The sequence below is a fragment of the Pseudonaja textilis genome, chromosome Z (genome assembly GCF_049901715.1).
Source record: "Pseudonaja textilis isolate UNSWEBS1 chromosome Z, rPseTex1.2, whole genome shotgun sequence".
Lineage (NCBI taxonomy): Eukaryota > Metazoa > Chordata > Lepidosauria > Squamata > Elapidae > Pseudonaja > Pseudonaja textilis.
In genome coordinates this window covers 132,615,155-132,903,512 of record NC_142008.1, presented here as the reverse complement: position 1 = coordinate 132,903,512, position 288,358 = coordinate 132,615,155, and the positions used below count along the sequence as shown (strand labels likewise).

At 41.5% G+C, this 288,358-nt stretch overlaps 7 protein-coding genes and 3 long non-coding RNA genes across 23 annotated transcripts; 5 read left to right on the top strand and 5 right to left on the bottom strand.

Annotated features, from left to right (window-relative positions):
* Window positions 1-1,768: 1,768 nt before the first annotated feature.
* On the bottom strand, window positions 1,769-33,782 carry LENG9 (leukocyte receptor cluster member 9). Of its 2 annotated transcripts, none has more exons than XM_087915245.1 (2): window positions 33,663-33,782; window positions 1,769-4,141 (listed from the first exon to the last, which is right to left on the bottom strand). In XM_087915245.1, exon 2 carries the CDS (start codon window positions 4,137-4,139, stop codon window positions 2,622-2,624), a length of 1,518 nt encoding a protein of 505 aa, XP_087771371.1. In that variant the 5' UTR covers window positions 4,140-4,141; window positions 33,663-33,782; the 3' UTR covers window positions 1,769-2,621. The 2 variants fall into 2 exon arrangements, with proteins under 2 accessions (XP_087771371.1, XP_026567836.1); XM_026712051.2 differs by lacking the exon at window positions 33,663-33,782 and adding an exon at window positions 5,720-5,924.
* Window positions 20,091-33,796, bottom strand: CDC42EP5 (CDC42 effector protein 5). Of its 3 annotated transcripts, XM_087915246.1 has the most exons (4): window positions 33,663-33,796; window positions 26,262-26,331; window positions 25,800-25,864; window positions 20,091-25,165 (listed from the first exon to the last, which is right to left on the bottom strand). In XM_087915246.1, exons 2-4 carry the CDS (start codon window positions 26,272-26,274, stop codon window positions 24,485-24,487), a joined length of 759 nt encoding a protein of 252 aa, XP_087771372.1. In that variant the 5' UTR covers window positions 26,275-26,331; window positions 33,663-33,796; the 3' UTR covers window positions 20,091-24,484. The 3 variants fall into 3 exon arrangements, with proteins under 3 accessions (XP_087771372.1, XP_026567837.1, XP_087771373.1); XM_026712052.2 differs by lacking the exon at window positions 26,262-26,331 and having other exon boundaries at window positions 33,663-33,795; XM_087915247.1 differs by lacking the exon at window positions 33,663-33,796 and having other exon boundaries at window positions 26,262-30,855.
* A 37,008-nt stretch (window positions 33,797-70,804) lies between these two features.
* EPS8L1 (EPS8 signaling adaptor L1) lies at window positions 70,805-117,593 on the bottom strand. The gene is made up of 21 exons (XM_026712012.2): window positions 117,343-117,593; window positions 111,358-111,410; window positions 108,517-108,560; window positions 104,374-104,432; window positions 101,938-102,099; window positions 101,643-101,792; window positions 100,639-100,721; window positions 98,784-98,884; window positions 98,016-98,068; window positions 97,443-97,569; window positions 96,540-96,628; window positions 96,368-96,442; window positions 94,683-94,831; window positions 93,971-94,112; window positions 91,774-91,802; window positions 82,926-83,022; window positions 79,369-79,533; window positions 77,189-77,288; window positions 74,771-74,942; window positions 73,581-73,713; window positions 70,805-73,319 (listed from the first exon to the last, which is right to left on the bottom strand). The coding sequence occupies exons 2-21, from the start codon at window positions 111,372-111,374 to the stop codon at window positions 73,248-73,250; spliced, it is 2,019 nt and encodes a 672-aa protein (XP_026567797.1). The 5' UTR covers window positions 111,375-111,410; window positions 117,343-117,593; the 3' UTR covers window positions 70,805-73,247.
* Window positions 117,594-125,546: 7,953 nt separating this feature from the next.
* PPP1R12C (protein phosphatase 1 regulatory subunit 12C) lies at window positions 125,547-169,815 on the bottom strand. 4 transcript variants are annotated; one of them, XM_087915242.1, is made up of 23 exons: window positions 169,337-169,815; window positions 155,024-155,154; window positions 154,278-154,396; window positions 153,137-153,296; window positions 152,006-152,150; window positions 149,835-149,909; window positions 145,984-146,069; window positions 143,860-144,002; window positions 143,689-143,783; window positions 139,610-139,798; window positions 136,433-136,528; window positions 135,803-135,897; window positions 134,833-134,940; window positions 134,045-134,135; window positions 133,675-133,812; window positions 133,104-133,194; window positions 132,729-132,850; window positions 132,504-132,556; window positions 130,587-130,695; window positions 130,315-130,419; window positions 128,960-129,010; window positions 128,469-128,519; window positions 125,547-127,935 (listed from the first exon to the last, which is right to left on the bottom strand). In XM_087915242.1, the coding sequence occupies exons 1-23, from the start codon at window positions 169,697-169,699 to the stop codon at window positions 127,849-127,851; spliced, it is 2,703 nt and encodes a 900-aa protein (XP_087771368.1). In that variant the 5' UTR covers window positions 169,700-169,815; the 3' UTR covers window positions 125,547-127,848. The 4 variants fall into 4 exon arrangements, with proteins under 4 accessions (XP_087771368.1, XP_087771367.1, XP_087771366.1 ...); XM_087915241.1 differs by lacking the exon at window positions 134,833-134,940; XM_087915240.1 differs by lacking the exon at window positions 136,433-136,528.
* A 355-nt stretch (window positions 169,816-170,170) lies between these two features.
* On the top strand, window positions 170,171-176,448 carry LOC148124415 (uncharacterized). Its single transcript, XM_087915243.1, has 4 exons — window positions 170,171-170,406; window positions 171,130-171,231; window positions 175,793-175,901; window positions 175,980-176,448. The coding sequence occupies exons 1-4, from the start codon at window positions 170,316-170,318 to the stop codon at window positions 176,026-176,028; spliced, it is 351 nt and encodes a 116-aa protein (XP_087771369.1). The 5' UTR covers window positions 170,171-170,315; the 3' UTR covers window positions 176,029-176,448.
* Window positions 176,449-177,472: 1,024 nt separating this feature from the next.
* TNNT1 (troponin T1, slow skeletal type) lies at window positions 177,473-225,170 on the bottom strand. 7 transcript variants are annotated; one of them, XM_087915234.1, is made up of 14 exons: window positions 225,006-225,065; window positions 224,701-224,743; window positions 216,409-216,473; window positions 205,967-206,005; window positions 203,700-203,732; window positions 201,037-201,058; window positions 200,445-200,505; window positions 199,728-199,844; window positions 192,028-192,105; window positions 190,632-190,745; window positions 185,196-185,305; window positions 184,472-184,562; window positions 179,529-179,569; window positions 177,473-177,730 (listed from the first exon to the last, which is right to left on the bottom strand). In XM_087915234.1, exons 7-14 carry the CDS (start codon window positions 200,499-200,501, stop codon window positions 177,685-177,687), a joined length of 654 nt encoding a protein of 217 aa, XP_087771360.1. In that variant the 5' UTR covers window positions 200,502-200,505; window positions 201,037-201,058; window positions 203,700-203,732; window positions 205,967-206,005; window positions 216,409-216,473; window positions 224,701-224,743; window positions 225,006-225,065; the 3' UTR covers window positions 177,473-177,684. The 7 variants fall into 7 exon arrangements, with proteins under 7 accessions (XP_087771360.1, XP_087771364.1, XP_087771359.1 ...); XM_087915238.1 differs by having other exon boundaries at window positions 203,700-203,729; XM_087915233.1 differs by lacking the exon at window positions 224,701-224,743 and having other exon boundaries at window positions 225,006-225,170.
* A 4,562-nt stretch (window positions 225,171-229,732) lies between these two features.
* On the top strand, window positions 229,733-255,652 carry LOC148124413 (uncharacterized). The gene is made up of 3 exons (XR_015739917.1): window positions 229,733-229,889; window positions 230,254-230,499; window positions 255,438-255,652. It is a non-coding gene; the product is annotated as an uncharacterized LOC148124413 (long non-coding RNA).
* On the top strand, window positions 244,555-245,622 carry LOC148124414 (uncharacterized). Its single transcript, XR_015740290.1, has 3 exons — window positions 244,555-244,624; window positions 245,029-245,096; window positions 245,522-245,622. It is a non-coding gene; the product is annotated as an uncharacterized LOC148124414 (long non-coding RNA).
* A 1,710-nt stretch (window positions 255,653-257,362) lies between the features above and the next one.
* On the top strand, window positions 257,363-264,009 carry FUT2 (fucosyltransferase 2 (H blood group)). Its single transcript, XM_026712150.2, has 2 exons — window positions 257,363-257,656; window positions 259,683-264,009. Exons 1-2 carry the CDS (start codon window positions 257,609-257,611, stop codon window positions 260,763-260,765), a joined length of 1,131 nt encoding a protein of 376 aa, XP_026567935.2. The 5' UTR covers window positions 257,363-257,608; the 3' UTR covers window positions 260,766-264,009.
* Window positions 264,010-267,728: 3,719 nt separating this feature from the next.
* LOC148124412 (uncharacterized) lies at window positions 267,729-270,578 on the top strand. Of its 2 annotated transcripts, none has more exons than XR_015739888.1 (2): window positions 267,729-269,043; window positions 270,124-270,578. It is a non-coding gene; the product is annotated as an uncharacterized LOC148124412 (long non-coding RNA). The 2 variants fall into 2 exon arrangements; XR_015739887.1 differs by having other exon boundaries at window positions 270,121-270,578.
* The last annotated feature ends 17,780 nt before the right edge of the window (window positions 270,579-288,358 follow it).

Here is a 288,358-nt window from a genome sequence, read left to right as displayed (position 1 = left end):
AGCAACCAGTCATGGTTGTGATAAACCTACCTGGGAGCTTCCTAAGGCCAGATTAGAAATTTCAATTCCCCTCAAGGTCACATGGCTAAACTTTGGGTGCTCAGCAGCTGGACCCACATTGATAGTTTGCAGTATTCCAGTTTACGTCTTTAACAAAAAACAGCATCTGCTTCCAGTTTTTGACAAAACCATCGGTTCATTTAAAAACTGCTGCAAAAAAGATAGTAAAATCAAGTTGGTCAGGTGACCCAGCGGTCCCCAATCTTTCCAGCTCTACAGACTGGCAACGTGGGGAGAACAGGATGGTCTCGTATATGCGTGCACCACTTATGCAAATGTAGTACTGGGCCACGGATCAGGTATTGGGGACTCCTTTTGTGACCAACCCGTTTCACAATCATCACAACTTGCAACTGTGATGGACAGAGACCCCATTACCATCATAAATGAAGGACTACCTGAATTACAAGTTTTGTCTTTCCGTAGTTTTGCACATTTCAGCTACTGGCAATGGGGCAGGGGGATAAAGGTGTGAACATATTTGTGTCACTGGTTTGCATTCTTGTCTGTGGCTGTCTTATGGGAGATGAATGTTTCCAGCAGACGAATTTCATGTAGAACAGTTCAGAGATTTACGACTTACTCATGCTGCTGGAAGGGATAAGTCAAGGATCTTAGTGCAGTGTTTCTGTAGCTGTTTCAAGTATAAAGAGACAAGCTAGTTCAATTGGATTGTTAGTTTTTGTTAAAGCTAAATCCCTTTAGTACTTTAGTATAAATAATGTTATTAAACTTATTGGAGAAGATTGATGAGCTAATGGTTCTTTAATACTGGTTTGGTTTCAGAATATCATAGAACAATTGACAAGGTTACTATAGTTAGCTACATCTTCTAGTCTGGAGCAGTCTTAACTAACGTAAGCAGGTATATAACAAGTGCTCAGATGGGGTAATTATTTTCAAAGTATATGTGAGATCTGCAAGAGGGAATCAAAAGGCCTTGGGAATGGACAACCTTGACCTCTGATTGTTCGGCTTGGAGGCTAAAGATGCAGCATGGCCGTCTCCAATTCAAAGAGAGATTCGGCAGGCTGAGGCAAAGAGCCAGTCTAGGAACCAGCGAAATCTGCGGGCTGGACAGGGGACTGTATCTGTCCTCAGTGTGGAAGGGATTACCATTCTCAAATTGGCCTTTTTAGCCACACTAGATCCTGTTTTAGGACCTCTTTTCAGAGCCCGATACCATGGTCTTGAGATTGAAGGATGCCAATATATATAAAATATAATATGTGAGAGGCAGGTAACCTGTGGGTCGTAAGTGGCTGCCCAGCATCTTGTCTGGTCCCCCAGAGGAAGTACGGCTGGAACATAATGCAATATTCTTAGCTGAGGATCTTGGCACATTTGAGAATCTCTTGTTGTCATTTTTAAATATCAATAAAAAATTTCCTTTTTTTCTCCAGAGATTAAGGGCTCCTCATTACTTTTTCTGGCGATGGCAGCACCAAATGAGCTGCTAAGCGGCATGAAGCTAAAGACTGAGAAAGCTTACTATCAGTTAAGAGAATTATGTCTTAATTTTTTAATCAACAGGGCAAACTAAAGTCTTGTCTGAGATAGAAGTCTTGGAAACACCCAAATTCGAAGGTGGATGTATGTTGCATGCCCAAACATTAATAAATAAATACACACACACACACACACACACACACACACACACACACACACACACACACCAAGAGATACGTGTCTTGATTGAAAACTAAAGTACAGTTCAAAGGCCTTTATTACAACTGGGGTCATTTTTTTTTTAACCATTGAAAATTACACTTAATTTGGTTATACTAAACAAAGCAAAAGTACCCTTTCTCTCAACCGTAGACTATTGGGACTGGATCAGAAACACTAAACCAGATAAGAAAAGGCTACACCTTAGCTTTCAGTGCCCCTTAGAAAACAAAACAAAACTTAAGAGAGCACAAGACAGCTAGTTACTTTATATTGCTCTACATTCTCCATCTTTGCAACCTCAAAGGGCTTTGGTTTAATACAGATAGAATTCCAGTATTTCAGCCTTTTGCAGCACCTTTTAAAGCATTCATGCATCAAGGCCTTTCTTTCAGAGTTGGTTAGCATGTTGGATTTAATCGTCAGAAGCAGCCTTGGACCATACAAGTATGACTGTTTCATTCAGGCCTTTGCAACACCTTAAAGCAGAATGTCCTTTCGTAGGATCATCTGTGGGCATCAATTATACAATTCCACAAAAAAGATGTAGCCTCTTTTTCCTTCATTTCTCTTATCAATTCAAAGGAGTCTCTAATAATGCAACATACCTATCTATCTAAAAAGTATCTGAAAAGGGATTGTAAAAATGTAGTGCTTTTATTGTGCATTATTAATCTGTTTAAATCAAGCAAGGGAAAAAACGTAAGTGTTATTGCAGTGTTCCTGTTCTTGTTCTCCCTGCCCCATTTTGATTAACTTTTCCATTAGAGTTTAGTTAAAGTGCTCCAAACAGATGCTGCTGGGAAGTTCTGGAAGTTGAAGTCCACAAAGTTTTCAAGTTGCCCAGCCCTGCCCACTGTTAGAATAGACGTTCATTTGGTAGGTATCTCCCACTAAGTCCCATTTCCTCCATATAAATCCAATTTCAGTATGCTGACATACACATTATCGGTTCTTTTGCCTTTTCCTACCTCATACAAACCAACGGACTCTACTGCCTGGACTCCTAAATCCTCCATCGTAGGAGCCCAAGCCAAGCCTGATGGGAGCCATGGCATTCCCTTCCTAGGAGGAATTTTCACGATGGTCAAATGGAACTTCCCTTTGGAAGGAGGGCAAATCACAGTCAAGCCCTTTTTAGTGAAGCCATTTTCCAGATTTTGAGCCAGGGCTCCCAGTTGGGGTACAGGGTCTGGTGCCAAGTACAAAACCCGTGAATTAAAAGTTTCCACATTACGGAAGGAGAGAAGCAAGACTGGAGGCAGCAGTCGCTGAAAACCAGCCTGAAGTTCTTCCAGAGCCATCATCGCTTTGTGGATTTCTTCAGGGGTATCCAAATGCAACAGGCAAAGTGTAATATGCAGTGTAGCTCTGGGCACACAGAAGGGAGCGTAATCTGAGCTGACAGCACACACAGCCTCCTGGAAAAGTTTCACCACTTCCCGGATTTCTGGGCTGGTGATTGGGATAGCTATGAAATGGGTGGGGCGCTCCTTCGGATAGGTGAAGCTCCTCCCTCCCCTCTTTTCCAAATCCAGGTTTTCTCTCTCTACCATAACTGGTTCATTTTCTATTCCGATAGCACAAGCATGTTTGAATTCTTCACACTTAACAGAGCTGATTGTCTCTCTTCCCTTTTCTTTGCTGGCTACATTTCCTTCTTGGTTGTTGGACAGGTCTTCAGCCAACTCCAAATTATCCCCTGCTTCACCCAAAGCCATCACTAACTTCTCTCCACCACTTGTCCCATTCAACTCTTTCTCTTTGGCTGAATCCCTATCTAACTGTTCTTCGACTTGGGGGCTATTTGGAAAATTCAATAGTTCCTTCTTAGCTTGGGTGTCTTCTTCCTTCATCACTTCTAAGATGGTTTTCCCACTTCCTGTGGACCCAAAAACGTCATCGGTGCGACTGACTTTGTCCCAAACCACACGGTCTCTGTATTTAAAATACTGGATCCTATGTTTAGGGATAGCTAGTACACCAGGACCAACTGACGCTAGATCCTCCCACGAGAAAGAAGTAAAAGATTCCTCCAAGATGCCCAAGAACCGGTCAAGGTAGCCAATAGAAAATTGTTCAGCAGGTACCTGTGTATCCCAGAGGAGCCGGGAAATGACATCCTCAGCTGTCTTCATGGCAGGTTTCTTCCCTTCTGTGAGCGGCAAGGAAGGAACATGAACAGGTCCACAATCTTTTAAATGGTGAACCTCACCAACATCACCAGGATGATAGTTTTGGCAGCGGGCACCAAAATGGCAGCGTCCCTCCAAGAAAAAACGACAGGGAGGGTTGATATTGGAAGATGACTCTTCAGTCAAGGATGAGTCTGGATCTTCTGATGGTTCCAGAAGACTTTCAGAAGGGTGGTCAGTGAAGTCCTTTCCAGAGGAGACAACTAATTCATCCATCGCTGTATGGAAGAAAGAATTAAAATCAGAAGAACAAAGGTGGATCACGTGCAGATTCACTTGCTGTCCCAGGGACAGTTCATAGCAGAAAAACAGTTATGGGATGAGTGGGATTGTTGAGCTGAGCAACTCACGTTAAGGGCAAACGTAATGGCTCTAGGCAGTGTGATGATGAATCATGAACCAGGAAGTTGGTCAAAAAAAAAATTCCAAGTTCAGGTGTGTGCCAAACTTTTCCCATGGAGACACTTAACAGAATATGCTACAGTCATGGACATCAATGAATTATTCTGCCCTGTTAATCTCTCAGATTGAAGCCTCCCAACATATTAATTCAAGGCACTCTTCTTTTTTTAACAATGTTGGTATTTCAGAAATTTGGAAACTGAGGCATTAACCTCCGTTGCTAATTGTAATCTGTACAGTATGTCCATACCGCACAGCTTTTCAACCACCTTGATTAAATTCAATCCTTTTATTATTATTATTATTGTGGGCATACATAAAGATACCACAAAGTAGTTTAACAGTCACTGTTTTCCCTTTAGCCCAATATTTTTTCAACCTCAGCATGTGCAGCCTTCAAACTCCCAGAACTGAAATCAGTACATTTTAAAGTAGTTAAAGTGATAAACAAAATATGGAACATCAGAGTTGAGGTGACAGAACAAATTCCTAAACCAAAATTAATTTTGATTAAAGTAACCCATCTACCATTCCTGTACTTCAGTTCATTTGCCATTTTTTATGTTTTATTGCAATTTCTTTTGATTCTTATGAACCATCCAGGGTCAGGCAGCATCCTATTATTATTATTATTATTATTATTATTATTATTATTATTATTATTATTATTATTATTATCATTATTATTATTATTATTATTATTATATCTTTGGTGAGATTCATAGCCTTTAGGGCTGGTTGGTAGCTCAACAGCTCAAGTCCTAACCAAGGACCTAGGAACTATTAAGGTAGGGCCAAGTATTATTAACATTATCATTATTATTATTATTATTATTATCTTTTATTCATTAAACATGAAACTCAGTCAACTGAACATTTAAAAATGTATTACAAATATTGACTGGCACTGATGATTGATATGGATTGCTGCCAGCATTATTATTATTATTATTATTATTATTATTATTATTATTATTATTATTATTATTATTATTATTATTATTATTATTATTATTATTATTATTATTATTGGAAACTGAAGGCATGAGCTCACTTTTTAAATCACTTTGCCAGTTCTGCTCTACTCATGGGTCCCCATTCCCCTCACAAAGTATCGCTGCTGTTACTATTTTACCTATAATGTCCATCACACACCCTGAAATTTTCCTATACGCTCAGTAACGGGAGCTTGGGGCGTATCCTTTTTATTCCCCCGTCTCTTTTATCAGCTGATGTTTCTTCCTCGCTCGCTCTCTTTCTCCCTCATCCACACATGCGCGTGTGAATGCCGATAGGGCTCGGGCTTTTTAAAATCAAGAGCAGCAGGGTGGGGGCGGGCGGGGGCGGAGAGGGGAAAACAGAAGGTGGATCGAGTTAGGGGAGAAATCTCCTACCTTTCCTCGATCACCCCCCCACCCGTTTCCGGGTCTGAATTTCGGCGAAACTCGAAACCCGATGCCCGCAGTGACCGCTCCCCGCCGCCGCCTCTGATTTCCTTGTCCCGTTTATGGGTAGGTGGAAAACAAGGAAGGGACTCGCAAACAAACTGAAAAGCATTGTGGGGATATTCACACAGGTTGGGCCCGTTTTCATTGCCAAAGCCAGCAGAGGGCAATGCTTCACCAACTTTACGCAGCCCTTATATTTGCGATCGATTGCTACATTGGGCCCGCTTCCCAAAGCAAATGGAGAAAGGGTTAGGGACCTTTTAGGCAGATATACATACGTGCCTTCTGCCCTGAGAGCGATTTGGTTATTATTTATTTGGTTTTTTTTTTAATCTCGCCTTCATTGCTTTATAAGTAACTCAAGGTGGCAAGCATACTTCATTCTCCTTCTGTTTTCCCCACAACAACTCTTTGCCCAAAGTCACCTGGCTGGTTTTCATGTTTAAGGTGGGACTAGAACTCACTGTCATTGATTGACTGACTGAGATTGATTGATTTGACTGATTGATTCATTCATTCATTCTAGTATGCGCCATCAAATCACTGTCAACTCTTACATAGATTCCCTGTCGCTAACCTGTTCTTTCAAGTCTCTCACAAGGGTGCACCCATAACGGACTTCCAACACTTTGTTGCTGGGTGTCTTCTTCTCCTCTTCCCTCACCTTTCCCAGCCTCTTTTCCCAGAGAGCTGAATCTTTGCATAATATATTCAAAACAGGATGATCATCTGGGACTCCGAGTGAAAATTCTGGGTTGATTGATTGTATAATCTGATTGTTTTCTTAGCTGTCCTTGTTATTCTCAGGAGTCTTCTCCAACACCAAAGTTCAAAAGCATCAATGCTCTTCCTATCCTGCTAAAAAACCGCACCAGCTCTTTTCTCCTTCCCTACCAAATTTTTGATCTGGGCATTATAATAGTTGCCTTATAATAGTTGCAAAAATAGGCTGTTGGCTGCCCGTTGGGCTCTGCTAAAATAATTACCCAGAACTTCTCACTCAGGCTGAATTTGAGTTGGGATCTAATCTTATCCCAAAGGACATGACGACAATTTTAAAAAGAAAACTTCCTCAAATGATAGGCTTACGTGGCCTTTCTTCACCACTGAGTCATTTCTCACACTTTGCCCATTAAGGAGAAAGGTTTGAGAAACAGGAATGGAGTTCCCAGACTGTTGTAGGACTCGGCTCCACCTTCTTTCAAAGAAATCCATGTAGTGTAGGTAGTCCTTGACGTACAACAGTTCATTTAGGGACCGTTCAAAGTTACAACGGCACTGAATAAAGTGACTTATGATCATGTTTCACAGTTACAACCTTTGCAGCATCCCCATGGTCACATGATCAAAATTCAGACACTTGGCAGCTGGTTCATATTTATGATGATCCCAGGGTCACGTGATCTCTGTTTGCGACCTTCTGACAAGGCAAGTCAATGGGGAAGCCAGATTCACTTAACAACTGATTTACTGACCTAACAGCTTTAGTGATTCACTTGACAATTGTGGCAAGAAATGTGGTAAAATAGGATAAAACTCACTTAATAAATGTCTCACTTAATAACATAAATTTTGGACTCAGTTTTGATCATAAGTCGAGTGTGTGTAAGTGTGATGCACAGAAAAAACAGACAGGGCTTTGATGCACCATTGTAGCTTTTTTTGACCTTATTTTGTGGACACCCCTGTATCACCATTTTCCATGAGTTTCCCAAAAGTCAAATCTAAATAAAAATATTCCCCAATTAATTCTCTTCCTCTTTTTGTTTCATACAAAGGATTTATTCTTTTCACATAGTGGTTTGAGGCTAGGAAAGGAAGTATGATCAGAAAGAAATGAGGAGAACCGAAATAAACTGGACACATAAGATAAAATAACAATTTTGATTAGAGTTTACGGATCACAAACATAAAAGACTAATACAAACAAAGATAGATATGAAACGTAAACAAGAGGAAAAGAAAAATGTGAAGAGATAGAGTAAAAGAAAATAAAAAGTAAGAAACAAAAATACATAAATGATGACACCCCATTTCCTCTGGGCAATAAACAACTTCAGTAATTTAACACTTTCTCTAATATTTCAATTTTAAAAACACACCTGCTTTCCATATCTCATCCCTTATCAACAATCACATTATAGCAATAGCACTTAGACTTATATACCACTCCATGGTACTTTACAGCACTCTCTGAGCAGTTTACAAATATCAGCATATTGCCCCCAACAATCTGGGTCCTCATTTTACCGACCATGGAAGGATGGCAGCTTCAATCTTGAGCCAGTCAGGATTGAAGTTCTGGCTATGGGCAGAGTTACCTTGCAATACTGCATTCAAACCACTACACCATTATTATTCTTTTATAATAAAAATTCATCATTTTGAGGGAAGGCGGGGCTGGCGTCACGGTATGACGTGTGATCTTGAAGGTTCAAGATCGCCGTCAATATCTTTGCCACTGGACGGTCCTTTTGGACCTAAACTGTCTCGTAGAGTTGGTGATAGAGAAGGGCACATCCTGCTGATCCCAGGGACACTGCAAAGTCCCTGGTTGATCCAGGAGAAGCCCTTTTTTCCGGCGGCAGAGAAGCAGCCATTGAAGTTGCTAAAGCTGGGACAGCTCCGAACAGAAGAAGAAAGTGGAAAGAGAAAGTGTTTGGTGAGATGACTTTTAAATACTTCTATTTGAGAGAACACGTTGAGAGGAAAAAAGAAAAAGTTTAAATTGAAGACAGAAGAGAGTAAACAGCGAGATTAAGCCTGAAGTCAAAACTAGTGTTATTTATTTTTTTTATAGCTGGACTTTTTACAAACACCTTTTAACTTTAAAACTGGACTGTTTTTGTTTTTTTTTGCTTTAATAATTACTTAACAATCCTTTTAAGTGAAAGATATTTTCTTTCTTCTTCTTTTAAGTGCTTAACTGTATAGTTTTCAATTAATGTTTACTTGTTAAAATACTTCTAACCTTTTTTTCTTTTTGTTTTGGATGGAAGTGGGGAAGTGAAAGTAAAGGATAATAAGCAACACTGCCATCTAGAAGCTGGGAAACACTATTTTCTTTCTCTCCTTTTTGAGGATAACTTTGAGAATAATAAGAGCTGGGGTTTTTTATTTCAAGGACTTTGAACCTGTTTGTTATAAGATAGTGGGATAAGCATGGAAGAACATTCTTCAAAAAGCACTTTCTTTGATAGAAAGTCAGCCTTTCTTGTACTCTTTCTTTACCTCCCCTCCCCCAGCTAATTTTGTTCAGCTGTCATCTGTAATTGTGGCCTTTTGGATGGAAATTTCTTTTTATTTATTTATTCTTTTTCAAGGGAAATAGATTTTTCTTCTTCTTTCCCTTAAATTGATTCTTTTTCTTCCTTTCTCTTTTGTAAATTATAAGTTTTTTTTTTGATTATGATTGCCCTTTTTACTTTTGATTTTTACTTCTTCCTTCTTTCTCTTTTTTGAAGTGCTTTTTGAAGAATGTGCATTTCCTTTTTTCTTTTTATAGTGTTTATGTTTTTTTTTTACTTCCTTCTAATTGGGAAACATAATTTTTACCTGTGTCTCTTTTTTTTCTATTTTGGAGATTGTTCATGGTGTTGTCTGGTCCATTCTACCCCAATCAATTGGATTAAGGTATAGAAGAACCTGAAGAATTTTATTCTTATCTCTTTTATTGTGATTGAGCTGTTAATTTTTTTTCTTTTCCTTTTTGGCTTTTTTCTAATTAACTAGAACTAATTGGATTAGGGTGTACAAGAACCTGAAGAATTTTTCTTTCTCTTTTCTTTTTCTTTATTTTACTGCTATTTGGGATTATATTTGCCTTACATATGAATGGATTAAGGTGTAGAAGAACCTGAAGATTTTGTATCGCCCGAGATTCTACAACTATTGTGAAATGAGTAGAAAGATAAGAACTACCGGCTCTCCAATACCAACTTCTTCTTCACCATCTAGAGGACAATGATCAATACAGGCGATGTTATAACAGGAAAAGGAATGAGAAAAAGACAAGGAGGTGACTTTGCAGATGATCTGGCAAGGAATTCAAAAAATAGAATCAAGAATTGAAACAATTGAACAGAAAACAGAAAAAACAAATGAAAAGGTTGAGAATATTCAACAAATGAGGACAAAATATGAAGACAGATTTCAAAAAATCAAAGAAAAAATGAACAAAGAGATAAGAAAATTGGACATATTGACAACAGATTGAGCATGGTTGAACAAGACAAGAGTGGAATGTTGGGATGGGAGATTGACAGATCAGAATTTTATCTCAGATTTCAAAATATAGAGGAAGAAAGGGGAGAAATGATGTTTTACAGGTGGCACTTACCCCCGACGAGAATAGCAAGAATGTTTAAGAATAAATCCAAAAAGTGGTGGAAATGTCATCAGATACCAGGCTCATTTTACCATATGTGGTAGACATGTGTAGAGGCGAAAAGATATTGGACTAAAATCCACACATGGTTGGAAAAAATGACAAAAAGACGTACTGACTTTAAACCAGAAATATTTTTATTGGGTATCTTACCAGAAATATATAGTAGAGAATTGAAATATTTGATTGTAAATGTATTAACAGTGGCTAGAATTGTATTTGCTAAAAACTGGAAAAATGAAAAAATACCAACGCAGGAGGAAGTTATTAAGAAAATAATGGAGTATGCTGAAATGAGTAAATTGACATTTGAAATTAGAGAACAAGAAGACAACAATATCATAAGATATGGGATTTATTTTATCAATGGTTGGACAAAAAATATGGAAATGAAATATTTTAAAATCTTCATAATACAAGGATAATAGAACTATAGTGAATATAGCATAAGGAGATATTACTATTACTATTAGATTGATTTACGATGATGTAATGAATGCTATAATAAGTATAAAGTCAAAATGTTGTATTTCTCGCATAAAATGAAAGAATAATAGTTATAGTCAAAAATAATGATTAATAATGATAAATAACATATATATTTTCATATATTTTCTTAAGTTTTCGTGGATACTTACATGTATGGTATTCAGCTTTGTTCAGGTATTTTCCCACGTCATTATAGTTGTGCTTTTAAGTTGTAGCAAAGTTTCGGCAGAATCTCATCTGCCATCATCAGGCTTCTGTACTGTGTTTGTCTGTGAGTCAGACCTTCACAGCTGTTTCTGTTTTAAATTTGGTGCTAGCCTACGCTGTACCAGAATGGATTTTTCTTCATCCTGATTGGTTGGGAGTCTTGGTCTGTGTTTATTGGTCTTGGAGTTTGCTGTGTTCTGTTTGATTGGTGTTTCTAATATCTTCTGTCTGTTTTGTAGCTTTTTTTGTCTTGATTGGCTGGCAACATTGTGTTTCCTGTATTGGAGGTTTTTAGTGCGTCTAAATGGACGGCTATCATTTATTAGGAAGCTAGGTTTCATCTGGGTGCTGGTTGGGGTGTGTTTGAGCTGGAGGTATCAGGGGAGTTCTGTTTGTACCCAGGTGTTTGCCTGGCTTGTGGTGTGGATATTTTTTTGTTTGTGAGTGCAGGCTTCCAAATAATTGACAGTCTGGTGGAATCATCTCTTCTATTCATGCTTTCAGGTCTTTTTTCAATCTCTATGGCTTCTCTGATAATTCTGTGGCTGGTGTTTTTATATATATATATAAAAACACTATATATAAAAACATTATATATAAAAACATTATATATATATAAAAACACCAAATTACGCGGGAGAAAACCCGAACAACCAAAGATCCATATATATATATATATATATATATATGCACACATACATACATGCATACATGCATACACACACACATGTATCAGTGCTTTGTTTTGTGTGTGTGTGTTTGTTTAAAAAATAAAAATTCTTTTTTTTTAAAAAAAAAAAACATCATTTCTAATCAGTAAAAGTCTATTAAGACATATCAGAAATAGTAACCTATTTTATTTTAACCTTAATCTAACAAATCAGTTTTGTATTCCAATTTATCACTTTCTTTGAGGAGCAAAAGAAATTTATCCCCATTTAGATCTTTAAAGTATCATTCAGTTCTAATCAAAAGGAAATCCATTAATCCATTAGCCATCAGAAATTACAACATAAATATTAACCCTAGTCAAATAATTCCGATTTGAATTGCTCCTCCTTACTTTTCTTGATCTTAAATAATGTCAAATAATGTCCCACAAACAAATTTCTTACTGTTTTCTCTTTGTCTCCTCTCAGAAACAGCTTCATTAATTTAATACAGTATGTTCCTTTTGTAAATCTATGATAAGAACACTTTTTAAATCACATTTAAGATGCACCATTGTGGCTTTTTTGACCATACTTTGTGGACACCCCTGTACCACCATCTTCCATGAGTTTTGGTCGTGGCCAGGAGGGCCTTTGCTCAACTGCAGGTTGTGCACCAGTTACACCCTTTCCTGGAACAACAGTCCCTACTCATAGTCACTCATGTCCTAGTCACTTCCCATCTTGATTATTACAATGAACTCTTCATGGGGCTGCCCTTGAAGAACATCAGGAAGCTCCAGTTGGTGCAAAATGCAGCGGCCTGCATAGTTTTGTGCAGACCCCGGTGTGCACATGTTTCACCTCTCCTGTGGGAGCTGCATTGTTTGCTGATTTGCTTCTGAGTGCAATTGAAGGTGCTGGTTGTCACCTTTAAAGCCCTTCATGGCTTGGGTCCAGGTTATCTAAGGAAACATCTCTTGCCAGTCACATCCACCCGACCCATTAGAGCGAGGGGGCAGGGAATGCTACGGGTCCCATCCCTGAGGGAGATACACCTGGTGAGACCCAGAAGAAGGGCCTTCTCCCTGTGGCTCCTTCTCTCTGGAACATCATTCCTCCAGAGATTAGAATGGCCCCCTCACTAATACTCTTCTGGAAGGCACTGAAGACCTGGTTCTGCCAGCGGGCCTGGAGAATCCAGAGTGGGATGGAGGCCATCAGGTGGCTTGTGTGATCTGCTGTTGTTGGGGTGGGCGGGGGAGAGAGTTGGGGTGATTTTTATTTTTTCCTATTTTATTCTATTGTCCTTTATTAATTTATTTGATTCTTTTTATTAGTTTTTATTGTTTTTTTATTTTACATGTGGTTTTACATTCTTTAAGCAACCTCGAGTCGCCATGGGCAAATAGGTGGCAATATAAATTTAATATATAAATAAGAGCCATGGTGGCATAGTGGTTAGAGTGCAGTACTGCAGGCTATTTCTGCTGACTGCTGGCTGACTGCAATTTGACAGATGGAATCTCACCAGGCTCAAGGTTGACTCAGCCTTCCATCCTTCTGAGGTGGGTAAAATGAGGACCCAGATTGTTGGGGGCAATATGCTGAATCTGTAAATCACTTAGAGAGGGCTGTGAAGCACTGTGAAGCGGTATGTACATCTAAGTGCTATTGCTATTAATTATATTCATCAGATGGTTTCATTTGTAAATCCATTGTGGCATCTTTTGCTACCTTACTCTTATATTTTGGCATATTTAAATCCGTTTTTAGATCCACAGCATCATTTTCCTCATCACTTTTATAATCTGGCAGTTTTTAAAAATCCAAATCCACACTCGAATCAGCCTCACTCTCTGTTTTATCCAATAAAATCTACTGTGCTTCTATATCCTCTGTTATAGTTCACTTGGTCCTCAACTTACAACCACTCGTCTAGTGACTGTTCAAAGTTACAATGGCACTGAAAAAAGTTATTTACAACCCCGTGATCAACATTTCTCTACTTGTGCATATTTATGATAATTGCACTTTTGCAGGGTCAAGTGACTCCTTTTTGTAGCCTTCTCAAAAGCAATGTCAAAGGGGAAGCCAGATTCACTTAACAACCATCTTGCTAACTTAACATCTGCAGTGTTTCACTTAACCATTATGGCAAGAAAGGCCGTAAAAATGTTTGAGCTCAGCCATCTTCATAAGTTGAGGACTACCTGTATGAGACAAACTTGTAAAAATTTCTGAGTAGATTGTTCCCAAGCAGCCTTTATTTCTTCTATAATCAAATAGCACCTTATTGTTCCATTGTATTAATGGGACTCATCTCCTTTAAATATATGTTAGTTCTCTTTGGTTCCCTCTAGTCAACCTTCAAGCCATCTATTATATGTTTATTTTTCAGTCAACAAAATTTCCCTAGGGAGTATTTCTTACAATTAATTTCAAAATCTTCATGTAGTATTTTATAAAATTTTAAACAACCCCCAGGAAATGTTTTTTTTTACGTCAGTCTACCCCATTAATTTTCCAAAATCAACATTCTTTTGCTGTTTTCCAAACATTTGCTTTTAGGCCTTAAACTTGCTCTTTCAATTTCTGTTGAAAAATGGGGCTTCTTTTGTTGTACTGAAACATCTAGAACAGGATTGTCCAAACTTTGCAATTTTAAGATCCTTGGAATTTCAGATACGGATTTCAGAGACAAATAGGAACTCAATGGAGCTCTTAACATTGTGCTTCAAGGTCTGTAGGAGAAAAGTGGTCACTCTCTTCTTTACTGTTGATTAGCCAGGATCAGTTCCCTCCATTATGCCTGCCACAATGCCTTGGATTGCAGCTCCCATAATTCTATACATAACATGGTTGTGAAATTGCCACAATGGGCTTTCCCTCTGGAGGTAACAGATTTGGGTAGACAAGTCTAAAACCTCCCTTTTCTACCTCCTTTTCTACCTCCGTTGTATACTTTGGGTCTGGGTTAGCCATTGTATCCTTTTGATCTGGATTGTTTACAGCAGGGATGTCAAACTAAAGGGCTGGATCTGGCTTGCGGGGTGGCTAGTTCTGGCCCATGGGGAGACCATGGAAACAGCAAGGGCCGGCCTGTGGTGCTTCTGTCAGTGGAAATGGAGCTCGGGGAGGGGGGGGCACTGCCCCCCTCGCCCCCTCTGTTTTCGCTGGCAGAGGGCTAGCAAAACAGACTAAAAACAAAACCAAAGGAGAAATGTTTCCCCTTTTGTATTTGAGCAAGCAAGAAGGGACAGGAAAGGAGAAAGGGAAAGAAGAAAGGGGGAAAAAAAGAAGCAAAGATGGCAACAGAGCAAGGAAGGAAAAATAAGGAAAGAGAGGAAGGAGGGAGGGAGGAGAATGAAGACGGAAGGAAAAAGAAGAGGAAGGAAGGAAGGAAGGAAGGAAGGAAGGAAGGAAGGAAGGAAGGAAGGAAGGAAGGAAGGAAGGAAGGGAGATTATAATGAGGGAGGGAGGGTCTGAGGGAAGTCCTGCCTGCCTTAGCACTTGGCCACCATAGGTGCCTCTGACATGAGTGATGTTGAGCAGGCCATGTCCCCAGCTACGCCCCCTTCCCTGCCCCCCTGAGATCAAACAACCCTGATGCGACCCTCAATGAAACTGAGTTTGTCACCTCTGGTTTACAGCCTAGATAGAAATTCAATGACTAAAACAAGGAAATACATGTATGCAAACAAACAAAATCAGAATCTGATAGCGCTTTTTCCAAATAACACATTTATTAAAAGACATACGCTTAGCCTTTGAAGAATTGCAGCGTGGTTTGGGGGAATATTGAGTGGCTAGATTGATGTCTACAAATCCTGTACCGAACTAGTTCAGTGTTTCTCAACCTTGGTAATATGAAGATCTGTGAACTTCAATTCCCAGAATTCCCCAACCAGCAAAGTCACCCAGGGTCATTAAGTGTGCGGCTATAGAAACTGAATAACAGAATGAATAAATAAACATGCTGGCTGAGGAATTCTGGGAGTTGCAGTTCACAGGTTTTCAGGTTGCCAAGGTTGAGAAACACTAGTTCAGCCTTAACATAACTGCAGCTCACAAAAACTTTTGCCTTTTAATAACATTTGTTATTTGGAAAAGGTATTACTAGTTTTTTCCTGATTTTTGTTAGCATTTGTTTAGAGACAAAGTTACAAGGGCACTGAAAAAAAAATCACTTATGGCCATTTTTCACACTTATGACTGTTGCAAGCATTACCATGGTTATGTGATCAAAATTCAGACACTTGGCAACTGACTCATGTTTATGATGGTTGCAGTGTCGCAGGGTCATGTGATCACTTTTTGCGGCCTCCTAAGAAGCAAAGTCAATGGGGAAGCCAGATTCACTTAACAATAGTATTAAGAACTGAAGTGATTAACTTAGCAATTCTGGCAAGAAAGATTGTAAAATGAGGCAAAATCATTGAACAACTCTTGCTTAGCAACAGGTTCAATTGCTTAGGTTCAGTTGTGGTCATAAATTGAGGACTACCTGCATGGTTCTCCTAGAACGAGTACAAGCAGGAAGCAGATAGAGCTAGCAATATTGTGTTTGATCACAGAGAACAGCCACCCAAGATCCCCCCACTAAATTTTCTTAACATTTTTTTCAGCTATCATCGTTGATATATTGGGTTATTGAACCTTTGAATGAAGGCAAGTGAGGGGAACTTGCAGGCCTGTCTGAGTCACAAGCCCTCCCCACACAGTGATCTGTAGATAGCTGCCTTCTTCATCCCAACTTTTGGGCAAGTCCCCCTCCCCCCAACTAAACAGGCTGTTTTTCTGGGGAGGAGGCTGCATATTTTTCATCAAAATGTTTGGAACCAAAGCTTGGACCTTCATTATTGGAATACGAGAAGATTTGTCTCCTGTCAGCCAACCCGCAGATGGTGTATTTCACAGGTTGCCTTTGCAATGGTTTCCTTCATCCTGTCAGGCCTGGCCTGTGTCAGCAATCCCTCCCTTCCACCCTCCAGCGGCCCTGTTTATCCTCCAACAGGAAATTCACAGCTGGAATTGACCAGCAAACGGAGGCACCAGAACCCCAGATAAGGCTCCAGAGACACGTTGCAGCTGGAGATGGGGAAGGCAGCCTAATCAGCCAACTTTTTTTCTCTTTCTGATTTGATCCCTGTTGTTGTGGGAATGGGGGTGGAGTGGAAATCCAGTCTTGATTGGTGGCAAATGCTGAATCTCGATTAAAAACCCATCCCCCCACTCACTGTAGCTGTCACCAAGTCTGCTTCTCAAAGTTCTCACACCGGGATGTCTGCCTAGTGTAGTCATCAGAGTCCAAAAAAACGTGTAGGCAAAAATCAAAATAAAAAGATAGCAGCCAGTTGTAGGCGCAATACACAAAAAACAGACCGCTTCAATGAAGCTCCAATTAAATCATTTCTTTTATTAAATTAAACCAATTAAATTAGTTCTTTTATTTGCTTTGTGGTTAATTTTAATGTTTTAATTTGAAAGTTCAATATTTTAATGTTTTTAAAACCACGACTTAGCCATGGTGGCACAGTGGTTAGAATGTAGTATTGCAGGCTAACTCTGCCGGCTGCCAGGAGTTCGATCCTGACTGACTCAAGGTTGACTCAGCCTTCCATCCTTCCGAGGTTGGCAAAATTAAGACCCAAATTGTGTGTGTGGGGGGGGGGGCAATATGCTGACTCTATAAACAGCTTGGAAAGTGCTGCAAAACACTATGAAACAGTATCTAAGTGCTATTGCTATTAATTCTTTAACTGCTTTTTATCGTTGTTTATGACATTGTAAGCTGCTCAGGATTGCTTGATACTGAAATGAGAGGCATATGAATTTAATAAGTAAATAAAATAAACCTTTGTGGCTGCCATTTTGACTTTTAATCACATCCATAAATATTCTCCTATCTCACTTTACTTATTGGGAAGAGAAACTTTGCTAGGGAATTAAGCTGGTTCAGCAATTGGTTCCTACAGCGGCTGACAAAAAGAAGCTGGGATATGAATGTAATTGTTACTTCCTGTTTGTGATCCCTGAAAACTAATGTTTGATCATGGTACAGTAATCTACAACCGTTGTGGCTAATAGTTATGGCCTGATTCAGCCAATACAAGCTCAGTAAAAGTGTCCTGATATCCTGATATTAATAACCCTCCCCGCCGAGCTATGAGGCCTCCTTTTCAACCAGGCTGTCCCCATATTCATCCTAGTACAGATAGAGACAAAGAAATTCACAATTTACTGTTCATTGTGTGTATTATCAATCTTCTAGCCATTTTCTCCTATTTTCCTCTCTTCTATCTTCTTCCATTGTCCCCTCACCCCCAATATTCAGCTGGACCCAAAGAATACTGTTCATCTTCCCCTGCCCCTCAATATGTCTGCTTTGCAGCCCCTTGCATTCCTCCTGATTTCGTGCTTACCACTCACATGTTGGCATTTCACCAGACCATCGGAAACAAAGGAAATGCTTTGCAAATGATAAGTAGCTGCGGGGAGGGTTGGGCCCAGCCACAGGAAGCATGAGGCCTCAAGATTGGGTGCCTGACATCAGCCTGTCCCTTAGTCCAGGCACGGCTAGAAAATCCGCAGTGCAGAGCCAATCGGGTGAGGCAGAAACCTCTCATCTGTTGCAAAGCCCTTTCAAGGGTCATCAGTGCATTCTGTGCCCAGTTAAATACAAAACCATACTGAAGAGAAGGTACACGGCATTACAGTATGGCTGGAGGTCTGATTCCTGGTATCCCCAGCTGGCATTTTGATAGGATTAGACAGCAGGCAATGAAAGGAGCATGGCTAATACCCAGAATAACTACCAGCTATCAGGGCAAACAATAGTGACCTGGTTGATTCAACTTTAGCCAAAATTAGCCTACTCCGCAGAATCTCATCTGCCATCATCAGGCTTCTGTATTCTGTATTACAGAAGCCTGATGCTGGCAGATGAGATTCTGCTGAAACTTTGTTACAACTTTAAAAGCACAACTATAATGACGTGGGAAAATACCCGAACAAAGCTGAATACCATACATGTAAGTACCCACGAAAACTTAAGAAAACACACACACACACACACACACACACACACATATAACATATATGTGTGTGTGTGTGTGTGTTTTCTTAAGCTGAATACCAATGGCTATTGCTATTACATACATACATACATACATACATACATACATACATCTCCTTCCTCTTGCTATTTTCCCCACAACAACAATAACCCTGTGAGGTGGATTGGGCTGAAAGACAAGGACTGGGCCAAAGTCACTCAGCCAGCTTTCATACCTAAGACAGAACTAGAATTCACATTGTCCTGTTGATTGACCCAGCCATCCAGCTGGCTTTAATGGCTAATGCAAGACTAGAACTGGTTTTACAGCCAACGTTGGGCCATGTTTCTGGAAAATATCATAGTACTAGGAATGACAGTGAATCAGTGACAGAAGCTCTGAAGATGCTTTGATCACATTCCTTATCAAAAAGTCACCCATCTATCCAGTGACTTGCAGAGCCAATAGGGGAAGCGGTAGAGCACTGGACATTAGATTATGTTCAGCAGGTGAAAAGGAGCAGAGGGTTTTTTAGTTAACAAAAGCTACCATATTTAGGTGTTTTTTTTTTAATGGCAGCTCCCATTGGTAAGAGAACGTACAGAGAAACCCCAGTTTTCCTCTTTTGATCAGCTAAAATAGAAACAGGAGATTACAAGATCTACCATTGTGAGATGTCCATAGGGAGGAATCACATTAGTTGATCAAGATCACAGTGGCTGAGGAGCAATTGATGCAATTTCCATAAAGACAGCCGGTTCCAAAAAAGTTCATTCAGTACCTCCAAGAGCTAGTATGGGTAACATGGAAGGGTAGCAGAATGATTACTGTATGCATATAAGAGAAAGAAGAAGAGGAAACCAAAGTCAGCAAGATCTGTAAAATGCTGAGCAAGATTCCAAAATATCCTAGCCTGATATACCTTGACTCAGAAAACCGTTATACAGATAGTCCTCAACTTTCAACAATTTGGTGTGTTTAGTGAGAGTTTGAAGTTACGATGGCACTGGGGGAAAAATGTGATTTGTGACACATATGACCATTGTAGAACTCCCATGGTCATGTGACCAAAATTCAGCCACTTGGCAACTGACTCATATTTATGACGGTTGCAGTGTCCCAGGGTCATGTGATCATCTTTTGCAACCTTCAGACAAACACAGTCAATGGGGAAGCCAGAATCACTTAATAACTGTGTGACTAATTTAACAGTTGTGGTTAATTCACTTAATGACTGTGGCAAAAAGGTAATAAAATGGGGCAAAACTATCTTGCTTAGCATTTGGGGTTCAATTATGTTTGTGGGGATGCAGAGGTTAAAATGGAGTACTGTAGGCTAACTTTGCCAACTGCCAGCTGTTTGATCCTAGAGCAGTATATACATCTAATGGCTATTGCTATGGTCATAAACTGAGGCCTAGCTGTAGTTTTTTTTCAGTGCCAGAAACCCCACCCTTGAGCAGAAATTCCTACCCTGAACCAGCCAGTGATAGCAAAGAATCTGATGGGAATACAAAAGACAAACATCCGAAACTAATTTGCTTTTAATTACAAGAAATATCAAACAATTTTTGGTCACTGTACAAATAGTCTGATAGTAGGTTGATAGTTTAAACACATCAAGAGAGGGAGCTGTATAGACATTCTCTTACATAGCAATCCCATAACATGAGCTATTACAAAATAATAAATGTAATGTACACAGAGCCATTCTTGCTACATCAATTGCAAGGATTATTTTAAAAAATAATAATAATAATAAAAAAAGATCTAAGAATCCGTGGGGATCTAAGAAATAGGTTTCAGGATTAAATCTCGGACGGGAGGGGGAGAGGTTTGGAAATGCATACAAATAGCAGAGAATAGCAAACGGGTGGTTTTATTTTCCCAAAGGAAATTGGAGACCAAAGACCAGACCCCAATCTTATTTGCAGTCAGTAACCAAACCTCGTTAATGGAACAGCTTTAAAATCAAACCACAGAGATAAAACACGCTCACCACCACATTTTAACATGGGGATAAGTAGGGGGGCAAATTTGGGATTACGATATACATTGGGGCAGAGCCCTGCAGATAGCATGGATTACAACATCTGTCATGCTCGCGGGTCCAAGTTTTGAATGCTGTAATCTTCACCACCCGAGCACCCCCCTTTTAACCCCAACCTGCCTGATACATGAGACACATTTTTATTTCTTTTTATGTAAATTAGAAACCTCCTCCTCTTTTGGAGTATATTCACAATGCAGACATACTGCTTTAGGAACTGTATAGCTTATATTAGGTGGGTAAAGTCACCACCCACTAAAGAAGAATAAAACAGTGGAATTGCAACTTTGCAACAGACACGCCCATATCTTTACTTCCCGCCCCCTGCCCCCCTCCCCTCACCTCTTTGTCATCCCAATATTTTTATTTATTATTCTTCATAAACAGCATCACACTTCTATCGTCTTGTTACTTTCAGGGAGTCCATTGTTGAAAAGAGAATTCCAGAGCAGTCTCCTGCCCTAAATTAGAGTAGATGCACTAACTATTTGGAGTAATAACTGATAGTATTTTGTGATTATCTGATGAAACATTCTTCAGCTAAGCTCCTGTTTGTAGTTGGCTGCAGCTGGAAGGTATCTCCACCCATAATAAATCTGAGTATTGACCAACATTAATTTATGGGACTCTAGCTTCTGTTGAAACTGTCTGTACATTACTTCCTGGAAAACCCAACTAATCTGTCCTCATACATTAAAACTCTTCTTACACTTCACATGGAGAATCTCAAATGATAGAGGAACCCCATTTCCTTAAGCTTCTCTGATACCCCCTACCCAAACCTACATTCTTCAGCTAATAAACACAGATATAGTGGCACTAAATTCACTTCTAGTCTTGAAATTGCTTGCTGGGACATGGGATCCAGCAAAACAAAACTAGGAATCATGTTTCCCACTACAAAGCCAAGACAGTTTTCTAAGAAAGGATACGTGATGCAAAAACATGGTCACAACTTAAAACAGTCTTTCCCACTCCCCATCCCCACTCACCTGTCTCGTTTGCAAAACAAAAGACAAAAACAGAGATGTCTGGTGCTATACTAGAGGTTTTTTTTCAAACCAAAGGTGCTTTTTCAAGAAGCAGCTGGACTTTGCTTTTCCTTGAAGACATCCAAGATGAGAAGAAAATGTCTTCAACCCCTCCCCCACCACAAACACAAGTTTCCTCTTGAAAAAGCACCTTTGGGACAACCATGACCTGGATGACTGAGAATCTCCATAGACTAGTAAAGGATAAGTAACAGATCTACTGCAAAGGTATTTAGATATTTATGTATCTGGCTGTTTAATTGGCATGTGCTCTCAAAGCCAGACAAAGACATTGAATTTTAAACAAAACAGAGTCTGCTCTCCATGAAATTAATTATTTCTTCCTCCTTCCTTATATTAAAAACTACAACTCAGTAGCCGCTTCTGGGAAAGTTCATTGGCTACATTCAGAGCTTCTGGGAGCCACAGGATATACATACCTTATCTCAAGGGTTTCTCAACCCTGGCAGCCTAGAAAAAGGTGGAAATCAACTCCCAGAAGTGGGTTTCAATTCTCATGTCAGCTGGGGAATTCTGGGAGCTGAAGTCCACTCATTTTAAAGATGCTAAGGTTGAGATCACTACCTTATCTTGTAGCAATGTCAGTTTTAGTAATGTGCATTTAGTAATGCAACCTTATCTATTTTAATTCTGTCATATTTAAAACTTATCCCATTCAGGAGAGAGGAAGGAGGTGGTAACACTCACTCTGGCAGTAAAAACAATTTTTCTTTTTTGTAGCAAATAAATACTTCAGATAAGGCCATATACATTACAGTTCTATGTGCCTTTTCCATTACAATAAATGAATCAGGAGTAAGAACACAAAAGCAGAAATACGATGGAATCAAGGAACATATAGACTAGGTCCGTCTGTAAGCAATCCCTAAGACATTATTTCCTAATCTTGGCTATTTAAAATGTTGGCCTGGGGAATTCTGGAGGTTGAAGTCCATTCCTCTTAAAGATTGAGAAACACTGCCCTAAGGAGCCGATAGATCTAAACTAGGAACAGGAGGGTAGATAAAATTTATGGGGCAGAACTAAGGTGTATAGTAAGGGGAGGGCATTATTTCTACATAAGTATTCTTACATTTAGCACAAACAAATCTACAGCTGTACCACCAATTCTGCATATGTACACAGAACAGGCAGATTTGTTTCCCAACTGTTTACCATTAACTTCCAAAAATGAGTTGACAACGTTCCCGCAGGCCAGTTTAGGGAAGCCAAGATAGCTGTAACAGAATATCACTTTCAAAAGAATGTAAAAGAAATATCTGATAGGCAAAAAGACAGGCTATTAATTTGATGGATCTGGGATTATAAAAGTGTTGTTCAAAAATACATTGGCCAGTGTAAATCCCTCTCCAGTTATTTCTGCTTCCAGCCCACTGAATTGTATTAATTTAAAAGCACCTGATTTAAAAGGTTATCCAGTTCAAATTGGATAGAGATGCTATCTATGGATGCAACCCTGTCTTACCACCCAACCCCATCACAGCTTTAATGAAGAAGAAAAAACTGATGCATATTTTTTTCCACACAACCACTCCAAATTTTGTCCTTCATAAATAAATCTGTTTTTAAAAGTGACTAGCCAAAAGAGAGCGAAAAATAGCACAGAATTGTTCCAGCTACCTTATCCGTTGAAAATGTTGTCCTTTTTTGTACATGACTGGACTGACAAAAACAGATGCTTATTTTATACAAGATGCAAAAACCATTGAGGTGGGCCACTGGCAGAAAATTCTGTCCCTTGTCAGAGGCAGCTAGGTGTGTGGCTAATTGCGGTCCTCTCATTGGTCTCTTCTAGTTATGAACCAGACATCTTTTCTTCCTTCTTCATGCCATGAAAGGATCTTGATTATTTTCATTGACTTCAAGAAAACATGACAAAGTTCTTTTGACTTCCCTCTAATCATGTTCTTTTCTCAACACAAGATCATCACTTAAAAAGACATCTCACAGTTGCTTGGGTATACAATACTGCTTGGATATACAGAGCCACAGGTTTAAGAGAAAAAAACTGAATGAATTCTGAAATGGAAGCTATTGAGCTAGGTTGTTTTCATCCATTGAAAAGAGACTGATAAACAGAAGAAGGCTTCATACCTTTGAATGTCCCAATAGCATACATGTTGATAGAAGAGCCTGGCTACATATTGGAGATCATTAGACAGAGTTTCCCAAAATGGTATCATTCTCTCTTAGTCTGTATTTTCAACCATGTGCCTCTTGGTTAAGACTGTGTCCTCACATTCTCTCAGTCTCTTAGGTGACCTTTTCTCAAAAACATATTCCAAGTTCATAGAGAGAAAACGGTGGGTTAGAGAACAGAAATTCAAGACAGTTTAGTAAAAAATGATAAACAAAAGAGCAGATGATAGACAGAGGGTTTCGTAACAGGCTCAGTGGTATGTCACTTTGATTCCAGATTGAGAGATGGGCTGAAGCCAAGACGTATTTTTCCAGTACAAAGAAGCTGCACTGTCCCAGGCCTTGGAAGGAATACAAGAAGTGGGGAAAGAACAAGGATTATTAAGCATCTCCTGGAACTTATTTTTCAGAAGTAGCATCATGGAATGCCATAGGATCCTGATTGGTGTTTTCCTGTTTGGACACCACAATAAAGAAATCAGAAGATAAAAAATACTTCTCTATGGGAAGAAGCAGGGATAAGTTGGTGGATTAGCTAACAGTCATTTGCTGGCCACATTTGGCCAAAGGGCTGCCAACTGCTGACTACTGCAGTAGCAGCTGAAAAACTCTGCAAGAGCGGACTGGCAGAAATTTTAGGATGGGGAAAAGAAACAGCAGAGCTAAGATGATCCTCCTCCTATAACCCAATCTCTTCGTCTTGTTCATCTTCAAAACTGTAGCCCTGTCCCTCCTCTTCCTCCTCCTCCTCCTCCTCCTCCTCTTCCTCTTCTTCTTTTTCATCTTCTTGCTGGGAGCATCCCAATGGGCTTGGGCTCTCATCCCTCAATACCTCCTGATCCTGCCCTTTAATATTGTCCCAGTCTTTATCCATCACTCCCAGCACATCGTCCAAGATGGAAGGGCCCAAGTCCAGCTGGAAAGAGAGAAGGGATTCAGCATGGTCCAGAGTGGGACTCTCCAGGGAGAACTTCTGTTGCAGGTCCCAATCTTCTCCATTAGGGGGCTTCCAGTCAGCCTTCTCTGGGCTCTGCAGTACCACAAAGCTGCCATCAGGGGTAGATGTTGCTGGACTCTGGACTACTCCATTCCCGCTCCCAGGAGGAGAAAGCAGTTCAAAGCAACCAGAAACATCTCCAGGAGAACCAAGAGACCCAGGAGACACTGCTACATCGTGAGGCAACCCATTGGTCTTGGCGCCCCCATGGTTGCTGAGGAATGACGTGTCTCCAAAAGCATCGCCTCCACGGCCAATGTGCATTGTATGTCGAAAATCCCCCAAAGGGGCGCTAATCATGGCTCGATCCAGACGGGGCCTCTTCTTGGAATGAGAAACTGGAGACTGCTTGAGGATAGGCATCTGAAAAGAGAGACATAAGATTAGGGTCCAAAGCATTCCCACTGGAACCAGAATGAGTTCATTACTTTCCTAAAGACTCAGATCTGAATCTCATCAATAAGTCTGCCACAAAATCCCCCACTGACACCCACTACAGCCTAGGTCTCACCTTTTGTGAGGCCCACAGGAACAAAGTGTCCTTCTGAGGATAAATAAAATATTGCACATCCCATTGCAAGTCAGGAGCCTGAAGCACGAAACCAAAGCATCAGCTGTTTATTTGTTTAAAACATTTATATAGCCGAAGCATGAAACCAAAGCATGAGTTATTTACTTGTTTGTTTATTTGTTTAAAACATTTATATACTGTAGCTGCCTACCGTAAAGCTAATTCTGGGTGGCTCCCAATCAACTCCCATTGAATTAAGCCTATCATTTTTGCCCTAAATGGACATAATCCATTTTTAATCACACCATGAGTTAATTACTTTACCCATGGCAGGATGTTTGCTTTAGTGCTAATGCCAGTTTGCGTTAGCCCTCCACGTAGCAGTCCTTGTCTTTCGCATTTTCCCTGATCTCACCACTGTCCCTCCTTTCTAGCCAGCTCTGAGTTTATCTGCAACTCAGCTAACACATTGGGCACATGACTCACCATGAAATCTTCTGCCGTAATAAATTTGCTCAACTTGAAGGCAGCCAGGAGACTGTGGTGGTTTTCTTCGAAAACAGATAGCCCAGGAACCAATGATATGAAAAAAATAATAAGCTCAGAAGACAAGTTTTCAAAAACAGTTACCCTGTCTGGATTTATTTTCTATCAAGGTGTTGATTACGGTGACCACGAAACTATCATATTTTGGCTCCTCTGAGATAGAATAGAGAATATATGACAAAAGAGAGAATCCCTTATGCCAAGGTTCTCTCTTGGTTTTGCTCAATCTACCAAATTCACATAAAATGTGAATCACAAGGTTTGATGCAAGAGTTTCACAGGAGTCGATCTGACCTTACTTTCCTTTCAATCTGAGAGGGCAAAGATCAGAGCTTGGGATAAATGAAAGAGGTGCAGGAATTCTGCTCCCTTCTGACCCAGCTTAGGATATTTTTCACCTACTGGCCACCCACATATAACTTGTCCAACCAGTTCTTTGACTGAGGAAGGCTGCTCTGGAAGATTCAAGTTCCTGAAAAAGAGGAGCAAGAACTGGAGAATAGAAGATTTTAAGGATGCCTAAGAGGAAAAGACTTGAACTAGGTATTATTTCTTCGACAGAAGCAGAATTTAGCTGTATTCATAGCGGAATACAGTATATTCAAGATGTTACCGATCTTGCTTGAATTTACACAAGGTATTATTTACTTATTTGTGATTTACTAACCCACAATTGCCCAGTTTTAACACATCAATTCATAGTTTAGGAAACCCAAATAACTGTGCTTGCTCAGTACACTAACCTGCAGTGGGATACCTTGTTGTATTAAACCAAACTAGGTCTATCCATGGGTAACTGGAATGGATTCATTATCTAAGAAACAGGGAGTTTCTTTCTGTACAATGCTGTGAAGATTCACGGTAATTACATCAGAAACATTGGATACTTTGGCATGGAATTTGAGGTGTGGAAGGGAATGGCTGTTAAAACAGGAGAGCATTTTCCTTCCCTTGACTCAGATACAGAAAACCAGACTGTAAGGAAGATCCTTCAGTGTTTTGGATGCTTGCCCCCAATAATGTCCTAATGGTACCGTTGGCCCTCCCCTACATCCAAGGTGGACTAGGCCTACAGATACTACAGACGTTGGAGTTTCCTGTCTCTCCTCATACCTGCCCAACATTGTAATGTTCTTATCGGAGGTGTGATGATCTAATAGAGATGATTCATGTTGAATGGGAATATGGAGCTGCACTGGGGGTGGAAGGGAGACATTGTCTGGGCAAGTGTAGAGGAGGGAGGCAGAGGAGGGGAGAGGAAAGTCAAGCAAGGCTTCTCCTTCCCTCCCAGGATCAGAAAGTGCTGACAGAAGTGGAAAACGGCCTAAGAGTTGACTCAGCTGTGGGTGGTAAATAAACCCAGCGTAGGTATCAGGAGTCAGGGGAAAAAACCCTTGGGAGTCCTGGATTCTTCATCTTATCTCCTGAGCTCCATTATTCCCTTTCTTTGGAGTCCAGGAAGATTTTCCACTTGTTTATTGATACCAATGCCAGTTTCAGGAATGGGGGAGGATTGGTGGGGACCTTTCCCTTTGTGGTTGAGAAGGGGTGAGGAATAAAGGACGTTTCAAGTAGCCCTCAACTTACAAATAGTTCGTTTGAAGTTACAACGGCACTAAAAAAAAGTGACTCAGGACCATTTTTCACACTTACAATCTTTGCCTTCATCTCGGTGGTCACGTGATCGAAACTGGCAATTGGTTCCTAATTATGTCGGTTGCACCGTCATGGGATCATGTGATCCCTTTTGCGACCTTCCACAAGCAAAGTCGAAGGGGAAGCCAGACTCACTTAACAACCATATTACTAACTTAACCACTGCAATGATTTACTTAACAACAGTAGCAAGATAGGTCGTCAAATGGGTCAAAACTCACGTAGCAAATGTCTCACTTAGCAACAGAAATTTTGGGCTCAATTGTGGCCGTAATTCCTTTTTACTCCATTTCTTTTTATTGGAAAGTATTACAAGCACACAAGAAAAAAGCCAATAAGTCCAACAGTGTGCAGATGTCGTTTCCTCCTAGGGAATCTCCTTAGGAGGGTCCTCTTGGTATCCATGAGATCCAAAATGACCAAAGCAAGACTCAGTATTACATCACAAGCTCCTTCCCTTTCACACTCATGAGCAACTCCATGACACACATATAAGGGGGTAGTTTGCATTGCATCAGCCCAACGCTACTTCTGGCTCTTCTACAGTGGGTGCTACTAACCATTTGGCAGAAATAAAGCCAATTCTCTGGATTCAGTTCCATAAAGTTATTTCAGAATATGCAGGGACCCAAACATCTTACCTACCCAAAGCACTAACCTTTCTGCTCAAGATTGCAAGGCAGCCAGGGAGGGAAGTTACACAAAACATGCAGCAGCCTTTAAAAACTTTTTGGAACTAAACCCGAAAGGTGCACAGGGTGAAGGCCCGCGACACAACCTGCAGTGATCTGAAAACATCTCAAATCAATGTTTCTCAGTCTTGTGGACTTCAGTTCTCCGAATTCCCCAGCCAGCATTTCATGGCCTAAATCAGCGGTCTCCAACCTTTCCAGCTTGGTGGCCTGATCCAGCACAGTGTGTGTTTGTGTGTGTGTATGTGTGTGTGTGTGTGTGGCAGGTGCATGCGCTCACATATGAACTTCCGCTCAGGTGACTGGAGGGCGCTTGTGCTCATACGTGAAGCTCCACTTGCACAAGCACCCTCCGCTCGCATGAGTGGAACTTCACACACCAGTGCAAGTGCCCTCCACTTGCGCGAATGGAGTTTCTCTCTCTCGTGCTTGCCCACTCCTTGTGCAAATGGAGCTTTATTTCAAAGGCTGCGGCCAGTAGTGGCCCATCTAAATGAAAAGACCTCATCAAGTAGGAGGATTGGTGAGGATAGGAGTCTCCTCACCCCATCTTCCTTGTTTCATGGCATTCTACTCTTACTCTCTGCCACTCATCATCTCTCATTGTAAAATCCTTGAAACAAGACCCTGGTTTTGTGGACAGTATTCATCTCCCCAGTCCCCTGGGGTCCCCAGGGCAGATGCCACGGCCAGGTTTTGTTGGCTTCTAGAAAGACAAAAGGAATGAGGCCGGCCTCACTTTTTGGATATTTCATAAAGAGAGGGCACCTCCATAGAAAATGCTTGCTGCCTGTGACATATCAAATGTAGTTCCCTAGCCGATGGGAATCCATTCCTTCTCTGCTGGATCTGGTGGGGCAGGTGGATGTACTTGGGCAGAAGTGGCCCTCAGACAATCTGGTCCAGTGGTGGGATTCAAAAGTTCCCACCACTGGTTCTGTGGGTGTGGCTTGGTGGGTGTGGCTGCGGGGGGTGGTGGTCATGCGATACGCACGCACGCCAAATGCGTGCTTTACGCACGCATTAAAACAGTAAAAACTAAGCTGCTGCGCCTCTCAGCTGTTTAGCATAGCAATCCGCTCTACTGTGCCAAACAGCTGAGAGGTTAAAAAGGACCTAGGAGCAGGGGCAGGCGGGTGGGCCCAGCTGCAGAGCCTCAGAGCGAACCTGTCCTCTGGCCGCTGATCTTTGGCGCTACCGGTACACCAGAACCGGGCCAAATCGGTAGAATACCACCACTGATCTGGTTTCATACCATGTACGGCTTCAAAGGTTAAAACTATCACCTTGAACTGGATCCAGAAACAAACTGGAAACCAGCACAGCTCACATCAGAGAGGTGCAACATGTGTTCCAGAAAAACAAGAACAGGTAAAGTCCTTGGCTTATGACCACAAATGAATCCAACATTTCTGTCGCTAAGTGGGACGGTTGTGAGTTTTGCCCCATTTTACAACCTTTCTTGCCACAGTTGTTAAATGAATCATTGCACTTTTTAAATTACTGATAGTTATTAAGCGAATCCGGCTTCCCTGTTGACTTTTTCTGAAGGTCTCAAAAGGTTGATTACATGATCCTGAGACACTGCAACCATCATAAATATGAAGCAGTTTATCAAGGGTCTGAATGCTGATCATGTGACCATGGATGGAAGCGCTGCAATGAGCATAAGTGTGAAAAATAGTCATGTCACTTTTTCGGTGCTGTTGTAACCTTGAACGGTCACTAAACAAACTGTTGTAAGTCAAGGACTACCTGTAACACCTTGAGCCAGCTAAAACATTTTGCAGCAGCTGAAGCTTCCAGGTACATTTCAAGGGCAGCTCCCTATAGAGCACATTACAGTAGTCCAGCCGGGAGAACTTTAATTAGAATTCTTGCACAATGGGATAATCCAGCATTATAGGTAGTCCTCAACTTACAGTGATGTGTTTAGCAACTGTCTGAAATTTCAATGGCACTGGAAAAAGTGACAGAGGATCAGTCCTCGTACTTATGACCGTTGCAGCATCCCCACAGTCATGTGATCAAAATCTTGGTGCTTGGCAACCAGCAGATATCTACGATGGTTGTGGAATCCTGGGCTCATGTGATTGTCATTTGTTAACCTTCCCAGCTGGCTTCCCATGAGCAAAATCAAAGGGGAGGAAGCTGGATTCGCTTAATAGCATGATTCACTTAACAAGCACAATACTTCATTTTAATAACCACAGCAAAAAAGCTCATAAATCAGGTATGCCTCATTTGACAACCAGCAGTTGGAGAAGGTGATTTTTTTGCAGGGTGCTTGCCATGTGCTTCCATTGGCTGTCCTGCATGACAAGTATAAAAAGATACCATTGACTGAAAGACCCTGTTCCTATGGCTCAGGAGAGGTGGAGACCATTGAACACATTATCCTCCAATGATCTTTTTATAGAGATATTCGGATATCTCTTTTTAAAGAGATATTCCCAATCATCGCTAGGTATCATGGCTGTTCCAATACTACTTATCTCCAGTGGATGCTTAAGGATGAACAAACTGTGATTACAGCACAGGGAGTTAGATTCTGCACAGCAGCACTGGGAATTCATCAGAAACCCATGGTTAATCCATCATAGAGTAGAGTAGAGTAGGGTAGAGTAGAGTAGAGTAGAGTAGGGTAGAGTAGAGTAGAATAGAATAGAAAATAGAATAGAAAATGGAATAGAGAATAGAATAGAATAGAGAATAGAATAGAATAGAATAGAATAGAATAGAATAGAATAGAATAGAATAGAATAGAATAGAATAGAATAGAATAGAATAGAATTCTTTATTGGCCAAATGTGATTGGAGACACAAGGAATTTGTCTTGGTGCATATGCTCTCAGTGTACAGAAAAGAAAAGCTATTTCACACAGTTAACGCAGCAAACTCTTTTGCGTTACTACTTTTTTGCATTTTAGTTTTAATGATTATGGGCCTCACAGTTTTAAGGTCTAATATAATAGTATAATCAGGCCATCCTTTGTTTTGCTGTGATTGGATGCCAAATTGTGATTATAATATAGATTTTATGTATTATTTATTATTTTATTCTAGAATTTTTAACTGGATATTCCTGGAGTGTTCTTAACTTGTTCTGGTTGCTGGTCTTTGACTGTAATAAACTAACTTGACTTGACACCTTGCTTAATCATGGAAATTCTGGTCCCAAATCTGGTCATAAGCAGAGGACTGTCAAATAGTTTCCCATGCAAGCTAAGGAAGAGATCAGAGTTTTGCTTGATTTCTGCTGAAACGTGTGGTACAGGGACAACTTATTCCATGATGATTCCAATTTGGAAGTAGGCTCTTAAATGCAACCCTTTTAATCCCAGAGTTCTTGATTATTATTTTAAGAGATAATTGGCCACAAAACGGCATAACTTGTGATGAGCTTAAATCTGCTGCAGTTTATGAGCGGAAGGAGCAAAGAGGGGAAATGAGGCAGAGCCCAGAATGTGTTTCTCTTCTCAGATAAAGTTTAAACCAAAATATCCTAAGGAGTAGGGAAGGCTTCTTACTTTTTTAAAATGAAAATGAATTAACTGATTTTTATGGGAAATGTTCTAGCATTGAGACAAAGCAGTAGGGATAGGGTGAAGGAACTATTTTGAGAAAGCCATATGCATGTATTTATGAAAAGTATGACATTCACATGTCGCAAGATAGACAAATTACCTTTGAGAATGAACTGCCCTTATACCAGTGTTTCTGATTTAGGGCAATCTAGTTGGGGAATGAAGGTAGCTAGCTGGCTGGAGAATTTTGGGAATTGAAAGTCCACAGTTTCAAGCTGTCAGGGTTGAGAAACCCTGGCCTAAGTTATTCGTCGGATCAAACAAGCTTTTATCAAACAAGTCTATTTTTCCTTCAAGCCTTTTTGCTTGGAGCTCCCAGTGACCACTTAAGAGCTGCCTGCAGAGAGGGTTTGTGCAGTTTGTGGATGATACACTTTCATTTGGTGTGGGTTTTTTTTTAAAATGCTTTTCAGCAGAATTCCAGCCTTTAGGGATGGCCTGTTGGGTGTCTACCACAAAAACACATTCAAGAGGGCATGCAAAAAATGTGAGGCGGGGAACAGCTGAGAATCAGAACTACTGGATCTGACATGATCTTGGCACGATCCCAGGCGGGCTCATTCTAAAAAGTCTCTTGGGAAAATATATCTATTCCTTTTCCTTCCATCCTTCCCCTCTCTGCCTGCGGATGACAGATATGGTTACTAGGCCCAGAGGAGAATGACGGAATTTCCTTCAAAAAATTAACATAAAGTCTTTAGAAGTGCTTTTGCACAGCTGGGATTAAGGAAACCATTGGGAACTGGGCAGGGATGGGATCTGGTGGGATTGTGGAGCTCTGATGTAGCAGAGAAACTACATCTATGTGGAGAAGGGGCCCATATTCTGGATTTATCTAGAAAAAGGAGCTAAAGCTAACAAGCAAGAGGCGGAGAATGAGTTAGAAGAATGCATTCTGGGGTCCTACAAAAAGGAGGAGATTTAATGGGATATTGGCCCCAGAAAACCCAGATTGGGATTTCAAAGGGAAGGTTGGTGGACCAGCTAGAAAGGATCTGGAAGGAACAAGAGGACATTTTATAGCAAGGCTCTTCCAAGTACTAGGTTCTGCAAGAAGAGAACCTCAAAACAATGAGGGTGGGGTGTGTGTGTGTGTGTGTGTGTGTGTGTGTGTGTGTGTGTGTGAAGAGCTGGGAGGTGGTTGTGTTGAAAGTTTTGAGATGCCAGGAGAAATATCCCAAGATATCCCAGCAGAGATCTGTGGCTGGAGGTGGGGGGGTTATCAATTTGGCTTAGCCGCAGCCCTCCCTCCACCCCCCGAGTCTTGCTTTCAACCCGGCAGCGGTTTGATTTATGACCACTCACTTATTCCTTCCTCCAGGCGCGCGCGCACACACACACACACACACACACACACACACACACACAAGTTTGTGCCACCATACCCCCAAGTTCCCTTTTAATCCTTGTGCAAAATTAAAGGTCAATTCGCACCCTGCTCTCCCTTCCATTAGAGAAGGGGACTCTCCAAAGAGATCGTCCCTTCCCAACGCTTCCGTTGGCCACGTGGTTAGATTAGCTGTTCTCCAGGTGAAATGAGAAGCATAATTGCTTTCTTTTTCAGCTGTCCGGACTCCCAGGTCTCATTTTGAAACTACAGTCCTCTGCCACAGAAATAGCACCTTCGTTTCCAGCCCATCAGCCAGTCATATTAAATCACCCTGTGTAGTAGGGGACTAATGAGTCTGGCTTATTTTACTACAGCCCAAGCTATAGTCACAATCCCCGGCCCCACCGCAACCCTAATTCCCTTTAGCAGAAGAGATGTCAGATGGTTCAACACATGTCTTTCCCCATCTGGCCAGCCAGAGCTCCCCAGGCGCTGAAAGATAAGGGGGGGGAAAGCTTCTTTAAGTTAACAAACTCACCTTTGCTAAAAAGGAACACGGCAACTGCGGCAACTTTTTCCCACACCTCAAGTGATTCACAGGAACGTCCCGATTCTCTTCCTGCTTTTGTAGTCACCCCAGTCCGCTGCCTCCGCCAAGGGGCAGTGCCAAAGCAACACACACACACAAAACCACTCAATGTCCTCCCAGTGTTCAGAGTTGGATCCTGTTCCACTTTTGTCCAGCAACGTCCGGGAAGTTTGCTTCAAGTTCTCAGAAATCCTTGGGAAATTTCTTTTTTTCCCCCTTTCATTTGTCCTGTTCTCTTTTTTTTCTTTTTTCTTCTTCTTCACCAGCTTTCACTCCACCCCTTCTTGGGTGGGTAGCCTGGAAGGTTTATTTATTTATACCTGAACAAGAAAGAAAATATCGTGAATGTCAGGAACGCCAATAAAATCCAAACTGCGCCACAGAGGATATTGTAAGAGAGAAACTGGGAACCAAAAGCCAAAACAAATATTATCCCCTGGGCAGGAAATTTAAACACATACCCACACATTAGGGGGAAAATAAACAACTCTAAATTTGTATAAAGTTCAGCACATTCCTGAATTCCGGAGTTTGGTTGGCATATTTGAAAACCTGGCTAAGAACCGAGTGGCAGATAACGCAGGGATCTCAAAGGAGCGTCTGTAAATGTTAGGCTTTGAAAAGTGAAGTGACACCCGCTGGTGTGTGTGACACAGAGAGAGGAGCTGAGGGAGGGAGGGAGGGAGAGACTAGTTAGACAAGGATGGCTGAGTTAGCCTCACCTTCACCTTCACTTTTGCCAAGGAAACCTGGCAGTTGTATGGCAAGCAGAAAAGGATCAGCCACATGGAAACTGTTAAAACTGCCTTACTTCGAAGTATGGGCAGTCCTCGACTTACGACCACAATTGAGAGCAGCATTTCTGCTCTCAATAAAGCAGTTGTTAAGTGAATCACACCCAATTTAACAATTTTTTTGCCACAGTCGTTAAGCGAATCATTGCAGTTGTTAAGGGAACCATGTGGTCGTTAAGCAAATCTGGCTTCCTTCACTGACTTTACTTGTTGGAAGCCAACTGGGAGAGTGGCAAATGGCGGATCATGTGACACCGGGATGCTGCAACTATCGTAAATACATGCCTGATTGTCAAAACACCCAAATTTTGCTCATGTGACCCTAGAGATCATGTGGTGTTTTTTTGAGCAGAAGGACCAGTGCTAAGTCATTTTTTAAAATGATGTTATAACTTTGAATGGTTGCTAAATAAATGGCTGCCTGTCAAGGACTACCTTGAAGGAGATCAACAGTGTAGAACCACTAACACAGATAGTCAGGAATTTAAGAAGAGGCTGGCTATAGGGACATATCCTCACAGATAAAGCCAAGTTCTCTAGTCTTCTACAACTGAAACATACAAACATACAACACACCTCCACTTTGTGTCCCACTCCTTAACATTGGTGCTGGATATGACTGCACAAAAATTGGCATTGCTCTACATCTGCATCCTTCCCAGATTATTTCAGTTCTTTGGTATGGGGGCAGTAGCAGAAAATTTGACAACCCCTCCTCCCCTTTCTATAGATACTTTATATTTCAAATATTTCTTAATTTAAGAATATCCTCTGAAGTGTTTTAAATACTTAAAGTAACAGAAGCTTCAATCGGGTTTTTTTTAAAAAAAATAAAATAAAAATAAAAATGCCTGTATGAATGTACAAGCGTGTACATATTTGTACATAAATCACAAGACAAAAAGCAACGTTTAAATAAATCACTATTCTCATACAATGCAATAAACACAACAACAATACACGACAAGTTGTATAGATCAGCAATTAAAACATATCCTGGTTTAAATCCTGTTTTGCCGAGCAGGGACACATTCTGTTGATCAGCATGAAACGTAGTTCATGCATTTTTAGCATCTCATATGCATTTTAAGGAACCCAATAAAGGTGAGCAATCAGAGAAGGGAAAAAGAGAGAAATAGTCATCAGTCATTAACTTTCAATGTAAAAATCTTCGCAAATAAAACTCTACACCAGCAAGAAAACCAGAGCATTTCTTTCTAATATGCCAGCCATTTTTTCAGAGTTGTTTAAAACACTGCTTTTATCTAGGTTTTTATTTTAGCTTTCTTATAAGCTCGTCTTTAGCTGGCTTGAATTGTTACTTTTAGTATGGACTAAGAAACCAAACAATTAAGAACTAAGAAACCAAACAACGGTTACTATATAATACAGTGTTCAGATAGTTCTCAACTTAAGACCAAAATTTCTGTTGTTAAGTGAGACATTTGTTAAATGAGTTTTGCCCCATTTTACGACCTTCCTTGCCTCAGTTGTTAAGTATATTACTGCAGTTGATAAATTAATAACCCAGTTGTTAAGCGAATCTGGTTTCCCCCTTGAGTTTGCTTGTCAGAAGATCACAAAAGGGGATCGCGTGACCTTGGGACGCAGCAACGGCCATAAATAGGAATCACTTGCCAAGCATCTGAATTTTGATCACATGACCATGGTGATGCTAACAAAGGTTATAACTGAAAAGCGGTCATTCTCAGCACCATTACAACTTTGAACGGTCACTAAACGAACTATTGTAAGTTGAGGACTACCTATTCTCCTTTCCTCGTTACCTGAAGTAATCCTTGAATTGAGCAGAATAGAAATAAAACCCTAATACAAAAAAAATGCTGTTGGTATTATTTCTTCTTCTTCTTCTTCTTCTTCTTCTTCTTCTTCTTCTTCTTCTTCTTCTTCTTCTTCTTCTTCTTCTTCTTCTTCTTCTTCTTCTTCTTCTTCTTCTTCTCCTTCTCCTCCTCCTCCTCCTCCTTCTCCTCTCCCTTTCTTCTTCTCCCTTCTTCTTTCTTCTTCTTTTCAATTGACTCAAATCAGAGTTGACAAACATGGCGGGCCTGCTGCCCCTGCATTCCAATGAATTGGTGTAGTGTTGGAGATAGAAAGAGGGTGAGATTAAGGAAAGGAAGGGGAATGGTGATTACTCTGAGGATTAGTTACATTTTTCTTTTAAAAATGGGAAAGCAGATCTGAGTTGGTGTGTGGAACACAGGGGTGAAAGAGGTTAGTGCAAATAGCCATAAATCTGAAGAGTCGATGATTTTTTTTTATCTTTTGTGAACCTCAGGTTCAAAGCTTATATTTCAGAGTGGCCAAAGCAAGAAATGGGTAAAGAGATCAAAGGGTGAGCAGGAGACAGCAGTGAGTCTCTGTGGCCCCCTCCCACCACGTTCCTCCCCCATCTCAGCATCTTTCTTAGTCTTTATTTATAGCATTTTTTTTTCTGAGAAGAGGGTAGAGGAGGATCTTCATTTCTGCATCCTCAAGTTGGTTTCTTTTAAGAAGTTCTTGCAAGCAGAGGGGGGAACTGAATTCGCATACTTGATCACAATCCTTCCTTTTTGATTGCATGTTTAAACTGTAACCTTTTTCCCCTGTTTTTAGCCCTGTAAAAATGGAAACCAGCAAAGGATACCAGCAACTGGGAGAGGTAAATCTGTGGTTTTTTTAAAAAAAAAACTATGGTAACCATTAGCCTAATGCAGGGATAGGAATATATCGCCTTGGGATACTTCCTTTGGCACATTCAAGCTCTGCCTAACTTGAATTTCCTTTCCTTTTAAAGGAAACAGCATAGCAGTAGAACCAATGTCCTGTTTTTAATATCAGCTTTCTTAATGAGATGACCTTGGGCCTCAAATATCTCTGCAGAGAATAAAACGTTGTAACCTCTGTTGGTTATTTAGAAATGCCCCGCCTGCTCAAAGAAGAAGAGAGAAAAACTGAAGGAGAATAGAACATCTTGGAAGAGTTAGTGAGGAAAAGAATTAAAACTATTTCTCTTTGGGGGGAAATGTCAGGATTGCTCATGCCTAGGATTTGATTTTGATTAATACCCTCCTTTATTATTTTTACAAATAACTCAAAGGTGATGAACAAATCCAGTACACTTTTTTCTGCCTATTTTCCCCACAACAACAACCATGTGAGGGGAGATGAAGCTAAGGTAAGACTTGAACTCATGGTCTCATATTTTCTAACCTAGTGCCTTAATCACTAGATCAGAGATGGACAATTTTTGTGCCTTCCTAGCCTGTGGATTACAACTCCCAAGATTCCTGAGCCAGCATAGAATTCTGGGAGTTGAAGTCCACAGGTCCTAAAATTGCCACAGTTGTCCACCCCTACATTAGACCAAACTGGTTGTCAGTTAGCATAATGCCTATTTAATCAGCAAGAAAACCCCATTTTTGTGAGAGCACCTTGTCACATAATCTCAACAGGCTTTTTAAAAAGCCATCAAGAAAGCATACATAGATTGGCAAAACACCAGTTCAAATCCAAGTGAGCAACACTGTGCAGCAAGGGACGCTGGGTTCAGACACTCCTAACTACGTTTCAGGTTGCCCTACACACCTCAAGTACGGGCTCATTACAACCGAATAGTGACGGTCCTTAACTCAGCCTCCTGGAAGCAATTTTGGGCTCAAGAAACAGAATGGAAAATTCAGGTTAAATCCACCAGCTATTTTCTTTGAGTCCAGTATTGTTCCGATTAGACTAAAGAAAGAATAAGGAGTTGTCTCATCCAAGCATGATGATAGCAGCATATCATATTAAAAATGTGAAATGCTTCTCAAGTCAAGAGCAAAAATAGCTATCATGGAATAAATGTGAACATATTCAAAAATAAGCAAAATGCGGGGCCTTTGGAAGAGGGTGAGAAAAGTATTGATTTATCATCTATAGGGGGAAATCAACCATATGATTAATGGGCTTTTTTTAATTGGAAAGCTGTTTCTGCCTTATTATGTCTTCAGGCACTGGCAAATTTGTGTCCTTGAGATGTTCTGTTCCGATGGAGTTTTAGATGTACCAGCCTTATCCAGCCAACAGCCAGATATTGAGAAAGTACAAGCCGAAACAACCAGACATCTCCAGGTTGTCTATATGAATTAAAAATAGCTCATCCACCCCAAAAGAAATCCCTGCTCAATAGTAGGCTAAAAATCCCGTGTTTTTTTTTTGTTTTGTTTTTCCATAAAACCAGTGGGGTTTGTTCCACTTCATACTGCTATTTAACAGCATCTGAGTTTTGATTTTGCTGTTGTGTGAAAGGTTTACCTACACAGAGCTGTGTGTAGAGACTTTTAACATAGGGGTGTCCAGCCTTGGCAACTTTAAGACCTGTGGACTTCAGCTCCAAAATTCCCCAGCTAACCAGGCCTTAAAAAGTTGCTAAAGTTGGGTACCCCTGCTTTAATTAGAGTAAAGTTGGATAGGCTTCCCCAGTCTGAAGCATTCCAGACTGCAGAACTGAAAATCTCTTGTAGAAAGCCTGGGTGATAGATGTTAGATTTAGAATAACTTCATTGTCACTTTGAATGTACACTAATCGGCATACATTAAAATGAAATTTTGTTGCATACAGCTCTCAAAGGGCCTCCTTTGTGGTTTAGAGCAGTGGTCCCCAACCAGGGACTGGTTCCCTGGAGGAAGGTTTTCCCCACAGGCCAGAGGGGAAATGGATTCACGTTGCCTGCATCTTGCAGATGGGACTTTGCTTGTTTGCATGGCCTAGTTTCTCGCATGCTGTGACCCGATGCCAGTCTACAGACTGGGGGTTGGCGACCCCAGGTTTAGGGAGTGCCAAATTGGACAAGGCTGAAATAATGAATTCTCAGGCATAGGCCAGTAAGACAAAGTTTTAAAGTTCTATCCATAAATAGTGGTATCAAATTTGATCTCCTGATGGTTGAACAAGGAGCCCTACATTCTTTGGAAAAGGAACCAAATATGATTGGTGGAAACTCACTTCACTGACGTCTGACAAAGACTTTTGAGCAAGAAAGCATACAAACCTTGTGATTATAACGTCTTTGCAGATGCAGAAGCTGAAACAGTCCTCGACTTATTCCACCATTGGGACCAGAACTTCTGTGGCTAAGCAAAGTGCTTATTAAGTGAGATGTGCCTAATTTTCCATTTTTTTTTTTTTACCCATGGTTGTTAAGCTTGCCACTGCAGTTGTTAAGTAAATCACATGGTCATTAAGCAAACCTGGCTTCCTTATTGACTTTGCTTGTTGGTAGCCTGCTTGGAAGGTCCGGGGATGCCGTAATGTCATAAATACTTGCCTATTGCCAAGTGCCCCAATTTTGATCATGGGACCATGGGACTGCCTTAACAGGTGTAGGTGCAATGATTGGTTGTGAAGCACTTTTTTCAGTACTATTGTAACCTTGGATAGTCACTAAACTAATGGCTATAAGTCAAGGACTAGGTGTAGTTTTGATTTATTAGGCAAAACAGCCTATCCTATTCACTAAATCTACAATACAGAATCATCCACGTCTCATTTTGGGGTGGATGGCCTTTATGAGGTTATCAGATGTGGTTGCAAATATGGGATAATAAGAATTTGAAATCTATAGAAGCTCTACAGGTAACCCTTGACCTACCCCCACAATTGAGCCCAAACTTTATGTTGCTAAGTAACGTATTTGTTAAGTGAGTTTTGCCCTATTTTTACAACCTTTCTTGCCGCAGTTGTTAAGTGAATCACTTCAATTGTTAAGTTAGTAACATGGTTGCTAAGTGAATTTGGCTTCCTCCCTTGATTTCCCTTGTCAGAAATCGAAAAAGGAGATCACATGACCCTGTAATGGTCATAAATATGTGTCAGTTGTCAAGCATCTGGATTCTGATTAAATGACCACGGGGATGTTGCAGTGGTCATAAAGTGTGAAATATGGTCATTAAGTCACTTTTTCCAGTGCCTTTGTAACTTTGAACGGTCACTAAAAGAACTGCTATAAGTCAAGGACTACCTATACTTACCCTTGTAGATATGCAGGAAAATTATGGGCCATCTAATTTCCATCTACATACATAGAGGAGATCAGAAGTATTGTTTTGGATGGTCAAATACCAAACTGATTGTGTAAAAAACAACAATGATATTACCGTACAAGATCAAATGCAGATTTCATCCAATAGTTCTTGGGATTGGATCATTTTGGACTGAACTGAGAATAGAGAACCCAGCAGTGTTTTCTTCTAGGCAATCACCATATCCCAGCCAGCATTATTTTCAGATGTTATCCATCCTACACTACAGAAACCTTTTGCTGCGGCAAGTAAAGTGACGAACAGGTTTTCAAATTTTATTGCCCTTGGTTTGTGTCTAAGTTTAATAATGTCTTGTTTCTTTTTCCCTGCTGGGATACTAAACAGCAACACTTTCCTGAAAGTGGTTTGGAATCTCTAATTAAAAGCTAAACGCTGAATTTGGGTGAGCTGAAGATTTTATCCTAATATTGGTCGTAAGCCAGAATGTGAATCTGGTTGAGCAGTCAAAACATTGAAATTCAGGTCCACACTCCGTTCAGTTTACAAAACATGCCCTGGGATGGCCTTTTATGAGCAGCAAACACCATGCCCTGTTTAACCATGTTACTCTTGAAAACTCAGTTTCACTTAGACCCAATTACTCAATCCAAAAACAATGAGAAGACTATGCTGGAGTTATAGCAAAGATGACAGCATATGAGAGGTGCTATCCCTTTCTATATGCAGGTTGTCCTTGACTTATAATCGCAATTGGCACCAGATGGTTGTTAAAATGAGTCATGCCCAATTTTTACAACCTTTTTTCCATGGTTGCTAAGTGAATCACTTCAGTTGTTAAATGAACCCGGTGCTTAAGCAAATCCAGCTTGCCCCGTTGACTTGTCACAAAGCTGAAAAAGTTGTGAATGGCGATCATGGGACATGGGACACTGCAACCATCATAAATACATGCCAGTTTAGTGCTCAAATTTCGATCCCGTGACTGCACTGCAATTGTCATAACTGCGAGGACAGGTCATAAATCACTTTTTTCAGTGCTGTTGTAACTTCAAATGATTGCACAACAAATGGTTGTAAGTTGAAGTCTACCTGTAAACCATTGGTTATTAGAATACAGGTTGTTCTCAACTTACCTACATTTGTTTAGTGACCGACTGAAGCTACAACAGCACTAAGTGATTTATGACCATTTTTCACACTTATGACCATTGCAGCATTTCCATGGTTACATGATCAAAATTCGGATGCTTGGGAACTGGCATGTATTTATGATTTTTGCAGTGCCATGAACCACCTTTTGCAAACTTATGGCAAGCAAAGTCAAAGGGGAAGCCAGATTCATTTAACGACAATGTTACTAACTTAAATGATTCACTTAACAACTGTGACAAGAAAGGTCATAAAATGGGGCAAAAATTGTGCTCAATTGTGGTCATAAGTCAAGGACTTTCTATATTAAATAGAACCTCTCCATACAGGAGAAGTAGCTCTTCAAATACAGATTCTACCAAGAAATTGCTACTGTGACCAGCTCTATCTATAGACTTTCTTGAACCTCTGACAGTTCTGGCTGCTGAAAGCAGTTGGCCTAGCCGTAACAATCCAGCAATAGTTCATTTATTGTGTATCAAAGTTATATTCCAGCTTCCCTTCAGCAGCTCAAGATGAGTTATTCAGTGAACTCGGTGCTTTCTTCCATTTTTTTCCTACAACAACCCTGTGAAGTAGGTCAGGCTAGAGCAAAAATAGAAACTATAAAGCAAGACGGACAGTTTTACCAAGTACAAGACTAGTGTGCCTAACGTAGCTAATCCAATTTTCATGTTAAAGTGACCTAATAGGCAGCAGCAACACTAAAACAGAGAGGGGGGAAAAATCAATCCCTTATGCAAGAAGAGGAAAAAATGAATCACATGGTCCCGTTCAATAAAAGAACCCAATTTATATAACAAGCAGGAGATCCGTGGTGCCCTGCCCCCTCCCACTGCCCCAAAGAACATGCTTCAAACATGCCTCCTACTCATGTGATCTTCAAAGGTGCGGCTGGGAATATAGACTTCAGCCCAAATAGGGCAGGTTTTGCCTGGGGACACAGGCTAGCCTTGCTTCATGCAGCTCAGGGATACCATATTGTTACTACAGTTCACTGGAGAATCCACAGTTCTGCACCCCAATAATTCTGTAAACCCAGCGGCTGAGCTGCCCTGAGTTTCCAGTCTCCAGGGCAGCCTCAAATACCAAATAAATGCAGCCCCAAACACCAAATAAATCCCCACCTTCTACCTAAAATAACCACTGGTTCCCAAATGCTCTGAGCCCTGAATTCAATTTTCCTCAGCTTATTTTTCCAGCGCTTCCTCCCAGTCCTGCCCCCAACCCAACGACGCTAGAAAAAGGCCACAATGTGGTACAATGTTCAAGTTCTTGGGGGGGGGGGGACAGAGCCTTTGCACAAGGAGCAAAATCCTCCCAGATACACCTTCACCCACGTTTCTTAACCTCGAGCCCGGGTGGACTACAGCTCCCATCATCCTTACCCAGCAGGGCCAAGATCATGCAGAAGAAAGGCGATTCGAGCTATCGCACCTTTAGAAGGCGCAAAGAAAGGGAGGACTGGTAGGGAACATGCCCAGGAAAAGAGGGGGTGGGGGCAGGCTCCGGCGTCCCTGCAGTTTTACGCCCTCCACCCTTTGTTTCGCCTTCATTGTACGCCTTCTGTCATTTCTTTTGGATTGATTCGATTTATCGCCTGGCATTTGCATTGCTCACTCCGGTGGCTCACAGTTCATCATCCCACGTATTGAGATGCCACATTTCTCCTCCTCTAGCCCACCCCACCTCACCCTACCTGGACCTAACCTCTCTCTGAGGTGGACGCCGGCAAAGCGGCAAACCCCGGGGATTCCTGCAGAGCAACGCCTTTTCTCATGAAAAAACACGATTTCAGTTCCCGCTGGAACTCTTCCGTTAAGCTTCGCTCCCTTCTGCCCCGAATCGCAGACACAGGCTGCCCTTTGTTCGGCTGCGATCCGCTAGTCCGCGCTGCCCCACGCGAAGGGATCCTTCGGGCTGCGCCGCTCCCCTCTCCGCAATCACCTTGAAGCGATCCCAACACCGTTTTAATCCACTAAATCGCCCTCCCAGTGAACCCAAGAATCTCAGATCTTTGGAAGAGATCTCAGGAAGGTTGCTTTCTTTCAAAGCCCAGGACTTCCTGATCTCTTGCCCTGCTTCTTCTTCTTCTTCTTCTTATTATTATTATTCCCTTTTCCTCCCCACCGCCCCAAACCTGAGCAATAATCCCAGTCTTTTATACCGGCGACGCGCTTTTACCTTACCTCTTCACTCTCAGCCTCTGATCCGGCTTACCGCCTTCCAGCAGGCAGCTCCGGCAAGCTAGCAGTTAAAAGAGAGGTGGGTGTGTCTCGCAAGCCACGCCCACTTTCCCGGGGTTTTGCCCCAGCTGTCTTTTTTCTTAAAGGAGCACCTCCCCCCTCCCCATCCCAGGCCGAGGTTTGGGCGAGTAATTGCAAGCGCTCGGCGCGATCAACAAACAAACAAACGACTGGAAAATGGAAAGGGGGCTGCGGGAAGTGAAACGCTTTCCAGGAGACCCAGAGGAAGAATGTAGACCGTGGAAAGGAGGAGGAGGAGGAGGAGGAAGAAGAAGAGGCGGCAGAAGAGAAAGCGCATTGCTGAGAAAGGGACACTCGCTTCGCTCTATCCCCGCCTCCTTCCCACCCATCCTAAGGTTTACCCAGCCCGAGGATGGAATTTCCTGAAAGTTTCTTTCCCAGGGAGAATAATTAGTTCCAGATGGAAGGGGGTAAAGGGGGAGGAAAAGTAGGAGGATTGTTGGAATAATGTAAAGCGGAGGAGAGGGGGGCTGGAAGGTATAGGGGGACCGCCTTTCCCAACCTGGCGCCCTCCAGATGGGTGGGTTGCAGTTTGTCTGACCACTTCCCCGGGCGACACGCTTTCTGCTTTGGGAAACCAGGGAAGGGCGGGCAAGAGAGCGCAGGACATACAAGCGGGCGAGTGCCGGGTGGCTAGGCACCGGGCGACTGAATGACTGAGCGGGCGAAGGAGAAGGGGGCACCTTCGCATGTACAGAGTGCACGCAATAAAGCACGCTCGCATCTGCTTCTTTCCAGCGTGTGTGAAATGCAGAAGCAGGCAGGCGGGAGAGCAGGATCCTGCGTTCAGGTGACGCGAGGCTCCAAGGCATTCCCCGCCAGCTGCATCTGAGACTTAGAAACAGCCAAAACGCAGCCTCACACACCGCTCACTTCCCAGGTCTAGGAGTTTTGGGGAGGGGCTGACTCGGGAACAGCCAGATGCTCTAGCCTCCTGCTCCGACCCCTCCACTGCTGTCTTCTCTCAGGCGATCTCCGCGGCCGGGGCGTGGGTGGAAACGGCGAAGGGGTATTTGTAACTGGGGGGCTCCGCAGCTTGACAAAGCCTTTTGGGGGAGGTCGCATTTTCCGGGGGAAATCTCTTAGGAATTCCCCGGAAAGATCGAAGCTATGGTTGGGTGGGGGCGATCAGGATTATATTTTCTTTCTTTCCGTGTTCCCATGCTTTATCCCCCTCTTTTTCTCCCATTGTTTAAAATTTTTATTTTTTTCTCTTTCTCATTTTTTTTCTTTTCCAGTTTTTTCTCCTATTCTTCTTTCTTCTCTTTCTTTTCTCGGTGTTCCCATTCTTTTCTCTTTTCCCCATTCTTTTCAAGGAAAAATAAAAATCACAGTCCAGAAAGAGCTGAAAAAATAAAAAAAAAAGCATGCCATAATAACGTATGTAATCAGAAAAAAAATACAAATACAATATTAAGCCTAAATGGGTCAATGTATAAAGTCCACCATGTCAGCCACGGGCGCCAAACTTCCGTTGTCCTATTGCCATCAGGTATCATGGCACTTTTCTCCTTCCCGGAGCTGAGGTGGGCATGGCCTGTGCGTGAGGCATCTGGCTTGTGGGCCACCAATTTGACACCCCTGATGTAAGCAATATGACATCTTACACAACATTGCAACATCCTTGATTTACGACTGTTTGATTTGCGACCCTTCACAGTTACCATTCAAAGCACTGAAAAAGTGACTTGCAACCACTCCTTGCACTTACAACTGTCACAACCCCATGGTCACATGATAAAAATCTGGTCCTTTGGCAACTGGCATGTGTATAGGACATTTGCCATGTCCAGGGATCATGTGGCCACTATTTGCTACCTTCTCAATAGGTTCTGACAAGTGGAGTCACGTGAAATTAAACTACTGCATGATTCACTTTATATCCATGGCAAAAATTGTAAAATTGGCTGTGACTCAAAGAGCATCTTGCTTTCCAACAGAAATTATGGTTCCAATTGTGGTCGAAAGTTGAGAACCACCTGAATAATAACAAAAAGTGTATAATAACTAATATATTTGTAAAACAGACCTGTACATTTTAACATCAGCCAAACTTGCCTTAATGAGCTACATCTTCATTATTATGAGGTTATGTACTAATGCTGCACTATGCCTTCTAGTAAAGTTATCAAGAATTTTAATGTGAACTTTTCGAAGAAAACACCAACAGATCCGAATGACTTTTCCCAGCAATTATGAATACAGTGAAAACACAGCAGTGAGTTGGGGCATGTCATGTATATTAACGCCACCAAGAGGTTCCAGTAGGACAATTTCAGTCTTCTCTGCTTCTCACTCCCAAGACACCTGGGAGAAACCCAGTCAGGAAAACTTTTAAGAAATGTTTAATGGGCATGGAGGCAATAATGGTCTCTCTCTCTCTCTCTCTCTCTCTCCCTCCCTCCCTCCCTCCCTCCCTCCCTCCCTCCCTCCCTCCCTCCCTCTCTCTCTCTCTCTTTTGGTATCAGTACTACAGTAGAACTAATTGTCCAGATCTGTGTTTCTCAAACTTAGCAACTTCAAGGTATATGAACTTCAGATGTCCCCAGTCAGCATGCAAAATATTGACAGTTGAAGCCTACATACCTTAAAGTTGCCACGGTTGAAAAATCTTGCTTTTTCATAATTTAGTTTGCTACCCTGTATTCTATTAAAACTCTCATATAAGTTTGTTTGCAATCTTCAACTGGGTTAAACAGTGCAGCCAGAGGCAACAGTGTTTGAATCAGCATACTCAAATGGGCTAATTTAAAGAATGTGCCCAAAACCTGGGACCCCTGACTCTGGGGAATTAAAATTTGACAAGCCTTGTACCTTATGATTCTTGACTCTTGATGATTGTATCTTTTCTTTTATGTACACTGATAATTTGTCCAAGCAAAGTCCCTGTGTGTCCAATCACACTTGGCCAATAAAGAATTCTATTCTACTCTTCAATATGGCTGCCTTGTTTCAGTCATTTGATCATCATTTCCAATATGGCCTCTTAGTTTTCTACAGGAAAGTCACTGGGGAAGCTGAAAGGAAATCAGAAGTCGCTCCCACTACCAGTGTCCCACGGTCATGTCTTTCTTCCTTTGGTAAGGAAATAACTTTGAAACAATGACCCAACCTATCACAGGTTGTCTAGTCCTTTTTATAACAAGAAATAAACCGCATTCTTGTTGCAAACTGCTACAAAGCAAGGAAATAATTCTTCCCCTCCGCCAACATTGCTGTTTATTCAGGGATGAATGCAAATCAGGGTCCCTCCTTTGGCAAACAGAAACTTAAGTCATCTCTCCTTATCAGAGGTCATCACAGAATACTGTAGAAACAACATCCATAGATTAATTTCTGTTTGTCTGCCTGAGTATGCGCTACCCAATCAATTTCCATAAGAGCCCTCCTGGAGCCAGTAAGAATAGGAAAATTCCTGTCTCCTCGCGGAATGTTACTCATAATTTTATAGACCTCTGAGGCATAGTCTCTTGGCTAATTGTTGGAATTTCAAGTTCTGTTGTCCTCTCCTGATTATGGTTGTCTTTTTTTTTAATCTTTGAACCTTTCCAACTCTGTATCAGAATCTACAAATGAAACTTGTAGATTCTGTGAAAGGACTATTTTACTAAAGGCTTGAAATCAGTTCTATACAACTTGTTCGCTTATGGTCAAATCCTTCTGCATTCAGTGGGTTCCCTCCCCTACAACTCAAGACATAAAAATGCAACCTCACTGTTTAATTGAGATGCAACCTTTTCTGTATGTATTCGATGAAACCCTAAATCTTTATGGGCTTGCCAGACACTTAGGTGCCAGGAGATGCTCTGTGACTGTGCTGTAGCAGCCATAAATTCAATCAAAAATTTATTAGTCTAGAAATTCTTAGTTGCCTCTCTTAACTCAACATTATTTTTGAACTCATTAATCTGAATGAGCATGGTGATGTTGATTTATTGGACTGCTATAGCAGACTGTCATTCATTTATTAATTAAATTTACATAGCTTTATATATCTGCCCATCTCATGCATATGATTTTGGATGGCATACACATTTAAAAGACCAAACTGAACGATCAACATAATTGAAACACAACTATTAAAAACAGGGTTTTTTTAAAAAAAAACTTTATAACAAAAAGAAATGCATTCTAAACTTGTACTGTATATGTTAGTATAACATATACAGTACAAGTTTAGAATGCATTTCTATGCATTGGAAGCTATTGTCTTCCAACAGCTGAGAATTGTTAATTATTTAGTTCTTTTACCAGTTTCCTTTCTTAACCATATCATGTCTGTCCATCCATCCATCCATCCATCCATCCATCCATCCATCCATCCATCCATCCATATCTATCATCCATCTAGAATAGAATAGAATAGAATAGAACAGAACACTTTATTGGCCAAGTGTGATTGGACACACAAGGAATTTGTCTTGGTGTAAATATTCTCAGTATACATAAAGAAAAGATACATTCGTTAAGTACCAAGAATCATAACATACAACACTTAATGATAGTCATAGGGTACAATCAACAATCAAATCATACTAGGAAACAGTCAATATAAATCGTAAGGATACAAGCGACAAAGTTACAGTCCTACATTCACAAGTGGGAGGGGATGGGTAATAAGGAGTGATGAGAAGATTAACAGTAATAGTAGTGCACACTTTGTAAATAGTTGAACAGTGTTGAGGGAATTATTTGTTTAGCAGAGTGATGGCTTTCAGGAAAAAACTGTTCTTGTGTCTAGTTGTTCTGATGTGCAGTACTCTATAGCGTCGTTTTGAGGGAAGGAGTTGAATCTATCTATCTATCTATCTATCTATCTATCTATCTATCTATCTATCTATCTATCTATCTATGTCTATCTTATCAATCTATCTATCTATGTCTATCTTATCAATCTATCTATCTATCTATCTATCTACATATCTACCTAATCTAACATCTAACATGTATCTATATACCACTAAAGACATTAGCTAACTATTTCAGATTCCAGGAACCCTAACCCTAAGCCTAACATTAAAGAAATGAAAATCAATTAAGAATAGTAATGGTTAAGTAATTAAAAAGGTATGGATATGCACTGAAATGGACAAATTAACTTTGGAAATAAAAAATAAGGATGAAACTGAATATTTCAAAATATGGGATAAATTCTACCAATGAATATTTCAAAATATGGGATAAATTCTACCAATGGTGGGGGGAAAGGAAGGACTCAGAATTAAAATAAGACAAAGTTATTAGAATAGAAGACTAGAAATATGGAAATTTGTTGAAATGTACAAAGGTATATGTTATGTAAATATGTATTATATGTTATATACAATAGATATGTATGACAAACAGGATTGTCAGGACGATCACATCACGTCTATTGTTTTAGTGCTTTAGTCAATTAAAAAAAAGAATAGTAATGGCTAAACAAATACCTCCGTATTCCTAACTAAACTGAGTTTCTGGCTTTCATGCTGTTAAAAAAAAAAAAAAAAAAGCACGCCTAAGCAGTATGGAACAAAATAATTTTTTCTGGTGTTATCGGAGAAGAAGAAGAAAAAAAAGAAATAACATGCATTATGCTAAGTTGATTTAAAGTACATAAATAGGATAATGCCTGAACTACTAAATCAGATTAAAGCTGTGAGAAGTCCCGGGTAAACTCACCCACTTCCCATCATGGCACAAAACCACATGGTCAAGATATAGCCTAAATGCACACGATGGGGTTCCAGGGCCTTTCGGCCATTGCCAGCATGGTCAGTGGTGGGGGATGCTTACAACTCTGTAATATCTAGAAGCCCACTGTTTCCCTCTCCCTGAATTGCTGCAGGAGTTGGTTGCCTTAAGATCAGAAGCTTTCAATGAGATTACACCCATCGAGTACATTCTTTCTCATGTCCAGAGCCAATATAAATCCTGAGTAGTGTTTAGGCTTGTCTTTTGAAATACTTGATTAGATTTGCCTCTTACTCCTTCTGAGTCCTGAGGCAGATAAAATAAACTTTTGAAGTGGACTGAGACCTTCAGCCAGCACGCAAACAGCCAGCTTTTCCATCCAGTGGGCCAAGCCACAATTTTCAAAGCAATTTAGAGGAGAAATCACAGCTTCTTTACAACTCAGAAATCTGCATTTTACAATGTATGCTTAAGTATCTGTCCCTCAGCCTTCCTCTTTCTTTCTCAGAATGGTTTCTCCTTCCTGCTTCTCCTCTTCTCCTCCTTCCTTCCCCAAAACAGTCATACTAGAAATAATTTTTCCATTAAAAAAAATAGCAGTCGAGTTTGAAGCCTGCTATACATCACTATGAGAGGGATAGGGAAAGTTTAACCTTTTCTGAATAATTAATTTCCCAAACTCCTATGGTTATAAACAGTAATTTCCTCCTCAGAAAAACCTTTAAAAAGGGGTGGTGGTGTATGTAGAAATGATTTAGCGATTTTACTACAGCAGAGAAAAATCACTAATCTTGATTTACCAGGCATCATAAAGGTTTTCTTTTCAAATATGATAATTATAGAGTAACAGAATTGGAAGAGTCTTGGAGGTTTTCTGGTCCAATCTCCTACTCAGGACACACTATACCATTCCAGACAAATGGCTTTCCAAACTCTTAAAAACCTCCAGTGATGAAGCATCCACAATTTCTGAAAGCAAGCTGTTCCACTGGTTAATTATTCTCATTGTCAGATATTTTCTGCTTAGTTCTAGATTGCTTCTCTCCTTGGTAAGTTTCCATCTGTTAATTGTTCTGCCCTCCAACGTTTTGGAGAATCGGTTGATCCCCTTTTCTCTATGACAGGCCCTCATATATTGAAAGACTGCTATTAAGTAAAAAAAGTGAAGGGCATGTGATCGTTTTGTTCAACCCTCAGAAAAAGTTGAATCCAATTATCTTGGAAAGACGATGCCCGAAGAATGGAAAATGGATTTGGATGGTGATTTTAATAATCAAGAGATTGCTTTATATATAGTAGGATGAGGTGATCAATCTGTGAGTTGGATCATTGAGGTTTCTGCACACCAGACAATTCATATATATTGGGTTGCCTAGGTTAGTGTTCCAGGGATCTGTAGACTAATGTATTGGATCTGCCATGCCAATGTATTGGCTGTCTCCCAGAAAGTGAAATAGGAATGGTTAAGTCCTGCCATTATGGCTACGTTGTGGAGAGTTGTTGCTTCTCATTGAAAGTAGATTTCAACTCAGAATCTGTGAAACCAGAGAGTTCACGAGGTTTTTTTCCTCCTTTATTTTCTCTCAAAGTTAATACATCAAAACAAAGAAAAATTAAAAGCAAATAAGAAGTATAATATACACGACATGGGTGTGTATATTATCATATATGTACAGATACATAAATTGATAGATGATAGAAGACAGATATGGTAGAGAGAAGATAGATGATAGATGATGATGAAGATGATGAAGATAGAAATCTATAGTAAAGGTAATAGAAGATATAGATGATAGATAGATGATATAGATTGATGATATTGACTTTGTAGTCCTATTGGCCAATCACTTAAATATGAGCCAGCAGTGTGCGACAGCAGCCAAAAAAGCTAATACAATCTTTGGTTCTGTAAACAGAGGCATAGAATCAAAATCATGTGAAGTATTAGTACTGCTTTATAAAACATTAGTTATCTAAGGTTTTATACTGGAATACTGTGTCCCGTTTTGGTCACCACATTACAAAAAAGATGTTGAGATTTTGGAAAAAGTGCAGAGAAGAACAATTAGGATGAATTTAGTCTGGAGACTAAAACATATGAAGAACAGTTGCAGGAACTGGGTATGGCTAGTCTAGAAAAAAGAAGGACTGGGGTGACATGATAGCAGTATTCTAATATTTGAGTGGTTGTTGAGAAAAGGGAATCGTCTTATTTTTCACAGCACCAGAAAACAAGACAAGAAACAATGGAAGGAGACTAATCAAGGAGAGAAGCAATTTGGAATTAAGGAGAAACTTCATAATAGTGAGAACAATTAACCTGTAGAACAGCTTGCCTTCAGAAGTTGTGGCCGCTTCATCACAGGAGGTTTTTAAGAAGGGTCTGGACATTATCTCAAATTGGAGGGTCTCATGACAACACCATTTCATTATAATCAAGCATAATCTACCCCTTGTTCATGTCACAGTTTTTTTCCATCCAGAGAATAATTGGGGCGATAAATTCATCTTTCTTCTGTTGGGCTAATCTCTTAATGTTAATCTTAAGAAAAGGGAAGATAATCTATCTCCATTGAGGGGCCTTCAGTTTCCATGTAACAGATATATAGTTGAAAAGAAAAAGTAGAGGTCCGAACATATAAAACCTGCCTTAATGTCCAATTAATATGAATCATTACTTCTTCCCAGGAGAGTCAACGGGTACGGTTAATTAGAATTACATGTGAGACAAAAGGGAATAGAGAAACTTTCCGATGCCAGAATTTATAGCTAATTATTATTAAAATGTTTCACTGTTTTGTCCTTTCAAGATTATGGACAATTCCCTTCTCTCTCAAACAATGCCCTCTGCTTTTTCAGTGAGTTTGGAGTTACATTTTGACCTCTATTCTTTCCTGTTCCAGAAAAGGTCCAGGAAATTATAATCAGCCAGTTTATTCCGAAGACATTGATGAAAAGCTTTAACAATAAGTTAATCGCGGAAAACAGTGTTTTTCAAACTTTGACAACTTTAAGATATGTCTTAAAGTTCAAGAATTGTCTGAGTTGAAGTCCACATATATTAAAGTTCCCATGATTGAAAAACATTGTTTTTACATACTTAATAATGTATTGTTAAAGCAGCTGATAAAAAAGACAAGCCTTGATCAAACAGAATGAACTCCTGTGAATGAATGTGTTGAAAAACAGCAACAGAAACGTTAGAGGTTTTTGACAAAATCCTTTTCAAAACTTTTGAAATAAAAAGTAATAAGAGATCTTCTTAAAAACCACTAATCCTTTAAAGAACAGAGCATCTTTCCTTCTTTAGAAGAAAAACAAGATAGGGAGTCCTTGACTTAAACTGTTCATTTAGTGATGGTTCAAAGTTACAATAGCACTGAAAAAAAGCGACTTATGTTCTTAATATTTACAACTGGTCATGTGATCAAAATTTAGATGCTTGACGACTCACATTTATGACGGTTGCAGTGTCCCGTCGTCATGTGATCCCCTTTTCCAACCTGACAAGCAAAGTCGATGAGGAAACCAGATTCACTTAACAAACATATTACTAACTTAAAAATTGTAGTGATTCACTTAACAACTGTGGCAAGAAATATTGTGAAATGGGTAAAACTCACATAACAATTTTTTTCACTTAGCAACAGAAATTTTGGGCTCAATTGTAGTCTCAACTGGAGGGCTACTTGTAGTGCCAGCAAAACATGAAGGTTATCAACTATGGTCCATATAATTTGGATTTTCTATAAATTGATGAAAGGCAACTGCAAATGTAATTGCTTGTCTCAAAAAAGCAGAAAGTAAGAGTAAGTCACCAGTTTTTGCAATGGAGGTTCTATATGAATTAAATGTTGATGTATTATTTGTTTGGTTGCCCCAAAGGTGTTTTTTCAAGAGGCAATTAGACTTCCTTTGTTTTTCCTTGATGACGTTTTGCTTCTCATGCAAGTAATTTCTTCAGTTTTGAATGAATGGTAGAGAATGGAAGGGCTGAGGAAGGAATGGAAGTCCTGTTGCCTCTTGAAAAAGCTCCTTTGAGATAACCATGACCTGGACGATTGAGAATCTCAATAGACATATGCTTGGTTGTTTTAGGGTTGGCTGCAGTGGTTCTTCCTTGATGTCTCCTTTAAATTGATCCTTGCCAACCCAGCTGAGAAACTCCAGGAATGTTCAATGTGAATTAAAGTTGTGAGTATCCAAAGCAGCCTGGCAGGCATATCTTCTTGCCACAAACATCTCTGAATTGCCATGTGGGAAGAGAAGACTATCCATCAGAAGCCAGATTTGCTCCAAACATCACATTCTGCTGATTTCTGAGCTTGTCTCTGAGAGAAAGAAGAATCAAACCATTGTTTTGGATTAGTGCAACTGTATGAGACAACAGGATACCCTGGCTTCAAGAAATCTTCCACTTCTCTAAGATGCGTTTCTTTTCCAGAAAAACCCAACATCCAGTTAATGGATTTTTGGCAGAGGGAGGGGTTTTTTTTGGTAAATAGTAGATTTTCAGCCGAAATACTGTCAGCTGAGCTGGGGAGGGAATAATGTTTTTCATTTCCCCAGTAAATCAATTGGTTGCAAGCAAAGTAGAGGGCAGGAAATGCGTTGCAGGCACTGCTAATTCCCCTCCTGGGCCCAGAGCTGCAGATTTCCTGTGCTGGGCCCTTGCCTGTGTGGGAGGCTCAAACATGAATTTGAAGGGAGATATACGGAGCAGGGAAAATTGACTTAAAGGAATTCCTTGCCAGTCTGGAAAATTATGGCAGTTTATGAGAGCTGGGAAAACCTGCAAGCTGAGGCTAAAACTTCTAATTGCTCAAAGAAACAGAGAACAGATGAGGTAGATTGGAGGAACCACAGAGTAACTACTTGTTGATTACAGGGTACTTGCAAATTTCCCAGGGAGATAGATATTACACCTGAAGTGCAAGTTTAGACTGCAGACATTACTAATAAAGGAGAATATTTGTAGCTCAGGGTATAAATGAAGGGGTCCTTGGTGTTCTCTGAGCTTGGTGGTTTTCTTGCAGATGGTTCATTACCCAAACTAGGTAACATCATGAGCACTGTTGTTGGACATCCCCATAGTCATGTGATCAACATTTGGGCACTTGGCAGCCAGCATGTTGGCCATGTGATTGCCATTTGTGGCCTTTGTGTCAAAGTCAATGGGGGAAAATCAGATTTGCTTAACAACCTCATGATTCAATTAAACAACTGAAATGAATTGTTTGATAATCGTGATTAAAAACGGTCATAAAATTTGGTGCAACTGATTTAGCAAGGGCCTTGCTTAACAATGGAAATTCTGGAAGCAATTGTGATAATAAGTTGAGGATTACCTGTATGTAGAAATAAAGAGGCAACTAAATTTGCCTGGTTTATTAACTTGTCTAATTTACATCCTACACCTTTATCCAAGATGTATTATGGTTGCTTAGAGGCAAGTTTCAATCCAAGAAAACAGGGAAACAGTTGTTTGCAGATCTTCAGTATCAACCAGACATAGATGACAAACACCCCGTGGGTTTATTTGACATAGACAATTCTCCTTGATGAAGTAAGAATTTAAATAATACTGAAGGTGGCTCTCATTGCAGTGGATTAAGTGTCACTCATAGGGCTACCATTCCCGGCCTGCAAAAAATTGGATGACCACTAGCTAGCAGGAAAGGAAGAGAATTTTCTGTTTTGCTTGCTGTCTTCTGATGGTTATCTCAATTTTTGTAGCCAGATATGATAGTTCTAGTCATCGGTATTTGCTAGCCACATTAGTAAGCATTAGAAGCAACCTAGAACTAAGGAGAAATTTCCTAATGGTGAGAACAATTCACCAATTGTTAATTAATCAATTCACCAATTGTCTTGCCTTCAAAGATTGTGGGTGTGCCATCGTTTTTAAGAAGAGACTGGACAGCCATTTGTCTGAAATGGTATGGGGTCTCCTGCTTGAGCAGGGGGTTGGACTAGATGACCTCCAAGGTTCCTTCCAACTCTGTTGTTCTGTTGTAGTTCTCTTATAGTAATTTAACATTCTCTTGTATTCCTTACAACTCTATGGAAGTAGTAGAGGAAATGCCAGAAGGAAGAGAGAGAAAAGCAAAGCACAACCCTTTCGTTAATTTTCAAGCAAGTCTAATTGCTATTTCCTTGTTTCTTGAATTCCTGAGAATTCCACAAGGATTTCGGAGAGGCCACCCTGAAAATAACCAGGTCTGATTCATACACTTCCTACAAAGGATAACCTTTGGCCCTTCAGCACAGTTTTCTTCATGAAGTTTGACCACAATAAAAGGGAAATGATTCAGGGCTTTCCAGACACCAGTATCAGCCTCTCTAGGGAATCCATGATACAAATGTGCAAAACTACATTATTTACACATTTTCTGTAATTGTCTTTAATGATATCACCAGCTAAGAGTGGGATTGGGAAAATTTGGATGCAGTTCCTAAAAACAGCCATGCTATGATATCATCAAAGCTGTGGGAACTAAGCCTCCTTCTCAGGGCTGTTGGAGATAGGATCTTCACTGGCGTAGCTAAAATTTGCTAGCACAACTTGGAGTAGCCTTTGTTCCCTCCATTAAGATGGGTGTTTACTAGGATTTCTCTAAGTTTCCATCATGTCCGCATATAATATTGGAACCATGAAAGTATTATTTGCATATTCCCCAAAACACAGAATTGCTCAGAGTAACTCGAGAGAAAAAGATGAGTGTCTTATACAACTTTGGGACGTCCCAGCCCTGCAGCCTCATTTTACACACTGTGAGTAGGGCTAGATATTTTTCCAAAGGGACTCTATGTAACTCCAGCTTGCAAGAAGTCAATAGGGAACTATAGAGTCCTGTTTCACCATGGGAGGTCCACTGGATGACACACTATGACTGTACCAGAATGTACCAACTTTCCTTACCACTTAAAGAAAAAGTCATTTAGCTGCATTTAGATAGTGAAATCCCTATGACATTTTACCTCAGCAAATCGTATGAATTAATTCCCAGGCCTTGTCATTGTGAAGGCTGAAATGCTTCAGATCTGTTCGCCCAGTTGCCAGATCTGATTTAGTATCAAACCAAGATTCTGTTAGTGAATTTCAAAGATTCTCTCTCCTTCATTTAGATTAATTTATGTGATGAAACATAGCCCGCTGGGCTGCAAAGGAATTAAGGATGGTTCTGTAATAATAATTGAGCTCCCTCTGTGTCAACAAACACAGTCCTTGACTTAACAATCACAATTGGTGGAAGATTTCTATTGCTAAGCGAGGCAGCTATTAAGTGATTCATGCCCAATTTGATAATTATTTTTGCCACCATTGTTAAGCAAATCACTGCAGTTGTTAAGTGAATCATATGGTCATTAAGCAAATCCAGCTTCCCCCATTGACTTTGCTTATCGGAAGCCAGGTGGGAAGGGACCCTGGGATGCTGAAACTGTTGTAAATATATTTGGCTGCCAAGCACCCCAAATTTGATCATGTGATTGGGTGTGCTTCTGCTTCGATGGTTGTAAGTGTAATGACCATTTTTTTTCGGTGCATTGTAACTTCAAACAGTCACTAAATGATTGGTTGTAAGTCAAGGACTACCTATAGATCGGCAGCAAGGCAACATCCCTTGCATAGGAAGATGGCCTGCAGGGTTGATTTAGCTATTTGCTTTCCTCACTGGACTTGACTAAACATTCAGTGTATAAATGGAGATAATGATGATAATGTTAATCATTCAGTCATGTCTGATTTGCAGTTCTAAGGTCTGGGTCTCTCCACATCTTCCAATCTTGCAATATTTCTTTCAGTTTTTCTATGCTCTGACTGGTGTCAGCTTTGATGGTATCCAGCCGGCGTGTTTGTTGACAGCCTGGTTTCCTTTTACTGCAAACTCTTTCAAACATAATTGCCTTCACCAGAGAATTCCTCTGCATGACACGGCCAAAGTAAGTGAGATACAATTTCATAATTTTGCCTACTAGTGACATATCTGGAGTTATAATAAGATTGCAGCTTATTAGTCCCCCTGGCATCACTGGTTGTTTTGGACTAGGTGAGAGGAATGATGCAGGGGATAATTTTGCTAAGAAAACAGACAGATTATGAATACAGAGTTCAAACAGCATAAGGGCTGCTTATATACATGGACTTCCCCACAGTCAGATTCACTATGTCCTATGCAGACATCAGTGGATCATATCAGTCCTTGCTGTTAAGGATTAATGTCATCAAAAGTTTGATATCACCAAAATATAATATCACCCCACTACATATATAATAATGGAGGAAAATTGGTTTGAACTAATGGACACTGCTAAGAAGGCTCCTGATGAACTGGGGTAGAAAATTTAATCGACCAATATTGGAATTGCAAAAGAACACATATCTCATGTGGTGTTATGGGAATATAAAAAATTTCATAGAATTTACATTCCTATCCACCGTCAAAGGACAGGTCATAATGTCTCAGACAATCTGAAAATTAAAAGACACATCCTCACACATATTCAAGAAACATTTCACAAGTAACGCAAACTATTTCAATTTCTAAGCCCTAGAACTAAAAATAAAAATCTATGTACTTAGGTTATTTTTTTGTCAGAAACGTGCTGCTGTCACTGATGCTTCTGGCTACCAAACCAGAAACCTAAAATTGCAGCTTGCCTCCTAAGGAGGAATGAGCACCGGATGGTACCATCAAAGAGGAGAAGAATTCAAGATGCTCAGGTGAGGAATCTTTTCCCTTACCTCACCATTTTACCATCTACCGTGGACCGTACAGACATTGTTTGATTCCTGTTTTAGTCAGCTAATAACACCAAGCAGGGTTGATGGGAGTTGCAGTCTGTCACCCAATTGTGCCCCGTTTCTCAAATCTCGGTAAAGGAAGAAAGGGAAATAGTATCCTCATTTATTTTCAAGAATGCCTCAGTTTATTGGTTATAAAATTGACTAATGACATTCCTCAAGAGACTTAATTGGGAGCTTTTGCCAGTAAATATAGTCTTGCACACTGCAAACCAAACATGCTCTGCATAAAAATGGTCAGACTGGGGATGAGGAAGACATAAAAGGAATGCATTTTATGAGGGCAGGAAGTGGATTTTCTGACAGGATTAATGACTAGCGAAGAAGGAACGACTGCTGACTGGGTGGATGGGGAACAATTCAGTGCAGCTCCAAAAATGAATGGGCACACAGATTGGCGGAGGGTAACGCATGGCCCCACATTGTGCCTCCCCAGTTTTTTTAGCCCACGCGCTGGGGTCAGGGCTGAGCTGGCGGGATCTTATTTCAGAACGAAAACAGAGCCACTCGAAATGCTTTTGGTTAAACACAAGCTTCTTGACTGGAGCCAAAGGCGCCAAAAACCAGCTGTTTCTGCTGGAGTTCTTCAGGGGAGTTGTGCTGAATGCAATGAGCACTGTGGCTTTAAGTGGGGGAAAAGCAGAGGGTCAAATATGTGGGTCAGGGGTATTGTGAAAGGAGCCAAAGACATTTATGCCTGTACATGGCACACACATCTAGAAAAGAGTTGGGCAATCGTAGGCCTCAAAGATACACAGCCAGGGCTGGGTTTAATCGCCAAGCCAGGCTAGGCTAGATTACTAGACAACCTTAGAGCCACTGCACAAAGAGGAAACTCAAGGGAGCAATGGCTGGGCCAAAACAACTGGAATTGGCTCTTTCAAGCTGCTGTTCGTCAAAGACCAGCTGAGGAAACCTCCAGGCCTGTGGGAAGAAAGGGATGAACAGAAGCAGCACAGAGAAAGATAATGTCCATAGCAATCACAAGGCCTGAATGAACATATTAATATAGAATGTAGAGATTGTGAAGAAAAAAGGCACAATTTTCTATTACATCAGATCATTCTGTCTAATTCTATTGTCTACTATCCTTTTTTTTTAAATTTTCAGCCCTACTTGGAATGAGCTGGAGCTCATCCTAACACTGAGTTATGGCTCATACTCAAAAAACAATATGTACATGTGTAAATGTCCACATATATATTAAAATCTATATCCCTCTGTAGCGATCTGAGCCAGAAGTGTGCTGCTGCAGCCAAAAATGCTAATACAATCCTTAGTTGTATGAACAGAGGCATAGAATCAAAATTGTGTGAAGTATTAGTACTGCTTTATAAAGCGTTAGTAAGGCCACACTTGGAATACTGCATTCAGTTTTGGTCACCACACTACAAAAAAATAATGTTGAGACTTTAGAAAAAGTGCAAACAGCAGCAACTAAGATGATTAAAGGCCTGGAGATTAAAACATACAGTATGTAGAATGGTTGTGGGATTTGGGTTTGGCTAGTCTAGAGAAAAGAAGGACTAGGGGAAACATAATAGCGGTATTCAGTATTTGAGAGGCTGCCACAAAGAGGAGGGGGTTAATTTATTTTCCAAAGCATAAGAAGGCAGGATAAGAAACAATGGATGGAAACTAATCAAGGAGAGTAACAACCGGGGTGGGATTCCACCAGTTTGCACCTATTTGCTAGAACCGGTTGTTAACATTCTAAGCAGTTCAGAGAACTAGTTGTTAGAAGAAATTACTGGCCTAATCCTGTAAGGAAGGCAGGAAGGAAACATTCTGGTGTTGCTTACAGAAACTGCCCCTCCGTTAACTCTTATTACATTCTTGGCAGGACTAGACTTCTTGTCTCAGGAACTTCTCTGGAGTTTGTTTCCCTTCCTTTGCTGGTACTTTGCTTGTGTGGAGTGAGCATTCAAAGTAACAATGGCACTGAAAAAAGTGACTTATGACCATTTTTCACACTTACGACTGTTGCAGCATCCCCACAGTCATGAGAGGCTAGGCGAGGAGATGCGTGCCTCGATGTGAGTGATATTGAGTTGGCCACACCCAGCCAATAACATAACCACCAAGCCATGCCCACCCCCTAAACCACGCCCACAGAACTGGTTGTTAAAAATTTGAATCCCATCCCTGGAAACAACCTGGAATTAAGGAGAAACTTCCCAACAGTGATGCCAGCGGAATGGCTTGCTGTAAGAAGCCACCAGCGGAATGGCTTGCTGTAAGAAGTTGTAGGTGCTTCATCACTGGAGGTTTTTAGGAAGAGACCGGACAGTCCCTTGTCTGAAATGGTATATGTTATGTTCAGCAGGTCGGGCTCATAGAGATGAGAGACTCAAGTTAAGTGAACAACAGCTCTTTATTTTACAGTCTAGTCCCAAGTAAAAAACAGCGCTCAAGGCGGCTCTTTTTATAGAGCTGGCCGCAACTAGGTAGCCAATGACATCGCTTTGAGTTTCCTGCTATTGGTTTCATCCAATCACGGTAGACTCCTAGCGAGCCAATCACAGCTGTCCTGACTGTCCAATCAGGTAGCTATCTTTGTGGACCAATAGGAATGCAGGGTTTCAAGCCTGCTAATATGGAACACCCCTCCTCTTGGTTTCATCCAAGGGGCAGGGTGACATAGTCACGTAGGTAGGCAGGTCTTCGGACCTGCCTACTTGACCTGCACGTCTCAGTAGGTCTCTGGTCATCGCCTGGTTCGGACGGGCTCCACGTCGCTCTCAACCATCTTGGTGGAACCGCCTGGAAGGGTGAGCCAGGCCTATAGCTGTGACTCCCGCCTGGTCCGCCCGGGTTGGTTGAGTTGTTCGCTCTGCTGCTCCCACCTGGATTCTCTGGGCTGGTCGAGCTTGTCCGGCTACTCCTTTCAGGTGAAGCACCCGTCTGCAACAGTCCTGCGTTTTCAGGTGAGTATGGTTGGTTGATTGTTTGGCTTCTGATTGGGGGGGAGAGTGTTCTGTTTGTGTTAAGAATTTTTCTTTTTCAATGTTTGAGGTTCCCCCGCCTCTGATTTCTTTGTTACTGTCTGTGGGAGGTGTGCTGGCCAGCCTTGACCGTAACTGGTCGATGTGTCACTTCCAGCTTCGCCCATCGGTTGTTTCTAGGCAGTATGATGGGGGTCCAGTTATTTGGGTGATCTGTGCGGGTACCCAGAGAAAACAGTGTCGCCGATGTTAAATGCGCGGTGTCGGCTGGTGGAGCCTGGGGGTTTCTCTGGATTATATGTGGGGTGTAAACGGTCTAGTGGTGAACGGAGTCTTCTGCCCATAAGTAATTCCGCTGGGCATTTGTTTGTGGTTGTGTTAGGCGTGATATGTTGTATGCGTAGCATTTTATTAAATTTTTCCTGAATGTTGCCGCCTTCTATTTTTTGTATGGTTTTTTTTGTAAACTGAATCATTCGTTCCACCTGCCCATTCGCCGCTGGGTGAGTGGGCGATGTTAAAGCATGTCTGATGCCTCGGTCAGCCAGGTATTGTTCGAATGCCAGTGTGGTGAACTGTGGTCCGTTGTTGGACACTAGCACATCTGGCAAACCGTGTGTGGCAAAGAGTTTGTTGAGTTTCGTTATGATGGCTTCAGTAGTTGTTGTTTTCATAGTGCTAACTTCCAGCCAATTTGAATAAGCATCGATGGTAATTAGAAATGTGTGTCCTTTAATGGGGCCGGCGAGATCTATATGGATCCACGACCAGGGGCCTCTCAGGGTTTCCCATTCCAGGGGTGGTGCTGTGGGGGGGGGGGGCAGATCATGTTTGTTGGCATCTGTTGCAAGCGGTTACCTATGTTTCGATCTGCTTGTCCATCCCTGGCCACCAAGCGTAATGTCTGGCCAGGGCTTTCATTCAGACAATGCCTGGGTGCCCTTCATGCAACATGTCCAGTACTCGTTTTTGTAAGGTCGCTGATATTACCACCCGGTCTCCCCAAAGTATGCACCTTTTTTGCAAGAAAAGTTCAGTTTGCCACCCGGTCTCCCCAAAGTATGCACCTTTTTTGCAAAAAAAAGTTCAGTTTGCCGGTTCCTAAAGGCTTTAAAAGGTTCAGTTTTGTCATTTTCTGGCCAGCCCCTCTCTATCCAGCTCAGGACTCGCACCAGCCGTGTATCTTTTTTTGTTTCGTGGGCAATGTCTGGCACGGTCAGGAGTGGGCTGGGTAAAGTTTCTATTTGAAGGACCGGTATCGTGGGTGCTGGGTCATCTTGCATGTCTGGAAGGGGGAAACAGCTTAAAGCATCAGTGTGCAAAATGTCCTTACCGGGTCGGTGAGTGAGCTGGTAATTATAGGCGGCCAGGAACTCGGACCACCTAGTCATCCTAGGTGACAGGATGTTTGGGGCGGCCTTGTTGCCTGCCAATAAGCCTAGCAGAGTTTTGTGATCAGTAATGATTGAAAAGGTCCTACTGTAGATGTATTCGTGGAACCTTTTCACTCCGGAAACGATTGCTAGGGCTTCCTTGTCCAGCTGGCTGTAGTTTATTTCTGGTTTGGACAGGGTTCCTGAAAAGAAGGCGATGGGTGCCTCTTTCCCATTTGGCAAGGTATGACTGAGAATTGCCCCAACTCCAAAAGGCGATGTGACTGTTAGTGGTAGGGTTTCATTATATTAGATGAGGACTGCGTCGGAGGGTAAGAGGTTTTTTGTCTGTTGAAAGGCGTTTTCCTCCCATTTCCCCCAAGTTCAGGAGGTGGATTTATCCAACAGTCTATGCAATGGTTCCGCCACGGTCAACTTTTGGGGTAGGAAAACATTATAAAAGTTAATGAGTCCTAAAAATGCCTAAACTTCTGTCTTGTTTTTCGGTCTGGGGGCTTCCTTGATGGCTTTGAGTTTTTTCTCAGTGGGGTGAATTCCGTGTTTGTCTAAGAGGTACCCCAAGAATTCAACTCTCTCGGTGCATAGTTGGCATTTCTCTTTTTTAACTTTCAGGCCAGAGTCTTTGAATTTTTGTAGTACTGCCCTTAGAAGTTTTTCTAGTTGTTTTTTATTAGCCACTGCCAATAGCACATTGTCAAAATAAGGCACTACTCCCTTAATTCCCTGTAGCAACCTTTCCATGAGGCTTTGGAAGACCCCAGGCACGATGCTGATGCCGAATTGGAGGTGGTTGCATTTAAATGCCCCCCGGTGTGTTACAATCGTCTGTGCCTCGGCAGTTTCTGCATCAACCGGCAGCTGTTGATAGGCTTGTGCCAGGTCGAGTTTTGCAAAGACCCGGCCTCCCCTCAATGAGTGCAGGAGGTGCTGAACTACTGGCACGGGGTAGGCACTTTGCTGTAGGGCATGGTTGAGAGTGGCCTTATAGTACCCACAGATTCTTATGGAGCCATCTGGCTTGATAGGGGTGACTATAGGTGTTTCCCAGCGGGCATGGTCAATAGGCTGTACTACCCCTTGTGCGATGAGCTTATTTAGTTGCTCATCGATTTTGGGCTTGAGTGCAAAAGGCACTCGTCGTGGTTTGAGACGGATGGGGGCGATGTCTGGGCTGAGATTGAAGGGGATTGGGGACCCCTTGTACTTGCCTAAAGTGTCATCGAAGACCTCTTGGAAATCTCGTGTGAGCGTCGCCTCCCAATCTTCTTCGTTTGTGTGGTGGATGCCTGCCATTTCTATTCCTAGCGATGCGAACCATTGTAGCCTGAGCAGGCTGGGTCCACGCTGGTGAGTGGCAGTATGTTGGTGTGGCCTTTGGACGTGATTTTGAAGTGCCCGATGCCAGCTACAGGAATGCAGTTCCCTTGGTAGTCTCTGAGGATCAGTTTTTGGTTGCTTAGCTCATGTTGGTGAATTCTGGGTATTAGGCATTTGATGGTGTGCCATGAGACCATGGAAAGGTAGGATCCGGAATCCACCTCCATGGTGCATGGTTGGTCTTCGAAGTCCACCACTATGCATACCTTTCGGGCGTCTATGGTTGATGAATGGCTGATGACAACCGTTTGGTGGGTCTCTTCCCTCCGTGGTGCCTTGTTGAATCGTTTGTTCCAGATGTCTCGGCTCCATCGGCTGTCAGTCTGGCGATCCCGATGCTTGGGGCGGAGTGCCATCTCATCGTCTAGGGCTGCCACCTCGACGCCGGGGACTGTGGTTATGTTTATTTCAGCATACTTTTGCGATGTGCCCCCGTTTCTCACAATGCCGACAAATAGCATCAAGGAAATGGCATTCAGAATGGGGGTGATCGCCTCCGCAGCCGGTGCACTGGAACCCCGATTTACGACCCCGCCAGTCCCGTTGGTTGCGCTCCAACTGGAGTCAGTGGATCTCTTACTCCTCATAGTTGCTGTCAGAGGGGGATTCGATGTTGCTGTGGTGGGTGGTGGTGGTGTGTTTCTCCGATGTTGAAACTGTCTCACTGACAGGATGGTGGTCGGTTCCATTTGATCGCTGCATCTGGGCCACTGATTTGCGGGTGGCTTCTGCTGCAGTTGCTTCAGCTAGGGTGTTGGCAAGGGAGATATCAACCTTGGCCACCAGCTTGCTTTGTAGTGTGGGGTCTTTTAGGCCGAGGACGACCCAGTCTCGCATGGCCTCATCTAGGTCAGTGAATCCACACAAACCTCCAAGGTCCCTTAGATCAGCCATGAATTCGCTGATGCTCTTGCCCTTGCGGTGGTCTTGTCGGTAAAAATCGTGCCGGAGAATGAGGGTAGGCACGGCCAGGGCGTAATGGTTTCGGAGGATGGGTGCGAGGTTGTCCCAATCCATCGCCTTGACGTCCGCAGGTTTCGCCAAAGTCTTGGCCATTTTAAACACGGCGGGCCCGCAGTGTGTTAGAAATATGGCCCGTTTCCGATTGCCGTTGGTGTCTTTCAGGTTGCTGCATTCCAAAAACATCTGAAACCGGTCGATGTAGGACTCCCAGTCCTCAGTGGCCAGGTTAAAGGGTGAGGGTGGCGTGGCATTGCTGGCCAACTTGATGGTCGTTTTCGCGCCATTTGCCACGTGCTGGATTGTATTGTTGTCTCACAATCCCATCCTTGTCACCAGTGTTATATTTGGCAGGTCGGGCTCATAGAGACGAGAGACTCAAGTTAAGTGAACAACAGCTCTTTATTTTACAGTCTAGTCCCAAGTAAAAAACAGCGCTCAAGGCGGCTCTTTTTATAGAGCTGGCCGCAACTAGGCGGCCAATGACATTGCTTTGAGTTTCCCGCGATTGGTTTCATCCAATCGCGGTAGACTCCTAGCGAGCCAATCACAGCTGTCCTGACTGTCCAATCAGGTAGCTGTCTTTGTGGACCAATAGGAATGCAGGGTTTCAAGCCTGCTAATATGTAACAGTATAGGGTCTCCTACTTGAGCAGGGGGTTGGACTAGAAGACCTCCAAGGTCCCTTCAAGCTCTGTTCTGATTAATTGATCAGAAATCAGGGGGGAAAACCTCAGTGCTTGATTGGTGGTTTGTCTAAACTGGTCATTAGAAAAACTATTTCTGTAGCAGATGTGAGCTTGGTAATAGTGCAACATTGAATAAATTCAAAATTCTGCACCGGATGTTGTCCTCCAATTTTAATGGACGGAAAGGGAATTTCATTTCACAAGGCTATAATTTAGAGGGATAGCAGCCTGGGACAAAAAACAAAATTTCCTCCTAAGCTTTTCACAGGTGCTGCTTTTTTGTGATCTTGGTTAACTAATTCTTCCCCGCTGAGATGATCAGCTTGTATCTGGATCTTTCTGGAGTATGGATAGAGGTTTACATGATAGAAACTTGCTTCCTACAAATAATAAAGAATCCCTCTCCATAGAAAACAGACATGTTAAAGATAAGACCACGTCAATGCAATTATCTTTAATAATTTTGTGTGATCAGGTCAGGTAGGGAAGATGTGTATACAGAATACATGTCAGTCAGTCAGCTCACGTGTTGTATAATTCCAACCTTTATATAAACCTTTCACTTTTGCAGGTATCTACTCAAGTGTTCATGATGGGTGGTCACTCAAGACTCCATTTACAAAATGCCACTAAAGGGAAAACTGCAAGTATTTCTGGAAACTGTAACATGTTTAAATTCCTCCTAATACTCAACCTGAACTTTTTATTCTTTTCGTTTTAATCCTTGGTCCTTATCAAGCTTATGGTATCAGCAGAGAACAGACTGTTCTCCTCTAGGTATGTTACACTCTTAAAGAGTTGGGTAGCTCATTATTATACCAATCATCACTTTTCAAGTTAAATATGGCCAGGGGTTTTAATTGTTCATCATGGGTTTCTAGATCACTTAATCCTGGTTGTACTTCTCTGAACCCACTTCACCTTCTCCGTGTCTCTTTTAAAATGCAGTGTCCTGAACCCACTATAACTCCAAATGAAAACTAACTAGCAAAGAGTAGAATGGGACAATTACTTCTAGCTATCTGGACATGGCATTGGTAATGCAAAAATGCTGCATCAGTCTTTTTAACCACTGCATCTCACTGCTTGCTCATATTCAGCTGATGATCCACAAGCACTGATAGATCCTTCTCACATTTGCTTCTGCCAATCCAGGTGTCAAGATTGTGCTTTGCTTCTTTCAAATTTTAATTTTCAACTTTTGGCTTTTCAAAAGTTGTGGGGGAAAGGGAGGAGGAAGGGGGAAATGGAATGCCAAGAATAGTATGGGGAGATCATGAGAGCTTTGAAGCCATCAAGGTGACCATTGCAGGTGCTTGAGAAAGAGATGGGCTTTTTCCCATAGCAAAAGGACATAATTGGACAATGTGACCACCAGGACAAGGGTGAGATTCAAATTTCTTAACAACCGGTTCTGTTGGCGTGGCCTAATTTGTGGGTGTGACTTGGTGGTCAGGTGACTGGCAGGGTGTGGCTTGTATGTAAATATTTTAAATATTTATGTAAATATTGAATTTTTATTTAAAAAAGAGCAACTTTTACCCAAAATCAGGCAAAGCAGGCAGGCAGGTTGAGTTGCTCACAGAATCATAGATTCATTCAGAGATCTATCTTTCTGCAATCTGCTACCTGAATCTGCACTGAAAAATAGAAGCTTCAGTCCTACAGAAGGTTCAGGTCTGCTTTTAGATTAGCAGAAAGCAAGAAATCAAACAATTTCCTGCTTTCTACCTAATCTAAATCTCTCGGCACAGTTGATAGTCAGAACAACTGATGGCCAGGGGGTGGGAAAAAAAAGAAAAATAGAATCTTAGCAGGCAAGTTGTATGGCCCGCATACCAGGTAAGGAGTGACTGGCCAAGGTAGAGAGGGGCAGGGCCAGCCAATGGTGAGATTTGCCAGTTCTCTGAACTGTGTAGAATCGTAACAACTGGTTCTATAGAACCAGTGCAACCAGGTAGAATCCCATCCCTGGGTGGGGAGAAGGGGAAGCTATTGTGTAACTCGACAAGCATTTGCATAGGAAAACCAGAGCTGTTTTTGTTTTTTCAGTATCAATATGGCATATCCAATAAATTTTATTTTGGGAAACCAAATCTCCCTAGAGTGTTTTCTTGTTTTGGGTTCTCTGGTTGAACAGTTGACATCAGGTCTCCTTAATCCAGAATTTGTTGTTGTTTTCTTTCTATTCAGGTGGAATATTCACACTGGTTACCACTAAACATCATCATACTACATTTTTGTTCAAAGTCAAAAAAATGTTCAGTGATTTTGTTTTTTAGAGTCTAATCAATTATCTGCAAATTTGATATGCATCGCTTTCATCTATTCCACTTTCTATAAATTGTAATGTTGACTAATACAGAAACCAAGATGGAGCTCTACTGCACCCTATTTGACACTTTTCTCCAGGATGATTAAGAATTATTTAGGATCTTCTGATGGGTGTGATTGTTCAACTGTCTTCCTGTGGGCCTCTTGTCTACTGTCCACAAAGGTATATCCTGGTTTGCCAAACTCATTGATAAGAAAGCCCAGGACCCACATAACTACTTAGACAGTTGAATAATCCATAACAAAATTCTGGGTTTTCCTCCAGCCCTTCCCTATTCCCAGCATCTTCTATGACTGATTCTCTAATGGAGATTGCTGCTGGTTGGGAAATATATAGCAAGGGAAAGATCCCTGAAGGGCGTGTGTGTGTGTGTGTGTGTGTGTGTGTGTGTGTGTGTGTGTGTGTGTGTGTGGCAATATATTGGTATTTGGCAACTGAAGTGATATTTCTCGCCAGGACTGAGTCATCTTCTCAGTAGGTCCCAACCCGGTCCTAAATATCCTTGTCAAACCAGAACTCGCATTCCATCTTCAGCACATGCCACTGGTTATCTTGAGACTTCTGGATACCTCACTGAGCTATTATGAGTTCGTGGGATCAACCACAACCCCATGGACCCAACATGCCAGGCAAGACGGAGTCAACATTTCTCCCCCTACTCCATTCAGCCTGGCCGGTTGAAGTTGGCAGGCCAAGCCCATGTTGGGATCCGCCCTCCAAAGCAGGCTCAGGCCCGCTCCGAAAGGGTCTGGCCTCCTCTGTCAGGAATTAGAAGAATCTGCTTTATAAACAGTGCTCACCACAACATTCAAGTTGCAAAATCCAGACACTTTCTTCAAAACAAGCTGCTTGGACCTGCTTTTCTCTAAGCGAGCCCAAATAAGCAGCGTTGTGGTTTCTGTCCAGCTGTGGGAGGCAAGAAGGGAACTGTGTAGAAATAGCAATTGAAGTATTGGACAGGTATGGAGAAAATCCAGGTTGAGTTCTCATTAGATCATGGAGCTCACTGGTTGTTGCTTTAAAAAAAACTCAAGGGGGTGTTGCTCTTAGGGTAAAATGATGACATCACATCCAGTTCTGGTCACTATGATACAAAAAAGACGCTGAGGAACTTAGGTATGTCTAGTCCAATGAAGAGAAGGAATGAGGTGACATGATCACCGTCTTCCAGAACTTGAGGGGTTATCACAGAGAAGATGCAGCCACCAGTGGTGGTATTCAGCTGGTTCTGACCAGTTCTGGAGAACCGGTAGCAGAAATTTTGAGTAGTTGGGAGAACCGGCAAATACCACCTCTTACTGGCCCCGCCCCCATCTATTCTCTTCCTCCTGAGTCCTAGTTGATCGGCTGGGTCTCCTTTTGTTGCCCTACACAGGAGAATGGAGCTGGAAAGCAGGTTAGTGGGGTGGGGAGGGAATAGGGATTTTACTATCCTTCCCCTGCCACGCTCACCAAGCTATGTCTGCCAAGCCACACCCACAGAACCAGTAGTAAAAAAATTTTGAATCCCACCACTGTGCGGCCACCTATTCTCCAAAGCACCTGAGACAAAAATTAAAAGATGGAAGATTATCAAAGAAAGATCCAACCTAGCATTAAAGAGAAATTTCCTGATAATGAGAATAATGATTTAGTGGGGGTTTTAAGAAATGAGTGGACAACTTTTTGTCCAGAATGATATAGGGTCTCTTGCCTTGAACAGGGGGATCACCACGGTCTCTTCCAACTCAATTATTCTATGTTCTACATTTGGGACAGTACAGACACAATCCTGAGCTCTCCAGAAAAAATCCAGAAGACCAAGGCATCAATCAATCATGTGGGGTGGAGAAAGATCCTGAGAACTTAGAAGACCTGACTTGACACTGAAAGCTGATGCAGAAACTTGAGCCAGTAGAAGAAAATGTGGAATTCCAGCAAAGAGTGGAAATATGTTGATGTTTTGTCATTCTTCAGCAAAACGTAAAACGTTTTTGCCATTTCTCCAATGTTCCTTTTATTTCTCTTCTCTTTTCACTTTTCATGTCTTTACATTACACCTTGATGAGCCCATTTCACACCACAAAACTAAGAAGAAGGTCAGCCTACTAAAGTTCTTTTTAACCCTATAATGCACTACTACTTTCTTAAAATCATTTGACCTCATTCTAATGCTAAATAGTTTAGGATTATTTTAACAGGACCCTAGTCTATAAGAACAGAATAAATAAGAATAATAAGTTTTGGGAGAAACAAAAGTTATATAATGATTTAACATGGAAGAATACAACTAAAACTCTATCACTAAAACAGATTGGTCCAGAAAACTATTTCTACTGGGTGAAATGAAAACCAGTATGTCAAAAAATGGCCAATGAAAATATGAGATTAATAGATCCGTGAACTTGCATTAGTTAATATATTATTGATTGCTTGCATGCATAACTGGAAATGTATCATGAGGCAGGTTATTGTTCGAAACATTTATTTACAAATGTTGATATAATTAACAATGTCTTCCATAAAATCTCCCCAAGCCCTGAAACAATAACAGATACTGCATTTCCATCATGTCCCACAATAACAAATAAGCAGTTGGTCTCTCAGGAAGTTTGGAAAAAATAAACCAGAAGTATAAAATGTGCAAATTTTAATTAGCTATCAATGAGATATTATCTCCTGTGTGGGTTTTTTTTGGGGGGGGACTGCACTAAATTTGCCAGGTGCGAACTAAACTGAAATCCCTTACATGTGGTCCCTCAAACTGATAACTACCATGGAGCCCAAAATTTCTGTTGCTAAGCGAAACATTTGATAAGTGAGTTTGGCCCCATTTTACTGACCTTTCTTTGCCACATTTGTTAAGTGATTCAGTGCAGCTGTTAAATTAGTAACACGGTTGTTTAAGGGAATGTGGCTTCCCCACTGACTTTGTTTGTCAGAGGGTCACAAAAGGGGATCATGTGACTGGGATGCTGCCTTCGTGTGAATCAGTTGCCAAGCGTTTGAATTTCGATCACATGACCCTGGGGATGCTGCAACAGTGGTAAGTGCGAAGAACAGTCATAAGTCACTTTTCCCCCCAGTGTAGTTGTAACTTTGAATAGTCACTAAATGAACTGTTGTAAGTCGAGGACTACCTGTATTGGATTCATCAGTGCCACCACTAGGAATAGATGACCTTGGGGTTGATTTTTAGTCCTTCTACAATGATGCTTTCCTGCAAAACAGCCAGAGAACAGAATTTCTGGCCTTAAAAATGTTGTTTAAAATGTTATTTCCTGAGAGATTTACATGCTGCTCAGAAAACCATTTTATTTAATGCCCAACTTAACTGGGGGCCCTGTTCTAGAGAGAGCTTTCAAAATCAATTTCATTTTTTTAAAAAGAAGTTTTAGAAATCAATCTTTTAAAAACAGATAGTAACAATAGTAATTTCATATAAATAGGCTTAAAATAAATATTTCCTGCATTAAATTTATTATGAGAAAGCAGCTTACAGCGATTTTTACACACCTTTCCATACCTTTCTCTTCCACAATAACATTAATTTTACTGGCAGCTTAAACAATTTGTGGAGAACTGCTAGTAGATTTAAGGGTAAAACTGAACTCAAGAAACTTCTAATGAAAACTGCTTTAGTAGCACAGCAATCAAAATTATGGACATGCATTGTTCAACACATGTTCATCAAATTGTGAGAAAACTACTGGAAAAAAACAAGTTAGTTAAATAACTAGCTAACATACACACATACAGCACAGCAAGTTTCAAAACAAGTGGCCCCATTTTATGATAGAGGCTCTTTTTTTAACTTGAAACATCACATTTTCTTGTATAAGATTCCTTCAAAGTAGCTGATTCAATTCATTTTTCTCCATAAAAAATGCTTTCAGGACAATAGGAACAAGCTGTTTAAGATCTGGTTAAATCTTTTTGATTTTCAGGGAAATTATCTATAGCTAAACAGCTTGGTTTGCCCATAGAGGCTTCCGACTGCCATCTAGTGACCAAAAGTATATATTGTTCTGTGACAAACAAAGGCCTCTGAATTTTAAGCAATTAATCCTTATAATAATAATTTGTCATTTTTCATGACACATACTTCCTTAGATTATTTAATAGGTTTTTTTTATGCTGAGCTATTATTTCACAGGAACTGATCAAAAAAAAGGAAAGGTGGAGTCATTTTGGCTAGACAGGATGATTTGCTTAAAAAGTTCACAGAGCTGCAAAATATCACTCACTGAATACGCAGGCAGAACTCTGACTACAATTCAGAGGTGGTATTCAGCAGGTTCTGACCAGTTCTGGAGAATCTGTAGCGGAAATTTTGAGTAGTTCAGAGAACCGGCAAATCCCACCTCTGACTGGCCCTGCCCCCATCTATTCTCTGCCTCCCATTGAGTCCCAGCTGATCGGCTGGGTCTTCTTTTGTTGCCCTGCACAGGAGAACAGAGCTGGAAAGCAGGTTAGTGGGGTGGGGAGGGAGTGGAGATTTTGCGGTATCCTTCCCCTGCCCACCAAGCCACGCCCATAGAACCGGTAGTAAAAAAAAATTGGATCCCAGCAGTGCTACAATTCCTATGATGTTCTGTGCAAATAAACTGCATATAAAATTATTGCTTTTGTGTAAATTTACATGCATAGTTCATGAGACCATACAACTGGGGGGGGGGGGAAATCTGTTCAACAATTTCCATGCTGATGTTCAATGAAAAAACAAAAATTGAATGGATGATAGCATGCACTATATCATATTTATATTTTCCTATGGAGAGATTGAGAGATAATTGTACTAGGAGATAAACAAATTGCTCCAAAATGGAGATAGTGTAGATCCTGTAGGACATAATTATTTCATTTATTTTCTTAAAAAAAATGAGGATTAAGGAATAGGGGAGAGTGCTAGAAGATTGTTCCATGATGTCTATTTTAAAAGGAGAGATTTGAGAAACTGGGGATACCCAGAGGTTTCTCTTCTTTATAGCAGATCAGGAAGATAAAACACCCACAGTAACAATTACAACCAATTCTTTCACACTGATCTCCCTGCACAATGTAGATTCTGATCTTATAGAGAGAAGATCTGGCATTTCCACATTTCTTTAGCAAAGTCACACCACCACACAAAAAAGAGCTCTGTTAGTCCAATCCTTCTGCTTTTCTTTTTTGTCTTGCCATCACAGCCTCCAGCTCTGACATTTTCCCAGAGTCCTAGAAGAAAATAATAGAAAATTAAGGACGAAGTGCTTGACTTCAAGCCCAAAACTCTCATTATGTTATCTACTTCTTTGAAACTCTGGCATCTTTCGAGCTTGTCCCATCCCTCTCATCCCTCCCCTTCCAATCCTTATATCTTTGCTGAATCTAGATTTTTTGTTTTTTTTAAATTTCTTGTGCTCTTGATGGTCAAGAATGGTCTCGACTCATCACCCTTCTCCCAACCCTTAGGGGAATTTTCAAAATCCCTGGTACCTTTAGGAGGGCTTTCTGGATGGTAACCTGGCTGTAGACTCGAGGTCCTTCTTCTGGGTGGATAGCTCTGAACTCGTCCTTCTGCAAAGAAAGGAGCTGAGCACCGTTCAGAATTCCCAGGGCATTGACAATCCTGCAGGAAGGAGGGAAAAGAGTCGGTGGAATAAATTGAGCGTGATAGGAAAAAGGAGCCATGCCATTTAAACTCTGAAACAGATTTGAAAGTGACATCGAACTAAGTCACACTCTGGCAGCAATTTCGACCAAATAGCAGGATGTTTAAAGTACCAATAAAAGAAATCTTCAATGGATTTAATTTATCTATTTGACATACGGCGAAATTACATCAGTTAGGAGATCACAGTTCTAATACAGAGTAATAGTTTGACTACCTATGACTGCTAGCCCTTTTTGATTCACGCTCATGCAATTTTCCATGATGCGCCACAGGGGGCGGAGCTAGCTCCACACCAGAAAGAAAAACAAATTACTTTTCTTCAGCTTCATCTGGGACCCTCTCCCTCCACCAAATTCGCCTCACAAATGTGAATTGCAATTGGGAAGGTCCAGTTCCAACAGGATTCTAAATGCATGAAGCTTGTCTCCCCACCAAAGTGGGATTTATTTATCTGCTTGCATAGAACATGTTTTTGAACTGCTAGATGGATGAGTGACGGGAGCTCACCCTGCCATGCAGTGCTAGGACTCGAACCACTGGAGCAAAGAACATCTCCATCATGATTAAACGGCCACACCTCCTTCACCACACCTCCTTCGCCATTGGGTAAGCAGCAACCAATCAGATAGTTGCTAGGTCCTCATTGACTGGTGTTCGCCAGTGAGAGACTCCTCCCCCCTGCTCCAATCAAACAGGAATCTGATTTAACAGTTTTACTCCTAACTTGAGTTACCATCTATTAGGTATAAACCTAAAATCCCTAGCTCAATGGCAAATTTTAGAAGCCTACCAACTAATTCAGGAAAGCTGTTGCTGCTGCTTTATATTGTGGCTATTGAGAAGCCATTCACTGAAAGATTAGATGTTTGTCAACTACAAAGAGTGTTGACATGCATGGCATCTCTGATCTAGAATCTAATATGATTTAAAGAGAGAAATATCAGGAAAGATATGCCTGGATTTCATTACCAATCTGTGTATTTTTTTCAAAAAGAAGCACAGGCCAACTCACAATGGATCAAATCCTTTGGCCTCCAACCAGGTCCGGACTTGATCAGAATTTGAATTGTAGTCTAAAGGGACATCAGTATCCAGAGTGCGTGGGATGTGAAGAGTCTTACTACCACCACTTGTCCCGTTGGCCAGTCTCAGGACGAGCTCCTCATTGACCATGGTGAAGTGATCTAGCAGGGCAGAAAGAGATGTCACTCATGGATTCATTGGAAGGAAGCAGGCATGCAGGATTTGTCCTTGTAGGTAAGTAAGTGCAAGGACTATATGTTCTCTTCCAATAACTTTATATTTTTCTTCCAGGTGTGCAGGTATTCCGGAATCATTTATGTACTTTGGAGAAGATCATGCCCAGAAGAAAAATATGCCACTTCTTATTCTAACAGATTCACTTCTGAAAACGGATGCACCGTTCTTGGAACACACAGATCTGGGTGGGTGGAATGAGGAGGGCAGGAGGGGGGAAAGAGGGGTGGGCTGCCCAATTTTGCACGTCTCCATTGTAGCCCTTAATTCAAGAGGCAGCCATATCCCTTCTACAGTATCCTGCTGTAAATTAATATGCTGTAGGTGAAGGGTGTCAAACTCGATTTCATTGAGGGCTGCATCAGGGTTGTGTTTGACAGACATCTAGAAGATTGGATTGTCTACAACTGGTTGCACCAAGGATTTGGAAAACCAGGTCCATTGTTTTCAGGGACCCCATTCCAGGGCTTTAAGTAATGTTCTTTGCTGGGTCATTAACAAGGAGCACAACTGGGAAAAGAAACCAGCAAGTAGCTTAATTGAAATAATTTCTTTAATTGAAAGAAGTAGCCAGGAGGTAAAAAGAAAATGAGATCATTCTCAGAGCAAGTAGTTCTTCAGTTAGCAACTGGAGTTATGAGGATAGGACACTAAGGGTTGTAGAAAGGACATCAGGACTTGGGATGAAGTCTCAGTAGTGGGAATATCTGTAGTTCGGGTGCAGGGGTGGGATGCAAATATTTTTACTACCGGTTCTTTGGGCATGGCTAGGTGGGAGTGGCTAGATGGGCATGGCCATGTGACTGGTGGGCGTGGTTTCTTTCTTTTTTTGTGCACACCCCCCTCCCTGCGTGCCCCTTTATGCCTACTGAGCCTCAGGGAAGCCTCCTGGGCAAAGCAGTAAGACAGTGAGTGGGATCCAGGCACAGTCGGTCTTCAGAACAGCTGCTCGTCAGGAGGAAAAAAAAGAAAAAAGAAATACGGGTTTGGGTGAATCGGTAGATGTTATTTTACAACCGGTTCAGCTGAACAGTAGCATTTCTTACCACTGGTTCGGGTGAACTGGGCGAACCAGTAGAATATCGCCACTGCTCGGGTGTAGAATGACGGTGAAGGTTCATTCTCTGAGCTTGTGGGTTGGTTTCTGAACATTTATTTACCAGTTAGGGAACCCCTTCAGTGGAGTTTAGGGGGTGTCAATGTTCTTCTGTTTATAAGGGTTTTGTGATGGGTCCGCTGTGGGTATGTCAAGTGAGGGTCTTGTAATAGGTCTTGTGATGGTGAGGTTACATCAAGTGAGGAGATGAACTTCTGAAGAGGGGGCTTGAATGGATTGGTTGAGGGTCGCTGTCTCTGGTTAGCTGTGTGGTTGATTTGGATTCTGAGGGGTACATAGGTGTACAACCCTGTGTCTGTTGATGGAATTGCTTGTGGAGTAACAGGCTTTGATGAACTCATGAGCATGGCAGGTGGTAGGGAGGGTGATAATTTGCAATTTGCAAGACACATCACAAGACCCTCACTTGACACACCTGACCCATCACAAGACCTGACCTATCAAGAAGCCCTTATAAATGGAAGAACACTGACATCGCCTAAACTCCGCTGGAGATGTTACCCAGCATGGTAGCGAAACGTTTGTAAACCAACCCACACACTAGGAGAATGAAACTTCAGCCTCAGAAAGTCTCAAGTTTTACAGGTGACAGGAGCAGGTTCACTCTGCAAAAACGATATTTTTTATACATTCCTTCCAATATCACACGATCCAACATGTTAGGAGGCCACTGAGAAGCTAGTTTAGTTTGAACATATAAAGACCATATTGCTTTCTTCTAGAGCAAGGATGAAGAACACGTGGTTTCTAAATGCTACTGAGCTATTCAATAGTTCTAGTCAACCATGAATATTGGAGAGGGAGAATGTAATTCAGCAACTTCTGAAGGACCACAAGGTCTTCACTGCTATCCTAGACACCGAGTTCAGATTGTCCAAAGGACATTGTAGTGGACAAATCAACTCCAACTAATATAATTTCAGTCTTGTGCTCTTACTAGGCCAGAGATCAACCTGAGATTTTTCACCCATCATTTGAGTTATGTGCTTAGGCAAAACAGAAAGAAGAATTGCTTGTTTCCTGGCTCTTTAATTCCAAATGAAAGAGGAATCTCACCTTTCTTACTGTGGTCTATGTCAAGTTCCTCCATGCTGGCCCATTTTACACCATTGGATTGCAGATGTTTGGTCTTTGCTGGTGGCTGAGGTGGTGTTATCTATGCAGAGAAAGAAAGGAAGGACAATGAGTGGCAGAAGAGATGTCACAAAAAATTACGGTGACAAGCCAATATTAATTATCTACAAGCAATTCGTCCTCTGTATTGTCTTGGTTTTAATATGTAAAACCCCAATTCATTTGGATCCTTATATATATATACACTTTTGGTTTTCCATTTGCAGCACTTTTAAGTAAAGTTATGCATGTGGAATACAGATCTGATTTCATCCTCATCCATCTTTGATATTTCAGACTGTGGTTTGTTGGGAACCAGGCTGCCAAAGTGGCAGGTGAGTGTGCGTAGCTTCATATGTGAATGTGCGGGATTTAGGTTGCATGCATGGAAACCATTACCTCCCTCCCTGCTGCCACCGAAACTGCCTAATAAGTCACAGCTTCCGCTGCCATCACTTGTCTGGGGAATTGAAAAGGTTGGGGATCCTCATTCTAGAACTCAAAGGGAGAAAGCTTTGATTGCTCTCCCTAAATCTCACCAGGCTTTTATCGAGGCTCTCTGACCTCTGTGCCGCAATGCTGGATCCCCCAAAGATCTAGTCCAGTATTTGGTTTCTAATAATCGCCAGTAGATACTCCCAGGGTATCCCTAAGCGGTCCCTAAATTTTCCGGCTTGGTGGACTGGCAGGGGCAGGGAAAAAAGGGTTGGTTCTGAGTGAGTGATGGGTGCACATCTATGTGCCTGTGCGGTTCCATTTCTGCCACTCACACAAATGGAGTTTGGTACATGAGCATACCCACCCGTTGCTCATGTAATGGACCTTCGAGCTCGCTAGCCACTTCCGTGGTCCAGTTCTGAACAAGCTGCAGTCCGGTTCTGGGGCATGGCCCACGGGTTGGGTACCCCTACCTAAGCATATTCCATTTCATGTCCTCAGCTTCTTATATTCAGAGATACAGGCGGGATTTGCAAAACCGTATTGCCCCATGAAGCAATCCTTTTCACTAGCCTTACCTTCCTCTCCATTCTCCGTTCTGCTTCTCCTGCCTGATATTCCTCACCTGGTACCTTGTTGCCAATGAAACCTGCATGATGTTCTTCGTATCACGTGATCAAAATTCAAGCATTTGGCAACCAGCATGCCCTTATGACCATTGCAGTGACTATTTGAGTGATTACAGTACCATAAAGCCACAGTGCTGCAGGCTACTTCTGCTGCCTGCTGGCTGCCTGCAATTTGGCAGTTCGAATCTCACCAGATTCAAGGTTGACTCAGCCTTCCATCCTTCCGAGGTCAGTAAAATGAAGACCCAGATTTTGGGGGGATCAGAACATGCTGATTCTGAGAACCTCTCAGAGAGGGCTGTAAAGCACTGTGAAGTAGTATAGGAGTTTGAGTGCTATTGCTATTGCTATTTGTGATGTTCCCAGCTGGCTTCTGACAAGCAAAATCAATGGAGGAAGCCTGATTGGTTTAATAACCATGTGATTCACTCAACAATGTGATTAATGCGCTTAATTGTGGCAAAAAAAAAGTCTGTAAAATTGGATGTGATTCACTTAACCATCATCTCAGAAAGAAATGGCAATTCTAGTCCCAACTGTGATCATAGGTGAGGACTACCTGTATCAAGTGAGGATCATCAAGTTTATAGCTTAACACATCTGGAGAAGATTAAGAAAAGCAAAGGCTATTCTACCCAATCACTTTTTGTATCGTATGCCGCCCAGAGTCCTGGTCTGTGAGCTATGTGGCCATATCAATAGATCAAATTAATAAATATATTTCATTAGGGTTTTTTCCTGATGGATTGCTTCGCTGGTTCAGTTGTTTTCTTTGCTGCTTTTAAAATATTGATTTTTAATTTTAAATCCCATTGGATGCCGAATGATAAAAAACAGAAATAAACAAAGCCCTAATTCATGTAGTCTAACTCAGTGGCCCGCAATCTTTTGGGCACCAGGGAGAAGTTTTTTCCGCAGACTGGTGGGGACATAGTTTCACATGCTGCCTGCATTCTGCAGATGGAACTTCACTTGTTTGCAGAGCCTGGTTTCTAGCATGCCGCAGCCTGGCACTGGGTCACGGACTGAGAGTTGGGGACCTCCGTTCTAACTTACCTTTGTTATTATAGGGTCGATTTCATGGATTACAAGAATTTCCTTGTCATTCTTGATATTGGAATGATCTCCGTTCATCACTGGAGCAAGAATATTATAAGGGACATAACCAACTTGACCATAACAATTCTTGACTTTCCACCACTTTTTACTATCATCGAGAACCTAACAATAAACAAAAAATGTCCATATAAGCAGAGACAACATTCCAGCCAGTTTTTGTGATACTCACAACTGTCCTAATTCAGCTTCATAAATAATTCCATTCCTGCTAGCAGTCCACAATTTGTTTAGTAGGCAGCCTGTCTATGCATAGTTATACTTTTCACATCGAGCCATATGGCCTCTATTGAAGAAAGTGTCGTGATTTCATGGGTGCAAGCACTTTACAACTATTTTACAACACTTTTGTAAAATATCAGCTAGAGCAGGGGTGTCAAACTCAAGGCCTGTGGGCTGGATTTGGCCCTCAGGGTGTTTAGATCTGGCCCGCGGGGTTGCCTTGGAAACAGTGAAGGACCGACCTATGGTGCCTCTGCCAGCAAAAATTGAGCTTTGTTTTTGGCTGTGATGGCCTCCTGCAGCCCTCCCCCAGAGAAAATGGACTCCTAGAGGGCTGTAGGAGGCTGTCATGGCCGAAAACGGAGCTTGGGAGCCCATTTTCACTGGCAGAGCACTTGGGCTGCCACAGGTGCCCCCAACACAAGTGAGGTCAAGCTGGCCACGCCCCATGGCCACGCCCACCCTGGCCATGCTCACCCCAGTCCCCGAGGTCAAACATAACCCTGATGCGGCCCTCAGTGAAATTGAGTTTGACACCTCTGAGCTAGAGGATGTTGCCAATTTTGCAGAAGTTCCGAATTTATTCGTTTGCTTGTCTTTTGTTCCACCTCTATTACTTTATAAGTAATATAATAGAACGTATACAGGAAAAAAAGTGGATTTCCTCCAGTTAACAAATATTGTGCTGAATTGGATAAATGGCCTACATATAAATAGTCCTCAAGTTGCAACAGTTGATTTAGCGACCATTCAAAATTACAACGGTACTGAAAACAATGACGTATGATGATTTTTAATATTTATGACTGCTGTGGCATCCCCATGGTCACGTGTTGGAAATCCAGATGCTTGGCAAATGATTCCTATTTATGACGGTTGTAGTGTCCCAAGGAGGTCGTGTGATCCCCTTTTGTGACCTTCTGACAAGCAACGCCAATGGGGAAACCAGATTCACTTAACAATCGTGTTACTAACTTAACAACTGCAGTGATACAAATAAATAAATAAATAAAAGAAGAATAAAGCTGCATCATTACCCACTTCAAACCACTCCGAGCCATACATGAAGCAAACTGACACCCACCATAAAGATGTAGCACGACCACGAACTTGAAGCCAAACAGCAGGATCACAGCTCACCAGCTCAAATCCCCCAGCAACTAAGACTAACCTGAGCACAACCAAGCCCCCACCTGAACAGAACACGCCTCCAGCCAATGAGAACACGGCCAACCCCGCAACCAATCAGAACACAGTCAAACCCCCTACCAATGAGAACACACCCCCACCCAATCAGAACACAGCCAAGCCCCCACCCAATCAAGTCACACCCCCACTAGCAGTTAAAAGGAAGAAGCAGCTGCAAGCTCACATCACTCTGAGAAGCACAGAGCTGAAGATGCAAGCCTGAAAATGATGAATGAGACTTCATCAAAACATTGCCTAGATACTTCCAATCTTACGCGAGAAAACCCGAATAACCAATGATCCATATATATATATATATATATATGGATCATTGGTTATTCAGTATATATATATATATATATATATATATATATATATATATATATATATATATATATATATATATATATATATATGGCATTCAGCTTTGTTTGGGTATTTTCCCACGTCATTGTAGTTGTGCTTTTAAAGTTGTAGCGACGTTTCAGCAGAATCTCATCAGCCATCATCAGGCTTCTGTATAGTGTTCATCTGTGAGTCAGGCTTTTATAGTGGTTTCAGATTTAAATTTGGGGCAGCCTATTGCTGTGCCAGAATGGTTTTTTCTTCACCCTGATTGGTTGGGAGTCTTGGTCTGTGTTTATTGGTCTTGGAGTTTGCTGTGTTCTGCTTGATTGGTGTTTCTAATATCGCCTGTCTGTTTTTTGGCTCTTTTTGTCTCTTGATTGGCCCGGCCACATACATTGGACAGACCAATAGAAGAATAAGTACCCGCCTGGATGAACACAAAAATGCAGTCAAAAAGCTGGAACACACTTCCTCACTAGTCCAACACATGGAAGCCACAGGTCATAGCATCAACTTCAATGGCACCAAAACCCTAGCCACTATAGAAAACCTCAGCCACAGAATCATCAGAGAAGCCATAGAGATTGAAAAAAGACCAGAAAGCATGAATAGAAGAGATGATTCCACCAGACTGTCAATCATTTGGAAGCCTGCACTCACAAACAAAAAAATCTCCACACCACAAGCCAGGCAAACACCTGGGCACAGACAGATCCCCCCTGATACCTCCAGCTCAAACACACCCCAGCCAGGCACCCAGATGAAACCTAGCTTCCTAACTAATGATAGCTGTCCATTTACCGGAGCCAAGCTGCACTAAAGGCCTCCAATAAAGTAACACAATGTTGCCAGCCAATCAAGAGACAAAAAGAGCCAAAAAACAGACAGGCGATATTAGAAACACCAATCAAGCAGAACACAGCAAACTCCAAGACCAATAAACACAGACCAAGACTCCCAACCAATCAGGGTGAAGAAAAAAACCATTCCGGCACAGCAATAGGCTGCTCCAAATTTAAATCTGAAACCACTATAAAAGCCTGACTCACAGATGAACACTATACAGAAGCCTGATGATGGCAGATGAGATTCTGCTGAAACGTCGCTACAACTTTAAAAGCACAACTACAATGACGTGGGAAAATACCCAAACAAAGCTGAATGCCATACATGTAAGTACCCACGAAAACTTAAGAAAACAAATTATATATATATATATATATATATATATATATATATATATATATATATATATATATATATATATATATATATATATAAAATTAATATAATATATATATAAGTAGAATAGTCATTTTACTTTATGAATCAACATATTTTATATGAACTAACATATTTTAAAATAAAATATATATTTGTAACTGAATGTGTAATTTCTTGACTTTCTTTTATCTTACAAAATTGACTTATGCATATCATATTATTTTTGCTTTTTTCCATACATCTTTACTTCTGCTATCCATATATTTCATACCATACACTAAAGAAATAAATATGTTGTAAGTAATTCTTGAGGAACTTAAGGTGGTGAAAATGCATAATAGTCTTCTCCTATTTTCATAACCACAATCATCCAGCTGATTTTTATGTTAAAATTTCAGGTTGGCAAACAACAGTGTGCTTTGAACTTTTGGGATTCCCAAATGCAATTATCTTCTTTATATTAAAGATTCCACTGTATGTTATGGCATGGTTGATACTCTGGGTCATAAATTTACCTCTAATATATCTCCTTGAAGCACTGACAGTTCATTGCTGTTTCTGGCTGTGAAGTTGTGGGTGCAGATCACTGGTTTCCTCTCTAAATGTTTGCACCTGTGAGGGAGAAGGAAGATGCATTTGACTTATGCAAGAATACCCATGATCTGTGTCAATCAGATTTCACATCTAAGGAATTCACAAAGCAAGTTGATTTAGGATTAAGGAACAAGGTTGCCTATTAGCACAGGGTCAAGAAATTTGTTTTAGCTGAGCTCATCTTTCAGTTATAGTGGTACCTCTGTACTTGTTGTTAATTAGTTTTGGGAAGTGAAGAGTACCAAATAAAATTTTGCTATAAAGAACAAGGTAGTGGGTCACATAGCAGCTGACGTCAACAAATTCTAGCTTGTGCATTGGGCACCAAACAAACAATGAGTAGCGGGACAAAATTTTCATGTCAAAATGTTTTGGGTATCAAATTCATTGAGTTTCAAAACAGTGGACTACCAAGGTACCACTGTCTACGTATATCCTAGTATGGATTCTTTACAGATTTTCCTCCGTGCTAGTCATCCAATTTAGACCCAGAAAACTTTATTTTTTCATTTCATATTTTCTGAGAATCAGAAAACCTTGGGTACTGCTGCAAATTTGCTCTCTTGTTTCCCTCATCTGTCACGAATGGAAACAGTTTTAGATGGAGGTGGGGAGTGTCATAATGTTTTATGGAAAGTTTTAGAGATGACTACTCACAGGTTTATGTCTATCTCATCCTCCATTCCTTTCACTATTCCCTTTGATGGAAACATTCTCTGTCTTAGACCTTTATACAGAGATGTGGTTTTCATTTAGTTTACTCTAAAGCCACACAAGTTATTCATTCACTTCGTTTCTTTTTAAAGTGCCTCTTATTAAACACACAGATCTTTTCTCTAAACCTGCAGGTGGCATAACCCATCTTCATATAAATACGAATGCTCACCAGAAAGAGATGGGGGAATTATTCTTAACAGGCTACGGTTGCAATGTATAAAAACAAGTCATGCATTTTCTTCTTTAGAACTACTGTTTCCGGGGGCGCCTGGGGTGGCATGTGGGTCAAAAAAGTCAACCCTCTCCTTTTTATGCATATTATGATGCACATAGAAAGGTTCAGGCTTTGATGACATATAGGTAGTCCTCAACTTATGACCACAATTGACCCCGAAGTTTCTATTGCTGGGATATTTATTAAGTGAGTTTTGCCCCATTTTATCATCTTTCTTGCCACTAAGTGAATCGCTGCAGCTGATAACTTAGTAACCTGGTTGTTCAGTGAATCTGGCTTCCCCCATTGACTTTCCATGTCATAAGGTCACAAAAGGTGACCACATGACCTTGGGACACTGCAACCATCATAAGTATGAGTCAGTTGCCAAGTGTCTGAATTTTGATCATGTGATTATGGGGATGCTGCAGAGGTCGTAAGTGTGAAAAATGGTTTGAAGTCACTTTTTTTAGGGCTGTTGTCACTTTGAACGGTCACTAAATGAACTGTTATAAGTCAAGGACTACCTATAGCAACCATCTTGATTTTTTAATACTCCTCCTTGTGAAAACCCTCAATTACTTCTTTACTTGCAAATATATGCAAATTTTATCATGTAATTCAGCAGTCCCCGACCTTTGTGGGCTCAGCAGCCCGGCTTGGTGAGGGAGAAGGGAACTGGGCTGCGTAAGTGGCTGGCCAGCACGCATGTACACGCAGATCCATTCATGTGAGCACCAGACCAGGTTGTATGCGCATGCACACGCAGATCAACCCATGGAGTCGAATCGACTAGTGGAGGCAAGTTGAACTGCAAGCATGCCCATGTGCACGAGCTCTCTGCTTGCATGACCTGTTTGCAAATAGGCCATGGCCCAGGGATTGGGGACTCCTGCTACACGCCAGAGGTCTCCAATTCCTGGGCCATGGCCTGTTTGAAACTGGCCCGCAGGAGAAATGGACAAGCCTGTGTATGAAGCTCCAGTTGTGCGAGTGGACTTCGCACACAAGCACCCTCTGATCAAGCGCCCTCCGCTCACACGAGGGAGCATGCTTGCCCATTTTTGCCATGGGCCACGGGCCACAGCCCAGGGGTTGAAGACCCGCTGATGTAATTGACTAAAAGAATGGTTGTTTCTACATTAAGTTTTCTTTTTTTCTACAACTGTCAGCATAATTAAAACACTGCATTTTAAAAAAAACCTGTGAAACCGTGCTGTTGAACAAGAAAAATACAAAGAGTAAGAAAGAGTAATAAAAAATTAAGCAATATTGCTCTTGACAGGAAACAAAGCTGATCCATTAAAAAAAAAAAGAACCCAAAATAAGGATACTTCTAATTAAAGGCCCAGAAGTCCTGAAAATTTCAATAGAGCTTGAAATCACAGCAAAGACAAAGATGAGATAGAGAAATGAGCAGAAGAAGTTTGGTCAATGGGATGAAATGATTGACAACTCTTGTGTCATCAACTAATTAAGCTACTATACATTTTAAATGTTAATAAATAAGGGTTAATCTAGTTAATAGTTGAGGGTTAGTAAATCAATTGTGAAATATTATTTGCACCATGCCATTTTAATCTAGATGTGTAAGCATAATAAAGAATGAAAGGGTACCTACCAAATACAGAGTTAATACTGTAGTGGTAACTTCTGTTTTATTGAACTGAATATAAATATCGAGCGCTTCCTTCAATATCTTAAATTGACACTGATACTGAATTTGGGCATTGTGCGAATTTCAATTTAAGTCATGTAGCAAATTTTAAACAGATTAACTATCTTTATTTCAAATTTAGATTTTTCTTTTTTTATGTAGGTTTTATTTAATATATACTGGGCTTAGGGGGTCATGCAATTGTGTATCTATTCATCCTAAATTTCATGCATCCAGCCAATAAAAATGATGTGAAAGAAGATTGCAAGATGGCTAGGTGTTACCATCAATTAGCACGTCACAGTAGCAAAGTGACCAACTCTAGTCATGCTCAGATTCACAAAGGTTGCCCAATTACAGAACAGGGAAAAAAATGTGATATAGAAGGAAGGAATAGATAATGACCAGGAAAGGTCAAAATGAGACATTAGCTTACACCAGTTGCCTCTCTCTTGTAATAAATGGCATTTCCTACCAGGAAAAGACACTCTGAACCATTTACAGTATCTGCAATCCTTCCTCCAGCTAGATTTTATGAGGATCAGAATTGGACTGGCTGGGACACCCATCTTGCAAACTGGTTCTGAGAAGGATAGGAATTCAAGAAGAAAAAGAAAAGGAGACACCCAATTCCCAACCCACTCCAATCCTACCTTCACTGGCTGGCTAGTGTCCCCCTCTTGGTTTTCTTCTGGGCGCCATCTTTCTTTAAACCACTGTCTTCTCATTTTTGTTCTGTTACGCTTCCCTTCCATGCCCACCACCAAAACACCTGGTCCCTGACTCCTGCTTCTTGCCTTGTGGAAAACTCTCATGTCTCTCTGCCTCTCCTCCAATCTTCTTCCTATTTTCAGAGCTGAGTTCCCTTAATTGTTTCGCTCTCATGCATCAGAGTCTCATCCAAACCAGGTCAGCAGAGAAGAAAAGAACTGAATTCCTCTTCCGTTCTTTTCTTGTTCTGCTTCAACACATTTTTTTTTTAGTATTTATTTGATTTGTCAATCGCTTACAAGATACAGGTATAAGAATAAATATAGTTTTGAATACATGAGATAGATACTTATAAGAAAAATTAAAAAAACAACAACAATAGGACAGGGACGGTAGGCACGATTGGTGCGCTTATGCACGCCCCCGACAGGCATTTTAAGATAATCTGGGCTCTCAAGTCTTGGTGCTCAACTTTATTCCCCTGGACTTCTTGGGAGACCCAAGTATCCTTCCTCTCTTTGTCTCTCCAGGGAAAGGGCTGGGTTTGGCCTTTTGTTCGTTGGTTCCCTGCCAAGTCCCTGTCTCCCTGGGTCCCCAAGGGATAAAAGGTTCCCGAAATTATTTGAGCTGTTCCTTGTGCTATTGCTTTGTTCTTTTGTTCTCTGCTCCTGTACATTATGAACTTACTGCACGCTGTTTGACTGCAAAAGAATCAGGGTATAGCTTGGCCAATATCAGAGTGTGCTTTTTACCACAACCCTGCTCATATTAACACAAGGGAGAACAGGGAACGTTTTCAGGAGAACTATTGGGAAAGCGATGTATATCAACAGACGGCATGAGATCTGGTAAAGCAGTTGGACTTGGCATGGGAAGATCCAGGTTCTACTTTATTTTTCTGCCAATCATTCTCAGCCAAACCTTCCTCCTCCTAGGATTGCTGTTGTATGAGAAAATGGAGGGGAAGCGCCAGATACAGGTAGACTTCAACATGTCCACAATGGAGCCTCCTCGTAAGATGTGACAGTCATAAAGTGATCCTCACCAACAGTGAGGGAATCAAGTGGGCCTCGCTTCCATAAGAGTTGGACCAAACAAAACTGCATAATTAGGGTACTGGCTTAAAAAAAAGAACTGCTTCATCCTTGCCTCATTTTACATTCCTTGCAAAAGAACTGGAAATCTTGCAATGTTTACTAAGTGAAACTTGTAGTCCTCAGTTGCACAACTGGGCTCAGCCTTTCTAATCTGCACACAGACACGTTTTTGGGGTTCTTTTTTTAGACTTTAGGGCATGTGTTGGGGATATTCTAGAAATTGAAATCAATTAAGTTTTACAGCATGAAACCGAGTGTGGAAATATTATCTGAAAATGTTGCAATGATTTTTATTAATATTCTTCTTTTATTATTTTTTATAAATAACTAAAGGTGGTGAAGTCGAACACACCTAATACTGGTTCCTCCTCATATTTTCCTCACAAAAACCTGTGAGGTGAGTTGGGTTGAGACAGAGAGAGTAACTGTCTTTAGGCAACCTGCCAGCTTCCGTGCCTAAGGTGGGACTGGAACTCACAGTCTCCTGGTGATTGGCTCAAAGTCACCCGGCCAACTTGCATGCCTAAAGTAGGACTAAAACTACAGTCTCTTAGTTTTTAGCCTGGTACCTTTACCACTAGGCCAAACTGGCTCTGTCTTCACGATCATCCAACTTTGACAACGGGTGGGCAAATTATACTATAAATATATGGCAGGGGTGGGATTCAAAATTTTTAATAACCGGTTCTGTGGGTGTGGCTTAGTTGGTGGGCATGGCTTGGAAGTCATGTTATTGGCTGGGTGTGACCAACTCAATATCAGTCACATCGAGGCACGCATCTCCTCGCCTGGCCTCTCATGGCTGTGTGGGGATGCTGCAACAGTTGAAAAAGTGTGAAAAATGGTCATAAGTCGTTTTTTTCAGTGCCATTGTAACTTTGAATAGTCACTCCACACAAACAAAGTACCAGCAAAGGAGGGGAAAAAATTCCAGAGAAGTTCCTGAGACAGGAAGTCTAGTCCTGCCAGGAATGTAATAAGGGTTAACGGAGAGGCAGTTTCTTCAAGCAACACCAGAATGTTTCCTTCCTGCCTTCCTTACAGGATTAGGCCAGTAATTTCTTCTAACAACCGGTTCTCTGAACTGCTTAGAATGTTAACAACCGGTTCTAGCAAATAGGTGCAAACTGACAGAATCCCACCCCTGATATACGGGTAGTTGGGCACTAGGATGAACCCTGTCTGATCCTTTTGTATCATGTTTGAAGATAACAGTTGTCTGTTATCCAAGTTTTGAGAGGGGCCTATTCCCAACATACAACAAAATTGGTGGTTGAGAATGATGCTATCTCCACCACGAGGTAGAGAAAAGGAGGGAAAACATTCGTGCTTATGTATGTGTGCATGTACACACATATACATATACACTCCTAACAAGAGAAACTATTAATTGTCTTTCCATTCTTCTAAGGCTCTCCTTTACTTGCTCATTTTTCCAGGCACGGCTATAAAAATGAGCTGTTATAAGCAGAAACAACAATTCTACCTTCTTTATAGCAGCCCGTTTTTACTAGCTTCTTCCTCTTTTGTTTACTCCAAGACATAATCCCAGAGTTCTCCCACAGGGCAAACACATTATGTGGCCCAGAATTGAACTAAGAATTTTCTCCAATTCTGTGGTACTATGTTTCTCAGTTATCTTTTGGGAAAGCCATGTCATTGGCCTTAAACTTGTTTATATTTAGCATGGATATGTTTTAGCTCATTTTCCAGCTTGTAAAAAAAACACAGACACCTTTCCATTCTAAGCAAGAAAAAAAGGGAGAAGTTATCAGTAACAATTATTCTAGTGACACATTGAAAGTTTTAGTTTTATCTTTGCACTCAAGCAGTGCTTGTCAAATCCAGAATTTCTAGTGCCACTACAAAATAGTCATCTGATTTTAATTTAGTTTGAGAATTATGAGAGATTCCCCTTCCTGCCTGCCACATTATGAACTGATTATTAGGTGCTTCCTCATATCTGCAAATGTGCCTGTATGAATAAGTTAATCAGAATGTATGAATGTGTGCAAGAAAAGATTAAGAAGGAAATTCCATTAAGTACTTAACTAGTTTAATACAAGGCCTCTACAATTGGTACATCTTTTGTTAGTTTAGTTATTCTTAGCTTTTGAGTAAGTCATTATGTGCTTATTTATGCTACAAACTTTAAAAACTAATTTTAACAGGTACCCTGTTTCCCTAGACAACTAATCTTTGTTAACCTAATCATGATATAATTCTTAGACTGTCTGAGAGATACCGTATTTATCGGCGTATAACACGCACAGGCGTATAACACACATTCCCTTTAATATGCGGCGGGCGCAGCGTCACGACGCTGCGCCGCCGCTAGGCACTATTGGGAACGGGACATCGGCGTATAACACGCATACATCATTTGCCCCCTATTTTCAGGGGGAAAAAGTGCGTGTTATACGCCGATAAATACGGTAGTTAAAATAGCATTTGGAATACAAACATTTTTTGTCAGTATAGCTCAATTCAAAGCACTACAGAACAGATTAAACATCAATAAGTTGAGCGAAGATTGACATGCCAGAATATATTGGCTCATTTTGATCTTGGCAAGAATCACGACTCTTGAGATCTTGGGATAAATAAATTTAGAAAACCACAAGAGAAGGAACTTACAAGTTCTGGAAGCTAAGCCAGAAACATCCATTCTGACAACTTCTCAAGAATTTCTTACTATTCAATAATAAAAAGATAAAACTATTTCTTAAAAGAAGGAAGAGAATTGAAACAGGACTGAAATACAGAAGTCTTGATGAGAATTTTATGTCACTTGTCAAATTCTGTTTTCAGAGGTCCTCATTCCCTGAAGGCATGGTGGGCCAATTGGATTCCTAGCTACCAATACTTGTAAGTTCAGACTGAGGACAACAATTTGAAGTCCTTGCTCAACATCTAATGGTTGCTGATCACCAAAAGCACCCTTCACCCTGGCAAGAACCTGCAATTATTAACTGCAACACACCATCACCTGCCCTAAGCTAAGCCTCTGAGGGCCCTACCACCACCATCTCCCTAGCTAGCTCCTATCCTTTGTTTTTACCACCGGATCCAGCTATTCCCAGAGCAAAGACAGACAGACAGACAGAGAAAAATAGAAAAATAGATTTTTGAAAAAGAAGAAAGAGAAGGGGAAAAAAGCAATGTAGAATTGACCTAAGCATTTCATAAACAACTCACAATTTTCAATCTGAGAAAACCTCCTAAATGTTCAAACACTTTACCCAATTTATCCAATCTGATCACCAACCTCTAAAAGGCCCCATGACAAATCCTTGCACACCTCACCCCAATTCCTAAGGAGTTACTCTTACCGTACACCATTACCGCACACTTCATTCCTCCTCGAAAGTTCTCTTCCCAGTGAGATCAGGGAAGGGATAGGAACTGTGTCCCCAGCAAGACAGGCACCTCAATTCATATTAGTTTTGTTAATGCTACAGTGGTGATAATACTGGGGGTGATGATCAATGACCGAGGAAGACAGAACTGGGAACTTCTTCATCTAATGAAGTGGAGAAGCTCTACGTTCTCCAACATTTCATGCATTCTGCTTGTCCCAAATATGCAATGTTTTCACTTCCTCTTTAAAACCCAGGGATTAGAAATAGCTCTTTTGGCATTTCCTCCTGGCCTATTGTAGAAACTCATAGGAGACCCAATGCTGATCTAGAATGACCAATCTTTGGAATCATACAAATATAGCATTATGAGATGGCTCTACAACTCTTTGAAAGTTCCTACATCTTAAATCAGATCCGGGTCATCTGCAGGTGTTGTTCAGAAAAGCCAAGATGGAAACTGCAGATGCACCATTAAAGTTCTGCTCCATTTTATATAAAAGATATATACAGATAGTCCTTGTTTAGAATTGGAATGGACAACTTGGTCATTAAGTGAAATGGTTGCTAAGTGAAATAGTGCTTATGATCTTTCTTCAGCTTTCCTTTGCTTTACAGTCCTGAAAAGGCCGTAAATGTGAGAACTGGTCATAAAGTTATCATCACCATGATAATTGCAAGTAGTCACTAAATGAGGCAGTCGCTGAACAAGGACTATTGTATAAAGGGGCAATACTTTGAACATTCAGTCTGGGCCACTTTTTTGTTGCTCCTGCATGGGGAGTTAATTTTAAAATTGTATGTTTACAAGAAGTACTGGTAATATATATGTAGGTGTGCAGGAGTGGAAACTAATTCTACAGGCAATCCTGCCCTAATCATTAAAATCCTTGTTTTTCCTAACCTTCCCTTTTAATTTTTCTTTAAATTCTAAATGCTAATCCTCTCTTCCAAACTCCCCATTTATCTCCCCAAATCATCAATCCATTCTCAAAATGTTCACCAATATCTTACCCATTGGCTGCAATTGTGGGAGCCGATTGCTGCAAATAGAGAAACAGTAAAGTTAGTTTAGGTCCATCTCAAGTCACTCTTTCTCAAATTCTCCCTCCAGTTCACAGACAGGAATTATACGGAATGTATAATTGGAATTACCAGTAATTAAAAGTGAACTAGAACCTCCACTTGTTTGGGTTGCAAAAACACTTAATTTTTAAAGAATGTGCCATGGTTACTCTTTCAAAGTTGAGGGACTTATCAGGAACATAACTAGTTACAAAGCTATTTCCTCAAGCGATCTGTGGTGGTATGTGGGGATAACATAACAGAATAACAGAGTAGGAAGGGACCTTGGAGGTCTTCTAGTCTAACCCCTTGCTCAAGCAGGAGAATCTATAGCATTTCAGACAAATGGTTGTCTTCTTAAAATGCTCCAGTGATGGAGCATTTGCAACTTCTGAAGGCAAGTTTTTCCACTGGTTAATTATTTCAACCATCAGAAAATTTCTCCTTAGTTCTAGGTTGCTTCTCTCCTTGATCAATTTCCATCCCTTGCTTCTTCTCTTCTCTTCTTGTGCTTTGAAAATATGTTGACCTCCTTAAGTATTGGAATATGGCTTATTTCATGCTTTAGCCTGCAGCCCCCTAATCATCTTTGTTGCTCTTTTCGGCACTCTTTCCTGAGTTCAATTTTGAATGAGGATCCAGATTGTTGGGGGCAATATGCTGACTCTGTAAAAACAGGGTCCTGTTTCCTCTTGGAAAACAGGAGGAAGATTCATTGTCTAGGCTTGCTCCTGAAGCATTCAGGAATACATGAAGCCATAGTGGCGCAGTGGTCAGAATGCAGTATTGCAAGCTAATCTGGCTCACCGCCAGGAGTTCGATCCTCATCAGCTCAAGATTGACTCAGCCTTCCATCTTTCCATGATTGGTAAAATGAAGCCCCAGATTGTTGGTGGGGTAATATGCTGACTCTGTAAATTGCCTGGACAGGGCTGTAAAGCACCATGAAACCGTATATAAGTCTGAGTGCTATTGCTATTCTTCTATAGCCTATTTCTTTTCTGGAAAAATGAGCAATCTAGTAAATATGCATGCTTCCTAGAAGCATGGGATTGGCCACGGAGAAGTCTTAGGCTGGCTCCTTTGGTCTCATCCAATTGGATGGCTCTCTGATTAAAAATATAATAAGGAGGGAAAGTTAATTTGGTATGTTCTGAGTCCTCCCAGTTAAACAATGTCATGTGATGGGACTCAGGAGGTGGGCTTCCTCTGTCATTCCACCAGCCTCTGGAATAGCTTCCCTCTGAAGATCCTAGAACTCCTTCCCTGCCCTCATTTGAAAGACCGTGAAATCATAGCTTTTCCCCAAGTCTTAAAGTGGGTTATAAATATTATAGGATAATGTCTGTTGAGCTGCCCTTTTTATGCAGGGGGATATGCAAGGCAGAGGTGGTGGGGTTGTTGGGTTTTTTTTTTTTTTTTGCTATATGGTGTTTGTACTGTTTTTATTGTTGTAAGCCAAGAGTCATGGTGGAGCTGGCCAAACTTATAAATTTAAATAAACAGAGAAATAATAATAAACACGTTAGACTATGGACCAGGAGGGGCTTATGGAGGCTGCTTAGGTTTTGTTTTTTCTAGCAGCCAAAAGGCAAGGAGGGCTCTTAGACAGCTACAAATGTAAAACTGTAAATATCCTAAACCTGTGGAAATCCCTGTGCCAATTTAACCTCCAAAGTCATCCAAATGGTGCAAATAAAATGGATGTTGCTTGTCTGAAAAAATATTCCACAAGCAAAAGCAACAGATTCATTGCAGCATTACTTCAGACATTTGGTACTAAAGAAATGAGCTGCTTGCACAACAATGACCTTTCCCGTTTGAAATTCAGCAAAATGAATACACCAAAGTCTATAAAGTTGGGAAAGTGAAAGTGAAAGACAAGACGGGGATGACCAATATCAAGATGGATGAACTCAGTTACAGTGGCAATGGGTGTGCTATTAGAAGACTTGGAAGACCAAGTTGGAGATTGAGAAGATATATCTTGTTGACACAAAATCAATCAAAATTTGCAGCATACAATGTAGGCAAAGATAACCTACTTCTTCAACTGTTCCAAGTAGCTGCAGAACCTTTTATAGTCATTCTGTTGCTAAGAATGCAAGCTTATGTTCTCCTATCTGCTTCTCATCACAATACTGACCTGGGCGCGGCGTTCTTCATGGCGGTGTTGCATCTCTACTGGGTCTTCCCAAGGTTTCCCAAAAGCATCCTGGATAGGAGGCTCCCAGCCACTGCAGAAAGTTAGGTTGTAGGGAGCTGCATAGCCCCTGGGGAAATCCACTCTTGATGGACAAAACAAATAATAAGAATAATGTGAATTGGAAGGAAGGAGCCAAATTCATCACATTTTCAATCATTGCAAGTTAAATAAACCACTCAGGCAACATGTGTCAACAGACCCACCATATTTATGTCATAAATGAAATGGTCTAATATCTTGGAGAAGATTTTGGAATTCAAACTCCAAAGTTCCAATCCTTATTAAGTAATTTGCTTGTGGATCCAGATCATCTGTGATATCACTTCAGTTGAGAGGCAGAGGGGGCTACTTCACCAAAATTAAATAGCCAATAGCAAGGGTCTCCAAACCTGCCCACTTTAAGACTTGTGGGTGTCAACTCCCAGCATGGCTGGCTGAGGAATTCTGGGGGTTGAAGTCTACGAGTCTTAAAATGGCCAAGTTTGGAGATCCTTGGCCAATAGCATCTCAAGAAAGGAATAAGGAAATTGTAGTAGTTAGAAAACTGTAGAAGAAAGAAGTGGAAGTGAATGGATTAAACCACATCCTATAGGGGAAAAAAATTAAGAGGGCAAAAATAATAACAAGGGAAAACAAACCCAAATCCCCTTACCTGGGCTTAGTCCAGTTTTCACCCAGAGAATGCCACAGTTCTGTTTCCCACTCTCCTAAGCAGCTATGCATCAAAGTCGCTGCTTCTAGAGTTATCATGGGACTGTGCAATTCAGAAGCAAATTCCACACCCCCAGAAGCATCCACAATCTGAAATGGGAAATGAAAATCAGACTCCAGATAATCTGTTCCTCTGGAGACTCCATCTTTTTCCAGAGAAATGTACACTCATCTAGGAATTTATTTATTTTTATTTATTTATTCGATTTGTCAATCACTTACAAGATAATAGGAATAAGTATAAACATGAGTAAGAATACAGGAAATAGATATGAATAAATGGAGACAATAGGTCAGGGATGGTAGGCACGATTATGCATTTATGCACACCTCTTACAGACCTCTTAGAAATGGGGTGAGGTCAATAGTGGATTGTTTAAGGTTAAAGGAGTGGGGGTTTGAGGATGTAACAACAGAGTCAGGTAGTGCATTCCAGACATTGACCACTTGTGGCTGAAGTCATACTTTCTGCAATCAAGTTTTGAGCAAAATACATTGAGTTTGTATCTGTTGTGTGCTCTTGTATTGTTGCAGCTGAAGCTGAAGTAGTCATTGGCTGGTAGGATATTGCAGCAGATAATTTTGTGTACTACATAGTCCAACCATAGGCAACGTAGTTCTAGGTTGTCCAAGCCCAAAATTTCAAACCTGGTGAAGTAGGATATAATGTTGCAAGCAATCACTGATATGTGCAATCTAATCCCACGATAAAGTTTTTCATGGATTTTATCACACAACTCTTCAACTAATGGAACTGAAGCCCAAAGTATTTTATTCCCCCCCCCCCCAAAAAAAAAAAGAATACAGAAACCAAGCATGCTAAAGAAAGTGTCCTATATTAGTCTTCTTGCTTTTTGCTATGCAGGAATTCTTCCCTATCCTATGGAATTCAATTTCACATTTCACATTTGTTACTTAAACAAGTATACAGTACAAGTATACAATATATATACAGTATACTGTATACAAGTATACAGTAAACAAGTATACAGTATATATACAGTTGGTTCTCAATTTATAACAGTTCACTAAGTGGCCATTCAAAGTTACAAAGGCACTGAAAAAAGTGACTTGTGGTAGTTTTTTTTCTCACTTACAATTGTCACAATATCTCTCCTTCATCACATGATCAAAATTTGGACGTTTGGCAACTGGTTCATATTTGTGACAGTTGCAGTGTCCTGGAGTCCTGTGGTCTCCTTTTGTGACTTTCTGATAAGCAAAGTCAACTGGAAGGTCAGATTCACCTAATGAGTGTAACTAACTTCACCACTGCAGTGCTTAACTTAAAAACTGTGGCTAGAAAAGTCATAAAATGGGGCACGAGTCACTTAACAATTGTCTCTCTTAGCCACAGAAATTTTGGGCTCAGTTGTGGTCATATGTCCCTTAAGCATAGTTCCGTGTCATTCTGCTGCTTTTACAATCCAACTGCCCTTCTACATCTATCAATCTATTGTTTCCCAGTCTTGGCGACTCCCAGTATTCTAGGCCATGTCCATAGAGACTGGAGAATTCTGGGAGTTGAAGTCTACACATTTGGAAGATGCAAGATCGAGAAACACACTATTAATAAATCAGCTACCAGATACTTCATCTCCTCTTCTTCTTCAACCCAGCACTTACCATCTTCAAGGGTTTGAAAAGAATACATATTAGCTCCTCTGAAGTAGGGCATGTGATGTTGGATTTCAGCCTTGCCTAAAGTGGTGGGGAAGAAAGTATAATTTAGTTGTAAGCGTAACCCAAGGAGATACCTTTCATTTTCTTGGTAGAAAAAAGTATACACAAAACTCACCAGAAGGCTAAAGGAATACTTGATCTTGGACAGAGTGTCTTCAAACTCCTCTTGGGATGGAGGTTTTGCTCTAATGGTTAAGAGCCCCTCTGTGTTTGTGATAAGAAAGAAACATTAAAAAAATCTCCCTGCAACTCCCATCTATATGGAGGGGCTAGTGAACTCCCAACCCTAAGACTCAAATCTTTTTGGGGGATTGAGATCAAGGCTCATGGTCACAGATATCTTCTACACAGAGCAGCTCAACAATATTGATGGCAGTCTAATTATGTTTGTAGGCCTTGGATTTGTCTTTTAGAACTAGTGGCTCTAAAAACTTTTTGGGCCAAAAAGCTCATTTGACTTGTGCAAAAAAAAAAAAAAAGAATAATGCAACTGCAGAAGGCGCTTCTGAAGTTGTCGGGAGATCAAGTGCAGAGACCCATGATGGAAGGGAAAAGTTTCCAAGCCAAGTGGAATTTTGTGGATTCCGACAAATTTATTTGTTTTCATGGATTTACTAAACAAATTTATATCGCCACCCAGCATTTTACACTGTATAATAAAAATCCATTAAAAAAAAAATCTCTCTCACACACACACACGGCAGCAAAAACACAATCAAACCAACTTGATTGGCCTGTCTCTTTTCGTGGTCTCTAGACCTGCTAACTAACAAAACCACAGTTTTAACGCCTTTTTAGCAAGGGGGCGGGAATCATACCCTAGGGAAAAGATGTTCCATAAGGAAGGGGCCACCACCGAGAAGATCCTTTTCCTGATCTCATCAGGTGTAAATCTCTAAATTCTAGAATCATTCTGGAGACGGAGTTAGAACTCACGGAAAGATTCTGATTGGGCCAGACTTTAAAAGTATTTCCTGTTTCTCTAGCAGCCTTCTGCATTCCCAGCCAATCATCTCACCTCCTGGCTCTCGAAGGCGCCCTCTTGCGGAGCGCTTGCATTGATTCAGGACACGGAAAGCTTCTGCAGATTTCTGCAGCTTTCTCACAAAGGCTTCCACATCATCAAAAACCCGGTTCAGCAGCTCCTGCCGGAGGCACACAGGCCATAAAGAGAATGGGAAAAAAAAATTGGTTTGTTTGTACTGAGCAAGAAACAAGTGACATGAGAACATGGCTCATCAAAAAGGCCTTTGGGAAATAAAGTGAATTTGGATGCTCCTTATTAATTTCTGTACTGTGATTACTAGTTTCGTTGTCACACTTTTTAAACCTGTTGCAGGGAGTCCTTGAGTTACGATTATAATGGAGCCTGCCCATCACGGTTATACTCATAACAGCCATAAAGCAAGTCAATTACACGACCGGCCCAATTTTAAAAGTCTTTCTTGCAGGGGTCATCAAGTGAATTTGTGGTCATTACGCAAATGCCACCATCATTAAGTGAATGACCATCTCTTCTTCCCTATCCCCTTCTCCAAATCTCCTTTATATAAAAGCCAACAGCAACAATTAATTTTCCCATTTAACTCACCACGTTTTGCTCTATTTGGATGATGGCCAGATCAGGTTCTCCTACCAAGATGGCTGGAAACAGGAGAAAAATGAAAAATTGGAAAACAGGAGGAAAATGAAAAATTTACGAAACTATCGCTAAACTTTGCTGGGATACAAAGAGGATTAGTCTGTCCTGAAGAGCCCAGTGGCAGGAAAAGACTATGTCTTCTTCTGTGTCTTCTTCTGTGACTCCCACAATCATATGAGCAGCATGAGGAACCTCATTTTCCTGCTCTTTGGTGTCTGATGACTAGGGTGTACAACAATACCATGGCAACAACCTTAAGAATGAGGCCAATGCTTTCAGCTTTTTTGGGGGGGAGGGGGAATTTTGTATACCATGCTTATTTTAGCCAAAGTAACCCAGGCAAATCATGAAGGGACCAGACAAAAGATTTAGACAGGCCTATTTGTGGCTGAAATGCTCTTGATGGGAAGGATTCCTGGATCGTTCCCTGCAACTCAAAGTAAAACATTGGGGTGCAACATGACTTCTTGCAAGCTGTTCTAGAAGAAGGTCCCATTAAAGTCAATTCATATATGAAGCTAGGAAACTCCTTAATGCTATGCCAGAACCTGTAATTTCTTCTAAGTCTTTGGGATCAAGAGCTACTTAACTGGAAATGCTAGAAATTGGCCTTAAAGACCACCTGGATGGATAGCATATAATTTATCAAGGAGTTATGATTCTTCTCCAAATGTCCTCCTCCATAAAAGCTTGTGGGGCTTAGTCTAAGGTCCTTACCATCTTCTCTTGGCCCTGGTGCAACAATCTTTGTCCTAGAAGGAACCTGCATAGGAGGCTGAGAGAAGACCTCCTGATTATCAAGCATGTTTTGGGTAGCTCTGTAAACAAGAAACATAGAGTCTGAGATCCAAAGAGAAAGACGGATATCCAGTGGATAATGCAACCTCCTTTCCATCTTACACTGTATAACTTCCAAGCTGGGGATGGGCAATATTTTATGGGCTGAGAAGCAAACATATTGAAGGGACCTTAGGGACATAATGAGTGGGACAACATTGCAACATTGCTAAGACTATGTAAGTAGGGATGGGATATTTTTTGCTCCAAACTTGGATCTTCAAAGTTGGCAACTATAAGATTTGTGGGCTTCAGCTCCCATAGTTGAATCTCATTCATAGCTGGCTGGGGAATTCTGGGAGCTGAAGTCCACAAGCCTTAAAGCTATGCTGGCTGGAGAATTTTGGAACTTGAAGTCCACATATCTTAAAGCATGTTGGCTAGGGGATTCTGGGAGTTGAAATCCGCCTGCCTTAAAGTCGCCAAGTTTGGAGACACTTGCTCTAGAGCTTGAGGGTGGGGATTTTGTGTTGTATGTATTGCATTGTATGTGAGATTCAAGCTCTTCCTGGTAAAAACAATGGGAAACGAAGACATTGTTTGGAGGAGGGAATGCTCAAAAGCACTTCTGGGGTTATATTCAACCCAGGGAGGCATGTTGGCTTCTGATTTATATAACATTCCACACCACAGTCAGCATCATAAGAATCTATAACAGATATCTAGACAACCCATGACCCATTGATCACCGATTAACAGAATAATAGAGTTGGAAGGGATCTTGAAGGGTCTTCTAGGCCAGCCTCCTGATCCAGCAGAAAGCCCTATATACCATGGTCGTCCAATCGCTTCTTAAAAACCTCTAGTGTTGGAGCATCCACAGCTTCTGAAGACAAGCCATTCCACTGGTTCTCTCGGGCAAATTTCTCCTTAGTTCTAGGTTGCTTCTCTCCTTGATTAGTTTCTACCTTCCCTCCTATAATCCCAGGAAGTTATTTTTCTCCTCCTCAAATCAAAGTAGGTCTATATATTCTATAGCAGCCTGCCAGTCAGAAATGACTTTATGACCAATCCTTGCATTTACAACCATTACCACACCTCCAAGATCACATGATCAAAATTCAGGTGGTGGCAGGTAGCGTGCCTTGACAATGCCCTAGCTCACCACCTGTGACCTTCACAAGTAAAGTCAATTGGAAAAGCCAGATTCGCTTAAGGACTGGATGATTCGCTTAAAAACTGCAGTGATTTGCTTAACAATTGTGGCATAAAGTTGGGCATGGCCCACTTAATGCCTGCCTTGCTGAGCAATGGAAATTCTAGTTCCAGTTATGATTGTAAGTGGAGAACTACCTATAGTTAGACAATCCTACTCTCTCTCAGTCCAAGTTGTATGGTGGATATGGTTTTGAAGGGGAAATGAACTTGCAGAGGTGATGTGATTGCAGAGAGAAATCTAGAAAAGCAGAAAAGCAGCTGGTAAGGAAGAAGGTGTGGACCTTCGCCCACCACACAGCTCTGCTGGGAATCAACTTTTCTGGCAGTAGTGTCTTAGATCAGGGATGAGGAACTATGGCCCCTTTATGACCTGTGGCCTTCAACTCCTAGAATTCCTGAGGCAGCCATACTGGCTTAGGAATTCTGGGAGTTGAAGTTTTCAGGTAATAAAGGGGACATAGTTCCTCACCCCTGTCTTTGTTAACTCTAAGACTTGACTTGTTGTTCCTGACTAAAGTCGCTTATGGTCGTTTGAAGCTGTCCCATCACAGCCATGGGTCTTAGGCTGTGCATTTACCTCAGGGCTTCCATCCGTTGGGTATTTCCTCCTGTGTTGAAATCCAGCAAGGCACTGGTGATGTCTTGCTGGATCCATTCCGCCTGCCAAGTAGAGGAGAAACCAGATCAAAGATGTGTTGAGAACTCTTCCTTTGTCCCAAATCCCCATGTTGTAGATCAGATATTACTGTCAGACCCTTAAAAACACCGTGGTCAAACATCAGGAGTAAATTTCTATGGAGATTCTCAGTCATTTGGGTCACGGTCGTCCCAAAGATGCTTTTTCAAGAGGCAACTGGACTTCCTTGTTTTTCTTTGAAGACGTTTCGCTTCTCATCAAAAAAGCTTCTTCTTCTGCATGGCACGGCCCCACTGTCTATGAACTTTATCTTTCCTTAAAAATGTTAATTTCAGCCCCCAGCCACTGAATAATTGCCATCCCCGTGTCAAGTAAATTTTATGTGGTTAGTAGAATTGAGTAATTACATAGGATCATTCTCTAAACATTTTTGTGGATCGATAGGTTCTTAGAATTACGCCACCTACGGTCTTACCCAAGCTTAGTACACAAAATTGTCTACTACAATGTCCTACCTGTCAATCACTACTTCAACTTCAACCACCATAACACAAGGGCAAACAATAGATACTCAAAGTAAACTGGTCCAAACTCAATTGCAGAAAATACGACTTCAGCAACAGAGTGGTCAACGCCTGGAACTCACTACCTGACTCTATTGTTACATCCTCAAACCCCCAAAACTTTAACCTTAAACTCTCTACTGTGGACCTCACTCCATTCCTAAGAGGTTTTGTAAGGGGGTGTGCATAAGCTCACCGGTGTGCCTACCATCCCTGTCCTACTGTTCCCATTTATTTGTACTCAATTATTATGTACATACTTATAACTGTTTATACTTATATGTTTATATGTTATGTCCATACTTATACTTGTTTTCTCATACATGCTTGATAAACTAAACTAAATAAAATAAAAGAAATAAATAAAATGAATTATTTTACCCTAATTTGATCACACTGAAAGAAATGGATATCCGGTCTGAGCTGAGTAGTTTCCTGGCACATGAGTAGAAGCAGGGATTGGGAACGGGACTCAGGGCAGACAGCCTCACAATAAGCCACTGTTGCCAATGCATAATTCTCCAGTTCCTCCTATCAGGGGAGAGAAAGTCAGTCAAGGACATCCATCTAATATGGATTCTTTCCAAAGAAGAGGAATTGGGACACAGGTGACACCCATTTCTCCCCCAAATCTTCATTATCCCCCAGCATTGCTGCTCTGGGTAACTTTCTGCACCTTTGAGTTTATGTCAAGGAGCTTGATAGCCGACCCGTTGACCTGGAGCAGCATCTCTTGAACCCAGATCTTCCCTTGCTTATCCATGAGGGACAGTTTCCTGATAGCATCCTCCACAGATGTCAAATCGTCCTCTTCTCCAATGGTGAAGGTCACCAGGTGCTGGAGTATATAGACATGAGAGAGACACAAACAGATCCATTATTTGCCACTAATGCTACTACTCATCTATTTCATCACTTTCCATATGGTCCAAGAAACCCCATCATCTTACTAAGACCAAGATGTAGGTAATAGTGCTGTAAAGTGCTTTGGGTTCTATCTCCAGAAGGTGCACATGGAAGTGCAAATGTAGCAGCTATTGGAAACACTTTAATGCATCCTTTTTACTCTGAAATCTAGCCAGTTTATAGTATTGGGGACCAATATCATGATCCCATGTTCTCCAATCTACATGTTGAAGATTGAAGCACAAACAACTTTAGTAGATGCTGGCTGAATGGCATCACCATAATTAATCCGACTTCTAATGTGCTCCTGCATATCTGACCCCAGCAGTATTTTATTTTAGACCTGGGAAAAGTTTATTCAGATCTTCCAGGAACAATAAGTTTTTGCTTGGATCATTTTCTTCTTCCTTTTATTTTTCTTCCCTTTCCTCCAACAACATGTTATGGTTATGGTTCTGTTGTGTTGTGTTCTGCTGTGTTTATTCATCAATTTAGCCTTTGGCTGAGATTTTATATTGACATAAAGGGAAGAAAGCATCAGGCTTCCAGGTCTAGTTTCAATATAGAGAGGAGTAAGTAATCTCTGAGTCCAAGCAATAGTAAATTCATTTTTGATGAGTGGGTGATCCCACATACCTTGAAGGAGCAGTAGTACATCCCCTCCTCATCCTTGGACTCAGCAGCATTAGATAATTATCAATTGATCTCTTTTTTTTTTCTGGGGAAAATTGTACAAAAGTTGGTGAGCTGTAATTCCAGAGGGCTGTATAGAGGAAATGAATTATTTGGATCATTTTCATTGGTTTCAGGAAGAGATATCCATTGACATGACAATGATCATGTTTGTAAGTGAACTTTTATTGAACCAGGTTAGGGATGATATGATTTTCCTGGTTCCACTTGATTTCTGATTGATTTTGGGGGGTTGAGGGGTATTGTACTACATCAGTTCTCCTTTCTGCAGAGTGGGTTCCAGGTACTATCAGGAGGGACTGAGGCTGAGACCCTGAGACTTTGCAGTGTTCTTCAAAACTTGACTCTCTTGCTACTTGTATTCAACATCTATGTGAGGTTGTTGATCAAGACCATCCAGTGATGTGGGGCCATGTGTCATTAATATGGGGATGATTTCCAGTTGTATATCACAACTCTCAGGTAAAAACAGGGGGTACCAAAAAGATCTTGTCCCAGTGCATAGAGTCTGTTAGAGTCCGGATGGGAGGAACAGGTCAAGTTCAACCCTAGCAAAGGCTAGGAGATTGTAGATTCAAGGACATTTCTCTTCCAAGGATTTTCCTACTTAAGTTTATTATAAGGTTGCATCTACTTAAGTGGAACTCGGGTATAATTTGCAGGAACTCCTCGTATTACAGAAAGCAATGGTAGCCAGGAGAGTTTGTACAGATTCATCTTGACCAGAAGACACACATGCTTTAGTCATCTCTTGTTTAGATGACTACAATGCATCCTATATGGGACTGCACTTGAAGACTGCTTGGAATCTATAGCTGATCAGAATGCTGCTACGCAAGTTATTGTATTATAGCATGTATGGCAGGGGTTCCCAATGATCGGCACCAGTCCATGATATGCCAGAAACTGGGCCATGAAAACAAGCAAAGCTCCATCCGCGGGATGCAGGCAGCACTCGAAACCACGCCCCCTCTGGTCCCTGGGAAAACTTCCCCACAAGGAACCGGTCCCTGGTGTCCAAAAGATTAGGGGGGGCACTGAATACAGACCTCATTTTATTCTTGGGATTCCTCTGTTTCACGTAATATGGTACCCATCCTTTTTTAAAAAAAAAAAAACCAAAACCTTACCTTTACGGATCTGTAGTAAATTAGTAGGGTTAAAACCTGACATTATTTTTTATTCCTATTCTTCCAGAGGAAAAGGACTTCTTATGAGGGAGATGAATAGGTGGAATATAAAATAAGCAACTGAGGATTTTTTTAAAAATAGTAGCAAATAAAGGGGAAATAATAAACTAGCCCTGATTAATTTCTTATTGGATATTACCTGGACATCTCAATACACATAAAAAATATTCCGGAGAAATTCTAGCAAAGGTATATTAACCAAGAAACAGCCCTCTACAAATGACCTCCCATACTTTTAATTCCTGAAGCTTCCGAGTCCCAGTTCTGTCTTGGCCATACTTTAACACAACCTAAATGCCAAAATAACAACAAAAAAGACTTACATTGACAGCATACTGAGAGACATCTGCCACAATGAAGTTGGAATACTTCTTCCTCTGTTCTGCAGAAAGAATTTTTTAAAAATCTTATTTTTCAAAAAATCTTATTTTTCAAAAATATATATATAGGAGGACGCAACTGAAATGCTGGCTTGAGACACAAAAGGAACATAAAAATGTTAGTTTCATCTTTGTCTCATTTTAATGAGGATATGAACATTTTAAAGAGCACTGAAGTTGACCTTCCTTATCCAAATAGATGAGTAAACTCTTTCTATTTGGATAAGGAAGGTCACCCTCTGGAAATGCTGACAGTCCAACCTGGAGCAGCAAGAAGCAGGCTGAGTGAATGGAAGGGCGGCCCACATCTACCCTTTCACTCCAGGCAGGGTTCTTTTGAAAAGAGGGGATGCACAGAACAATGGAACTGTGTATTTCCAAAAAATATTGTCCCTTAATCTTCAAGAGGGCTGGAGGGATCTGAATTAGTTGGTTAAGTGTTTGACAAGCAGAAGAGAAATATGCATGAACAGAAACAATGGCTTGTTTACATAGACCCTGAAGCTATAATGTAGCTTCTTCCTATTTGGCTCATCATATGTCCACTTATTATAGTTTAGGGTCATGTGCACACCACGTTACTATAACATCTTCCAAAAACCACTGGTTTGTGAGCCCCAGGCAACTTCAGTTGATTTAGCGCTTCCCAGATATAACCATAATTGCTGGGCTTGATGGAAATTATAGCCTAACATGTATAGAAGACATCAAAATCAATACATAATGCGTATTGCAGCGTAAAATCATGTTTGTAGACACGTACAGTACAACTACCGGTAGTCCTCAACTTACAACTGCAATTGAGCCCAAAATGTATGTTGCTAAGTGAGAAATTTATTAAGTGAGTTTTGCCCCATTTTATGACTTTTCTTGCTGTCTTTGTTAAGTGAATCCCTGCATTTCCCCATTGATTTTGCTTGTCAGAAGGTTGCAAAAAACGATCACAAGATTCCCCAGGACATTGCAACCGTCATAAATTTGAATCAGTTGTCAAGCATCTGAATGTAAATCACAGGACTATGGGGATGCTGCAATGGCCATAAGTGTGAAAAATGGTCATAACTCACTTTTTTCAGTGCCATTGTAACCTCAAAAGGTCACTAACTGAACTGTTGTAAGTCGGGGACTACCTGTAGTCTAAAACCCCAGTAAAATTCCCTCCAGGTGTGAATCTTGCACACTCTTCTTTTCTTATGTTACATTTTGGACTCTTAATTAAAAATAAACAAATGGGCCTTATGTAGGTCCAAACAGATATTATTTTTAAAATACTGTGGTTTATATCACTTAGTCCTTTGTACAGAAATGGCCCCACCAAAAACAGTAAGAAAAACTGAAAAGGGATTGTGATCACGGAAACCAGAAGAGATGGTAGAACAGTGTCATCAACTTGCCAACTAGTAAATAAGGTTTTATAACTTTATGAGAATCCCAGGTGCTTTTGCTCATAAAAGTTCAGATCTGCCCACAGGTTCAGAAAGTTTGGCTAATATATAACAGACATATTCATTCCTATTCAGCAGAATTAACATTTCAGAATGTTATATAGGTCATCCTCAATTTTAAATGGTTAATGGAGCTTGCCCATCACAGTGATAAGTCACGCCGGTTGTAAAACAGGTCACTCACATGTCTGATTTGATTTTACAATGTATTATATGGAGGTCATTAAGACAGTGCCACAGTCATTAAACAAGCCAATGGTTTGCTATGCCGATGGTTTGCTAGGGGCTGGTTTTGCCAAAACCTAGAAATAAATACCAGTTGCAACAGGGGGATGCAGCTGTCAAAACTTTGGACCCCCGTCATAATTCTTCTAGGGAATAATTCCCATAATTATCTCCCCACAATTTCCCTGGGAGGTCAGTCATAACAAATCATTGTTAAGTGACCCATTGTAAGTCAAAGGCTATCTGTAACATCATCCACAGAATTATCCCTCAAAGACAAGTGTTTCGTTTATTTATAAATGTTATTCAGCACCTCTATCAACTAGGATTGGAAGTGCTATAAAATCCCAAATCAATATAATGTTATAATAGTATATAATACAGGATAATGTAATATGCATGGTTAAAAAATATGCACCAGTTGAAAGAACATTCCTTGAATTTCATAACATGTAGATGTATACTGAAAAAAATACTAATTAAACACTGTACAGCTGAGAAACTGATTTGCATTTAATAGTACTTTTCAGACAATTACCAGGTTTTTCTTAATGAATCAGAGTGTATAACAGAGCAAAGGAAAGAGGAGGAATAAATTTAAACATAAATAAAAGAAGTTATTGGAGCATATAATAATAATATTATCATGTCTGGTTGTACAGTCAGCCACATGTTTAGACTGGATTTTGGCATTTTAATCCACCTATCAAGCCCTTCCCAATGACCTAGGTTTGATGGATGTTGTTTTTAATAATATTAAATAATCATAGGATTGTATTTAGTTGCAACCAAACATGTCAGATGTTCACGTTGGATGTCATTTTTGTCTGCAAGGATAGGCAGATGTGGATGTCTGATGGTGTTAGAAGTATCATCACAGGATGTAAGTTACTCCAAATAAAGTTGCCCTTTGCAATTGACTGATGGTGAAATGGCCAATGCCAATAGTGTTCAAGTGATGCTTCCATTGTTTCGGGATTGCATCCAAGGCACCTATTATTATTGGTGCTACCTTTGTTTTCTTTTGCTACAGTTGTTCAGCTTCTATTGGCAGGTCTTTGTATTTTATCTTCTCCAGTTCTTTCTCTTCTCTTCTGCTGATTTCAGGTACTGCCATGTCCACTACGCAGACTATTTTTTATCAAGTATTGTTAAATATGGTATGTTAAGTAGGTATGCTTTGTGGCAGATCCATGTCTGTTTGAATTCTAAAGTCCCAGAGCAATTTAGCTTCTTTGTTTTCCATTACTTTCTTTACTTTATGGTCTTACCACCACCACCATTATTACTCTGTTCTGTTATTTCTGATTCTGGATGTCATTCTTTCTAGAACTGGTGCATTCATTTCAAATATGCTCGTCTTGTTTCACTTGATCTGTAATAACATATCTTTATTTCTTTGTTTTCAATCTCTGTATATTTGTGACAGGCAAAACACCTTTTCTTCTAGTAACTCTGTAGCTGCTGGTCCTGGTTGCTCAGTCAACAATCCTGAGTCCTGTGGCCTATTTTTCACCAGATATCCAGGAACTCCCACATCTAGCGTGGACCTTATTATTCCGGGTGACATCCGAGCCGGTTTGCCTTTCTGAAATATACTCTCATCATATTTTTTTAATGGGAGAGAGACTCTTTGTCTGACTCCTCTAATGAGACCTTTCCAGTATGGTTGAATTTCTGGCATAGCTTTCATCTTCCTCAGAGCACATGAGCCCTACAACCACTTCAAGGTAGGGTCTTACTGGGGCATGATGATGATGATGATGATGATGATGATGATGACGAATGGAGAATTTCACAAAGTATCAAAATCAAAGCTGAAAGATTATGGTGTAAACGAGTGCCATAGTTCAAAGGTTATGGATGTCATAGCAAAAAATCTTGGATGGCGCTTAAGAAAGCTGTGCATTGACAACTTTTTCATCTGACAATTACAAAAGGCCACATTGCCTGGATCCACACATATATTATGATAGCCTAGGTTCTTGGGGAGAACTTGATATGTATGTGGGCCTCCACACTAGTTAAAACACTGGCAGTCGTGATTCCACATTGTTATCTATATAATAATAATAAATTAAACCGAAAACTTGAAGACCACAAGGAGAGAAAGGAATGTTAGATTAGACCTATTCAGTTTTGGCTGCAGAAATCTTTGCTGCCTTCTAGCCATCATCTGGATTTCTGCATCTCAGAATTGGTAGTTACTGGTATATGTAAGACAAGGTATTGGGAACCAGAAAAGGGATTGCAGGCATAAAGCATTGTAGCAGGAGATGGGCACTGTGGTTGATAAGACTAGAGAATTGTGAGTTGTTAAGGATGGAAAAGCTGCAAGATGGAATAACTTTCAGTCCAACAATCATCCCAAAACAAAGGCATTCCCTTGGTTATATTCCCATGGTTTCATACTCACCATAGATGGTTCTGGCACTGGGCTTGTGAACATCACCAAATAAACTGGGAGAGAAAACAGACAAATCAGATGGCAACCCTAGTTTCTCCAGCCTAAATTCCCTGCCTTCTCAAACTTTGCTTGGCTTCCAGGCTCCCTGAGAATCACAGAGGCTTATTAGCTCTGTTCTTTGCAGTATCTTTGCAGAAGCCCTGGTTGTGCAGTGGTTAGAATGCAGTATTGCATGCTAATTCTGCCCATAGCCAGCAGTTCAATCCTGACAGGCTCAAGGTTGTTTCAGCCTTCCTTTCCAAAGCTGGTAAAATGAGGACCGAGATTATTAGGAGCAATATGCTGACACTGTAAACTGCTTAGAGATTAAAGCTATATAAAGTACTTTGCATTATAATATAAGTAATATACCTCAGTAATATAACCCTTCAGTAATATAACACTTCAGTAATATACTGTTATATTGCTAGGCTATTTCAACAAAATCCACAATATATTCCAAAAACAATGTTATAATTAATGCTACTTGATTTTATTGACTTACTTACTCATTCAATTTCTATAGCCACCCATCTCAAGCAAGTGACTCTAGGTAGCTTACTATTCTTAAATTCTAAGACAATTAAAAAGACATTAAAACAATAACATGTTGTTTAATCCTCATTGGGCCCCCAAGCAAGGTTACACCCTTCCATCTGGATGATTTTTATCACAACCAGTAGCCCTTAAGCCTTAATGTCAGACTTGTATTTGAATAATAGTCCCAATGACATACACTCATTTGTCAAGGCAGAAAGGAGGAAGGAATAATGCTACTGTAGTTGTGCCCCTAGACTTGCCAAAGGCTACTGGAATGAGAGCAGAATACTATATTGATTCTTAGCATACCTTGACCTGAGTTAGTGGCCATTCCTTAGGTATTTATTATGATGATCTATAGCTTTGCCTGCAGTAAGTTGGACAGGAAATGGCAGTGACAAACCAAGGAGCAATGAAGATGCTAATGAAGATTACAGGGATTGTTTTCAATCCTGCTAACATCTCAATAGAAATGAGGGTTGCCAGAGTTGCTTAAATTTCTAGAAAGGAAAGTTCTTTTGGGTTTTTCAGAGGTCTCCTACAGCTTTGTATCGCCTTAGAAAGGTGAGCACCTGGGAAGACCTGTTCAGGGTCTGGGGAAAAGGTCTTTAATAAATCTTCTACAGAGTTGGTATACAGCGCTGCAGTTCCTATAAATCCCAAGCACCCTGTTAGCTGGGGATGTTGAGATTTATAACCCAATATACCTAGAGATCAGCAAGTTGAAGAAGGAAACATTAAAATTTATTAGCCATGTTCCTTAATTTAATCAGATCTTGGCTGAATCATGCCTTTCAAAGCTTTCTAAAAACATCAGTTGTCACCTGAAAAACTACATAAATAAAGGGAGGGGAGAGATGACATAACCCTTGGCTGCATAATGGATCGAAAAAGAAGAAAAAAAATATATCCTTAACTTAAATGTGGTTAAAAAAATGGTGAGAGATTTGTGCTTTCAGACTTGCAAAATTCTGCTAATGTAGCCTTACAAAAAAGTAGAATTAGTTCACCTGGACATATTTTCTGTATAAACTACCTGGGAAGGCTGATAGCTATTGTCTAGAGGTTGAGTCGTGGCAACTGGACTTCTTTTCTTTTTTTTTTTTTGGTTTGAAACATTTCTCTGCTTATTCAAATAACTTCTTCAGTCTTTTTCTTAAGTACCTAGATAAGCAGGCAAAAACATTTAAACCAAAAAAACCCAACAACCTCCAATTGCCATAAGTCAACTTTTAGACCACTTTATTATTTTTTTATTTTTTTTATTTTTGTCAATTGCTTACAAGATAATAGGTATAAGCAAAAACATAGTTATGAATACATGGATACATATAAGAAAAATAAAAAAATAAAAGAAACAATAGGACAGGGACGGTAGGCACGTTGGTGCGCTTATGGATGACGGTACCTGGATGCTTCACCTGGATGACTGAGAATCTTCACCAACATACTGATAGCTATTGTATCTGACTATAGCAAGGGGTTGCCAAACTTGGCAAGAATTGTGGAGTTCAACTTCCAGAATTCCCCAATCAGCATGGCTGGCTGAGGAATTCTGAGAGTTGAAGTGCGTAAGTCTTAAATTTGCCAAGTTTGAAGTCCCTTGGACTCCAGGAACAATAACGCTGCTGATGAAGTACTGGGTTCATTTCATTTCATCATAGCTGCTCTGAACCACTAAAAAGGCAATGCTATAGCCAATATAGTTAGTTTCTGGTTGAATGTTATTAGCATGCCAACTTTGAAAATTGGATTAATTGGGGAAAGTCTGTGCTATAAACCAGGGGTCTCCAACCCTGGCAACTTTATGACTTGTGGACTGCAATTTTCAGAATTCCTCAGTCAGCGTGGCTGATTGAGGAATTTTGGGAGTTGAAGTCCATAAGTCTTAAAAGTTGCCAAGATTGGAGACCCCTGATATAAACAATTCCCTTATCTATCCTGATGTGCAATCATTTTCCAGATTGCATTTAGGAGTTCCTCCCCACCCCCCAGGATCCTAAATATTTACTACACAAAAGTGTTTTATCACACTTCTTCTGAGGAATAGAGTACACTGAGTTTTTTGTGATACTGGAAACCAAGGCTAGTTTTCATAGATGTCACCAGCAGAAGCAACCAGAAGGAATCAGATACAGAATCAGATTCTCACACAATACCTTGGACAATACTTGGTCTAACATTTGGGTAGAGTTGGTCCCAAAAATTTCATCACTTATCTCTTTAATCAGGCAGGTGTTAAAATATAGAATATTTTTCTCACACACTTACCTTCCTATGTCATTCATGATGTCAGCAACTTTATCTGAAATTCACACCACAACCTTTTCAAAGAAAGAGAAGAAAAATCAGCAGTCACTCCAAGAACAGGTGGCTTTTTTCCCACAGCAAAAAGAACAGCAGCCAAGACCTGATCTCCCACTGCAAGAACATTATGGTGTCAAAATTCAAAATAAAACCCAACTCTAATTACAGTGCCAAAAGTTCTAAACAGAAATTCTATAGGTTTTTTTATTTGAGGGGATCATTTTCTGCCCAATGCTGTGTTTCCGGTTTTTATCTTCCCAGTCCATTTCATCTCATCTGAAGTTGCTTAAGTAATATTCTTGAAAAATTCAGTCTGAGAATTGCAGGATTTGGTGAAGCACTTTGCATCATAGCTTGATCTAGCGGTTAAAGCACCAGAAAAGAAAGGGGGAGACTGAGTTCAAGTCCCACCTTAGCCAGGAAAGCCAGCTGGGTGACTGTGGAGCAGTCCCTTTCTCTCAGCCCAGCTCACCTTGCAGAGTTGTTGTTGTGTGGAAAATAGGAGAAGGAAGGTGTAGGTTAAATACGTTCATCTCCTTGAGTCATTTGTAAAAATAATAAAGGTGGGATAAATAAAACATAAATAAATCGCTCACATCTGAGGAGCTACATTTAAATCCAAGAGATTTTATCCCTGGAAAATCCTGGTTTCAGGTGCCCAGCCTGGGGAAAACAGGAAATGCCAGTACCAGAAAGATATATTGTTTGTTTACACATTCTTTAATTTCTTCATTAACTGATCATTTGTATTGATTTATGGGCTAGTTACATGTCTTCAGTTACATTTATACCTGATATTTTATGCTTCGAAAGACTGGGGGTGCCCTACGTGGCTTTCTTTTAATTTCACCACAATCCTGGATGGCAGGTTAGGTTGAGAAATTGTACCTGGCTCGACATTACACAACGATTGAAATTCTGATCTTGGTTTTGGCCAGCTTTGATCAAATGAAGCCTCAGTTTACACAACAGACCAATCCATAACTTAATTTGCTTGGCTTCAACTTGATGCATTTGACTGCAGAATTGCACTTTATAAACAATGATTCATGGTTGAATTTGTACAAACCCAGCTAATAGGTTGTTTGTTGTTCTCAAAAACATAATGAAACACACCCAATGGTTTAAATTAGCAGTTTATTTAGCTGTACTGCCAATGTGGGGCCTGGCCCAAAATTACTGTTGCCTAGGAAACACAGAAAAAAAATTACTTGAAATAACCTTTTGTTTGTCCCCAGAGTAAAGTAACTGTATTCTATTAAGAGATAATTCCTCACTACTGGAATCCATTAGAGCACCCTTTTGTGACTTAAATCTTCTGAGTATGCAATTCGCATGAAAAATGATAGCCGGAGTCCAATACATTTAAAGATCATCCATTTTGAAAATGCCACACATTAAACATGTGTTTCTCAACCCCAGCAAGTTTAAAATATGGACTTCAATTCCCAGAATTTTTCAGCCAGCTTGTGTGGACCTCAATTCCCAGAATCCTTCAGGCAGCATGTGTGGACTTCAATTCCCAGAATCCAGCAGCACATTGGAGAATTCTGGGAATTGAAGTCTAGACATCTTAAAGTTGTCAAGATTGGGAAGTAGTGCCTTAACTAACAATAACAGTACTGAATGAAAAACAGCCAATGATTCAGTTTACAAATCACACTAAACTACTATTTGTTTAATTGTAAATTAATTGAATAAACCATAGCAGCCTAGTTCTACACCAGTTAAAAAGCTATAATTTAGAAACCAGATTTGGCTGGGTTTGCATCAACAATGCAAAACTATAAAACATGATTTCAAAATCTCATGTTTTGCACCAACATGCAAAACTGTAAATTGTGGTGTAGAAGCCAGAGTTGGTAGAGTTCATATAATCAGGCAGCCAAAACAAACAAATTGTACAAAGATTTAATGCAAAATGAAGTCCATCCATTAAGGAAATGTTTACTAGTATAACTTCTCAGTGCATAAATTACCTGAGGATTTTAATCCACATCAGGGTATCCGGAAGGTGTGTGGCTAAGGTCTGTTTCCCATTGCACCCACTGTTAGTTTATTAGATCAACCCATCTTGTCTTTTGGGGGAGAAGCTAATAAAAGCAGTCAGCTTGCTGTATACACATATTATCTATTTCCTAGTGAGGAAGCCTGCAAAGGTGTCAGTAGGGTGATGCAGCGAGACTACTGAGTAGACCATTGCAATTGTGTCTTTAATGGTGCCATTTACCAATAAGCCGTGAGCATACTAACAGCTAGCCACCACTTAACCTTAGTGGTGCACTGGTTAGAATAAGTATTGCAGGCTACTTTTGCTGACTGCCAACTGCTGGCAGTTTGGCAGTTCAATTCTCACCGGCTCCAGGTTGACTCAGCCTTCCATCGTTCTGAGGTAGATAAAATGAGGACCCAGATTGTTGGGGGCAATATGCTGACTCTGTAAACCACTTAGAGAGGGGTGCAAAGCACCGTGAAGCGGTATATAAATTCTAAGTGCTATCGCCATTTAAAAAATTGTTAAAAAACAAGGTTTGATTAGGTAAGTAAAAGTTGAGGCTATATTTTATCATTTTTATTTTACTGTGCTGAAAAAGTTGGAAATTAATTGTTTTTTCCCTCCCCACTCCATACTTATCTTTTCCCCCACTTCCCCCTTCCCCATTTCCCTTTTATCTTTGTTTTCATTATCTTTTATAAAGAAAACTATAAAAAAATCCCATATGTATGTACACAAAGCACTGCAAATAAGAAAACAGCGTGCTGAGTGTTTTTCGGAAGGGTGTGTACTTTTGAGTGCCTGCCTGTTGAAGAAAGGAAAATAACTTAGCACTGCTGCTTCCTGAGAATCTTGCACATTTCCACACCTCTTCATGACACCAGGTGACAACTTTGTTTATTAAAGGTGGGTTTGCCACTTTCAACAGTTGACCAATGCCACCACTCCCTGGTTTTATATCACAAATGTTCTTTCGGGGAAGAGAAATTTGCACAAGGTGTTTTGGGTTAAAAGCTTGAAGGCAAAGGCTTAAAATACTCTTTTCTTGTGGCAAGGAAAGAGCAGCGGGGAGGGAGCTGGATCGTCAATTCTTTGCAAGATCTACATAGAAGATCCAGCCATGGATTTGTCCACATGGATCTAGCAAATATTATCAGTATAGAAGTGATGGGAAATGTTGATTTTTCATTTAAATGATATTTTGGGTTTAAGGTTCAGGTGGAGAAGGACCACTGCTTAACCATCTCCCCTTTCTTCTGCTAGTTATCCAAATGAGATGGATTTTAAAGAACAGCTAACCATCTTTCCTGTATTGACAGCCTTAGGGACAAATGTTCATAGGTGGCTGTGCTGTACAGGTAGTCCTTGACTTACAACAGTTCATTAAGTGACTGTTCAAAGTTACAATGGCACTGAAAAAGGTGAATTATGACCGTTTTTCACACTTATGGCCCTTGCTGCCTTCCCATGGTCACGCGATCAAAATTCAAACACTTGGAAACTGAGTCATACTTAGGACGGTTGCAGTGCCTTGTGGTCATATGATCACCTTTTGGGACTTTCCAAAGGCAATGGGAAAGCAAGATTCATTTAACAACCATGTCACTAACTTAACAACTGCATAGTGATTCACTTAACTAGTGTGGCAAGAAAGGTCATAAAATGGGGCAAGATTCATCGAACAAATGTTTCACTTAGCAACAGAAATGTTGGGCTCAATTGTGGTCATAAAACAAGGACTACCCTTATTTCCAATGTCACAGATGGTGTATCTGCTGTTGGCATGTAAGGTATTAAAAAACATAGACAGGTAATCCTTTGACCAAAGGCAGCTTGAATCACTACTAAACCATGGCTAGATATTGATTCTTTACTAGGAAATCTGGATATTATGCTCAAAACCTATTCTTCATTTTGAACAAGCGCCCAATCCTAGAATGGTTGCAATGAAACCACAAAAATAACAAAACGCCTTTGACCATGTAGCATGGACTTTCCTGAAATCATTTACTATAATTTTGCTTTCCAGATTTAGTTTTAATTCCTACTACCGTTAGTCCTCAACTTACAACCATTCTTTTATGTCTATTCAAAGTTAGAACTGCACTGAAGAAGTGACTTCTTCAGTTTTTTCAGACTTTTTCATACTTATGACTGTTGTAGCATCCTCATAGTCATGTTGTCAAAATGCAGATTCTTGGCACTTGGTTCATATTTATGATGGCCCTGAAATCTTGTGTTCACTTTTTGTGACCATCTGACAAGTAAAGCTGGGCTTGGTTAACAAGTAGGTTACACACTTAACAACTACAATGACTCATTTAAAAACTGCGAGAAAAAAAGTTGTAAAATGGGGCAAAATGTATTTAACAAAATGTTGGGCTCAATTGTGGTTGTAAGTCAAGGGCTATCTGCATCTTCCTTCAGAGAATTTAAGACTACAGTACGCATTTTGGTGCTACTCCCAAATCTTGGCTCTTAGCCTCATTTCTAATTTTTAAAATGGACATCCTACCTTTTGGCAAACAAAGCAGTACACAATGTGCGGACTCCAAATGTGCCCCTTTATCAGGACCACTTTTTCCGCTTCTTGTTCAAACGCACAGTGCCACACATACACTTTCTGAGTTTAAAGGATCTGTCATTTGTCTAAGTGCAAATTGTTGGTTTTTGTGGAGGGTTCAGCTCCAGTTCCAGGCTTTTAGAAATAATCTGTTCAAAAGGGCAGAGAGAAGAAATTCTCTACCCTGTAATGTGATTGTGACTGAATTATAACTTTATATAAAATTATAACTTTCAAGCCAAGCCATTAGGAGCTCCCGACCCGCTCAGTCCCCACCTTACATAATGAATTATCTGCATTGGCAGCCTGCAACTTTATTTCACACTTTATTTCAACCATTCTTTGAGTTCCTGGTTGCCCAACTTCACACTCAGCTTTTGATTAAGTTTCTATGATTCAGGTGCCCTTCGCAGAGAGTGCGATCCTTCAATGTGGAACAGGCAAACAGTGAATACAGAACCTCTTTTACCTGAGGGGTCCTTGGTGCTCTCTTAGCTTGTCTGTTTCCTTGCAGATGTTTCATTATCCAAAAGATGTTACCTACTTTGGGTAATGAAACATCTGCAAAAAAAAAAAAAAAAACCAAACTCAGAGAGCACCAAGGATGCCTCATTTCAACCATGAGCTACAAATATTCTTTTTCAGTAACACTTCTAGCTATAATTGCTAACTATAATTGCTAGCACTGTTCCCACAATTTTGCGGCAGAGAACATCTCGAAAACCTCATTATTTTTTTTTTGAAAAAGAAGACTGCCTTTCCCCAAAAAACTCAGGGAGAAAGGGACATCCTGGCTGATATATTTATGATATGGTTGCCTGATTCCTGCCTTGAGCAAGAAATTGCTTTAGAAGACCTCTAAGGTCCTTCCAGCCTCTGATTCTATGGTTCTATATGGCCTCAGCCTTCCTCCTGCCTGTCTATCCCACCCTTTTGGGGGTATCATTAGTGTCTCCATTATGGCTCACAATCCTGCTAAATATATTAAGTGCTACTCTTGGCTTCTGAAGTGATGTCCACTTCTGTTGAAATGTTGATGACCTAGATCAGTTTTCCTCAAACCTGATGCCCCCCAGAAAGATAGGCGATGTGCTCCAATCTTCACTTCAACCACTTGGAAGCATGGAGTGAAGGAAAATTGCCTTGATCTCAGTTCAAAGCCTAGATTCCCAAACTGCTGTTCTGTTATTCCCAATTTCAGTACTGAGAAAAAATACTATCAAAGTCCTTGGAAATACCGTAATGGTGAAGTTCCTAACCACCTCACTCTGTTCTCCAAATCTCACTTCAGTATGAGAGATTCACAAAGAGGTCCTTTTGGTCATACCCATCAGACCTATCCCAAAGATTATATCTTGGACATTCCCAATATTACTGGAATTTTACTTACTGGGCAAAACTGCAGTCCTCTCAGCTCTTGGCTTCTGCTGCTATCATTTCTCCTGGGGCCACAAAGCTAGCAACATCTGACTGGCACGTAGAAATTATGAGCTACTTGTATGACTTGAGATACTTACTGGTCCTTTCACAGGCAAACCTCCCAACTGTGCCACACCCCTTTGCATACCTGGGCAGCTAGTAGCACCTTAGTTGCTGAGGTGAATTACTTTGCACTCTCTCTGGTGTATAAACACTTGCAATACAACTTAAACTGCAGGAAGGGGAGGGCCTCTTCTAAATGGCAAATTTCCTACATGGATTAGCATACCACTTGGAAGTAGATGCTGCAGTGATCTGCCAATCTCACAAGTAGAGATTCTGTTATATATAAATATATATAAATACATGTGTGCCTGCATATTGGAAAGCTGTGGCTGTACTCCAACTATTTGTCTTAAATCAGAATAGAGCTGTAAGGGACCTTTGAGGTCTTCTAGTCCAACCCCCTGTGCAAGCAGGAGGCCGTTCAGACAAGTGGCTGTCCAGTCTCTTCTTAGAAACCTGCAGTGATGAAGCACCCACAACTTCTGAAGACAAGCCATTCCCCTGGTTAATTGTTCTCACTGTTAGGGAGTCTCTCCTTAATTCCAGGTTGCTTCTCTCCTTGCTTAGTTTCCATTGTTTCATGTCAGCCTTCTACACATCACAACACACCTGAAAATGTGGTCATGATATGTGGTGGATTTTTTAATGGAATCATTTTATAAAACAGGAGGATATTACTCCAAATCCAGAGTCCCCTACTTTTTACTAGATCATGGGGTGACTAATGAAGGACAAAAGAATAGACCTTTTAGCTTCTCCCTTTGTGATAAAGAAGAAGTGACGTATCCAGCAGAGATAAGTTAGCTTTCCCCACTTAGGCCGCACAAAAAGTTAGGCCTTCTTTGGAACTGCGGGTATTGTTTTCTTCTATCAGGCTGCCATTGAAATTTTTCGTTATACTGAATAGTCTACAGTCCTTGTTCCCACAAAAGTACTTTTATAGCTTCCTTCAAAATAATAAAAAGGGTAGTATATTTGAAAAAAAAAGATCGTGTTGATGAGATTTTTAATGACCCTTCTGCCTTCTTTTATAACATGCAATAGACACTGGTGCCACACAAGCAAGTTATTGTGAGAAACGGTGAGGTGACCTTTGTGTCTTATGATCATGGGGTTCTAAGGAATACCAAAAAGCCATTATTACCTGGGGATGGGGAGGAGGAGGTAGCTGAAGAATCGAAATGATAACAGAATAACTTGGAAGGGACCTTTGAGGTCTTCTAGTCGAGCCCCATGCTCAGGCAGGAAACCCTATAACATTTCAGACAAATGGTTGTCCAATCTCTGCTTAAAAACCTCCAGTGTTAGAGCAGCCACAACTTCTGGAGGCAAGTTGTTCCACTGATTAATTGTTCTGCCAAGAAATTCCTTAGTTCTAGGTTGGTTCTCTCCTTGATTAGTTTCCACCCATTGCTTCTTGTCCTGCCCTCAGGTGATCAGGAGAATAGCTTGACTCCTTCTTCTTTGTGGCAACCCCTGAGATATTGGAACACGGCTATCGTATCACCCCAGTCCTTCTTTTTATTAAGCTAGACATACCCAATTCCAGCTACCGTTTTTTGTTTTAGCCTCCAGTCCCCTAACCATCTTTGTTGCTCTTCTCTGCCCTCTTTCTAGAGTGTGGACATCTTTCTTACATCATGGCAACCAAAACTGGATGCAGTATTCCAAGGTGATCAATTCCTTTGCTGTGGATTGGAAAAAGTAATCTACTGATAGCCATTTATCCCTAGGCCAAAGAACGATTTGAGGTAGGAGATCCAGCCCTGCAGCTAAGCAGATAAGAGCACTGGCATGCTTGAACCAGGGTCTCTGAAATGTACATTGTGTACAGCTCCGGGGTGGAAAAGTAGAACAATCATCATACTAAATAAAATGAAGGAAAAGATCCAGCAAGGAAAGCGCTAAAGCACTCAGCTGCAGGAGAACTGCTCATTTTCATCCTGTAACAGAAGATTAGCCATTTGGCATCTTAGCACAAGGGTGTGTTCATGCATTTAGTTTTAGGTATGAATACAAACACAACATATTTTTATAATAAAAGAGGCACAGTTCCCACTCTGTTTATTCATAATGCAGCTATTTCCAGGTTAGTCTATTATTAGACACCGAGGCCAACGAAGCAAGTCAGACTGCTTATCCCTCCAGGCCTCTATTACCTTCTCTGCTGGCAGATGGCTCTTCATATAACCTCTTGGCACATTTCTAATCACGGAGAAGCAAAGATTACATCTGGAGTTTTTGGCATGCAAATAAAGTCTCTACTAAAAGCAGGCTTCTTCTAACTTTCCTTTTTTCACAGTAATTTTATTAAAAATGACAGTTTAAAAGAGAAAAATACAAATTAAAAAAATGAATAAAAAATAGAAAGCACAGAAAAGAAAAATGGAGGGGGGCGGGATAAGAATATAGTAAAAGAAATGACTTCCCCTCAGCTACTGGGTAAACAATTTTAGTAGCTTAATCACTTCCCAAAATAAAATTTCTTCCAATATTCCATCACTTATCTATAATTCTTAAAGCTTCATCATTTCAGTTCTGATCAGCAAAAGTTCATTAAGGGTTACCAGAGATAACAATGCTATCTATTTCAACCTTAATCAAATAAACCAATTTTATGTTGCTTCATTTTAATGATCTTGAACTTTACTCTTTCCAAAAGTCCTAAAACTTTCTTTCGTTTTTTCCCCTCATAACACTCTTCAAAGTTTTAACACGCCTCTTTTGCAAATCTAATAGAGGAAAATTGTCTAGGTCACTCTCTTGGTTTGTATCTGTTAGGCACAAAAAATCAGGTCCACATTCAAATCATTCAATTTGAAAGTTTAATGATTAAATGATGTTGCTAAAAGCCTATTCACAGGAATCATCTCAAATAAAAGTCAGCACTTGGTTAAACGTAGATAAGGGTCAACGGCATTCGGGGAGGGTGTGAGAGTTGTATTTAGCTTGCGATTATGTAATGATTTTAAACTAATGCCTCTTTTAATTCCTTTTCTTGACTCTGCCAGTTCTTCTCCTACAAGATTCATTTTAATTATTAAAACATCAGCTGCTTTCTTTGGTATTCAGAGTATTCAGAATAGTATTTTTTTCCTTATTTTGCTTGAAGTTGTCATTTTTAATCCACTTTCAGATTAGTCTCAATCTTATAAAGGCACTTTTAAAATTGACTTCTGAGTCCATTGTTCAAAAATATCCTTCAATAATCAAATATTAAAATATTTTGCTTCATTCTGCATGAGTACGTCAAACTGAGGTGTTCTTTTAACTATAATATTTAGTTCCTTCTGGTTCCCCCTTAGTTTCTATTCTTTAGGGTCTCTTTTTATTTATTTTTTAAAAACAGAATTCAAAACAAAAACATTCTTTCACAGGAAGAATTCTTATAATTAATTTCAAAATGTTATTCTAAATCCATCTGGGCTTTTAATCCATTCTTTTTCAAAATCAAAGTTCTGATCAACCCTTTGTTGTTTATTTCAAAAGGAAAAAAACTTAAAAAATCTTTAAACCTTTATTTAAAATTTCTTTCACTTAATAAGTATTGCTGAAAACTCACCTAGTGCTTCAAAACTTGTCAATACTGAACGCGTAATTACCCCCACCTTTAGGTGTATCTGTCACCCAGGGCCCATAGAATAATATTGTAATCCCCACTCCTACGAAACTTTAGCTATTCTGCAGTTTTAATAACCACACTTAAAGATCTGCTCTAAAACCAAGTTTGCCTTTGTGATAGTTACCACCTTAAACAGGATCCCTTGCCTCTAAATCAGGTGTGTCCAACTGGCAGCCTGTAGGCTGCATGCAGCTCTGGATAGCTACTAATGCAGCCCGAGATCATAAAAAATAAAGGAAGTTTATTATTTATATATATATATATTAACTATATATTTTATACAGCTAGTCCTTGACATATAATTCACTTAGCAAACCTTCAAATTTACCATGGCACTGAAAAAAGTGACTTATGACTATGTCACATAACTAGTGGAGCATCCCCACGGTTACACGACCAAAATTCGGATGATTGGCAACTGGCTCATATTTATGATGGCTGCACTGCCCCTGGGTCACATGATCACTTTTTGCAACCTTCTGCCAAGCAAAGTCAATGGGGAAGCCATGTTGTAAAAAATACCTTAATAAAGAGGAACACAAACCACAAACAATAATTCTTACTTTCAAGATTTAGAGGTTTATTTCATGAACAATTTGAAACATGAATAGCCATTGTAACACAACTTATCTCAAAAACCCATTGCAATGAGGTCCACTGACATAGCTGAATCCAGCAAGGAGTAGCTAGGCCAGTGGCCCTGACTTCATCCCAAGACATTCTTTTTATACTTTTCTGCGCGCATTTCACAATTTATTTCCTTGTTCTTTCTTACTGACAGACAGTCTCCACATATATCCATGTACATTTCAAACCTCTATCCATCAGCTACTTTCATTTCCTTATTTCTCGCGCTTTTCAAAACTACATAGTTTGCAATTTTACAGCAACAACTCAGCAGGATTACAAATAGTTCTGATACACTTTGAAAACTTTGGTTCATGTAGCTTTTTGGGGGGGCCTGCTATCCTTCTGAGACCTATGGACTCTGGTAGTCCAATAGATTATTTTTCCGTTTCTCACAGTCCCACCTTGGTCCTTGAGGACAACACAAACAATTGACCATATAGTACCTAGCACATCAGCTGTTTAAATTGTGAATTGTAAGTAATTAATTAATAAACCAAAACATCCTTCATTTAAGATGAAGGAGGACAGCTACTTTGATTAAAAGGCATTTCAGCAAGGCAAATACATAAAAGGCTGAACCATTTGAATGGTGGGACATGCAACCCTAAATACAACAAGGAACTGAAGACGAGCAATGCAGCGCTGGTCCAGATTGCAGGCAGAAAACCTCTCCTAATGCAGGCTCTTTCTTGCAGTTGTTGCTGGGCTTCCATGTAGTTGTTTTATCACTTGTCGATTACAAGTAGAGATGAGTTGATTTGACACTAACTGTTGTCTTGGTCGAAGATTACACAGAGAGAGGGGAAGCAGAGGTTGCTAGCACTTGCTCCCCTTGTTGGGCAAAGCTTCAGTCTTTGCCTTGGTGCAGCCAAATGACTGAGGCTGAGCGACTTCCTCGTCTGGGGTTGGCATTTTCTTACAGTGCAAAGCATGCACCCAGAAAGCTAAACCCTGACACTTCACAGCTGTATTGGTGGCCAGGAAGACCTGGAACAGACCCTTCCAATGAGGAGTCAGGCAATTTTCCATTGGAACACTTTTGCAGGGATGCAATTGTTCAGGCTGGTATGCTCTTATTGGGAGATAAGAGCATACCAGCTTTCATTTTCATCCAGTCCCACATTTGCAAACATTTGCTCTGCATTTTTCCCCCCAAGCCAGATTCCTTTAGCTGTATTTTATACAGCTTAAATTTGCAGCTGCTGGGTTGTTGTTGTTTTTTAAATTTTATCCAAATATCCCTTCACCCCTCACATACAAGACTTCCTCTATGAATGAGTCACATTCACAGCTGAGTGTATTTGTACAGTTCACAATGGAATAAATTTCCTGACAAAGATTGTGGGCTCGCAGCTTGCAAATAAACTAGAAAGCAGTTAAATCTTCTGCAAATTTTATACTGAAAGTTCCAAAAATCTGGCAAAAGTTTGCATGGTGACTAATTCATAGACATAACCATCCTAGACCAAGAGCCCTCCCCCCATCATAAAGCAAGGGCATCCAACAGTAAATGAGCAGAGGAAGAGAGTTGGGAGAAAGGAAATACACATCAACTCTATGGATAATGAATATAATTCTGGACCATGGGCCAATGCGGGAAAAGGCCTTCCTTTTCTATGGAAGAGGAGTCAGGCTCAGACGCTTGAGGTTACACTAACATCCCACAACCAGTCAAGCCAATTGCTACAAACCAATTACTTCATCCTTTCAATACGTCTCAATCTCTCGAACAATTAAAAGTCGCGGAAGGGGAACTTTATTACTTTCTGTTATTTTTTTCTCTTTTCTTTTCGCAGGCAGCCATGAGCACTTCCTAACAGTGTGTTCTTGTTATACTGGAGAGTGACTGCCAAGGGGAAATAGGGATAGTAAGCCCTGTCAACAAGAACAAGGCAGTCCTTCTATACGGAAAAAGTCCACTCCCTGTCAAACAACAATAATAAAAGACACACCACTCCAGCAAGCAAGCTGACCCTTATCTATGGGGAAGGTGGTGTCCACAAGTAAAAGGAACAGAACTAAAGCACACACAGAACAAAAATAGAAAGCATTGAAGCAGAAGGTGGATGGGGGAGAAATACTGAATAATTGAAGAAATATGCCGTGACAATAATATACAATCAGAACATAGATATCTACTGGAAATCTGCTACCACTATGTCCCATCCATTGTTGCATCCATCACACACAGGATGACAATCATAACCATGAGGTCAACAACAATAATCAATAATACAACTATAAACACAAAAACCAGCACATCCAACTGGTCAAAAGTAATAGCATGAAAACAACATCTTTATCAAACACCAGCATAACAGCTGGTTGAAAACTCTCTTCTTTTCTTCCCTTTTCTTACAAAACTTCTTTTCATGTAGGGTGTCGTTAATGGCGAAAGCAAGCACATACTGCCAAAACGAAACCACATAATACACAAGGGCACAACCCTCACCCAATACAAGGAAGTGATCAGCTCCCAGGGGAGACTATGTTCCACCACAGGACCAGTCCATACTGTTTTCCAGCGAAATACGCTGGGCGAGACTCGGGCCTGTCCCTTAAGCAAGTCCGGTTGTGACCCTTACCTTGTGACCGAATTCGGGAAAGGTTATCTGCTATCCTTCTGAAACCTATGGACTCTGGTAGTCCAATAGGCTATTTTTCCATTTCTCACAGCCAGATTCACTTAACAACTGTGTTACTAACAACTGCAGCGATTTGCTTAACAACTGTGGCAAGGAAAGTCATAAAATGGGACACAATTCACTTAACAACTGTCTCACTTAGCAACAAAAATAGTGGGCCCAATTGTGGTCCTAAGTCAAGGACCAGTTGTATGCAGTCCAAGTCAATTCTTCTTTACCCAGACAAGTCAAAAGGTTGGACACACCTGCTCTAAATCTTGCAATAATCCACTTATATGCCTATAAAAAAAAATAAATCAAAAGCCAAGCCTGCTGGCTTCTGGGAACTGGAAATGGGAGGAGGCCGACTCTGTCATGCCCAAAGGGAGGTCGAATTGTCATGACTCATTCCTGCCCAGGGGCAACACCTAGTCGTGACATCTTGGCTGTTCTTGAAATGTGTCCAGAGAAGGAAGTGAATAAGGAAGGATGGGGCCAACCCTAACCTCTAATTTTAGATCTAGAACGAGCTTAAGATGTTACTGAGTCATCTCTAAATCAGCTTCCAGTCTAACAAATTACCTTGTGTTTGTCCTGAGGGTGAAGGGACAAAGGGCCGTGCTATATTAAGCCAGAAGGCTTAACACAGCAAACAAATTAGGGAAGCCTTTTTTCAGTTGGGTTCGGGAGGTCAAGGCCTTGGAATGGACTACCCGGGGAGATGGATTTATAGGACTCGTATATCAATGACAATCTGGGTGGAACAGCTGTACAAATTCAAACACAATGCTGGGAAGACCACCTGAGACCTTGAAGGAAGTATTAGGAGTAACTATGGCCAAATGCTATGTAGCACATTCAAGCAATAATCTTCTTCAACTGCTGCTCCACAATTACCACACACTGAAAATACCTCTCAAAATGGAGTCTGTATAACCACTAATAGATGTGTCCTGCAGGTTTTTATCGAACTCGGGGGTGAGTAACTATGGCCCCTTTAGGACTTGTGGACTTCAACTCCCAGAATTCCTGTCTGGCTGCCTCAGTTGGAAGTCCATAGGTTGTAAAGTTGCCATAACTGCCCACCATGATCAAACTCATTTTAACCCTCTACTTCTTCGAGAATTGAAGTCTAACATAAACGGCTGAGGAAGGACAACCTACATGCTCTTTTGTATCTATGCCATCAGACAGTCATTATGTAACTGATTGAGAAATGACTATATTCAAATACCAATTTTAAAATCTTTTTATTATATTCAAACACGGTAATTTCAATTCCCTGTTCTTTAAAACAATGGCAGCTGTGCTGCTGAATAAACAAGTACAATATAGAGACTTCTTTGGAAAAAAAATACTCATGCGATATTGCACATTTAAGTTTCTCTGCATTTTTCTTCTGGTATTTGTTGGCAATGCAGCCATATAGAAAATACTTCTGTTATGTACAGATATTTATGGAGGAAGATGGGGGGGAATCCCTGGACCAGGACAGATGGAGGGAAGAAAAGTGGGGAATCGGAAGAGGGGGACATGGCAGAAAAGGAAGGGATTATTTATTTTGGCAAAGGAGTCTTGGCTCATGATAGCGCAGGAAACACACACACACACACAAACAGGATTTTCGGGGGAGTACTTTGGACCCGTTTTTTCTCTTGGAATTACTTCTAGCCCTCAGTTTCACTTTGAAGTACTTCTAGCCCTCAGTTTTAACATTGAAAGTATTGGATTGCATGCGTGCAAGGAAGCGAAATATGGGACCGCCACTAAGCTGGAACTCCAGATTTCTTCTGGGAGACAGATGGTGCCCAGGGAGCTAGGAAATGAAAGGTCAAGGAGGGAGAACTGCTGGAGAAGCAGGAGTGGAGGCTGGCAATTCATGTCACCGTTGTCAAGTATGGGCTTTGGCTATGGCCTCTCTTATTGGCTTCAAGCCTCACGGTAATAGTGCCAGCATCATCACCAGGCTGGGTGTTGGCAGAAGGCTACGGTCCAAATGGTGGAAGGAAGGAAGGAAGGAAGGAAGGAAGGAAGGAAGGAAGGAAGGAGAAAGAGGCAGGTTTCCTTTGGCCTGAGTTAGGCAAGAAAGCTCAGGTACAACTCTGAAAAATCCACCTAGCTTTATAGACATTCAAAGACCGCAGAGGAGAGGGGACAACTCAATCTTTGCACCTGAGTATTAAGATGCAAAGAGAAAGGAGCAGAACCTCCACAGCATTGCTGCCTCTCTCACCCCACCATCGACATTCATTGTCATCCTCACAAGTAATCAGGCGCAATTCTCCAGCCTCCCCTGGTGGATGGCCAAGAGATTTCTCATGGCTTTGGGCTAGCCAAGGCCGCTGTGGGGTCCCAGCCAGGGGTGGGATTCTACCAGTTTGCACCTATTCGCTAGAACCGGTTGTTAACATTCTAAGCAGTTCGGAGAACCCGTTGTTAGCAGAAATTACTGGCCTAATCCTGTAAGGAAGGCAGGAAGGAAACATTCTGGTGTTGCTTACAGAAACTGCCTCTCCGTTAACCCTTATCACATTCTTGGCAGGACTAGACTTCCTGTCTCTGGAACTTCTCTGGATGTTTTTTCCCCCTCCTTTGCTGGTACTTTGCTTGTGTGGAGTGACCATTCAAAGTTACAATGGCACTGAAAAAAGTGACTTATGACCTTTTTTCACAATTACGACTGTTGCAGCATCCCCACAGTAATGAGAGGCCAGGCGAGGAGATGCGTGCCTCGATGTGAGTGATATTGAGTTGGCCACTCCCAGCCAATAACATGACCACCAAGCCATGTACACCCAGTCACATGACCAAGCCACACCCACAGAATTGGTTGTTAAATTTTTTTTGAATCCCACCCCTGGTCCCAGCTACAATCTGACTGCTCACTTCTTTTAGCTCGCAAAGACCAGATGCCACCCTCCACCCGATCCATTAATGCTTGCCAGCCTCTTGCAGCATTTGCTAGTCAGGATGGTGGTGATGGGAGAACGCTAAGACCAGCAACCCAAAATATTTCTTCCAACCAATTGCATCGCCACTACCGGGTAATTTTGCTCTTGGGCTGCCAAGTTTAACCATAAGAGACACCCTAATGACCTGGTGGTCAAGAAGGCCTGTTAATCCCATTTCCCCACAGCAACAATAGTGGCCACCCCACCCCTAGGGGTTCCCAGAAAGACTGATTCCTATCATCCCTACGCCCCTTGTTCCCTGGAGAAAAAGCAACAAAACAAAAAGCATCACTGAAGGAAGCCACAAAATAAATACTGTCTCTGGAAGGAGAAGGGCCAGGAGAGGAGAAGCGGGCATCAAAACAAACTTCTGGGGAAAACAATAGTTGGTGGCGCCTCTTGGGCCGAGCCTCAGAACAGCCCGTGTTTGGAGTGCCTGGGTGGTGAGAGGAAGGTGGCCACCCCTATCCTCATCTATTTCTCCTGTCCCTGACCAGGATCTTGGTACACGTGGTGGTGGGGTGTGTGAAAGAAGGTCCCTGCTTCACAGAGAAACCGGGGGGGACAGTGACAGCAGCTGGTGGTCACTTGGAGAGCTTGCTGATCACACGAATAAGAGCGGCGTTTTCGTCTTTAAGACGCTGGTTGTCGGCTTTCAAATCTGAAAGAGCCTGTGAAGGGAGAGGCAGATACAAAGTCAAACTCCCAAGGCACTTCTTTCGATTACAGGCAGTCCTCGACTTACAACCATTCTTTTAATGACCATTCGAAGTTGCTACAGAACTGAAATAAGGGATTTATGACCGCTTTTCACGCTTACAATCGTGGCGGCGTGCCCATCGTCACGTGGTCAGGATTTGGATGCTTGGCAACTGACCTTATGGCAATGTGGAGGGTCACACGATCCCCGTTTGCAACCTTCCGACAAGCAAAGTCAGTGGGGAAGCCACTTAACGGCCATGGTACTAACTTAACATCTGAAGTGATTCACTTAACTGTGGCAAGGAAGGTCGTAAAATGGGGCAACGCTAACTTAACAATGGTCCTACTTAGCGACAGAAATTTTGGGCTCAGTTGTGGTTGTAAGCCGAGGACTACCTGCATCGCAAATTTATTTCCTCCCTGCCACCTCCTCCTTCCTCGCTCCCAGCCAAGCTACCCAGTTTAACCGGAGCAATTCCTCCTTCGACAAGAGAGGAATTACCTTCAATTCTTCCTCCAGCTCAGCAGCTTTCCTTTCCAAAGCGCGACGCTCCTGGTTTGGCACAGGTGGGACAAAGAGATGAAGTGAGAGTGGAAGCAGAAAAGGAATCCTAAGCATGCTTTCATGCTGAGTAGGGAGAAATCATCCTCTACAGAATAAAACCGGGTTAAATTGAACGTTGTGCGGTTTAGAATTCCTACAGGCCATATATACTAGTCATTTTTCTGGTAAACACAAGTGGAGATAGCCAGGAACTCCTCTCCTTCTAGGGCAGGGTACAAATCATCTAGATTAAAAGTGTACACATTTGGCCTTGAAATCCCAGCCTTTAGTGGCTGTAAAAATGTCCACTCAATCACTGTACTCCCCTCAACAGCATAACTGCCTCACTGACAGGCTTCTCCCAAAAGGTGGCACCCACCCGTTTGATGGATCAGTTTTTGGCAATGCAGGAGAGGGGAAGGAATAGGAAGGAAGGAACAAATACTCACAAATCTCTCTAGTTCTAGAAGAGCCGGCCGCTCAGCAAAGCGCTCCTGCCTCTGGAAAGGACAAGCAACACAAAAAAGATTTAAAATAATTTCTCTGCTTATTTGTGTTAACATTTTTAACCTTCCCCTTTGCAGATCTGAAGACAGGATATGACTGATAAAATAAGCCATACAATACAGCAATGCACAACCGAGGGAAGACAGGAATGAGAACCTGAGGGACAGAAGTGGTTTATTATTTGGGGAGGGCGTTCTACAGATTTTGGGGTGGGGGGTGGGTGGGCGTGGGGATCACAGAAAATCCAGAAATGCACCTCAGCTGAAGATCACACTCTATACCAGCAAGTTCAGAGAGGTAAAAACTGGATCCATGTTTCCTGGACCAGAAGGAACGCTAGGCAAGCAAACTATCTTACGTCTATCAATTCAGTCACTTTCTTAAGATATCCACGGGTGAACCAGAATTGTAAATATTGGGAGAAACAGCAGCCAATACAAGATTACTCAGCACAATAGGTTGGTGTTTTTGTTAGCAAAACTGTTCCAGATTAATTGCAAAGATGGAAATCTAAAGCAAATACACACTAAGGCTATGCATTTTATTTACCTGTTAACTTTAACTTTTAACTTTGTTAACTCCTTTCATTCTGGAAGTCTAGGAATGGTATGTGGGAATGATGAAGGGTGGAGAAACGCTGCCTAGGGAAGAGTCAGATAAGTGGGAGCACAGCTCACAGCCGTATAGTGGAGCTGAGCAAGAAGCTCAACGGGGATCCTCCGTAAATTACTGAAGGCGATGTAGGAGAATTACACTTTCAGGCTTGCAAAGATTCTGTAAACACAGCTTTACGATGAAACAGAATCAGAGTATTTGGGCTGTTTCATTTCTGGTTTTCCTCATAGGCTGGGAAGGAGGCATATATGGTGCTCCATCCTTCCATTTTCGCCCACAACAACAACCCTGAGAGGTAGAAAGCAAGAGATCATGAATTCAAATCTTAGCCATGACCTTTCAAGTCCAGCTCACTTCACAGGGTTGTTGTTGTGGGGAAAATAGGAGGAAGGTATGTTGTGGCATGTTTGCTGCCTTGAGTTAGTTGTAAAAACAACAAAGGTAGGATATAAATAAAATAACTGGCCCCAGATATCTAAAGAACTTCTGTTGCATAGGATGGACCTTAGTATCCCTACTCCTGATCCTAGACTTTAAGCACAACACTCCACATTCTGTATTCCAATAACAAAAAAGGAGATTTTGGCTCTACAGCCTCTCCAGTCTTCGCCAGCATCAGTTGCATGCTGATGCTCTCAGTCCCAATATGCCTCTCCAGTCCTCCCCTTGCCCCGGCCCCTACCTGGGTCACTCTTTCCAGCTCCAGCTTAATCTGCGTCAGTTGGAGCTGCGCCTCCTGCAACTGTTCCTTCAGCTTTTCATTCTCAATCAAGAGATCTTCATACAGCTTATAGTTACACGTGGGAGGGGGGGGCGGGGAAAGGGGGGTGGGAATAAAAAGAAAGGAGGCAAGGAGAAAGATAAGCAAGTGCAAGATACATCAGGATTCCTTTGCAGCCATTTTTTTTTGCCTGCCCGGTTTAAGTGCAAAACCCCACTTCTCCAAGCACTAACTTTCTTATAATAGTTGTCTGGTTCTTCTCTGCAGCCTGACGGCGCGCTGTTCCCTCTCTGGCAGCCAGGAGGTGCTGTCCGGTTTGGCAGAAGGCTGTTTAAGTGATCACTGAAAAACAGCAGCAGAGGGAGGTGGTCAGCACTGCCCCCTGCTGGCTCCTCCTTTGCATGATGCAAAATTCAGATAGGTACAATATTAATTTGGAGAAAAAGACTCAAAAGGAAAACGACAGGTCTAGAGGTGCTTTAACACAACAACAACAATATATGCCAGCTTTGTGTGTTACTGCAGAAATGGGTGTCTTCTCGCCTGGGAAGGAGGCTGCCGAGTAGTCAACGACCAACCCAACATTTCTGGAGTAAAGCAAGCTTCAAGAGGGGACAAAATGGAAGAAGCATTTTTTTTTTTTTTTGGTGTGGGGGGAGAAATTCCAGAAAGAAATTAGTGCTTTTAAACCAGGAGTGTCAAACTCAATGTCATTGAGGGCCCCATCGGTTGTGTTTGACCTCAGTGTGTGGGTGTGATCAGGGTGAGCATGACCAGCTCGATGTCACTCATGTCGGGGGAGGCTCCCAGGCTCCATTTTCAGCTGCGAAAGCCTCCTGCAGCGCTCTGCCAGTGAAAACGGAGCTTGCAATCCTCCCGAGCTCTGTTTTTGCTGGCAGAGCGCCGGAGGAGGCCGTTGTAACTGAAAACTGAGCTTGGGAGGGTGTCCCCGACATGAGTGATGTCAAGCTGGCGGAGGCACTGTGGGCCAGACCTTCGCTGACTTTCCAGGGCAACCCGCAGGCCAGACCTAAGCACTACATGGGCCGAAGTTTGACTCCCCTGCTCTAAACACACGCAGATATACAACATGGATCAAGCATTTCAAGAGCCTCTGTGGCCCAGTGGTTAGAGTGGTGTACTGCAGGCTACTTCTGCTGACTATCGGCTATTCAAATTCCACCAGGCTCAAGGTTGACTGGGCCTTCCATCCTTCCGAGGTGGATAAAATGAGAACCCAGAGTGTTGGGGGCAAAAGGCTGACTCTGTAAAAGCTGCTTAGAGAGGGCTTTAAAGCACTATAAAGCGATATATAAGTGTTACTGCTATTTCAGCCTCCGAGGGAGGTTTTAGCAGCTACACCCAATCCACGGCTACTTACATGCGATCACAGTTTCTGGAAGTTAAGTCGTGGCGACAGGACTTCTTTTCTTCTTGTTTGAAATGTTTCCCTGCTCCTCCAAGTAGCTTCTTCAGTCTGGAGTCTACTTGGATAAGCAGCGAAATGTTGCCAACTGACAAGAAAAGAAATCCAGCTGCCATGACTCAACTTCCAGACAAGGCTATCTGAATGGCTGAGAATCTTTACCTGTAACAAAGTGATCGGCATTTGTTGCTGCCCTTGTTTTAAGACCCTACAGGGCAATGAAGGTGAATCTTTCACACGGGGGTCACATGCCATGCCTATTTTGGTGACATGCCAGAAGTCTAGAAGACCCTCTGGAAGTTGTGCAAGAGGGCCTTGCTCTCACACGGCCCCTGAAGCCTCTGAAATGCATGTGAGAATGGGGTGCCATTCCCCATGCCTTTTAGAAGCTACGAGGCCACACAGGAGCCTTTTCTGAAGTTTCCAGGCCTCATGCAATCCAGAGCTGCCCTGGATAGCATTTTGAAAAATATTTACTATTACGGCATGCATGCATTTTTTAAACGATCGATTTAAATAATTTATTACTTGTTATGAATTGTTTCTTTTGTTCAGGTGTGTGTGTGGGGTGTGTGTGTGTGGATGAGGGAGAGAGGAGGAAGGGGGAGAAGGGGGAGGGAGAGACAGACAGACAGACATGCCAGCAGAGTCAAAACAAACGTTTTCTGAATTTTTGACACTCTGAGCCCAAAAGGTTTGCCATCACTGCTACAGGGGAATCTACCTGCTATGTACTGATGGATCTTCATTATGTTCAGTGTCTTCATCTTCCTCCCCCTAGAAAAAGAAAAAAAAATTGCAGTTCACAGGCTCTCAAGAGGCTCTACATAGTAATCGTGGGCGCACATAAAAGGCATCCCGAAGATTCACTGTAACCTCCTATTTGTAGCCTGAACTCCACCCTTCCTCCAGGGCATCAGCCCACTGTCGTGGTCCCCTTCTTGTTTACCTCTGAGTTTCCTCCCAAACCGGTGATGCGCCTCTCTCGCCGGCCTTTCCTGCGGTCTCGGATAGCCAGCCTGTTCCGGAGGTCTGTGTCCAGCTCAGAGCCAGCCTTATCGACTTCCGTTCCTGCAGTTTAAAAGAAGACAGGCAGCTGAGTTTGGGCCGTTGACCTCCCGAGCTCAACAACACAGCTTGGAGGAGACAAAAGCTTCAAGGCTTCCTTGAGATTGGCACTGTGCAAACACACAGGGAGAGAATGAAACAAGTCAGGATCGAAGGAGCTAATGCCAGTCCACAGTGAAACATGCCAAGCAGGCAAACTGAAAACGGAGGAGAAAAAGAAAGAAAGAAAAAATAGTCACCTGAATACAAGGGTTACCTTTTTGGAGCTGCGAATTCACCACTAACGGATTCACAGTATAAACTGAAGAACTGTCTGAACTGAGGAGCCGGAATCGCCTAGCGGAGTCCTGAACGAGGTGTTGGAGAATGAAGTCAGGGAGAATAAGAAGGAAGACCAATTACAAACAAGCTTTGCCCTGGGCTCAAGGCAACAGGGCCGCATTTTGTAGAGGGCCAAACTAAAGCTTGGGGTGACTGAAAAGGCTTGTGCGATGCGTGCCACTACTGCGCTCCGCAGGACGTGCCAAATTACACCAGATCCTCAACTCAACCCAAGGCCAGCGGAGACACGCGAGGAAAGCCACCCCCTCTCCATCCCATTCCAAAGGGTTATTAGTATCCTGCTCAGCCTGGCAATGGCCGCTTCCTTTTTCCTTTCAGAGGCCCTTTGCAAAGGATCTGCATCCTGTAGCATCCGTCGTCCCGTTCAGAGGCCTATTCTCTCTCCCCTGATCCATTTCTCATTGGATCAGGTCCTCTCCTGCCCAGGACTTTCTACGATGCTGGAGGGGCTGGACTGCAATCCACCCGCCTCAATGGATCCCTACCGTTGTCTCTTGAGGCTGCTGTTCCCCGTCTTTGTTCCGCTTTTCCTCCTCCTTGTTCCTTTGTTCTGAAGGAGTTTTGGAATCGCTGGTCCAGACCATGGTCTTCTCAGCCTCCTTTAGGTCCGTAAGCGTCACTCCCTAAAAAGGGCACGGAGAGGCCAAAAAAAAAAAAGGGGGGGGGAACGTGGGGATGGAGGAAAGAGAGAAAGGGGAAAGTGTATCCATCAGTGAAATACCTTGCTGATGGGATGGTGGCCACGAAAAGTTTCGTGAAGTTTCGAGTTAGGCCAAGAAAGCAGTGCCTGAATTGGTGCCACCTGTGTAGCATCACCTTCAAGCCTCAGCCAGGTTCTTCTGCACCAACTCTTACCTGTGTGGAGCGTCTGGATTGTCTCATGAGCCTAGAACGGGCTTTTCTTTGGGATTCAGACTCTTCATCTCGCACTGGCGTCTGGTATGACCTAGCAGGAAGACCCTGGTGGTTAGGCAGCACGTAGAGGTTTTCCCTCATACTTTCTATAGCTTTGAGCCGCCCTCCCGCCCCGCCCCGCCCCGCCCCCAGTTCCTGCCAAGCCTCGTAGAGCTGCTGCATTGGTGGGACATTGGGACAGGGAAAGGAGAACTCCGTGTAAATTTCGCAAGTGTTGGTTTTTGCGTGGCTTCTTCCACTTTTCCTGGCCAAACACCGTACCTTCCATTTTGCCAGGTAAAGCCGTTAGTCATGCCAGAGAGGTGGAATGAAACGGAAGAGGTGGAGGAGGGAAAAGCAGCTGGCAGTGCCCCTTTCATTTGGTCGAGCCCAGTGGGTCAGAGAGAGATTCTAAGATGGCATAACAGGCGTATATGTGCCATCCCGTATGGAGCATTTATCCCAACACAGAAAGTCTGTCGTTCTTCCATCGGACCCAATTGATGAGCAAGATCAAACAGACGCTGGGAATAAATGTCTGGCCCAAATACTCTCCCTTTTTGATACTATGAAGCAGACACCGGCACACCAGTAGTGAAAGTTAATAAAAATGCAAGGAACTCAAATAAATTTAAGGCCAGAGGATCAGGATAATAACTGCACCAAAAAGAGGCCAGCCCATTTGACTTTCTATCATGGTGCCCTAAGTGCTCTCCGTACTGCCTGCCCCTGGCCCAGCCAACCCTCACCTTCGGCGGTCCCGGGGATCGATGCTAGAGCTGATGGTAGTGGAAGAGGGGGGCTGGTGTGGGGTAGGGGCTGTATCTATCTTCATCTGAAGACCACCTTCTAAGTTTCTGCGGGGAGTGAGCAAGAACACAGAAAGAGAGAGAGGGACGGAGGGAGGGAGAGGAAGAGAGGGAGGGAAGGGGGTAGGGAGGGAGGGAGACAGAAAGGGAGAATGCGCAAGAGAATATTTAGAGGGGCCTCCTTGACTTTTGTGAGGTTTCACGACACCAATTCATTGCTCTCAGAAATTCAGGCTAGTGGTCCATTGGCGGCTCTTGTGCGCATTAATTGTGAGGCAATATTCCCCCTCCCCTTGCCAGTTCAGCAAAAATACCTAATAAACTCTTTGGCTCCTTCTTTTACAAAGGTAGGACAGGTATTGCAAGGTTTTAAACCGCGAACAGTAAAAAGTGACCCTTACTCGAAATCGATAAGGGTGCTCTTAAAAGACCAAATAAATTAACTGAAATTGTAACACTCACTGGAAAGCACGGCAGCTTCGCTTTCCCATATATTTCTGTCTTCCAGTGACACCATTCTCTACTCAGAAACTAAAAGCAGTCCCAATCTATCCTATCGCTTAAAACAATGGATCTTCCAGTCTAGGAACAAATCTTCCAGAAGTTCCTTCAAACTCGCAGTAGCCGCAGCCAATACGGCCAACGGCTGGCAAATATTTGGAATAGAAAGCCTAACATCTGGAGGATCAAAGGCCTCCTAACTCATTTTAACTTAGTGGGTTTCACCACTCAAGAGATCATCAAGAGATCCACCCTCACCAGAGGATGAGAAAGGCAAATATGTCCACCCTGCCTGGGAAAAGCCGACCGGCCCTTTTCAGCTAACTAGCTTCATGTCTGAACAAGATTCCAATCCAGGCCTCTCAAGCCAAAGTGTGCCATTTTAATTTATCCATGGAAAATTACTCACGCACGCCGAGGATCCCGGTGGGGTTCTGTGTCTGGAAGGGCAAAGATCCGGCGAGTGGGAGTTGGGATTACTCGTGCCAGACGTGGCTCTTTGTTCTGCAAAAGAAGATGGGAAAAAAAAGGAGAGAGAATGTAACGATTGACGGCTGTTTCTCTGCTACCTTCTATTCGGGCAAGGAGTGGGGGCTGCTCAGAGGCTAGGTGGAGATTCAGGAGGCTTTGGGGAACCACCAATGTGAACACTGCATTTCTGTAACAGGGAGGGTGGGAGCAACTCCCCCTTAATGCCAGAGGAACTGCTCTACCGAGGATGGAGAACGAAGAACAGAAAAGCACTGCCTCTCTAACAGGGTAGCTGTGGCTCAGACAGTACAAAGAAAAAAATGTTTAAAAAGAGCGGGGAAAGAGCAGAGGCAAAAGGAAAACTGAAACAAAAGGATGTCCAGTAGAATCCTGGACCGTATTTGATTCCCACCAGAGGCTGTTGGTGCCCATTTCCCTTTATACTTCCATGGCTCTCGAGGATCCCCCCGCCCCAAACACGCACATGCTTAACCCTCCCCTGCCCAAATAAAGCAAAGTTAGCAAGGAAGGTATCCAGCCACCCTCTCTGATGGGTAGAGGCTCCTACCGGGTCACCAGGTGGCTCAGAAGCTGTGTTCCTATTGGCTAACCATGGGCCAATGGGATTCTTGCTCCACTTCTTCAAGAGCTCCTGGATGTCTTGCTGCAGATAATACAGGCAATGACAGGATCGGGATGGAGAGGGAGGGAAAGAGAAAGAAAAGAAAAAGAGGGCACAGCAGAGACATACTGGTGGCAAAATCCGTGTCCTAAAAACCCCGTGCTGAAAAGCCACCCCACTGGAGGGAAACAAACCCACACTAGAGGTCACAGACAATGCAAGGCTGCTAGATCTGAGGGTCAGAAAGAAGGGAATAAGTAAAAAGCAGAGGAAGAAGAAAAGTAAAGTGTTCTGCCTTTGACCAAAAAAAAAAAAAAAAAAAAAGCGCTAAACACAAAACCCAATTTCTTCTTCCTCAAACAACTGTGATGTCTCCTTTGGCTTTGTTTGCATCATGAGGGGGAAAAAAAAACCCACCGCAAAGATGACCCGGACCTGAGAAAGTCTGGGTCCACTTAAGCCTTCAGAAATAATAAGACCGGCTCTTGAAAACTTAACCCAAAGCACCAATCTTTGGCATATTCTCAGAACAGTTCGTTGTTCACAAAGAGAGGTAGGCAAAGTATGGCTTGGCAGAATTTTCCCATCCTAAAATAACCCCTTCCTGGCCTTGGAACAGGTGGCTCCAACTCTTCCGGACCCTGATCCATTCTACCTCAGCCAAGACTAGGCAGCCATTTTGCACCTGGGGCCCCTAAAGATGGATATTGTCACTAGAAAGGAGTAGGGGCAATTTTCCATCCCTTTCTTCAAGTCTGTCGGAGATTTAACTACACGTATTTTGCTTGGAGGTGCTCTTTTTTTAAAAAAAAATGTGGCTTAGCCATTCTTCGGTCAGCCATCAAGAAGACTCTAGGTTCCACTCTTGGCAACTTTTAAGACTTGTGGTTTGCAACTCCCAGAATTCCCCAGGCAGCATGTTAAAGTCCACCAGTCTTAAAGTGGCCAAGATTGGAGGTTTTCTGCTCTAGAAGGCTGAAGGTTGCTCACTGATTATCTAGTCAACATCATCTCCTCTAAGTGGCAGAAGCTTTCCAAAGATCAGAAAGTCCTGCTCCTTAAACTTTTTTTAAAATACAAGGGAGTCCTCCGTTGTTAAGTGAGCTTTGCCCCATTTTATAAATGCCAGAAGATGATTCTACCAAAACTGATGGAAGATGACAAACCAGGAAGTACCTGGTGTTTCTATTACATGACCAACAAATATCATTTCAAAATGGCTGGCTTGCATACCATTCAACCTAGGATATCCAACAGTCTGAAAATTGAGATCATTTGCTAATGCCTTACTCTGCATGCTTTTTTTCTTCAGAGATACCTCGGTTATGAATTATTCTTTAAGTAACAGCTGATATTCCCTAGAATTATGAGATAAAATCTATAGCTAGTTTAGCTTTTCATCTGGTACTGTGGGCTCGTTTTGACCTATTTATGGGTTTCCTTTGAATTTGCCTCCTTTTTAAATTGTAAATCAAACTTCACTCAGCCTTCCAGCCTTGGGGGAAAGTTCCTGACTCTGTAAACCATTTAGACCATGGGTGTCAAAAGTGCTGCATCATGTTGATGTCATGTGATGTATAACGGGTTTTTGCCTTCATGGAGCTGGGGTGGTGTGCCCTGCATGTGATACATCTGCCAATTTGACACCCCTGATTTAGACAGTGCTGTAAAGCACCATGAAGCGGTGTATAAGTCTAAGTGCTATTGCTATAAGGAGATCAATCAATCAGAATAGAGCTGGAAGGGACCTTGAAGGTCTTCTAGCCAGCAGGTCTTCTGCTCTAGCAGGCTATACCCTATACCCATGATGGTGAACCTACTGAACGCATGCCACAGGTGGCACGCAGGGCCATTTGTGCGGGCACGCGAGCCCCAGGCAAACTTACCTTACTGCATATGCACATACCTCCCAGCTGATTTTTGGCCCATTTGAGAACTTTTCCGACCTCCCAGAGGCTCAAGGGAAGCATCTTCAGCCTTTGTAAGCCGAAAAAAGGCCCGTTTCGTCACTTCCTATATTTCCGGAAATACCGGAAATGACAAAACAGGCCCATTTTTCGGCCTACAAAGGCTGCAGAGGCTTCCCCTGACCCTCTGGGAGGCCGAAAAAGGCCTCTAACGGGCCGAAAATCAGCTGGGAGGCGCAGTGCAGGTAAGGGGGCAGGGGGTGGGGGAATCACACACGCATTGTCTTCTAAGGGCTGGCATGTGATAATTTTTGTGCAAATTTTTGGCACAGGAGCCCAAAAAGGTTAGCCACCACTGCCCTATACAATTTGAGACAAGTGGCTGTCCAGTCTCTTCTTAAAAACCTCAAGTGATGAAGCACTTACCCCTTCTGGAGGCAAGCTGTTCCACTGGTTAACTGTTCTCATTGTTAGGAAGTTTCCCCTTAATTCCAGTTTGCTTCTCTCCTTGATTAGTTTCCATCCATGGTTTCTTGTCCTGCCTTCTCGTGCTTTGGAAAATAAGTTGACCCCCTCCGCTTTGTGGCAGCCCCTCAAATACTGTAATAATGCTATTATGTCACCCCTAGTCCTTCTTTTCTCTAGACCAGCCAAACCCACATCCTGCAGCCGTTCTTCATATGTTTTAGTCTTCAAGCCTTTCATTGTCCTAGTTGCTCTTCTCTGCACTTTTTTTTTTTTAAAAAAAGGTCATTATTTGGACAACTGATGAGAAAGAAGGGAAATGAAACAGATACCAAAACTGTCAAATATAAGCCTGAAGCTTTTACCCACTCTTTCCCACGAACTGAAGGATCTTCCCCTGACTGGATTCAAATAGACCAAAAAGGCTACTGTTTAAATTCCTTATGGCACAAGGGCCAGTTGTGCTGTCTAGAGATCAGAACAGTTGGCATCCTTCTCCTGCTCCTTGTATGAAGGTAGAGCAATCCAAGACTTTCCTATTTCTTGATGCCACCCTCCACTACACCTGAGTGCAGCAGGCTAGCTTAGAGGTGCATGGGAGGCCAAGTGTTACAAAGGTGTTTCCAAAAACACATGGCTAGCGCCAACTCTCAGAATCAACCACTTGAGAAAAATGTTAGAGTTTAACATAATGGTGAGGCTGGCCATGCCTGACCTGCCTCTCAACCAGCTTTGTCTCTGCCCAACTCACCTTTTCTTCTTTATCAAGCCGGGGACTGGACGCTGAGCGCTTGATGCCGCTGCCCCCCTTGGGGACCCCTTCATCCAACTTGGCATCCTGCAATACACCGAAGCTGCTTGTTTTGCGCAGGCTCTGTCTCCATGTGGCTGGAGCTGGCAAACTCCCTGGCTCCGTGGTGCGGCTAGGGCCTCCAGAGAACTGGTGGGGAGGGATAGAAGAGGGATAGATAGAGCAGAAGGGGACAAACAGGGGAAGCGGAGAGAAAAGGAAGGAAAGGTAGTCAGGATGGATGAAGGGAATTTTCACTTAAAAGAATGGAACTGGAAGGAGCAAGGTGGGGTACCCAGGTTGGGCTAGACCAAGGAATTCGAGACCTGAATCACTGAGGGCTCCTTAAGATAGGGGCCCTCCAAACTTGGTAACTTTAAGACCTGGGGACTTCAGCTCCCAGAATTCCCCAACCAGCCATGCTGGTTAGGGAATTCTGGGAGTTGAAGTCCAGAAGTCCCAAAAGTTGCCAGGTTTGGAGACCCTGCCTTAAGAGAAGAAACCACCCCAAAACTCTGGTTTGCAATCAATACACCAGACTCTTAACTTGATAATAAAGTGGAAACTTTTCACTTTCCTCTCTCTTGAGGAGACTGCGGGTGCCAACCTGAGAAGAAACAGAACTGGTTGGGTTTCAAGGCAAGAAGCGTAGTACTTCCACAGTCAGCTAGCTAAGGGGCTCTGATTCGTTTCTCCAAAGCAGGTGGTGCAGGAAAGGGTCAAAGCCACCCAAGGTTGCCCTTATCCGAAGACCCCCTTTTTATCACCTGAAAGCTTTCAGAGATTACGGAGGAATAGCTACCGGTACTTGGCATATCCTCAAGGTGTTCCAGAGCATGCCTGAACACAAAGGTAGGATTTCAGGCTGAACTATACCTCGGCTGAAAGGAGCCAGAACTGCAGTCTTCTCAAAGCAGCAATTCCTGAAAACCTCTTTCTTAAAGATATTCTTCCATAGATTAGAAACAGATCTGCCTCTTGAGATGAAGAATACCGTCAATCTAACAACCTTCGGAAAGGCCTTAAAACCCTTCATATTTGGCAGAATGCATGAGTACAGGCAAGTTTTGGGTGCTTAGTTGGTTGGATAAGATCTGGGTTTTGACATTTTTATTGCTCTGTAAAGTGCTTCAGGTTCCGCTGGGCACTGTAAAAATATTGTTTGTATAAATAAACAAATAAAGGGCGAAACAATGGAGGGATTACTCTATTGTATATGTAGCTGCCTATTACGCAATTTAGGAGCAAGCAGTCCTGGGGTCATTAAGAAGTGATTTCTTAAGCAGGGCTGCACACTATGCAGATTACATTAATACAAACATAGCATGAGGGACCACTGAAACCCCCCAAGCCTGCCCCAAAGTCTTTCTAGAAGACCTCTTGTAATTCTGACAGTCCAGAATCTCTGCAAGACAAGGCTACCTGTTCCTCTCATCCCATCACGAAGCCCTTGCCAATGCAAATTCCAAAATGGAAGAGCTAATGCCCGCATCGAGAAGAGCTACAACCAGCACAGAATTTCAAAATGCTACCAGGGCAGAGGAAACAGACAGTCCTGGAAAACTGCCTTACTGCACCGCCACACTTTCAGAAGTGTGACGTTTCAGAGAAATCACGCCTGCTGCATTTCTCAGGCCCTCCCTCCATCCTGGAGGAACTTCACTTGGATTGACGCGATTCCCTTGTCTGCTTCGCACGGCCCTGCTCTACAATTCACTGTACCTGGATAACTTTTCAACAGAGCGGGCAGTCTTCCTGCCCACCCTATCCAGAGTTACATTCCCCTTTAGAAGTGACGCCGGAGAAGACCCACAATCGTGCCAACGGAGAGTAGAAGGTGGGACCAACGTGCTTCCTTCTTTGTCCTTCCCTCTCCCCACTTGTGTAATTTGTAACACACTTTTTCCCTCTCCTTTCCATCTATCTGCCAGGGAAAGGCCTAACCGCTTTGGACTTTGGAACTCAAGCTGATGGTTGTTGTAGCTCAAGGGCCAACCTCCCTACTGAAGTATCGCTTGACCCCAATAGTTTATAATCTTAGCGGCCCTCTTCATTTCCTCCCTTGGGCATCTTTAGGCTGCTAAATCGCTCTTTCTTCCCAAACGCTAGTAACATCCTGAGAGGCACGGATAAACAAAAACACAGCACCCCACAGTGCACAGAGAGGGAACTACAGCATTATCGGCAGCCCCGCATCCTGTTTCACACACTAGCCAGGAGATGCTTGCAGAATCTTCCCACAGAGGCAAGTACAGAGTCAGGATTTTCCTTTAATCTCGTGCGCACCAAAGGGATGGACAACCAAGAGAACAGCCGGCAGGGGTTCCTGTGGAGAAGCCTCTCTCCACTCCACTCGCAGTCAAAGGCTGACTCCGCCACCAACAGCTCTGTCGCAGATTAAGAGGTTTTTTTTTTTTTTAAAGCCCTACTCTGGCCTCCCCTCTTTGTTCATTTTTGCAGGGCACTCACAGCATTTGTCATTTGTCCCTTCTGGGGCACCAGAACGATTCCTGTTTTACGCAAGCATTGTCTCCACGTGGAAGGTACCAAAGGGCTTGGGATAGGCAGCAGAGGCAAAATGAAGGCGAACTGTGGCTGGAGTGAGCGGGTGGAACGAGAAAGTGAGGAGGAGGAAAAGGAAACACGTTTCACAATGGATGGAAGACGCAGGAAACAAATGTCAGGACAGGGAAAAGAAAACAGAAATGTTCAGGGTATTTTATACAGCGCAGATAAGAGATGACATGCAACAGAATGGGGAAGACACGCAGAGGAGTCCAACCAAGAAAGGCCTCTTTGCAAATGTAGTCCCTAGACTTGCTTTTGTGGCAGCATCCCACAGCAGGGCAAAAGTTCGAGGCAAGCAATAAAGGGTTAATCGAGCATGCAAGATGAAGGCATGCTTTTTTTTAAAAAAGGTGCACTGAGATGAATTCGTCACATGCTTTGTGCAAAAGAGCAAGCAAGAGCTGATGGAGGGCTGGAAGGAGAAGAAAAGGCGACATTTCTAAGCGGGAAGATGGTTATTATTTTATTCAGAGGCGGGGCCACACCGAGTGCAGGACTAAAGTCTCTATCTACTACTACTTCTGTGAAATTGAAGAGTTCAGGGGCTCCTCTTGCTGCAAAGAAAAACTTTGCAGAAAACTTTGCTGAGTATTTGAAACTTGTATGATTCATCAAATATAGCTGAGGCACAATATTTAGGCCCTTGCTAGCGTCAGTCAGCTGTGCTGGTTATCTACTTGAGGAAAGTTTTTTGGGGGCAGAAATGTTACCAATGAAATTCCCCTACAGGTAGTCCTCAAGTTACTACCGGTTGCTTAGCTACCGTTCAAAGTTACGTAGGACCCCGAAAAAGGGTCTTAAAGCCCAGATTCAAAGTTCTGATGCCCATGGTCACATGACTCCATTTTGGATGCCGGCCCACTAGCCCATATTTATGGCCATTTGCAGAGTCACCTGTCTTTCATTTATGACATTGTTGCTGGAAACTGGTGTGCTTGCTTCCATTGTCCAGCAAAAAATAGAGAACAATGAGTTGCTTAATGACATGTTTGCTCTACAACCGTGTTTTCTTTAGGAACCACCAAGAAAAAGATAATAAAATCAGGTATGATCACGTGATAACCTGCTTTATATGACTGTCATGACTTACGACTGAGACTGCAGACTCAATTACAATTGTTAAGTGAGGAATACCTGGACTTGTACTGTACAAATGGCACAGTCCAGTACTGTTCTGTGGTATATGCAGCCTGTGCTCAGGGCATAGGGATACTCCTTTGAGACCAGCACCTGCAGTCCCATATTAAGTGGCATGAACAAGCCGAGAACATAAAGTGACTAGAGCCCCTGAAGTGTTTGTCACCCTCTAGTAAAACTGTTTACCGTGTGGGCGCAGGAGTTGGATTTCAACCACATCACAGTACCAGTAATGATCCTATCTGGACCCACAACTGTAGAAGGAAACTGAGACAGTGGAGAGAGGAAGTTCAAGAACACCTGACTTCCTTCGCCACCACGATGCCTTGCCTTACCTTTGGCCCAACGGGACATGGGGACAAAGGCCTAATGGGAGTCACAGATACTCCGTTCACTGCACTGCTGTCTGCTGGGGGAACAGCCTTCACTTCTGCAAGAGAAGAGGCGGCAATTAGCCATCAGCCCTGTCAGGACTTGGGCACTGGCTGCTGCATCCCTCCACTCACCATTGGACTCCGGTGTTTCATCCCCTTCCGAAGCTGAACTGGTCTCCTCTTCGCCAACGGCTATGGTACCGAGGGTTTTCCTCTCCTTTGACTGGTCTTGGACAGAGATTTTTTCTTTGCTGCTCATGCGACAAACGGAGCTCCTAGGAGAACCAAAGGGACAAGTGGACAGGAGAAGAAAGATCTCACTCGTTTACCCTGCCAGATATATGTCACAAAATCAGTTATGCATGGACTCAACCCAAACTAAAGAACACGGTAAGGTGGTAACTCCAACCCACCTGGGCAACCCCTGGTTCTGTCTCTTCCTTTTTCATAGTTATCATTTGATTCAAGTTATTACTTGATGAAGCAGGTAACACTCTCATCGCTTCCTATTTGTTGGCTGGCATCTTCTTACTACAATGACTTAGAATAATTTATTGGCTACCTTAGGGAAAGGTTAATTACTTATTTATTTGTTTAAATATATTATCTGCCCAACTCCAACTGGTATGATAGGAATCGCTGTCTTTGAGATAATATACCTTTTTATTTTCTAACATGGATTTCAGATCATTTAAAAAGAGTCACAGACATAGTGATTAAAATGCAGTACTGCAGGCTATTTTTGCTGACTGCCTGCAATTTGGCAGTTCGAATCTCACCAGGCTCAAGGTTGACTCAGACTTTCATCCTTTTGAGGTGGGTAAAATGAGGATCTGGATCGTTCGGGACAATATGCTGAGTCTGTAAACTGCTTAGAGAGGGCTGTAAAAGCACTGTGAGGCGGTATATAGCACTGTGAAGTGCTATTGCCATTTAAGAAGCGTCCAACCAGTCTAGATCCAAGAATATACAGATGGTCCTTATTTAACAACCACTCATTCATTCAGTGACCGTTCACTCATGATGGAGTGATTGATGGCTGTGACTGGCCCTTTGGGCACAGCACTTCACAGCATTTCTGCGGTTATGTAACCCAGGTGCTCCAAGCCCAGCTCGCAATTTCAACACTGTAGCATTCCATAGTCAAGTGATCACTAGTTGCAACCCTGGAAGCTTTCTACAAGCGAAGTCAGTGGGGAAGCCAGCAGGAGGTTGTAAATGGCGACCACATGACGTCCTTGCTTTACAACCCATGGCAATTCACTTAAAGACAGCAACCAGAAATGTTGGAATATCCATCACTAAGTCATGTGAGACATTGTGCTTTACAGCCACATGAAAATGGCAAATGAAAATCCAAGTCCCAATCCCAGTCAATAATCAAGTGTTGTACTTATGTGGGCTCAGTGCTACAGATGTGAAAGTACAAGAACGATAACATCATTCCATCTCTGATGGTGAGGAAGGACTTACATGCCTTAAACCAAGGGTGTCAAACTCGCAGCTTCACATTGCCGTCACGTGATGTTTCACAATGTTTTCCCCCCTTCATGGAGCTAGGGTGGGCGTGGCCTGTGCGTGACGCATCCGGCCCATGAGCCACCGGTTTGACACCCCTGCATTATACCAATGTTTTTCAACTTCAGCAACTATAAGCTGTGGTAAACGTCAACTCCCAACATTGCTGTCTGGAGATTTCTGGGAGCTGAAGTCCACACAACTTAAAGCTGACAAGGTTGAGAAATACCACCTTATACTCTACAATGTTTTCTACAGCAGAAGCCATATGAGAAAATTCATAAACAGGCCAACAATCTGCTTACAAATCCAAAAATTGCCGCCATGATGACCCAACTAAGTCCTACTACAAGTACGACAACGAACAGTTCTTGCTAGGAGATTTTCTTTCCTGACAACAGGCACTTGTAATTTGCACAGGCTCAACATACAACCACAAACAAAAAGACCAATCTGACAGCTGCAATGTCGAACCATAAACATTTCTGCAGGAAAGGCTTGTCAAACTTGCTGTACATCAAATAAAAGATTTTCCCCTCCAAAGTTGTCTTGCCACTTAAGATTTTCTGGAAGTGTGGTGGCGTGGATTTCACACATCTGATTCCAGGGCTAAAAAACCTAGATTAAAACTTTAAATTACAAGTGTCTGAAAGCAAAGGCTGAGGCTAGGGAGTTGTGGAAGTGAAAACTTGGTATTTTCCATAACAGTACAGTATCTAATAATAATCTAGTGCTGACCTTCGATGCTTGCTTGTGTACGAGGGGGCCTGTTCCAAGCTGGTGTCAATCACAGCCTGCCGATGGGCTTCCTTTTTGCTGCGCAACTGAATGATAAAAAAGGGGAGAGATCAAAAATGAAAACTTTTATTCCACTTAACAATGCTGTCTTTATTGATTCTGTCTGGTGGGATGGGACAAAATCTGCTCCTCTGTATACGAAATACCAGAGGGGCAAATAAATCTGCATCAGCTAGTGCTATCTTCAAAGGACTGGTCAAGATCAAGGACAGTAGGAGCAAATGGTTGTGATTCAAACCAAAAAGCTCATGGGAATCAAACTGAAACTGTGACTGCTTAGTTTAGAGAAGTACTCATCTCTTCAAAAAGATAGGTCCATTAGTAGCATTTAAAGTATTTCAGTGCAGGGCAAAAGACAGCTGTTTCCCCTCTGCACTACGATACTGGGAAACAGAGGGGAAATCCCACGAGTAAACATCTGGAAAGATTTGCCAGATATCAACTAACCTCCTCCTTAACTAGTATCCTCTTCCAGATGTGTTGGACAATAGCCAGTAAGGCCCTTGTGCTTTGGTGTTGTAATGTATGATCCTGCAACTCTTTCAGCCCAACGCATGCTTCCCCACCCCCACCCACCCCTGGGTTGTTGTGGAGGAAAAGAGGAAGAAGGAATATTAGATATCTTCGCTATCTTATTTTAAAAAAAATATCCGGCTTTTTGAGTGAGCCATGGTGGCACGGTGGTCAGAATGCAATATTGCGGACTAATTCTGCCCACTGCCGCAAGTTCAATCCTGACCGCCTAAGGTGGACTCACAGCCTTCCATCGTTCCGAGGTCAATAAAAGGAGGATCCAGATTGCAACATGCTGACTCTGTAAACCACTCAAGAGGGTACTGAGAATACAGCACGGCGGAGTATTATCTAAGTGCTTTTGCCGCTTTTAATAAGACGGAGGCCACTGGAGGAATATCAACCTGGTCCATCCCCTTGAAAGAACAGAGGCTTTGACTTGCAGCACTCACTGCCATGAGGAGGTCCTGAGTCAGCCCTTTATCTTCGGCCTGTGATTCCTCTGGGTGGGGAAGGAGGAAAAGGAAAGAGGGGAACTCCCCTCACCCCCATTCCATTGGTCTCTGATCATCCTCTTCCTCCCCTGCAAACGCACTTTTTTTTTTTTGCAACTAAAAATCCTGCAAATGCCTTCAGAAGGTAGGCCAGGACCTTGAACTCTGGATTTCCACCCCCCACCCCCTGCCTTTTATTGGGACAGGCTGCTCCTTCAACTGGTTCTCATAGGAAAACTTCCAAGTTGAATTACAAAAAAGAAAGAATGCAAAGAAAGCGCCTTTCAGCTTTGCAAAAGGACCTTGAGGCTGATCTGGTTCCAATCCACAGCTGGAAAGGGCAGAAAGCTGACAGGCAGGAGGGAGGCCCATCCTGCTCGCTTTCCCTTGGGAACCAGCCCTTTTGTCTCTGTCTCTCTCTCTCTTTCTTCCCTTCTCCTCCTCCCCGCCCCCCACCAACCAGCCCACCCTACCAGTCAAGCTTTTGCCTGAAACAGATGAAGAGGGAGGTTGATCGGCTTCTCCAGATCAGCTGCTTCTGGGAGGCCCACCCTGCAGCTTCAGAAATGCAACCTTTAGGCTGGCAAAACTCAAATTAGGTTGACAGGCATGCTGGCCTCCCTCTTTGACCCTTTTGCCCTGGGGGGGTGAGGGGGTCATCAGTATTTCTTTAGCCTTCCAGCTCTTGCCGTTTCTTGAGGGCCATGCAAAAAAGCAATGGAAGAAACAGAGTTTGGGAGGTGTATCTTTTATGCATCAATTAAAAAAATAAATGCACTGGAATGCTAAAAAAAAAAAAGTTCACCCACATCCACTAAAAGCCAAAACTCTTACATAAAGCAAATGCAGGCTTCCTGGTTGCCTGATCTGTGCAATACACACACACACATACACACAGACACAGCAAATTAGCATTTCTTAGTAATGGATTATGGTATATTTAGGACAAAGTACACATTGACACAGCTGACTTTTAAAAAATAAGATTAAACTCTCAGCAATATATGATGGTTGTCAAATTTAACCAAAGCATGATTTAAAAAATCAGCTGTAGTAGGTTAAGGAAATTCTGGTGTATCAATGTACAGGCCAAATACACAAACTTTACATTAGAGCTTAAAATTCATCAGGCAAGGCAACAACTGAAACTGTTTTACAATCACAGGACGCCACAAAAAAGAATTTATTATATTCAGACAATTTTGGTATAGACTTGACCTACTAGCCAGGCCAGACTTGATCTCTTCCATCCCTCTCAAGGGTTTATCATATCTTATGTATTTTTTCAGAGCCAAAGGCCTTCTGAAGGAAGCTTACATAAAAACATAAGAATTACATCTCAAGGAATCCCTACAATTGGATCATCGTTATTAGGATAAATTGTATCAGCAAGAATACAACTGTGCAAGAAATCTGAAATGAATTACTGTAAAGAAAGCTAGCTAAAATAATGTGGAATAAATAGATAGCACTTCAAAACTGAATTCTACCAATGAGGGACTTATCAGTGAAAAGGTTACAGTTCTGATCCAAAAATGTATTTATCTGTTTTGCAACTATTATAGCCCCTGAATCCATAGGGACTCCTGGCAGCTAACAATAAGCATAAAAGATACAACCCACCCACCCCAACTCCCAAGAAACACAAATGCAACACAACAGAAGCTGGAGCAATCAAATAAGACATAGACCAAGCATGGCTGGAAGGAGAATTCTGGGAGCTGAAGTCCATCCATCTTAAAGTTGTCAAGTTTAGGAAAGACTGGATGAAGCCATTCCAGCTTCTCTCCAAATGCTATCTAGAAAGGCTGTTTTAACACATTTTTGGAATATTATTAGGATGGGAGCTAATATAACTTCTGGAAGGGAATGACATCACTGAAAAAAAAAAACCAGCTGTCTCCTCATTTGTACAGAAGTATGGGATTACTAGCAGATTACACACATACCAGGTGGGATCAATTCTGGTTGGAAAAGATGGTCCTATCAGCCAAGTTGTCAAGCTATTAGAAGCCAACACAGCACCAATGTTACATGACTATGGCAGCTCTTACCTGCCAGCAAAGGGCAGTTTCCAAGTGGTCTTCAAAGGCAGTCTTGTGCAAATCACAATGTAGTAGACTAGATGTGTAAAAAGAGTGTAATTTATCTTTACCAGTTTCTCCCAGTACAGGTAGGGATGCAACTGGTACAAGCTGGGCAATACTCCCTAGTTACATCCTTCCTCTGTCAATGGATCAATAGCAGTGGGGCTTCATCCCTCCCCCTAAAGTTTTGGGGCTTCATGAATTAAACACTGGAATTGACGAACAGCCTCTCTGATCCACACTGGTAGAAGAATTCTCCCAGTGGTTTTGTCTTTTCATCAATTTCGTTCCTTGCAACATGGCTAAATTTTACTATACTGTCTATAAAAGCAGACATGCCCTGTGAACTGCCTCAATGACCTAGTTAGGATCTTGTGTTGTTTATATTTTATTTGAAATGGAAACGGTTTCCATTATTTTGTTCACTCAAAGGAATTCTGGTCGGCAACGGTAAGAAAAACCCAAGGGAAAGGCATGGGGTCATCCCACAGGGAGAATCTTCTCAACTCAGCCCCCAATCTAGCCTAAAAAGTCTTCCAAACCTTGAAGAATCCCACACAGAAAGTGACTTAAGCACGAGCTTCAGATGTTAAGAAACTTTCTGCATAAATACAGAAGTCTATCACAATGCCCTTCTGATTCCACAACATAAATGGAATTGAAGAAGAAGAAAACCTTTCAACAACCCATCACTCACATCGTCTTGTTTATGCTGCAGCTCTTCCAGCAGTGCCAAAGTATCTTCATCTGCAAGATCGCAGGGACGCTGGCCCTGTGGCGGGAGAAAAGAAAGAAGATCAGGGGGAGGTAGGAGCCCTTGGCAGCACAATTGCCTCAAAACCAGCCAGCAAGAGAAGGTAGAAAAATACAACGGGCACAAAACGGATGGCCCAACTGCAAATGCCTTCAAACATCTGCTCCTTCTCCGCCCCCTCCCCCTTTGAATTTGTTAACAGAAATATACACCGACTAAAACCAAGTAGAGATAAAAAGACAAAAACGATATGAAGAAAGCGACCCCAAAGACTGGTCTGATTTTCGGAGCGCTCCTATCTGCTTGCTAGCTTCCAGCCATTGAGGCTTTTAGTGGAAAAACACATCAGTTTAGGTGGTGTGTGTGTGTGTGTGTGTGTGTGTGTGTGTGTAAGAGTGAAATTTGGGGTGAGGGTTAGGGATTTATAAGGGATGAAATGAATGCCTTTATAACAGCCCTTGTTTTGATCGTTCAACTCTTCCCTAAACAGGAAAAAAACTCCCCAAAGGGATGGTCCGGCTTTTGGGGGGTGGTGGTGTATGGATGGAGTCCAGATTGCAGCCTGAAGCCTGGAGGTTAAAAAAAAAAAACAGGATGAAAAAGAGAAAGCATGAGCGAGAGAGAGAAGGTAAATTTGTGGCCTTTCTAGGATATTCTCCTTTGCCAGACTCCATTACTCCTCTACTTCAATCCAGCGCAGTTGGCTGTAATGAATTTCTGCCAGAGGAGAGCATGTATGCGAGACTCCGGTGATCAATTTCAGATTTTTCCATCCCACATCGCCCTGATCTTTTCGATATTTTCTATTCTGCGCAACTTTCAGTTGATCAATCAGGCATAATGAGGTCACCCTTTTCCTTTAGAAGAGGCCAAAAGAAGGCCGGCCAGGGAGGGGCCGTGGATCCAAAGCACATTTGCTGTCCAGAGGCCCTATAACTGGCAGTGATTGATTCCCTCCATCGGTCCTATTGGAAGGATTATATTTAAAACACAACGAAACAGGGAAGAGAAGTGGGATGGTGACAATATTCTTCCCCCAGCCACCACCCTGCTGCCAAGAGTGTGGGAGGTTTGCAGAGGCTTTGTGAGAAGACACTTCATGCTTACTGATGCAACTGGCCTACGAGAAGCCTAAAAAAACCACCCCCCATGAGGCAGGAATTCTATTGTCTCATAATTAACAGAATAACAGAGTTGGAAGGGACCTTGGAGGTCTTCTAGTCCAACCCCGCTGCTTAGCAGGAGACCCTCTACCATTTCAGAAAAATAAGGTCCAATCTCTTCTTTAAAACCTCCAGTTTTGGAGCGTTCAAAACTTGTGGAGGCAAGTGGTTCCACTGAATATATCTTAATAACTCTGATATATAATCAACAAGTAACAAGCAACATTCAGGTGAGGACAGTCTCCTCTCAACTCTCTCAAGAGAAATGCCTCTTCTGCGATGAACACATGATGTACCATACCTACCAGAACTATTAAACCAGCTGCTTCTGTTGTACTCCAGTTCATATTGATGTAAGAGTTAATGGATTAATCTTTTTTTAATAGCTGGTAATATTTTTATTTTATTTATTTATCGAGTTTAAATGGTTGCCCAACTCATATACGATGACTCCAGGTGGCTTCTAATATTAATAATACACAACCCATCCCCCTCCCCCCCTTTTAAACTTTTACAGTATTTTGTAAGGCTTGTTAAGTCTTGTGAAATACAGCATGATGTTGAAACAAGCAGCGTGGCCATCTATTTTCCCCTCACCCTACCAATGTCTTCCCTAACGACACAGATAATTTTGAGAAGGGGAATTTGCCTTATACTAAGACACAGAACTATCTAACCCTACATGACTCTCTATTCCAGCTGGCAATGTGTTTTGCTCCCTGGTCTCAGGTAGAAAAGAGTTTGATGGCCACATGGAGTCCATTAAATCTAATACCCTGCTCCATGCAGAAATAAAAACATTCCAGACAGAGACTGTCTGGCCTCCACCTGAACAAGCATCTGCCATGAAAGTGAGCTTCCTATTCTTCTGTTGTGGTCATGAGTTTCTCTACAAAGGGAGATGCAATTTTTCCATAACCCACTAACTGCCCCTCAACCCGCTTCTCTTACCACATTGTTGAGGGCCTCCATATCACAGAAGTGCTCAGCCAAAAGCCGGCAGGCCTCCTCCACTCCCCAGTGAGCTGCTGCATGTAGGGGCGCCCAGCCATCTTTGTCCTGCACATTGGTGTCGTAGCCAGCTTGCAAGAGCAGCCTGCAACAGAGCAAGGCAAGGCAGGGTGAGGGTAACTAGGGGCTTCTTGTCCCTGGGAGAACAGAGCTGGCTTGTGGCAGAACAAATGGGGCACAGTAGAGCCAACCTGGACAGAGAGGATTCTAGAAATAAAAGGTCAGAATTCAGGTTTCCAAGTTACCCACAATTGTTAGGGACAGATTCCTGAGGAGAAACTTCCACAATTTTGAGCTGGGTTAGGATTTTTTTGAACAAGAAGTGTGGTTAGTAAAGAAAAAGACAGGTAGGGGTGAGAGTTAAGAACCCAGGTGGTTCCCTGACAAAAAAGAGTAAAGTGAGAAGTGTGATTTATTGGAACTCCTTTCCCTCACCTTTCTTCTTTCTTTTGAAAAGATGAATCCCAAGTACTAATACTTCCATGTTGGAAACCAAAGTGCTTTCGTGGTGAAACGATTTCCTGGTGACCTCACTGTTGCCTGGGAAATGCCCAGTTGGGGACTCCTTTCATGTCCCTGTAAAGTTGCCTACTGAAGTGGTACCTGTTTATCTACTTGTGGTTGCCCACTTTGGAACCGCTGGATCAGGAGCTAAAGTGTGTGATGGGAGCTCACCCAGACCCGCAGCAGTAACAGGTCTCGAACGTGAGGCTGCCAATAGTCAGTCCACTTTTCTAACCTCATGAGCCACAGAGCTCCTCAGAATCCCAGGTTAAAGAAAAACAGCTGAGAACCAAGATCCCTTGATTTTCCTTGAAGAAGCTGAGAGGTAGGTGGCTGGGTGGGGACTGACATCTCTTTGGCTTTCCTTTTTCCATATGCCCTGCCTGTGCTTGGAGGACGTGTGGCAAAGTTGATGGGGTCAGCAAACTGGCCTGCCCCCAACCCTGCTCAAGGTGGGGTGGGGGGAGAAGGCTAGGCAGTCCAATGACTTGCGCAATTAACAATCCATACCGGTTATGGTGAGGTTAACCACAGACGAGAAACGCTCAGGAAATGGGAGGCACTCACCTCATGACCTCGACGTAGCCTTTAGCAGCTGCCACATGGAGGGCAGTGGCCCCAGTTTTGGGGTGAGGCTCATCAGATATTTTTCCAGCATTCAGCCAATGGCGAGCATCACGAAGCATCATCTCTTCTTCCTCTCGCTTGGCCACCTCTACATCTATCCCTGAAAGCAAAGGAATGGGGTCACGTGAAGCACAGATAACCTGCGGCTGAAAAATTCTGAACGGAAGTCCCACATTATAATGCAGATAACACACACATATACTTCTTTTTTTAATAAAATGAAATCCTAGCAATCGAATCTTTGGAACTTTTCTTTCCATCTCAGAAAAAGAGTTGGGATCACATCATAGGACCAGCATGTATTTTGTGATGTAGCTCCAGTTTTATTATACACATGTTCAACTAAATTCTTCGTATTTTTTGGATTCAAATGCAAAATGGATGTTGCAATCCACACATAAAGAATTCATTCTGATAATTTTTAGGAAATTAAAATCAGCAGCAACAACAACAAGGCAGCTCTGAAGATTCACCAGACCTTAATTAAGCCTATTTCTGTTCTCTCTATATATATACTATATGGATGTGTATATTACATAATCTGCTATATTGATTTTTACAAAGCCACTATGGGTAGCCCACTACTTACAACAGTTCATTTATCGACCGTTCAAAGTTATAATAGTCCTGAAAAAGTGACTTATGACAGTTTTTCACACTTAAGACCATTGTTGCATCTCCTTGGTCATTAGAATTAAATTCAGATGCTTCAAAATTGGCTCATATTTATGATGGTTTCGGTGTCCCAGGGTCAACTTTTGTGACCTTCTGACAACCAAAGTCAATGGGGTAGCCAAGATTCATTTAACCCTAACTTAACACCTGCAATGAATCACTTGAACAGCTGAGGCAAGAAAAGTTGTAAATGGGGCAAAACTCGCTTAACATAACAAATGTCTCACTTAGCAACAGAAATGTTGGGCTCTATTGTAGTCATAAGTTAAGGACTACCTACAGTGTTTTGTTTTGTTTTTAAATGGTGAAAATGTCATCTTTCCATCGCCAATTAGCTAGAAGAGAACCACCTAATAGGCCATCGGAGGGAGCAGAGCTGCATTTGCTATGGCTGTTTGTGCCTTACCTCGTTTCTCGATTTCTGTTCGCAGCAAGGCCTCCATGCTGTCAGCCTCAGCAATGTCCAGCGGCACGTCTCCATCACTATTCACCGCAGCAATGTTGGCACCGTGGTCCAAGAGGTATCTGGGCCAGACAGTTAAGCCCAGTCAGATCCGTGGGCCACCCAGCCCCCACACCAGGCCTATAATCTCTACAACCCAGCAGAAAGGGCCATCTGAGACGGTTGACGTTAACCGGCTTCCTGCAAAGCTTAATCCGGGTAACCTAGTCTGCTTGGGTGTCAAGTACAAAGTTCAAAGACCGTGGACTTTAAGACCTACCTGCTGACTCATTTTCTCAGACAAAACTCCCCCTCCCTTATCACGGAAGATGAATGTCAAGATACAGCCAAACTTTACAAGTTTCCTTGCAAGCTCCCACACCAAACGCAGCCAGGACTCTTTCTCTTCAAACAGGATTGCCTAAAAGTTACAATCCTCCAAATGCGTCCAGTATTTTTCACGGAGTGTGAAATGTGTGACACTATGATTAGCAGGCTCTCTCACCCATCTCTCTTGAGTTTCTCCAGCTAGGAATCCAACATAAATACTAGGATAGCTGCCTGGAGAAGCTCAGTGACTAAGGGGACAGTGAGAAACGACACACTGCAGTCACTCGTACCGAGAAGGAATTGTAAGGCTGGCTGAGAGATCTGTGGTTCTAGGAACTTTAGGCAAAAAATGCACAAACCCTCGCCCAGCCCAAACTCACTGTGCAATCTCATTGTAGCCACAGGAGGCAGCAACGTGCAGCGGAGTCCAACCTTCATTGTCTGCCTGGTTTACATCAGCTCCATTTTCCACCAGAAATTCAACCACCTCTATATTTTCGTCAATGCAGGCCTGGAAGAATCAGAAGCTTCCTTATCAACCCCATCTTTTGTCTTATTTAATACAAAAGTCTTCACCTCATTTAAGAGAAAAGCTCCCCTCACCAAATCCATCACCCTCCCTTCCTTCCCCAGTGCCGTAAACACGTACCCCATGGTAGCGCTGCAGGGTGGACGATGGCTAAAATGGCAACCCTTAAACAGGGAAACAGAACACTGTAAATGTGTAATAGATTTTACACCCCACAGAGTGGGACTGAGAAACTAAAGTCCCCGGCAATTTTGTAATATTTGTCTCGTTCTGAGTGCAGCTGATGACGGAAAATGTTATCCCAACTGGGGAGTGGGCGAGCACATTTGACCAGGAAATAAACAAGGTTTTCAAGCAGTAAGAGGATTGTGGATAGGGCTCAACTACACAATAGACCACAAATCTCGGGCGCAGAATGTTTTGAGGAAAAAAGTGCACAGGTTTCTAAGATGGGAATGAAATACGCGGGTTATTGGGAAGGAGCTTTGGGAAGGTAACCTATCCAAACAATGGAAACTCTGTGATGCTCCCGAGATTTCTGAACAACCCCTAATAAACCAAGCCAGAATGCCCAAAGGAGAGAGATCCCCGCCCTAAATTCAACTAATAGACCAGAAACCAAAACTTGAACCAATATAGGTAGTCCTTAATATACGACAATTGGGATCAGAATCTGGGTTGTTGAGTAAAGCAATCATTACATGAGTTCCCACGTCACTGTTTTGTCCAGTGATCATAGTCTTGGCCTTCCTGGTTGTGATTAAGTGATCTTGTAAGTTGTCAAATGGATCAAGTTCCAAGAAAGCAGATTTTTTTTGGGGTGTGTGTGTGTGGAGAAGCTAGGGAGATTATGGGAAGTTCAGCTCAGGACCCACAGGAGTGTCTCTTGGCCCAGGAGCTAAAAATCCTCCCTTTCACTCCTTGAGCAGAAAGCATCCTTTTGTTAATTCAAACCACTGCTAATTCAACCATCGCTAAGCAAACAATACCTAGTAAGTCAAGGACTATTTGTAATGATTCAGGTGAGGAGACCTGGAGATTGAAATGTAAATCTCATATAAATTAGATTACAACCTCCATTATTCCTAGGGAAAAAATATCAGATTGGGAACATCTGTAGTACTGAAGCACAGCTTGTACTTGCAGGGGAAGGGAAGATGCCACTACAACTATTGCGATCCTACAATTACAAGAATTTTTTTTTTTTTTAAAAAAGATCATGCACACATGCAATTAGAGGGTTTATCTCAGGTATGAAGTCTATGCAAAAGTTGATATGGACATGTGGAGATGCTTTTCTCTTTCCAAAGGCTCACTGCACACCCTCTTGATCTGACTTCTAGTCATAAAGAGCTAGTGCAGAATTCTTCAAGCTACCAAACTTCTCAACCCATTTATATCGTGTTGGAAAAGAAAACTTACATTTTATTTCTAGAGGTAAGATATGAATGGATAGGCAAGAGATACGATAACTTAAGTTTCCAGGGAAAGCTATATCATGCAATGATAGGCCTGACCCAAAACACAATGCAGCAAAACTATTATTTACTTATTTATATAGATTACCATCTGCCTGTGACTCCAGCAGCTTAAAAGGTTAAAACAAAAAACAAACAAAAAGGAGATAAAGAGCAACCGAAAGTCAACATATAACCATCCAGCAGGGGCTTAACCTTCACCCTTCTCAAAAGCCTGGAAAAGCCAGGTCTTTGATGGCTTCTTAAATATCATCAGAAAGGAAAGTTTTGATCCTGCCCCCCCACTTGAAACCAGGACTAAGCCACAGTTCCAGGGTTGCTTCAAAGTCTGGCCCACTGATTTGGATTTGATAGCACAAACCATGTTTGACCTGATTTGATTATGTACCATCAAGTGGCAGCCACATGGATAGATCACATAGATCAGGGGTGTCAAACTCGATTTCATTGACGGGCGCATCAGGGTTGTGTTTGATCTTGGGGAGCCAGGATGGGCAAGGCCAGCTTGCCGTGGATGTCGCCAGCTTGACATCACCCGTGTCGGGGGCATCTGTGGTGGCCTGAGTGCTCTGCCGCACCCTCCCCCCCAGCTCCATTTTCACTGGCAGAGGGCAGCAGGAGGCCGTCCCAGCAGAAAACGGAGCCCGGGAGGGCTGCATGCGTCTCTCCCGAGCTCCGTTTTCACTGGCAAAGGAACCACGGGCCAGTCCTTTGTTGTTTCCAGGGCGGCCTCATGAGCCAGATCTACGCACCTTGCGGGGCTTGGGGGGGGGGATTCAGCCCATGGCCCTCGAGTTTGACACCCCTGACAAAGAGCAATATGACTGGGTTCAGAAATAACATGTGGGAAGTTGCACTCTTGAGATAACTATGATTTGGATGAAAAGGCAAACTCTGATTTATGCAAGGAGGAAGTCTGTGAAAGTGAGGTGAGAAAGCAGGGAAAACACACGAAGGGCTTTTTATTATTTAGATCAATGGTGTTAAACCGTGGCAATTTTTAAGACTTGTGGACTTCAACTCCCAGAATTCTGGGAGAGGAATTACACAATTCTGCTGGCTGGGAAACAATGCTAGCAGGGGAATTCTGGGAATTGAAGTCCACAAGTTTTTAAAGCTGCCAAGGCTAGACATCCCTGATTTAGATGGAAAGTCATAGCATGATAGTATATTCAAAGCAATAGGCAGTGGTTCTTTTTTTTTGGGGGGGGGGTGCTAATTCTCAAAGGGCTCCTTTTACACTCCACACCAGATATGCTGCAAGATGGTATATAGATATATGTCAAAAAATAATCACAGGAGATTTCAGCATCTACCAAAACTTGGAGGGAGGGAGGGAGGGAGAAGGAAGAAAATTGGACCAGTAAATCTTTGATGTCTCTTCTAATGTCAGAAAAATGCAGCTGTGCTACTTTTCTTCTTTCAGGCACAAAAGGCATCAGAACTGAAGGCAGCTGCTTTTGCTCAGTGCTTTCATCTGCCTTTAATAACAGGTTTTGGATCCGCAGTCAAGCCATGCAAAATAAAACCGACTGAAGCAATAACAGCAGATGGGTATATGATATCAAAGAGCCACAGAAGAGGGGACATTCTTCAAGAAAGAAAGGAAGGAAAATCGAGGATGCTGACGGTGGGTGCGGGGGGGCAGGTAGGTTCAACTTGAGCATTCTCTCAGAAGGCCGGTTAAGGGAGAAAAGGTCTCGGGGTTCGTTAGAGGCTCAACAGACTGCTTTGCACCCATTAAGACATCCTTCCATCGTGCCTTTTTTGGTGCTGTCTGATTTCCAGCAACTCCCCGAGGACATGAGCAAGTTTGCTGAATGCGTCAATCCAGGCCACCATCCAGGAGAAAAAATAAGTGGAGTAGCCCTCGCACCATGGACAGTCAACGCATTTTGCCCACTTCCAATGGAATAGAATAGAATTCTTTATTGGCCAAGTGTGATTGGACACACAAGGAATTTATCTCGGTGCAAATGCTCTCAGTGTATAGAAAAGAAAAGATACATTCGTCAAGAGTCAAGAATCATCAGGTACAACACTTAATAATGGTCACAGGGTACAACAATCAAATCATACTAGGAAACAGTCAATATAAATTGTAAGGATGCAAGCAACAAAGTTACAGTCATACAGTTATATGTGGGAGGAGATGGGTGAAGGGAAGGATGGGAGGATTAATAGTAATAGTAGTGCAGACTTAGTAATAGTTGAACAGTGTTGAGGGAATTATTTGTTTAGCAGAGTGATGGCGTTTGGGGAAAAACTGTTCTTGTGTCTAGTTGTTCTGGTGTGCAGTGCTCTACAGCGTCATTTTGAGGGAAGGAGTTGAAACACTTTGCGTCCGGGATGTGAGGGGTCTGTAAATATTTTCACAGCCCTCTTTTTTGACTCATGGACCTCGACTGAAGGCAGGTTGGTAGTAATTGTTTTTTCTGCAGTCCTAATTACTCTCTGAAGTCTGTGACTGTCCTGTTGGGTTGCAGAACCAAACCAGACAGTTATAGAGGTGCAGAAGACAGACTCAATAAAAGTGCTGCTGTTCTCACACCTACACCTAGAGATAGTCCTCCACTTACAACAGTTAGTGACCATTCAAAGTTACAACATCACTGAATAAAGTGACTTATGGCCGTTTTTCAGACTGACGAGCGTTGCAGCATCCCTCTGATCACATAGTCAAAATTCAGACACTTGTCATCTGTCTCATATTTATGACGATTGTAGTGACCTGGGGGCAGGTGATCACCTTTCGCCACCTTCTGACAAGCAAAGTCGATGGAGGAACCAGGTTCACTTGACAACCGTGTGACTAACTTAACAACCGCAGTGATTCATTCAACAACTGTGACAAGAAAGATTGTAAAATGAGGCTAAATTCACTTTTAACAGTAGTCTCACTTAGCAACAGAAATGTTGGGCTCCATTGTTTCTCTAGGGCCAATCTAAGCCATGCCACAGATAGAAGTGCCGAATTTTGAAACTGAGATTTTATAAAAACACTAATCCCATCCCTAAATTCCCACATTTAGGCTGCAAAATTCCAGGTGCCCTTAGATGACAGCAAATAGCCATAGACATCTCTGCAGTTATCTGGTAGTCATCTGGATTTTTGGTACTCACTAACCAAGCTATATGGTAGAGAAAAATAAAGGTTAAGCCATTTCAAAAACAATAATTACCTTGTATCATAAGGATGCTATAGCTAGTGCATTCCCCACTTAGGTGATCTATACAGTATATAATGCTATTCCAGAACAGCTGGATTTATACATACATCATGGTCAAAGCAAACCACATTACAACATGGCTGTATGGTATGCTACACTTTACAGAAAATAATCCTGTCCAAGGGGTCACTAATCCTATACATTTCAGAATTTTTTCTCAAAAAAAAAAAAAAAAGCTCTAGCTCAGCTGGTTAGATCTGCTGCTTAAATGTTCTGGGCTTTTAGTCACTGTTTCTCTGACTGAAAAAAGCAGAGATACAGGTTGGATAAGAGGGTTGTTACTGAATGTTTATGAGAGTTGGGTCTAGGATAGGAGTTAGATGACACAACAATCCCCAGAATCCCAGATTAAATAAACTAGGAAACAAACAAGCCCGTAATGTTTCCACTAGCTCCTTTCTCCAACAGGTGTGTCTAAACCATAAATGACCCAAACTATAATTTATTAGTGTCATCCAAATTGGTGAAGAGAAGCCAAATCTCTTTCCCGAGAACTGCAAAAGAACAAATCATAGGGTGTGGTTTGTCAGCCATAAGTGCAAGGCGCCAGCAAAAGTGGAGAATGCTGGCAAACTCTGGCTCATTGTATGATAGGAAATAAAGTTTTTTTTAAAAAAAAAGCAGAGCAGAATTAACATTCCTGACAGATTGCAGCAATATCTGCTGATAAACAGATTACAGAACACCATTTATTTTGTGCACGGCATATGGCTTATAGTAGACTCTAAAATACAATACCGGGTTATCAAGTAACACAATTCAGTTATCAGATTCACACCTTTGGAAAAAAAAACATGAACAACCAATGGCAAATTTAATTTAAACCAGACATTTAAATCGGATTTCCGGTTGGATGATTTAAAACAGAATTAAAGTGTGATTTAAATTGATCCATCCTGCTATACACATTCCATTTTAAATAAAATGCTTCAAAAATCTATGCTAGGAGAACAAGAACACTGTAATATAAGCAACTTGGTTTATGCAAATTCAACGCAACCATTTATGCACTGCCGTTGTGCAGATTTTGAACATGTGTTTGTATTGTATTATACATTTGGTTTATTACAAATGGGGAGGCAGAGATTTGTAGAACAGTAAAATCTTCTCCCTGACCAGTGCAAAGTTTAAGATCCCTTCTTGAATATTCCTTCATAAATTCAACCTCCCTATCTTCCTAGGTTTACATGAGAATTTATAACACAGATACCCAGTGTACCTTAATGAGCTCTTAGCTTCTACTAATTTTTATACCAGTGGTCCCTGACTTATGACCACTCATTTAATGACAATTACAAAGCTACAAAGGTCCTAGAAAAAGTGACTTATGATGGTCCTCATGCTTACAACCATTACAACATTCACATGGTCACACAATTAAAATTCAGGCGACGGGCAACCAATATGTATTTACTCCAGCTGTGATTTTCCTCAGGCAACTTCCCACAAGCAAAGTCAATGGGGTTTTTGTTTAAGAACTGCGTGATACACTTAACCACCATGGCAAAAAGATAATAGATCAGGCACCACTCATTTAAAAACTTCCATTGCTTAGCAACGATAGTTCCGATCTCAATTGCAGTTTTTAGACCAGTACTACTTGTATCCCATTGGCTGCCTTCATCATTAATGAATAGACTAGTTATGTTGTGTAATGAGACAGGTAGAATGCCTGGGGAAAAAAAGTCACCCAAGATAGCTGAGCTGGAGCTATTTACCGGATTCCACTTCTTCAAAGATAAGAAAATCACGGGCAGGTTTTTGATAACATGGATGCAAATAATTTCTACCCGAGATATGAGACTCCATCACCTCAAAAACAAAGCAAAACACACCTTCTCTTCTGCTCCTACTCTCATTTGGGTCAAAAAGACCAATTGAGAAACAGGATAGGACTGTCCTTTTGGATGAAACGGCCCAGGAGATAAGAGGGAAGAGGTCCTGTCTGTTTCACAAGCCAAGTGAGGATCAACGTAGTAGCCTCTCTCTGCTCAAAAATCAAATGTTTATTTCCCACCAAAGGAGAACAATTTGCTTTGGTTGCAGAAACATTCCCGAACTGACCAGGGCCATAGAGCCACTCCAGGGTTCCTTCTTAGGCCCTGCTTCTTCTATCTAATAATGAGCCCAGGATTCTAGGCCCTGATCCTCCTCCTCCAAAGCAGCACACCATCCATTTGAAGAGTTGAGAGTATGAGTAATGGTAACAACGCTGTAAGAGATGAGGATCCCAGGCTTGCTAGGGCCACGTGCCAAGATTTTCTCTCAGTGTGAACCACCCACCTGCAAAATGCCCCTCTGCCTCAGGGAAATCATGTATTTTTAGAAGAACATTCTTGTTTACTTGCCTGTTCCAAAGACGGCAGCATCTAAATATATATAGTTCCCTCATAAATGAAATGTTTGCAACCTGAAAAATGTTGTAACATCTGAATTCTGATTAAACCAGAATCCTTTTAAATTTCCCATCACTTTGCAAAACTCTACTAGATACTAAAGTACCTCAGCACTGAGAGAGGGATAACATTCATATAGTACCTATTTGAGTGTTTATTTGAGTGGCATGTATTTGAAATTACAAGGACTAGAATTTTAAGAGGGAAGAAATCATGAGCTGGTTTAAATTGAAACCACGTTGACTATATATTCAACAGATACTGTTATGGCTTCTCAGGTTTTTGATCTTTTAAATTCTCAGTTGAAGCTAGACCTCCTCCTCCTCCAAAACAGAAGGACACACTGCCTTTTTAAAAAGCCATGCAAATATCTCAAGCTTACCCACTATTCTGAGTATTTATGGCTACACTTTGGAAACTGGTTCTATGCATAATTCCCAGGCTTTTTTTCTTCTTTCAGGATCAAGGGAAACTGAAGAAACAGGCCTCATCCTGCAACATATTTCCAGCTGTGCACAGGTCATGTGCTCCTACAACCCTTCTAAATTCTGCTTTGCCAAAAGTCAGAGGGCAACCTGGCACAAAGAACAAGCATCCAGGACTTCTGGCAATACATGGCAAGGAGAAAGTCTGTGGGCTCTGAGAATAACTAGATCCCAAGCCAATCATGGGAACAGTTGGAAAACAGGTTGCAGCTCCATAAATGACTACCTTAACAGGGCCAAATTGCCCCCTGCCCAGGGCTGTATCATAGGATCACCTTTTGTGCTCATTGCTTAGAAGATCAGTGTTGGTTGCATTTTTAATAACAGGGGAGCTCTTAAAGCATATGTGGAGCAGCTTCTTTTGAAAAATTAGATTTTTCCAGGCTCCATATGCCATTTTTCCTTTTGGATGTGGCCTTCGGTCTTCCCTAAAGGTTGTCCTGAATTATAACTTTTAATTTGACATCAAAGGAAAGTTAAAAATCATTAGTTTTATCCTGGTTACTTCCAATTTGTCATCTCTTCTACCATCTTTGTGTTGTGCGATATTATCTGGCACTGAAACTACCCAACAGTCAATTGTGGCCCTCGGATCGATATAAAAATTGAGGAGGGGAGGGCAACACCCTTGCAGAGTAAAGCAAGCATCCATTTATCTATTAATGTTCTAGTTTCAGCTAACTCTATGCATGAAACAGAGTGAGAAGTGATTATAAAGGACATTAAATCCACCTATCCCCATCCCGTGAAAGCAACTACCATGTTTCTCATATAATAAGGCCGGGTCTTTTTTTTTTTTTTTGAGCCCCGAAAAAATGGCTAGGCCGTCTTTTCGGGGGTGACTTAAGTCCCCCCCCCTTGCATCTTCGGGCGGGCGGGCAGAGATGGCTTGGATGTTGACCTCGGCGTTGGTGGGGCACTTCGTATCGGGGTCAACACAGGCAACACCATATCCGGGTGTGCAACAAATCTACTTCCTAACGGCAACCCCCCCCCAATTCCCCATGTTTTAATATAGGCCTTAATTTGGGGGGAGGGGCTTAATTTCATTTCATGCCTATAAAACATGCTGGGACTTCCTACTGGGGGAGGCCATATTGTTGAAGAAACAGGGTACTACACACCCAAATCAAAAAAATATGACTGAGGACTTCTTCCTAGCATTTATCTTACTTCCTTTTCTGTATTCTGAATCTCTTAATCAGCTCCAGCCTTCTGCAGCTGGCTTATCCAACTTGACACTTTCCAGCTGTGATGCAACTTTGCGAAGTTCCCAGTCCCATCGCATCTGGAGACCACCAGTTTGACGTTAACTGAACTAGTGGGGAGGCTTCCAGTTCATCTCAAAATGGCAATTCTATCACCTCCAAACAGTCTCTTGCTTATGCTGAATAATCCAGAGAATGCTGCTAGCGCTGGTGTTCCAAGAAGCAGGCACATCAGAGGCGACATTCATAGTTTCCAGAACACTGTAGAAAACATAAACATTTGGTGCAATGTGCAAAGCATCATCATCCCCTAACTTTGTTTGTATCTTTAATCCTTCCATGATATCAAAAGAAAAAGCGGCATGTAGATAGTCCTCAACGAACAACAGTTCATTTAGTGTCGTTCAAAGTTACAACAGCATGGGATCAAAATTCAGATGTTTGGCAATTGATTGATATTTATGACAGTTCAAGTGTACTGGAGCCATGTGATCACCTTTTGCAATCTTCTGACAAGCAAAGTCAATGGGGAAACCCAATTCGCTTAACAACTGTGTTACTAACTTAACTGCAGTGATTCACTTAACAACTGTGGCAGGAAATGTTATAAAACGGGGGCAAAACTCACCTCTTTCTCATCTCAAAGTGCAGGAAGTGGAATAATGGGTCTAGGTCTTGACTTAGTAACCTCTAGATCGCGGTACAAATAATCCCCAACTTACAACAGTTCATTCAGTGACCATTCAAAATTACAACAGCACTGGAAAAAGGGACTCATGACCATTTTTCAGCATCCCCAAGATCATGTGATCAAAATTCAGATGCTTGACAAGCGGTTCATATTTATGATCCTTGCTGTGTCCCACGGTCATGGAATCCCTTTTTGTGACAAAAAGGTGACAAGCAAAACCAATAGGGAAGCCAAATTCACCTAACCGAATTATTAACTTATCAGCTGCAGTGATTCGTTTTACTGTGGTCGTAAGCCAAGGACTACCTATATCATGTCATGACCCAACCAACCACTTCCTCATGCCCCCCCCCTCCCCCCAATTACTGGCCTTAAGACTCCGGAACAGTAAACTTGACAGGGGAAGAAAGCAGGACCTGCTCCTCTCCAACTACCTAGCCAGTTTGACAAATTGGTATCTGGAGATGGTGGGAGGATGGGGAACAGGGCAAGAAGCCAAACTGCTTCAAGAAGATGAAGTAATGGAAAATTTTACAGGAGTGAAAGTAAAGGGGGTGGGGGAACAATACCGAAGAGACAGCAGCCCCAGTGCCTTCTAATGAGAAACCCAGGGAAGATGGATTTATTTTAGGCATAACCTTGTATCTGATGGGAACTTGGTGAAGACAAACTGCAAAACAAACTGCAATTTAAAGAACAAATAAATACCTTGCAGTCATCCATAATCAATAACATTCCTTAATACATTTATACCCAATACGGACAACCTTGTTTCTGGACCCCTCCATTTTAACCAGTTATCCTAGTATTGATTGAGGAACCTACCCTGGCCAGGTACAAAGGGAGAATATTCAGATTTGAGATCTATTTCAGTGCAATGAAGGTCACAACTATAAAGATTGCTGGCTAGATTTTGTGGTTACCAACCTTGGTTGTCAAGGAAAGGAGAAGCAAGATAATTGTATCTCCTTCCACTGGAAACAAACAAACAAACAAAAGCCATCCTTTCCAGATAGCCAACTAATCAGAACCCGCTTGTATGACGAGAGTTCTTCAGTCCATCATCTACACTGCAGTAAGATCAAGACTTAGGGCAGTGATGGCGAATCTTTTTGTTGTGGTGTGCTAAAAGCACACGCGCACACCCACAATGCAATGCGCCCCCCCTGCACTTGCACACGCGTCACCCCACCTTGCCCCCTTACCTGCACCATGCATGCGCGTGCCTCCCAGCTGATTTTCAGCCCTTTGGAGGCCGCTTTCGCCCTCCCAGAGGCTGAAAACGGGGCCGTTTCAGCACTTCAGGTATTTCCAGAAGGCCAGTTTTTCTGCCTCCCGAGGCTGCAGAGGCTTCCCTCGAGCCTCTGGGAGGGCAAAGAATGGGCTCAAATGGGCCGAAAATCAGCTGGGAGGCATGTACATGTGCAGTGCAGGTAAGTTTGGCTGGGGCTTGTGTGCCTGCACAAATGGCTCTGCGTGCCACCTGTGGCAGGTTTGCCATCACGGATTTAGGGCTGCAGCATTAAACACATTTCAGCCTGAATAGGAATTGTGTTGTTCTCCCTTACTCAGGAAGATTGTATTTTACCATTCTCTTTGAAATAGCAATTGTAACTTGACTGTTCAAGAAACAAGGAAAAGGACCAATATAAGAGAAAATTTGTAGCTCAGGGTTGAACTCTGGGGTCCTTGGTGCTTTCTGATGGTGGTTGGTGGTTTTCTTGCAGACATTTCATTACCAAACTAAGTAACATCATCAGTGCTACATCTAGCATTGATGATGTTACCTAATTTGATAAGGAAACATCTGCAAGAAAACCACAAAGCTCAGACAGCACCAATAAAAGAGAACCTTGAAGAAAAGGAGGATTGTAGAAGTTTGAAGCATAGTTTGGATGATCACAAATCATGTTCACAAAAGTATGACTAGCCACTTTTGAATAGAACAATAGTTTAGATTCTAAAGAAACTCAGCTTACCACGAACAAAGTCAGCACACAACAACTGGATTCATTTATCATAGTAAGACATCATTTTATATATGTATATTGTGTAAAAACAACTACACCAGTAGCAAGGAAGTATGTTTTTATCCAGTGGTGGGATTCAAATATTTTTACTACTGGTTCTGTGGGTGTGGCTTGGTGGGCATGGCAGGGGAAGGATACTGCAAAATCTCCATTCCCATCCCACCCCACTAACCTGCTTTCCAGCTCCATTCTCCTGTGCAGGGCAACAAAAGAAGACCCAGCCGATCAGCTGGGACTCGGGGGGAAGAGAATAGATGGGGGCGGGGCCAGTCAGAGGTGGTATTTGCCAGTTCTCCAAGCTCCTCAAAATTTCCACTACCAGTTCTCCAGAACTGGTCAGAACCTGCTGAATACCACCTCTGATTTTATCCCTGTAGCTTTTTTAACATGCCATGATTAAAGAAAACTGGCTTAAAACCATGTGAAAATTCAGCATTTGTTCATCCTTTAGTTCTCTTACTAGTGGTGAACTTGGTCTAAAAGACTTACCATCTCCAAACCTAGAACGTACCAATGTTTAATCCTTTACAAACTAGAATTGAGTTCAGACATTACAGAAAGCTTTCATTTCCATACATGATTTCTTGAGGTAGTCATAGACATATATTAGCAGCATAAAGCTGTATGGATTGACCATTAGCTTGATATACTATGTAAATGTGTCTCATAAAAGGAGACCAACGCATAGACAGCAGTTCATTTGGTTGCTTGCAATCAATTCCAGGTAACCAGAAAAAAAGCAAAAATAATTTTTTGGCTTCAAGAGATGACTATATAATACAGATACATACAATGTAAGATTGGGGAAAATCTTGGGTCAGTAAAGTAACATGTACTCATGTACAAGGCTGGTATCATAGGAAGTTAGATAAATAGTGTAATGAATTGGCTAAGCATTAAAGGCCTCCTGTTTCTAATTCATGTTTTCTCGACTGACCTTTTTTTAGGACCTGCCAAACAGCATCTTCTTTAGCCATCATAAAAACAGTGTGAGTGCTGCAGGGAAAGGCAGAAACTCTCTTACTCAGGAAGCCTTTGGGTTCATTACGCTATGGGAAGCCAATCTTACTGGATTACACAATCTGCACCAAACCATGATAAGACATTTGGCTCAGCACACCCAGCCTTTGAAATTACAAGCTGGTTCCAACAGTGGTGGAAATTAAAGAGTGGTGTAAAGGCAAAACCTGTTTCCCATTCTTTCAAGGTTTGTGTAGGAACACATTGAGAACCCACCAAGGCAGAACTTGAGATGGCCTCATCTGATCTTTCAAAGATGAAAGCAGAATGAATCAAAGTGACTTCTAAAATCAAGAGGAAGAGAGGAATTGGATCCCAAGATTCGTCTAAATTCCCAACATCTCCAGCTATGGGATCACTACAGAGCGCCAGTTTGAGGTAGTGGTTAAGGTGATGGCCTGAAAGCCAAGAGACTGTGAGTTCTAATCCCACTTTAGGCATGAAAGGCAACTGAGTGTCTTTGAGCCAGTCAATCTCTCGCAGCCCTACTCACTTCAAAGGATTGTTGTTCTCGGAAAATAGGAGGAGGGTGGCATGTTCACTTCCTTGAGTATAAAATAATAAAGACAGGATAAAAATCTAACAAACTGGCCTGGGAAGATTTTTTTTTTCTTCCTTATATGCTGGAAGGTATCAATCTGGAGTTTTCACTGGAGGCACAAATGACCAGGCTCAAATAATCCTACTTCAGGCACATTAGGAACCAGATCTCTGGAAAAGGCTCTATTGATGAGAAAGGTGGAAGGAAAGATGACAACAACCAGCAGCAAAAAGGACAGACTCAGTTAGAATCACTCAGTAGAAATATCTCCAGAAGACTGGAAAGAATAGGCTAGATTATCATGGAAAACATCAGTGTGTGATCGCTAAAAACTTGATGGAACATAATCACCAGGGCAGTTAGATGCTACAGCTGTACTACAGATTCATGATGATTAAATTAGAAATAAAAGAATGCTCCCCTTAGGTTGCCAAGTGACTAAGGAATGTTTTTCCCACTTATTGGTAAATCACTGTAGGCAACCACCCTGCACCAAAATAACATTTTCTTCCGAACCACTACGGCAGAGGAACATGCCTTCATTTTCATTCTGCACGTGCAGGTTGCATATATTATTCAATTGCAAGCTGGAGTTGCCATCACTTTGCAAAGCAGCCGCCTGGCTAATAAAACTCAAATTGCTAACTGGGATGCCAGATATGTGCATGGATGGAGATGGCAGCAGCTCAGCAGAATAGATTCCCCTTAGAAAGGATCTGCCACTCTCTAGATATAATCCCATAAAGATCACTACAGCCGCAGCTGGGAAATACCGCAGGAAAGCATTTTTGAGAACAGGCTCCAAAACCAATAACCCACTCCAAAGCTGAGCCCAGGTATTAGTGATTTTCCCAGTGCACGAAGAGGCTTTGCAAACTCTCTCCGCAAAGACTTGACCCTAGCATGAGAGACGCCCCTGATCTTCCTCCCTGAGTCAAAGCCACTCTGTACAAGCTCAGAGGAAACCCTTTCCTCGGGAATCACTCCCGTTTGTCCGGCCAGGACAAAAGAGGGGAGCCGAGAAACAGGAGGCGGCGGCGGGGTTCCCTCGGGGATCCGTGGCTCGCCACACGGAGGCTACCAACCTGGTGGAGAGCGCTGATGCCGTCGGCATTAGTGCCGTTCACGGCTCCTGGGTCGGCGCGGAGCATCTCCCGTGCCGCTTCCAGCTCGGCGCCGGCGCAGCAGGCCAAAAACTCGGCGGCCGCGTCGAAACGGACCGCGCGCGGCCGGCCGCCGGAGCCCATCCCTGGCGCCGCGGGAGGCAGCGCTTCGTCTGCGGACACCGGCAACCCAGCCGGAGCGGGTGAAGGCGCGGAGTCGGCGGGAGGCGGGAGAAGAGTAGCGGCGGCGGCGGCCGCCTCGGCCTCGGCCCAGGCACGAAGCTGTTCCCGCCGCCGCGCCCGGGCGCCTTCTCCCTCGGAGAGGGAGAGCAGCGGCGCCGCCATTTTCTTCCTCTGCTGCAGCCACCGGCGCCGCCAGCCCGGCTGGGCGGCCCTCCCGGCCCAGCTCCTCGGTAGGCTGAAAAGCAGCCGTAGGAACGCCTCTCGGCTTCCGTACCCAGAAGGGAAGGAAAAGGAGGGGGCAACATGAATACGAAGGGGGTGGGAAAAGAGAAAAGATCTTGTGGGGCATCACGGGAAATGGAGTCTTGTTCTGTTCTTTTCTTCCTCGGTGTGACGGGAGGGATTAATCTTTGTTTCCCCATGCCTTTGATCATAATTTTCCATGGGGGCGGAACAGGCCCTTTTAAACTTTATTATTTATATACACGTCGCATATTTTTTTTAGCCCTTTACCCTTAAAAACTATATCACCATTGTTGGTCACCTGTGCTTCCTATCTCTATGGAACTTTTTTAAAAGGATGTTTAATAGTCCGCCCGCTATTGTTGTTAGGTCTCTCCCGCAAGAGCTCCTGGGAGATGAAGTCCACAAGAGTTTCAATAGTAACATTATAAAAACGCTCTAATTCCGACGGGAGATTCTGAGCTAACTTCCTACCAAGTCGTTTACATTTTCCACAGTTGTTTGGAGTGGCTTTTATGGGGTTTATGAAGTTAGCATGAAAAACCCTTCTAAAGATTCTGCGAAGCTGAATGTCTCTATGGACTCTCGCCCTAAACATTTTTTTGACATTTTTGGGACTCTTAAAGGTGATGTCATTGAATACCCATAGACCGGGCAGAAGTATAGTACAGAGTGCTTTGATTATCTACGGTTGCTCCCTCTAAGCGAGCAGTCTAACTCTACTGTCTATTTATGCTATATAAATATAATAGTATAATTGTGTATTATTCATAATTTACATTTTTTAGGGATGCCAAGGGAACTGAGTAGTGTGGAGCTAGTACATCTGGGCTTCTCATTTGCAATCAGTGGGGGACCTCAAAGAGAGGTTTCTTTTCTGTTCAGCATCTCATTGTCCCCCTCTAATTGCCCAGATTTTAAGAGTTCAGAATAATTTAGTTGTTGTCTAAATTTTAAATAATCTCTGTTTTTCTTATACTGTATTTATACAGTTCCCAAGCTTTCTTCCTTCATTTCCCCCCTTCTTTCTCCATACACACAGCTGCACACATAGGCGAAAACTCTTTTGTCTGAAGCCTACCAGAACTACTGTACTTCTCATTTATATAAGCTACCATACCCAGAAGCTCCAAGCAAGAAAGACAGAGAATGTTTCTTACTCACCATGGGTCTGAACCCACACAGTGGCTATATGGCAGTAAAGCACCAATATTAATACTCTTCCACTCACATTGCTTCTGTGGATGGTCATGCAACAGCACCATCTAGGATAGATGCATAGGCTTTGTTGCGTTGTGGGAACAAAGACTCGAGACCCAGTTGATTTTTATTCTCTTTATTCTCTCTAGAACTGATCATCGGCAAAACCGCGGCAGCCTTTTTTATAGCGGGCTGCTCGTGGCCAATGATGGCTCTTCAAATTTCCCACCGTCCGGACCGACCTATCCAAGGTGAGTATGCAAATATATAACACCCCTCCCCATGTGGTCCAGTCCAACCAATCAAGCCTCCCCTATGTTATGTAGTCACGTAAATAGGTGGGGCTCTTATGGGTTCGACTGGACCTGCGCAATTCAGTCGTGGTTTTGTCTCCGGACTATTTGGATGAGTTCGCTGTTTCTCCCGTTCTCTTCTGTGGAGCCTCCTGGAAGGTAGAGTCAGCCATGCCGCTCCCGCCTGGCCTTTCCGGGCTGGTTGAGTCGGCTCGGCCACTCCCGACAGGAGTGGCTTCTTGATGGTTCTCCGAAGCCTGCTCCAGTCTTTCAAAGTTGTCTTCTTCTTCTATGGTTTCAGGTATGTGTTTGTGATTTCCGATCGGGCTAATGTTAGTATTGGTTGTTGTATCGTTGTTCGGGTTTGTTTTGTTACTTCTCATGCTTGTGGAGGGTCTCCCCCTCCCCTCTCGTTTGTGTTTGAGGGGTCTCCTCCCTCTCTGGTTTGGCTATTTTTGTTTAATATTTGAGGCGATTCCTGTGTTTGTGTAAATTCTTCCCATTCTTCCCCCTGATTGTTAGTGTTTCTCAATGTGGCCCTCGATCTGATTTGGTCTATGTGTCTCCTCCAGCTCTTTCCGTCCTCTGTCTCTACCCTGTATGACCAGGGTCCTATTATTTGGGTTATTGTTGCCAGTATCCACAATGGTTCCCCCGTGAGGTTTTTTGCATAGACTAGGTCCCCTGTTTTGAATGTGCGGTACTTACTGGAGGAGTCTGTTGGCTTTTCAGGGCTATATGTGGGATGTAGTCTGTCTAGGTTAGATCTTAGTTTCCTTCCCATTAATAGTTCTGCTGGGCTTTTATTTGTTGTGGTGTTTGGTGTAATGTGTTGTATACTTAGTAGTTTGTTTATCTTTTCCTGTATATCTCCAGTTCCCAATTTGTGTAGTGTTTCCTTAGTATAACGGACCATATGTTCCACCCGTCCGTTTGTAGCCAGACGTACCGGCGCTGTTAGTACATGCCTTATCCCTTGTTCTGCTAGGAACCTCTCAAATGTTAGTGCCGTGAATTGCGGTCCGTTGTCAGATACAACTAAATCCAGTAATCCATGTATCGTAAAAAGCTTCCTTAGTTGTCTAATAACAGCTTCTGTTGTGGTTGAGTGCATAATGCTTACCTCTAGCCAATCTGAGTAAGCGTCTACCACTATTAAGAACGTGTGTCCTTTAGTTGGTCCTGTAAAATCAATGTGTATCCTAGACCATCGGCCCCTAGGTGTTTCCCAGTCGAGTGCAGGTGCAGAAGGGGGTACAGGTCTAGATTCTTGGCATCATTTGCATGTTGCTACCCATTCCCCAATATCCTTATCCATCCCTGGCCACCATACATAACTCCTAGCTAGGGACTTCATTCTGACAATACCCGGGTGACCCTCATGCAATAATTCAAGTATTTGTTCCTTCAATCTGTCCGGTATGATCACCCTATCCCCCCATACTACACATCCTTTTAAGATAGATAGTTCCGTTTGTCTATTCCGAAACAGTTTAACAGTCTCGTCACTTGCGGTCTCTGGCCACCCTTTACCTACCCAATCTAAAATCTGCGCCAGGTTTCTGTCTCTTGCGGTTTCCCTAGCAATGTCTGTTGCTGTTATGGGTAGGTTTGCCAACGTCTCAATTTGCAGGGTTGATGTAGTTGGTGCAGGATCCTCTTCTAACTCAGGTAGGGGGGGAACGCCTCAGGGCGTCAGCGTGTGTTATGTTCTGTCCTGGTCAGTAGATCACGTTGTAGTTATATGCAGCGAGGATTTCGGACCACCTCGTCTCCGCGGTGATAGTATGTTAGGTGTAGCTTTGTTTCCTGCGAGGATTCCTAAAAGAGGTTTATGATCTGTGACAAGTGAAAAATTTCTGCCATAGATGTACTTGTGGAACCGTTTTACTCCTGTTATTGCGGCCAATGCCTCTCTATCTAATTGGCTGTAATTCCGCTCTGTTTTTGATAGAGTTTTTGAATAGAATGCGATAGGTGCTTCTTTTCCATCGGGTAATATGTGGCTGAGTATGGCACCGATGCCGAATGGTGACGCATCGCACGTTAATGTTAGTGGCAGGGTTTCGCTGTATTGTATTAGCACACAGTCTGATGTAAGTAAGTCTTTTATTCCCTGGAATGCTGTTTCTTCTCATCAGCCCCAGGGCCAGGTAGCTTTCTTATCAAGCAACCTGTGCAGTGGTTCTGCTATCGTTGCTTTCTGTGGCAAAAATACATTGTAAAAATTAATAAGTCTCCAAAAGGCTTGTAAATCTGTTTTATTTTTGGGTCTGGGAGCTTCCTTTATTGCTCTGATTTTGTTTTCAGTGGGGTGGATCCCTTCTTTGTCTATGAGGTATCCCAGGAATTCAACCTTATCGGTGGCTAATTGGCACTTCTCTTTTTTAACTTTAAGTCCCGCCTCTTTAAATTTTTGTAAGACCTCCCTCAGGTGGTCTTTCAGTTGTTCTTTGTCCCTGGCTGATACTAATACGTCGTCAAAATATGGTACCACCCCCTTTATTCCTTGCAATAGGCGTTCCATTAAGCTCTGGAATACCCCTGGGGCCACGCTAACTCCGAATTGCAGTCTGTTGCATTTGAATGCCCCCCTGTGAGTCACAATTGTTTGTGCTTCCACTGTTTCTGGGTCAACCGGCAATTGTTGGTAGGCTTGCGCAAGGACCAATTTCGCGAAGATTCTACCTCCCCCCAAAAGAATGTAAGAGGTGCTGTACCACCGGAACTGGGTATGCACTTTGTTGTAGTACATGGTTGAGGGTTGCCTTGTGGTCTCCGCAGATACATACGGACCCATCTGGTTTAATAGGAGTAACAATTGGGGTTTCCCACCTTGCGTGGTCTATTGTTTCTAATACCCCCTGTGCGATATGTTTATCTAATTGTTCATCAATTTTTGGTTTTAACGCGAAAGGAACTCGCCTCACCTTTAGTCTTATAGGGGCTATATTTGGATTTAAATTAAATGAGATAGGGGACCCTTGGTACTTGCCCAGTTCATTGAAGACGTCCTGGAATTCTTTCATCAGGTTCTCTTCCCAGTCTGTCTCAGTGATGTTGTTTATTCTGGTTACTCCGATTCTTAATGGTGCAAACTATTCGAGTCCCAGTAGACTGGGGCGATCCTGGTCGACTATGGTTAGTGGAAGGACTTTAGTGTGTTTTTTGAATTTAACTTTGAAATGTCCGGTTCCTACTACAGGAATTCTGTTTCCCTGGTAGTCTTTTAGTGTGAGTTTTTGTATTTCTAGCTCTCTCTCTTTTATATCAGGTATTAAACTTTTGAGGGTGTTCCACGATACGAGCCGTAATCCACCTCCATCTCGCATGGCTGATCTTTTATGGTGACTTGCACATGTAACTTTTTCTCATTGATTGAGCTTGAGTGTCCGATAGTTATTGTTTGATGTGTTTCCTCTTTTCTATTGGCTTCTTTCCACCGCTTGTTTCTGCTTTCTTGACTCCAACGGCTCCCTATTTGCCTTTCCCTCTCCCTGGGAGGGGTATTCCATGTCTGTCTAGGGCTATAGTTATTTTTGTTTTGGCATGCCCTAGCTATGTGTCCCCGCCGTTCACAATACCTGCAAATAGCATCGAAAAAATGGTATTCGGAACGTGGATGGTCTCCTCCGCACCCGGCACAACGGAATTCTGACTTCCTTTCCTTTCGCTCCCGTCTACCTTTTTCCGACCGGAGTTGATTTACCTCTTCTTCTTCCTTGTTGTCTTCTGATAGGGATTCGATGTCCTCGTGGTGTGTCCTGGTGGTGAGTTTTTGAGTTTCCTCTGGTTTCTTATTGCGTGTTTGGCTAGTGTCTTTTGGGGCTTCCTTTATTAATTTATTCATTTGTCGCATGGTGGCTACCGATTTTTGTGTTGCTTCCTCTGTGGTGGCTTCTTCTATGGCCTCTGTTAATGTTATTTTAGATCTTGTTAGTAGTCAACCGTGTAGTGTAAGGTCTTTTAATCCGAGGACCACGCAGTCCCTCATGGCCTCATCCATGTGTAGGAATTCGCATGCGCCACTAATGTCTCTTAGTGCTGCAACAAAATCTCCGATGCTCTCGTCTTCCTTTTGGTCACGCCGATAAAATCTGTGTCTTTTGATGAGGCATGAAATGGTTGGCGCATAATGGGCTCGCAGTAATTTGTCTAAGTCCGTCCACGCCATCGTCTTTACATCGTGGGGTGCTGCCAATGCCTTTGCCATTTTGAATACTGCGGGCCCACAGTGGGTGAGGAAGACTGCTCTGTTCCTATGTTTGGATATTCCTTGGAGCTCGCTCCCTTCTAGAAACATCAGGAATCGGTCGATGTGGGATTCCCAGTCTTCAGTTGCTGGATTGAATGGTGCGGGCAGCGAGTTGTTCCCAGCCATTTCGTCTCGCTCAGTCCTTGTTGCCACATGCACAACTGGTCTCCTTTGTCTCAGTATCCCACCCTCGTCGCCAATGTTGCATTGTGGGAACAAAGACTTGAGACCCGGTTGATCTTTTATTCTCTTTATTCTCTCTAGAACCTGATTCCGGTGAAACCACGGCAGCCTTTTTTATAGCGGGCTGCTCGCGGTTCGCGGCCAATGATGGCTCTTCAAATTTCCCGCCATGCGGACCGACCTATCCAAGGTGAGTATGCAAATATATAACAGGCTTCAACTCACAGAGAGCTCCAGCCAGCTGGGTGGGGCATTCTGGGAATTGAAGCCCATGCATCTTAAAGTTTCCCAGGCTGAGAAACACTGATCCAGGATGACTCCTTCCACATTGGAAATAAATGGCGACGAAGACTTCCCGGAGGCTCTTGGGACCTTTTTACATTTAACCTTTTACTGATAAAAGTCAATCACCTTTGCCCAAATTTGACTTTGTGGGATCTAAAGCGACAACTGTGAAGAGTCTTGTGGTATTACTTAGGACTCCTCTTAGTTCATAGATTGAATCGAGTGAATAAGGAACCTTTTACGTAAGTTTTGCCAGTTGTGATCCAGACCATGACTTGCCTTCACTTTTTTGAGGGCTTGATAATCTGGATCTGAGAGGTGATCCTGTGATGAGAGAGAGCATGACGCCAACAACCTGGACAGTGGAATTTCATAGCATGTCATTGCAGCGTGAAATACCCCTTCACATCTGTATAACAATGAAAGTAAAGGCGGGGTATAATTAACAGTCACATCTTCTCTCTCTCTCTCTCTTTTCCTTTTTAATTAATATTTCTTCTGGACTCTAACCAATTGCTGGATGTATTTCCACATTCAAAAGAATGTATGCTATTTTGTTAATCTTCTGTTGTCTGATAAATATTTTAATATGGATTTGGTACACACAAAGCAGAAGTAGGCAAGCTTTTGATAGTTTGGGGGACTGTCTGTTTTTGTTTTTTTGGGTGGAGAGGTATCTAAAGATGGCAGAAGGATGGTTCCAAATGGGCAATGCTATATCATAGATATTGATGGGATTAAGATTTGATTTTTGAGGGGGAGGGAGGCTAGAGAGATTCCTTCCTTCCTTCCTGCCTCCCTCCCTCCCATTTTGATTGAGAAAAATGCTAGAAAACAGTGCCTCTGACTTGGAGAGATTATAGCTGGAATGTGATCCAGAGGCCTCAAATTGGAGCTTTGAGACATCAGGCAATTTAGACACGATAAACTCTTCACTCCTGGTATAAATAAAAACAAAACAAAAAAAATCCCCCCAAAAAAGAAGAGGCCTGCTTCTGTAGTTGTAAATAGAACCTCTGTTTCTCAACTTTAAGCATGTTGGCTGGGGAATTCTGGGAATTGAAATCCATGTATTTTGAACCTGCTGAGGTTGAGAAGCACTGCTCTAAATCAGGGGTCTCCAACCTTGGTAACTGTAAGACTTGTGGACTTCAACTCCCAGAAAACCTAGCTGAGAAACTCTGGGAATTGAAGTCCACAAGTCTTAAAGCTGCCAAGGTTGGAGACCCCTGCTCTAAATGATACTGCATCTCCAACAGAAGTCAGAAGAGAGTCAGTTTCATAAAAAGATATTGATAAAGCTGGACCGGAAAACAATGTGTGCAAGTAAGTCAATACCCTTTTCCAGTTCCCATCACTTTGCAACTTTAACCTTCCCACCCACCCACCCTGTTTCTTTAATCAATTAAGTAATCGTTTGTTCCATTTGTACCAATCATAGATATCAGAAAGAAATTGAATTGCTGGAGAGATTCATGAAGAAGAGAGGTTGATTTATTGTGTGGCTTGTGGCACATGACTGGTCAGAGATGCACATGACAAGGAGTCAGGGAATGGAACAGGAAAGCGTTCAACTCAACACAAAGCAACACAAGAGGGGGAAAAAAAAGGATGAGATGTAATCAGCAGTCACTTCTGTTGCCAGGGAGACTTTCAGATTGGGCTCCACATGCTGAGTTGACTCCCTTTTACTTCCAGCGACCACCAAGCCTGGTTTTTCCAGCACCCTTTTTGCTGTTGAGGAAAAGATATATATGACAACATTATAGCAAACATTTTTGTACAATATTCACACAGAGATGTGTAATTTCTATGTAAAAAGGAAGGAAGGAAGGAAGGAAGGAAGGAAGGAAGGAAGGAAGGAAGGAAGGAAAGGGAGGAAGGGAGAGAGGGAAGAATATTGCACTGAGAAGAAAAGGGAAATAAGAGAACAAGAGATGGAGAGGAGGCAAGAAGAACGGGGAAAATCCATTACACTAAGGATTAAAATTCACCAGACAAGTTGCGCCTCCCAAATCATTGTTGACCATTAATTTGCAAAAGGACTCATCTTCAAATGATGTCTGCTGCCTTTTTCACCTCGACTTATTGGTGCTCAGGTTTTTTAAAAAAATACTCTCACAATATAATATTCTCCCATCCATAGACAAATATTTTGAAGGGGAAAAACATCTTCCTATTGGGTAATTCAAGGTGATGAAATACTTGCAGGTTTTATTCCGCTATCATTGCCAACTGTGGGGTGTGTGTGTGTGCTCATCTCCATTTCAAGGCCATTGAGCTAGTCCTGTCCAAAGACATTTCCGTGATCATGTGACCAGCATGGTGTAACGGAGTACTGTTACCTTCCCACTGAAATGGTACCTATTTATCTACTCGCATTTGCATGTTTTCAAACTGCAAAGTTGGCAGGAACTGAGGCGAGGACAGGAGCTCACCCCATTGTATGGCGCTGAGGTCTTGAACCTGGCCTGCTGGCTTTCTAGCTGAGAAGCCCAGTGCTTAACCACTGAGCCACAGCACCACCCTATTGGGTAAATGCAAAAGTGCATATATTTAGTAGAGCTAATAGAGTGTATGATAGGGAAAATGCATTGGAACGTGGGCTTCATCTGTCTCTTTTAAAATAATAGAATGAAGCAGAATAATTTCATAACTCAAATGCAGCTTCATTCACATTTCCATGATGGGACCTTGAAATTGAAACATCTGGATTAGAACAAAGTAATCTGTTCATTTCCACCCTCACTCCCCCAACCCTAAGGCAAACTTTCCCGATTCTGTTGTCTCCAATAGGCAGGACTAAACTAGAGTTTCTCAACTTTGTTGGATGAAGATGCATAGACTTCAACTCTCAGAATTTCCCAGCCAACCTTGAATTGCTGACTGAGGAATTCTGGGAGTTGAAGTCCACACATTTTCAAGCTGACAGGGTTGAGAAACGCTGGACTAAAGCGATGTAGTCTTCAGGCAGCATTAAGGGGAGGAACAATGTTTATCTTCAGGCATCGAGCAGTGCATAGAATAGAATTGAATAGAATGAGAATGACACCCTTTGTAACCAACAAGATCATTTTTCTCACGCCCAAGCAAATCAGAAGGACATTGGCAAGATGAGCCTAATAACTCATAGGAAATTTAAGTTTTCCTCATGAGCAATTCTGAAAAGAATTTCATTTCCCGCAAGTCTTAGCGCTATAGGCTCTGTTATACCTTTCTGTGGCTTTGGGAAAAGTGCCATTGATTAGTCTGTAAGAAACATGCGAAGTAAAAAAAGAAAAAGAAAAAAAGAAAGCATAGCAACCAAAGCTCCTGGTAGTCAGAAATTCTGTAATTGAACAAAGATGTTGGTTTGTCTCGGGACTTGAATTAAAGACAGTATCTAGTTTGGCTCATCTAATCCTACATTAGGAATATCTGTTCCACTGGTAAAAATGCACATGGTTGTGGGTATGAAAATAAGGGGAAGGGGAATTTGAGTTTGAAAAGTTGTTGGATTTATGTCGTTCCCATTCACACACAGGTTACTCACAACTTCTGGGCGTGGCTGATGCGATTATACAGAACGTTGATCTGGAGGGGGAAGATTAACAAAAACAGAATGGAAGTGATGTTTAATATGATTTCAGCATCATAGAAGGCTCCATTTTTAAAAATAACTGGCTTTTAAAGTTTCCTTTTTATATAAGCAACTATAAATAGTTCACCAGGCTTACTCAGTAATGTATCCAAGTAATTCATTTTTTTGGACAGAACTTATGATAAATTTAGCTAAGACTGGCAGTAAGAACAGAAGCCGGGTAGATTCTAATACACACGCAGATATCTGAAAGATGGCTGGTATTATAGTGGGCTGGCCCATTATTTATATATCGGATTCTTTGGTCGTTCTGGCCGATGGACGATGGTGGAGTTAATTGTGGCCTTGAAGTACTTGAGAGAATAGAGAGTAGGTAGCCCTTGACCTACCACAATTGCTGTTGCTAAGTGAAACATTTCTGTTGCTAAGGGAAACATTTGTTGAGTTTTACCCATTTTACAACCTTTCTTGCCGCAGTTATTAAGTGAATCACTGCAGTCATTAAGTTAGTAACATGGTTGTTAAATGAATCTGGCTCCCCCCATTGATTTTGCTTGCCAGAAGTTTACAAAAGGGGAATCACATTATTGTAGCCGTCATAAATATGAGTCATTTGCCAAGTGCCTGAATTTTGATCATGTGACCATGGGGATTCTGCAATGCTCATAAGTGTGAAAAACACGGTCACAAGTCACTTTTTTCAGGGCCGTTGTAACTTTGAATGGTCATTAAATGAACTGTTGTAACTCGAGGATACCTCTGTTTAGACTCTTTGGACTTTCTAAAACAGTTTCTTATTCCACATGCTCTGTTCTCCAACAGGCCTTTCTGTATACAGGTATCCTCAACTTACAACCATTCTTTTAGTGACCATTCTAAGTTACAGCAGCATAAAAAATGAGACTTATGACCTTTCTCCTACCTACGACCATTGCAACATCACCTGGTCACATGATCAAAATTCGGACACTTGGCAATTGATTCATATTTGTGACAGTTGCCATATTCCCAGGTTCATGTGTGATCACCTTTTGCGACCTTGTGACAAGCAAAGTCAATGGGGAAGCCTGATTCACTTAACAAATCTTATTTAACAACTGCACTGATTCACTTGATCCCACGGGTAGGATCCTACGGTTCGGATGTTAAAGTTACAGCCTGTTCACTGAATTGGTATTTCAACCAACTGGCTGGCTCCTCCCCGCCCCTCCTCTCCCAGGAGTCTCCACGCGGCCTATTTTTGATGGAGGTAAGTGCAGGGTCCGTGCAGAGGCTTTGGGAGGGGCCTTCTGTAAGTCCGGAAACAGGCCTGTTTCTGGCTTCCAGTGGGCCTCCAGAGGCTGGGGGAGGCTGTTTTTGCTCTTCCAGAGACCCAGGGGAGGCCTCTGGACAGGGATGGGATTCAAATTTTTAACAACCGGTCCTGTGGGTGTGGCTTGTTGATCATGTGACTGGCTGGCAGTGGCCAACTCTACATCACTCACATCGAGGCACGCATCTCCTCGCCTGGCCTCTCATGACTATGGGGATGCTGCAACAGTCGTAAGTATGAAAAATGGTCATAAGTCACTTTTTCAATGCCATTGTAACTTTGAATGGCTACTCCACACAAGCAAAGTTCCAGCAAAAGAGCGGAAAAAAACTCCAGAGAAGCTCCAGAGACAGGAAGTCTAGTCCTGCCAAGAATGTAATAAGGGTTAACTGAGAGGCAGTTTCTGTATGCAACACCAGAATGTTTCCTTCCTGCCTTCCTTACAGGATTAGGCCAGTAATTTCTTCTAACAACCGGTTCTCCGAACTGCTTAGAATGTTGACAACCAGTTCTAGCGAATGGGTGCAAACTGGTCCTGTGTTTCTCCAGCAACAAGGCCTCCCCCAATAGGAAGTCCCAGCATGTTTTATAGGCATAAAATCAAATTAGCCCCTCCCCCCAAATTAAAGCCTATATTAAACATGCGAAATGGGGGGAAATGGTGGGGGGACTTGCTGTTAGGAAGTACTTTTGTTGCATACCCGGATATGGTGCTGCCTGTATGGACTTCGGCGTTGGTGGGGCACTTGGTATTGGGAGACCTTGCTCCACTGTTGCTTTCCCTTCTCCCCGTGCTGCCATGGCATTTAGAGCAATGCCGCGGCGTTTGGCATAGCCACGCACGGTCAAGCAGGGCTCCTCCCTGCAACTGGAGCCCGGCGGAGACACTGGGCTTCAGGCGCTCCTGTCACAACCTTCCCTTCGCCTTCGAAGGCAAAGCCAATTCTTTTAAAAATGACGCCCTACTACTGGTATGACAAAGCCTCCCCTTCCCAAGAGAGCAGCCCAACCCCACGTCGGGAGGCCAATCTCCCGGGGCCACAGCACAGGATCGGCCCACCCCAGGAGAAGCGCCCAGCTGCCATCCCTGCCTGGCGCCAGGCAGAGCACGAAGAGCTTCGCCTGGGGAGCCCAGAGTAGCTGACAGGCGGGCCCTCCTGCCCGGCAGAGGAGCTCTCACCAAGGCAGCGAGCGCCTCCCCATGGGGCCCTGCGCTCATCCTGCCAGGGCTTCGCCAGAGCCGGGCAGGCTGGGCAGAGCCAGAAAAGCAAGCTGTGGGTGCGCGCCCGCCTGCCAAGTGAAAGAGCCGGGCCAACCCGAGCTTGGCTTCATTCCCAAGTCCCTCCAGCTCGAACCCGAAGGGGCCACTGGGAGAGGCTGCCTGAGGCAGTGATAGCACCCACCCATCGGCGGACAGGGAGGTGAGGCAACGGCAGCACTGCTTCCCTGGCCGATGGGTCTGGCAGAGAGAGCCCAAAGCCACCCGTCCTTTCCACCTCTCACCCAGCCCGTCCCCATCCCCATGCATCTCCAAATGCACCAGCAGCTCTAAATGCTACAGTGGCATGGGCATCAGGCAGAGGCACTCATTCAGTGGGGCTCAGCTTGGAGGAGGACGCAGCGCAGGCCATTGCCTTGCCTCCCTGTCCACGGATGGATGGGTGCTATCACTGCTTCAGGCAGCCTCTCCCGGTGGCCCCTTTGGGTTTGGGCTGGAGGGACTTGGGAAGGAAGCCAAGCTCGGGACGGCCCGGCTCTTTCGCTTGGCAGGTGGGCGCGCACCCATGGCTCGCTTTCCCGGCTCTGCCCAGCCCACACGGCTCTGGCACGGTTCTGGCATGGCCCTGGAGGGATGAGTGGAGGGCCCAGTGGTGAGGCGCTTGCTGCCTTGGCGAGAGCACCGCTGGGCAGGAGGGACCGCCTGTCAGTTGCACTGGGCGCCCCAGGCAAAGCTCTTTGTGCTCTGCCCAGCACCAGGCAGGGATGGCAGCTGGGTGCGTCTCCCGGAGTGGGCCAATCCTGCACTGTGGCCCTGGGAGATTCGCCTCCCCATGTGGGGTTGGGCTGCATCTCTCAGGCAGGGGAGGCTTTGTCGTACCGGTAGTAGGGCATCGTTTTTAAAAGAATTGGCTTTGCCTTCGAAGGCGAAGGGAAGGCGGCGACAGGAGCGCCTGAAGCCGAGTGTCTCCGCCAGGCTCCGGTTGCAGGAAGGAGCCCTGGCTGGCCGTGTGTGGCTGCGCCAAACGCCACGGCATTGCTCTAAACGCCGTGGCAGTACAGGGAGAAGGGAAAGCAACAGTGGCGGAAGGTCTCCCGATACAAAGTGCCCCACTAACGCCAAAGTCAACATCCAAGCCGTCGCTGCCCGCCCACCCAAAGATGCAAGTGGGGGGGGGGAATTAAGCCACCCCCGAAAAGACGGCCTAGCCGTTTTTTGGGGAATCAAAAAAAATAAGGCCTGGCCTTATTTTGTGAGAAACATGGTAGAATCCCCCCCTGCCTCTGGACCAGTGGTGGGATTCAAATATTGCTGCCACTGATTTGCGCCAAATGCATACTTTGCGTGGGCGCAGAGGCGTTTGCGCAGGTGCAGAGGCGTTCTAACTCTCCTCCTGCAAGCCTGCACGATCCCGGTCACTTCAGCAACTGCCGCACGGTACTCTTCTATGCCACGCTAAGCAGCTGCGCTTCAAATTTAGTTGAAAAAAGTGAATATGTGAGCTTGGGCGGGTGGATGGGCGCAACAGCAGAGCGGTGGAGAGAACCGGTTTGATCTCTGCTGCTCATCGCTCCTACCGGCTCACCAGAACCAGACGGAATCGGTCGAATACCACCACTACTCTGGACTTTTTGGGGGGTGAAAACAGCCTCCCACGGGCTCTGGAGGCCCACTGGAAGCTGGAAACAGGAAGTTCTGGTAGGCCCCACCCACCAGGGCCACTCCTACCCAGCAACCGGGCAGCGAACCAGTTGCTGGGATTTTTGAATCCCACCCCTGCTTGTTACCAATGGCAAGAAAGGACTGAAACGGGGCAAAACTCACTTAACAACCGTCTTGTTTAGCAATAGAAATTTTGGGCTCAATTGCGGTTGTAAGTCAAGGACAACTTGTAAACCCTTTATCTTTAAAAAATAAGACTCCAGTTACTTTATTCCATGGAAAGAGATTACAGGGAAAGAAATGACGCTTCTGAAACTTTTTACCATTTGAAAATTTCATTGCATACATAGACCAACACCAAAAAAGGAAGAATTTTAAAAGCAACAAAACCACTGAAATGTTTGATCAGGATACCAGAAGGGTGTGATTAAACACTCTAAGACTGATGAATGGAATTTAACATTAGGATTAAGAGGCACAAAACACAGAATGTAGAAGATGCAGCATTGGAGAAAGGCAGACATTACAAGTTGGGGAACATTTCCGTTTCTCCACCAATGCATTTTATTAACTTGGGAGAAAATTATAGCTTTGTGGCATTTCAGGATGCTCCTCTGAACATGTTGTTTCAGCTTTGACAGCTTCTCCCAAAAGACAAACCTTGCTTTTATCCTTTTCCTCCCCAACCCTTTGTCTTCTCACCTCGTATTTTTGACGTCTGAGTTTCTCCATCAGATCAAACTTCTCTGATTCTAGATGATGGATCCAGTCATGGAGCTCCTTGGCTTTTTCCCTGGAGACACAGGAAAATACGATGATCCTCTAGTAATGCCACACCAACCTTCAGCCTAGGTCTCTATACCAGTGGTCACCAACCAGTGAGCTGGGGACCACTGGTGGTTCATGAGAAAGTTTCGGTGTTCTGCAGAGAAATTCCCTCCCCCCAAAGCAATTAATCCAGGCTGCATGGGAACACAAGGCTGCGCCGCCCACATAGTCTCCCCACCTGCTGGCTCCCCACCCTTCAGCCGAATGCAAACCTTACCTTGAGTTGAGCCATGCGGGCTGGAACTGGAAGGTAAGACCAACAGCGGGGAGGAAAATCTGCTTAGGGTGGCTTGTTGACGCTGGTGGGAGTCGGTCCCATATTCCAGAGTTGCAGCAGTCACAGGACTGGCCTTTGGTCATCCCGAGTAGCTCCGGATGACCAAAGGGCCAGTCTTGTGACTACTGCAACTCTGAAATATGGGACTGACTTTCCCACCAATGTCAGCAAGCCACCGTCAATCAAAATTCATATCAGTGGTCCGCGGGATTTAAAATTATGAGTTTGGTGGTCCCTGAAGTCCAAAAAGTTGGCGACCCCTGTCCTATACGACCCTCCCTCCAGGAATGCAACCACACAGAGTTCTCCTCTGGGTCCCACCTCAACTGTTGCTCGCTTAAGTTCTCTATGTTCAAAGGTTTTCGTCGCTCTGTTAAGATCCGGATCTTCATTTCTCGGCCAGTCTGCCGCTTTCCACGTTTTTGCTCTGCCTGCAAAAATAACAGGATAACAGAGTTGGAAGGGACCTTGGAGGTCTTCTAGTCGAACCCTCTGCTCAATCAGGAAAACCTACACCATTTCAGATAAATGGTTGTCCAATCTCTTCTTTAAAACTTCCAGTGTTAGAGTATCCACAACTTCTAAAGGCAAGCTGTTCTACTGATTAATTGTTATAACGGTCAGGAAAATTCTTCTTAGTTCTAAGTTGCTTCTCTCCTTGATTAGTTTCCATCCCTGGTTTCTTGTCCTGCCCTCAGATGATCAGGAGAATAGCTTGACTCCCTCTTCTTTGTGGCAACCCCTGAGATATTGGAAACACTGCTATCCTGTCACCCCTAGTCCTTCTTTTCATTAAACTAGACCTACTCAATTCCTGCAACCATTCTTCATATGTTTAGCTTCTTTTCTACACTCTTTCTAAAGCCTCAACATCTTTTTTTATATCGTGGCAATCAAAACTGGATGCAATATTCCAACTATAGTCTTGTTTTGTCCTAGGCTTCCCCAAAAAAGCACTAAGCCGACTCTGAGTCCCGTCAAAACATCTTTTATTAAATTAATGTGAATTTAGTGCATTCACATTCAGCCAACAGCTTGGCAAACAGTCTTGCGAAGGTATACTAATTAGCTCAGACCTTCTCTATCATGGAAAGCTGCCCGGTAAATATTTCCACACGCAGTGCTGACAGGGAAGGGCTGGGTTACACAGACAAGGCTTGAACGAACGAATGAATGAATGAGCGAGTTGTTTCCTGCAAAAGCCCCCTCCTCTTTTTGCTCCTCTGTTAATCCTGATTGGAGGGGCCATTCATTGTCCACCTGTGGCCTTACTCCCACGTCGACCCTGAGTTCTTAATTCTTTCTTTCTTTTGGCAGCTCTGCGCATGTGCAGGCTGGGAACTAGTTCCAGAAGCTCCCCGGCCTCACTGCTGTCTGAGCCCAAAGGCAGCTGATGACTGCCAGTCTGCCCTGGCTCCATTTCTGCTTCTGACACAGAGCCCTTGTCCGAGCCTTCCTCAGCCTCCAGGAATGGCTCAGGTTCCTCCCCAACCTCCTCACTGTGCAATTCTGCTGCCAGCTCTGTCAGCCGCAGGCGGGCCACAACAATCTTACCAAGACATAATAAAGTGGTATTAACACTTCCTTCTACAGAACAAAAAAGAAACAAACTGGAACAGCCTAGGTTAAAGTCCAGTTGGGTGGAATGTTGGACAGGCTGCCTTCTAGGTGAGCGAGCTCCATGCCTTGGCTAACTCCTCTCCTCTCCTTTTCTTGCTCTGCTACCAACCTCTTGGGATGAGAGCAAACCATATCTAGAGCATGCATTTCCTCTTTCTCCTTCTACTTGTTACCAGTGCCTGCCCAAGATTGCTAATCTTCTGTTAAAGATGCTGGTTGGGGCCCCAGTGAACTGAAACATCAAAAAAAAAAAAAAATGGGACTCCAAAATCGCAGCACCACTGTTGAGAAGAGACCGAGCCTGGAATCAGGGACAGTTGTTTTTCTAGAAATGTGTAATCGCGTATATAGAACTTTCTCCGAGATGCAGCTGCTTGCTTTAAAAAAAAAAAAAAGATTATTAAATCTCATGAGATGTTGACATTCACTTATAAGCTCATGCCAGAGTAGCCTTACTAGATAAGATCTCAGGGATACCTTTGCCCAAAGTCATACAGTGGTGCCCATTTCTCAAAATTGTAGTTTACTCCTTAGATACTATTATACTAGCTCGATACCCGTGCTTTGCTATGAAACTATGTGGTTGGGCTTAGTTTTGGGGGAGGAAAATGAGGGAGAAAAAATTCTGCCTCGGCTTACCAGCATCCATTGATTGAGGGCTGTTTGGAAACTGAAACAGTATTTGTTGTGTGAACAAGAAGGAAACAGCAAGGAGCCTGGGTGTGGCTTAGCTCAACTGTTCCGTACTAAAGCTGCTTGCTGCTGTGAAACTAAAACTGAAACTGAAACTCCTCTATGCTTGTGTTTTACATTTGGAACAAAGTTCTTTTCAGGTGGGGAGCGGGAGTAGAACTCTTTAGCATCAGAGCGTGTTAATAATAATATATGAAATACTAATGCTTTGATGGTTATTTCAAAAAAATCCTTTCTTAGTGAGCACCTAGAAGCCAAAAGGAACATATGTGCTGTGCTGTCCGAACAGTATACAGTTAATTGGCAAGTGGGATAGTTAGTTAGGTATTAGGAGCTGTCCCCTTAAGGGAATGCATCATGGTAAATGTAGCTAAGGCATCATGGGAAATGTAGTCCATGTCATGTAGTCACATCTGTAATCCTGATTGGTTACTGAATTGACCCTTGGTTGGGTTGGGGGAAGCCCTTTGTTCCCTTTCCTTGCCTGGATCCAGCAGCATTCTGGATCTCTCTGCTCCATCGTTATGGGATGAAGAGAGCTGTCTTTTTACACTATGAAGTCACCTGTGCAAAGAGTTGGACATTAGATGAATCTCGACATAACCGTGAGTTACAGCTTGAGAATGCCTTGTCACCAATAAAGAAACTTTGTATGGAAGACTTTGTAGAGTTTGCCTGTCTGTCTTTATACATTCAGCCAGTAATTATAAAAGGACAGAACAGTAAAAAGACAGTTAATTTGGACTCCCAAAGTGAAAATATGGACTACTCTGAATTTGCAAAGTAAAATTATACTGCTATCTGAATACTTATGAAGAGTCAACTCCCACAGTAAAATTACAGTGCTAATCTGCGCACCAAAGTAAAGGTATATTGAAATTGGAACTCCCAAAGGAGGATTTAAACTCCGATTCTCTCTTCCTCACCCTCTGAGCAACTGAAGTTATATAGCCTGTTTGAATTATTGGCAGGGGCCGGAAATCCCCGCACTTGCTAGAGACAAAACAAGCTATATCGTCCCTGTCTCTCCCTGCAAACTCTAGGACTGTTTTTTGCAAAGAGACAGGATTTAAATAAGAAACTGTGTTAATTCCTAAGTCTTCAGTCAGAAAGAGACAATTGTTGATTTCCTTTGATCATCTGGAGGGGAGGCAAAGCATAAAGAGGCCCCTCTAGACAGTTTATGACAGGGTCTCCAAGCAACAGGGTTGTAAGTTCTTTAGTGCGGAGCCATCTCCATAGAAACGGGCCATATACGCCCCCCAAAGAGGGAAACCAAATCCAGCCACCAATTTAAAGAAAGGAATACAGCCTGCCATCTTTCTTTGTTGGCAAAGTGAAAGGGTTTTCCTTTTTTACTGGAATTAAAGGCAATCCCTAATCAACGACACCAACCTATACTGCTTAACAAAAGGAGATCGCCTAATCATAGTTTGCCCAAGTAATAGTTAAAAGCAAAACATCCTTTGATGACTATCCATCATAAATGCATGCAATTCAGCTACCCCTTTCAACACAGCCCAAGGGTCTAGCTCCACTCATGGCCAAGTACTGAATTTTACAGGAAGTTTCCTAAATTCAGCAACCTCTTGCAACATAACCCCAAGGGTTATGCACCACTAAGAGGCCAACCTGTGTAGTGCACTAGCATCGTCCAGACCTTGCAACTCACACCTCTAGTGGTCAACTAGTGAATTGCATAGAAGTCTTCTAAATTCAGCTACCAGCCTGCAGCGCCATCTACATGGTCAAGTACTGAATTTCACAGAAGTTTTCTAAATTCATTCACTAGCTTGCAGCAACCCTTTGTGGTCAAGTAATGAATTTTATAGGAATTTTCTAAATTCACCTACCAGCTCGCAGCAGCCCCTTCTGGTCAAGTAGTGAATTTTAAAGGAGTTTCCTAAATTCAGCAGCCCTTGCAACGCAGCATAAGGGTCAAGTACTGAATTGCAACGCATCCAAGCCGCCAACCTATTATTGCACCAGCATCTTCTAGACCTTGCAATGCACCCTCTAGTGGCCAACCAGTGAACTTCAGCAACCCACTTGAAGCGCACCCTAGTAGAAAAAGGGGAATTGCATGGGAAACTGCTGAATTTTCCCAAGATTCACTGTTTGCCAATTTAAAGCATGGCAGCGTCTTTAGCCATGACAGATGTCTCTGACATACCAGAGGACTCGAACCCTCCACCCACCTTTGATGTAAACGTAGAGCTTGGCTCCCAAAACCCAGAATCAGATATCCACAATTCTGAAGAGACAGAGGGATCTCTGAAAGCCTATGACCTCAGACAGCATAGGAAGCTTACTGAGACCATGGAGTCATACCTGAGGGAGGATTGGGACTGGCAGTATCGACACCATACAAACTCATGGTTGCAGCTGCTGGAGATCTGCGATACCCCCAAATGCGAGCTGTCCCTGGAGAGAATCCGCACATTGCAGAAAGACCTAGGTGACTTTCTTGCACAGTGTAGAGACAGTGAAAGTAAACTCAAGTCCATCCAGTCGAAGCTGGGTGACCCAAAGTTCCAAGAACATATTTGATGCTTCAAGGAGATGAACAGGGAACATGAGGACTTCGTTCATAGAGGCAAGACTCTCTCCAAGCAGCACTCCATGACACATTGGGGAGAGGGCCACATCCGACATAGCCCCTTGATCATGTGCTTCCTCCCACTATTCTAAGAAAGCCTCATCCCTCCATCCCAAGCCAGCTAGATCTCAAGCAGGTTCCAACATCTCATGGCAATTCTCTGCAGCTGGCTCTTCCCATCCTTCCAGAGCATCCTCCTGTTGCAGCAATGCACCTAAGGCCTCAAAGGCAGCAAGTTATGCTGAACGAGATGTAGAAGCTCAAATCGAAGCTGCAGTAGCAGAGGCAGATTTACATGTAACGACAGAGATGACCTGGCAGAAGGAGGCAGTAGCAGCTCAACAAGCAGAAATGGCCAGCAAACAAGAAGAAATGGCCAAAACTCAGGCCCAATTGGAATTGCTCGAACAACAAAGAAAGATGGCAACAAAAACAGCACAGGCTGCAGCATTAAAGAAGATGGCCAATGCCACCTCCCTCAACTTCCACCATGGAGAGTTGGAAAGAGAGAGCCGAGATAAACGTGTCAAGGCCTACATGGATGAGTAGCAACTGCTACAACACGAGCAGGCAAAACCGGCACTGTTAGTTAGCAGTCTCCAAAAACCAGGGGATCGAAGGGGAGAATCTCAACTACAGGCTCTAGATGACAGTCCAAAAAGTGACGTAGTAAGACCTAAAACTCGAGATTCTGTTCCCCAAAACAAAAAACCTACAAACAGAACATTTCTTATGGGATTCTATTTTGCAATACTAGATTCATGTGCAGCTTCATCTTAATGTCTCTGCCTGAAAGAATAAAATGAAATTGTGGTTTCCCCCCACCCCAAGTGAAGCCAACTTACCTTGATCAGGTATCCACCAAAGTGAGCTCCCATATTGGACAGCACTTTCTTCTTCTTAGCATCATCTTCAGCTCTTTTCTTGGCCTCTTCTTCTTCTTTCCTCATCTTTTCTTCCTGAAAAGGAGGACACCATGGAGAAGATTATTTAAAGGTGCTTTCCCTGCTCCCACTTGGGAAGAACCATCAACGTGGCTTTCTTTATCAGATGGAAAACTATGGAGACTCCAGGCTGTGCAAGGATCTCCAAAAATCTTTAGCGTATCCTTCCAAGACTTTCCACAAATTGTCAGCAAATGGATCAGCCTTAACCCGCCAATATAAGAAGTCTGCTGATCATTCCTTTCTTTCTGCTGATCATTTCTTTTTTCCAGGCTCCTATAGACCAATATTTTCTTATGAATTAATTTCATTTTTTAAATCATAAATATATTTCACCTTTTTAAACACTAGACTGGTTGATTTTTCCAAAATTGGATATTCTGATACTTTATTCCATAGATTGGAAACGAAACCAAGATAATACTTTCATTTTATGTTTTCATATTTATAAAATTGAACTCTCGGCTCCATTCTACTGCACCATCTTCTAAATTAGGGGTCCCCAACCCCTGGGCCACAGCCCACTACTGGCCACAGCCCACTACCATTTGAAACTAGGCCGCACAAGCAGAGGGCTGGCACATGCATGCACATGGCAAGTTTGATTTGCACGAGCAGCAGGCCTGCACACACCCACATAGCTCGACTTGTGTGAGTGGTGCAAATGCACAGCTTGACTTGCATGGGCCGGTTCCTCCTCCCCTCCCCCTGCTGGGCTACCACGTCATAAAGTTTGGGGCCCGCTTTCCTAAAGAACTTAAAATTACAGATACCTCCAAATTTGCTAAGCATCTGGGCCATATTGTTTAGTTAATATGTTTGCATTACCTTGTCAATCACGTATTGAAGGCAATTCAAACTCAGAAGACAATCTTTCAAAAATTTTAAAGTAACTACTAAAAATCAATTTAAAAATCAATTTAACGTGTTAATTCCTTGTTTTAGCACAAGGATTCCAATAAAAAACCTTCCTGGCTATTTCTGGACTTGAGTTATATCACAATGTTGACTTCTCATGTGATTCAGTGTCAAATTGCAGTTTCTCACCTATTGAACACCAAATATATATCTAGTTGATTTGGAAGAAAACTGAAAATAAAAGAACCTAAATTAAATAAATTTAGACCTTAATACCTATGCTAAGCTTTCAAAGGCTTTACACTGTGGAGTTCCTGGTGTCCTCTGAGCTCGGTTGTTTGTTTGCAGACATCTCACTACCCAACTAGGTGATGTCATCAGTGTATCATCATCAGTTTACACTCTTTCCTGTTCCATCCTAGAAAATTATGATACTCACGGCAAGCTTGGCCTGTCGTTCCCGTTCTTTCTCAGTGCGGACTCGCTGTTGCTCGGCACGCTCAGCCCTGCGTTGTTCCTGTCAAAGGACACAAATGATGACTTGGACTCTTTGCGGCATTCAACAAGGTGATTTCATCAAAGCTCATTTCATCCAAGGACAAGATGATGTACTTACTCCCCATATCCTTCTTTGCAAAAAATTGTGGAACTCTATTGGCACATGAAAGCATCCTATGTACAGGCGGCCCTCAACTTAAGACATAAAGGATCCTGGGATTTCTGTCATTATAGGTCATAAGTCAAGGGACCTATATGATTGAAAATGTTATAAGTTTTTTTGCCATGATCGTTAACTGAATGTTGGGTTCCTTAAGTAAATGTTGTGGTTGTTAAACAGGTGCCATGGCTGTTAAGTGAATCAATGTATTTCTATGAGTGTTTTTTGCCGGAAGCTGGCCGAAGAGGCCAGAAAGTGGCAAAAAACTCTCATAAATCATGGTTGTGTATTCACAGAATACTGCAACTGGCCATAAAGGTGAGTCAGTGGTCAAGTGGTCAAAATGGGGTCATGTGACCACGTGGGAGTGTGCAGCCATCAGAACTCTGAAACCAGGTCATAAATAACTTTTAGGGAATCTGTTCAAATGGTTGCTAAACAGCTGGTCATTAAGCAATCACCACCTGTATTTGAGAATTTCTCACAACTATGTCTTTCAGCACCAAAGAACAACTTCTTCTCTCACTCTTTTCATAACATGCCACTGGACGTATGTTTTTGGTTTTCAGAGATCTCTTTCTGAGAAATGTAAAGTGGTATATGGATATATGCATAATGGTTATCTTTTGTGAGCTAAATGCAACAAAGTTTCATTTTAATGTATGCTACTTAGTATACATTTAAAAGTTCTGTTCTATTCTATTCCTATTCTATTCCTATTCCTATTCTATTCCTATTTTATTCTATTCTATTTCTATTCTATTCCTATTCTATTCTATTCTATTCCTTTCCTATTCCTTTCCTATTCCTTTTCCTTTTCCTATTCCTATTCTATTCTATTTCTATTCTATTCCTATTCTATTCAGATACTTTCTATTCTATTCCTGTTCTATTCTATTTTGTTTTATTTCTATTCTATTCTATTCTATTCTATTTTATTCTATTCTATTCTATTCTATTCCTATTCTATTTCTATTCCTATTCCTATTCTATTCTTTCCAGATAAATACAGGCTTTGCTCACCCCATAATTTTAGGAATGATCACACTTAATTACAATTATCTGGGAATGCAATTATAGATAGTCCTCAGTTTACATCCATTCATCTACCAACTGCTTGCAGATACAACAGCACTGGAAAAAGTGACTTCTAACCTATCCTCAAACTTATGACCAATGCAATATCCTCACGGTCATGTGATTGAAATTTGGGTGCTTGCCAACCAGCTAGAGATAGTATTCAGCAGGTTCTGACCAGTTCTGGAGAACTGGTAGCAGAAATTTTGAGTAGAACCAGCAAATACCACCTCTGACTAGAGATTTTACAGTATCCTTCCCCTGCCATGCTCACCAAGCCACGCGCACAGAACCGGTACCAAAAAAATTGGAATCCCACCTCTGCAACCAGCATGCATTTATGGCAGGTGCAGCTTTTGGGGTTCATGTGATTGCCATTTGAGACCTTCCCAGCTGGCTTTTCACAGGTGAAATCAACAGGGGAAGCCAGATCCACCTAATGATCAAGCAATTCACTTAACTACTGCAGGAATTTGCTTAGCAATGATGGCAAAAACAGGTTGTAAAATCAGTCATGACTCACTTAACAACCAACTTACTTAGCAACAGAAATTCTGGTCCCAATTGTGATTGTAAGTTGAGGACCACCTGTATCTCACATTTTGGATTTAACTTGCATCATGGTGCCTAACCAGCCACCAGGTGGCAGCAAAGAGCAACGTTTTGTTCCATCAGACAGCAATTTCAGTTTTAGATTGAATGCTATGAATGAACACGCATTTGCCTTTGGGAAAGAAATTGCAAATACAGTTCTACTTATTTTAGTAGTTATAATAGAAGAAAGCAAAGTAGAAAATATATCAGTTAATACAAGTAGTCTTTGACTTACAACAGTTCATTTAGTGACAGTTCAAAATTATAACGGCATTGGAAAATGTGACTTATGACCATTTTTCACAATTGCAACCTCTGCAGCATCCCCATGGTCATGTGATCAAAATTCAGGTGCTTGGCAGCTGGTTCATATTTGTGACCGTCGTACTGTCCTGGAGTCATGTGATCATCTTTGGCAAACTTCTGGGTACGAAAGTCAATGGCAGATTCGTTTAACAACTGGGATACTAACCTATCAACTCCACTTAAAACACGCTTAACAAATGTTTCACTTAAGAACAGAACATTTGGGCTCAATTGTGGTCATAAGTGAAGGACTACCTCCAGTGGTGGGATTCAAACAGTTTAACAACTGATGCTCTGCCCTAATAATTTATTCCAACAACCAGTTCACCAAACTGCTCAGAAAGTTAACAACCGATTCTCCCAAAGCGGTGTGAACCGGCTGAATCCCACCACTGACTACCTCTATACAAACAGACAATCAAGGGAGGAAAATACAGGGAGGCCAAACAGTAAAGGATGAGTCACTCGGTGCCCAGGGGAAGCTGCCAGGCTAGAAACCAGGAGTTCCAATCCTGCCTTAAACACAAAGTCATCTGCGTGGCCTTGGTCAAGTCATTCTCTCTCCGCAGTAGAAAGGAGGCCAATCACTTCTGAAAAAAACGATGCCAAGAAAACTGCAAGGACTGGTCTAGGCAATGGAATAGTCAACGCTGCTTTGAGGGCACCAATAAACATAAATATGTTCTTTAAAAGGTTTCACGAAAATGAAAACAAAAATAATCCCAAAGAGCGAAGGAAAAGCAAAGGTGCTTTTTTCAAGAGGCAACTGGACTTTCTGTTTTTTCTTTGAAGACATTTCACTTCTCATCCAAGAAACTTCTTCAGCTCTGAGCTCACCTTGGATGAGAAGCGAAAGGAAAAACAAAGAAGGTCCGGTTGCCTCTTGAAAAAGCAGCTTTGGAACAACCATGACCTGGATGACTGAGAATCTCCATAGACAAAAACAAAAATAACTTTCCCAAACCGCACAATCGCCTCGACCCTCCCTCCAAAAACACAGGGATAAAACCAGGAACAGTAATACAAGGTCATCTGCTATGAACCTATCGAAAGGTTTCTTCCCTCTGGCAATGTATTCAAAGAACAAAGGCACCAGGAGGGAGAGAGGGAGGGAGAGAGAGAGAGGGAGGGAGAGAGAGAGAGGGAGGGAGAGAGAGAGGGGAGAGAGAGAGAGAGAGAGGGAGAGAGAGAGAGGAGGAGAGAGAGAGAGGGAGGGAGAGAGAGAGGGAGGGAGAAAGAGAGAGGGAGGAGGGAGAGAGAGAAGGAGGGAGACAGAGGGAGGGAGAGAGAGAGGGAGGGGGAGAGAGGGGGAGGGAGGGAGAGAGAGGGAGGGAGAGGGAGGGAGGGAGAGAGGGGGGGAAGGAGGGAGAGAGGGAGGGAGGGAGAGAGACAGACACAGAGAGACAGAGAGGCCCATAAAAACATGACAAGCACCAAGTTCCGTGATATGCAGGCTGGTTGACTTCAGGGCCCCTTGGGAATTGGACTTTATGGATTCCTGGGCTTGCCAGTAATTGAGACGTTTGGTATAAGAGTACAGACATTAGAATAGGAGTGGGATAACCCCCAAGTGCTAGTTCTTCTTTAAGTAAAGAAGCCAGCTGAGAAACTGGTGGTCACAAAATCACGTGAAGTTTTAATACCACTTTATAAAGGCTTGGTAAGATCACACCTGAAATACTGCATCCAGTTTTGGTCACCACAATAGAAAAAAGATTTGAGTCTTTGGAAAAAGTCCAAAGAAGAGCAACAAAGATGATTAAAGGCCTGGAGACTAAATATATATGAAGAATGGTTGCAGGATTTGGGTTTGGCTAGTCTAGACAAAAGAAATACTAGGGGAGATATGATAGCGGTAGTCTAGTACTTGAAGGGCCGCCACAAAGCAGAGGGAGTCAACTTATTTTCCAAAGCACCAGAAGGCAGGAAAAAGCAACAATGAATGGGAACCAATCAAGGAGAGAAGCAATCTGAAATGAAGGGGAAATTTCCTAACAGTGAGGACAATCAACCAGCGGAACAGCCTTTCTTCAGGAGTTGTGGGGGCTTCATCACTGGAAGTTTTTCAGAAACTGCACGATTCACTTAACAACTGTAAAGATTTGTTTAACAACTGTGGGGAAAAAGGCATAACTCACTTCAAAATCGCTTTGCTTTAGAAACAAAATTTTGTTCTTCGGTGTTGTCATAAGTCAAGGACTACCTGTAGGTATAAAGAACCAATTTGGTGTAGTGGTTAAGGACATCAATGGGAGACTATGTCCAGCTGAAGGCATAAAGCCATCTGGGTGATCGTAGGCCAGCCATTAGCTCTAGGAAGAAGGCAACAGCAAGCCTCTTCTGAAAATCTTGCCAAAAAAGGTGGACATGTCCACGTGGATGCCGGATCTCAAAATTGACTCAAACACAGAAAACAAAAAAGCTGACCTCACCCTTGCAGATCCTGTAGCATAGTTGGGTAAATAAAAGGATCAGGCTTGTAACTCATGTAGCCGTAGCTTTGTTAGCTTTTAAGATTGGCTTTTCCTTGCCTTTGTCAATATGGTTTTGGTTCAACCTGTCTATCAATATTTGGTTTCTTTGCTGTAAATTCAACACCTGATGTACAAATACAGCCAGAACAGAGGCAAATTCTTAAATGCCCACCTCCACTTGGAATTGGGTGGGTTAGATTTCAGGGCCTGAAGGGCTATCAGTGGGCCAGACACAGAGTCCTTGTGGGATTTCTGGATCCCTTTCAACCATAGTAGAATCGTTGGATCCAACACTTCTGGAATCACAGTCTCCAGGACTATTCTCCCTAGATGCCCTGGCCTCTATCTTGGCGCTAAGCCTAGGAAAGAGTAGGATGGGGGGACACCGCAATTGTCTTCCAGTACTTGGAAGATTGCTGCGACTGATCTCCAGTCACGGAGAAGAGGGGATTGACTTCTCTTAAGCATTACACCATTACAAGAAGTAATGGGTGGAAGCTTGTTAAAGAGAGATCCAACCTAGAAGTGAGGATAAATTTTCTGACAGAACAATTAATCGATGAAATACCTCGCAGCCTGGAGTTGTAAATGCTCCATCACTGGAGGTTTTCAAAATTGGCAGGACAATCATTTGACCAGGATGGTGTATGTATGTATGTATATGTGTGTGTGTGTGTGTGTGTGTGTGTGTGTGTGTGTGTATTCTGAGGTTCTTGCGGGTATTAAGTCGTGGATCTTTGGTTATTCGGGTTTTCTCACGCATAAGATTGGAAGTATCTAGGCAGCGTTTGATGAAGTCTCATTCATCATCTTCAGGCTTGTGTCTTTGGCTCTGTGCTTCTCAGAGTGAAGCACAGAGCACTCTGAGAAGCACAGAGCCGAAGACACAAGCCTGAAGATGATGAATAAGACTTCATCGAAATGCTGCCTCAGATACTTCCAATCTTAAGCGAGAAAACCCGATAACAAAGATCCATATATATATAATGTTCAATGAACCCGATACACAAGCCTAATGATGGCGGATGAGATTCTGCTGAAACATCGCTCCAACTTTAAAAGCACAATTATAATGACGTGGGAAAATACCCGAACAAAGGTGAATACCATACATACATACATACATACATACAAAACAAACATACATTACAGAATTATATACACACACACACACATACATACAAACACACACTATTTTTTGCACTGTAAGACACATCCCCCCCCCAAAGGGGTGGAAATGTCTGTGCGTTTTATAGAGCGAATATTACGGTGGGGGAAGGGGATTGGTGCGGCACCATTGCTGGGGAATGCTGGAGACTTCGCTACTGAGAAGCTGATTGGTGTTTGGATCAGCCTCCCGGAATATCACCGATCAGCTGTTCTAGGTGACGGGGATTGCCACTGCTGCCGTCTATCGCCACCTATTTGCTGCCACCCGTTCATTGTCGCCTGATTGCTGCACTTCATTCCCTGCCGATGGGCAGTGATGAATGGGCAGCAGTGAATGGGCAGAGATAGGCAGTAGTGGCGGTGGTGATTCCCACCGCCTAGAACAGTTGATCGGTGGTGTTCCGGGGTGGGGCGATTCAACTGCCAGTCAGCTGCTCAGCAGTGAAGGCTCCTGCATTCCCCAGTGGCGGCAGCAGCTCAGCTCAACTGACCAATGGTGGGCGCAATGGAGCAGAGCCCTGAAGAGCCAGGTGCTGGGGCTGCGATAATGTACTGAAGCTGACCAGGCTGTTTGCTGTTTGCTGCAAGGACAGTAGCCCAACGAATACTGATGGATTCTGGGAGTCAGAGGCAGATTTTTTTTTCTTGTTTTCTTCCTCTAAAGCTAATGTGCTTCTTATAGTCTGTAGTGTCTCATAGCGTGAAAAATATGGTATATATATTATAATATTTGTGTGCGCATATATATATATATTGTGTGTATATACATATGTATTTGTATACACACACACACCTCACACACATGGCCTGGGATCAAATGATTTGGTGCAATGCAAAAAGGAGTGTAGATGTGAACATTTGTGTGTGAAAGAGCAAAGTAGTTGTGTTTGACAGGGAAATTACAGTAAACAACTTCAAGTTTTACATAAATGGTGAAAAACTGGAGCAAATAGATAGGGTTGAGCCTTTATTGAAGAAGGTTATGGGTAGAGAAGTTGAAAGATGTACAAATGTTGGTCAAAGAAAAATAGATGATATATGGTTTGTGTGAGCTGTGCATATTTCTTAAGCAATTATAAGGTGCTTCCTCCATGTGTCATGGAAGTGCAAAGTGAGTATATCAGGAGAAGTAAAAAAAAGCTTAAGAAGTATGTGAAGAAGAACAAGAAGTAGAGCCAAGAATCAGTAGGTAATGAATTAATGTGGACTGGACAGAAAAATATTCAATGCATATTAGTACAGAAAAAAGGAGTATGAAAGAACTGTACTGATGTAGTTTGGTCATATAGAGGCAACGAATGAGATTCAGATTGCAAACCAAATACATGAAAGAACAGCAAATAGATCAAAAGAAATGGGAAGACTGAGAAAGTCCTGGTTGGGTAAGATGATCTCATATTTATAACAATACAGGTGAATTTAAAGAGCAAACAGCAATGTATGAACTGTCACACAGGTCATGGTAGAAAGAGGGATGATCTGCAAAGAGAGAATGTTATGGTATTATGTAAAACCTTCTCACAATTTATATAATACTGATACAGTTTGTTCTGTCTCTTATTCTGTCTGTCGTTCTGTCTGTCATGTTTTAAGGCAGTGTTTCCCAACACTGGCAACTTTAAGATAAGTTGACTTCAACTCCCAGAATTCTCCAGCCAGCCATGGTCCCTAGACAATACTCTGGAAAGTCTGGAAGACTGGCCTTTGGGTTTCTTTTGTTTACTTCTTGAAATGTTTGCCAACTGCCAAGAAACCATTCAAAATTTTAGCCCAGAAAAATGAACTAATTCAAATAGATATGTAAAAGGATAACATGGCTGCCACTGTTAGCCTCAAGTTACACACAGAATGAGAACTCACAATCCTTGTCATGAGACCCACAAGTTCTTCCTCTTCTTTTTTCCTCTGCTCAAAGTGTACGTCAATGAGAGTCTGCAGCTCCAGAAGATCCTTCTCCATCCGTTTGCGATGGATGTCCTGCTCGTCATCATCAAAAAAGAAAAAAGAGATATAAATAATGAAAAACGCTTCCTTCTAATAACTCTGAAGAACATTATTGTCCTTTGGTGCTTGCCAAACTATTCCATCTGAAAGAAGTACATTCATTGGCAATAACTGTAGGCAGGGGTGGGCTTCAAAAATTGTTTGAAAAGAGTTGTCTGCCCGGTTGCTGGTTGGGCGTGGCCATGGGGTGTGTGGCCTAGTTGGCCTCCTGCACCACAGTGGCGGGGGGGTGCCCTCCCTGGGCTCTTTCCTCAAGTCTCCCAGGAAGGTGAAACTGCCCCATGGGGCTTCGGACGCTCTCTAGAGTCCTTCCCAAACTTGATCCCCTCCCTGAGCCTCTGCACACACCCTGCTCTGACCTGCAGCCCAAATGGGCTGCATGGGGAATCCTAGCGGGGGGTGGGCGGGACCAGCCAGGAGTGGGATTTGGGGATTCTGTGAACTGTGCAGAATCTTAGCTAAAGGCTCTTCTGAACTCCTGCGAACCCCCAGCAGCCCATGAAGGACTGGGAGATGTCCATTGGCACACTCCCTCATGTAAAAAAGGTTACGAATGATTAAGAAAATACTCACATCAAAATCCACTCTCTCCCCCTCGGGGATTTTTGGAGGAGCTAACTGTGGAACCATTGGCCTTTGTTTGAGAGAACACAGACCAAGAAAGAAGAATATCGTTAAATTGAAGTGTACTTTTGGGTACCAATCCCACCTTTCCCAACTCTACAATCTTTAAATAAATTCTTTCTCTATTGAAGGGCAAGTTTTACAAACTCTATAAGGATAAAACAGTGCTTACTACAGGTAGTCTTCAACTTACAACCATTTGTTTAGTGACCGTCTGAAGTTACAGAAGCATAGAAAAAAAGTAATTTATGACCATTTTTCACACTTATGACCATTGCACTATCCCCATGGTCGTGTGATCAAAATTCAGGGGCTTGGTACCTGGCATATGGCTTATATACAATTGCACCTGTCAAGGAGTCATGTGATCACCATTGTTACAAATGGTTGTGAGTCAAGGACTACTTGTCATCACATCTTTTGATCATAAAATAGCATAAAATAGAGGAAAAATCGGATTTCACTGTAGAAAGACACAGGAACTGATAAAAATTATTGCAACTCTACTGGGGTATAACTGGTTACTCTTTCCCTTTCTTACCTTGGTCTGGGACGTTCTTCTTCTGTGAGAAACAGAAGATAGAAAGACGATTATTAGAGGCAGAGAAAGAAGAAAACTTTGAAGCGAAAGACTTGTCAAAGGTGATGCAGGAAACTGAAGGAAACTGAATTATGCACAATCCTGACAAGGGATGGCATACATTTCTACACATTCATAACAAGAGGCCAATTAGGACAGGAATAAAAAGTGCCTGACAATAGACTAGATAGATCTATATTTTGATAAAGTGACTGTTCTACATTGGTCTGAACTGGAGAGATGTTCTGGTGGCTGCTGAGATGTGTTTTATACTTGGGCCAGATAGGTGATGTTACAAGGTAGTCTTCAAATCATCTGCTGGCACCCAATATTTTGATTTTTCAATTGTTGCAGAACTGCAATTTCCAACAGCATCAATAAGCCAGAATGGGACAATTTGCTACCTCCAATTCACTGAAACCAATTCATTGTAGCCAACTTACCACGGCCAACTTCCTATGGGACAATTCAACAAATACAAAAGTTATTTTAATGTCAATAAAACCATGGCCAATAATAATAAAATAAAGAAAGTCAATCCAGAAATACAAGAGTTACAATAGTTTTGACGAAAACATGGCTAACAATTATAAAAGTAACCGAAAGAAACAATTAATACAGCATTGAATTGTTTCATTGTGAGTTGTCCTGAAGCAAGTCGGCCATAGAGAGTTGTCCAGTGGCAAGTTGGCCATAACGTGTTGTCCTAGACCCACGGTAAGCCAGGACAGTGGTGAGGGTTGCTAGAAAGTATAGTTTGAAGCAACTGGAAAGACCAAAATTGCCATCATCATTGGCCTTCTGTATAGGTTTCCTTACTTAAAGTGGAATTGTTCTGTCCTTTAAAATGCTATTTAACCTTCAGAACATCTTGCCAACCTTTCATTGTCACTGTATGATACCAACCCCGCACTAGATTGCCTCTCTAAGCCTATAGCTCCCTCCTCTGCTCCAAAAATATGATTTCAAAACTCTGGTTTGAAAACTGATCCTAGAAATGAGCTCTAAATCAAACCCAAAACCCAGAAATTACTCCATGAAGATCGATAGATACCAAACAAAATACAGTTTTCATGATCTGATGTTGGTTTGGTCACAGCCATGTCTATAGGGTACTGGAAAATATCTACTACCACCATTTGGGCTTCGATATGTTGCTTCCCTTATAGACAGGGGAGAGGGTATGCGTGTTCTCAGATATTTAGATACACAGAGAGAACACATTGCTACACACTACATGCATGTATCCAGGACATACATAGCACACAGACAGCATCAGAGCCCCAAAGATATATCTTTATATAATATATCAGCCGGGCCTGTTCTTTTAGAAATCTGCACAAATCCCATTTTGTGGGGGGGGGGAGTGTGGATGGGTGGAGAGGAGGAAATATAGGTAGTTCTTGACTTACAACCATTTGTTTAGTGACCATGAAAGTTACAACAGCACTGAAAAAAGTGACTTTTGACCATTTTTCATGCAACTGTTGCAAACTTCCCCATAGCCGTATGATCAAAATTCAGACACTTGGTAACTGGAATATAATCACGATGGTTGCAGTATCTAAGGGGTCATGCAATGACCTTTCGTGACCTTCTGACAAGCAAAGTCAATGGGGAAGCCAGATTCACTTAACAATAGTGTTATTAAAATTAACAATTGCAGTGATTCACTTAAGTACTGAGGCAAAAAAGGTGGTAAAATGGGGCAAATGTCTTGCTTAGTAACAGAAATTTTGGACTCGGTAGTAGTTGTAAGTCGAGAACTACCTGTACATTGGAGGAAACAGAGTAAGATCAGTGAGGGAATTTTTGGCAAACAAGGCCAAGAAGCCATTGGCTTCATAGTGGGTACATGAAGAAACAAGATGGCAGAGAGGAATGGCATTTCAAATCCATTCAACACCTTATAACTTTCTTTTACCACTGTAAATTTATTTATCCCTTCATCCATTTCTACAAGTCCCATTTTCCACTCCTCCTCCAGTGCTTATTTTCTATATGGGGAACTCTCCCTAGAAACCACTATTGATGGTAAATAAAATAGCAGATTATAGATTTTGTTAGTACTTATCTCTTATTTCAAGCAATGACCCACTTATGTAGAACTAAACTAAAGTTTTCCCTGATGTGCAAGCTTTTTACTGCTTTTTACAAAGCAGACCTACATGAAGGTATATATAACCATTTCTATCACTTGCTTATAGAGATTGGACCACTATTGCAGGTCTCTTGGCTGTTCTGGGAGATACTGTATATACTTATGAATAAATTGAGAATTTAAGGTGCCAAAATGCACCCTCCCCACAAAACTGAGTTTCATTTATCCGTAGGTGGGCTTTCCATGAGTATATATGGTAATACTAATAGTGGCTTCTGTTGCAGCATTTACACTAAACATTTGTGACTACAATACCCCTATGATGTTGAATTTCTGAGAAATTTCAGCCTGAATTTGGACCAGCCAAGGACAGCTGGTGCCTTCTACGCAGCCTGTCTGGTATCTGAGACTGTGATTCAGATAGAATGAAGGAAATGATTGTACCTTGGCCTCCCGCAAGGGTTTTTCCCCGCCCACACACCCCTTTCCCGAGAGGGAAAATGAAAGTGAAGGATAAATATACCTGGCTCAGGAGCCTGGTCAGGTTCGTCGGCTACTGCAAACAACATAAATGGCAGAGACAAGAGGTTGGAAAACAAATATTGGGCAGGGAAAGGAGGAAGCAAGAATAGAGAAGGAGGTGGTAGACACCAAATCCAGGAGAAAAAGGAAAAGGTAGTTAGATCAATCCATCTGTAGGCCACTTTCCCCAAGCTGGTGCACGCCATATGGATCAGATCCAAGCTTCCCATTGAATTGAGAGCCAGAAAAGCTGAAGATGATGAATGCAAGAGTCTGATACAACTAAAGAACACCAGTTTGGGAAAGACTTCATTTAGAGATGGAGAATAAAAGGATGTGAATTATTAAAAGAATGACTCATTAGCTGAAGGGAGGAAAGGCCATCCACCGTATCATGGATAGAGATTGCAGGGGGAGCAATCGTGGATATTATTTTCCCTACTATCACCACCCCTTTTGTTCTTTTACAGTCCAAAGGCCTCAGATTAAAATGCTGGGACCTTTTTTCCTGGGAAAAATGTGGGGTTGAGGAGAATCAAGGAAGCCTTATAGGAGTCTGAACTTACGTTCTGATAGATTTAAGGTAGAGTTTCCCAATCTTGTTAACTTTAAGACGTGTGGGCTTCAACTCCCAGAATTCCCAGCTAGCCATGCTGCTGGCGAATTCTAGGAATCGAAGTCCGCACATCTTAAACGTTGCCAAGGTTGGGAATTCTTGATTTAAGAAATCAAGCTTGTTTCTTTGCAGATTTTCAAGCTTGTTGTTTCTTTCAGATTTTTCTCGTTTTCAAACTTGGCTGCTTTTTCAAGAAACCTTGCCACGTCCCTTAGTGGGACCAGGATATCATGACATAAAGGATCTTTGGTTGAGGTTGATAGCTCATCATTTACTTGGCAGAGGCAATATGGACCGTGTTCTTGTGCTGAGGCAACTAAAAAAGCCTTCCAGAAAATTAAAAATCAGGATTGTGCTAATTTCACATTATAAAAGGAAAATAGCAGTAGCAAGCACACTGACTTCTGAAATCAATTCCCACCCCCACAACCCCCGGGCTGCCCCCAATATGCCAGGATGCAGTTGTGTGAAGTTTCACATATGCTAGACTCACAATCACTTAAGTAACAAATCACAACAACTGGCCCAGCAAAGACTTTTGTGGAAAGCATGTTCCTGAGAAAGACTCTGTGTGTGTGTGTGTGTGTGTGTGTGTGTGTGTGTGTGTGTGTGTAATACTTCCTAAAAATTTCCCCAATTTTAACTCATGACTCCTTTGACTACTTCTGTTTTGGTGGCAGCTTTGACTTGAAACCATCTTACTTTGAGTTCATGCTAGCCAATCAAATATTATAGAAAATGTAGCCAATCAGCACTGGTTGTGCAGTAGTATTCCTAAGGGGAAATTGTTCTCCTTCACAGAAAAAAAGATTAAAAAGATTGATTCAGTACTGTAGGTAGCTTCTTCTCCCTGTTCAGATTTAAGGCACTGATTGAAAATGTGTGTTATTCAAAACGATCCAGAATTACTCAAAATGACCCAAAGGGTGCACCCAGATGTTGTTTCTGGATACCAAAAGGTAAAGAAAGACATGTTGCAAAATTATCAGATGTTAGAATCTGTTACATAGAAAGAAAAAAGCAAAAAGCAAAAAAAAAGAAAAAAAGAGAGAGAAAGGAAAATATTTCAAGGGTAAATCAAACAGCTTCAAGCACATAAGTGAGGGAATACAGATCATAAAAACAATATTGGATTTAAATATTTTAATGGATCTGGCTATACTACAAAGGAATCTTCCTGAAAAACCTGGCAGTCCGTTGTAATTCCAATTGGAATGGAGTCCTGTCTTCCAAATATTATTTACTATGCCCCACACCCTTCGGGAAGGAAGAGAATTGGCAGGAGGGAAAAAAAGATTGGTTTAGGATTTGCCACTCCAATTATTGATCCTTATCATTTCCCAGAGTGTTTGTTTCCAGTCACGGGATTCTTTTCAAACAATGTGTGACAAAGCTTGAGGGAGGTTCTCCACCTCGGTGGTGCCTTGGACTTTATCGGAATAAGGAGAAATTGTTGCTTGAACACTGGGACAACCTGTTTTACTCAGAGAACGAGCTAGAGGCAAACTCATGGGAATGGAGTTGGGAATGGGAATAAGTTGTAAAGGCATGAATGGGACAACCATGTCTTGGAGGATTGAGAATCTCCATTGACATATACTCCATGGTTAAGCACACTTTAACCACATCTGTGGACCTGATCATTGTCTCACCTTCTTCTTCTTCTTCTTCTCCAGCACCATGTTCCTCTTCTTGATGAAACAAAGAAAAAGAGAGTGAGGCAGACATGGAGATGTTCTTAAATTAGCAGATGAGGGAAAGTGTGTAGAGGTTGCTAATCATTACTATTTAGAAAAGTTTATGGAAATAGCTACAGTTAATATATACAGTGATAGCCTATCTTTTAGCATGGGGGTATAATACAGATAATCCTTGACTTACATCCATTTGTTTAGTGACTGCTCAAAGTTACAACAGCACTGAAACAAGTGATTGACAACTGGTCTTCATATTTACAATGGTTGTAACACCCCCACAGTTAAAATTCAAAATTTGGTGCATGGCAATGGGCATATATGAACCCTGGTGGCACAGTGGTTAGAATGCAATATTGCAGACTAACTCTGCCCAGTGCCAGGAGTTCAATCCTCATCTGGCTCAAGATTGATTCGATGTTCCATCCTTCTGAGGTTGGTAAATGAAGACCCAGGTTGTTGCGGGCGATAGGCTGACTCTGTAAACCACTCAGAGAGGGCTGTAAAAGCACTATAAAGCGGTATATAAGTCTAAGTGCTATTGCTATGTTTTTACAATAGTTGCAGCATCCTGGAGTCATGTGATCACCATTTGCAATCTTCCCAATCAGCTTCCAACAAGCAAAGTCAATAAGAGAAGCTGGATTTGCTGAAAACCACATGATTCAACTGATAATTGCAGTGATTCACTTAAAAACCATGTCAAAAAAGGTTGTAAAACTGGCCCAAAGGTGATGAAACATCTTCAAAGAAAAACAAAGTCCAGTTGCCTTTTGAAAAAGCACCTTTGGGGCAACCATGATCTGGATGACTGAGAACCTCCATAAACATTGCAAAATTGGATATAACTCACATAATATCTGCCTTGCTTAGCAACAGAAATTCCAATCCCAGTTGTGGTTGTAAGTTGAGGACTACTTGTAACTTGCAGGACTATCTGTAACCAGCATCACCTGGGATCACATTGATCCAAGGGGAAACAAGGTAAACATCCATCAGATACAAGCTTTACTCCTTTATCTACTTGAATATGGGACTGTGATGCAGACACGGAAGAGCAAAGCTTGTACTGAGATATCACAACACCCATTTGTACTTTCTGGCATCAGCCTGGCTAGAGAGAGATACTAATGCATGTGATCTGTCAAAGTCTCAAGGGTGGCATTGAAGCCTTTTCCAAATTCACAGCTGCCTGTTAATTTTCAATGTGACAGATCTAGAAAACGTTTTGACGCATTGGAAAACTCTGTATTTATTATATTTAATTTATTTTAATAAACTTTACATTAACTTAAATTAAATTCTTTTGTCCTGGTCTATGCATTTACTGGTTTTGACCACTTTTAGGGAATGTGGTCCTTTGTTCCCCAAATACGATGAACCCTTCCTTTAAACTATTTTCTTCCCTGTCAGAGAAATAAAATTCTTTGTTGGCCAAGTGTGACTGGACACACAAGGAATTTGTCTCTGGTGCATAAGCTCTTAGTGCATATACAAGCCACAAGTGATAAATCATGATCATAATCAATCATCATGAATCATAAGATACAGCACACAGTGATATTCATAAGATACTAAATAAAAACAATCAGCGTAAATCATAAGGTAAAAACAACAAAGGGATCATCATAAGATGCTGGAAGGAATAGACAATAGGAAAAATGAGAAGGATAGTAGTAATACAGCCCTACTACATAGTTTTATATCTTAGACCAAGGGCATAAGATAGTGTTGTGGGAATTAGTTGTTTAGCAGAGTGACGGCATGTGAAGGAAACTATCTTTGAGTTGTTCGTTTGTTTATTTAAATCTGCTTTAAATAAATAAATGGTTTGCCTTTTTTGTTTTGGTCTGGCAAGAATGCTTTAACTTTTAAAGGTATAGAAAGAAAGAAAAATGAATACTATCATGGATGCCTACAAATCCTCGTCAGAGAAGCTGTCAAGCGCGAACGAAAGCATCCTAACACCATCTTATTTGGTCTAGAGGACATCAATAACAATGATGATATCACAATTGTCTGCAACATCATCAGTGACTATCAAGAATCAACCATCTCCCCTGATGAAATACTTGACATTTCTCGCATTGGCCGAGAGCTCAAAAACAGAGACAGCTCTGTGGCCCCACGCTTCTGCAGAGTCATTTGCAAAAATGAATTAAGCAAATGTAAATTCATTTATACTATAAATTCACTCGCCAAAAACAACACCAACCATAAAAACCTCTGATCTCGTCCTGATCTAACCTTACAGCAACGTGCCCGCTCCCGTATACTACACACAGAACTCAAAAATCATCTAGACAATGGAGAGAAGGATCTGTACATTGATTACTGTGCAGACTGTATCAAAAGAAAGTCATGGAACTTCCGGTTGCAAGGCTTCGGCGACGGCAGGAATCTGCTTCTTTGTGGGTCCCTGCTGTGCTTGCTGCTGAGGTACCCCCGATCCAACTGGATTTGGGGGAAGACAGAGGAGATCTGGGCAGGGGTCTGGGGATATCGCACCCCCTCTTCCCAGCCGGCTAGACTCCTTTTTCCTGAGGTGGTGGAGTGGCTGTCAGAGATGGCAGCCACAAAGGAATCTTCAACCAGATAAGACTGTGCGGAGGAAGAGCCAGAAGGAGGTTTTCTTGGCTGAACCAGGACATTAAGTTACTTTTAAAATACCCTGGAAACCTGACTTTCGGATTGATACATTTGTTTCCAAAAGAAGTTGTTACAGCGGCGAAAGTGCTGAAGGAAAGTTCACTCCCCTTCCTCCTTACGGAAAAAGCAAATGAGCACAGAAAAACCTGCTTTTTAAAGGTAAAAATAAGCTCTTTGTTACAAGTGGGAAGGAGAGGACTAAAAAAAAAAAATCTTTAAAAATTTGTTGGAGGAGGCGCCTTGAAGATTATAAGGCCACCAATTAGCTGTAATACGGCTTTTAAAATATATTTGGGATTTTGCCCCTGGAGGAAAAATTGTAAAGAGAAGAAGAGGAAATAATTTTTGTCTGTTTGGATTGTTTGATAATTTTGACATTTGGAAATTACTTTAAGATTGAAAACATTGTTCTTAAAAATTTACAATTGCACCGTCTGTGGATGAACTAAAAATGGAATATGAAAAATTAAAAGAAAGAGAACAAAATAGCAAGGATTCTTTGGCAGCTGTCTTGCACTTTTTAGAAATGGCGGTTTCTACATACCAGCAAATACTTGAGGAAGAAGGAGAAGGAGAAGAAGAAGAAGAAGAAAAGGAAGAAGCCATCTTTAATGGACTAAAAAGTTCGATTAAGAAAGAAAATGGGAAGAGAGGAAGGAAAAATGAGAATTTAAGATTTAATAAAACAACCAAGAAAAAGAAAAATAGGGTGAAAAAAAGGTACAATGTTAGAAAGCAATTGAAAAGAGAATTACAACAGAGAGGGGAAGTTAAAAAGGGGGAGGTATGATGGGGGGGGGGGCAAAAAGACCAAACTGGAGAAGAAAGGGAGGGAAAAAGGGGGGGAAAAGCCACGGGCTAGAACAAGATGCCAAAAAGCAGATTTTTTTTAGAGATAAAGGATAAAGGATAGTGTATAATTAAAGAAAGATTCTGCAAGAGTACATAAGATAGTATTGTAGCATTTGCATTTGAAATAGTCTAATAAAATATTAAAATGTCTAATAATGATAGATCTCAATATTTAATAAAATATTAAGGAGAATGTGTAAAATGATTAATGTTTAGTTATAGTTTAATTCGTTATTGTTTTAATGTTATTATAAACTTAGTATTTCATTTTCTTATTCTAAAATAATGTACTAATTAGAACTAGAACTAGAATGGAAATTATATACTTAACTATACTATAAGTTTATTATTCTTTTATTTTAAGATGTAATATGTAGAATGTACTACGCAGAATCAGGATGGAAATTATGTATTATTTTAAGTTTTATTTTAGAGGAAAGATAGAAAGGCGTCACACTTTAAAAGTGATTACAGGGCAAATTCTTTGCTAAAGAGAAGAGATAAATAAATGATTGGAAAAGAACGGGCAAAAGATACAAGCATAATGATTTTTAAATAAGATGAAATAAATAAAATATAATTAAGAGAGTGAAAAGAAGGGACAAGTTATATAGAGAATGGTTAATAAGATATGAATGGTATATAAGGTGAGCATGAATTTGATTTAGGTCTGTAAAAAAAGATGTAACCCGGGGCTAAGCCACTTTTCAAAAGAAGTTTTATGTTTTATGTTTTGTGTTTTGGTTAGCTATGTTTGATTGTGAATTAATAAAACCTTGGAGGAATAAAACTAAAGGGAGAGAAATTTGGAAAAGACATGTATAAATGACAATTAACGAGGTTTTATCTTTTTATGTTCTATGTTTTGTATTTTGTGTGTTTATGACTGATTGAGAATTAATAAAACCTTGATAGAAAGAAATATAATTGAATAAAAGTGAAGGGAGAAACAATGAGAAATTTGGAAAAGATATATATGTGTTTAAATGGAAATGTGATAATGTGGAACTATGTCTTAAAAAATAATGCTTTATTTGCCTTGCTAAAATTTATAAGTAATTTTTAGAAAGGAGGTTTTATACTTTTATGTTCTATGTCTTGTTTGTCTTCAAAAAATCAATAAAACTTGTTCTTACAAAAAAGAAAGTCACACAACCCACAACTCAGCATCCAAACCTTCTTCAACCAATCCACCATCATCCAAGACTAGGCTCGCACACCCCCAAATACCTCAGTTCAAACTACAACTGGCCTTAAATGTAAGCTACTCAATGCAAGAAGCCTTGTAAATAAAATACCTGAATTTCTCCTCTTGCTAAATACGGCTAAATTTGACATCATATTTGTCTGTGAAACATGGCTCAACGCATCTCTCCCTGACTCCATTACCTCAGTAAGAGACTATCATGTTTACTGATCAGATCGTGAAATCCGTAGAGGAGGTGGTGTTGCTATCTTCTATAAAAATTCCTTACATCTAAAAAACATCCAAGTCACCCAAGATCTTGCTCTTCCTGAGACCATTATCTGTGAACTGACCTTATATATCACATTTTGGTTCTTACTATGTTACAGAGCCCCTGATTATGACATCGAACATGTAAACAAGCTAAATATACTACTAACATGGGCAGCATCCTGCCCATGCACTTTTATCTTTCTTGGTGACTTCAATCTACCTCATATTAACTGAACCCTTAACAAATGTACAACTGAACCCATACATGCAACCTTCTACAATGCTGTAACAAATCTGGGACTGGAACAACTAGTAACCAACAATACTAGGCTTAACAACTGCCTCGATCTCATCTTCTGCAATAGTTTGAATTCAATTTACGGAATACAAATTAAAGAACCCTTTTCCAGCAGTGACCACAACATGATTGACTTTTGTCTCAACATATGTCCACACAAAAATCATCACAACGACAAAATCCCCAATTATAACTTCAAAAAAGGCAACTATGATCTTATAATCAACTATCTCTCTTCCCTTGATTGGCAATTTCTATACACTGGATGCAATACTGTTGAAGACCATTACAACGTATTCTTACTAGAAATCAAAAGAGCCATCAAACTACAGCATGTGTATCAATAACAACTCCCAAAACCAGGAAAAGCAGATTACCCATAACAATAAGGAAACTTCAGTCTAAAAAGAGATCACTTTGGCAAAAAAACAAATCTGGTCACGTTGCCAACTTCAAAAGCCAATACAAAAATCTATGCCACCAGATAAAAACTGAACACACTAATTATCACATTAAACAAGAGGAAAATCTACGCACAAATTCCACCCGTGCTTTTTACAATTTTCTAAACAACAAACTAAAAGATTCAAGGTCCATCCCACCCCTGAAAGGACCTAATGACAAAGACTGCAACAACGACACCATCAAAGCAAACCTCTTTAACACATTCTTTGGCTCAGTATTTGTAAACCGCAATGGATCAAGCCCAGTATTTCCTAGTCAAACCACAGACAATTACAATGATCTAATACATATCGATTTTACAGAAGACATTGTTGAAAAAGCACTGCGCAATCTAAAACCATCCCTATCTATTGGACCGGAAGGAATATGTGCCTACTTCTTAAACAAGCTATACACTGCCATAGCCAAACCTCTAAGCATAATCTTTGAAAAATCTTTCAGGACCAGCTCCTTGCCAAAACTATGGTCACAAGCCACAGTCATCCCCATCTTCAAAAAGGGAGACCCCAGCCTAGTTGAAAATTACAGACCAATCTCTTTATACTGCTTTACCTGTAAAGTGATGGAATTAATTATTAACCAATCCATTATCCTCCACTTAGAGACAAACAACCTACTCTCTAATAAACAATTTGGTTTCAGGAAAAAAACCTATCCTGTAATCTGCAACTCTTACACTGCAAAAACATATGGACTACACAACTCGATCAGTGGATCAGTAGATGCAATCTACATAGACTTCTGTAAAGCCCTTGATTCAGTGGTACACAACAAACTACTACTAAAACTAAAATCTTATGGTATCTCTGGACACCTACATAACTGGATAGAAGCATTCCTGTCAAACAGACAACAAATGGTCAAAACTGGGATTGTCCTATCAAATTCTGTACCTGTCAACAGTGGTGTCCCCCAAGGCAGTGTTTTAGGACCAACTCTTTTCATACTCTACATAAATGACCTCTGTGATCATATTAAGAGCAATTGCATTCTCTTTGCTAATGATGTAAAGCTATTCAACACCACAGACAATACTACTACCCTCCAAAAAAACCTTGACTATGTATCAGAATGGTCAATGAAATGGCAACTTCAGATCTCAACAAATAAATGCTCTGTCTTACATATTGGCATAAAAAAATCAGAAAATAAAATACAAGCTAAATAGTCAAGACCTTGTTGAGGATCCAAACTTTGTCAAGGACCTTGGAGTACTCATCTCAAATGATCTAAGTGCTAGAGCTCACTGTAACTACATAGCCAAAAAGGCATTAAGAGTTGGTTAATCTAATCCTACATAGCTTCTTCTCTGGTAATATCACATTACTAACTAGAGCATACAAAACATTTGCTAAACCAATACTTGAATACAGCTCATCAGTCTGGAACCCATATCATGTATCTGATATTAGCACAATTGAAAAAGTCCAGAAATATTTCACAAGAAGAGTTATCTGCTCCTCTACTCATTGCAGAATACCTTTTGCCACTAGACTTGAAACTCTAGACCTAGAAAACCTAGAACTATGCTGCCTCTGGTCCAATCTAAATATAGTATATAAAATCATACATTGCAATGTCCTACCTGCAAATGAATACTTCAGCTTCTATCATAACAATACAAGAGCACACAATAGATACAAACTCAAGGTTAACCACACCAAACTTGATTGCAGAAAATACGACTTCAGCAATAGAGTGGTCAATGTTTGGAATACTCTCTCTGACTCTGTGGCTTCTTCCCCAAACCCGAAAAACTTTAACTTTCTACTTTTTAACTTTCAAAAACTTTAGACTGTCTACTATTGACCACACCCACTTCCTAAGAGGCCTGAAGGGGGTGTGCATAAGCGCACTAATTGTGCCTACCATCCTTGTCCTGTTGTTTTTTTATTTTTCTTATAAGTATCTATCTCATGTATTAAAAATTATGTTTATTCTTATACCTGTATCTTGTAAGTGATTGACAAATCAAATAAATACTAAAAAATCAGCAACAGTTTTACTTTATTTTTTATTTATGTATTGGATTTATTAAGGCCAGCCAACTCCATTAACATTCCAGCACTTTGAAGCTTTTCTCTCAAAGGAGTTGACATTGTTATAGAGCAACAGACAAAAATTCCATGAGGAAAATAAATAAAGAGATATCAAGGTTGGATTTTATGATGAGAGGAGATGAGCAAACTGGGATGTTGGTCTTCATGTGGTTATTCATTACTCTGAATTAATAACAATGACAGCTTTCTGATACTTGCTATACCTTTAAGAAGACCAGTGGAAAAACAGACTATTTCAACAATGTTTTAAAATTAGAAAAAAACTGAAAAATGATTCCTAGAATTGAGGGTGTGATAATGGTTAGATCAGAAATCCCTTACCTTCCTGCTGCTCCCTGGGAAGTAGGAATCACAGATGGCAGAGAAAGAGACAAAGAGAATGAGAGAAATTGAGAATAAATATGAATAAATCCTTCATTTATAAAACTGTAGGCACATTGACTGTATATAACAGGGATGTCCAACTCGCACATCACGTCATCAAGTGACGTATTGCAACTTTCCCTCCCTTTGCTAAACTGGGGGTGGGTGTGGCCAGTGCATGATGTATCTGGCCTGCAGGTCACAAGTTTGACACCCCTGGTATATAAAGAAAGGATGCTGAAATAGAACTTAGGAGCCTCGGTGGCGCAGTGATTATAGTGCAGTACTGCAAGCTACTCCTACTGCAATTTGGCAGATCAAATCCCACCAGGCTCAAGGTTGATTTAGCCTTCCATCCTTCCGATGTGGGTAAAATGAGGACCCAGATTGTTGGGGGCAATAGGCTGACTCTGTAAACCGCTTAGAGAGGACTGTAAAGCATGATAAAGCGGTATATAAGTCTAAGTGCTATAACTATTTCTATTTAGGCTTATGTATGCCCCATAGTGGTTTATAGCACTCTCTGGGTGATTTATAATATAAAAGCATTATTAGCATATTGCCCTCAACAATCTGGATCCTCATTTTACTGACCTTGGAAGGATAGAAGGCTGAGTCAACCTTGAGCCCTGTCAGGTTTGAACTCCAGACAATGGGCAGAGTTTGCTTGCAATGCTGCCCTTTAACTGCAGCACCACCAGGGCTCATCCATAGAAATTGATATGAAGCTACTTTAATAGGTACAAGTTCCTCTCAGTTATGTTATTAATGCAATTTTGTAAAGAGCTGAGAGATTTAAGAGTTCCTTTCAGAGGAGTCTTTTAGGTTGGTTGGAGGCATGAGAAGGCTCCACATTCATTTCTCGTAAAGCTTTGATTGTCTGCAGGAGACCAAAAATCAATGCACTACAGGTAGTACTTGACTTAAAAGCATTCATTTAGATACCATTCGAAGTTACAATGGGATTGAAAAAAGGTAACTTATTACTGGTCCTCACACTTGCAACCATTGCAGCATCCCCACCGTCACATGATAACAATTCAGGCCCTTGGCAACCAGCATACGACATTTGCCATATCCAGGGATATCATGGTTTCAATCTTCCCAGCCAAATTTCACCTAGCAAAGTCATGGATTAACTTAATGACCAGTTGGTTAACATAAAACTCAGTGATTTGCTTAACAACTATGGTAAAAAATAATCCCAAGGGTGCTTTTTTCAAGAGGCAAATAGACTTTCTGTTTCTTCTTTGAAGATGTTTTGCTTCTCATACAAGAAGCTTCTTCAGCTCTGACTGGATGGTGGGGAATGGAAGGATTTGTACCTATATATGGTATATAGAATGGAAGGATTTATACCTATATTAAATCCTTCCATTCCTCACCATCCAGTCAGAGCTGAAGAAGCTTCTTGAAAGAGAGGTGAAACGTCTTCAAAAAAGAACAAGAAAGTCCAGTTGCCTCTTGAAAAAATCACCTTTGGGACAACTATGGATGACTGAGAATCTCCATAGGCATATGGCAAAATCCATAAATTTGGGTACAACTCATTTAATAAAAGCTTTGCTTAGCAACAGAAATTGTAGTCGTAAGTCAAGAAGTAGTTCAATCGTTGAGTCCTGCTTGCTCTATATATTTCTCTTCTATACATAACATCTAGCAATACTATCTAGTATAGGATGAAAATAAATGAGAAGCCAAAAGAAATGAAGGTGAATGTTTTGGAAGGGAGGTAAAGAAAATGGGAACATTTCTTTTCTTACATTTTCCTGTTCTGGGCAGTAAGTAATTTGTTTAATTTGCTTAATTAATTTACTTATGCAAAAAGTAATTTTGTTTAATTCCACAAAAACTTTTGCTGGGTGTAGGTGCTGAAAAAAATGAGTAAGTAAAGTTGATTTTAGGCCATTTCATTGAATAGACTTTTCAGCTTTTGTATCTGCTTCACGTGTTTTTGGACAAATCAACAATCTATTTGCAATTCATCAACGTGTAACACTAACAAATGCCATATTTCAAAGTTTAAAGCTACAGTTTTAAGTCAGTACACCTTAAAACACAAATCTCATCATTGATTCTGAAAGAGAATCTTATGTAAACTAAGCAATTGCCCCAATTCTTCTAAAAATCCCCAAATCCCACAATAATCCCATCAGAGAGTGTCATTAATAAATCACAGAAGGAGAATTTATATGGGAGTACTTGAAAATGCCCCAAACTTTGTACATATTTAGTTATACATTTGTGATTGAACGTTGATCAACTTACTCCTCATATTCAACTTCTTCATCAGACATGGTGGAAGTTATTAGGTTTTATCTAAAAGAAAGAAATAGATAAGCCATATGTTTTTGAGTTTTTTTCTTTGCAGGTAAGAAAGATTATGGAATTAAGTCTCATATATTATCTCTGACAAATGTCTATGGAATGGCTATTAATAAACCACTTTCATTGCCATAATTATAACAATCACAGTCATCTCTATTTTAGCATTCCTATTATGATCATTTTCAGCACATTGTCTCAGTCTTAATGACAGCAATAATGAAATAGTTAATAATGGTATGCTTAACCCTCTGGGCCAGTGCCTGTTGCTCTAGAGAGCTCATTCTAAATCCATGTGGAATCCTTTGGCCTTTTATGGTATGGATTGTAGTCAGAGCCAGTAAAGAGACAAAGAAGGACTGTGATTAAAGACAGCAGGCTGGGTATGCAGGAATAAGGTTAGGGGAGATAATAGTTTCCATCTCAATCTATTTTTAATGCTTGCTGAGCCCAGAAGGGAATACAAGTCGTTTCCAATGAAGCAACCTAGCCAACATGAGCATCATGTTTATGGAAGAGGAGACCAGCATATCTGGAGGAAACCAGGTTTTAGATGGATATTAGAATATAATTGGATGCTTCGTAGGAGAAAATCTGGGAAGTAACTCCATCTTTCTTTTTATTGAATGGGGTTATTTTCTCACACAAGGCTTCCACTGGCTGAACTGGGTTGCCCCTGTTTTCATTTATATCTTGCCCTCACAACCATTTTTGGACCTGGGATTGTGTTGAGCATTTCAGTACAGTCACATGTTGGAGGCTAAACCTAATGAGGAAGGCCCAGAACGAAAATGGCATATTTTATTTAAATTGAATGAGAATTACACTGATATTGTACTTAATAGTGTCCTCTTCATTGCATTAAGGATTACATTTAAAGAGCAGATTCTGAACAGAATTGTCATTATCAGAGATAACTTTTGTGATAAAAATGAATGTATGGCCTAGCATGTTTTTATTTCCAACAATACCTCTTTGGATAACTGATGTACTATTTAGCTCTCACCTTTTCTGCTTTCCCGTTTTATCTTCCCAGGCCAGCAATTGTTTGAGGTAGATTAGACAGAAAAATAGTTATGGGCTCAAACCCAGCCAGCAAGGTATGTGACTGTGTAAGTAGAACTTTGAACCTGATTTTTTCCTACTAACTAGACTATGATGGTTATTTAGTGCAAATGTTCACTATTTGTATATTTAGCAGAACTGCACATTGCCCAGTTACAAGTTTAAAGGGGTTGTCAATCTGGCTTAATTTTCTTGGCCACCTTCCAACAAATAGTCTATCTTTATTAGGAGGCAAAATTTCTATGCTAGTTGGTCTTCACATCAAGGAAATGCAAGACTGTGTTTATATCCTAGGCCATTTGGAAAATCTTTTGGAATAAGTCAGGTGTGGGATTCTACTGGTTATGTCTGGCTCTGTAGAACTGTTAGCTCTGAACAGCAGCAGACATAGAACTGGTTCTGTGTCTACTACTGTTTTGGCCCACCCACCCACCTGTGCTCTTATCTGACCTTTATTTCCTGCTTTTTCTACCTTAGCTGCTTTGCGCGGCACAGCTTAGATTGAAAAAGCAGGAAAAAAGTGCTTTTTCAAACGCTGTGCACCCGCGCACAGTGCTACTCAGCTGTCCAGGCAGCAAGCTGATGACAATTCACACGTGCGCGCGCAAATTGTAAATCTTCGAACTGTAGTTACACTGGTCAGATCCAACCCCTGGAATAAGTGATTTGGACCTCACTGAAGTGCAACACATCTGCATTTTTAAATGTGGTGCTATAATGACAGAGAGTTTTCCAAAGTATACAATGATGCCTCCAAATTGTTCTTGAAAAGAATATCACTCGCATACAGTATATCAATAGCTGAAACTATAGAGAGTTTGTGTTTTCAGGGTGTGGGTCAAAAGAGAAAGAAGGAAGATTTGATATAACTTGTGAGAAATCCTAAAATGGAGTGACAAAGCACCAGAAAGAAAATATTTCAGAATATTTTTTTTTTGCCAAATAATTATTGCAAACAATTGTAGATAATATTGGAATAAAGAAGTATGTACTTGTAATATAAAATGTACCCTGTGTGACTATATTGAGAATCTATCCCAGTCTGTGTGATGAAATAAACAATGTTAGATATCCTGTAACGAATGTTTAAGTAAAATATAGTACCTCTATATTAATATAGAAATATAATATGTAACAACTCTTCCAGAGAATTGACACTATTTATTATACTAGAGTTAGCAGCTTCTGAACAATATCAAAACTTGTAGCAATATAAAAAATTAAAATATAAAAAAGATTTAGAATACATACATTTTACTAGGAGGACTTAAATTTGTTATGATTGTCCAGGAAAGATAAGTCCAGGCTGACTTACAGTATCTGAGTGCTTTGGTAATGTTCACACACACATCCATCCATGGTTTAATGGGCTACAGTTTAGTGACTTAATTGTCTGGGTTCCCATCATAAACTAATCACTCGAGCTAGATTTTCAAAATCTAGCATCAAGTCACAAATTACTGGTCCTCCTTTAGCTTAGTAGTTTAGGCAAATGATGAACAACTTATATAAACTTTGGATCACATAGCCTTTGGGTTCAGTAGCAGGTTCATTTACAAGAAATCTCTACTGGGTATAGTAGTGGCTGAATATGGTAGAAGAATGAATGTAGCATTTCACTGTTCCAGTTAGGGCTGTCTCATGGCCAGGGTAAAAGATCAGTACGATACAAATGGGACAGGACCTCAGATGGATACTGATAGCTATTGCATCTTTCTTTTCTTTGACTCTTCCCCTCAGTTGCCCCCAATTACAGCCAATAATTATTAGGTAAAAAATGAAAATAATAGAAAGCATTTAGCCAATATATAATTTCCTCATCTAAAATATTGGAAGATCTACTAAAGGACATTTAAGCTTCAGGGGAAAACATTTAGATGTTAAGTTGTCCCTTTTCCAGTTGGTGATATATAAATAAAATTAAACTAGTTTCAATTGGTTTTCTTTTGAAAAATGATATTGATTTTAAAATTGACTGCTACTTGGTTACTCTTCTATAGTACCCCAGGTCTCCTTGAAGAGGGTCCATTTAGGATTAAACTGAGTGTGAGAATAGAAATAATATTCTCTCAAGTCCTTCACTTCCAAATTAGTTTGTCTTGGAAGTCTGCTTCATATTAAGCTCCAATTGTGGAAGTCAAGAAAGGAATGAGGGCGTTGAACCCAAGAGCATTATATCTGAAGAGGGATTGAAACCTTACACGAGTTGTCCCAAATAGCATTGACACAGGAAGTATAGTTAGTTATCATTGTCTTTTGTTAGCTTAGTGATTATCCGCATTCAAACCTCTGTGTCCCTTCATCCTTCAAATTCTGATTTGCCCTACTATTGAACAAGGTTCACTCAGTGCCTTTGTGCTGTACAGAATAGCCTTGAGGAAGGATCCTACTACAGATTTTGTACTTGTACGAAAGAGCGGTTAAGGCCAACTTTCTCCACATTCCTCACACATCTTTTTGGACTTCATTTGACACAACCAAAGGGGGCAGGGCCTTTTGTGCTCTCATTGGAAGCAGCTGTTGTAAAAGGTCAGACATACTTTGGAAGCGCTATTGTTTCTCAGTTTCCAGTTTGAATCTGCTCCCTCTGGGTTAGGTCTTTAAATAACTTTGACCATGCTGGGGTGGCATCTGTATAACTTGCCAAGACAGAACCATTGTCTCCTGCTATTGTTCGGTTGACCCCAAAGATGGGATTCAATCACTTACCAAGTGAGTTGAACTATGTAATGGAGGTTTTTCTTAAAATAGTAACAGAAGCATAGAATTGTAAGGGCTTAAAGAGACCCTTGTAAAACCAATGACATGATTTCTCTGATGCAGCATTAAATACGTTTTCTACCTGAATTTAAGAGGGGAACTCTAATAATTCAATTATTTACTTGTCTGGCAAAGGAACTGAGACAAACGTCTTATATGTTGGGTTGTCATAATACATAAATGTAAGCAATTCTCTCTCCTGCTGATTTCCTTTGGACAAAGGTAGTCAGTCTACCCAATTCAGAGAATAGAAGGCATCCATTCAACTCAATTCTTACACCTAATTCAAGCGCACTGCAATGCTGAATTTGATTACTGAGAATTAAGTCCCACTGAAATCAATGGGCATCTTTTCCTGTAAAAGCACATGTTTGCATCCTTAACTGGAGTAGAGTTCTACAAGAACTTAATGGGGTTCAGTGAGAGACTAAGGACAAACCAACAACAATGAATTAATTCAAACATAGCCAATGTTCTACTACAGCTTCGCTTCTCTCTCTCTTTTTAACCAACAGGCTCTTCAGTGGGAAAAAAATATGAAAACCATGATCTAGAGGTCTTTCTCCCTTTCACCTAACTACAGAAGAAACATGGGTCATTGATTCCTTCCCTCCCTACCTCCTACCCCACTGTTTTCCTATGATGGTGTCTTCATTACCTTCTTAACTCTGGAATGTGATAAACTTTCAATGCATTAATTCATTCTGCTGCATATTTGAGCAAAGTATTTCATACATCACATTCAGATTTACTTTCTGTTTTTAAAATCATGATTAGTTGAAACCTTAAAAGGAAGGTTTGCACAGAAGGTCAAGCCATCAATGTCTGCCTTAAAATACTGCACTTCCTGCAAATCAATCAACCATGGCTTAGTGACATATGAGAAGCCAGCTATTATCGTGACAACACCATCATATTAATGCCAAAAAAGGTTGTCTGCTTCCCTTCTTGCAATGGGGAGCATTTTGGGGTTGAGTCACAAGCATACAGGATAGCAAATTTTAGGCCCTACAATTATGTGGCTAACATTGGCAGAAGATTGGTCAGGAGTGACATCTGATTGTTTAGTTTTTGCCTCAGTCTATAGTCAAACCCTAACAGTATGCTTAGGTTATGGTTTATTTTGTGATGAGAAATTAAGCAATAAGGCTAATTCAATATCTAAGGGGCTGCCACAAAGAAGAGGAGGTCAACCTACTCTCCAAAGCACCTGAAGTCAGGGCACGAAGCAATGGATGGAAACTAATCAAGGAGAGAATCTAGAATTAAGGATAACTATTCTGACAGTTAGAACAACTAATCAGTGGAATGACTCGCCTCCGGAAATTGTGGGTGCTCCAACTCTGGAAGTTTTTAAGAAGAGTTTGGAGAACATTTATCTGAAATGGTAAAGAATTTCCTGCCTGAGCAGGAACAAGCATACCTCCGAGGTCTCTTCCAACTATGTTAATCTGTTAATAAAGTCAAAATTCAATAGCAACCATGGATGGTATGGAGAAAAAATAACTCAACCTGAGATGAGTTTCTATACATTCTGAGATGGGAATGACCCTTACTGGCCTTTAGATAGACAGAAACTTTTTATCAATATGTGGATATGAGCCTAATGCTAATACTACCCAACATTTCACGTATGAAAATTGAGGGATGTGTCTAATATTTATTTATTTATTTTTTACATTTCTATACTATCTAACCTATCTCACCAAAGTGGCTCTAGGGAATGCTTCCGTTCTTATGAGAAAAAAAATCAGTGACTCTAAGTTCTCATGGAGAGTGACCTTAGTCTCTAAAACTTCATGACTGGGTTCAACAGTAGGGAAATGTAGACTAGAATGGAGTGATCGTTGAAACATTAAAAAACCCCACCACAATTAACATTTTGTGTCTTGTGTGAACTTATTCAATCTCTAATCATTTATATGATTTTTGACTTCATACCCAATATTGTTTTGTTCTTCTTTTAGGGAAAAATGTCTTCCTCCCTCCCTCTTTCTCTGGAGGAAATGTACAGAGAAAGAAGTTATATATGAAGCACAATTCTCTGAAATTATGCTGCTATTGCTCAAAATATGTTTATGTATTTCAGTACAAAGTCCAGTATCCTGGACTTTGGAAAAAAACAAACAGTTGTGCTGTAAAGAGCATTTAATTTCTGTGCATGGATATTTCTCTGCACATATTGAGCATGACTTTAATTTTTTTATTATTCAGTTTGAGTGTCACCAGGGCAGCAGTGAAAGAAGCTCAAGAGCCAAAGAAATTCAGTTTGGAATACAATTCCTAACCAGCTTTGTGAGGGGAGATAAGTATCTTAGGATTTTGGGTGGAATCTGAGAAGGAGGTTCAGCTGTGAGCTATATTAGGCATTTTAACTGAACTGGACAGTCATTGAAAGAAAAAGCACCTGCAACAAATGTGGATGTTATAAATTTCCAGGCTCAGTCAGAAGGAATTTTGGGATTTATATGATACATTATACAAGAGACTGAATCTTGAAGGGTAGCTGTTGCAGTTAGTGAACTCAAGAACTGCAGATATAGGTTTATAGGATTTTTCTGTTTTTTACTGGCTCTTCATTTGTTTCTGACTCTGAACCAAGCACTGTTTTTAACTTCTAAATCCCTGCATATTTAAAGCCCAGCTCTGCTCCAGCATGCCCAGTCATAATGCCGTAGGAGGTAGCGCACAGTCACTCCTCTGCTCGATATTATTAATTATAGAGACATCTAGTAGAAGGGAAGGGAAGAAGGATGGATGTAAGGAAGGGAGGGAGGAAAAAAGGAAGGAAAGAAGGAAAGCTGAAGCACCAGCCTCAAGTTTAATCTGTATTTCAAATAATGTATTTGGATTTCAAGAAGATCCCAGAGTAATTTCTGGTGAGAGCAAATGATGGCTGGTTGCATCCCTGTGAAAGCAGGCCATTTACCAGATAACGGAATGGGAAGAGGAGATGAAATAATGGAAAATATCTTAGGGTGAGACATTGTGGGGACCCTGGAAAACAATAGAAGGGAAAAGGAGAAATATGGGGGAATTGAAGTCAGGCCCATTGGGACCTGGAAGAAGTCATTGACAGAAAGACAGTCTTAATAAACTCCCTATAAATGAGATTAGCAAATTCCTCAGACTGGTCCCAGATGAGTATGGAAAATCCATTCCTGAAATCGGCATAGCTCGCTCTTTCCTAGCTTTGTGAGGCTGCACACCTGAAAAGCTGGAGAGGAACACCTTTACCAGTTGACTAGGAAGTGCTTTAGGATTGCCTAGCTCTCATGCGAGCCATGTTGGGAGCGTGTCCCTAATACCCTTGCCACATTCCAAGATTTCCATTGTGCCCATACAATTGAGGGATCTCTTCTTCTAAATCAGGAATATGTAATCATGTTGGCTGAAGAATTCTGGGAGCTGAAGTCCCCAAGTCTGAAAGTTGCCAAGAATGGACATTCCTGTTCTAAATCATGGAGAAATTTTATTGGTGTTTAAGAGTTGGCAACAACTTGATAACACATAATCCCTTCTAAAGGGTCGTCTCTTCATCTACAATATTTTTTTGAAGTTTCACTCTTGTCTTTCTCTGCCTACTTAATAGAACAATGGAGTTGGAAGGGACCTTGGAAGTCTTCTAACCGAAACCCTTGCTCAAGCAGGAATCCCAGGCAAATGGTTTTCTGATCATTCTTTAAAATCTCCAGTGTTGGAGCACTTGCAACTTCTGGAGGAAAGGCATTCCACCGGTTAATTGTTCTGACAGGAAATTTCCCCTTAGTTCTAGTTCTCATTTTTACTCCTTGCCTTCACATTTGAGTGAGTTAATGATGAAAAGGCCTTTTCAGTAACACATTCCTTGGAAACATGTAATGGAAAATACCCCTTAGAAATATGCACCATGTGCCAACCATTGTTCTCCTGCTGCCCTGGATTTTTTCACTTCATTTTAATAATCTAGTAAGAGGATATTAATATTTTCCTCTTTGACTTTTATGGTAGGTCGTGGGTGCTCAGCTAATTCAGTTATTTTCTGTGTTTCATTCTCTATATTGTTTGATTCTATTCTTAAACCAAATAACCCATTCATGCTTCACTCTCTTTTTAATTAAATTTGGACTTCCTGTAACTATTGTTAATCATTTTACATAATAAGTACATATAAAAGCAGAGTATGAATTTTGATCAGGTAAAAAAATAAAAGTTAATGCCTGGTCATTCTATTTCATAGACTCTGCATAGTAAACATTCAACACTAAAATAATCTATGAAACAGATTGACCAGGCACCAACATTCACTTTTATTTTTGGCAGAAAATCAGGTTAGTCAGTATAAGAGATATAACTAAACACTAAAATCTAATTCAGTTAGAGGGCTATTCCTACTGCAGAGCAGTCAAATACCTACTTTTTGGAGAAGGAATGAGGCTGGAGTCAGCTGTTACTTAAATCTATGAGGGAGGGAGGAAGGAAGGAAGGAAGGAAGGAAGGAAGGAAGGAAGGAAGGAAGGAAGGAAGGAAGGAAGGAAGGAAGGAAGGAAGGAAGGAAGTGAGTCCAAGGTAGCCTAAGGCAATGTATTGAGCTTATACAAAGACTCACCTTGTCTCTATGTAAGCTCTATACACCCCAAGCATGCAGATCAAATGTCACCCCACACAGGCACCCATAGGCATTGCTAGGTCCCCACATGCTAGTCTCCCTCCTATCCTCACCTGGAAGCAGAAGGGTCAAAGATCTCGCTGGCTCTACTGAGCAAGCACTGGCTTCTCCAGGAGCAGGGGTAGCTTGGCAAGTTGGGAGCCCTTATAATGAGGTAACCAGATACCCCTCTCTCTCTTCCTCCCCACTGGCCCACACCCCTCATATGGGATTGCTGTGATTTGTGGAGAGGAAAATGACAACGGGTATGAGGTTGATCCTGCATTCCCCGGGACAGAATGTGCAGGATCGTAAAGGAACAAAAGAAGGTCCTGAAAACGGAGATTGTTCTCCTTGGAAGCAGGCAGGGAAGGGTTCAGTTGTCTTCTCTTGCACCCATCGGAAGCCCTTTTCAAATGTTACAACATCTGAAGTTCTGCTATTTTTAAACAGTTTTTCTACCCATGGCTTAAGCAACAAATAAGGCTGAGTTCTTAATAGGGTTTTAATTTTAACGCTGCCGTAGTTCTACTTTTTCTTTCCTTCCTTTTCCTGTTTTCACTGAAGTTTATTACAAAACACAAAGACACCAAAGATAATAAAATAACAGGAGAAGATAAAGAAGGGGAAAAGGTGTGTAGGGTAAAGAAATTTTAAAAAAACAATGACTTCCAACTTTTTTCAGTGCAGTTAAATAAAAAATACAGGTTGCAACAGTTCGCTCGATGACTGTTTGAAGATAAAACAGCACTAAAAATGTGACTTATGACCATTTTTCACACTTACGACCGTTGTAGCATCCTCATGGCCACGTGATTTACATTTGGATGCTTGACAACTGACTCACATGTATAATGGTTGCAGTGCCCCAGGGTCATGTGATTCTCTTTTGTGACCTTCTGACATGCAAAGTCAGTGGGGAAACCAAGTTCACTTAACAACCGTGTTACTAATTTAACAACTGCAGTGATTTACTTAACAAATATGGCAAGAAAAGTCATAAAATGTGTGTGTGTGGTTTGTGTATATATGTGTGTATATATATACACACACACACAAACATATATATATAATAATTTTTCTTTAATAAACATAAAAAAACTCAATATCTATCTGAACAGCATATTGTCTGGGTATAATTAATTTTGAACAACAATAAGTCAATAAGCATAATGATAATCATATCACATAATAATAGTAACATTGGATTATCCATACTAGAAATCTTTCCTTATATAGTTAATCATTCCCTTAATCTCTTTAATTTCTAACTCCTGTTTCTGTTAGCTAACCATTGTAAAACAGGTCCCCTGTTTAAAAAGTATTCAGATTCTTCCTTTATTTTTAGTATTAATCTGTCCGTCTCTGTGCATTCTAATATTTTTATAACAGTTTTATAAGAGTTTTTTTAATAATCATGGCTGTATATTTATTTTTTAATTTTATTTATTTATTTTGATTTGTCAATCGCTTACAAGGTAATAGGTATAAGTATATACATAGTTATGAATACATGAAATGGATACGTATAAGAAAAATAAAAGAAACAATAGGACAGGGATGGTAGGCATGTTGGTGGACATATGCACGCCCCCTACAGACCTCCTAGGAAAGGGGTGAGGTCAATAGTAGACAGTCTAAGGTTAAAGTTTTTGGGGTTTGGGGAAGAAACCACAGAGTCAGGTAGAGTATTCCAGACATTGACCACTCTGTTGCTGAAGTCATATTTCCTGCAATCAAGTTTGGTGCAGTTAACATTGAGTTTGTATCTATTGTGTTCTCTTGTGTTGTTATGGTTGACGCTGAAGTATTCATTGACAGGTAAGTCATTGCAATGTATGATTTTATATACCATACTTAGATCAGACTGAAGACGGCGTAATTCAAGGTTTCCTAGGTCTAGAATTTCAAGTCTGGTGGCATAAGGTGTTCTACAATGAGTAGAGGAGTGGAGAACTCTTCTTATGAAATATTTCTGGACTTTTTCAACTGTGCTAATATCAGATACATAATGTGGGTTCCAGACCGATGAGCTGTATTCGAGTATTGGTCTAGCAAATGTTTTGTATGCTCTAGTTAGTAGTGTGATATTACCGGAGAAAAAGCTACGTAGGATTAGGTTAACAACTCTCAATGCCTTTTTGGCTATGTAGTTATAGTGGGCTCTAGTAATTAGATCATTAGAGATGAGTATTCCAAGGTCCTTTACAGAGCTTGGATCATCAACAAGGTCTTGACTATTCAGCTTGTATTTTATTTTCTGATTTTATTTTATTTTTGCCAATATGTAAGACAGAGCATTTATTTTTTGAGATTTGAAGTTGCCATTTGATCGACCATTCTGATACATAGTCGATCTTTTTGAAGAGTAGCAGTATTGTCTGTGGTATTGAACAGCTTTATATCATCAGCGAAGAGAACGCAGTTGCTCTTAATGTGATCACAGAGGTCATTTATGTAGAGAATGAAGAAAGTTGGTCCTAGAAGTTGGCCTTGGGGGATACCACTATTGTTAAGGACTACCTGCACAATTACAACCTCAAATTTTGGCTTTACATATTTAGTAAGGACTAGCCATTTCTGAGGGACGCGGTGACTCATTGACTAAGATGCTGAGCTTGTCAATCAAAAAGTCAGCAGTTCGGCGGTTCAAGTCCCTAGTGCCACATAACAGAGTGAGCTCCTGTTACTTGTCCCAGCTTCTGTCAAAGCAAAAGCATGTAAAAATAAAAGTAAAAATATAGGGACCACTTTGGTGGGAAGGTAACAGAGTTCTGCGCGCCTTCGGCATTTAGTCATGCCGGCCACATGATGACGGAGACAGCGCCGGCTCTTCGGCTTTGTAACGGAGATGAACAGTAGAGCTGGAAATGACAAACACGTATGCGCTAGGGGAACCATTACCTTCACCTTTAGCCATCACTATTACCACAAAATAATCTAATTATCCAAATCTGAAATCAAAGTTTCATTATTATTTTTCTGTTTCAAGTCCAGACGTAGTTTCCAAGTGGAAACCAAGCTGGATAAATTCTTTTCTTTGATTAAAACAGTTTTGCAATCTCTGCTCATTCTACCACTTCTTCCCTAATAGTTCTACTTTTTCAAATGTCTGTGCCATTCTTCTGGCAACAGAATAAAGCAACTGGGCTGTTGCCTTTTCATTTCATATTTATTCAGCTTCCAATATAGCCTTGCAGCCTTGAAATTCCACCGCTGAACAAATACTAGGGAGATCTGACAGGTCCTGAGGCTGAACAATTGTTTAGTTTCGTTTACTTTATTGCCATTGCACCTCATACAATGAAATCAAACACCGTCTTCAGTGCACATCATGACCATGACCATGAAAATAAAGACAAACACACATCCTTCACCCTCCATACACTGAACTGAAAACTCGCGACACCGCACCAATACTGCACTACACAGCAGAATTCAAAAGAGCTACTGCCCTGGGATTGAAGCTGTTTTTCAGCCTATTTGTCCTTGTTTTTATTATTCTGTACCATCTGCCAGATAGTAATAGTTCAAAAAAAGGATTCCCAGGATAAGATGGATCTTTGAGAATGTTTTGAACTTTCTTAAGGCAGCGGGAGCTATAAAGCTCTTCCAAAGAGAGGAGAGGGCAACCAATGATCTTCTGGACAACGACATTAACCCTCTGGAGTGCTTTCCTATCTGCCATTGTGCAATTGGCAATCCATACAGAGGTGCAGTAAATTAAGATATTCTCTATAGTGCAGCGGTAGAAGGTCACCAGCAGTTTTTCATTCAGTTGTTGTTTTCTGAGAAGATAGTATAATCTCTGTTGAGCCCTTTTGACCAGGGCTGCAATGTGAGCACCCCAGGTCAGGTCCTCTTTTAGGGTAACACCCAGAAACTTAAAACTGGACACTTGCTCCATTCGGTCTCCATTGATAAGCAAGGGCTGCATGTCTGATCTGTTCCTTCTATAGTCCACTATAAGCTCCTTGGTCTTATTGGTGTTGAGGACCAAGTTATTGTCTCCACACCATGAAAGCAACTGGTCCACCTCATCTCAAAAGGCAGACTCATTCCTCCCCCCAAGATGAATCCCACCACTGTTGTATCATCTGCAAATTTAGCAATATAGCGTCTTCTGTAGATCTATTTCTTCTGTATGCAAACTGGTGTTTATTAAATGTATGAGGAACACCAGAAATGATGTGCCGGCAGACCAATTTCTCAAAGCACTTCATGATGATAGGATTGAGTGCCACTGGTCTGTAATCGTTGAGGTTATTGATAGGGAACTTCTTTGGCAGCGGAACAATGGTGGAAGCTTTCAAACAAGATGGAATAGTGGACTGGGATAAAGACCGATTGAAGATCCTGGTAAAGATTCTAGCCAACTGATCAGCACAGTCTTTAACCACTCAGCCAGAGATACCATCAGGACCGGCAACCTTTCTAGGGTCCACAGCCCTCAGAATGCTCCTCACCACTTGTTCCTCCACAATGAAGCGGGGGCTACATTTGGCTGGTGGTTGTATTTTAGCTGTCTCTGATGTCTCCACTTCAAAGCGAGCAAAGAAATGACTCAGTTCCTCGGCCAATGAAGCAACCCTGTAGGGATAACTGAAGAGAGGGGAGATCCGGGCAGGGGGCAGGGGATATTGCACCTCACTTCCCAACCGGCTTAACTCCCTTTTCCAAAGGTGGTGGAGCGACGGTCAGCAATGTCTGTCACAAAGAACCTCTCAGCCGGACAAGTTATGTGCAGGAGGAAGTGAAGACAGAGAAAGCTTTGGGCTGAACTGGGACGACAATTAACATCTGAATACCCTGGAACTTTGGCCTTTTAAGTGATATATTGTTTCCCAGAAGTTCGTTAAGCTGCGGTGGAAAGTAAAGGGAAAGTTTTTTTTCTCCTCACTTTCCTTCCCACGGAGACAGCAGATGGAAATCGGAAATACCCGCTTTGGCAGCAGAAGGTACTAACCTTCAAAATTGAAGCCATGGGGACATTAGATTTCTAAACACTGATATTTAAAAATTAAAATCTTTTTGCTTTAAGTGGGATGGAAGAAAGGTAAATGATTTATACTAACGTTTGTTGAAAGAGATTGCTTGGAGTTTTATAAGATTAGAGATTAAATCGCAATAAAACTTCCAAAAAATACCTTGGAATTATGTAATTGAATTCTGCCCCAGGAAGAGAAAGTAGAAGAAAGTGAAACAGACTGTGGCGATTGCGCTGATTTCGATTCCTTGATGACTTTGGGACCTTAACTATCTTTTGAAAGACTAAGAAAACATTTGGATTGTTTAAAAAAATTTGTTTTTCTTTCACAATAGTATCTGTTGAAGAACTGAAAATGCAATTTGAAAAATTAAGAGAAAAGGAAGAAGGCAAGGGTTCTTTTGGATCTATCCTTTGCTTTTTAGAAATGGCGATTTCTACTTATCAGGAAATGCAACAAGAAAAAGGCTGGGATGATGAAGAAGAAGCCATCTTTAATGGACATATGATTTTAAAAAAGGGTAAAAAGGAGAAGAAAATGAAGAATTTAAGTTCTGAAAAAACAACCAAGAAAGGGAAAAGTAAGGTGAAAAATCGATATAATGATAGAAAGCAACAGAAAAGAGGAATACAACAGAGAGGGAGACTAAAAGGCTGGAGATTGGGGGGGTAAAACGGTTAGATTTGACAAGGAAGGAAGGGATAAAGTGAAGGGAAGTTATAAAGGCTTAAAACAAGATGTTAATAAATTTTTTTTTTCAGAGATAAAGGGTAAAACATAATCTAAAAAGAGATTCTGCAAAAGTACACAAGATTGTATTTTAGTATTTGTTAATAGAATACTGTAGGGAATGTGTAATTAATGTGTAATTAGTTTAATTAACTAATTTGTTATGGAACATTATTTTTAATATACTATAAGATCATTATGTTTTATATTTTAAAATGTTATGTAGAATGTACTAAGCAGAATCAGAATAGAAACTATGTATTATTTTAAGTGTTAAATTTGGGGGGGAAATAGAAAGGTGTCATACTTCAACCAGTCACTACAGGAAAAAGTTTGTGTTAAAGAGAAAGATAAATGGATAATTGAAAAAGAACGGACAAAAGATACAAGTATAATGATTTAAATTGAGATTAAATAAATAAAATAGAATTAAGAGAGTGAAAAGAGGGGAGAAGATATATGGAAAATATAGAATTTTAAATAAGATACGAAATAGTATATAAAGTGAGCATGAATTTGGTTTATGTCTGTACAAAAAGTTATAACCCGGGGTTAAGCTACTTTCTAAAAAGTTTTATGTTTTTATGTTATGTGTTTTGTTAGTTTATGTTTGTTTATTGAGGAGTAATGATGTTGGATAAGAACATATGAAATAGTAATAATATGAAATATAGTAATATAAAATACATGAAAGTATAAGTTTAATGAATAAAATTGAACAGAAATAAAGGAAGAAACAGTGAGAAGTTGGAAAACAGTAATAAGATATGGAGTTGAATATATAAGATGCATATTAAATTGTGTGTGGAAACGTGATAATTTAGAACTATGTTGTACTTAAATGAGATGTCTTGTTTTGTTAAGCAGTTTTTAGAAAAGATGTTCTATGTTCTTATGTTTTATGTTTTGTTTGTCTGTGTACTCTCTTTGAAAATTAATAAAATTTGTTATTTAAAAAAAAAGAGAAAAAGTCTGGGATGATGAAGAAGAAGCCATCTTTAATGGACATATGATTTTTAAAAAGTGTAAAAAGGAGAAGAAAATGAAGAATTTAAGTTCTAAAAAAACAACCAAGAAAGGGAAAAGTAAGGTGAAAAATCGATATAATGATAGAAAGCAACAGAAAAGAGGAATACAACAGAGAGAGGAGACTAAAAGGCTGGAGATTGAGGGGGGGGGGTAAAACGGTTAGATTTGACAAGGAAGGAAGGGATAAAGTGAAGGGAAGTTATGAAGGCTTAAAACAAGATGTTAATAAACAATTTTTTTTCAGAGATAAAGGGTAAAACATAATCTAAAAAGAGATTCTGCAAAAGTACACAAGATTGTATTTTAGTATTTGTTAACAGAATACTGTAGGGAATGTGTAATTAATGTGTAATTAGTTTAATTAACTAATTTGTTATGGAACATTATTTTTAATATACTATAAGATCATTTTAAAATGTTATGTAGAATGTACTAAGCAGAATCAGAATAGAAACTATGTATTATTTTAAGTGTTAAATTTGGGGGGGAAATAGAAAGGTGTCGTCATACTTCAACCAGTCACTACAGGAAAAAGTTTGTGTTAAAGAGAAAGATAAATGGATAATTGAAAAAGAACGGACAAAAGATACAAGTATAATGATTTAAATTGAGATTAAATAAATAAAATAGAATTAAGAGAGTGAAAAGAGGGGAGAAGATATATGGAAAATATAGAATTTTAAATAAGATACGAAATAGTATATAAGGTGAGCATGAATTTGATTTATGTCTGTACAAAAAGTTATAACCCGGGGTTAAGCTGCTTTCTAAAAAGAAGTTTTATGTTTTTATGTTATGTGTTTTGTTAGTTTATGTTTGTTTATTGAGGAGTAATGATGTTGGATAAGAACATATGAAGTAGTAATAATATGAAATATAGTAATATGAAATACATGAAAGTATAAGTTTAATGAATAAAATTGAACAGAAACAAAGGAAGAAACAGTGAGAAGTTGGAAAACAGTAATAAGATATGGAGTTGAATATATAAGATGCATATTAAATTGTGTGTGGAAACGTGATAATTTAGAACTATGTTGTACTTAAATGAGATGTCTTATTTGTTTTGTTAAGCAGTTTTTAGAAAAGATGTTCTATGTTCTTATGTCTTATGTTTTGTTTGCCTGTGTATTCTCCTTGAAAATTAATAAAATTTGTTATAAAAAAAAAAGAAGAAAGCCAGATTCCCTTAACAACCGTGTTACTAATTTTACAACTGCAATGATTCAATTAACAACTATGGAGAGAGAGGTCGTAAAATGGAGCAAAATTCACTTAGCAACTATCTCAATTGTCTTTGTAAGTTAGGGACTACCCATAACTATAGACCTGGAATGGCTGGATATATGAATGTTGTGTTTCTGCCTCTGTTATGTTTGTGAATTCAATAATATAGATATATTTTTTTACACATTTCCCTAAATATGCACTCTTTTGTTTGAGGGTTTGCTGAATTCAGCCAGCTTTTGCAAATTCAGCTAGCTTTAATATAAAATGGCTGACCTTATGAATTAAACATTACCAATATTAAAAGTGTTAATGAATATAGGCATACTCTGTGCTGATAGTTCTCTGTTTTTCTTCAGAAAGTAACAAACTGCACTGTAAAATTCAGAAATGCATATAGGTAGTCCTCAACCTACAACGCCAAATGGGACCAGAATTTCAGTTTGCTAAGCAAGACCGCTGTTCAGTGAGTCATGCCTGATTTTGCAACCTTTTCTGCCATGGGTAAGCTGCAATTGTTAAGCGAACCTGGCTTTTCCTACTGACTTTGCTTGTCAGAAGTTGCTGAGAAGGTTGCAAATGGTGATTACATGATCCAGGGATGCTGCAATCATTGTAAATACATCGCCAAATGTCCAAATTAAATACATACATCAAAATGAAATTTCATTGCATTCAGCTCTCAAAAGATAACCATTATGCATACTGTATACCCACATATTATATGTATACCCACATATTATATGACACAAAGAAACAGCACAGAATCTTGTGAGTCTACCAGACGGATGGCATGGGAAACAAAGCTGTTACAGAATCTAGCAGTCCTGCTATAGATATTTCGAAATCTCCTTCCAGAGGGGAGCAACAGAAACAGACTGTGAAGTGGGTGGGTGTGGTCTCTCACGATGCTACAGGCCCTAAGCACATAGCACTTAACAGCGGTGTATCTGAATAACGGGAACTGAGCTTCCTATAATCTTCTCGGCTGTCCTTACCACTCTCTGTAGGGACTTTCTATCTGAGGCCCTGCGACCACCAAACCAAACGGTGATGGAGTTTGTTAAAAGGCTCTCAGTTGTGCCTCTGTAAAAAGTGGCCAGGACAGAAGGAAAAAGATGCTCTCTCCTCATCTAACTGGTTGTAAATCAGTTTTTTTGAGTGCTGCTGTAATTTTGAACAGTCGCTAAACAAATGGTGGTAAGTCAAGGACTACCTGTGTACTTCAAGGATAAACTACATGAACTTTTTTTAGCATATTATTAGTATTATTCAGCAATGCCTGAAATTGGACAGGTCTAATTCTGGCTAGGATGCAGAGGGAGAAAATAAGAACTGTCTTTCTCTGAGGCAGTTTGCTTTCTTTAGCAATATTCTTGCCTGTTATATCTGTGTCCTGCTGCAGGTTGAAAGCTTATATTCAGAGGCCCTTGTAAGAAAGACAATTGGCATCAGCAGCAAAGCAAAGAATAGAAATCCATACTCCCTACCTCCCACCCATTGTTCCCTTAGTGGGATGCCAATGTAACAAGAGATCTCCCAGCTGTTGGAAGAAAGATAAACTTAGCCTGTTGCATGCGTGAGAGTGTGCATGTATGTGTCAGAGGGAGAGAGATAGACACATACGGACACAGGACTCTGAATTTCTGGGGTGTCTTCTGATTAGAAGACTGAGCACCCTTGAGGTGAAAGGAGTAAGCAACAGTGGTAGATCTCCTTTGCTTTAATGTGACCATAATTGAGCCCCAAAATTTTTGTTGCTAAGTGAGACATTTGTTAACTGAGTTTTTCCTCCCATTTTACAACTTTTCTTGCTACCGTTGTTAAACGAATCACTGCAATTGCTAAATTAATGACACAGTTGTTGAACGAATCTGACTTCCCCATTGACCTTCCTTGTCAGAAGGTTGTAAAAGGGGACCACATGACCCCGGGACACAGCATCTATCATAAATAGGAATCAGTTGCCAAGTGTCCGAATTTTGGTCATGTGATCATGGGGAGGCTGAAATGGGAAACATAAATTTTTCACATAAATGCGAAAAACGGTCATTTGAAAACGGTTTTTCAAATGCTGTTGGTTGTAACTTCAAACTCCTAATTGAACTGTTGTAAGTTGAGGACTACCTGTACTGTTTTATCTATCTTCTCAAGTAATCTAGATTTCTAGATGAACGAATGGGATCAGTGGTGATATTCTACTGGTTCAGCCCAGTTCAGGTGAACCAGTAGTAAAAAATGTTACCATTTGGCTGAACCAGTAGTAAAAAAAACAGCTACCGGTTCAGCTGAACCAGTATTTCCTTTTTATTCCTCCCGACAATCAGCTGTTCTGACAATCAGCTATGCCAAGATCCCCCTTGCTGTCTTAGTGCTTCGCCTAGGAGGCTTCCCCGAGACCCAGGAGGCAAAAAAAATGGACTGCCTGGGGGGGAGGGGGGGATGCAAAAAAAGAAGAAGCCACACCCACCCAGTCCATGTAGCCATGCCCACAGAACCAGTAGTAAAAAATATTTACATCCTACCCCTGAATGGGATGGTTTTGAATGAGGAACTGGTAGATAATAACCAGGGACTTGACAAAAGAGTTAACAGATGTCACTTTCTCAATAGAGCAGCCTATAGAGTCCCAAGGAGGAAGAGGAATGATTTAGAAGTGGGTTAGATGAGGGCAGAAGGATATCATTTTGGAACCAGGTCTATAACCAAGATGCCTTAGATAGTGTCATCATTGCAGGATCCAATCTGGGTCAGTCACTGGGACCAGGGATTTGGTCTTCCAAGTTTTTGGACTTGTGCAGGAGCCTATTGTCAGGGAACCGCAGTAGAGGGAGTTTCCCTGACGACGGGCTCCTGCACAAGTCTGAAAGCTTGTAAGACCAAACTCTGGTCCCAATGACAGACCCAGATTGGATCCTGCAACATTTTCCCTGGACACATATATCTGCCTTCATTCATTGACTCATTATACCTCCTGCTGCTTCTGAATGTTAATATTTAAGTAAAATAGGGTACCATGAAATACATTGGGAGCAATTACAGGTTATGATCACAGTCTGACATGGCATGGGACCAGGATCCTAGAGGAACTGTCTCATCCAAATTATATTGACCTCTCCCACCCAGTCAATCTGCCTATCCCATCAGTCAAGGAATATTGATTGGCATGATCTAGGACAGGGGTCCGCAAACTTGGCAACTTTAAGACTTGTGGACTTCAACTCCCAGAATTCCTGAGCTAACATGACTGGAGGAGGAATTCTGGGAGTTGAAGTCCACAAGTCTTAAAGTTGCCAAGTTTGGAGACCTCTGATCTTTTTTGTTTTTTTATAAATATAGTTTATTAATTTTTACAATTAAAACCAATCACAATACATACACAAATAAGCAAAAGAAAAAAAAAGAAAGAAGAGAGGAGAGGAAGAGAGGGAAAGAATTTTGAGAAAGGAAAGAAAAAGAAAGGGGGAAGAAAGAAAGAAAGAGGTTACAAAGTAAAAAGTATTCTTATTTTAACAGTTTGCAAGATCTTCTTTTGTTTTCATAACCTTAACTTGTGTCATATAACCACACCTGTTTTTAACTTATATCGCTACCTTGTTATTATAGGTTGATACTTTTCTTTCATGCCTTATGATATATAATTTATCTTTGATCAATCCAATTATACCAACAATTCCAGCTATCGTAGTATAGTGAAGTGTCTTTGTTTTTTAGCGCCAAAGTCAATTTATCAATTTCTGCACATTTTGAGATTTTTTCTTCTGATGGAATTTGATGTTGTTTCCACTGTTGAGCAAAGGCTAATCTGGCCGCTGTTAAAATGTGTATTGTTATGTATTTGGCTTTTTTGGAGATTTGCTTATCAAAAATCCCTAGTAGGAAGGACTCTGGTTTGTATTCGATCTGCTCTTTAGTGATTTCTTCCAACCAAGTTTTAATTTTCTTCCAATACTTTTGGGTTTCTGCACAAGACCACCACATATGGTTCCTTCTTTTTTCCTACATTTCCAGCATTTTCAGCAATGCGGACTCATGTTGGGGTGCATCTTCGCTAACCTTGAAGTGGGGAGATGCCATCTATAAAACATTTTATAAAGATTTTCCTTGTATGCTGCCAATTTGGTAATCTTATTGTTTCTCCCCCAAACTTTCTCCCATTCTGCTAATGTGATGCTGCACCCTACTTTCTTACTCCAAGCGATCATATTTCCTTTTACAATTTCTTCTTCTAGTTCTGTTTCTAATAAGTAGTTATAAAATTTTGTTATGTTTTTTTTTATTGGATCCTAATAAAATTTTATCTAATTGTTGCAGTTTGTTATTAATTCCAAATTCTTTTTTGCCTTGTTTGTATCTGCTTTGAATCTGGAGGTGAACCCATTGATCAATTTTATGTCCTTGCTCCTGAAGATCTGGCCTCAGTTTCAAATTTCCTTGTGGGTCCAATAAGTCTTTGTATTTAATCATTTTGGTAAGCTCCAAATTGTTTGGGTGAATCATTGCCTCCATTGTTGAAATCCATACTGGTACTTTTGTATAATGTTTTTTCCTTATTTTCCTCCAAATTGTTAATAGTGCATCTCTAATTAAATGTCCATGGAAATATTTTTGATTGGTTTTCCCTACGTCCCACAGAAAAGTGTGCCACCCCCTTTGTAAATCGTGGCCTTCTAGAAATAGTATTCTTTTATTGGTTAAATTCACCCAATCCTTCAACCAAACTAATGAGGTGGCCATATGGTATAACTCCCAGTTTGGAAATGCTAACCCACCCCTACTCTTCATATCTTGCATTGCTTTTATATTTATTCTGGGTATTTTCCCTTGCCAAATAAATTTCAGGGTTATTCTATTGAGTTCTTCAAAAAACTTTTTATGTAATTTAATTGGGATCGTTTGGAATAGGTACAAGAATTTGGGGGAGAATATTCATTTTAACAGTAGCAATTCGGCCTAGTAGTGAGATTTGAAGTTTCCCCCACAATTCTAAATCTTTCTTTACCTGGTGTATTGGTTTATCATAATTGTTTTCTTTAAGTGTTTTACAGTGTGGTGTTAGCCAAATTCCTAAGTATTTCACTTTCTTTGTCACTTGTATATGCATTATTTCTTCTAGTTCTATTTCCTGTTTTTTTGTTAGGTTTTTGGTCATTAATTTGGTCGTGTTTTTTTTTTTTTTTTTTAAGTTCAGCTACTGCTCCAAATTTCTCTAATTCACTCATCAATTTTGGTCCCCTGTCTTTTGGTTCTTCAATGAAGAAAATCATGTCGTCCACAAATGCTTGCAATTTATATTCCTCTTTCTTCACTGTTAATCCCTTTATATCTGAGTTCTGCCTAATTCGTGTTAATAATGTCTCTAATGCTAATATGAAGAGCAGGGGAGAGAGTGGACAACCCTGTCTCACTCCTTTTTCTATCTTTATTGGGCGAGTGCATTCTCCATTCACTATTATATTAGCTTGTTGTGTATCGTATATAGTTGTTATAATATTTTCAAATTTGGTGCCCAAATTCAAATTATAAATTTTTTGAATTAAAAATCGCCAATTTAGATTGTTGAAAGCCTTCTCTGTGTCTAGGAACATAAGTGCTACTTGTTTCTCAGGGTGGGCTTCATAAAATTCTAGTACGTCTAATACTATTCTTAAATCGTTCTTTATTTGCCTAGTTGGGAGAAATCCGTTTTGGTCTTCATTTATATACAAGTTTAAGATCCTTTTTAATCTGTTTGCTATGATAAGTGTGAATATTTTGTAATCAATATTTAAAAGTGAAATCGGCCTGTAATTATTTATATATCTGAGATCTGTATCTTCCTTCGGGATCAGCGAGATCAACACCCCCCTCCATGAGTCTGGCATCCTGGCTGCCAGTAAAACGTCATTGAAGACTTCAACCATAAGTGGGCCGATTTGATCTGCTATTGCCTTGTACAGCTCCCCTGGGATCCCATCTGGGCCCAGGGTTTTGTTATTTTTCTGGCTCTCTATTGCTGATTTCAATTCCGATTCAGTAATGTCTTTATTTAATAGTTCAGCCATTTCTTCCCCAATTGCCTTATCCTTTACTTCATCTAGATAATTCCTTATTCTATCTTCGCTACTTTGCCCTGTGGACCCACCATCCATTTGTAAAAATCCTGGGTTTTTTCCATAGTGTCTATTTTAATTTTCCTCTCTTTCCACGACACTAACATTCCTTCTGGAATAAGCCATTTAAATGTAATTCTTTTTTTATTTAAAAATGCTGCCAGAAATTTATAGTCACACCTTTGTTCCCTTATTCTCCTTGGTATCTGTTTAAGAATCTGTTATGTCCTTGGAACTGACCAAAGTTCCCAATCAAGTCCGTCTATATTGCGGGGGCGTTTACAGCTCCCATTGGCTGGCTCCCTTCGACAGTCGGCTATAAAAGCCGGCTGCTAGGTCGAGCCAGCCGCTGTTCGCTGGAGCATGTCTGCTTGTTAGTATGCAGACGCGACAGCCCTTTATTCTGTTGAATAAAGCCTTTACTTGTGAATGCTCTGGTTTGGTCTCTCATTCCTTAATACATTATACTGGCGACGAAGGTGGGATCCGACTAACCAGAAGCATTCCATTGAGCTGAAATCACGATAGCAACTGAACCGCAGCCGCGAAGCAGAGAGCTCGGTCAGTTCGCTAGTTAGCTAAGTGAAAGTGAAGCGTCTGTAGCTGCTCGCACTGAAAGCTACAGAGAGAGAGTGAAGTCAGGCGCTGAAGCTACAGCCGCCCGCTCGGAAAAGAGCGCGAATTCAAACTGCTGTCGTTTGAATTTGAAACCAAGCGAAGCCCGGCGCTGTGTCGCGGCAGCCCACGCGCCCAGAGGCGCGAAATTTGAATCTCTGTCAGTGCATCCGCCAACGCTTTCCGGGAGCGCGAGATTCAAAAAATTGCTGATAGTCACAGCGTTACAGCTAGAGCCTCTAACGCTCACTAGCAAAGAGCTGAAGTCATTGAGCCAGGTGAACCACTGCAGCCACAGCCGCCTGCGCTCACGTGAGCACGTATTGGGCCTCGTATACCCAGAGAGAGAGGGCAGTCTACCCTTGTCTGAGGCGCCAATATGAACACTAACCCAGCATTTCCGCCTTTTAAACCGGATGAAGAGAAGTGGGACTCTTACAGAAGCCGGTTCAATCACTATATTGATGCCATCGGTCTGGCTGACGCAGCGGAACACCGAATTAAGTCATATTTCCTCAGCTACTGTGGAGCTGCAGTCTTCGATACCGCAACAGCCCTCCTTGCTCCACGAGAAATCAAGAGCGTTCCATGGCCAGAGCTGTTGGAAACGCTCTCAAATCATTACTCCCCTAAACCTTCGCAGATCGCGAGGCGTTTTGCCTTCCGGATGAGGAAGCAAGCAGATGGGGAATCCATAAATCAATACTTGGCCACCCTGAGGACAGCAGCTCTCCACTGCGAGTTCAAAAATTACCTGGACGACATGTTACTCGATCAACTCGTATGTGGAGTCAAAGACTTAAAACTACAGAGGCGTTTGCTAGCCAGAAAAGATCTCAACCTCTCCCAAGCGGTTGAAGAAGCCTTAGCAGCAGAACTAGCAACCCAGTCAGCCGCTGAAATCCAAGGGACTACCCCCAAACCCAGCTCTGCCACTGTTCACTCCGAGGAAGTGGTGAGTGAAGAAGACCCCATTGAACAGTCGGAAGTTCATCGTCTCAAACCCTTGAGGAAATCACAGGTAGGGGCAAAGCACGGGAACAGCATCGCACCAAAGCACATCCTGTTATGCCTGTCCTGCGGGGGTCCCCATGCCCGGACGGCATGCAGGTTCAGAAACGCTACCTGCAACAACTGCAACAAAAAAGGTCACATCGCCAGAGCCTGTCAGGCGGCACACGTGGCATCGCAAAGGTCTGCGTCCTCTTACTCTCCTCCGGAGCCACCAAGGCAAGTAGAAAACTGTTATACTTGCTATCAAGCTAATCACACTTTCCTGACACCTAATAAAATCACACTTTCTATTCATTTAGAAGGTAAACCTTGTCTCATGGAGGTCGATACCGGGTCAGCGCTCTCGATCATCTCATGGAACACTCTTAAGAAAATCCGGCCCAGCCTGTCTAGGAACCAACTCCAGAAGAGCCGCCTCACCTTGAGGGACTATCAAGGGAAGAATATTCCAGTACTCGGAAAAGGCAAGTTCCTCGTTAAATTCAAATCCTTTAAAGGCCATCTGCCTTTAGTGGTTGTTGACGGTGCCCTCCCTAGTCTGTTGTGGTTGGATTGGTTCCCCTATCTCGGTCTTAGCTTAACGGGAGTCCATGCTGTCTCAACTTCAGACATCGACTCCCTATTTGCAGACTACGCTGATGTGTTCAGCAACGAATTAGGGTGTTACAATGGCACACCCATTTCTTTTTCAGTGGACCCCCAAGCAGTTCCCGTCCGTTTAAAACCGCGTAGAGTACCATTTGCGCTACGCCCTAAACTGGACGCGGAACTGGATAAATTACTTAAACAGGGGGTGATTGAGCCCACGGATTTTGCTAAATGGGAAACCCCAATTGTCACACCCCTTAAGAAGGATGGCAGTTTAAGAATTTGTTCTGATTATAAGATCACAATTAACCGCTACCTACAGGTTAGCGCTTACCCAGTCCCGGTAATCCAGCACTTACTCCACACATTTGAGCCTGGCACCATTTTCGCCAAATTGGATATGTCTCAGGCTTATCAGCAGTTTCCTGTTGACAGTCAAACGGCCGATTTAAAAACTATTGTCACTCACAGAGGGGCATTCAGGTGCAGGCGTCTCCAGTTTGGCGTTAGTGTTGCCCCAGGCATTTTTCAGTCGTTAATGGAACGTATACTCCAAGGCCTCCCTGGCGTGGTTCCTTATTTTGATGACATATTGGTCTCAGCCAGGGACAGGCCCCAACTTTTCCAAAGAGTCAGAGCGGTTTTAGACAAGTTCAGACAGCATGGCCTCAAACTAAAAAGGGAGAAGTGTGCCATCGCCACTAAACAGGTGGACTTTCTTGGGTATAGAATAGACGCCTCTGGCATCCACCCGGTAGAATCTAAAGTCAAAGCAATTCACGAGGCACCCACGCCTTCCACAAAGGCTGAATTACAGGCTTTCCTAGGCTTATTAAATTTCTACGCTTCGTTCCTACCCCACAAAGCGTCAGTAGCTGAACCGTTACACAGACTTCTAGACAAAAACGCACCGTGGCATTGGGGACCCAAAGAGGAGTATGCCTTTAAAGCAGTCAAATCGCTGCTCACCTCAGACGCTGTCCTAATCCAATTCGACCAGCGCCTCCCTTTAGTCTTAGCAGCAGACGCATCCCCCTTCGGAATCGGGGCTGTCTTAAGCCACAGACTACCCAACGGCTCCGAGGCACCAATCGCTTTCTTTTCCAGAACCTTGTCACCAACCAAGCGTAACTACAGCCAAATTGATAAAGAGGCTCTAGCCGCAGTTGCTGCGGTTAAAAATTCCATGAATTTCTTTTTGGTCACAAATTCGAACTCATCACTGATCACAAGCCGCTTCTGGGGCTACTGTCGGGGACAAACAAACACCCCAAGTCTTGTCACCCAGGATGACAAGGTGGACCTTATTCCTGGCGGCCTACTCGTACACACTGCGTTCACCGGCCGGGAAAATACCTAAGCCACACCGACGCCCTCAGCCGCTGCCCGCTGCCAACCCCTGTAGAGGACCCAGCTCCGGTCCACGCCATCTTCGATGTCAGCGAGCTCAAACTACCTGTCACCTCAGGCGACATCGCCTTCCACTCCAAAAAAGACAAAACAATCGCCCAGGTTCTGGACTGGGTACGGAGGGGTGGCCGGTCACTAATTTCACAACCGAATTCACACCATTTAAAACCCGCCAGCTAGAGCTTTCCAGTTTACAGGGCTGCCTGTTGTGGGGAACCAGAGTCGTCATTCCAAGCTCCCTGCGCACACCTGTCCTGAAGGCGCTGCACGAGGGTCACCCAGGCATCGTCCGGATGAAGGCGTTGGCTCGAAGTTATGTCTGGTGGCCGGGCATGGACGACGAGATCGCCAAATGGGTAAGCTCTTGCCGACCCTGTCAGGAATCCAGGCCAGCACCACCAGTTACCACCCCAACCAAGTGGGAGAGTGCCAACGCACCGTGGTCACGGCTGCACATTGACTTGGCCGGGCCAATGCACGGCAAGACCTTCTTGGTGGTCGTGGATTCGTTTTCCAAGTGGATCGATGTGGCCCTACTACCCACGACCACCACCCGGGCAGTTGCCCAAGCCCTGACCCGTTTATTTGTAACACACGGGCTGCCTGACACTCTAGTCTTGGACAATGGCCCCCAATTTACGTCTACAGAGTTCAGCCGGTATGTCACCAACCTGGGCATCCGGCACATCTTAACGGCCCCCTTTCATCCTGCCAGCAACGGGTTGGCAGAGAGAGCCGTTAGGTCAACAAAGGAGGCGTTGGCCAGATTCAATCAAGAGGACTGGCACTCTAAGCTCTCCCGCTTTCTCTTGAGCCAACACACGACCCCCTGTATGGTTACAAACAAGTCGCCTGCCGAGCTCCTAATGGGCAGACACCTGAGAACGGTGTTAGACAGGCTGCATCCCCATTATTGCCCTGACACTCCTATCGGGTCTGACAGCAGGGTCAGAGATTTTGTGTTGCAGGACCCAGTGTTTGTCAGGAACTACGTCGGCGATCCGCTATGGGTACCCGGGAGAGTCGTGGCCATCACCGGTCCGAGGTCGTACCAAGTTCAACTGGAGGACGGGCGAGTCTGGCGCAGACATCTGGACCAGATAAGGAAGCGCCAGAGTGGGCATGCCAATGCTGAACCATGGACTCCTGTAGATCTCCAGTCGCCACACCAAAATCCGATCGGGGACCATCTGAGTGGCCTGTCACCACAGACCGAGCGAGGGGAACGGACGGTAGACCGGGACCGTCCGCCAGAGACGCCAGCCTTGCCGACCAGCGATGCCACCGGGTTGCCGGACAATGACTATACTACAACCCAACCCAGTGGCAGAGACTATTCACAGACGCCTGATCAGGTTCCAGAGCAACCCCGCTCTCCAGCACCCACCAATCCTGATTCCCTGAACTCTGGTCCACTCAGTGACTCACCCAAACTGCGCCGGCCCGGGCGCTCGCACAGACCTCCTGCATATTTAAAGGACTATTCATGTTCGCATCTGGGGGGAAGGGGTGTTATGTCCTTGGAACTGACCAAAGTTCCCAATCAAGTCCGTCTATATTGCGGGGGCGTTTACAGCTCCCATTGGCTGGCTCCCTTCGACAGTCGGCTATAAAAGCCGGCTGCTAGGTCGAGCCAGCCGCTGTTCACTGGAGCATGTCTGCTTGTTAGTATGCAGACGCGACAGCCCTTTATTCTGTTGAATAAAGCCTTTACTTGTGAATGCTCTGGTTTGGTCTCTCATTCCTTAACAATTTCTTTCTCTTTGTAGGTTATTGTTTTATCTCTTGAGGTTCTATATATCACGTCTCGAACACATCTTCTAGTGAATCATATGTGTACTTCACTGGAACATTTGTGGCATCTTGCATAGTTTGTATTAACCCGGTAGACTTCATCAAACTCTTTTTGAATTTCATCTTTATGAATAAACCGGCCAGTATTTCTGCCATCAAGTATTCCAGGTCTTCTTCTTTTGATTCTGCCACATTTTGGAATCTTAGGTAAGTTGCTGCCTTGTCTATTTCTAGGAGGACGAGGGAGTCCTCCATTTCTTTGCTCATGGTTTTGAGATCTTCATCCACCCTTTCTAATTCCCTTTCTGTACGTTCGGTTCTTTTCTCTACTTCTTTTATTATAACTTCGTTTTTCTCCAAGGCCTGCTGCAACACCCCCACTTTATCCTCTACTTTGGAAATGTCCGCTTTCATTTCTGTCTTTAGTTTCCCCATTTCTTCCTTCAATTCATTGATATCTGCCCTTGTTTCACTATGGTTTTTAATCATTGTTTCTTGCAATCTTGTCAGTGAGTCCTGTAAAGTTAGGAACATTGCTTGAATATTCGCATTCGAGATGCTAGTTGACTTCTCTGTTGGTAGTGTTTCCTCTATTGTTTTTTGTGCCATAGGTGAAGATGTTGCCAAAATGGTCGATATTGTGGGATTAAAATTCCTACCAGATTTCAGAGCAGTGGTAGTTGTAGTAGTCATTTCCTTTAAAATTTGTTTTTGTTGTTGTACAATGCTAAATATATTATTCCAAATTGGCATTCAGTATTTTTAGTTCTGTAACTAAAATTGACCAGGATCTATCAATCTATTAAGTAGCTATATTCTTAACTAATTAGTAAAGTGTATATATATTTCTCTAGTTTAACTTCAATATAAAGTAACCTTAACTACACAATATTTTACATTCACAGATACACCTACACAATGAAATATAATATTGGTCTAGAGAGCTCTAAGATTATTAAATAACTAATGCTTAATATTCTTACTGTCTCCCCTCTATTCCCCTTCAAATTATAACGATCTCTATTAATAATAACTTAACTAAATTAATTAATCCAATGTTTTAACACTCTAATATTTCTTTACTAAATGTGCATATTTATCAAGAGATCAGAGAAAAAAAAGCAAGCATATTTCCACATAGCATACCATCAACAAGTAGGAAAGAAGAGAGGCTATTTTAGTAAGTATGTACACACAGAAAGGGGTAGAGGAAAAGAAAATTCCAAAAACAAGAGTTTTTGTTTCCGTTTTTCACTTTGGAAGCTTCCACTTCGTGCACACCGGAAATGGCAAATGAAGATTTGCTGAGTAACAACTGCCAGTAAGCAATGTTCCCGCTTGCTTAGAGACTTCCTCTTTTACTTATATTTTAGTGTTCTTTAAATCAATTGATCTGATCTCCTTCAAATAGAGAAAAGAACTGTCTCCTCTGCTAGGACTGGTTCTCAATTTTCCCAGAGTTTATAGATTAGATTGTGTCCCTTCAAACAGTTAAATCTGTTACTTCATTGTAGCCTGTTCAACGTTCTGGACATCGCCTATGACGTCACTCTGTCTTTTGCCCTGATCAGCTTCGATTTAATAGCTTCAATCCAAATGTTAGTGATAATAGAGTCTTTTTACTTGCCCGCCCGTGCTGGTCTTCAGACTTCCAAAATTCTCTTTACTTCTTTTTTATTCCCAACTCTCTCTTCTGCCTGCCAAGCTCCTTCACTTTCACTAGACCAATTCCTTCCTTCCTTCCTTCCTTCCTTCCTTTCTTCCTTCCTTCCTTCCTTCATATTGACACCCCCCTCCCACAAAAAAACTAGGGAGGGTGTCTCCTGATACACTTTCTCTCTCCTCCTCTTTCAGACTCTAAATTTGTTTATCAGACCATTGTCTCTTTCCCTGTCTCCCAAGGTCATTTCCACATACCATTATACCTTGGCAGCCATTTTAAGGCTGGGAAAGCTGTGAGGAAATTGCAAATAGTTTTCCCAAGTTATTTAATTTACATTTGGGAATTGTACCCCAAAATGGATCCAATCCATTCATACCTAAGCACAACATAGCAACACAGCTATAGAAAGTGTGGAACCGGTGGCGCAAACCTGTTTTGGTCATTTGGCTCTGCCTGCTAACTTTGATAGAAGTCTGCAGAATTACACAGCTGCCTCTGCATTGATAAATATTGACAGGTATTATACTGCCAGGTGAAGAACAAGGGGTCAGGCTGTTTGAAGGACTGTGTCTCCACTATTACATACATCTGGCCCACCAGGACAGGAAGGCAGGATTGTTACAGGTCCCCTCCAGAAGTGGTATTCAGCAGGTTCTGACAAGTTCTGGAGAACCAGTAGCGGGAAATTTTGAGTAGTTCGAAGAACTGGCAAATACCACCTTTGACTGGCCCCACCCCCATCTATTCTCTGCCTCCCAAGTCCCAGCTGATCAGCTTCTTTTGTTGCCCTGCATGGGAGAACAGAGCTGGAAAGCAGGTTAGTGGTGTGGGGAGGGAATGGAGATTTTGCAGAATCTTTCCCCTGCCATGCCCACCAAGCCACGCCTACCAAGCCACACCATGTCCACTGGTCCCATCCATTAGGGATAAACATTTGGGGGGACCACAAAAGGAGCCTTTTTGGTGACAGCCCCTTCTTCATGGAACATCATTTTGATGGCGGCAGCGGCAGATGGGGGGCGCCTCTTTGATTAATCTTTTTAGTAACCAGATGTTTATTTGATTAATGTTTCTAGTTCTTTGAAGTAACAAAACAAGTTCTCCATGAGGAAGGTAGAGTCTCATAAGAACTGGTTCAAACCTGCCAAGGACAAGGATTTTCCTTTATTGTACATAGGCTTGAATTTTAGTGACTTTCAAACTCATAATAATGTGAAAAACTCTCACCTCTTGATTACGATGATGAGCATTAACAAGATCATACTAAGAATACCACAGGATCAGAGAGGGGCTTCAAATTTTTTAGCAAGGGGCTCTCTGGGTGGGTGTGGCTGGGTGGCCAAGGCTAGGTGGACATATGATTGGGTGGTCATGTGATTGGGTGGGCGTGTCTAGGTGATCACGTGATTGGGTGAGTGTGGCCAACTCAACATTGCTTCTTTGCCCTAATTACTTAAAAAGAGATATATACCAAAATTTTGTTTATTATTTCATGCATTTAATACTTAAATAAAAGACTGGGTGAAACCAGGCTTAATAGCAGTGACTGTGAGAGGGATCTTGGAGTCTTAGTGGAGTTTCTGGTGAGTTACATGATTCTTTTTAAAAAAAAAAACAATTTTATTGGTTTTTTAACAAACAAACAAACAAACAAAACATAAAAGCATCAGCTCTCTTCCATACTTATATACAAACAGTGTGTCGGTTGGTTCATCAGTTTTGTGCATTCATTTCGTAGTCACAGTTACAATTACATTACATAATAACTCTTATTATCAATCCAAACTTATATATCCTCATATCATTATTGAAAGAAAAAAAAGGTTTGACTATACTTTTATTCAATCATGCCTTATGAGATAACTATAATTTAAATAATTTATTCTATAACAAATCATATGATCATACCAATTCTATCCTAAGGAAAAAAAACATTTTATAAATGTAATGTCAAGTAACAAAACAAAAAGGAGAAGAAAAGTCAATAATATTCCTTATTACCTAACATTCTAAATATTCTATTTTTGTATTTCATCATCCAGCCATTGATAGAAAAGGTCCCAAATTGTATAAAATTGTTTATCTTCTTGCTCTCTAATTTCAAATGTCAATCTACTCATCTCAGCACATTCCAATATTTTCTTAATAACTTCCTCCTGCAATGGAATTTTCTCATTTTTCCAATTTTTTGCAAATACAATCCTAGCTGCAGTTAATACATTTACAATCAAATATTTCAAATCTTTACTATAAACATCTGGTAAGATTCCCAATAAGAAAAGCTCCGGTTTCAAATCTATATGTTTCTTTGTCATTTTTTCCAACCACATGCGGATTTTAGTCCAATCATGAGTTACATGATTCTTATTTTTTGGGAATTAAATCTCTCGGAGGCTAGTAGCTATGTTATCTGAGTTTCTCAATGGCTTAGATTGTTTATCTAGCTTGCAACTCTTTTATGATGTATAAAATGTTCTTGGCTGAATGCCCAGAAATTTAATTAAGCCTATTCCCTTGCTGCTTTTCTTTCTGAGGTTATTGGGAGCTCTCTGAGGCTTAGCTAGGGGCTCTCATGAGCCCCTGCGAGCCCACAGCAGCCTACCAGTTAACAGGATGCTATGAAAATTTGCATGCTACATACTAAAGTTATTGATATATATTAATTATAAATTATGCTGCAGTGCCAAATCCTTCTAGTTTTTTCATTAGTAATTCTTCTCTTTCAATGGGTCATCCATTGTCAATACCACATCATCAACAAATGCTCTTAATCTATATATCTCCTTTTTATTTTTAAATCTCTTTTCCCCCTTCTTTTTCCTTATATTCCTATGTAAAATGTATATAGCTAATATGAATAAAAGTGTAGATAATGGGCATCCTTCTTTTGTTCCCTCCTGAAAAGCACAAGGCTTTGTAAGGCCACCATTAACAATAATGTGTGTTTTGTACTGTATTCATTAATTTAGCCCACTTTACAAAGCTGTCATCGAAGTTCTTAATTTCCAATGCTTTAAACAGAAATGCTCAACTGAGATTACCAAACCTTTTTCTGCATCTAAAAAAATATATAACGCAGCTTGTTTTTCATTGGGTTTCTGTAGGTCCTTAAGGCATTCAAAACAATACCCAAATTGTTGTTTAATTGCCTTTTGGATAAAAACCCACTTTGGCCTTGATGGATTATCTTGAGTCTGTTAGCCAATGTTGATGTAAAGTAACTCGTGATATTGGTCTATAGTTTTAATTAAGGTTGGATCTTGCCGCTTTTTAGGTATTAAAGTGATGTTGGTTTGTTTCCATGATTCCATTATCTTGTAAGGTAGAATTCATTGAATTCTGGAAGTATTGTGATAATTCATCACCAAAACTTTTATCATAAATCCCTGGAAGACAGTCTGGCTCAGGATGTTTGCCTAATTTGACTATTTTTTATAACTTGTGAAATTTCCATCATTGTGATTGGTCTATCCATAAGTCCTCTTTGCATATCTGTAAGACATGGTAGATTCTGTTTTGGGAAATAACTTTCTATTTTTTTCCAAAGAAATGCCAGACCCTTTATAACAATATAAATTGTAATGATAAAGGTGTTTTGTATTGTCAACTTATTTGTTATAACCCTCCTGGAGTTTCAAAATCGTCTTCCTCTCTCTTTCCTTCTTTAACATCTATTCCAACCACCTTCCTGGCTTATTTGCATGTTCAAAGCCCCTTAGTTTAAGGAAATTCAATGTATTCTCCAATTCTCAAACTTTATAGATAGATAATTGCTGTTGAATAAGTTTAATTTCATTTAGAATGTTTATCTTGATAGGTAGAAATTATTCTTTCTTACTTTTAGTTTCCTGTAAGATTTCATAGATTTTATCCTATAAATAGAAACTTCACAAAAATCTTGAATTTCTGGTTGAGGCAGGCAAATTGTTTTCCATAATCATTTATTTAAACCACAGGTATATTTGCTGACAATATAATCAGATTTAAAGTTGGTGGGAATTGAAAAGAACAATTAGTAATCATGTTACTAATTGCCAGCCAGAACATAAATAAATATCAGGAAATGCATTAAAAAGTTAATTTTCAGCTAATTTGGATAACTGCTAGATAGCACTTTTTGTCCTATGAGGTAAGGTGAGGTAAGGAAATGGGATTGGAGAATATTAGGGACTATACATACTCATGTTCTGCTAGTCATTGAAATAGTTTAGTTCTTTTCAAACTTTTGTATGGATCCGAAATAAAGGTATAAATCTTCTGAAGCAAGATAAAAATAAAGGTATAACTCTTCTGGAGCAGGGATCTCCAACCTTGGCAACTTTAAGAGTTGTGGACTTCAACTCCCAGAGTTCCTCAGCCAGCAAAGACCCCAGTTCTAAAGTCTTCTCTCCCCTAATTTATAGGGTGACTAATCCCACAGCTGTGATTCTTGACAGTGTACAAAGTAAAAACCAACAATTAAAATAAAGCCAAAATAATACATGCCCAAAGTTGCAAACAGAAAAGTGGTACTAAATGGGTATAATAAGGGCTGCCAAAAACTGACAGGGTCATGGACCAGCTGCAACTTTCAAATGTTCTTTAAGGATAGTCCATGTAAAGCACATTGTAGTAATCCACATAGAAAATAAACAAAGAATCACTGTGAGTGAGACCCTCTGGTTGAAGAATGAGTGCTATTGATGTACATCTGGATAAAAGTCCTCCTGGCATTGACTGACCTCTCTTCTTTGAAGAGCAATTGTGAATCCAGGAGGACCCCAAATTGTATCCCCATTGTAACTGAGGAAATACAGCCCCATAAAGAGTTAGAACTTTTGGTTTAAGCTTCTTCAGCGACAGACCGAAATCTGTGATTGTGTGCGGTTTCGATCTGTGCTTACCGCCAGAGCACCCTGAGCCAGCTGGATTCAGGGTTAAGCCATCCCGTAGAGGTGGCCATTACTCCCTTTCCTGAAGGCGGTTGCAGCAGTGGTCAGAAATGGCCACCTCAAAGAAGAACTTGACCGGAAAAGAATGTGCAGGAGGAAGATAAGAAGAGAAAGATTTGGTTGATCAGGTTGAACTGAAAAAGCAACAACATAAGGTACCCTGGAATTTGAACTATAAAAAATAACATTGTTCCCAAAGAAGACTTTGAAGTAACAAAGGAGAGAGGGAAGGGAAAGGATTTGGGTTTTTTTTTCCTCCCTTCTTTATACTGATATCTAAGTGATTTAAGTAAGAAATTGACAAAAATCCACCTTGACATCAAAAGGCATTTAAGCTGAAAATAAAATGTCAAAAGGATAATAAAGACTTTTAGATACTCAAAAACCTTTAAAAGCAGGAAAGGAGAGAAAAGGAAAGAATAAAAGGGTGGGATCTGGAAAAATGGAGGAGACTGCCTGGAACTAAAAGGAACTTATAGTGAAACCTTAACAAGATTCCTAAAAGATACATTCTAAATGAAACTTTGTAACAAAATAATAGAACCCCAGGAAGAGAAAGTGGAAAAAAGAAGCAAGAAGAAACAGCTTTGGATTATTTGGATTACTTGGTGATTTTTGGATTGTTGGCTATTGGATTTAAATAACTAAAAATAATTGGGTGGTTGTTTAAAAGTGTTTAAAATGGCATCACTTATAGAAGAACTAAAAATGGAACTTAAAAAAAAAAGATGTACAAGAAGGAAGAGGTTCTTTTGGCTTCATATTTCAATTTTTAAAAATGGAGATCTGGAACTATGAGAAACAACAAGAAACACTTGTAGAACAAGAAGGTTGGGACAAAAAAGAAGCCATCTTTAATGATCAAGTAATTTTATGTGGGGGGGGGGAAGGCGGGAAAGAGAGTGGAAAGTTTAAGATTTGAAAAAAACAACCCCCCAAAAAAGAATAGTTTGAAAAATAATTACAATATTAGGAAGCAACAGAAGAGACGATTACAGAAGAGAGAATTAGAAGTAGAGAGACAAGGGGGCAAAAAGGGGAGGGAGAAGAAGAGGGGGAATAAGGAAAGGAAAAGAAGTTATAAAAGACAGAAACAAGATATAGAGGAACAGGGAAAATGTATAAGGATTGAAAGTATAGGCCTATTTAGAGATAATGGGTGAAAATTTAATTGAAAAAGGGATTCTGCAAAGGTACATAAGATAGTATTGTTATATTAGAAGTAGAAATAATTTTAGAAAATATGAAACAATGTATGATTAAAATGATGGATAAGATACTTATTGTAATGCAGTGGAATGTTTAAATAAATGAAATAGAGAATGAGAGAATGAAATTAGGAAAGGATGGGAACATTTTAATTATAATTAATGATTTATAAAAATATAAGTGAAGAGAAATATGGGGGGAAAAAGAGTTAATTATGGAAAGTTTATAAGTGTTCCCAAGGAAATATGACATTCAGTTGAAAAGAAATGTTAAAGACGTTAAGATTCTAACTAATATTAATGATAGAATTGAATTGGAATAGAATGAGTGTTTTGTTTACTATTGTTATACATATATATATATATATCTTTTAAGAACATAGTGTGTATTTTAAGAATATACCAAGCAGAATTCGATTGGAAGTTATGTACTATATTGAATGTTATAATTTTAAAGGCATAAATTGAAGTTTAAATAAGAGTTGAATGGATAAAATTAAAATATATAAAGGTGTCATATTCCAATTAGTAACTACAGGGGAAAATTTGTTTAATGAGAAAAGATAATATGAAATTGAAACAGGACAGACAAAAGTATAAACATAATGATTAGAAAGACATTGAAACTTAGAAAAAGATATATAATTGAATTTAGATATGAGATAATTAAAAATAAAGTTGAGAAAACCAAGGGAGGGAAAAAATTATTGAGAAAATGTTAAAATAGTAATAAGATATGGAATAGAACACAAAGATGAATATGAAATTGAGTTTGTGTCTGTATGGAGGAGTGATAACCTGGGATCATGGTATTCTCAAAAAAAGATGTTTTATTTGTATTATGTTATTGTGAAAACCCAAATAAAATTTATATTTTTTTTAAAAAAGAGTTAAAGATGGAACATCTCCAAACTAGGGGTGACGATGTTAAAAACCGCAGCCACTCAGTCTTCACAAGATTCATCCAAAGACTGTTCTCTCCTGTCCAAACCCACAGACCCCCAGACATTATTTTATTTGTTTGTTTGTTTGTATGTTTGTTTATCAAACATGTACAAGATAACAAGTATATGTATGAACATAAATATGAACAAAGGAAGTAAATACAGATAAATGGGGACAGTAAGACATGGACAGTAGGCATGCTGGCGTTCTTATGCAGGCCTTCTTTAAGGACCTCTTAAGAAAGGGGTGGGGTCCACAGTTTGAGAATGAAGCTGTGAGGGGTTGAGGCTGTAACAATGGAGTCGAGTAGGGTGTTCTAGGCGTTGACCACTCTGTTGTTGAAATCCTATTTTCTGCATTAGGAAAGAACCTGGGTGGCATCACGTGCTTAGCCCATGACCATGATGTATAGCTGGGTGTCATTGTTATACTAATCATTTCTGGCCCATGTTGATGGATGACCTCACCTACAGCTCCATGTAGATGTTAAATAAGAACACAGAGACAGAGGAGCCTTGAGGCACCCAGAGGCCTCCAGACTTGATCATTCTCCTCTGCCAACATGGACTGGAACCAGCCCCAAAGAAAGGAGGAAAACCATCACTGTATTATGACATCTACTCCCAATTCCTGAGTGAACCCAGAAGGACACCATGATCCATAAAAAGTCACTGAGAAATCAAGGAGGACCAGGATTGATGCAATAATCGTCAATAAGCAGTATCAATGTTGTTTCAGTAATGTGACCAGGTTTGAATCTTTACATAGAGGGATACAGGTAGTCTATTTCATCCAGAACCCTTTAGATTTGTAAGCTGTCCACCTTCTTAACAGCTTTCCCTAAAAAGGAAAGGTTGGAGATTGGACGAGAATTGTTCAGATTCATTTGGGTCTAGGGAAAGCCTTTTGGAGAGAAAGTGTTGTTTAGTATTTGATTGGAAGACCCTAAAAACACTCTAAAACTATAGGTAGATTGAGAAGTGGGGGAAAAAATCCCAAAAATAGAAACAAATCCCAGAAGCCTTAAACCAAGAATGACAAGCAGTAATTCTTCCTTGCTGAGTTCTTTATTGTTTCACATCTATGGACAAAGTTTTGCCAGATTGAATACTTTACTCTCTGCATCTACAAATACTCTGTAAACTCTTAGGGAGGAGTTGTCTTCACCTTCTTTCTCTCACACATGGTATCTGGGCTAAGCTGCCTCTTATCCTCTGGAATGCAGCCCCTTCCATCCTGGGGATCCACTTTCTATTCCAGTGATGGCTAACCTATAACACACGTGTCACTCATGACACGCCGAGGCACTTTGACTGACACGCCTGTTGGTCCGCTCAGGAGGAGGGGGAGGAGGTGGTGGTGGCGGCTCACATTGTTTTCTGAGCTCTAGGCTCTAGACTCACAGGCTCAGAAAATAACGCGAGCCGAGGTGGCTTTGGCTCCGCTTGGCTTCGTTTCCTCAGCCCCAGCTGCTTTCAGTCCGCTCGGGAGGGGAGGTGGTGGCGGCAGCTCGCGTTGTTTTCTGAGCCTGAGAGCCTAGAGTCTAGAGCGAGCCGCCGCCACCACCTCCTCCCCTCCTCCCGAGCAGACTGAAAGCAGCTGGGCTGAGGAAACAAAGCCAAGCAGAGCTGAAGCCATCTCGGCTCGCGTTGTTTTCTGAGCTCGCGAACCTAGAGCTAGGGCGCTTTCATTGCACGGTGGAGCTTCTTGTCTCAGGAAATGCTGGGCGTCTTTGCTGCCCCTTGAGGGAGGGCGATTCTGGGCTGCGCGATTGTGGGACTTCATCGCTTTGGGTGGGTGGGTGGGTGGGAGCGAGGACGTTGACTTTAAGCGGCGGGGCGGATCGCGCATGCTGGAAAGGGCTTGACTATATTCCGGGGATAGAGAGAGAGAGAGATCATAAGAACAGCTCTTGCTTTTTTCTCGCAAGGGAGAGAGTGACTCCTGCCTCCCACTGTCATCATCATCATCTTCTTTTGGGTTAGTGAATCAATTAAACCTTTCATGATAGTGAGATCGTTTCCCAAATTTCCCTTAAATCAGGGAAGAAATCAGAAACAAACCTTTGGACTGAGAATAAGCCTGTTCCTATGATGCCATTTTTGTTCACTGCAGTGTGAAAAGTGTGAAAAAACACACTTCTTTTTCTTCATCATTTAATTACCTCTGTAACAGTGCTGTTGGACTGACTCCTGGTACAAAATAATATAAGTTAATTTCTTAATTTACCTTGTACATAAATTGCCATGATTTTTATTTATCTATTGTTGCAGCCCCGAGATGGATAATCGAAAACGTAAAAAAGCAAGACTGAATGATAAAGGGAGTGGGAGTAGCAGACTCTTTCAAGATACCTGGACAGAGATGTATGGCTTTATAGACAGAAAAAACAGGTCATTGTGCATACTATGTAATGAGACAGTAGTAAGCAGAACGTGGAACATAAATAGACATTTTGAAACTAATCATCCCAAGCTCTTGGGAAAAAGTCTGGATGAAAGGAAGGAATACATTTCTAGGCAGTTACACCTCTATAACGGCTCTATAATGGCTTTACTCACAATTTTTCCCTCAACATACTTTTGTGAGACCTTATTCTCAGCATTAAATAATATTAAAACAAATAAAAGAAACAGACTGACAGATGAAGTTAGTAGTGCTTGCTTGGCCCTGAAGTGCACAAAATACAACCCTGCAATTGAAGATTTAGCAAATGCAATTCAGCAACAGAAAAGTCACTAAGATAAATCATTATTTGTTTTTTGCTTTTTGAACTAATAAATATAATAAATATATTAAAAATATAACTCTTTCTTTATTAGGGCTGCAAATATTACCAAATTATTGATATTTCTTGAAGTGACACATGACCCGAGGAAGGCTACACTTTTTCCCAATTTTCAACACACCAAGCTGAAAAGGTTAGCCATCACTGTTCTATTCCATTTCATCATAAAAAGGGGACAATAAAGAAAAAAGGATGTTAAAACAAAACAATACATAATAACCCTTTTGTATAGCGTTGTTGTAAGGAAACAACATCAATATGTCTACAAAGTCAGCGGAAATAATATTTAATACCATATATTCTGAGAACTATTAGGAAGGAGCTGTCTTCACCCTCTTTCTAACACAAACCATCTGGGATGAGTTGCCTCTTATTCCTCTGGAATGAACTCCTGGGAGTCCATCCTACTACAGTTCATCACAGGATGCTTCTGATGTCCTTATCTGCCTTTCGTGTGTACTTCTAACAGTTTCTCTGCAGACTGCTGAGAAATTAACATATTTGCCTCTAGCTTAAAAACAGGAATTATGACTTCTTGGGCTAACATCTTGCCTTTCCATGGCAGGCAGTATCTGCAGAAATTTGTTTTCATACTTGCCAGGAAAGGAGTTTCATCTTCATGGTGAAATAAGAAAAAAGCAATCTTGGATGGTAAATACCTATCTCTAGGGAAAAGAAGAATGTTCGGGAGTTAGAAGAATTCATTTGAGATAGGAACATTTTTAGCTCTTTGGAAATTGTGGGCCCTTACTACTCTGTTCTGGTAATTTGATCTTGGCCACAGAAATGTCTTCATTCAATGCCTGCAAATGTTGTCCTACCTGAGGGAAAATTTACTATCAGGTTTAGATGGAACAGAAGCTCATGATTTTAATCAGTAGTTTTAATAAAACAATTTGTATTACATTTATTGGTGTCTATATAGGTTTTTTTAGAATATTTCAAACCAGTCAATATTTACTGATGACCAACCAGGTAAAATGTTTGAAATTGTATTTGATTTTATTTCCAGTTAAATAAAAATATTGGGGAAGATGTCCAGAACCTTGTTGAGGCTAGGGGAATATTTATTTTTTGGCTTAGAGGAATATTTATTCATTTATTTATAGGGGATTATGTCTGTCAAATTGCAAGTGATCCATGGGTTTTCTATTTGATCAGTTGTGGAAGGGGGAAAATACTAGATTTATGAATAAGTAGAACAGAAGATGTTCTTATTTGTTCTGAATCAAGTTACAGCAAGTTCCATGGGAAGAAAAAAAAATTGAATATTTATAAGTTTGCTCAAATAGCTAAGTCCTTTTAAATGATTGAGTAGAATTTAAGGCTCCCAAGTTAATCTTTCACTATGAGCCAATGAAAAAGATTTGTGTTGGGTCTTTTTTTTGAATCACAACTGGGAACAAACTGGGGAGCGTGGAGGCATAATTAGATTAGCTAAACGAGGCACTGAAAGAATGGACATTGTACTATTCAGAGAGAGCAATGTTGGTTTATGATAACATAAATTAGAAGATATTTATGACTAACAATTTCATTAAAAGCTGCAAAGTTTGGTGAGCTGCAGCACATTTCATCAAAAGTGACAAAGAATAGAAGATTTCAGGATTCACTCAGACCCACAAAGTCTATGATAAATTGCGAAAGTTGAAACTGATGGTCGTGAATAGAAGAGACAATGGTAGGAAAATGCTGGACAACAAGGTAAGGATTATCAATATGGGGCGTGTGTGTGTGTGTGTGTGTGTATGTCAGCCTATGGTGGAAAGATGATGGACATTAAATATAGCAGATATTTTGAGATTTCAAAAAGGGAAAGAAAAAAGAATGGGATAGTTCAGATTTGCTGGTTAAGGACCCATGGAAAGGTAAGGATTCATGGTTAGATTCTGAAAAGAAGGACCAAGGCATTTAAAATATCCAGCTGTTTCCCCAGTTTTGATGACCTCCTCCTCTCCTTCAGAACCAAACTTCTCTTTCCACTGGATGCATCTTGCCATCTTCACCTTTCCACAAGATTCAATTCCACCAGTTCAGCAATTGGGCAGACAAGCTGCCATAGAGTCACATGGCCAGAGACAAGGAACATCTGTGGTATTAAGGAAGAGAAGAAAGCCAAGCTTTTGCTTGAAGTTATTTTGGTGAAAGATAAAGACAAGGTAATGGTAACAGAGAAAGCCAGGAGAGTTGGGACAAAAAGCCGAATGAGGAACATTGCCCATAGCACTCTCCAACAAGTGAGCCAGACTTCTCATGGGGTGAAAGATTTTTTTTACTCTCTTCCAAAATAAAAGTAACTCCAAACCACCCACCCCATTCCTATTTCAATAATGGTAGAGTCCAGCAATCTTAGCACCCAACCAGGTGATTTCAAGTAGAACATTAAGGTAAGAGACTTTAAATCACAAAATCAGAAGGACACTAACAAACTGCATTAAAAGTTTATGCCTTGTAATCAATCTTAATGCCTTGCAACTCAATCTGCCTGCCTGCTTTGCCTGCTTTTGGGTAAAAGTTGCTCTTTTTTATAAAAAGATCAATATTTACATACATGGTGTGTTGTGAGTTAATTTTGTGAGTTTACTTGCTAGCAAATTTGATGTGACAGATTAAGACAGCCAATTGCAGATAGATCTCTAAGTGAATCTGTGATTCTGTGAGCAACTCAATCTGCCTGCCTGCTTTGCCTGCTTTTGGGTAAAAGTTGCTCTTTTTTATAAAAAGATCAATATTTACATACATGGTGTGTTGTGAGTTAATTTTGTGAGTTTGCTTGCAAGCAAATTTTATGTGACAGACTAAGATAGCCAATTGCAGATAGATAGATTTCTAAGTGAATCTGTGATTCTGTAAGCAACTCAATCTGCCTGCCTGCTTTGCTTGCTTTTGGGTAAAAATTGCTCTTTTTTATAAAAAAATCAATATTTAATCAATATTTATAATATTTACATACAAGCCATGCTCACCTAATCACATGATCACCAAGCCACACCCACAAATTGGGCCACACCCACAGAATCAGTTGTTAAGATATTTGAATCCCACCCCTGCACATAATGTTACTTACTACTTACTTATAAGGGTCAAAGCTATTCCCAGCCAAATATAAACCAGTTGTAGACCTATTTATGGTCAGCAGCATGAGCTTTCAGTTCTCTAAGTGGATATAAGTTATGTTGAGTTCACAGCTTGTGCTAAACCATCAGGTATTGGGTTGTGAAAAATTAGCCATAATAATTTATCGGAATAACAGAATGACAGAACTGGAAGGGACCTCAGAGATCTTTCAGCCAAACCCCCTGCACAGGCAGGAAACCTTATAACATTCCAGACAAACTCTTGTCCAATTTCTTCTTAAAAACTTCCAGTCTCAGCTATGGTTTATGGCATGGCTGATACATTATTCAAACCCCTCGCATTGCAAGAATACATGCTCCAAATTCAGTAGCAATTGGTGAATGTTTGGCAAAAATTGCATTTTTGCTCTTTCAAAAAGTAAGAATGAAAAGGGAAGACAAAAGCAAACCAATCCTTTTTCACATTAAAAATAAAATCAGTTTACTCAAACCAAGTCTCAAAAAATGCTGGTGAAATTTGACCATGTTCTACTGTTAAATTTAGCAAGAACTTTGTAACTATTGAAGGAAGGGAAGTTGAAGGATTTGAACTATCAAGAGTGTCAGTGTGCTATCACATCTGAGTATTGAATTCAATTTACGTTTTTCTTTAGGATTCTCTCTTTTGTAACAATAAAGCATCAAAAAAGAGATATCTCCAGCTCTTCTACATTTTGGGGATCCTTTCTTTGTTCATAATTTTTTGTCTACCTGGGAAGACCACTTATCTATCCATCACATCCATCACATCCACATTCAATTCTTCCTGGATAGGACAACTTGTATTCCAGCGCATTGCCCCTAATTCTAACTTGTCCTCTGAGGCTATTGATGCTGGAATATGGACTGTGAACTCTATTGGGCGTTTTGGGAACCAGATGGGACAATACGCCACCCTTTATGCCTTAGCCAAGCTCAATGGATATCAAGCCTACATCCATCCAAAAATGCATTCAGCTCTATCACCAGTCTTCAAGATCACTTTGCCTGTGCTCTCTGCTAAGGTGTTTAGAAGGATCCAATGGAGGAGAGTTTATTTGCATGATTGGATGTCAGAGGACTATCGTCACATCCAGGGGAAATATGTCCAATTGATGGGCTACCCTTGTTCTTACACCTTTTATCACCACATCCGCCAGGAAATACTAAAGGAGTTCACTTTCCATGACCACATCAAGAAAGAGGCCAATCACTACCTGCAAATCTTGCGGGGGAAACATCAGAATGTGACATATGTCGGAGTGCATGTCCGGAGAGGGGATTATGTGAAGGTAATGCCCAAAACCTGGAAAGGTGTGGTGGCTGACAAAGGTTACTTGGAGAAAGCCATGGACTACTTCAGAAATAAATACCTCAATCCCATCTTTGTGGTCACCAGCAATGGGATGGAGTGGTGCAAGAAGAACATTGATGCCTCCAGGGGGGACGTTTACTTTGCTGGGGATGGGAAGGAAGCCTCCCCAGGAAGGGATTTTGCTCTCCTTGCTCATTGCAACCACACAATCATGACCATTGGGACTTTTGGTATCTGGGCTGCTTACCTAGCAGGTGGGAAGGTTGTTTATTTAGCCAATTATACCCTCCTGGACTCTCCATTTCTTAAGGTCTTCAAGCCCTCTGCAACCTTCTTACCTGAGTGGATTGCAATCCCAGCTGATCTTTCCCCATTGATGCCCAAATCATCTGTACAATCCTAAAACCCATAAGTATCTGTCCACCCATAAGGTCGGGTAGATCCTTTCCTGGCATATTGCCACTTAAAGGTATCTAAGGAGCTGCTTTTTCATGGTGGCTCCTTTTTGAAGGGTATTGTGAGCCACCCAGAGTTGTTCTGTGAGATACAAAGGCATACAAATTGATCGGATAATTAAACTGGGGAAACTGGATTAAACTCATGTTTAATGAGATACTACTAAAAAGATGTACAGGTAGCCCTCAGCTTATGACCAGACACTTAGCAACCAGTTGAAGTGAAGACAGATCTCTCCAGGGCTATTTACAACTCAGTTACAAAATTATGATGGGTGCCATTCTCCCTTCTCTGTTCCCACAATCATGTGAACCGCATGTCAGGGGCACAGCAACCATTCTGCATTTAAAGCAGTTTGCAGCATCCCTTGGTCCCATGACTATGTTTTACAACATTTTTGCAAAAAAATCAGCATTTACTTCCAGTTTTTGGCAAAACTGACCCATAGTAAACAATGGAGGTCACTTTACAAAAGTGGCATTTACTTTATGACTGTGGTGTTTGCTTTGCAATTGTGACGTTCACTTTATGACTGCGATGGTAGCTGTACAACCATTACAAAAAAAAGATCATGAAATCACTGGGTCATATGGATAACTCAATTTACAACCATCACAATTTATGATAGCTGTTGGAATACATGCTAGAGCAGTGGTCGCCAACCAACGGGCTGGGGACCAATGTTGGTCTGTGAGAAAATTTTGGTGGTCCACAGAGAAATGTCATCCCCAAAGCATCCACCAAAGCAATTAATCCATGCTGTGTGGGAACACAAGGCTGTGCCCCCTACATAGCCCGTGGGCATACAACGCTTGCATTGCAAACAACACGAGGTAGTGAGAGGAGGGGGAAAAGGGTGGTCCCACCTTGTCTGGCACCAGGCTGCTTCTTTCTTCTGCTTTTGGCTGCACGCAAGGAAAGCAGCAAAAGTCTTTCTTTCTCTCCCCCAAACTCTGCCAGAAATGAGTCTTTGGGATCCTGCAAGACATCCTGCTCCAAGAAGCTACGCCAGAGTGACAAGTTTCACAAAGACTCATTTCTGGTGGAGTTTGGGAGAGAGAGAGAAAGATTTTTGCTGCTTTCCTTGCATGAAGCCAAAAGTCTCTCCACCCCCACCCCCCAGAATGGAGCTGGAGGCGGTATCCTGCGATCCCAAATAAAGAATGATCGATTGGTAGGAAAATGGGGTGAGAAATTTTCCTGCAGAGTTTTTTTTGGATTTTCCCAGGGTCCACAGGATTTAAAATTATGAGTTCGGTGGTCCCTGAGGTCCAAAAGGTTGGCAACCCCTGTGCTAGAACGTATTTTTTATTGCAACAACTACAGAATCATTCGGCCAGTAGACGGCAGTGTTTAGTTTGCATCTATGGTTATAACCCATGGCTCTGTTTGTTCTGAGGAGAATTTTCTTTTATTAGGTTATGTCCTTTTTCCATGGGTTCCTCTAGGAAGAAAACCATATCGTCTGCGAATGCCTGTAGTTTATATTCCTCTGCTTTCACCCTTACTCCTTGGATTTCAGAGTGTTGTCTTATCCGCGTTAACAGTGATTCTAAAGCAAGTATAAATAGGAGGGGTGAGAGGGGGCAACCCTGTCGGACGCCCTTTTCAATGTTTAATGGGCCTGTTTGTTCACCATTAATTAGTATGTTGGCCTGTTGGGTGTTGTAAATTGTTGTGATAATGTTCTCAAATTTAGTGCCCAGACTCATGTTATAGATTTTTTGTATTAAAAAGTGCCAATGTAGATTATCAAATGCTTTCTCAGCATCTAAAAACATGAGTGCAAATTGTTTCTCTGGATGAACTTCATAATATTCTAAGACGTCAATAACAGTTCTTAGATTATTTTTGATTTGGCGGGATGGAAGGAAACCATTTTGATCTTCATGAATGTATAAATTTAAAACTTGTTTTACTCTATTCACTATAATTGAGGTAAATAATTTATAATCAGCGTTTAAAAGTGAAATTGGTCTATAATTGTTGATATATCTGGCATCTACATCCTCCTTCGGAATTAACAAAATCAACGCCCCCCTCCATGAGTCTGGCATTTTGGCTGCCAAAAGTACTTCATTGAACACTTCCAGCATCAGTGGCCCTACTAACTCTATTGTAGCTTTGTACAATTCTACTGGAATCCCATCAGGACCAGGGGATTTATTATTACTTTGGTTCTCCATTGCAGATTTCAACTCAGACCATGTAATATCCTTATTTAATAATTCTTTCTCTCCTTCCCCTATTGTTTTATCATTCGTATTCTCCAGATAAGTTCTTATTTTGTCTTCATTGATTTCTTCTTTTTTATATAATCTTTGAAAATAGTTTAATATAATATCTTTTTTTTTCTCAATCTCATGTTGTGGTATGCCTTTCTCGTCTATTAGTTCGTGTATCCATCTCTTTTCTTTTTCTTTTTTAAGTTTATAAGATAGCCATCTTCCTGGTTTATTAGCGTGTTCAAAATAATTTTGTTTGGACCTTCTCAAACTAACTTCTATTTTATCTTGTTCAATTAAATTCAGCTTATGTTTGGCTAATATTAACTGGTTTTGTATACCTTGGATCTTAGAGGTTTTTTGTAATTGTATTTCTAAGTCTTTGATTTGTTGTTGTAATACGTTTTGTCGGGCATAAGTTCTCATGTTTCTCATAGAATTATAGGAAATTGTTGTACCTCTTATAATTGCTTTCATAGTATCCCAAATATTCTGTTTTGAAGTTGTTTCATTATTATTATCTAGACGGCAGTGTTTAGTTTGCATCTATGGTTATAACCTATGGCTCTGTTTTTTCTGAGGAGAATTTTCTATGACAGTTAAACCCATTAAGCAGCAAAGCCCATGATAACTTTACACATACATTTTATTTGATCTGTATGTAACCATGTAACCATATGTCATCTATGTAATCATTCTCTGCTACCAATCTATATGGCTATATAATAATCCTCCACTATCATTTCTTTATAATAAAACAGATTTTCTAACAATAGAAATGGGTCACTGTGAATTCAATGTATAAGAGAACTTTTTATTTAAATTCTTTATGATTATTTCAAGCAAATGCCTACACTGTTTCATAAAAATCCCTGCCCAGATCATCCATTATGATTTGTACTGCTGTACAGTATATAAATTACTATTCTTTGTTGAAAAGTGAAGATTTAATTTTCTATTATCTTATCTCCTGACTTTGATGGTTATTCATTGGAATAAAAAGTTTCAGAATTCATTTGATCTCTGGACTCAGCTTTCTTCATCCCACTGAATTATCAAAGATTGGTGATCTCATTTATTTGGAGATTAGTTTCAATACAAGCACTAAATGCTTCAAAATATATAGATAACATAGGCAATAGTTTTGACCTTCTTACTCATAAAAAGTTTACGTTATATGATAGAATTTTAAAATAGCAGATAAATTCAGTTTCTTCTTTCTTCTTAAATCAAGCCTCACACAGCTGTTATTTGGAACAAGTAAATAGGATTAGCACTTAGACTTATATACCGCTTCACAGTGCTTTTCAGATCCTCTCTAAACAGTTTACAGAGACAACATATTGCCCCAAACAATCTGGGTCCTCATTATACTGATGAATTACTTTTAAAAACTTTTATATACCTTGAAGATGAGATTGACTTTTTATTTTTATTTATTTTATTTTGTCAAGCAATTATAAGATAACAGGTATAAGTATAAACATAGTTATGAATACATGAAATGGATACATATAGGAAAAAAACACAATAGGACAGGGACGGTAGGTCCGTTGGTGTGCTTATGCACGCTTCCTACAGACCTCTTAGGAAAGGGGTGAGGTCAATAGTAGACAGTCTAAGGTTAAAGTTTTGGGGGTTGGGGAAGAAACCACAGAGTCAGGTAGAGTCAGGTATTCCAGATATTGACCACTCTGTTGCTGAATTCGTATTTCCTGCAATCAAGTTTGGTGTGGTTTACCTTGAGTTTGTATCTATTGTGTGCTCTTGTATTGTTATGGTTGAAGCTGAAGACATTTGCAAGTAGGATATTGTAATGTATGATTTTATGTACTATACTGAGATCGGACCAAAGGCAGCGTAGTTCTAGGTTACCTAGGTCTAGAATTTCAAGACTGGCGGCATAAGGTATTCTGCAATGAGTAGAGGAAATATTTCTTGTGAAATATTTCTGGACTTTCTCAACTATATTAATATCAGTTACGTAATGTGGGTTCCAGACTGATGAGCTGTATTCAAGTATTGGTCTAGCAAATGTTTTGTAGGTTCCAGTTAGTAGTGTGATATTACCGGAGAAAAAGCTACGCAGGATTAAGTTAATAACTCTTAATGCCTTTTTGGCTATGTAGTTACAGTAGGCTGTAGCACAGATCATTAGAGATGAATACTCCAAGGTCCTTGACAAAGTTTGGATCATCAACAAGGTCTTGACTATTCAGCTTGTATTTTATTTTCTGATTTTTTTTGCCAATATGTAAGACAGAGCATTTATTTGTTGAGATTTGAAGTTGCCATTTGTTTGACCATTCTGATACATAGTCGAGGTCTTTTTGAAGGGTAGCACTATTGTTGGTGGTGTTGAATAGCTTTACATCATCAGCAAAAAGAACGCAGTTGCTCTTAATATGATCACAGAGGTCATTTATGTAGAGTATGAAGAAAGTTTTAGAACACTGCCTTGGGGGACACCACTGTTGACAGGTACAGAATTTGATAGGACAATCCCAGTTTTGACCATTTGTTGTCTGTTTGACAGGAATGCTTCTATCCAGTTATGCGGTTGTCCAGAGATACCATAAGATTTTAGTTTTAGGAGTAGTTTGTCATGTACCACTGAATCAAAGGCTTTACACAAGTCTATGTAAATTGCGTCTATTGTTTTGCCCTGATCGACTTGTGTAGTCCATATGTTTTTGCAGTATAAGAGTTACAGATTACAGGATAGTTTTTTTCTGAAACCATATTGTTTATTAGAGAGTAGGTTGTTTGTCTCTAAGTGGAGGATAATGGATTGGATAATAATTAATTCCATGACTTTACAGGTGACGCAGTATAAAGAGATTGGTCTGTAATTTTCAACTAGGCTGGGGTCTCCCTTTTTGAAGATGGGGATGACCATGGCTAGCGATCATAGTTTTGGCAAGGAGCTGGTCCTGAAAGATTTTTCAAAGATTATATTTAGAGGTTCAGCTATGGCAGTGGATAACTTTTTAAAGAAGTAGGCACATATTCCATCCGATCCAATAGAAATGGTTTTAGATTGTGTAGTGCTTTTTCAACATTGTCTTCTAAAAAATCGATATGTATTAGATCATTGTAGTTGTCTGTGGTTTGACTAGGAAATACTGGGCACGATCCATTGCTGTTTACAAATACTGAGCCAAAGAATGTGTTAAAGAGGTTTGCTTTAATGGTGTCATTGTTGCAGTCTTTACCATTAGGTCCTTTCAGGGGTGGGATGGACCTTGAGTCTTTTAGTTTGTTGTTCACAAAATTGTAGAAAGTGCGGGTGGAATTGGTGCATAGAAGGTTTTCCTCTTGTTTAATGTGATAATTGGTGCATTCGGTCTTTATCTGGTGGCACAAATTTTTGTATCGGCTTTTGAAGTTGACTTAACCCAAAGTGCTTCTTGACATTGTATTAAACATTTGAAATTTGCTCTATTCTGTTTCTCTTGCTATTTCTGAAGTAACACACCTTAGAGATTTTGGAGAACTGAAAATGTTGCTTTTAGAAGAAGTTGGGGAGATTGGCTGATACTAATTAATTACTTGAGGAATCTCAAGTGAACGTGAAATTATTCAGCTTTGATCTTAAAAATAAAAGGAACAAAACATTTTGTCCAATATATGGATTTTGTATATTTGTGTACATTTGACATCTCTAAAAACACTTTAATTAACTGAGGGTAGTTTGCCATTTCCTTGTTGTGAGAGAAGCAATTTAAAAAGTTTGTATAATGCTATAAGTCTTCATCATGAGTTGAAATCCACATAACTTCTCCTGGACACTTCATGCAAGTCAAGGATTGATATAGTTTATTACTTTTCCCCATTATTTGGATTCCATCAAAACACCAAGAAAGAGAATAGCAAAGAAAATTATTATACAATACTTAAACAACATCAATGAATTGTTGACATAAGTTTACCAACCTCTGAATAAATCCTTTTTTGATAGAGTTATGACACACTGTTTTAACATGTGATTTACATATTTACAAAAAAACAAACAAGAAATTAAACACACGCACACCTGCACACACATATTGATATGTGCCATCCAGATTTCTAAAGGGTCTTTCAAGTTCTCTAGTAATGAAGTAGATGCTGAATATTGAAATATAGAGAATGAGAGACTGATAATGAACAGCCTTCCAAGATTTGAATATCTTTAATTTTATAAACATAAAAGTGTGTATGTATTATTTCTTCCAGTATTTAACTCACAATGGATGAACATCAACAGCAATCTGTGAGTTTTCCAAAGCAAAATTAATAATTTGTGGGAATAAACTTTGACTTGGGTATTGGGTAATGATTAGTCTAAGACCTTATACATACATGCTTGCTTAAAGGTCACTGAGATAGTGTAAGGAAATTAAGAACAAACACTAGAAACAATCAAGCAGCTCAGACAACTGTAAACAAGTCTGTATTATATCTAATTATTGTAATCCACAATGTGACTATACTTGCTATGCTAAAAATCTCAATAAAAGGGAGCACTGGAATTTGTTCTGGGCTCTCATCCCAAGAACACTCGCTTGTATCTCATCTTTTCCATGAGAGACCACCACAAGTGGTGACCCCGACGTGATCCACTGCAGGTGGTACGTGGCCGGACCTCTGTGTTTCCTCGCCTGGAATAGGTAAAGTACGTACTTAACTATTGCTGGACAATAGGATTTTTCAGGGAACATGGAGGGAAAACTTTCTCAGCCACAGGAATGTCATGTTAGTGAGCTGCTGAAGCTAGTCGGGACAAATTTCTTTCTCTTTAAACCTTCTGGAGGGGAGCATATAGCTCTTTCAAGAGGTAATGTGAAAAAGCTGCTGCAAGAGATCTGGTGGCAATGCCCCTGGTACTCAGAGAAGGGCTCTTTAAAGTTAGACACGTGGAGGAAAATTGGAACTATCCTTCATGAGGAACCACGGGCAACAGCTGAAATTTTGACATATTGGAAGGTTGTTATGACTGCTTTAGAGACCCAGCAACAACCTCTTTTAAAACCTTTAGCAGAACTTCCTCCTTATAAAGGAGTTGTGTTGCACCCTCCGACTCCAAAGCTGGAGGATGTTTTCTCACCCCCAACAGCGCCTACGCCTGTGGATGAGAAACCCCAGCCACAAATGGGAAAAGTTCAAGCAATGATGCATCAGGCTTTCAATGAGGGGAAATTAGAGCCTGATGAGATTCCCCAGATGAATTTGTTTCCAGTTAATAGGCAAGTGGATGCTCAAGGCAACATGCAGGCGGAATGGGTTCCGATTCCGTTGGCAGTACTTAGGGAAATCAAGAAAGCCGCTAAAGATTATGGCATTCAAAGTCCTTTTACAAAGGGTCTTCTGACAAGTTTGGCTACGTCACGCACGATTCCTAATGACTGGAAAGATTTAATGAGAATGATATTGAGTTCTACTCAGTATGTGGTTTTTGATTCAGAGTACCAAAGGGAAGCTATCACTAGGGGATGAAATTCGGGGGGGCTGTATACGCCAGACCAAATCTATGGGGCAGGCTTGTTTGAATCCACTGCTGATCAAGCTACTAATTTGCCTGATCACGCACTTCCCGTGGTTATGGCGGCTGTCCTTGGAGCGTTGTCCCGCATCCAGGATGTGGGAAACCTGGCACGGTCTTTTTCTCAAATTAAGCAAACAGCATCTGAGTCTTATAACGATTTTGTGGAAAGACTACAATTGGCTATTACCTGGCAAATCTCCAATGAGGAAGCGGCAAAGGAACTTTTGCTGAGATTGGCAGTCGAAAATGCAAACGCTGACTGCAAGCGTATCTTACAGCCTTTGGTGGCTAGAGGTGAGGTTACTCTGGCTGATCTTTTAAAGGCATGTGCAGTGGTGGGTTCTCAGGCTTACAACATGGAGACTTTGGCTATGGCATTAAAAAGAGGGATGAAACCTACGGGGAACTGTTTTAATTGTGGGAAGCCTGGCCATTTTAAAGCCCAGTGCCGAGCCCCTGGGGGGGGGGATGGCGTTTAACAAAAACAAAAATAAGGACGTCCGCCCGAAGTCGGTCTGTCCGAAATGCAAAAAAGGGTTTCATTGGGCAAATCAATGTCACTCTGATCAGAACCAAAATTCGGGAAACTAAATTTGGGGCGTGCAGCTAGCCCCGCTCCCTAGCCTGTTACAAAGGCATCGCCCACAACTACTGGGAATGCAGGTTTGTGTTTAAAAATGTTACACTCGATTGATGTGATTTTTCCTAATCAAGTGTACATTGAGGACACTCATTTGCATGGGCCACTGCCAGAAAAAACAGTGGGTTTGGTACTTCCCAGGTTTTCTGCATCAAAAAAGGGGTTCTTTGTTATTCCAGGGGATATTGATCAAGATTATAAAGGGGTTATTAAGATGCAATAGTACACTGATACTCCTGCATCATTAATGGCCGGTGAATCTATTGCCCAGTTATTATTGCTTCCATACATTCCTATGAATCCTTTAATTGGGATCCCACGAACTGGCAGTTTTGGGTCCACTAAAATGGCCAGTTCTCCAGTTGCTGCAGAATTGCTAGCACTGACAAAAAATTTGACTACAGACCAACCAAAAATGACAATTGAAATTCAAGGAAAATCATTTTCTGGCCTTATAGATTCCGGAGCAGATGTCTCTGTGATACGCCAAAAGGAATGGACAAATGAATGGGCACTTGAGGACTCTCCGGCTGTTCGTGGCGTAGGTGGTATGCAGTTTGCAAGAAGTAGTGTACATTGGTTGATGGCATTGCATAGAGCAACTGGCGAGACCGCAAGGATCCAACCTCTTGTGTTGCCCCTGCACATAAACTTGTGGGGTAGAGATTTGCTGTCACAGTTCCGCACAAAAATTGTTATTGGATAATGGAAAAGTTACAACTGTTAACCCCTCAGCCAGTTTGGATTGACCAATGGCCACTTCCACAGGAAAAGCTTGTAGCTTTATAAAAACAAAAATGGGGGAAGTGGATGGATATGGTTTGCCTTACATACAAAACATTCTTAATATTACCTTATACACTTTAAATTTTTTAAACATGACAGGATCCCCTGCTGCTACGGCAGCCAGTAGGCATTTTGCTTCCTCCCCTTCTGCAGGTATGCCAAGACCAAAAGTTTGGTATAGGAGACTGCCAGATCCAACGTGGAAAGGACCTGTCCCGCTGATAACTTGGGGCCGAGGATACGCTGCCATTGAAGATGAGGGGACAGTTGTTTGGGTTCCTGCTCACTGTGTGCGTCCTTATCATCAGCCAAAGGGGCAAGGGGGTGGATTCGGGGGAATGGAAAAGAAACACGTTGATCCAGGACATGGAGAAACTAGCAAACCTTCATAATAAAACTGATTGTTGGGTATGTATGCACATGCCAACTCACAAAACATCAGGGCTTCCAATGGTTGCAGTACCTCTGGCCAAAGGTGACTGGTATAAGGAACAATGCTATGGTTGTTCGGGGACGTGGTCTAGCAGTTGGACAAGTAACATAAATACCTTACACCTTGGAAGCCGGATCCAAGAGGTGGCGGGTATCTGCTGGACCCACAATGAGATGGTAGAGAATATGACTTACTTGGGAACATATCCATTTTGTAACAAAACAATTGTTATTGGCAATGGAAGTCGGGTTTATTCGGGTGACATGAAAACAAAAAATCTTACTTCCTTTGTACACAACATTTCTTATAAATGAAAATGGGTGTCCATATATTCCTGCCACATGCTGTCCCACCACGACAGAAAACCAGCTGCCTAAATGTGCAAATGGGAATAATGCACCATCGTCCACTTATTTGGCTATGTTAATGGAGTCTTTTGCAAAACTAATCTATGCTGAGCCAAATAAGGTTGGTCACCTCCTGGGAGCAAATCTATGGTTGCTGTGTGGACGGATGGCCTATGATCACATGCCAGCACGATGGAAAGGGGTCTGCACCTTTGGGAAAGTAATCCCATCTCATGTCATTTTAAAATCTTTGGGGACTGCTCATATCCACAATGCGCATTCTGCAACAAAAGTAAACTCTGTTTTGACCCATGACTACTGGACACAAATATCAAGGGGAGTTATTCCCCCTTTAGGAGTCATGATGAACTATAGAGATTTACATTGTTTAAACAATTGGACAGTTACTATGTTTAAAGACACCATTAAAATGCTAAAGCTGCTTGAAGAAGAGCAAGGCAAAATTCTTGACTTTGTCCTGCAAACCAGATATGCAGTGGACACTATTTTGGCTGCGCAAGGGGGAGTTTGCGCTGTGGTTCATATGCATTGTTGCATGTATATCTCTGATTATTCTCCAAACATTACAGCTACTATACAGCATATGGAACAAACCTTGAAGGAGAATCCATTACAATCAGAGGGTGAGGAACTGGACGTGTGGTCTGCACTTTGGTCCTGGTTGCCAGATGGTTCATGGATTCGTCACCTAATTGTTGGAGTGATATTGCTTATTATATTTTCTCTTTGTGTATGCTGTTGTATCCAATGTCTCCCTGGACTTTTAGGAATGTGTCGGGTGACGCCTACGGAAGGAGAACTGCTGTTGCAGATGGCGAAAAGCTACCGAGGCATCCGCAATCATCAAAAAACTAAAACAGGGGAGACGTGGGAATAAACTTTGACTTGGGTATTGGGTAATGATTAGTCTAAGACCTTATACATACATGCTTGCTTAAAGGTCACTGAGATAGTGTAAGGAAATTAAGAACAAACACTAGAAACAATCAAGCAGCTCAGACAACTGTAATCAAGTCTGTACTATATCTAATTATTGTAATCCACAATGTGACTATACTTGCTATGCTAAAAATCTCAATAAAAGGGAGCACTGGAATTTGCTCTGGGCTCTCATCCCGAGAACACTCGCTTGTGTCTCATCTTTTCCATGAGAGACCACCACATAATTGAAATAACTTTTGTCCAAAAAGAAGCTGCTATTAAACAAAACCATGTCCTATACTACTCACCTCAAAAGTAGAAGCTCACCCCGACCTTTGTTAATGGTGGACCATTAAGGCCTGGGCCAGAATAGTTTACATAACAAAGATCTTCAGGTAAAGCTATAGCAATTGCCCAAAGCCCTTTTCATTACATCATCATCCAGCAAGACTCAACCAAGCCTGGAACTCAGGACAGCCTACAGAGCTGCCCCTGCGTGGCCCCATGGAAGTCTGACAACCAATCAGAATACAAGATCCGATTCAAATCCCAACAAAGGTTATAAAACCCAGGCACTCTCAGCCTATCAGCCCTTCTTGATCTTTTCCTCCACCTTGAAGCATGTGATTATCCTTCCTTCTTTGGAGCTCCGAGCCATGTGGTCTTGTTCACCATTAAACCATCTTTCCAACAGCCTCCATGTTTCCAGTGTCTTTTTCCCCACTTGGAACTGAACCCAGAAGGATATTTCTCCCAGTAATACAATAAAATCTATTTATTCGCACTCTTACTTGCAACATATGGGGCGTAACAGAGAGGGAGTGTCAGCCTTGTGAGGCAATCTCTAAAGGAAGCCAACCAGATGAACTAATTCTAATTGATTGCAAGATTGCATTAACAGAATCTCTCCCTGATTATCTTTACAGATCAAGAAATTAGGGAGAGTTCCTTCTGAGATATTTCCCATGGCCACAGATTCTATTATCTTCTCTATATATAAAAGCAAATACCACTCACGCATCATCACAAAAATCTCCAGAACCTTAAAGCTTACAAACTTGAAATTTGGCACGTTATGTTCCTCTTGGCTTCTAGGTGCTCACTAAGAAAGGATTTTTCCAAATTACCATCAGAGCATTAGTATTCCGTACGTTATTATTGACATATTATGATGCCAAGGAATATTTGATAGGCTGTTGGTAAATTCGTACTCCTGTTGATTGAGGAACCGGGTGGTAAATCAGCACTCCTGTTGAACAATGAAACACATTTAATTTAATTACACATTTAATCTAAATTGTTGGATGAGCAGGCACAAAAACAGCCAGGGAAATGATTGAAGCCTGGGAAACTGGTCCCTTGTCAGTCAACAGAAATGCTGATCTACCACCAGCCTATCAAGTACTTTGTAGGCAGGGCTAGGCAGCATAAACGAATGACAGCTAATGATGTAAAAGCCAGCCATCAACACACCCCAATCAACATCTAAAAAGCTACGTACAACAGGCACTATAAATACCACATGCAGAACAGCACACAGTTTGCTAGGGAGAAGTTCCCTGAAGATGGGTTCTAGAAGGAGTCTGAAAGCTCAGAAGATAAAAAAAACCTTTGGTCCCGGTGAGCAACAGAGATCAGATCTTAGTATCTGAGGCTTAGATGAGATAACAGATGGAGCTTTGCAATGAAATATTCTACGGAGATTCTCAATCATCCAGGTCATGGTTGTCCCAAAGCTTTTTCCCAAAAGGTAACTGGAAACTGAGTTAGAACTTAATAGTAACTTAAGAGCAATACTCACATATCACTAAGCCATGGCTTACCTCAGTGGTTTGTTGAATATTCTGGAGTGGCTGGAGAAACACTGATTGCTAAACCTTAAAACACAAGTGCGTAGGCTCAAAAAAGAATGGAGCATGCAGTCCAATAAAATCTGAGGTGTGGCTTGTGAGAATCTAGAATCTAATTCCTCTCGAGTTAATGCCTACTTTTTAATGCTTTATCTAAAGTTGCTTTATCCATCTTTGCTTTCAGGGATTAGCATTTTTCTCACTTGGTTTGTTGAACTTGCCTGTAAAGGATGGATTATTACACCAGGTTGTTCCTTTATGGTTTTTTAAGAAACTGCCTCTGGTGACTGTTCATGCTTGAGGACAGCATATAAAATTTCTAATAGCTGATGTAACATGAACATAATTTACCATTGAGTCCATCTAATGGTTACCTATGGAATTGTTTTGTGCCTTCTTTTTAATCCTGATTTTTGTTTTGTTTTGTTTTTCTTTCTTTAGGGCTCAAGAATATGACTGCCTTTCAACATCAGCTAGTATTTGACCACAGGAGATTTTCCTACAGATTGAGAGAGCTCCAATAGACTTGGTTTTAGGATAGGATAGTAGATAAGGAAGTATCCACTTCAGTAATAATCTGCAAGCTCCAATTAATTTTATCTATATATATTTTAAAAAAAATTGAAAAAGTTATCCAAAAATAGGCCTGAAAAATTATATAATTATAAAATAGCTTTCTTCAAATATCTGCATTGTCATATAAAAATGTAAAGAGCTTGTCTTCGATTGTCCCTATTATTACTGGAATAATAGATATGTTTTTGGACTGCAAATTTCAGTTGAAGCAATTTCATAGTAGATTTCCCTTTTGTTGTTTCTAGGAGTTTAGAATAGAGTAACAGAGCTGGAAAGGAGCTTGAAGGTCTTTAGTTGCTGCTCAGGCCTGAAACCCTATACCATTTCAGACAAATAGTAATCCAATTTCTTGTTTAAAATGGCCTGTGTTGGAGGATTCACAACTTCTGGAGGCAAGTTGCTCCACTGTGCAATTGTCAGGAAATTTCTCCTTAGTTCTAGTTGCTTCTCCCCTTGATTAGTTTCCATCCAGTGATCCTTGTCCTGCCCTCAGGTGCTTTGGAGAATAGTTTCTTTATGCCAACCCCTGAGATATTGGAACATTGCTATCATGTCACCCCTAGCCCTTCTTTTCATTAAACTAGATGTTGTGTCCTGAGGACTCAAGGAGTTCTCACTCAGGTCCACTCACTTTATGTGGGCGTTATTCCCCCATTCCCATTGGTTGGTTCTCCCCAGCAGCCAGCTATAAAAGCAGGCTGCGGGGTCCAACCGGTTGCTGATTGCTGCGAGCCAGTTCCAGGCTTGGCAAGCACGGTCAGCCCTTTATTGTAAAATAAAGTATTGTTGCACTCATGCTCTGGTTCAGCCTCTCATTGCTCAAACTTAACACTGGCGACGAGGATGGGATGGCTACCAGAAGCACCATGCAACCGCTGAGTCACTAGCCACCGATCCGCAGCCCAGAGAGAGCGATCGGCTGGCGGTAAGGGAAACGCTGATCCGCAGCCAGAGAGAGCGGTCAGCCAACAAAACGAGCAATCAAAAAGAGCAAACGCTGATCCGCAGCCAGAGAAAGCGGTCTGGTTCAAAAGTTAGAAGCGTCTGTAGCCGCTTGTTAGCCCCGCTGCAGGGAAAGTGAAGCGCTGCGAGCCGCAGCCGCTCTGTATTGGCGCGAAATTCAAACGGGTGTCATTTGAATTTCGAGCCAGTATGAGACACAACACAGCGCTGTAGGAAGTCACTAACGCCCATTTTGGCGCGAATCGAGACACCTCCAACGGCTAACAGCCAACGTGGTAACCAGAGAGAGAAAGAGAGGGTAGCAAAAAACCTCTCCAGAGCTGATATCACTAGTAACCCACGAGCGCCCGTTGTCCCAGAGAGATTTTTTCCGCAGGTAGCCCAGCCGTTCCAGCACCATGAGTTCCAACCCAGTATTCCCGGCGTTCAAACCAGACGAAGAGAAGTGGGAATGGTATAAGAACCACTTCAATCATTACATCGATGCGGTCGGCCTGGCGGATGTGGGAGAGCATCGGAAAAATCCTATTTCCTAATCTACTGTGGAGCCACCGTTTACGATACCGCCGCAGCACTCGTGGCGCCGAGAGAGTTGAAAAACGTTCCGTGGTCCGAGTTGCTTGAGATCCTCACTAACCACTATGCTCCCAGGCCTTCACAAATCGCCAGGAGGTTCACGTTCCGTATGAGGAAGCAATCGAGTAAGGAGACCATCAATCAATATATGGCCGCCCTCAGAACAGCAGCCCTGCACTGCGGGTTTGGAACATACCTGGAGGACATGCTCCTCGATCAATTAGTTTGTGGGGTCAAGGATCTCAACCTACAGAGGCGCCTGCTAGCAAAAAAGACCTCAACCTCGCACAAGCGGTCGAGGAGGCCCTAGCAGCCGAGCTAGCAACGAACTCAGCCACCGAAATTCAGGGCCCAAGTGCCAAGCTGGCATCGTTCCCAGTCCACTCCGAAGAGGTGGAAGCAGATGAAACCCACAACGATGAAAACGACGTCCACCGCCTCGCCAACGACAGACGGTCGCAGGTAGGGGGCCAAACAAGAAAACACCGGTCCACCCAAGCACATCACACTGTGCCTAGCCTGTGGGGGATCGCATCAAAGGGCCACCTGCAAATTTAAAGGAGCCACCTGCAACAACTGCCATAAGAGGGGGCACATCGCGAGAATCTGCCAAGCCCCCAAAGCGCTGCACACAGACCCCGTCCTCGCACTCGGGACCACAGAGGCAAGTATTAAACTGTCGCACGCACCACCTCGCCAGACGTACTTGCCACACTGTTAGTAAAATTTCTCTCTCCGTTTCCCTAGAAGGTAAACCGTGCCACATGGAGGTTGACACAGGGTCAGCGCTCTCAATAATCTCGTGGAACACCCTCAAGAGACTCCACCCCAGCCTATCTACTACCCGGCTTCAGAGATGCCAGTTCGGTCTGAAGGACTACCAGGGAAGGCCATTCCGTGATCGGCAGAGGCAAGTTCTTTGTCAGTTTTAGAGCTTTTAAAGGCCACCTACCTCTAGTGGTAGTTAACGGCAATCTACCCACCTTATTGGGGCTCGATTGGTTTCCCCACCTCGGCCTAGGGCTAACAGGAGTCCATGCTGTCTCAACCTCAGACACTGACTCCTTATTCGCTGACTACGCAGATGTGTTCAGCGAGGAGCTGGGGTGTTATAATGGAACCCCATCTCGTTCACCGTTGACCCCAGGCAGTCCCAATCAGATTAAAACCACGTAGAGTTCCATTTGCTATTCGACCAAAACTAGACGCTGAATTGGATAAACTACTAAAACAAGGGGTCATTGAGCCAACAGATTTCGCCAAGTGGGAGACGCCATTGTCACACCCTTAAGAAAGATGGTAGCCTGAGAATTTGCTCGGACTACAAGACAACAATCAATAAATATTTACAAGTTAGCGCCTACCCTGTGCCCGTCATTCAGCACTTATTACACACATTCGAACCGGGCAGTATTTTTGCTAAATTGGACATGTCTCAAGCATATCAGCAGTTCCTGTTGATAACCAAACAGCGGAACTTCAGACCATCGTCACTCACAGGGTGCCTTCCGATGCAAGCATCTCCAATTTGGCGTAAGTGTTGCCCGGGTATTTTTCAATCCCTCATGGAGCGGATTTTACAGGGCCTCCCTGGTGTAGTACCATACTTCGACGACATCTTGGTCTCGGCCAGGGACAGACCCCAACTCTTCCAGAGAGTGCGAGCAGTGTTAGAGAGGTTCAGACAGCATGGCCTCAAGTTAAAAAAGAAAAAATGCGCCATTGCCACTAGACAGGTGGACTTTCTGGGTTATAAAATTGACGCCTCTGGCATTCACCCCCTGGAGTCCAAGGTTAGGGCAATCCACGAAGCTCCCACACCAACCTCCAAAACGGAGCTACAAGCTTTCTTGGGGCTGCTGAACTTTATGCATCCTTCTTGCCCCATAAAGCCTCAGTAGCCGAACCCCTACACAGATTACTAGACAAAAAGTCACCGTGGCACTGGGGGCACAAAGAAGACCAGGCGTTTAACGCCGTCAAATCACTACTTACGTCAGAGGCAGTGCTCATCCAATTCGACCCCAACCTTCCTTTAGTACTGGCAGCAGACGCATCCCCTTTTGGAATTGGGGCGGTCCTTAGTCACAGACTCCCCAATGGCGCCGAGGCCCCATCGCCTTTTTCTCCAGGACGCTCTCGGCCACGGAGCGAAATTACAGCCAGATAGACAAAGAAGCCCTAGCAGCTGTTGCGGCCGTGAAAAAGTTTCACGAATTCCTTTTTGGCCATTTCTTGAACTGGTCACCGACCATAAACCCCTCCTGGGCCTACTGGCCGGCGACAAACAGACCCCTCAAGTCCTTTCCCCTAGGATGACAAGGTGGACACTTTTCCTAGCGGCCTACTCATACAAACTTATTCACCGCCCGGGCAAAACTCTATCCCACGCCCGACGCTCTCAGTCGCTGCCCCTTACCCGCTCCGGCTGAAGACCCAGCTCCTGTCAACGCCATTTTCGAGATCACCCAGTTGGACCTGCCCATCACCGCCCTTGACATCGCCGCTAAAACCAAAGCAGACCAAACGCCGCCCAGGTGCTCGACTGGGTGAGGAGGGGGTGGCCGGGAGGCAACGTTGATAACAAATTCACACCCTTTAAGACTCGCATGCAGGAGCTGTCCAGTTTGCAGGGTTGTCTACTGTGGGGCACTCGAGTGGTCATTCCGACCTCGCTGCGTATCCGAGTCCTGGAGCGTTGCACGAGGGACACCCCGGCATCGTGAGAATGAAGGCATTAGCACGCAGCTACGTATGGTGGCTGGGTCAGAGACGAGGACATTGTCAATTGGGTAAGTTCCTGCAGCATTTGCCAGGAATCCCGTCCTGCTCCCCCATCGCCACCCCCTACCAGATGGGAGAGCGCCAGCGCCTTGGTCTAGAATCCATATCGATCTGGCCGGCCCGTGCATGGAAAGATGTTCCTAGTGGTCGTGGATGCTTATTCCAAATGGATAGACGTGGCACAGCTATCCACGACCACCACACTAGCAATCACCAACGTGTTAACGCGCCTGTTCGTTACACATGGACTACCCGACTCCATGGTCTCCGATAATGGCCCACAGTTCGCATCAGTAGAATTCAGCCATTTTGCAGCCAACCTGGGCATTCGCCACATTTTCACAGCCCCATTTCACCCTGCCAGTAATGGGTTGGCTGAAAGGGCCGTCAGGACCACCAAATAGGCCCTCGCTAGGTTTGGCAGAGATGACTGGCACCACAAACTCTCACGGTTCCTGATGAGCCAGCACTCAACCCACTGTGCAGTCACCAATAAGTCCCCAGCGGAACTTCTGATGGGCCGGCGCCTGAGGACTGTATTGGACAGACTGCACCCACAATACTGCCCTGACTCTCCCTCGCTTCTACTTCGGGGTTAGACATTTTATGTTACAGGAGCCGATATTCGCAAGAATTTCGCTGGGGACCCACTTTGGATTCCAGGCGAGGTCATCGCCGTCACCGGGCCGAGATCGTATAGGGTCAGGCTGGAGGATGGTCGCGCCTGGAGGAGACACATAGACCAGCTTAGAAGGCGCCTCAGCACCCTTGCCAACAAGAATCCAGAGTCTCCAGTCGAAGGGGAACCGCCTCATCCGCCGCCCAGCCACATCGCACCCAGCGACCAGTCTGCACCAGCGGTCGTTCGGTCAGCCCAAACTCGGACAACAGCGCCCAGAGAGTTGACCAGCCTGATCCAACCCACGAGAGCTCGACCCAGTAACCAACCCGGTGGTTTCCGAGGATGCCCAGTCCAGAGAGAGTGTTGGCGACACTATGCCGGCTCAACCGTCACAGACTGATACCGAACAGACAGACAATGTTCCAGAGTTGCGCCGTTCCGGGCGCCAACACAAACCCCCCGTCTACCTCAAGGACTATGCATGTTCGCATCTGGGGGGAAGGGGTGTTGTGTCCTGAGGACTCAAGGAGTTCTCACTCAGGTCCACTCACTTTATGTGGGCGTTATTCCCCCATTCCCATTGGTTGGTTCTCCCCAGCAGCCAGCTATAAAAGCAGGCTGCGGGGTCCAACCGGTTGCTGATTGCTGCGAGCCAGTTCCAGGCTTGGCAAGCACGGTCAGCCCTTTATTGTAAAATAAAGTATTGTTGCACTCATGCTCTGGTTCAGCCTCTCATTGCTCAAACTTAACACTAGACATACCCAATTCCAGCAACAGTTCTTTATATGTTTTAGCCTCATCATTTTGTTACTCTTCTCTGAGCACTTTCTAAACTCTTTCTTTTCAAGTAAAGGCTTATTTATTTAGGGATCCTTTAATCTAGAATGAAGCCCTGAGCAAAAGACTTTAGATAATTATCTAAATAACCCCTAAATAACTCTGATTCTTTGATTTCACCTGTGCACTGATCCAGCCTAACCAGACTTGTAATTTTCATGAAGCCCAGTCAGCTGGTTACCCTCAGGAGACAACTGATATTCTTCTGTGTAGCTCAAAATTGGTCAATGAACATCTTTGTCTATAAGGAAGGTCAATTTTAGAGCGTGGCTTTAACAAGGGTGACCATTTTTCATCCTGAAAATCATCAGGAAAAATGGAAGACATTACAGCTGTAGCTGGACTCATAAAGAAAGCGGTAGTAAAAATAATTGAATCCCATCACTGAGAGCAACACCTATAATTTGGGTCATTAGTTGGAATAATTTACATAGCCTTCTCCAAAAGTTTAATGGATTTCATCAAGAGCCCAGATGGGAGTTCATTTAGAAAAAAATAACTGGAAAAAAAAATCTTAAGCAAATTTTCTTAGATGAAATTGAAACATTTTGATTAGAAGTATGTCTTTCAAATTATTCTATCTCAAAAGTGAAGAGAACAGAAAAAACTCTCTTATTCTATGTTCTGTGTTCTGTTCAGACTGTAGGAATGGGAAGGATTTTTTCAGAGGTTTTGGGGCTTTTTTTTGCTTAGTCTATTTGTTAATATCATTCTCTTTTATTCATTCCTTTCTCCTTCTCTTTCTTCTTTCTTCCTTCTTCCCTAAACTAAAACCCTTTTATAATGTTTTTTTTTTGTTTTGTTTTAAAAGCACAACATGTGTAGGTAAGAAAAGAGACTGAGACTCTGAAGAAATACCTTCTGAGGTGGGTAAAATGAGGACCCAGTAGTAAAGTCCATGTCTATTCCTGGTACATTTTATTTGGCTGTTGGTCTCTCTCTATTACGGGGTTAGCAAAAGATCATGAGAAACTTTATTGTCCATCAAACTGTTGACAAACAGCCTTGTGCAACTTCTCATCGAGTCATGCTTACCCCCCTTTCCCCCTTGATCTATCCCCCCAAAAGAAAAGTAACAGGAAGAGAAAGAGAAGTGTGCATATTCCTAGGGCTATAGTGGTTACCTTGTCAATCATCTAAAAAAAGGGAAGGAAGTGGGAGAAAACTGAGAATAGCTGTAGAATGGGTTTGCCATAGTTTGCTTGGTTAGCTTGAAACACTAACTCTACGTGACATCTATGGAAAGAGCAAGGTACTAGTCCCCAAGGTGCTTTTTCAAGAGACAACTTTGTTTTTTCTTGAAGACATTTCACTTCCCATCCAAGAAGCTTCTTCCGTTCTGACTGGATAGTGGGGAGTGGAAGGATTTATATTCCTGGCAGTCATCTGATCTTTAGCCCTCTTTCTGAGAGTCACTGAGATTACTTGGTGGCAGTGATACTGGGTAGGTATACTATTGGTTCAGCCCAGTTTAGCCGAACCGGTTGTAAAAAAAAGGCCTCTGATAATCAGCTGAGAGGAGTAAGGATTGGCCCTCCCACCCTTCCTTGTGCTTTTCTCTTCTTTATCCTCTCAGCTGATTGTCACTGCAGATCTCAGCTGGCGTGTGGAAAGTTAGGTACACACGCGTTAGGTGTATGTGCGCACAATCACCGAACCAGTAGTGGAATAGGTAGGATCCCACTGCTGCTTGGAGGTTTATCTGTGCCCTCAGGGTCACCTGAGTCTTTTCAACAGTTCCAAAAATGTTCCACACCCATTTGCACGATTTAGGTGATCCTGAGGGTACAGGTAACCCTACAGATGGCTTCAATGACTTTCAGAAAGAGGGAGAAAGATGTGAAACTTCTTTAAGGAAAAACAAAGAAAATCCAGTCGTTTCTTGAAAAAGCACCTTTGGGACAACCGTGACCTTGGATGGCTGAGAATTTCCAAATAGACATTTGGTGAAACGGGCACAGCAGTGCCAACATTTTCTCTGTTGCATGAGAAAAATACATCTTCCTCCCCCTGTCCTTTCCACTTTCTATAGAAGGACAATCAAGAACATCCTGTCACATTTGTATTACAGTCTGGTTTGGAAGCATGGCTGCTTCAGACAGGAAGGAGGTGCAGAGAATAGTGAGGACAGCAGAAAAGATTATTAGCAGTTCACTCCCTTCTATCCAGGACATGGCATATTATAAACAATGCTTGAGCAGGATTGTGTGGGACTCTACACATCCTCTTCATGATCTGTTTTCCTTGTTACCTTCTGGGATGAGCTTCGTGGTATCCTAAGCGGAACATACAGATTCCATCTGTTTCTGTTTTGCTCCATATATAGTATCAATCTTGCAAACTCTTTAAGTTTCCTCTTTCCACTGCGTATTCAAAATGGGCAGTGATTAATATATATGCCGTATGTATAGACGACTTAGAATAACTTTATTGTCACTTTCAATGTACACTAATTGGCCTACATTAAAATGAAATTTCATTGCATACAACTCTCAAAGGATCTCTACCTCTAATATATATTTGGTATGTATGATGTGTGTGTGTGTGTGTGTGTGTGTGTGTGTGTGTATACTATGGTTCAGGTATATATTTATGTATATATGTGTGTTGTTATGTGTTTGGTTAGGTATATACTTTCTGTTGAGAGCAGGCAACAGAATTTCATTCTTAATGTGGGCCAGTGTAGTAAAAAAGTGAAACAGTAAAAAAAAATGGCAATCAGTTATCTTATCTTATTTAGCGGGTGTTAGAGTGATGCTAACAGTGTGTTGACACTGTAATGCAAGCTCTGCCTCTTTTCAATGTACATGATGGTTTCGCACACATGCGTCAGCCCAAAGCAGGGGGAATTGTAGTGTGACATTGTTTTCAAATTTCATTGTATTCGTGGAATGCAATGACAATAAAGGTATTCTATTTTGGGTTGTTTCGATGAAAGCAGGGAGACCTTGTAGTCACTTCTGATCATGTCTTCCCCAAAACAGAACTTAACCAGTAATCCGTCATCCTAATTTCTTTACTTCGTGAAGGATCAATGGATCAATGGATGGGGAGATCCATGACACTACGGAGGGAATTCGATCTGGGTTTTCTTTCCGGAAATCCATTGCTGTGAAAACCACAGGCATTCTTTTGTTTTATTCCTTGTACCAAGGCTATTTATGTGAAATGGAAAACAAGGGGTGTACAAATAGTCCTCGACTTACAACTATTTGTTTAGTGACTGAAGTTACAACAGCAACGGTTATTATCCTTTTTCACATTTATGATCGTTGCATCATCCCCATGGTCACATGATCAAAAATCAAACACTTGGCAACTGGCTCCTATTTATATTGAAGTGTCATATGATCACCTTTCCTGGCCTTCTGATACATAAAGTCAAGTTCACTTAACAACTACAGAGATTTACTTAACCATGGCAAGGAAAGTCATAAAATGGGGCAAATCTCACTTAACAACTTAGCAATAGAAATCTTGGGTTCAACTGTGGTCATAAGTCAAGCACTACCCACACAGCATTTTCTGAACAAATCATCACACTTGTGTTTTGTTTGGGGTGGCAGAGGATCACTCTCCAAAAAGTTGCAAGTAGAATCAGAAAAAAAAGTTATTAAGTATAATTCATTTGCAGGTAAGCCTCAACTTATGATCCCAATTAGCACTGGAATCTTGGTCTTTGAATGAAGCAATCATGAAACGAGACATCCACATAGCTGCTTTGCTCAATGACCACAATCCTGGTTCTTCCAGTTGCAATCATTAAGCGATTGCATAAGTCAGCAAGAGGCATAGAGTTACATCAATGGGTGGAGGATGCCCTGGTGGCCTCAGCCAGCCACAGGGCTCACTGAAGTGCTGCACTTACCTTCTAAAGCATGGCCTATCTTACAGAGGCTGCCTTGTGGCATTCTGCAAGGGGAAACCATTCTCTCAAGGCCTCCTGGGCATGGTAGGAAACGTGATCTTAAGATCCTTTTCTGCACCCCGCAGAAGGAGTTCAACTCCCTTTCTTGAAGATCTAAGCTTAGTTTCTGCCCCACAGGGAATGGTGTGGTGTTAATTTTTCTTGGTACATGGAAGGGAAGTCCTATGATGAGGTGCAGAATCTAAGCATAAATCATTAAGATCTATGGTCCATTTCTGCACCTCGCCAAAGAAGTTCCCTTCCATGCATGGAGGACAGTTCACATCCTTCTGAGGGGTGCAGAAAAGAAGTTTGGATCTTCATGAATTGGCAGAGGAACTGAAATTGGGGGTGAGGAATCAAGGCAAGTGAAAGCTTCTTGCTAACTTTCAAGATTCAGAGGAAATAAGGCACGTCTCCAGTGTAGGGGATATAACATCCAATCCACTTGGACTGTTCAATCTTCTAATGGATAAAGACATTTTCAAGGAGGGTAGGAGCAGCTTATGTGCATCGGTGAATAACGTTAGACAAGTTAAATACTAGAAGCTGCCTTCTTCTACCTTGGCACATTTGATGTAAAACAAAAAGCTCCTTGGGAACAATGCTTATTAAGAAACAAGGAGTATGTTGTCAGGTGCAAAGGATTAGGTCCATACATGAAGTTGCAATTAAGATTAATTGCTACAAGTCTATACAGAAAAATCTAGTCAACTAAATCTAGTCCACACAAAATTGGCATTAGATATGGGTGAATGGAAATCAAGAAGGTTTGGACTTGGAAAACTTGTGGCAACATAATGATTCTAGACTGATTATTTGCTTAACTCCACCCCACCCAGTTCTACCTGTTCTCCACCTACACATTTAAGTGATAGAACTTCATATATATAAACCAATCTTCAATTTTTCCTTCTAAACGTTTTCTAACTTAATTTGCTAAAGTTTCCTTATTTTTTTATTAAACTGAGTATTTCCATAAGCAGATTGCTCACATGGAAGCCTGGCAAAGGCTTCTATTTTTAAAAGCAGTTTACCAAAATTGGCAAATAGATTCATTTATACATGGAAAAGCAAAACTTCTGTAAGAGCTAAACTGGGCTGACTGTGGGAGAAAGTGATACAGACAGTGCTACCAGCAGTCTTTGAATATTTAATTCTTTAGTGTTTACTTCCCAAGTCATGATAGGCATGGCACTGGCTGTTCAAGAGAATTAGGTTTTTAAAAACAGATTTTGGTTGCTGGTAAACAAGAGACAATCCATTGGAATAGAGGTAGTTCTTAACTTATGACCACAATTGAGCCCAAAATTTCCATTGCTAAGCAAAATAGTTGTTAAGTGAGTTTTGCCTTATTTTATTATCTTTCTTACCACAATTGTCAAGTGATTTGTCTACTAGTTTCGGGAAAGCTAGACAGTCCTGGACAAAAGGTATGCATGTGTGAGTGTTTGTGTGTTGTGTGTGATGTCAGAAACTCAGAAAAGAAAAGAGATGAGGCCTCCATTTTATTTATTAAACTTGTTTTCTCCCCACCATTATTACTACATTTGAATTTCTCTTCTTTCTCTGTTAAAGAGCAAGTTGGAAAGAGGAAAGAACCATGGAAGTCTGAATCTATTTCTCCTATACAGTAAAATATGTCATCATCATCATTATTAACATCTCGTCTTCTCCCACTTCATCTTTGTCTTAGCTTTGTTTTTAGAGTTTTTAATGTTTTTATTAATGATAATAATTATTATTATTGTTTTAGATATTTATTATTTTAGCTCTGCTGCACAAAGTCTAGAGTCGTTTTGTTTTGTTTTGTGAGATGGGCAGCAATGTAAAATGGACAAATAAATAAAACACAGATAGAATTTGGAGTGATATACAGCCCAGGCCAGGAGTCCCCAAGCCCCGGTCTGTGGAGTAGCACTGGGCCAGAAGCATGCCAGAAACCAGGCTGCACAAACAAGCGAAGCCCCATCCATAGGATGTAGGTAGCATGCAAAACTGTGCCCCCTCTGGTCCTCCCCATGCAGTTGGTCCCTGGTGCCCAAAATAAATGCCTCTTCCTTCAGAAAAAAGAAAAAGCACATGGTCAGAGAGTCTGTCAAGCCCAAAGCCAAGTATGATACTTGGTAATTCTCCTAAGCTGAATTCTTTATTTATTTCTTCATATGCGTGGATAAAATCTTGCCAGATTGAACAACCTACTATTGCATCTACAATACAGGTAGTCCTCAACTTACGACCACAATTGAGCCCAAAATTTCTATTGCTAAGTCAGACATTTGCTAAATGAATTTTGCCTTATGTTACAACCTTTCTTGCCACACGTACTAAGTAAATCACTACAGTTGTTAAGTTAGTAACGCAGTTGTTAAGTGAATTTGGCTTCCTCATTGGCTTTGCTTGTCAGAAGGTTCCAAAAGGTGATCATGTGACACTCCCCCCCAGGACACAGCAACCGTCAAAAATATGAATCAGTTGCCAAGCGTCTGAATTTTGATCACAGGACCATGGGGAAGCCACAATGTTCATAAGTGTGAAAAATGGCCATGTCATTTTTTTCAGTGCCATTATAACTTTGAATGGTCACTAAGCAAACTGTTGTAAGTCGAGGACTACCTATGAACTGTTAGGGAGGGGCTGTCTTCACCCTCTTTCTATCACAGATGATATCTGGGCTAAGCTGCCTCTTACTCCTTTGGAATGCAGCCCCCTCCCTCTTGGGGAATCCATTCCTTATTATATTCTACCACAGATCCATTTCCCTTAACAAATAGAGTATTCCTGCATTCAACACTATCCCCATTTGAATGCAGGCCTGATTCTTATTCTCAATTATTTAAAAACAACAACAGCAACAAAGCACTACATTTCACACGTTGAATGTTTTGGTTCCCCTGGCAAGCACAGACCTTAAGAAAATGAGAAGGTAGGTGGCACGAGGAATTATATTCAGTGTGAATTTATTTTCTATGTATCTCCATGTTACAACCAGAACTACAAGAAACGGACAGAGGTCTAAGGTCCAAAACATTTACTCCAATTACAACACAGGTATGGTTTGCAGATAGCCATGCATGCAAGCAATATAAGTGTGCATGCAAGCAATATAAGTGTGCACTAAGCAGATCCTATATTATTACAAAGCAGCACAACATATAGAGAGAACATGTTGACAACGGGGGGAAAAAACAGGAAGTCTAAACTGGAAGTCATACACTGCAGAACTCTTTCTAACGAATGAATCAGGCAGAGAGGCAAATGATTTTGTCTCATCTGTCTTCCACTGAACAAACTGGACAAAAAGAATATCGCACCTGATGGCTTGTCCTGCTGAATCATGAAGAACAGATGCTTGGGAGAGTATTTGAAAATCACTGGAAAGTAATAGAATTTCTACACAGAGGTCCCCACTAATGAGTCACGGCCTGTTTGGAACTGGATCATAGAAGCAGCAGGCGAGCATGCACACATATACATGAAGCTCCATTTGTGTGAGCAGCAGGTTCACGTGCGTGCCACTCACACAAATGGAGCTACGTATGCGCTCACCTGCTGCTTGCCCTTCTCCCCCACTCCCCCCCCAAGCCGCTAACCAGTGGTGGGATTCAAATTTTTTTACTACCAGTTCTGTGGGCGTGGCTTGGAGGGTATGGCGTGGTTTGGTGAGTGTGGCAGAGGAAGGATACTGCAAAATCTCCATTCCCTCCCCATTCCTGGGGGAAAGTTATTACTAAATCCCATTCCCTCCCCACCCCACTAACCTGCTTTCAGCTCCTGTGCAGGGCAACAAAAGAAGACCCAGCCGATCATCTGGGACTCGGGAGGCAGAGAATAGATTGGGGGAGGGGCCAGTCAGATATGGTATTTGGCGATTCTGCGAACTACTCAAAATTTCCGCTACCAGTTCTCCAGAACTGGCCAGAACCTGCTGAATACCACCTCTGCCGCAAAGCCAAGAATATTGGGGGCTGCTGTTCTATAATACCTGTATGAGAAAATGACCATATGCCCTCCATTTTCTTTTTTCTGCTTATTAATGCAAGGAAAATCTATCCAGGTAACCATACTTTTTGAGTCCCAGTGAAAGAAACTAACACCATCTTACAAGTATTTGCAAAAGCTGCAAGATGGCCTAGCCCTAAATATTAAAAAAACAGGCTATTTTTTTCTTACATAAATGGGTGTAGAGTCTTAACCAATAGGAATCCTTAACCACTCTTAGTTTATCTCTGAAGCAGATCAAGATCAGCCCTGTTTAGTACCAGGATGGTAATAAAACACCCAACTGGGTGTTCCAGTACTGTTGGCGAAACTAACATTCTGAATAGATTAGAGATTACAGATAATCAGAGTTGGAAGGGACCTTGTAGGTCATCTAATCCAACCCCCCACCCAAGCGGGAGACCCTACACCATTTCTAACAAATGGCAGTCCAATCTCTTCTTGAAAGTCTCAACTGATGACACTCCCACAACTTCCGAGGGCAAACTGTTCCATTAGTTGATTGTTTTCACTGTCAGAAAGG

Excerpts from the sequence above, each read along its gene's own strand:
- LENG9 (XM_087915245.1), bottom strand. The coding sequence starts at position 4,139 with ATGGATGAATTAGTTGTCTCCTCTGGAAAGGACTTCACTGACCACCCT.
- CDC42EP5 (XM_087915246.1), bottom strand. Across the intron at positions 25,166-25,799 it reads TTACGGCAGAAGATTTCATG|ATGCCTATCCTCAAGCAGTC; the intron begins GTGAGTCATGTG and ends CTCTCTTTTCAG.
- EPS8L1 (XM_026712012.2), bottom strand. Across the intron at positions 98,885-100,638 it reads CAACGGATGGAAGCCCTGAG|AGCTACCCAAAACATGCTTG; the intron begins GTAAATGCACAG and ends TCTTGTTTACAG. Across the intron at positions 96,629-97,442 it reads GCGCCTTCGAGAGCCAGGAG|AGGGGCTCTTAACCATTAGA; the intron begins GTGAGATGATTG and ends TCACAAACACAG.
- PPP1R12C (XM_087915242.1), bottom strand. The coding sequence starts at position 169,699 with ATGGCGGCGCCGCTGCTCTCCCTCTCCGAGGGAGAAGGCGCCCGGGCG. Across the intron at positions 139,799-143,688 it reads CATGTCCCGTTGGGCCAAAG|TTCTCTGGAGGCCCTAGCCG; the intron begins GTAAGGCAAGGC and ends CCTCCCCACCAG. Across the intron at positions 132,557-132,728 it reads GTTTGGGAGGAAACTCAGAG|GGGGAGGAAGATGAAGACAC; the intron begins GTAAACAAGAAG and ends TTCTTTTTCTAG.
- LOC148124415 (XM_087915243.1), top strand. The coding sequence starts at position 170,316 with ATGAAAAACCCTTCTAAAGATTCTGCGAAGCTGAATGTCTCTATGGAC. Across the intron at positions 171,232-175,792 it reads TCCGGACCGACCTATCCAAG|AACCTGATTCCGGTGAAACC; the intron begins GTGAGTATGCAA and ends TATTCTCTCTAG. Across the intron at positions 175,902-175,979 it reads TGCGGACCGACCTATCCAAG|CCCATGCATCTTAAAGTTTC; the intron begins GTGAGTATGCAA and ends TGGGAATTGAAG.
- TNNT1 (XM_026711949.2), bottom strand. The coding sequence starts at position 203,745 with ATGTTGTTTGCAGTAGCCGACGAACCTGACCAGGCTCCTGAGCCAG. Across the intron at positions 179,570-184,471 it reads TCAGACGTCAAAAATACGAG|ATCAACGTTCTGTATAATCG; the intron begins GTGAGAAGACAA and ends TTCCCCCTCCAG. Across the intron at positions 177,731-179,528 it reads ATCAGCCACGCCCAGAAGTT|CAAAAAGGGTGCTGGAAAAA; the intron begins GTGAGTAACCTG and ends TTTCCTCAACAG.
- FUT2 (XM_026712150.2), top strand. The coding sequence starts at position 257,609 with ATGGTCGTGAATAGAAGAGACAATGGTAGGAAAATGCTGGACAACAAG. Across the intron at positions 257,657-259,682 it reads GGAAAATGCTGGACAACAAG|GATTCTCTCTTTTGTAACAA; the intron begins GTAAGGATTATC and ends GTTTTTCTTTAG.